This window comes from Homo sapiens, chromosome 15 (genome assembly GCF_000001405.40).
Source record: "Homo sapiens chromosome 15, GRCh38.p14 Primary Assembly".
In the NCBI taxonomy this organism is placed as follows: Eukaryota; Metazoa; Chordata; class Mammalia; order Primates; family Hominidae; genus Homo; species Homo sapiens.
The window spans coordinates 57875496-58125606 of record NC_000015.10 but is presented as its reverse complement, the minus strand read 5'-3'; the positions used below and the strand labels follow the sequence as shown (position 1 = coordinate 58125606).

Here is a 250111-nt window from a genome sequence, read left to right as displayed (position 1 = left end):
AAACTTCCATTTTTCTTATGTCATTGGTTAGTTATATTACATTTTAAATGATCTACTGTTGAACCAGCCTTGCATTCCTGAAAATCTACTGCTTGGTTGTGATGCACATATATTGCTAGATTTAGTTTTCCAATACTTTTGATTTTTTTGCTTGGATATTCATAAGTAAAACTATAAAAGGGTAGTTTGTGTTTTACTTATCAGACTTTGATATCAGACTAACACTAGCCATGAACAAATGAACTGGATAGATTTCCATATTTCTCTGCCCTATGGAACAGTTTAAATAGGCCAAGAATTATCTGTTCCTTAAAAGTCAATGGGTTCTATGTACGTGCAAATATGAGCCAATGTCCTCTTTGGCTAGTAAATCTTTGAGAATATTTTAATATCTACTATTGTTACTGTCATCTATAGGTCTTAGGTACATTTTAGTCATTTACGGTTTTCCACAATTTGTTCTACTCAATCTAGAATCTCAGAATTAATAAAACAGATGTAGTGTATAATTTAAAGCATGCTTTTTCGTTTCAAACATAATCTATTTGTATTTTTCTCTTTTTTCTCCTTGGTCTCAATTGCCAGAAGCATATAATTTTTATTGTTATTTTTGAAGAGCTGTGTCTTGATTTTATTTGTCAAAAATAGTTTTGTTTTATTTAAAATCAATTAATATGTGATATTCCCTGAATTCCCTTTTCTGTGTATTTATGGTTAGGGTGCACCACAAGAGAGATTCTTGTGCAAGACATGAAGGACAGGTTTGAACAGCAGCCCTGTTGTAGCTTACACATGCCATCACCTACCTGCTTGCTCACCTTTGTGGTGTAAGGCAGAAGGCACACAGCAGGCACACCCAGGCCTTCCCCTGGGTCCTCCTTCAGTTTCTCTGGCTTCTACACTAGGTGTGTACATGTTCAACATCAACGTCAAGTGTTCCAGTTTCTGTAGGACATGCATACCATAAAAGTCAGAGGCAACAGGAACTGATACAGGTTTTGACAGGTGTCAGTCTAAGACAGCCAAGTATAAAGAGGTCCCTGGAGAACCTCTGACTGGCCTGCACACTGGGAGGAGTGTACACTGAGGTGGAGCCTCGGGAAGTTTGTGCCGTTTGCAGGGAGGAGGATCCTGGCCTTTTCTGTTCCAGGGTGGTAACCTGGGGATTCAATCTGTGATATGGGGGCTTGTTAACAGGAACCTCTTTCCCTTTGCTGAGTTTTTTCCTTTTTGCCCAGTAAATTCCATTTTTTTTCTCACCCTTCAAAGTGTCTGTGAGCCTAATCTCTCCTGGCCATATGACAAGGACCCCGTTTTTAGCTGAGCTAAGGAGAAAGTCCTACAACAAGTCTGTCCTCATGAACTCCAGATTGTGTTGGTAGGTTCCAGGTTCTTCTTGTTCCCCTTCAAATTACATCCATCTTCTCTTGACTGACCGCCCTGTGGACATCAAGATCAGCATCAGACATAAAGACAATAGTCTTATAAGAGACTGCTAAACCAGCTCTCACAAGTGTGTAAGGTCAATCACTGTAACAGACTCCTTTATACATATATACACACATATATGTGTATTTGTATCCATATGTATAAGACATATATGTGAGACCCTGCTTCCGTAATTGAACGCTAAGTTTTTATGCAGGCATTTTCACAACTTCCTTGTGAGCTACATCTTTTATCAAAGTAAATTGTTCTTTTTGAGCTACTAAATGCTTTTTTGTTGTATACTATACTTTGTGTGCTGTTATATTGTCACTCCTACTTTTGTATTTGTTTGCTGTATCTTTGTCCACCCCTCAATTTTAAATCTGTAGAATAAAAATTAGATCTGATTATATTTTACAATCTTTTAGAATCAGCTATTTAGCTTACTAGCAAAACATCATTTTAGAAGAGGCTGATATGTCTTTAGCTATTTTCCTGACTCTGAGTGAATCTCTATGATCTATTTTGTTTATTTTTATTTATTTATTTATTTTTGAGACGGAGTCTCACTCTGTTGCCCAGGCACGATCTCAGCTCAATGCAACCTCCGCCTCCCGGATTCTAGTGATTCTCCTGCCTCAGCCTCCCAAGTAGCTGGGGTGCCTGCCACCATGCTCAGCTAATTTTTGTTTTGTTTAAATGCAACTAGATGAGTGAAGTCATGATAAGCAGGTTAATCAGTATATGGTTAATAAATAATAACTTTGTATTGCCATTATAATTTACAGAGTTTGTGTATAAATACAATTTTCAACACACATTTTCATACATGCTTTTCATTTAACAACCATTCATATTCTAAATGTTACAAATCAACATCCTTGAAACTTAAAAGAAACCTCTCAGTATTGCAGGAAAGTTTTTGTCCTTTTTAGTAAAAAAAGAAAGCCAACCTTCTGATGACAAGATTTAGAATAAGAATAGACAAAATTTAAATTTTTGTAACTATCAGTAGTCTTCCCTGTTAGCTAGATGAACAAAGGTGACCTGTTACTCCAGCATTTGATATTCTCAAAATTACTTATGGCAAATTTCTGCTACTGAAGTTTGGGAAATTTGGTCTCAATTTTAATCAAAGCTAAATTAAGTATATTTGGAAATTGTCCTAATTTATTTCTAGAAACTTTTTTAGTGTTTTGTGTTTGAATGGTTAAAATTAACAGTGACTGGGCTCACTATCGTCAGACTCTCCTTCTGTTAGACTGTTGTCAACCATCGTCTTAATACATGTCATTACTCATTTCTCCTCCCTTCATAAACTGCAGAAAAAAGTCAAAATACTGTAGGGCTAGCATCTGTTGTTAGCATAAGATGGATTTCTGAAATAAGACACAAAATGCACAAACCGTAGAAGAAAATGTTGATATATTTGACTGCATTAAAATGAAGCAATGCCTATTTATCAAAAGACAACAAAAAGGAGAAAAAAGAAGACATTTGCATCACATATAGCAGACAAAGGCCTATATCTAATATGTACATAAAGGAAAAGTAGGCAACCCAATGGGAAGATGGGCAAAAAACCTGAAGAGGCACTTCACAAAGAGAAACCCCAAATAGCCAATAAACATGAAAAATATTCTCTGCTTCGCTAGTAATTAAACAAATGCAAATTAAATCCCCAATGAGATTACATTTTATACCAACTGGATTGGCAAAAGCAAAAAAAAATAAAAAAAAAAATTGCAGTATCAAGGGTCAGTAAAGATGTAGAACTACCACAACACCAACACATTTCTGGTGACAGTGTAAATTGGTAAAATATCTTTTGAATGAAACCAAACCCAATTTGCCAATTTGGTATTATCTAATAAATTTTCAGGTGTGTGTACATAATGATCCAGCAATTTTACACCTAGGAATACACCCTAGAAAAATTATTGCATACATATACCTAGAGAAATATATAAAATGATTCACGACCACACTATTTCTAATAACAAAATAACTAGAAAAAAACATGTGAATCAATGGTTCAATGGATAAACAGTACATTTTTATAATGAAATGCCTTAAAGCAGTTAATGGCTTACAATTACACATGACAACATAAGTGAATCCTACAAATATAACATTGAACAAAAAAAAGCATGTTGCAGAAGAATGTGTGAAGAACTCCTTTGACATAAAGAAAAAATATGCAAAATTGTTGAACATATTTTTAGAGTCCAAGCATAGATGGCAAATCTATGAAGAAATGCAAAGGAACAATAAACAAGAAGCTCAAGATATTAGTGACCTTTGAGGAGAGTGGGAGAAGGGATTTGAGGAAACATTTAGGGGACTGTAAGGAAATGGTCCTGTTGGTTGCCATAAACTGAAAGGTTCCCAGGTGTTAATTGTACCATAAATTATTATGTCTTATATTTCTTTTATTAATAAAGAGAAAAAAATAAAACAACATTGAAAAGGTAGCAGAATAAATAAACTTCCTGCTCATGATCCACCTTGCGTCACCTTGTTTGGGGGAGAAATCTTTTAAAAACATAATTTACTTAGAATATTCTCTTTTTTATTTTTATTTATTTATTTATTTAGAGATGGAGTTTCGCTCTTGTTGCCCAAGCTGGAGTGCAATGGCACAATCTTGGCTCACTGCAACCTCTGCCTCCTGGATTCAAGCTATTCTCCTGCATCAGTCTCCCAAGTAGCTGGGATTACAGGTGTGCGCCAGCACACCTGGCTAATTTTTGTATTTTTAGTAGGGACAAGGTTTTACCATGTTGGTCAGGCTGGTCTCGAACTCCTGACCTCAAGTGATCCGCCTGCCTCGGCCTCCCAAAGTGCTGGGATTACAGGCGTGAGTCGCTGTGCCCGGCCAATATTCCCTTTTTAAAAACTCAGTGATTCCCCTCTATGTAATAGGTAATGCCCAAACTTTCTAGACTGATATTTAAGTTCTGCCATAAATCTGCTCCTTCATAGTTGCCCAAATATGTATCTCAATATTCCCAGCATGAAACACTTCATTTTATCCGAAGGGTACTTATAGATTCCTCTACAACACTCCTTATTCATTTCTGCCTACAAGGCTTTGCTTGTGCTGTATCCTCTCTTCTGGAAGATTCTTCTTCCGCCTCTTTTTCCATCCAAATTGTACTCACCTCACCTTTTGAAGAATTGGACTTACTAATTCACTTATGAGCCCTTCCCTCACAATTCCATTGAACAGGGAAATCTCCCACGATCAAATACATATACCACTCACTGTATGAATTACACAGCCCTTAATCACATCAGTTTCTTCTCTCTTCTTGTGTATTTGTACATGTGTATGCATGCATATGTTTTCTCTCTTCAAATAGATTATAAACTCTTCCCAAGTAAGAACTATGTTTTGTGGGGGGAGGGGGGAGGGATAGCTTTAGGAGATATACCTAATGCTAAATGACGAATTAATGGGTGCAGCACACCAGCATGGCACATGTATACATATGTAACTAACCTGCACATTGTGCACATGTACCCTAAAACTTAAAGTATAATAATAATAAAAAAAAAGAAAAAAAAGAACTATGTTTTATACTTTTTGGTATGGTCTAAAGGGGTTAGTACAGGTAACATGTAATGCAAAGAAACAAAATTTACCAGTAACTTGCATAACAGACATGATATCTTTTCCTTCTTTCTGTGTCCCGAGACCCACAAATCTATGATACTCTGGTCAGGGGTTGCAGGAGCAAGGAAAGGAATTGTGTGTCTTAGAGGCTGATGAGAGATGGATAAGGCTTTGGGAAAGGATAAGAGAATACAGTCACATCCAGGTGGTCATGTTAAATCTTCTGCTTTAGAAATATCACCTCATTTCAATGTACTCCATTTTCATGAACTAAGAAAACCTGGAAGATTGCTTTTACCAAACACACAAAACATTTTCACAAAAAAATGATAATCACAGAAGCACAATTTAATAAATATTTATGGAGAATCGAGTATGGACAGAATGCTGGGCCTTTCATTAAAAAAAAAATAGCTCTTCACGGTTTATCAAACATTTGCATCAACTATTTTATTTGTGTCTCAAAACAATCCTATAAAGTAAAAGGAACAGATATAGTGCATACTTTATATATATATATGAATTTCTTGTTTCTTGCCTGTCTCTCCTACTACAGTGTGAGTGCCTAAAAACAAATGTTGACTGTTAGACTGTTAGATACTTAGTGCCTAATTTTTTTTTTTTTTTAGACAGAGTCTCACTCTGTTGCCCAGGATGGAGCGCAGTGGTATGATCTAGGCTCACTGCAACCTCCGTCTCCCAGGTTCAAAAGATTCTCATGCTTCAGCCTCCTGAGTAGCTGAGATTACAGGTGTGTGCCATCAGGCCCAGCTAATTTTTGTATTTTTAGTACAAATGGGGTTTCTCCATGTTGGCCAGGCTGGTCTCAAACTGACCTCAAGTGATCCCCCCACCTCAGCCTCCCAAAGTGCTGGGATTACTGGCATGAGCCATCACACCTGGCCTGGTGTGTAATCTTTAATAAACACATGAGAAGTTGTGAAGCAAACCCTCACTATGCAGTTGAGGAAACTGAAGCTCAAGAAAGAGGACTGACCTGTCGAAAATCATGATGCAGTTAGTGGAGAGGGAGGATTCAAACCTGCACCTCTGGAATCCTGTTCTATCACACCTCCTGCCATTGGTTAAGCACAATGGGGAAATCCCATTGCCAAAACTGCAAGGACATTTTGAACATAACTTTTTGTTTGTTATGATTTTTTAAAAATGTTGTTCAACTTTTTCTAATTTCTTTATGATTGTGCTATTACATAGAATGAATACACTAAAACTGGGGAAAGGTAACTTAGGTAGAACTGCAGCTCTCTGTGAGGGTAAAGCTGAGGCCAAGAGCTTGGTCTTTGTCACTTGGCCTGAGTGGACTCCACAGGCCTGGCCATATGCGTCTCCCAATCACACAGCTGATCACACAGGTTGGGAGTGATCCAGTCAAAACTCATCTTCAGAACTGAAAAAACACAAAGGCCTGTGCCTTGATGATAGGGCATTGGCAACAACTGTGCATAAGGTGCCTAGTGTTACAACTGCAATGTCAGTATTTCAGGAGCCTAAATTATTTACCAGGTTACCTGGGAATTGGGTTGAGGAATCACATTTCCCACACATTAACAGTGGACTAAAACATCTAGGACTTCCATTCTCTGTAAGTCCCTGCACTTTTCCACTTCCATTCCCCCACTAGCAGGGGTGCTGAACACAATATCCTGAGAAAGCCATTGAACTTACCCTAAATTTCTTAGCAATCGGGACGGGAGTCCATTGCTTGCTTTTCAAGTTTTGCCAGTGGAAAGCCTCAAAGCCTACTGCTCGCTGAATATTAGTCCCATGTACTCCCCTTATAGTTCTGAGAATCTGGGGATTCCTTCTGGTCCTAGCAACTATCACTCTTTCAATTCGTTATATTGCCATTCATGTCTATGAAGGTGCCAGATCATAAATCTCTCCTTCCAGAAGCGACTCAACAAATTTCCATTCCAACTGCTCCACTGAGCAAAGAGGATGCAAAAATCAATTGTTATGGCTCCTTTCAATATAACCCTCTTCTCCTGCCGTCGTATTTGTAATACAATGGAGAGAAACAGCAACGGCCACTGGTCTCAGTTAGGTGACCTTTATTTCATCCTCGGGAAAGATGCCATGTCTTTTCTGGTGCCAATATCCTGTGGCTCTCCATAGACTTCCAGGAGACACTGAAGCACATAGGCAAGGAAAGTTTCCCTCATCTCCCAAAACCAGCAAGGGTTATATTATAATTTAAAAATTAATTTGCAAGCTGTTGAAAATATACTACAATGACCTGTAGAAAATTAAAAACAAAATTATGTCATTTCAAATATACCATTATCTACGAAGTCACTGCAGAATATGCCATTGGTACGAAAACCTTTGTTCTTGGTAGTGAATGAAAGGTGTGTTTTTAAATGCCATATTTCTTGATGGAAATACACGCTCAAAAACACTTTGAAATACCTCTGGCTTAATGCAAAGACTTTGGAGACTGACCATGTTTATTCAGGTAGATCTTTTGTAGATGAATCTCAGAATAATTGATCAAATTCCCACAAACCTGAGTGGTTTTAACAGTTAAAATAATAAAAGTAGCTAATCAATTAATAATTGTATAAGCAGTAGGAAAAAAATTTAAGTCAGCTCCATTTTGACTGAGCAATCTGAATTGAACATAGTCATGACTGGATGTGTGCTCGCCAAGGGGTTCCTTGACTCTGTGACTTTTATGTCCTCTGTGATCTGAGTTCATTGATCTTTTGGGTACAAAGATGAAGACCATTTGTTTACCCAAACATTTGTTCAGGGAGAATTTATTTAAGGGAAAGTGAGTTAACTAAATGAAGCAAGGTCACTTTTGTTTTTGTTTGATCCATGATATCAAAGAGACTGTTGAAATTTGGTATGCTACTAAAGGACAGGAAGAAAAGCATTGCAATCTATTTGAAACTAAATGGAAGTTAACAACACCTTTCAAATGAGCATTTTATCTATAATTTTTAAATATTTATTATGTTTGGTACATGAAAGAGATAAAGTGACACCTTGAAAGTGGTTTAATCCACTATCTTAAAACATGTTGACTGAATGGACTTCCTATATTGTCTATATTATATTTTTAAAAATTCTTATGGACTCAGTTCAGTTCGGCAAACATTATTTGAGTGTATGGATGCTTAGCACTGTGCTAGGTCCTGAATACAGGAAGATAAATGAAAAGCAGCCCTGGCTCTCAAGATGAATTCAATCCAATTAAGAAAACAGTTACAGTGTTGGTAAATTTGGTAAATGTATAGAACTTCTATTTTATCAAATAGCCCAGGGTGAAATTAGAACAGAGATGAGGACTCGCTGGTTAATAAGTACTCATCCCTTTGTTTAGCAAATGCATTTGCAAAGAAATTAATATAACATTGTCTACTCTCTTGCAGAGAGATTCGCAAGATCAGAATTTTAGATTTGGAAAAAATGGTAATATACACATAACCCAACTCTTTTATCATAAATAAGGCAGGAGAGACTCAGTGACTTCCCTGGAGTCAGCTCATGGGGGACCAAGACTAGAATGCTAGGATCGAGTATCCTAATTTCTTTTATTCTTTTGTTTTTGTTTTTGAGACAGAATCTTGCTCTGTCGCCCACGCTGGAGTGCAGTGGCACAATCTCGGCTCACTGAAGCCTCCACCTCCTGAGTTCAAGCAATTCTCCTGCCTCAGCCTCCTGAGTAGCTAAGATTACAAGTGTATGCCACCATTGCCCAGCTAATTTTTGTATTTTTAGTATAGACAGGGTTTCACCACTTTGGCCAGGCTGGTTGCGAACTCCTGACTTCGTGATCCACCTGCCTTGGCCTTCCAAAGTGCTGGGATTACAGGCCTGAGTCACCGCACCCAGCCCCTAATTTCTAGTCCTGTCTTCTTTCTTCTAGAATGTGCTGTCCCTCCTTGTTCTGCTACTGATTTCACTCATGAACAGTGGGGCCTCAGGGTCAAAAGTCTGGTTGGAAGAAGAGCTTGGGGACTTCTTGGAGTTGTGTTGAATGCATGATGTGGACCCATAGAACTGTTTTGTGAAGATACTTTAAATAAGTTTTGAAAAATGTGAGTTACACACCTCCAAAATTGGTCCATTATAATTATATTTGGGGAGGCTTGAAGCAGGTGATGGAAATTGGGAGATTCCTAAAGCCCTACAAGCCACCTCTTGGTGCCGCTACTGCTTGTAAAATATAATATTGTCATTTAATTTGCATGCAATTGAATTAAATGAACTCTTAGTACATAGAATTTATGGAACTTCTTGCCCCTAAAAAGATGTTAAGGTAAGACTGATTAACTCTCTTACAAAAGGAGATATGATTGTCCTTCGAGTGGAATCAACTGAGACCAAGGATGTTTTCAGCTTCCCAGATCTGGAAGCTTAATTTTATTGTATTGCCCAAATGTGACTGAGTCCTGGAGAACTGAATCGTGTTACAATATTCACCAGATACTGACTAACAAACAAGATGACCATTTATTAACTTACGTTGTGCAGAACAACCATGATTACCCTGTTGGCTGATCAGCACATGCTTCCTTAGTAGTAAAGTCTATCAGAGAAGCCAAATTACTCTTGGAATCTTGGAAAACATGGATTAGAATGGAGGGAATGGCTGCCTTAACAAGTCACTGTTATTACTGAACTGCTCCTTCCATCCACAGACAGGTTCCCTTCAAGAAAGAACTTGCTTCCCATTCCACTCTCAGGGATTCTGTCTCCAGGTTCCAGACCCTATGACTCCATCTGGTGGCTCTATTTCATACTCCCTTTTCCTCAGCCAGGTTTTCACCTTTGAGTCCATCTGCTTTGGGATTGATATTTCTTTAGATGGTTCCTAGTTCTCAACCTGACTTTCACTCCTGGCTTCTGTCCTTCAGATAACTCTTGGAAATTGTCCCCATCCATTCTGACATCTAGCCCAGCAACCAGAATCTTTATGTGTCAGAAACCCTAGCACCCTCATTCCTATCACTCTGTTCCAGAAAAGATTCAGACAGTAACCTGATTGATGTACCTATTTCTACTGTGGGGATCTATCTATGGAAGGAACCAGAACATTGTGTTCTTTGGTCATGACTCCATCACCTGAGTGGTGCTGGAGACCATTTCCTTACTCGTGAGAGAGAGAAGAGTATAGGGTTGAGTTCAAAAACCCCCAAATTAGAGGGCTTGGGTTTCTATTAATATTTCTCTTTCAATACTTAATAGCTATGAACCTTGAGCAAGCTATTAACTGCTTTGCACCTCAGTTTCCTTATAGGACATATGAATATAATAATAGTTCATACCTCATGGGACTCTTCTGAGGAGTAAATGAATTATTTCATATAACACAGTCCATATGACAAACAGGAAGGACATAATACCTGTGACTCTTCTTTGTCTATACTTTTTCTAGATTCCAAGCAACCCCTTTTCTTTATGACAGCACCATGACCTCAGACATTTCACAATACTATGGAGTGGGTTACAGTTTCAGAGTAACACCCCCTTGATCTGATGTGGAAGTAGATTAGATCAGACTAGATTAGATAGAATGTTATTGTGGAGGAGCACAATCATATTGTGTAACATCTCCAAGACATACTGCCTAGCAGCTGTCTTATCAAGGGACAACAGCCACTTCTTACTGAGCAATTTTTTATGTGTCAAGTACCATGCAAATTGCTTTATGAATATTGTTTTGTAATCTTTTATGTGATGGTCAATCAGGTGTGGCCCCAAGAGGAGATACAGGAGAGGCTCAGGTAAAAAAACGAAGTTTATTATACTCACAGATCCTAGAGACAAGAGGCACGGCAGGCCATGCTACCCCACAAAGTGCTACATATAAGGGAAAGACACTAGGGTGGTCGGGAGGCAGGTGACAGTAGCAAGGAGAGGGTTTAGGTCTTTTTTTCTTTTTTGAGATGAGTTCCTGCTCTGTCACCCAGGCTGGAGTGCAGTGGCATGATCAAAGTTCACTGCAGTGTCCAACTCCTGGGTTCAAGCAATCCTTTCACCTCAGCCTCCCTCATAGTTGGGATTACAGTCACGAGCCACCACACCCTGCCAATTTTTAATTTTTTGTAGAGACCTTATGGAGGCAAGGTCTCACTACATTGCCCAGGCTGCTCTCAAACTCCTGGGCTCAAGTGATCCTCCCACCTTGGCCTCCCAAAGTGTTGGGATTACAGGGGTGAGCCACCACAGCCCTAAATAAAGGTTTAGGACTGTTTTGAGATTTCCAAAGGAAAGGAAAATCAGGACAGGGTGTACAGTTTAGCATTGGTTATTTTGATAATTTCAGTGGGCTTTAGGCTATATGGATGGTTGCGAATTGCCTGGCACCTGGTCTTTTGATGATTAAGGCACAGAAATCTTGCTTCTTGGGGTGTGTGGACCAGATAGAGAAGGTATGGCTCTGGATTGGTTAGTATATCAAAGACGTGCTCCTACCTGAGCCATTTGGTAATCTTTAAGAATTGGCTAGCCCTGGGGGAGCAGTCTCTGCTCAGCTAGAAAGGTTTTCTTAAGATACCAAAAAATCATAAATATGGAAGATTAAAAATAATTTACAATACAAATATTACCACACATAATCTTGGCAATATCTTTGTAATGAAAGATATTGTTATTGCAGTTCTAAAGATAAGAAAACTAGACTTCCGGGCATTAGGACATTTGCCTGGGTGGCAGTAACTGGAGGAGTCCTGATTTGAATCGAGGTCTTCCTGGTTCTATGTTGGGAAAAGCTGAGTGTTGGGAGAAGCTGAGGCAGGGCTTGCATGTCTGACATAATGTAAAAGAGTCTTGGAACACATGTGGGGTCCAGGGTCTAAAACCCTTTGTGGCCTTTGGAACACCAAACTCTGTGCTAAAAGGTGGAAGGCTACCCTGACACACCATAATCTAAGTCCGGGGCATAAAACCCCTCGTGGCTTGGATAGAATCCAGGGCTCTTGACTCTGGAATGTGTCTAGACTTGCTGGCTCCTTGCTCCTTGCTCTCCCAGGATTGATTGTATCTTGAGTTAAAAGAACCTGCTCTCCACTATCTCAAGTAGCAGAGCATATGCTAAACCATCACAGCTGTAAATCATGTGCTTAATGCAACGCTCCCTTTCAACCCCACATTCTCACCACCTGTTTCTTTGTTTGATCACCAATAAATAGTCTGAGCTTCCAGAACTCGGGGCCTTCGCAGCCTCCACACTCATGATGGCCCGCTGGTCCCACTTTCTCTCTCAAAGTGTCTTTTCTCATTTCTTTAATTCTGCCGGACTTCGTCACCCCCACGACCTGGTGTTGGGTCCAATCACCCCAACAGTTCTAGAGCTCATACTTTTCTCCAGAATGTTCTATTTTTTTGCATAAAATTTAGAGTGACCCTTTCCTTAAGCTGTCTACATATTGTAGGGGTACCTTTTTATAGACTCCTAAAATAATGACATAGACCTCGTTGTCCATTATCAAGTTAGACCAGATATCTGGAATTTCCTGGGACAGCCCTGGTTGTATCTTTTCACATTATGCTGTCCTGCACTTTGTTTATTTATTTTACTTCTGTTGTTTGTTGTTATTTTGGCCCCAATTCTGAGTCAATTAACTATATTTTTCCATCTTAACATCCCTCTGGCTGAAGACCAACTTACCAGTCTTCCTAGGAACTGAACTGATCCTGGGGTTGAACCTCAGGTAGCAGTCAGTTATTATATTGATTAGAGGAATTGGCGGGTACAGATTGGGGGCATCATCCTCACGCCCACCTCTGTGGCATCCATGATGATCCATTTCCAGTCCCTTCCCTGGCTCTACTCAATTCCTTGCTGGGGGAACTCTACCCCAAGCTCTGTTCTTGGCCTCTCTCTTGCTCATTCTCTCACGTTTCTTTTCAAGCCTGAGCTCTAGCCTCTGGTTTGCCTCACACAAGTGTTCTCCTTGGGGGTTCTAGGTCCTGAGATGAACTGAAGACCTCGAATGGTAGCCTCTGTATCACAGGCTGTACCCCACATTTTTCCCGGCAAACTTTCTTGTCTTCTTACCTTCTCCATCTCTTGTTGACATAACCTATTCTCTTGGTCTCCCAGGTTTGAAATCTTGGAGTCAGCTTTAATGTAGCCCTGTCCTTAGACTGCAAATTTAGCCCTCTACCATAATACCTCTTAGATTTACACTGTCTTTTCCTGTCTTACTGATACAGCCCTAAACCTTTTTATTACATGTGTTAAGTATGAAAATAACCTGTCAACTCCAGGGTTTATTAACCTGGGAACTAAACACCCTCTATAAGGTCCACAGATGAGCTTTAGTGGGACTATAAAACCCCTGAAAATATTTTTTAAATTCTTGTGTGTTTGTGTACATACACGTATTTCTTGTGTCAAATAATACTTTCCATCAGCCTCTTAAAGGGGCTTGTATCAGTTTCCTAGTACCACCGTAACAATCACTAAAAATTTAACGGCTTAAAACAACATAAGTTTTTTCTCCTACAGTTCTGGAGGACAGAAGTCTAAAATCAAAGCTTTGGGAGGGCTTCACTCCTTCTGGAGGCTTCCGTTTCTTTGCCTTTCCCAGCTTCCGGATACCACCAGCATTTGTCGGCCTGTGGTCACCTCCTTGCACTAGTCCAGCCCTCGCTTATGTCGTTACATTGCCTACTCACTCTGACCTCCTGTCTCTCTCTGATAAAGACCCTTGTGATTACATTGGCCCCACTCAGGTAATCCAGGATAGTCTCCCCATCTTGAGATCCCTAACATTTGCAAAGTCCCCTTTGCCACATACCATAACACTAATGGGTTCCAGGAATTAGAATGTGAATGTCTTTGGGAGGCCATTATTCAATCTACCTCAGCAGTCAGTGCCCCAAATATGTTGCGAGCCACTGGCTTAACTGGTTTCTTTAACAATCCAGAAAATTATTTCTCTAATGTCACTCTTATCCCGGCATTCTCCTGCTACATTTACAATGTCTTCTCTTACCTATCAGATCAATCCACTCTCTGCACCAAGCATTAAGGGCCATCAGCCAATGAGACCCACTTTATCTCTCCAATGTCATCCCCAACATCCCCCAGCTGGGACATTCTAAGTCATTCCCCTGAAAATGCATTGTCACTCTTAACTCTACACCTGTTCACACTGTTGCCCTGCCAAGAATGCTCTCTTATCTCACTCCTCTCCACCAGTGTAATTTCCTCCCTTTTATCAAAGACTTTCTTCTGCGTAATTTATCATTCATAATGTTTTCCTTTATGAAGTCTTAGAGTTGTTACTGACCGGTACTATAATCACTTATTATTTTGAATCATCCTCTTGCTGGGGATGAGTCAATATTCTGAGGAAAAAAGCTTCTTATACATTCCTTGGAACACCTAAAGGATCTTATGAATGGATAATTCCTTTTCGTCTGTTTCATCTTTTCTCAGAAAACAATTATCTACCTCAAAACACATTGTGTCCTTCATTCTGGCCCTTCTTCCACCATCTGATAATAGCTGTTCTGAAATATGGTCCACCATGTGACCTGCACAAAGAAAAAAACGTTCAATGGGACAAAAATTTTTTAAAGTATTCAACTAAAAATATTAACTTTATTTCAACTCTTGATATTTAAAAGCCTGAAAGATATTTTGCAGGTATTTTCTCTCATAAAAGACTGAAAATGGCATAACTTAGAAGGCTTTAGAAAGTGAGATTAGGACTGCGTGTGGTGGCTCACAAGTGTAATCCCAGCACTTTGGGAGTCCAAGATAGGTGGATTGCTTGAGCTCAGGAGTTCCAGACCAACCTGGGCAACATGGCGAAACCCTGTTCTCTGCCAAAAATACAAAAATTAGCCAGGCATGGTGGTATGCACCTATGGTCCCAGCTACTTGGGAGGCTGAGGTGGGAGGATTGCTGGAGCCTGGGAAGTTGAGGCTGAAGTGAGTGTGATTGTGCCACTGCACTGCAGGCTCAGCAATAAAGCGAGATCCCGTCTCAATAAGTAAGTAAGTAAGTAAATAAATAAATAAATAAATAAATAAATAAATAAAGTGAGATTATTTAGCCTATGGTACAGATGGAAAGTGCTGTTTATTAATAGTGAGCTGGAAATACACTCCATCTGTCTTTTCCGCTTCCCATCAATTGGGGATGGGCTTGGCAAACATGCCTCAACAACTTCTCATGAGTTTCTCTTTAGAATCCTGGGGAAAGTCTGTGATTAATAATAGGATCCTTCTACCCTCACCTTCTCCATTTGCTTCTCCCTTTGGCCCCAATTGCAAATTGTCTTATTGTCTCTCTTCTGAGAACCGAATTTCTTTTGTGACTCTATTTTCAATGGTTCATTCTTTTATATCTCCTTTCCTACCTGCATCTCTGGGACAAGAGAAAGAGAGCAACTTACCTGAGTCCTCACTGTTTGCTCAACTCTCATTCCTTTGAATTCCAAACTCTTTGGCCACATTGTCCTTCACCTTTTCTAATTTCTGTCATGCTGTGGTCACAGTCCTTATATGAATGTCCCAAGAGCACCTCAACTCATTCATATAGGAGGTCACCCTCCTTCCTGTAAAGCCTTTTCTTCCTCCTGTATCCCCATCTCCCTAAATGGCATCACCATGACCCAGTCATTTCATCCAGACACATCTTTAAACTCTTCTCTCTCCTGCAACCCTCGTTTGCAATCCATTAACATGTTCTCTCAATCCTCCATTATTCTTCTAGAATGTTTCTCTTCTCTTCAGCCCCACTGCCACAGATATAATCCGGGCTCTCGGACTGTCTTGCATGATTTAGTACAAAGTTTCCTAATGAATCCTCTGGACTTGTTCTGCTCCAGCCTGTCCTCCACACTGTTGGAAGACTGACTCACCAAAGTGCAGACTGGATCATAGAAGTCTTCTGTTGTCATCCTCCCTGCCCACTCCCCTCAACTCAGTTGTGAGTTTGTGTCTCAGTTGAGAGATTAGGTCAAGTAGGACAGAGTGGAGTCTATGGGTGACTTTTCTTGGGAACCTTTCCCAATCCTTTCCAAGTAGAATACACCACTTCCTCCATTGTACCTCCTCCCACACGTACACTGTATATTCTCCTACCATAGCACTCACAATACTACAACACTCTATTTGTTCACATGGCTGTCTCTGCCTACTAGAAGAAAACCTCTTGAAAGCAAGGACTACATAGAAAATAGTGTCTATGCCCTGTCCTACATCCCCATGCTGACTTCTGAGCTTTTCTGCAACTGCAGATGATAGTTACAGAGCATGCAGATGATAGTTACAGAGATAGTTACACCTTCCTAGCTTAAGTGTGGGTCCACCTGCTTTGCTGGTTGAGGGCTTTATCCAATGCCATGGGAACTTGTTCTGCACAGCTGCAGAGCAACTCAGAAGTGCCAAGAATGTATTGCTTCCAGGACAAATCTCAACCAATGAGAGATAGAAATCTGTGGGAAAATACTGCAGCTTCTTGGCCCTTGTTAAGACCATTCTGAGGCATGATTTCTTAGAGGATAACCAGAGGAACTGAGCCCCAGTTGTCCACAACAACACACTCATTAATGCATCCTTTGCTAGCTTTTATCCCTTCCCTCTCTTGATTTCCCCACTCCTCCTCCTGTGCTTCCTGGGAGCACCTCCTGAATAAACTAACTACACCCTAACACTTGTCTCAATATCTAAGTTAGTGGAGATTCCAAACTAAGACAGACAATTTCTTATTCATCTTTTGGTACATTTTAAATGCTTAATAATAGTTGATCTATAGACAAAGGAATACAGTAATGAGGGGTGTAATGATTCCAGAAGCCAGATGGCAAGTTGTCTTAGAGTCAGGGCTGATGAGCTGGGATGGAACAGTGGGAAGTCAACAGAACTTTCCAAAATTTAACAAGTAGTCAGAAAGAGGCTAGGGACAGAGACTTTACAGAAGACAGTTCGGGCAAAAATCTGAAAAATGAACCAATAGACAAATTAGTTGGATAGTTGAAGATTAGTATGAACCACAGGGTTCTATTTAGACTGGAAGGGGTGGGGATCACTGTTGGAATGATTTCTTTGAGCAACAAGGCAGAGCAGGGCACACTGTGAGACAAGGTCTCTTGTTTATAACTGATGCTACATGCATTCCACAGCTTACAACCTCAACCTTCATGAATTGCTCCACTCATCTTTCTAGGCTCATATCTCATCATTTCTCCTAAGAACCATGCTCTCAGTCCCTGTACATCTATAGTTAAACATATGGTATCTAACTATGTCCTATTATCTCAAGCTTCCACTCTCTTGCCCATGTGATTTCCTTGGCTTAGAAGAGACTTCCCCAACTCAATCAACCTAGCTAACTTACAATTGTCCTTCAAAGCTCAGCTCTAATATTATCTCTTCCAGGAAGTTTTTCGTGTTCTCTTCCCCACTATCTCACAAAACTAGGCAACGCTCTTCTTGCACACATAGTACCTGTGTACAGAGCCGAGTGCACCCTGATTGTGGTCTGCTTCTCTGTCTCCTTCACTAAACTGTTCTCTTTCTTGGGAACTTCACACAAAAATCTAACACATTTGGAATGTTTAACACAGAGGATTCTGGATAAATGGCAGTAGCAGTGGCAGGATAGCTTTTGTCTTCCTAAATCACCACATAAAAATAGAGAGTGGGCCAGGCGTGTTGGCTCATGCCTGTAATCCCAGCACTTTGGGAGGCCAAGGTGGGTGGATCACTTGAGGTCAGGAGTTCAAGACCAGCCTGACCAACATGGTGAAACCTTGTCTCTACTAAAAATACAAAAATTAGCTAGGTGGGATGGTGCATGCCTATAATCCCAGATATTTGGGAGGCTGAGGCAGGAGAATTCCTTGAACTGGGAGGCAGAGGTTGCAGTGAGTCGAGATTGTACCACTGCACTCCAGCTTGGGCAGCAGAGTGAGACTCTGTCTCAAACAAACAAACAAACAAACAAACACAGAGTGCCTAGCCAGCAAAACCAAAAACTCATGATCAACAGTTATAACAAAACTGAGTGACAACATCTCCCCCCACCCCCAAAATATAAACAGGTGGAATAAGCCACTAACTGCTACAAAGCTTGAGTCTTATGTTCTTCTGTCAGGGAGGAAGCAGAAAGAAGCAAGAAGGCATCAAAACTTGAAAAGAGAAAAACCCTGAATCAGTCAACAGATATCCAACAGAAAACATGGGAGAAGAGGGATATGAAGCCAGCAGCTAACACTGGGAAAGTTCAGATCATCTCTAATAATAGGTGAGTGCAAGGGGCAAATGGTGAGGGCCTAGGGGACAGGGGAAGTCCAGCCCCTCATAAACTCTCCAAACTGACCCATCAGGGCTCCCTTCCCATTTAAGTTCTGACTCCAGGAGAAAGTGCTAGGAGTGGAATCAAAATAGAGATGAAGGTTTGGATAAAAATGAGTGGGAGGAACAGAACCAAAATATCCCAGAATGCAAGCCTTTAAATATTTTTTAACACTACCTGAAAACAGCAAGAAGGAGCTTTGTGAAGTTTAAAGAGCTAACTGAACTTCCTTCTTCTAAATGTTCATGAAAAGAAAGTTGGCCAATCAAATCCACGTAAAAATTAATAACAGAAAACTACTGAGGTCAAATTCTATACAAAATTTGTATAAGAAAATGAGATACCCATTTATTAGAAAGGGGGAGATAGCAACTTGACAATGGAGGAAATAATGTAATTGTGGAGGTAAGGAGTAATGCATACTTGAGCCAGTGATATAGGGTCAGAATTGAAAAACTGGAAATGTAAGAGGCATTGGAGAAATATAATTTCTAGGATCTAAGAGAAGGACTATATTTGGAAGACTAAGTGGATTTTAAATCTCTCTCAGGTAGGTAATGTGTGATAGGAAGGGTTGTAGTGTTGTTGTCTAGAGAATTTTCCTTTTCTCTTTGAGATAAGGCCTTGCTTTGTCACCCATGCAACCTCAGCCTCCCAAGCAGCTGGAAATACAGGTGCGGGCCACCATGCCTGGTTAATTTTTAAAAAAATGTTTGTAGAGATGGAGTCTCTGTATGGTGCTCAGGCTGGTCTTGAACCCCTGGGCTCATGTGATCCTACTGCCTTGACCTCCCAAAGGGCTGAGATTACAGGCATGAACCATTGTACCTGACGTAGAGAACTTTCTATGTGACAGGTACTTGCGTTAAACATGTAATTAATATTTTGAAATTCAAACGCAATAAAAATGGTATAGTATATGTAAATAATAATAGGTGTATTTATTGATATATGTAAATTTTCTATTCTAATAGATTTTAAATTATTGTAAGATTATTGCAAAAATAATACATAAACATATTAAAGTACTTAATTCATTAATTCAGTTAATTTTCACAACAGCCTTAGGAAGTAGATGCTACCATTCTCTCTACTTTATGGATTATAAATCTAAGGATAAGGAAGTTAATTCATTTACCCATAGTCACCCAGAAAACAAGTTGAAGAGCTGGATTTGAACGCAGGTAGTTTTGCTACAGACTCCAAAGAATGACATCTGGAACAATTAATTAATAGTTCTGTGATCTCTGGCAATTGTAGTGCTAAGTCTCACTTTTCTCATTATTTTTATAAAGTGGGAATAAGAATCCATGCATTTTGTGGAAATAATGAAATGAGAAATTGTAGGAAAAGCAGTGCTCACAATCTGTTTGTTAGGTCTCCCTGCCAGACTCAGAAAAAAAGTTCTGCAGACCCCTGGTGTTCCTTTGCCTGATACCCCTTCCCCTCTCTTTTTCATCTATTTAAAGTCTACCTGCCCTTCCACATTATTTTCTTAAAGCTTCCTTGACTACACAAGCACTAAATTATTTATTTCTCAGAAAATACAGATCTTAGAGTTTGTGAAGAATTTAGAACCAAATACTTGATACTTCTGTATATTAATCTCCTTTTCTGCGTGATTCAAACTGATCAGAGCAGTGCCATATATTGAGCACAACATGATAAATAGAGCCAGGTTTCACACTTGCTCTGTAATGAATGCACAGTCCCACTGCTAATCGGCTATCTGATTCTGATCATGTACCAAATAAGTTTCAGTTTCTTCATCTATAAACTTAGAATAAAAACCAATGCCTTGATGCAAATAAGTTTTATAAAGTATAAATTGATATGCAAATGTCAGGTCATGACTAAATGCTGATAACTTATCAAAAATGTTAAAAATGAGGCTGGGAGCGGTGGCTCATGCCTGTAATCCCAGCACTTTGGGAGGCTGAAGGGGGGTGGATTGCTTGAGCCCAGCATTTTGAGACCAAACTAGGCATGGTGAAACTTCATCTCTCCAGAAAAATAAGTAAATAAATAAATTAGCCAGCCATAATGGCACACGACTATAGTCCCAGGTACTCAGGAAGTTGAGGTGAGAGGGTCACATGGGTCCAGGAGGTTGGGGCTGCAGTGAGCCAGGATTGTGCCACTGCACTCCAGCCTGGGTGATCAAGCAAGACCCTGTTTCAAAACAAAACAAAACAAAAAACTAAAAATGTTTGTTAGTGAAAAAGATGAAAGAAGGATCTCTGAAAATTGTCTCCTCTGTAAAAGCAAGAAGAACAGTGGCAAAGATGGTCAGAATCAGCTTCTTTCAGGACTCTAAAAATTAACAAGATTTGCAGCAATTCAGGTAAGCATTTATTTAAGAAAAATGGACAAATCTCAGTAAGAGCAGGAGGCTTTGTGGCATTTTAATTTGGACTATTTTCATCCCCCTTAACAGCTGTATGATAGTCTTAAAAACCAACAGTCCACAATGATGGTAAAAAGCAGCACCTGATGGCCACTAGAGATGGGAGAATGGGGTTCTTCAAAGTCCCATTCCCAGAAAATTGTTATTTGATTTTTTCTGTGGTTTTCTGGCTAACTTTGATGCTCTTTACAAGCAAGAAATAAAGATAAAAGTGGAGTTATAACTTTTAGGGTGAATGTTAAAGGCATGCCACCAACAAACATACAGAGCCCCTAGGCAAAGACTGGGAGACTTACTGGTTCCAGGCATCTCTAAGGAAGTTTATTTCCAAACAATGGCTGGCCTCTAAGATAACTAAGCAGAGACTTCAGGTGGCCATACACAACAAATAATATGGACTTTACAGAATTAGTTCAGAAAGGTTATCAAACAAAAAATAAATATTGACGAGGGGAGATAATCTGGTTTCCAGAATTTTCACATTATGTTATTTTAAATGTCCAGTTTGCAACAAAAAATTATTGAACATGCAAAAAAAAAAATCAAGAAAGTATGGCATATAAATGGGGGATAGAAAAGCAACTAATAGAAACTTTTCCTTATAGAAGCCCAAACATTAGCCTTACCGGTCCAAGACTTTGAATCAGCTATTTAAAATATATCCAAAGAACTAAAAGGCAACAATGTCTAAAGAACTAAAAGAAAATGCGAAATGACATCTTACCAAATAGAGAATATTGATGAATATAGGAATGATAAAAAGAAACCAAATAGAAATTCTGGAGTTACAAATTACAATAACTGAAATGAAAAATTTACCTGGAAGAATCAACAGCATATTTGAGCAGACAGACAAGGCAGTGAACTCAGAGATAAATCAATTGAGATTATCCAGTGTGAGCAACAGAAAGAAAAAAAATGAAGAAAAATGAACAAAGCCTCAGAAACCAGTGGACACAATCAAGCATACCAACATACACATAACAGGAAGTCAAGGAGAGAAGGAGAAAAAGGGGCAGAGAGAATATTTAAATAAATAATGTCTATAAACTTCTCAAATTTGTTGAAAACTATTAATATATGCATCAGAGAAGTTCAACAAAGTCCAAGTAGGATAAACTCAAAGAGATCCACATCTAGACACATAATTAAACTGTCAAAAGACAAAGACAAAGAAAGCAGCAAGACACAAGTGACTCATGGTGTCCAAGTGAGTCTCAAAAAGATTGATGGCTGATTTCTCATCAGAAACCAGGGAGGCCAAAAAGGCAATGGAATTACATATTGAAAATTCTAAAACAAAAAAAATCTCTATCAACTAAGAATTCTTTATCTGGCAAAAATATCCTTCAAAAATGAAGAAAAAATTAAGACATACCCAGATAAACAAAAACTGAGAATTTGTTGTTAGAAGTTATGCCCTACAAGATACACTAAAGGGAATCTTGAATACTAAAATGGACAGATACTAGATAGTAATATCAATCCACATGAAGAAATAAGAAACGTTTATAAAGTCAACTAAATAGGAAAATATAAAAGGCAGTATAGATATATTTTTTGTTTGTTACTCATTTTTTTCCTATCTGGTTTTTAAAGGCAGCTGCATAAATCAATAATTAAAAATCCATGTTAATGGGCATATAACATATGCATATGTAATTTCTGTGACAATAACAGCACAAAAAGAGAAGAGAATAAAGCTATACATGAACAAAATTTTTCGTTTGCTAATAAAATTATATTGGTATTAATCTGAACATTATTGTTATAAATTATGATGTTAATTGTAATCCCTAGGACAATCAGTAAAAAATAATTTTAAAATATAGCATGAGGGAATTAAAATGGTACAATGAAAAATATCTACTTAACACAAAAGTAGGAAGTAATGGAGGGATAAAGAAAGAAAAGAAGGCATAAGCATACAGAAAACAAATAGCAAAATGGCAGACATGAATCTTATCAGTAATTACATTAAAGGTAAATAGATTAAGCAGTCCAATCAGAAGGCGGAGATTGGCAGAATAAATTAAAATAAAACATGAACTGTGGCTGTCTACAGGAGATATACTTTAGATTCAAAGTCACAGATAGGTTGAAAGTAAAAGAATGAAAAAAGATACACCATGCAAATAGTAATAAAAACAGAGCTGAAGCAACTATACTAATATCAGATGCAATGCACTGAATGTTTATGTTCCCTTCAAATTCGTATGTTGAAATCCTAACCCCCAAGGTGATGGTATCAAGAGGTGGGGCCTCTGAGAGTTATTAGAGCATGAGGGTAGCATCTTCATGAATGCAATCAATGCCCTTATAAAAGAGACAACAGAAAGAACCCCCTCACCTTTTCCACTATGTGAAGACCCAGCGAGAAGTCAGTTTTCCATTTTCAAACCAAGAAGTAGACTCTCTGCAGACACTGAATCTGCTGGTGCCTTGATCTTGGACTTCCTAGCCTCTAGAACTGTGAGAAATAGATTTCTATTGTTTATATGCTACCTAGTTTTGAAATTTGCAGATACTAGGATGAAATCACTTTTTTGTTAGAGCCCCCCACAAAAAAACAAAGCCAGGAGAACATGAAGGGGGAGAATTAATGCTTGCATGTCTAAAGTAAAGTCTGTTTCAACAACTTTATACAATGACCCCACAAAAAGTATTTCTTTAGGGCTGTGGAAATTTAGATAAGATGCTCTCAAAAGAACACCTGCCCAGTAACAGCATCTACACTAATGAACTGACACCAACTCTGCATTTGAGTATTCAAAAGCAATAAACTGTGTTTCCAAGCAGTTTATGTGAACTTCCCTTTTTGCCAATCAAAGTTTTTCTTTACTCTCCCCTCTTCAGACATATATGGCCTTGGCATAGCTGTGCATCTTATAATCCTCATTCTAATTCTCAAATAAATTCAACATATTTGGAGACATTTTTCTCTGGTGTTTTTTGTTTGTTTGGTTGGTTTTTTTGGTTCACACAGTCTAAGACAATATATTATAGTGGTCTAAAAGGACTAAGACATTAGAGAAATTAGACTTTAAGGAAAACTTGTTGCTGGAGACAAGGATACTCTACAATGATGAAATTATCAATCCATCAATAAGACATAACAAGTATAAGCACATATGTATTTAGCAATACAGTCCCAAAATGCATTAAGAAAAACTGACACAATTCAAGAGAGAGATACACATTTCAACAATAATATTTGAGGATATCAGTACCTCACCTTCAATAATGGATGTAACAACTAGACAGAAATCACCAAGGAAATAAAAGACTTAAACAACACTATGAACTAACTAGAACTAACAAACATCTATAGAACACTCAACCTAACAACAGACTACGTGTTCTTTTCAACTGGACATGGAACATTGTACAGGATAGACACTATGTCAGGTCACAACACAAGTCAGAATAAATTTAAAATGACTGAAAGCACACAACAAAATATGCTCATCAAACACATTGGAATGAAATTAGAAATCAGTAATATAAAATATTTGGGGAATTCACAAAAATTGTGGATCAAACATACTTCTTTTTAAAATTTTCAACTTTTATTTTAGATCAAGGGGGAATAAGTCCAGGTTTGTTACAGGGGCATATTGCATGTTGCTGAGGTTTGGGGCATGGATGATCCTGCACTCAGGTAGAGAGCATAGCCCGTGATAGGTAGTTTTTAGCCAATTTCCCCCTTCTTCCTTTCCCCCAATAGTCTCCAGTGTCTATTTCTCCCATCTTTATGTCCATGTGTACTCAATATTTAGCTCCATTTATAAGTGAGAACATGCAATAGTTGGATCTTCAACAAAGCTGACAAAAATGAGTGATGGGGAAAGGACTCTGTATTCAATAAATGGTGCTGGGATAACTGGTTAGCCATATGCAGAATAATGAATCAGGACCCCTACCTTTCACCATACATGAAAAATAAGTCAAAATGAATTAAAAATTTAAATGTAAGACCTCAAATTATAAAAATCCTAGAAGAAAACCTACGAAATACCCTTCTCAATATCAGCCTTGGCAAAGAATTTATGCCTAAGTCCCCAAAAGCAGTTACAACAAAAACAAAAATTGACAAATGAGACCTAATTAAACTAAGGACCTCTGCACAGCAAAAGAAACTATAGGCAGAGTAAACAGACAACCTACAGAATGAGAGAGAATATTCACAAACTATGCATCCAACAAAGGTCTAATATCCAGAATCTATAAGCAACTTAAATAAATCAACAAGGAAAAAACCAAATAATCCTACTTTTAAAAACGGGCAAAAGACATGGACAGACACTTTTCAAAAGAAGACAGACAAGTGGCAACAAAACACATTTAAAAAATGGACATCAATACTAGTCATCAGAGAAATGAAAATCAAAACCACAATGAGATACCATCTCTCATACCGGTCAGAATGACTATTATTAAAAAGTCAAAAAAACCAGATGCTGGCGAGGCTATGGAGAAAAGGGAATGCTTATACACTGTTGGTGGTAATGTAAATTAGTTCAGTCACTGTGGAAACTAGTTTGGAGATTTCTCAAAGAACTAAAAACAGAACTACCACTGGACCCAGGAATCCCGGTGCTGGGTATATATACAAAGGAAAATTAATTGTCTACCAAAAAGACATGCACATGTATGTTCATCACAGAGCTATTCACAATAAATAGCAAAGACATGAAATAAACCTAGGTGGATGAAGAAAATGCAATATATATATATATATACACACACACACACACACACACACACATATAAATATACACATACACATACCATGGATACCATGGACTACAACACAACCATAAAAAAGACCAAAATCATGTCTGTTGCAGCAACATATATGCAGCTGGCAGCTATTATCCTAAACAATACACTTCTCAATAATCAATGGGTCAAAGAAGAAATCACAGGGATGTTGGAAAACACTTTGAGATGAAGGAAAACCAAAACACAACATTAAACTTATGGAATGCAGTGAAAACAGAGGAACTTATAATTACAAATATCAACATTTAAAAAAGAGAAAGCTTTCAAATTAATAATTTAACTTTCCATCTTAAGAAATTAGAAAAAGAAGATCAAACCAAACATGAAACAAATGCAAGGAAGGAAATAATAAAGATTAGAGCAAAATAAATGAAATGGAGAATAGCAAAACTAGAGAAAATCTATGAAACCCAAAGTTGGTTCTTGGAAAAAAAATCAATAAAATTGACAAACCATTAGGAAGAATGACCAAGAGAAAGAATCAAATTACTAAAATCAGGATGAAAATAAAATATTATTACTGATCTCACAGAAATAAAAGTATTTTAATATTATGATCAATCGTGTGCCAATTAATTAGGTAACTTAAATAAAATGAACAAATTCCTGGAATGACACAAACTACCAAAACTTATTCACAAAGAAATAGTAAATATGAATAGATCTGTAACAAATAGAGATTGAGTTAGGAAAAAACAAACAAAACAAAACAAAACAAAACAAAAAAAACCTCCCACTAAGAACCAGATAGCTTCATTAGTGAATTCTACAAAGCATTTAAGGAAGATTAACACCAATCTTTCACCAACTCTTCTAAAAAATAAAAGAGGAGGGAAGATTTCTCAAGTCATTTTATGACACCAATATTATCCTGATACCAAAACCACACAAAGACATCAAGAAAAAAAAAAAAACTATGGACAAATATCCCTTAGGAATATAGACACAAAACTCCTCAACAAGTGCTAGCATGTTAAGTCCAGAAACATATGAAAAGGATTTATCTCAGGAATACAAGGTAGCTTAAAATATTAAAATCAATCAATGTAAAGAACCAAGATAATAGAATAAAAGATCCAAAAAGCTCAATATTATCTCAGTAGAGGCAGAAAAAGCATTTGATAAAATCTAACATAATAAAAATCTTTGACATTTTGTAATAAAAGCACTCAACAAACAAGGAACAGAAGGGACAGTTATCAATTTGATAAAGGACATCCCTGAAAAACCCACAGCTAACATCATACTTAATGGTGAAAGACTACTTAGTTTTTCCTTCTAAGTTCAGGAATAAGACAAAATGTCTACTCTTGCCACTTCTATTCAACAGTGTACTGGACAGTCTAGCCAGAATAACCAGGCAAGAAAAAGAAATAAAAGGCATCCAGATTGTAAAAGAAAAAGCAAAACTCTCTTTATTCACAGATAATATGATCTTGTACATGGAAAAGTTAATGGATTATGCACTGAAAAAATCTATTAAAACAAATTCAGCAAGTATGAAGAATGTAAGATCAACATTAAAAATCAATTGTGGCCAGGAGAGGTGGCTCACGCCTGTAATCCCAGCACTTTGGGAGGCCGAGGCAGGCAGATCACGAGGTCAGGAGATCGAGACCATCCTGGCTAACACGGTGAAACCTGGTCTCTACTAAAAATACAAAAAAAAGTAGTTGGGCGTGGTGGCGGGCACCTGTAGTCCCAGCTACTCGGGAGACTGAGGCAGGAGAATGACGTGAACCTCGGAGGTGGAGCTTGCAGTGAGCCAAGATGGTGCCACTGCACTCCAGCCTGGGCAACAGAGCGACACTCCGTCTCGAAAAAAAAAAAAAATCGGTTGTATTTCTGTATATAAACTATGAACAATTTGATGATGAAAAAGAATTCAATTTACAATAGCATCAAAATAATTAAGTGCTTGGGAATAAATTTAACAAGCAAGCGCATGACTTGCATATTGAAAACAACAAAACACCATTAAAACAAACTAAAGACCCAAATAAATAGGAGAGACATTCTACGTTCATAAATTAAAAGATATAACATTAAGATGGCAATACTCCCTGAATTGATCTACAGATTCAACACAATCCCTATCATATCCAGGTTTTTTTGAACAAAATTTACAAGCCAATTCTAAAATTCACATGATAATGCAAGTGACCCAAAATAGGCAAAACCGTTTTGAAAAAGAACAAAGTTGGAGGACTCGCATTTCTAAACTTCAAAACTTACTTCAAATCTACAGTAATCAAGATAGCATGGGATAAAGATAGATAAATGGGGGCTAAGGATAAGGAGAAGATACATAAATCAGTGGAAAAGAATTGAGATTCTAGAAATAAGCACATATATCATGGCCAATTGATTTTTGACAAGGATGTAAAGACGAGTGAATGGAGGAAAGAACAGGCTTTTCAACAAATGGTGCTGAGACAATTGGATATTCACATGCAAAAAATAAAGTTAGAGTCCTACCTCACTTTGCATACAAAATGAGTGATAGACCTTGATATAAGACCTAAAACTATAATAATCTTGGAAGAGAACATAGGTGTAAATCTTCCTGACCTTGTATTTTGGACAATGATTTCTGAGATATAATAGCAAAAGCACAATAGACAAAAGAAAAATAGATAAATGTCACCAAAATTAAAAGCTTTTTGTATCAAAGAACACTATCAAGAAAGTGAAAAGACAACTCATAGAATGAGAGAAAATACTTGAAAATGTTATATCTAATAAGGATTTAATATCCAGAATATATAAATAACTCTTACAAATCATCATGAAAAAGGTAACCCAATTTAAGGGTCTGCAAAGTATTTGAATAGATCTTTCTCTAAAGAAAATATACAAATGGCTAATCAATGAAAAGGTGCTCAACATCATTGTTAGAGAAATGCAAATCAAGACCACAATGAGTTGTCATTTTACTAGCATTAAGAGGATGATAGAGTTTGGCTGTGTCCCTACCCAAATCTCATCTTAAATTGTAGTTCCCATAATCCCCATGTGTTATGGGAGGGACTCAGTGGGAAGTAATTGAATCACGGGGGGCAGTTACCCTCATGCTGCTGTTCTTGTGATAATGAGGGAGTTCTCACAAGATCTGATGGTTTTATAAGGGGCTTTTCCTCCTTTTTCTTGGCACTTCTCCTTGCTGCCGCCATGTGAAGAATAATGCGTTTGCTTCCCCTTCCATTGTGATTATAAGTTTCCTGAGGCCTCCCCAGCCCTGCAGTACTGTGGGCCAATTAAGTCGCTTTCCTTTCTAAATCACCCAGTCTCGGGTATGTCTTTATTAGCAACTTGAGAATGAACTAACACAGATGGCTATAATCACAAAATGGATAATAATAAGTGTTAACAAAGATATGGGGAAATTGGAGCCTTCAAACATTGCTGGTGGAAGCCAAATGATGCAGCCCTCTTGGAAAACAGTCTGGAAGTTCCTCAATAACTTAATCATAGAGTTGCCATATGACCTGACCATTCCGCATCCAGGTCTGTACCCAAAACAATTGAAAGTATACATCCACACACAAATTTGTACGCAAATATTTAAAGGAACATTATTCATAATAGCTGAAAAGTGGAAACAACCCAAATGCCCATCAATTGAAAATGGATAAACAAAATGTGGTATAGTCATACAAACAAAAGTATTCAGCAATAACGGATGGATGAACCTCAAAAACATTAAGCGAAGTGAAAGAAACCAGTCACAAAAAGCCACATGTTGTATGATTCCATTGATATGAAATATCTATAATAGGTAAATCCATAGAGACAGGAAGCAGATCAGGGGACAGGGAAGAGGAATGTGAGTTGATTCTAATGTGTACACATTTCTTTTAAGAGTGATGAAAATGTTTGGAAATTAAGGAGTGGTGACAGTTGCACAATTTTGGGAATATACTAAAAATAACTACATTCTATATTTTAAAAGAGTGAACTTTATGGTATGTGAATTATATCTCAGTTTAAAAAAAATACTTGTTGATGGATGGCTTAGATCACCCATTACTAATTAATCCACTTCCAAATATGTGTCCCTGAATGTCCAAAGGCACCTTGAATGTCTCTGTTCCAATGGAAAAAGTGCCTGTTGTATAGCATGCCTTTAGAATATCTCTGAGATCAGAACCTCCCTCCCCTCTCTCTGTGAGTTTCAAGTCAATGTCTGCTCAGATGTGCAACCAAGGTAAGCCCAAAATGAATACAGAGTAATTGGACTGGCTGCTATGGGAACACTGATTGCCCAGGGTCAGATATAGGTGGGGAGAAACACATTAAGCGCTTGGTTTGGGAGTGTGCTGCAAGTCCAGTACACACCTGTGGCTCCAGCAGTCAGGAAACCTTGTCCCAGAGGCACCTTCCTGTCAGAGCAGGGCAGGAGACAGCAAGCCAAAACAAAGTCCAAAACATCACTTTACTAAGGAAGGCTAGAAGCCAGAACAATCAAAGAAAAAACACTTAGGTAAATACAGAGCATGAGGGAAGGACCTGAAATGAGGGATGTGGACAGATGTACTAAAAACCAAATGTTATTTACCACGGGAAAAGTACAAAGAACACTAAGTTTAGAGTGGAGAACCTCTTTTACTACTAATTTTGAGTAGTCTTAGGCAGTCCACACTGAGCCTCAGTTTTTTCATTCTGAATTGGAGAGGTTGGATTAAATGATCTCTGAGAATTCTTTTAGCCTTTCATTACTAAATTACAGGGCATAGACATGAGAGCTAGACAGCTTGGGTTCAGTTTGTGACTCTTCCACTTACTTACATGTGTGACCTTGGGAAAGTCACTTAACTTATCTGTGCCTCAGTTTCTTATCTATAAAATGGTAATGGTTATAACACCTATAATTGTTGTGAAGAATAATTAAATAAATTTAGGTAAAGCACTTAAAATAATGCCTGGCACACAGTACGTACTGGGCACATATTAGGTATTGTTAATTACCTTCTGCAGTTCTACACGATTACCCTGCCAGAATTAAAGTAGCACTGAGGACAACTCACCTTCTAGTGTGTTTCTTTCTGAGACGTACTGCAAAGAAGGTATATGAAAGATAAAGGGGAAGTCTCTGTTCCCAAAGCACCACGCTGAGAGAGGACCCTACATCCTTGCATGGAGGAAGAGAAGTCAGGGATTCATTATTTGACTTGGAGAAATATCTTAAATCGGTGTATTTTTTTTTTTTTTTTTTTTTTGAGACAGAGTCTTGCCCTATCACCCAGGCTGGAGTGCAGTGGGGCAATCTTGGCTCACTGACAGCTCCGCCTCCTGGTTCACACCATTCTCCTGCCTCAGCCTCCTGAGTAGCTGGGACTACAGGAGCCCACCACTACACCTGGCTAATTTTTTTGTATTTTTAGTAGAGACAGGGTTTCACCGTGTTAGCCAGGATGGTCTCGATCTCCTGACCTCATGATCTGCCTGCCTCGGCCTCCCTAAGTGCTGGGATTACAGGCATGAGCCACCACACCCGGCCAAATCAGTGTCATTTTGCTAATAGTTCTATGATATTGCCTAATTATTTTAAGAAGCCAATTACCAATAGACACAAAATTTGATTATAGTAGGAAACATGCTAAGTGAAATGAGGTGTGAAAAAAAGGACTCATTTCAGGGCCTAAGAGTTAAAAAAGAGAAAGATGTCTTTGTATATGGAAAATGAGGGAATCATATCCAGCCTTTTTGATCATAGCCTCAGTGGTCTTGAATTGGCCCTGATTTTGTTAGTTATGTCATTTCTGACCATGGTTTGAGATCTGAGTCCTACGTTCTGGCTTCTTCCACAAAATGGTGAACTGTTCTATTCATGAACAAATCAAAAGGAATAGAAGCCCTTGTTATAAAGAGATTATGATATCCTTCTTGGATTGAGAAACAGAAAGATCTCAATGACATTATTATAAACCTCAGAGTTAAGAAGAAAATAGAAGAGGCGTAAGAAGGAAACAAATGTATCCTATGTCTAGAATACTGTCTTTAGGAATAAATTTTGCTTAGGAAGAAAAGAATGTATTATTTGAAAGGACTTGACTTGCATCCAGTCTTTGTGGGGACTGAAGTGATACAGTTTGGGTACCTTCTCTAAGAAAAAGAATACAAAATTAATGCCCCAAAGTGTTTAACTTTGATGGGGTCCAATTGATCAATCTTTTCCTTTATGGTGTTGTATATCTTGTTTAAGAACTCCTTCTCAAACTTTGAGGTCATTCCTCTATACAATCTTCTTAGATTTTATAATTTTGATCATTAGGTTTTTAATCATCTAGTATTGATTTTTATGTCTGGTATAGGATAGGAGTTGAATTTCCTTTTTCCCCATTTGGACAGCAATTGTTTCAGCCTCATTTGTTTTCCCACTGTTACCACTGCTCTGCAGTGCCCCTCTGTCATTCCTCACGTAGAGGTGTTTCTGTGCTCTATAGTCATTTCCAATTGTCTATTTCTTTATCCCTGAACAAATACTACACCAACTCAATTACTATGGCTTTATAATAAATCTTGACTTGTTTTCAAGCAAGTCCTCCCATCTTGTTCATCCTCAAGAGTATCTTTGACTTCCTGGGTGCTTTGCATCTCCGGATACATTTTTAGAATCAGCCCCTCACGTTCCACAAAAATACTTACTGGGATTTTTATTGGAATTTCATGAATATGTTAACCATGTGGGGCAAATTAGCATCTTTACAATATTGTCTTCCAAAGCATGAACATAAAATATCTCTCATTTAAATGTCTACTTTAAAATCCTTCAATAAAGTCTTATAAATCTTCCTGAAGTGGTCCTATGGAATTTTTACTTAAATTATTCCTAGTCATTTGATATTTTCAGATAACTAATAGTATCATTTTAAGCATTTTTAATTTTCTATTTGTTGCTAATCTATGGAAATATAGTTGATTTTGTATCTATCAACCTTATTAAGTCTAATATTTTAATCATAGGTTCTTTTGGATTTTATGTGCCCAAACATAATACCTATGAATAAGTAACTTTCAAACCCTTGTACATTTTATTTCTTTTTCTTGATTAGTGTACTGCTAGGCCCACAGAAGCCATCTTTTTTTTTGCTAATCGTCTTAAAGAGAAAGCTTTAACTATTTCACCATTAAGTATAATGTTGGCTCTAGGTACTTTTTAAAAAATAGATACACTTTTTAAGATTAAGAAAATTTCCTTTTATTCCTCATTTGCTAAATTTTTATGATGAATGGATGTTAACATTTATTAAACACTTTGTGCAACTACTGAGATCGCCATATGATTTTTCTTTAATAAGTTAAGATGATAACTTTCATTATACCATTTACTAATTTTAAGTTAGACTTACATTCTCGGGAAAGCTCAACTCATAATTCTTTGAATATACTGCTATATTAAGTTTGCTAATATTGTATCTAGAATTTTTGAAACTATATTCATTGGTGAAATTGCCCTATAATTTTGCACTTTTGTAATATGGTTTTGGGATTTTGGCATTAAAGTTACAAGCTCAGAAAATGAGTCTTTGTCATTTTCTGGAAGAGTCTTTTCCTTGAATGTTATGCAGCATTAGCCATGGGCCTGGAGTTTTCTTTGAAATCATTTTTTTTAACTACTCATTTAATTTCTTTAGTGGTCTAGCAACGTTCAGATTTCTATTTCTTCTTAAGTCAGTTTTGGCAATTTGTGGGGTTTTTTAAAGATATTTATCCACTTTATCTACATTTTCAAATGTATTGCAATAAAGTCATGTATAACATATTCTGACTCTTTAAAACCTGCAGCAACTGGAGCGATAAAATTTTTATTATTCCTGGTATTAGTTATTTGCATCTTCTCTCTTTTTTCTTAATTAATTGCATTAATGGTTTGTCAATTTTATTAATCTTTTCAAAGATTAATCTTTTGTTTTTGCTGACTCTATTGTATGTTTATTTTCTATTTCATTAATGTCTGCTCCAATCTTTACTATTTATTTCCTTCTATTTTATTTGGGTTTAATTTGTACACATTTAAAATATTTCTTAAGAAAGATGCTCTCTATATAGTTCCAGAGCCTCTCCGTTTCCTGGTAGCTTCACTGGGTGGGTTCCTCACATGGTCTTTCTAGCAGGAGACTGGACATTTTAAATGGAGTCTCAGAGCTTCAAAAGATGCAAAAGCAGAAGTTTCCAGGCCTTATTTAAACTTGCTCCCAGAGCTGGCACAGTGTCACTTACACTGCATTTTCTTGAATATAGAATCAGAAAGCCAGGGCAGATGCAAAGGGAGGGGAATAGCTCTACCTCTCAATGAAATGAGTGGTAGCTCATTTGTGATTACCTTCAGTTTATCATATTTCTCATGCATGTATTTTGCTGCACATGTACATGTTATTCTCTTGTGTATATGCTCATACTCAATATATCCAATGATAAGGTATTTATTTATTTAACTCTATTAAATTAGACTATTCTCCAAAGTGTTGTATTAATTTATACCATTAATAATGTTTCAGAGTTCCTATTGATCAACATCCTTACCAACACTTGATAGAATCAGTCTTTTTTCATTTCAGCCTTTTGGGTGAATATGTAGTAGTTTGATTGTGGCTTCAGTTTTCATTTCCCTGATTACTAATGAGGCTGATTCTCTTCCCATACGTTAATTAGCTATTTGGGTTTCCTTTTTTGTGAAACGTCTTTTCAAGTCTGTGACTCAATTTTTGTTAGATGGTCTGTCTTTACATTTATTTGTATAAGTTCTTGATATATCTGGATATGAGCTTTTACCAGTTATGTATATTCTAAGTATCTTCTTTTTATTTTGTGGCTTACCAATGCATTGTCTTCATTGTGTCTCTTCTGATGAAAAGTTCTTGGTGCTAGTGTATTTCCATTTATTCATCTTTATAATTAATGCTTTTTGCCCACATTTAAATAGTCTTTCCCAACCCTAATATCATGAAAATGAGAAGATTTTTTATATTGTCTTCTCAAACCTTATTGATTTAACTTACACATTTAAATCTGCAAACAACCTGGAGTTAATTTCACGTGTAATGTGAGATATTTTTCATCCCATGTGGATATCTATTTGACTTAGCACTGTGTATTGAAGAAAGTGTTGTTTCCCTCCTTGCTTGTCATAAACCAAATGTCCATACAGTTATTGATCTGTTATGGTTAGACCATTCTCTTCCATTCTTATGTTGGCATATCCTTGTATCAAGACCACAATGCCTTCATCCCGTAGTTTTAAGTAAGTCTTGATAACTGATAGAATAAGCATTTAATGTCATAAATTTCTTTGTAGGTACAGTTTTAGTTCATCCAAAATTTTTTATAACATGTATTTTTAGTTATAGGTTAGTTCTATTAGTTACTATTTTTCTTTATGATTTTATTTGATCCATTAGTTGTGTAGAGGGGTATTTCAAATATTAAAATGTAGGAAATTTTTAAAGTTATTTTTGTGTTAATTGCAGAAATTCATTACTCTCTGGTCAAAAAGCATGATCATAATATATCTCATTTAAATTTGTTAAAGCATCAATGTGTATTCTCCAAATAACCTACTGATTTTTTTTTCTGGATCTATCAATCTGAGAAATTGAGAGTTGTAAGAGAGTTGTGTCAAAATCTCTCACCATGATGGTGGCTTTATCTATTTATCTTCATGGTTTTGTTAATTTTTACTGCATATGCATTGAAGCCTTACTTGTACATATAATTTTGGAAATGTCATTTTCCCGATGAAATGAACTATTTGTTGGTTAAGCTATTTTACTCTGGCTTTTTTTTTAAAAGTCCGTTTTGTGTGACATTCTTCTCAGCTAAAAACCCAGCTTCCCTTTGATATTTCTCTGACCTTTTTTGACAATTTAAAAAATAATGATTATCTTTCCACAATTCTTGGAAAATTCTCAGCCAATATTGCCTCTTTCCAGCTCTCTGTTATCCTTTTATGAAATGCCAATCAAACATGTGTTAGTCCTTCACTTTCTAAGCCCATCTTTTTACCCCTTTCACACACTGCATCTTTTTGACTCTCTAAACTACAGTCAGGAAATTTTCTTTGATTCTATCTTCAGGTTTACTAATTCTCTCTTGATCTATGTCTAATCTATTATTTAAACATCAAATATTGAATTTTTATTTTCAATTATTATATTTCTTTTCCAAAATTTTATTTATGTATAATTTTATATATGTATAATAGTATTTTTAATTAGTAGTATTTTTAATAGGTAGCACGTTTTAATTAGTATGTTTTTTATATATATGAAACCAAGGTATGTATGTATGTGTGTGTGTATATACACATATACCTACCTATAGGTATATATATATACACAGATACATACACACAAACTTACCTATTCCATGCAACTGGAATGTGTGTGTGTGTTTATATGCACACTCAGAAAATATTATATACATAGTATCATATATATATGCCATTCACTACATAACAATGTTTTGGTCAACAGTGAACCACACATATAATGATAATCCCTTAGATTTTGATATGTTTTCTTTTCATTTTCATTTGTTTAATTTCCATGTGTTTGTGTATTTTTTGAGTTTCCTTGTTGTTGATTCTAGTTTTATTCCAATGTGGTCAGAAAAGTACTTGATATAATTTGTACTTTTATGGCAATTTGTTGATCTTGTCTTGTGGCCTAAGGCATGGTCTATTCTGGAGAATGTTCCATGTGCTGATGAGAAGAATATGTATTCTGCAACAGTTGAGTGAAATGTTCTACGAACATTTGTTAGAACTACTGGGTGTAGTGTGTAGTTTATCTCCAATATTTCTTTGTTGATTTTCTGTCTGGATGATCTGTCCATTACTGAGACTGGGGTGTTGAAGTCACCTACTACTATTGTATCATAGCCTATCTCTCTTTTTAGATTTATTAGCGTTTGCTTTATCCAATTGGGGCCTCCTGTGTTGAGGGCATATGTATTTATACTTGTTATACCCTCTTGCTGAATTGACCCTTTATCATTATATAGTAACCTTCCTGTGTTTCTTTTGGTAGCCTTTGATTTGTAGCCTATTTTATCTGATATAAGTATAGCTACTTCTGCTCATTTTTTGATTTCCAGTTGCATGGAATATCTTTTTCTGCCCTGTAACTTTCAGTCTATGCATGCCTTTCTAGATGAAGTGAGTTTCCTGTGGACAGCATATAGTTGGGTTTTGTTTCCACATTCACTCTGTGTCTTTTAATTGGAGAATTGATAAGCAAAGACTTACTATTGCCATTTTGTTGCTTGTTTTCTGGTGGTTTTGCAGCTCCTCTTTTTCTTTGTTTCTTACTCTCTTCTTCTGTGGTTAAGCAATTTTCTCTGGTAGTATGTTTTAATTTATTCCTTTATTTTTCCAGTGAATCTATTATATGTTTTTGCATTGTGGTTACCATGATGCTTACAAACCCATGTACTTTAGTATTGCCTACACACAAGGATATCCTCCCACATGTATGCACTATAACCATCAAAATCAGGACATTAACACCAATACATTACTACTGTCTAATCCTCAGGCCCCATTCAAATTTCACCACTTGTCTCAGTAATGAATTTTATAACAAAAGAAGCCATTCTAGAATCATGTGTTACATCTAATTGTCACGCTTTCTTAGTCTCCTTCAAATGGGAACAGTTTCTTAGTCCTTTCTGGCGTTTCTTGATCTTGACACTTTTTAACATTACAAGCCAATTATTTTCTAGAATGTCTCTCAGTTTGTGTTTGTCTGATGTCTTTTCATGGTTCAATTCAGCAAGGACACAATAAATGAGGCAAGATTCTCAGGCTAAGGGTGGAAAGTGAGCTCAAGAACACAGGTGGAAAGACGAGCCCCAGTCCCAAAGAATGGTTTTCTTAGGAGATGAAAGCTATAAATAAGATTTTAAAAATAAATGTTGAGACTGATTACAGGGAAGTTAGAGGAGCTTGTGTCCCATGGCCTCATTCTTCATGGCCAAGCTTCCTGAAAGACAACTCTGCCTCCACTTCCTCTTCACCCATGCACTCCTGCCCCCACCAATTTAGAGAAGCAATTCTCTCTTTAAAGGTCACCAAGGAATTTATGATTGTAAAATTCCATAGCCTTTTCTCGGTATTCATCCTTCTTGACCTTCCTGCAATAACCACATTATTTTTTTCTTTAAACAGCTATATTGAGATAAGATTGAGATAACATATTTTTTCTTTAAACAGCTATATTGAGATAAGATTCACATATTATCCAATTTATCAAGTAAAGTGTACAATTTAATGCCTTTTAGTATACCTATAGAATTGTGCATTCATCACCACAATCTATTTTAGAACACTTCAAGGAAACACTGCTCTTCTTAGCTTCCAGTCCCCAATTCCTCCACCTGCTCCCCAGCCCTTCCCAACCACTAGTCTACTTTCTGTCTCTATGGAACATTTTATACAAAGGAATCGTATAATATGTGGTCTTTTGTGACTGGTTTCTTTCACTTAACATAATGTTTTCAAGCCTCATTCATATTGCAGTATGTATCAATCCTTCATCTTTTTATGGCTAAATAATATTCCATTGTATAGCTATACCATATTTGTTTATCCAGTCATCACTCAATGGACATCTGAGTTGTTTTCACTTTTTGGCTATTGCAAACCATGATATTTCTGTTCATGTTAAAATTCTTCCTTCTTTTGGTGTTGACACCATTGTATGTCATCTCACTTTAATGATTTTCTGACAACTTTTGAGGAAAGAAAGAAAGAATGAATGAAAACTAGCTGACCAGCCTGATATTCAGAAATCTGCATAATATGGATTCATTTTTCTCTTATCTCTGTTACATATTCCCTTAATTAGAGGCAAACCGTATTCAGTGATTTGAAGCGTCTGAATTTTTAGATGTTTTTTCCATTTGCCATTCTTGCCAAAGATAGATATCTTTTCATCTTTCATGGACTAAAATATCATACCAAATATTTGAGACTTATTTCAAATGCTACCAATAACTTTTCCATAATCCTTCTAAACTAACTTTTACTAAATGTTTATGTTCTTTGTTTCTGCTACTGCTGTACTCTCTTTCCTACCAAACAGTTAGTCCTTGAGGGCATGGATTATGTCTTCCCTTTGTGTGTCTAAAGCCCCTTGCAAAGTTGATCTATTTGAAATAGGGACCCAATAAATACTTCGAAACTTCTAGGGGAAATCATATAAATTGACTCAATGTTTCAAAAGAATATCTAGATAATTGGGGGAAAGCTATCTGGGGATTCTGACTTATACAGAATCTGAAACTTCAGTTTTCTTTAAGTTAAGGCACGACCACAGAAAAGATGATTATTGTCTTCTGAATAATTCCTATTATATTCCATTTGAGGTAATGACTCATTGTTTTAAATATACTGTGACTCAACACTAATTCTAAGTCAGTATCTATATACATGAAGCAAATGGTGAGTGACTTAAAAAAATAATTGATTCACTAGACTTAGGGGCACATAATTTCCAAAACGGTATTTTTATTGAAAATAAACAACAGCAACAACAAACCAATACAGCTACATACAGCAGGTAATGTAAAGTCAGGGAGTTCTATAGTCAACTGAATGGAACTACCACCAAGGTCATGCATGATATGCCTGGGTTTGTGGCAGAGAAAGATTTCTAAGACTGATTTTAAAATAGTAAAAAATGCATCATTATTCATCCACAAAAGATTGCTAACTATAATACCACTTATGAGGTATTCTGGCCTATAAAATTTGAACGTAATTCTAATCAAGACTCTAGATCAAACACCCATTTTACATGAAATACAGAAGATAGAGGAACAATTGAAACAAAACTGTAAGTAATCAGCTAAATCCTGAATGTAAACATTCCATAACACAAATAACGTTTTTGTTTTTGAACAAATCAATGTCATAAAGAAAATAACAAGAGATTGAGGAGTATTTCAAAACAAAAAAAACTTACAAGAGTTATAACAATAAATGCAATATGTGAACCTTGTGTGGATTCCAATTCCAAAAAATTGACTATAGAAGACACCTTTAAGACAACAGAGAACATTTGCATATGGACTGGGTTATAGATTATATTAAGGAATTCCTCTTAATTATTTTAGATGAAATAATGTTCTGGTGGTAAGTTAGAGATACATACTAAAGTTTTAACATGAGACATAGCTTAATTTTTAGGATTTGCTTTAAAATACTGCAGAAAAAGGCCAGGCGTGGTGGCTCACGCCTGTAATCTCAGCACTTTGGGAGGCCGAGGCGGGTGGGTCAGGAGTTCAAGACCAGCCTGGCCAACATGGTGAAACCCCGTCTCTACTAAAACTACAAAAATTAGCCAGGCATGGTGGCAGTCGCCTGTAATCCCAGCTACTAGGGAGGCTGAGGCAGGAGAATCACTTGAACCCGGGCAGCAGAGGTTGCAGTGAGCCGAGATCATGCCACTGCACTCTAGACTGGGTGACAGAGAGAGACTCTATCTCGAAAAAAAAAAAAAAAAAAAAAACTGTAGAAAAACAGTGAAGAGAGGTAAAATGCATTTGGTAAACTGTTGACAAGTGTTAAAGCTGGGTAATGGGTACACTGGGGTTTATTATAATTTCACTCTTCTTTTGAGTATGTTTGAAATTTACCATAATAGAAAGTTTTCTTTAAAAAAAGATTACTAATATGAAAAATTTGGATTTAAGTGAAATATACCAAGTACTTATTATGGGTGAGATCCTGTGCTAGGTGTAACATTTTTATACATGATACTTTACATAATTTTCAGTATAATCCTGGGAGGGAGATATTTCTTTCCCCATTTTATATATGAGGAAGCCAAGGCTCAGAGAGATTAAAGAATTTATGTGGGGTCACAGAGTTGGTCAACAGTGGAATTAGAATGCAGTCAGCCCCAATGACTCTAAATCCGAAGCTCACAGCTACATCACAGCTATTTCATAATCTTTTCAATAATCTGAACATGATTTTAGCCAGAAAAATTAAACTCATTATTTTCTTATATTATTACAGAGAGATAGATCAGAAAAGAGGAAATGAAAAAATTGAGGGATGCACTTCTTTCTGTAAGTGGATAAAAATCTTACAAAGAATAAAAAAGTGAAGAAGTAGCAAGTATTACTGATCAAAAGGGACATCAACTTTTGGAAAGGAAAATGTTTTAAGGTAAATAGTAGGACAAGAATGTGTGAAGTTGGTGAATTTTGGGGAAACTTCGAGGAAATCAGATAAGATCATTTTGAAGATTGCTGATAATGAACTGCACTACCCCATTGCCCTAGTTACACAGCCTCTCCTTAATTACTAATATGTTAGTGAGAAAAGCCACTTGCAAATTAGGTAAAACTTTACTAGGGGCCAACCAACATGTTATCAAGCTACCTCCACCTTGGGAAAGGTCTAGGGAGGAGTTTCAGAAGATTTATGCCGTAGGCAAAAGATGAGGTCAAAAGAAGATGTACTTGGTTTGTAAATAAAACGAACAATACCATACCAGCAAGTCTGAGAATGATTTGGTTGCGTGGTTATGCCACACCTTCCACTAATGCAGTCATAATCAGTTTAAATAAGCTTAGTATTTGTGAATCCACCTTATCCCATAGGCTAAAAATAGACCACTGCTGCATGGGAAGCAATTCCAGCATTGGAACACTTTCTCCTGGTATACCCTTTGAATTAATTTAGGTTATCAATAGCTGATAAAAGTTCCTTTGTGTAACCTTAGGCCATTAATAACTAATAACCAGTGTTAGTCTCCTGCCTTAATTGCTAACCCTGCTGATGGCTGCTACCAAGGAGAGTCAAGCCCCCAAGGGTGTTACGACAGGCAGAGGACTGAGTAATAGAATGATTAGAGTCAGTTGATTAAGCCCACCGCAGGAGTTTGTACCATTATATAAACTTTCTTGCACATGTCAGAGCTGACAGATAGAGAAGATATGAATCAAGGCTTTCCTTGCTCTGTCATCCCATTCTTAGCCATTCCTTCCAATCTTCTTCCTTTTCTTTCTATTCAGGTACTCTAATGACTGTCTTGAAAGAGTCAACTTATAGACATTTTCAAGTTAAATGATCAGAACCCTTTGAAGTGAAACCATAGGCTGGGTGTGGTGGCTTGTGTCTGTAATCCCAACACTTTAGGAAGCTGAAATGGGAGGAATGCTTGAAGCCAGGAGTTTGAGACCAGCTTGGGAACATAGCAATATCCTGTCTTTGCAATTCTTTTTTAAATTAGCTGGGCATGGTGATGCATTCCTGTAGTCCCAGCCATTTGGGAGGCTGAGATGGGAGGATCACTTGAGCCCAGGAGTTCAAGTTTACTAGGAGCTATGATTGCATCACTACACTCCAGCCTGAGCAACAGAGCAAGACCCTAAAAATAAAATAAAACCACAGAAAACATACTGATTACCTTTGGTATTTTCCAGCAGATCCACTTTCTGGGTCCCCCCTGGTTATATGTTGCATATATGCATATAGGACAATGACAAGTTGCACAGGTGTCCTTCAGGGCTGGCTCTACTTTTCACTTATCTTCCCCTAGAACTCAGCAATCCAGCCGAAAAGACAAGAGGATTTTACAGGCCACCATATTTCAACCAGGTGTCTATGCAAATCTCCTCCTGCCACAGACAATATCCTTGGGTGATCCTAGGAAATTATATAACATTAGTGAAAGATCACAGCTCCCACCCAGTAGACACATCAAGATAAAATAGGCTAAATAAACATGTCTGGACTGAATTGTGCCCTTCCCTTCACCTTAGTTCATGTGTTGAAATCCTAACCCCTCTATCTCAGAATGTAACTGTGTTTGGAGACAAGACTTTTAAAGGAGTGATTGAATTAAAATGAGGCCCTTAGGGTCGCCCTAATCCAATCTGACTGGTCTCCTTATAAGAAGAAGAAATCTGGGCATATAGAGAAATACCAGGGATGTACATGACCAGAGCAAAGACCATGTGAAGAGGCACAAGATGGCAGCCATCTGCAAGCCAATGAGATAAGCCTCAAAAGCAGCCAACCTAGCCAACACCTTGATCTTGGACTTCTAGCATGCAGAATTACGAGAAAATAAATTTCTGTTGTTAAGCTGTCCAGACTATGGTATTTTGTTATGGAAGCCCTAGCAAATTAGTACAAGTCATCACTTATTTTGCCTACTGACCATGATGATCAAAGAGAGAAAGAGAGTCTTCAAGTATTCAAGCATCAGACAATGGGAACCCTTAAATCTTGACTGGAAAATTAGGCTATAAAAGAAAAAAAAACACTTATATATACATATATCCACACATACATATACACATAAATGTGTGGTATTAAATTGCCATACTGATTCCATAATTATTTCTTTATTTAATTTAATTTTATTTATTATTATTATTTGAGACAGAGTCTCGCTTTGTCACCCAGGCTGGAGTGCAGTAGTGCAATCTCCACTCACTGCAACCTCCACCTCCTGGGTTCAAGAGATTCTCCTGTCTCAGCCACCCAAGTAGTTGGGATTACAGGTGCCCACCACCACACCTGGCTAATTTTTGTATTTTTAGTGGAGACAGGGTTTCACCATGTTGGCTGGGCTGGTCTGGAACTCCTGATCTCAGATGATCTGCCCGCCTCGGCCTCCCAAAGTGCTGGGAATACAGGTGTGAGCCCCCGTGCCCAGCCCATAATTATTTATTTACTGCTGTTAGTTCTCTGGAATTGTGGTAATAATAACAACAACAATAATAATAATGTCTAATGCTTAAATCGCATTTACTATGTGCCAACTACTATATCCACTTATTTAACCTAAAAGAGAGAGACAGAGAGAAACAGGCACTAGTATTATCCACATTTAAAAAGCAAAGGAACTAAAGCATAGGGAGGTTAAATAATTGCTCCAGGTCACAGAACTAACAAGTGGCAGAGTTAGAATCTGAGCCCAAATACTTGGTTCCGGAATCTGGGTTGTTAAGCATCACGACACCCTGCCAAGTTTTCACGACCTAGTAGAGAAGGATTGAGATCTGGGGTAGACCCTTGCACAGGACTAGTGAAAGCCTGCCCATATTAAAAGAATTAGCAGTTAAGATCTGAACAGTCACCCAACCGTTAGAATATGATTGCTCAGTATGTCACTTTGTGGATAAAAAAAAATGCAATGATTATAACTGTGCAGTTTGCCTTTAATTACTGTCTCTGTAAAGCTACGGCCTAAATCCACCACATTTTCTGGCATATAGCAAAAAGAATTCTGAATTGGAAAGTCAAAATATCTAGCCTCAAGGCCCTGATTTATCATTATGAGCCACTTAACCTTGAGGATGTCACTTAACTTAGATTGGGGAAGGTTGTCTTAACTGTAAAATGAAAATAAAAAATAAGACTGTGGACTTGATGTGAGGATTGAGTAAGATAATGAGTAAGATTCTAGTAGAGAGAAATTGCTCAATAAATTCCAGAAAAGTTGAATAAAACATCCTACTAAGATGAAAAAGAATGCATGACAATGAATTAATATTTTATTGCCAACGATTCTTAAATTTAGAGATGAGTCTAATATTTGGTAGGAAGAATAAAACATAAATGAGGTGGAGAAAAAATTTAAATCATTTTCTTTTTGGCCTGCATCACTTTCCTAAATATCCCTTAGATGTTTGCACTCTACCATGTATACCAGACAATTGGTAGCAATTAAAGAGTCCTGCTCTAGGTGGTGAAGGCTATCATACAATTAACAATACTTTATGCAACTAAATCATTTGTGTTAATAAATACATGGTTATTCCTTCAGTATTTACAATCATCTTTGGTGTCAAATAGTATGCAGTAATGTCAAAGGCATGTGAACCAGAACAGCTCCATCTTGAATAGGAGCTGGGTAAAATAAGGCTGAAACCTACTGGGCTGCATTCCCAGACGGTTAAGGCATTCTAAATCACAGGTTAAGATAGGAGGTCAGCACAAAACACAGGTCATAAAGACCTTGCTGGTAAAACAGGTTGCAGTAAAGGAGCCAGCCAAAACCCACCAAAACCAAGATGGCTACGAGAGTGACCTCTGGTCGTCCTCGCTACTGCACTCCCACCAGCACCACGACAGTTTACAAATACCATGACAATGTCAGGAACTTACCCTATATGGTCTAAAAAGGGGAGGCATAAATAATCCGCCGCTGGTTTAGCATATCATCAAAAAATAACCATAAAAATGAACAACCAGCAGCCCTCGGGGCTGCTTTGTCTATAGAGTAGCCAGTCTTTTATTCATTTACTTTCTTAATAAACCTGCTTTCACTTTGCACTGCAGACTCGCCCTGAATTCTTTCTTGCGTGAGATCCAAGAACCTTCTCTTGGGGTCTGAATCGGGACCCCTGTCCTGTAACGTGTTAACTATACTATAGAACCCCAGGACTAAGGTTCCCTCTGAACCCGGATGCTGATGAGCTAGATGAAGCAGGAAGTCTAGATAATGAGAATGACATCATGACCTTCAAACGTGGGGAGAAGAAAAGGAGAAAGAAACCGATTAAGAGGAGCAGGATTTTTGCCACTAGACATCATTAGGGAGGAACGAGGGCATCAATAGACAATAGACTGAAAGTCTAGGATCTGGATATAAGGGAGCAGAAGAAAAGGATGATTCTCCACAGTGGGGAGTGGTAGAGAATCAGCTCAAGCATTTTGCCTCTTACTTTTTGGTTACATGAAAGTAAAAGAGTTCCAAAACAAAACTGAAATTAAGAAAATATTCCTTAAAAATGGAAATTGCTTTCCTGCCCTACCATCCCTCCTGCATGGCCTGGATAACTCTGACAACCTCCTCTCGGTTTTCCCAGCCCCTAAGCAGCCCTTCCCCCACCACCTATTTCCATATTGCACCAGGTCTGTCTTTCTCATTTGCAATTCGTAGGCCATTACCTGATAAAAAAACAAACAAACAAACAAAAAACACCTTCACTGGTTCCTCAATGTTTGTTAGTTTTAATTTATAAAGAAAAAAAATTATTTCTCCCAGCAAGCAACTCCTTGACATGACTTGTATCTGTTATCTTATTGCTGTGTAAAAAATTACCCCCACAGTTAGTGGCTTCAAACAGCAATAGTCATTTATTATCTCTCATGTTTACTGTGGGTAGACATTAGGGCAGAATACAGCAGGGCTGACTTGTTATTGCTCTGTGATGTCTGAAGCCCTGCAAGAAGACCTCACCTCTACATGAAGGAATGTAAGCTCCATACTGTGGGATGGAATGTGTATCCATGAGGCCATCTTTGGAAAATACAGTCTGTTACATTAATTACTTAGCAGCCTACGTTTTAAGCATCATTTCCATCTATTCTTTACCATTCATTCTACTCTCTTTCCATATGGACCTTCTGGTTGTTGTTGTTTTTTTTTCTTTGAACATGATAAACTTTTCCAAGTTTCTGTTCCCTTGTATATGCGGCTTCCTTCACCCTGTTAACACCCAAGTGAAAAACTTCTTATGCTTCAAGTTCAAATTCAATTGTAGCTTCTCTGTAGAGCCTCGTCCTGGCCCAGAGGTTAACTATGCCCTCCCCTAGGCTCCTATCTATGTTATGGATACCTCCATCATACCGTGTTATCTCTTAGAATTGTTATCCTCACCAGACTGTGGGCAACTTAAAGGGAAGGACCAGGCCTTGTTCATTTTTCTACGAATTCCCGTTATTCTCTCCTGAATGCCAAATATTTAACACAGTGCTTTATACAGGTACTGCTCATTAAATGTGTGTTGAATGGCTGAACAAAATTTTAAGGCAATCTTCGGAAAAATATAATTTCAAGGGCAAGTTGGGATTCTTGGTCTCCTATTACAAATATTATTTCACTGCTACTGTTATCTGAAATACTTTATTCTTTTAGGCCTTATATTAATACTTAAGACAGAGCGGGGGGAAAGGCTGGAGAGAACAAATACTGAGCCCAGCAAAACAGTTTTCAGTCAAAGTATGGATGACAACCGCAGAGACATTTCTATGGCTCTAGGGAAGAAAAGGCTGAGCACAGGAGACTCTGGGGGAAGAAGAGGCGAGGCTACTCATGAGGGGAGATAGAAAGCAAAAAGGGAAGGCTGGAAGCACCAGGGATAAGTACTGCTGGGCTCAAAAATTTGCCCTTAGGCAGATCTTGTTCATCTTCAGCTGTCTCTGGACAAATAGAAGCTGGATGCAAAAGTACCCCAGGCTCTGCTTGATCCTGGTTCCTCAGTGGCCACACAGTCCAGGATTTTCCTCCCCTCTCCTTCCTTTCTTCCTTCCCACTGCTCAAGAGTTGCAGCTGTTGTGGCCCCACAGGGCTGAAGGAGTGGGAGGGAGGCACTCCACTGCCAGGATCCCACACTCCCAGGAGCCCCAGGGTGAATCTCAGATGGGGCTCTGGCACAGACACCAGTGAGATGATGATAAGGTCTGCAGTTTCATCCACAGCTATTCTGCCTTCCAGTCTCTCCATTCTGATTCTGGCCCTTATTTTCTGGACTTCTGTAACTGATGTGTCTCCCAGGATCTGAGTTTCCTCATCTGTCATAAAAGGTGATGGGCTCCATCAGTGCTTCCCCAAATTGCCTGAGCAAAGTGATCCCCTGGGGGATTTCAAGTCGTTAAAGACACGGAATCCTGGGCCCTTCCCTGGAGACTGATCCAGCAGGCCCAGGAGGAACCTGGGGATCTCTTTCATTTGCGAGTGATGACATAAGTTTGGGAAAGCCTGGAAAAGATGACCTCTAAGTCCCTGGTTGGACTTGATCGAATCAGCTGCTTTCAAATTTTCTCTTTTGGCACTATAAAGAGTGGACTGAAGTCAGTCAAGTCCAGAAGCAGTAAGAACAAATTATTCCAATAGTCCAGACATCCTTTTCTCCCATCAGTGGCTCAGAGCATTCTTGTTTCTCATATCCCACAGGAACTGATCTGGTGCCATTTAACTTTAACTGAAATTCATTCTCATCAGTACATAACTTTGCAGAGCTGCATGTGCTACTCAAGAGATGCAGAGGACCACAGCAAAGGCAGTAGCATTACTGCAGAGAAGGGACTCCATAGGGGGAATGATAGTGAAACAGAAGATGCAGGACTTGATGAGGAGAGGGTTAACAGAGACCACTTTTCTTGCAGGGTGTTATAGCCACTGCAGTGTGAGTGAGTACCTTCAGGCATATCACAACCCTTTCTTTTTCATCACCTTCTTCCTCTTCCTATAGTTCTAGGAATTTCTCCCATGCCTAAGGATCCTTTGATTTCATGCACAGACCTTTTGGAACTTTTTCTGCTTTTACCTAGCTGTTTACAATGTTGAATGACAGTGACTTACACAACACACTTCTCTAGGACTTGCTACCGTCTAACACCTGTAATACTACAGTGTAAACAGGAGACAGAGAGAGCATGTGAACTGATTTGCTCTAGCTCCCCCTTCTGCCTAAACAAATTTCTTAGCTTGTTATCTGGGCTGGCTTATGTCCTAGGTTTTCCTCCACAGGTGTGCCACACTGTAGCCAAACTTTTCTTTTCCAAAATTTGCCCCAGTCTTCCAACCAATACACTAGTCTTGCCTATGTCCCTTCCTCTCTATCATGCAGGTCCAGGTAAATGCCTTCTGATCCCCATGGTGACATACCACTTTCTCTTTTGGCTCTCCATAGCACTGCACATCTATTTAGGGAAAAGACCATCATTGTGTTCCCTGCTGGCCTGCACAGAGAGCTCCTTGATGTGAAACAACGGTTTATGCATCTTTATACTTTGCATTCTCTAACAGTGCTGTGGTTGTTTTTGTTGGATGATGAAGATGTAATGTAATAATAATTTCTCACTTATCCTACAACTTCTTTAGCTCAGCTGTGCCCTGATTCTTTATTCCACAGTTTTGTGAATAGCTTTGCAACATAGATATTTTCCTTTCATAGTTAAAAAAAGATCCTCTAATATAAGCTTTCGCATATTCTTATGGAAATATGCTGATATTAACATTGACATTTTCTATTGGGAAATGATAATTTCTCTTGGGAAGTTGGGGACGTTTACAGTGGTTCAACATACTGAGTAAGAGAATAACTAGGAATTGAGTTTTGGTTTCCTGGGTCCTGATCCAGTGTCCTTTCAATTATTTAATAAGGTAAACAAACAAAAAATTATTGAGATACAGAAAAATCAATAACGTTGACACAGCCTGTTAACAATACATGAAAACCACTTAAAAATGAAGATCCAATTAATGTGCTGAGTTCAAATTCAAACATGTTTCTGGAACTACTTTGCATATCTTTTCAGAGAGAACTTAAAAAATATTGTTGGCCCTACTTATCCATGGATTCTGCATCTGTGGATTCAGCCAACCTTGAATGGAAAATATTCTGCAAAACAAAAAGGGATGGTTGTGTCTGTCTTGTCTTGTCTTGTCTTTTCTTTTTTCTTTTCTTGAGACAGGATCTCACTCCGTTGCCCAGGCTGGAGGTGCAGTGGCACACTCACGGCTCATTGCAGCCTCAACCTCCTGGGCCCAAGTGATCCTCCCACCTCAGGCTCCCTGGTAGTTGGGATTGCAGGCATACCCACTATGCTCGGCTAATTTGTGTATTTTTGGTAGAGACAGGGTTTGCCATGTTGCTCAGGCTGGTGTCTATTTTTTCTTGTCATTATTCCCTAAACAATATAGTAAAACAACTCTTTACATAGCACTTACATTGGGTTAGGTATTATAAGGAATCTAAAGATGATTTCAAGTATACAGGAGGATGTGCATAGGTTTTATGCAAATACTATGCTAATTTCTATCAGGGACTTGAGCATCCATGAATTTTGGTATCACTGGTCCTGGAACCAGTCCCCTGTGGATACCTAGGGACAACTGTATGCAGGAAGGTTATTATAGGACAGTCAACAAGGGAAAACAGTGCAAACTGATTATTTCAGAAAAGGTACATGGAATCAGGATACAGAGAAACATCAGTCTCTTGAGCCTACAATGAAAAGCAACTCCTTTTATCTAGGCCTACTCCTAATATTTGTGGGAAAAAAAACAAATGGAGACCCAGAAACCAGACATTTAAATATTTTACCATCTTAAACTAAACTTAAAAACTGTTAAATATAATGTCCTCTTCTGCTTTGACAAATAGAGCTTCATGGTGGCAAAATGTTTAAATATGTAAAGCTATACTTTTTACTTGACTGAAAACAAAATATCAAGACTGCTGAATTTAATTATGACTGTGTATGTCCTATTGTTCTGCTGATGTGCCAGCAATGTTAGGGTAAGTAATAAAATAAACATATACGTAACTCATAAATTACATATTTATTTGATAAAATGCAATTGTTGCATTTATTTAATCAAATCACAATATTGTTATAATCAAGGTTTCCACATAGTTTGGTGATACTGACAGTAATATTTTAAAGGATCTTTAAAAAATGAATTATATTTGAAGTATACAAATATGAATATATTTTCATCAGCAATGTGAATTAATTAAAAATAGAAACATTATATTATTTCTCTTATAGTTTTTAAAGTTATTTTTTCTAAAATATTTAAAATTTTTATTAAAATTAAAAGGCAAAATAGAAACGAAAATTAATAATTATCAAACTTTTAAATACAATTATTAAAATATGTTATTTATTCAGTTTTTTAAAATGTAAGTACTTCTTTTAAACATTTTTATAAGAATAGAACTATTAGCAGTTCTAGAGTTTAATGTGTAACCCAGTTGCCAATGTAAAAGGTCAAATTCACACATGTTATGTCTAGATCTACATATATAAAAATGTAAGAATATTTTATTGTTTAATATTGCAGAATATTCCTCAGTCACCACACAGAGCTATTGAGAAGACCATGTTAATTTGAGACTACCCCAGAAACCAGCAACTAAAACACAAAGAGAAGCAAGAAAATCTAGACACTCAGCATAGCACCTCTGAGAAACAGTTCTCCCACTCTGGAAGAATTGGGTACATTCATGCTATCTGAGAGGAAGGACGTGATAAGGTCATTAATGTGTCTTTCACCTTCGTACTCGCACTGCTCAAATGGTGACACCCCACACTCTAATGATGCCAGCTGCTTGACACACTGATCTTCCCAGTATTCCCTGCAAAGGATGCTGTCTTTCTTTTTCTGAACACAGGACCAGAGATGAGGAAGAGCGCTTCCTTGGGGCCTCAACAGTGTTAGTTGTGACACTGATTGTTTAGGGTTAGAGATGATGCACACATCTGAAACAGCCTGTGTCAGATCGCAAGTGACAGATGGTCCCATGTATTCCTTATTAAATTTGCTTTTTGTGTATTTATAACTGCAGGGCCCTTTATGGCATGAGTACCAGGGCGGATACACTTCCTACTCAGGTGCTACTACTTATACCTTCCCCTGCCAGTCCCCCTGAGCACACCAGGTGCCATGTTTTTTTGTCTTTTGTTTTCATTTCCTGTGCTCCTTACTTCTAGTGAGAGCAGCATGGGGAAGATTTACTAACATGTGTACTTTTTTTTTTATAGATACTGAAAAGGGTAAAACACAGTTAAAACACAGTAAATCTAATCTTGTGGGCATAGGTGTATTTGTAAAGTCAATTATGAAGACTTTTATTATGACAATCAAATTGCAAATTTCTTCAGCCATAAGAAGAATTTATGTTTTCTTTTTCATAACCCCAGGGTATCTAGCCAGTGCTAAGCACATAAGAGGCCCTCAATATCAAACACATGAATATAGCAGTAATTCATATTTTAGAATGTTTGATAAAGTGCACTTGACACAAGGATATTGGCACTTTGCATCTGTATAATTCATGGTAAGAAATGTAGTCTTTTTATAATCCAAGTGTCACCTTGAACGTAAGGAGTGTAAAAATCAACAACAAACTTTTCATGCCTCAGTAGAGTAGCACATACACGACCTCAAATCCTCTTTCTGTCACATTGCAGACATCAAGCCAAAGTGACTTGTTCAACTCCTGTTTTGATGTCGAAGATATCACATACTTTGAAAATGATTTCTGATTATTTTCCCCATAGTCTTGCCATCTTTAAAAATAGTTTTTCAAGTGAATTCTAGCTCTCACCCACCTTTCCTGAAGTGCGTGGCTTTTTGTAATTACTAAAAATGACTATTTCTTTATAACCAGAGAAATAAAATGCCAGAATGTTAATAACTGATTATATTACATAAATTCATTTTAGATCTCTGAATTATCTAGATTCCAAAAATCACTGACCATAGAACATTAAATTATTGAAAGTATGTCTGGACATATCTTTAAATCATGAAATCAAGTGAGTTTTGGAGTGATCCTAAGGTATACTAAACATTTTGTTTAGTTTGTGATATTAATTTTCTCATTTAGTTTTTTTCTCAAGCATTTGTTATGAAAAACACAAGTTAGGAAAAACTCCATAATCTGGAGTGACCATCTAGATTTGTACATTTTTATACTAAAAAATGTCTTCAGATGTGTTTTTTTTTTCTTTGCAATTTTGAATTTCATATTCCTCTACAAGGGCAGGTTTCTCTGGACAGCATATTGACTTTCCTATCTTGGCAGGTCCGTAAAACTCCTTAAGAGCAGTATAGTACTCAGAAATGTTAAAACGGAAAATTCAAGCTATTTAAGTTATAGAACAGACTCTTTCCTTTCTTCAGAGCAGAAAAGTTTCAGTCATTTCAACTGGCAGGCAGATGTTGCCCTAGTGCTGCCTCCATATTCATTAGCCCATAATGAATCTATTAATTGAATATGTAAGTTTGGCTAATTAGATGTAAGACATTACTTCAGATTTAAAGGGTAATAATAAAAAATTTAAACTGCAACACCAGATCAAGCATTTAAGAGTTGATAAATGTGAACTGGAAAGTGCACAATTCCAATATAAATTAGCTAATTGCCTCTGCTAATTTAGGTGAAATACATTAGCAGAAAGGTCAATCCATTTGAGGCTGGATGTGTTTTTCAAATACTAAATTAAAAACAGCAAATCAAAGAGCACTACGAAGTGGAAAGGCACAGAATCCATCTGCCCAATCCAGAGGTTTAGAGTGGATTCAAGTAATCCCACATGGTTAACCTTCTGGGGGTTAAATAGTGGTTCTCAAACCAGGCTGTGCCTTACTAGACATCAGAAAGTTTGTTTAAAATATCAATCCCTTAAGCTCCCTCTTAAACTTATTGAAATCTCTGGAGGCGCGACCAGGCATCCGTATTTTGTAAAGCTCCCTAAATTACAATTGGAACCTGGTTTGAAAACCACCGGTCTATTCCATGACTGTCTGATCCCCTGACTAAACAACAGTAGGTGGCAACACCTCTCTACAGTAGGTGTGTATGCACTAGAAACATGACATAGTGTTATATATAATGCTTTTAATGGAAAAAAAATAAGCTGCCCTTGTTTTCACCTCTATTATCTCTTCTGGCTAGGTCTATACCAAAGGGTATTATACTTGAGATCATATAACTCGAATTTGGGAAGTGGGAGGTAATCTCAGCTCCAAGTATTTGCTTTTAGAAATTCCAGTTTTACAAATTGCTAATTTGGTAGATACCGTCAGTTACCTTTACACTAAAAAATGTCAAAGAAGTTCTTTGTTGGGCTATGTTCTGGAAAATATTCTCTTCATCTTTTGTGACACATGTTCTTCGGAGCACTTAGAAGATTATAAATGCCCATGGGAGGCCCCCCCAAAAATATTTGTGCGTGGGTTGTGTGTGGGTTGTGAATGGGCTGTCCCCTTTTAGACATCCTCTTTCACTCTCATTGTACACTGGATATTCTGACTTCTTTCCTGTCTCATGTGAATATTTTCACAGATTTGGTTACTGTCATTCCACCCTCACTGTGAATTTGAGGGTAGGGATGTGCCACAAACTTCCGTTGGGTTCTTCATAGACTCTTTGTCAATGCTTGGCACATAGTATATGCTCAATGAATATTTGTTCAATTGAACTTAGATGACTGACAGAGAAAAAAAATCCAGGTTTAGGAACTGCAGTCAGGAAAACACAGATGCTCTGAAAGTGGGGTTATACAGCCTGAAGCAAGACCGCTCCTTGCCATTTGGTGGTAGATGTCCAAATTGGGTACCTATTCCAGCCCTAAATGCCTCCCAGTTTTACTCTATGCCTTTCACACAGCAAACCGTTTGGTTGAGACAAAAGAGGCTGCCATGCCTCCTCTGTTGTCAGGACGTCTAAAGTGTTCCTCGTTATCTTTTCAGTGGCCCATTTCAGCATGTAAAAAGAGAGAGACAGTTCACTTAGCCTCATTTTCTAATGAATATAAATACAGATCCCTGCCCCGAATAGTGCCAAAGTTCATGTGAGAATTCCTTATGTCCAAAGATCCTGTGAGTTGAGTGGCTGTATAAGCGCAGATGCACTTGGGGAGGAAGCTTAGGAATCGGAGGGTCCTATGTTAAGTATTAGGCTGATGCCAAAGTAACTGAGGCCTTTGCCACTACTTTTAAATGGCAAAACTCGCAATTACTTTTGCACCAACCTAATAATAACAGGAGTTATTTGTAGAATTGACGGATTTTAGAAGGGTAAAAGGAAAAAGGAAAGCTAAGAAATGTGAAATAAAGAAAAAAGCAGACAACTTAGTTACACGCCAAGTCCTTAACTGAGCGAGAAGAGAAATAAATTCTGGAATCTGTCTATTAATAATTCTTCCTCACCCACAAGATAAAAACAGTAGCTTCCAATCTGAGACACACTCATGCAACTTCCTCTGTGACAGAGTGCTCTGAACACTATGTGAGTGGGACCATAGTGTTCTCAGTATTGCACTTTCTACGGTAAATTTGGCTAAGAAACACTTTTGTTCTTTTCCTGTAAGTCAAAAGAAAGTCCTCCTAAACTAACTAAAATCTAAAATTTGTCTGACTCTAGGAGATTTTTTTTCTCCAGACAAATTCAAATTAAATGATAACATCTCTTAAGGATTTCTCACCAGTATCAGATAAAAATACATTGAATCCAAGCTATTTGAATGGACAATACTCAGTTGCACATACACACCATCAACTGCAGGGGGCGCCAATGCCTTTTCCCTCAGGCCCTTCAGAAAAGGCGGTGCAGCTGGAATTTTAATTTCTTCCTGTCTGTTAAGTGTGATTATTGATGAAGTACTGCGCTCATCCCAGTACCCAAATTGAAGCTTCTCGAACATATACGAAATGGAACTGGGCCTTACAACAAAGGCAAATCTAGTTCCCATGTTTAAAATAGTCTCCGGGGTCCCTGAAAAGTAGAGGGTATATTTTAAAAGAAAAGAACTGTGTTTTGTATCAAAACATAGTTTTTTGAGTCATAACCAATTAGGACTCTACTCCCTGCAACTCCAAATACCTCTTCTCATAGAATATAGTGACCAGAGGCCATATCAAGAAATGAGGAACTTAATATCTAGAGAATTTTTATGGTTAATAAATACCACAGTCTCAGCCTCTTTTCTTCTGGATGTTAGAAGGAAAAGGATAATTAAATGAGAGTTTAGATCTCACATAAAAAGTTAATATACAGGTTAAATAAAAATATAAGTGGATTTATTTTATAGAAGTTTTCATAATGGGTCCCAAATACTTCATTAAGCATTTCTGGATAAAAATATGTAAAGCTCTTTATAAGCTTTTGTTAATAAATTAAATACCATTTCTCTATAAATATATTTTGCATTAAGCTTTCCTGTTAGAGTTTTCAGGAAACATTTCAAATAAAGTGGCCAGGCATATCCCATTTGAGATGAATGAGATCATTAGGAAACACTTATATCTGAAATAAGCACTGAGATCATTCTGCATACAACCTGAGGGCCCTAATTTTTTAAATATTTCAAACAATGTGCCTCTTTCAAATCATTAGATGTAGAGACATTTAAGGAACTGATTCAATTAGCCCAGAAGAGGGGAATGCTATAATGTGTGATTTATTTTTGAAGATAAATTAAAATGCAAGTGTATCTGTTAGGAAAGGTAGGCTGTCATCATGGTTAGTAATGGGAACAGGAAAGCAATTAAGCAGGGCCACCTGAGGCTGAAACAGCCCCTAAACATAGAAACTTGACATTCAAGCTGGACATTCGGTTACTGTCAAAATCAAGTGCATCTTCTTTGAGAGGGATCTTTGAGCTGCATTTAGTTCCCTTCATTGATTTCTAAAGACTAGTTCTCAACTTAACAAATACTTTCCTCCCCTTAACTGCAGCTAACAAGAAACCTAAACTGTTATGGTTTCATAACTTAAAGTCAAACTTCACATAAAGCTGATGCCTTAAAATTACAGCTTTGCATTCTATTATTTAGGTGAGGAAATATGAGGCAAGAATTTATTTTTCTCCTCTGCAACTCCAGGATATTGGCTCCACCAGGCCTAATAAATTGTTTTCATAAGGAAATAAATACAGCATGCTGCAGCTTAGGTTCCCTTATGCAAGGGGTTTCAAACAAGATGTATCCTAAGCAATAAATAATTACAGAATGGGGGGGGTGGGAGGAGAAACACTGTAAAGGTGGGAAAAAAACAGTTTCTTAGCCAAATTGGGGGGAAAAGGCTGAAATTCAAATTGTTAGAAATCTGAAGGTAGTTGACTGTCTTTTTATTTTTAGAGACAGGGTCTCACTCCATCACCCAGGCTGGAGTGCAGTAGCGTGATCATAGCTCACCATAACCTTGAACTCCTGCTTCAAGCGATTCTCCTCTTTCAGCCTCCTGAGTAGCTAGGGCTATAGGAATGCACCACCACGCCTGGATACTTTTTTTTTTTTTTTGGTAGAGGCAGGGTCTTGCTATGTTGTCCAGACTGGTCTTGAACTCCTAGCCTCAAGCAATCCTCCCACCTTGGCCTAATTACGGGTGTAAACCACCGCATCTGGCCAAAGACTGTCTTCTTAACTATTGTGAAATCTGTAGAGGATATGAGAAAACACTAAAACTAGATGATAAAAGAAAGAGAAGAGGAAATAAGAATGTGAGAAGAGGTGTTAAGGCAGCCTTGGAAGTAATAGCCTTGTAAATCTTACAAACTGAAACCAAGAAGATGAACACCAAAGAAGCATTTATAATTCACTGTTCTTTTCCGCTACATCTTGTCCCTACCTTGATTTAAAAAGCTTGAACAACAGCCGGGCATGGTGGCTCATGCCTGTAATCCCAGCACTTTGGGAGTCCGAGGAGGGTGGATCAGTTAAGGTCAAGAGTTCGAGACCAGTCTGGCCAACATGGTGAAACTCCATCTCCACTAAAAATACAAAAATTAGCTAGGCATGGTGGTGAGTGCCTGTAATCCTAGCCATTCAGGAGGCAGAAGCAGGAGAATCGCTTGAACCCAGGAGGCAGAGGTTGCAGTGAGCCGTGATCATGCCATTGCACTCCAGCCTTGGTGACAGTCTCAAAAAAACAAAAAAGGGGGCTTGAACAAAAAGTGGCTGCTGTCACGAGCTGAATATAGACAAAATATATATCTTTTTTGGCCAGATACAGTGGCTGACACCTGTAATCCCAGCACTTTGGGAGGCCGAGGTGGGTGAATCATGAGGTCAGGCATTCGAGATCAGCCTGGCTGACATAGGGAAATCCTGTCTCTATCCAAAACACAAAAAATTAGCTGGGTGTGGTGGCAGATGCCTGTAATCCCAGCTACTCGGGAGGCTGAGGCAGGAGAATCGCTGGAACCTGGGAGGCGGAGGTTGCAGTGAGCCGAGATCACACCATTGCACTCCAGCCTGGATGACAGTGCGAGACTCTGTCTCAAAAAAAAAACACAAAAAAACAAAAAAACACCGATGGGGAAAAGCAAAACGAAGTTTAAGATCAAGAGGAGAAAATGTTCTTTAATCAGGCAGTGAAGGAAGTTACTTTCACTTACGGTGGAAGTTGTCAAAAGTGCTCTGTCTTTTGCTCAAATCAACCAACAAAAATTCTTATTAAATAGTTATTATGTGTTCTACGCTGTTTTAGGAACTGAGGAAGGCACAAGGGAGACAGGCTGGAGTGCAAGATCTCCTCTCACTACAACCTCCACCTCCTGGGTTCAAGCGATTCTCCTGCCTTAGCCTCCCGAGTAGTTAGAATTACACGCACCTGCCACCAGGCCCAGCTAATTTTTGTATTTTTAGTAGAGATGGGGTTTCACCATGTTGGTTAGGCTGGTCTTGAACTCCTGACCTCAAGTGATCCACCCGCCTCGGCCTCCCAAACTGCTGGGATTACAGGCATGAGCCACCGTGCCCAGCCTCTATACCTTTTCTATAGTGTTCTTTTTGCTCTTGTTGAAGCCTCCCTTCTCCCTTAAGACCCAGCCAAAGGTCAGCTTTCCCAGGGAGTAGGCGTCCTCCTTGGAGCACTCAGCTCATGTTGTTATGGCTCTTTTTCATGTTTTCCCCACAGCCTCTCATAACTAGTGATAAGTTTTTCCACAGGTATCACTGTTCCCCCTTGCTGGAACCCTCTCTTTCTCCCCAATGAACTCTAAGATTTTACTTTTTTATTTCTCAATTGTATCTCTAACCTTCTAAGGCTTTGATAAAAGTATATCTTATGAGCATACACTGTTATTAAGTCATAATTTTTGGCCATAGAAATTCCCTGAGTACAGATCCCTCGACTGCCCAAGCTAAGGTCTGTAGTTTCTCCATGAAAACGATTCACCCAGGTCACTTTGGGTTCTGAGAGGCTGGAACTTATTTCTATAAACCTAATACTAAAATGAAATATTTTTGTCTGTTTTCACTATTGCTTAGCATCTGAGCGCTGAGCATTAGGCAGTTTTAGTTACTCAAAGTATCTAAGGAAAGATGTTTTCTGGCTGATGCTTAATGTTTTCTTAACGCCCAAGAAATGGGACTCCAGCGGCTCTAAAAATGGCATTTAAGATGAGAATCAGGCCGGGTGCAGTGGCTCATGCCTATAATCCTAGCACTTTGGGAGGCTGAGGTGGTAGGGTCACTTGAGCCCAGTTCAAGATCACAGTGAGCTGTCACGGTGCCACTGCATTCCAGCCTGAGTGAAGGAGTGAGACCCTGTCTCTTCAAACAAAACAAAAAGACGAGAATCACAGTGTTGCTTGGTAGTGTAGAAAAAGCGTTTATCAACACTGTAGGCCCCTGTCAAGCTTACATTTGGAGTGAGGAGTAAGGAAGGGAAGGGACTTATGCAGGTCTTTCCATGCGGCCTTGATTTAGTCCACGGAGTCCAAAGCCCATTCTGAGGCAGGGTCTCTAGGTTCTTGGTTTACACCTGCAGGCCGATCCACAGACTAGAGGGCAGCTTGTTAGACTTTGGAAACACTTAGATTAGGGGGGAGATGGAAACTCAATCCCAAAGGGACAGTAAAATGAGCCTAAGGTCTGGCGGGACGATAGCTCTTAGCGTGTAAGGAACAACAGAAAAACAAAATAGTGTTTCTGTGGGTGTGCTGGGTGAGGAGGGGAAACAGCCGGAAGAGGGGATCCGAGAAGAACTAAAGGAGCCCACGAAGCATGCAGCTCCTCGGAGGAGCCGGGGATGATCACTGCCCATATCCTCCCGCCACAGCGCAAGCCGCCCGGGCGGTCCCGGCCGGCAGAGGGCAGCAACTGGGCGGGCGACGCCTGGCAAGGGCCGCCCCGCGCTGACCCGCTCGCAGGGATCCTCATTCTGAGCCCGAGGCGAGGGGGACTCGCACCCACTGCCACCTCTCCCTGACCCTCTGGCCACCATGCACCTCGGCCCGGCTGAGGGGAGTCGGGGGGTCGGGGGAGAGGGCGTAGCTGCCGAGAGCCTGGCGCCCCTGCCCGGAGGAGGAGAACGGAGGACGCCCTCCCGGGTCTCCGGAAAGGAAGGGGGACGGGGTTCGGTGGGTCCTGGGACGGGGATGGGAGGGAACGTGGGCGAGCTGGGAGCCGCCCTCCGCAGCCTGGACTTTCCTGGCCTTTCTCTACTCCGAAGCAGCACCGGGCCGCTCCGGTCCCCGCCAGCCCCTGCCAGCTCCGCTTCCGGGGGCCACGACCCTCGCTCGACTTCGGCCGCTGTGCGCCTCCCGCCGACTCTGACCCAGGGACCCGGAGACCAAGTCCGGCTGGCCGAGGCCCGCGGGCCGCGGCGCAAGTTCCGCTCCCACCGTCGAGGACTGTGGAGGCGGCGTGGGCTGGTCTCCGCGGCCGGGGGGCGGGAGCGCCGGGCGGACTTGACCGTGGGCGCCAAGCGTCCCGGCCGCGCGGCGCGGGCTTTATGTAAATGGAGGCTGCGCCGGGCGTCCTAGGTAGGATGGACCAGCCCCCCGCGCCTCGGCCCTCACGTCCAATAAGAAGAGCCCCAGCTTGACACCTGCCTATATACAGGCGAGCGCGCCCCCGGGCCGCGGACCGCGCGCACAGCCCGCACTGCCCCACGCCGCGGGCTAGGGACACCCGGCCCGCCACCATGACTTCCAGCAAGATAGAGATGCCCGGCGAGGTGAAGGCCGACCCCGCCGCCCTCATGGCGTCGCTGCACCTCCTGCCGTCGCCCACGCCCAATCTCGAAATTAAGTACACCAAGGTAAGCGGCCGCCCAGCGCCCGTCGTCCACGGAGACTTTCTAGAACCTTCTTCGGTTTCCCCGATCTCTTCAGCGGGTGAGGGCTGCGGGACGGGGCCGGGGTCGTCGGGGCCAGCCTGTCATCCCGGCGCAGCAGAGGGACCCCCTGCCTGTCTTCGGGACTGGGGCGTTTGAAGCCCCGCCGTGGTCTGAGGACGCCTTGGGGACTTAACCCAACCCGAAGCGCAGCGTTGAGGGGCAGCCGTCAACGGCTCCTGCCCCGGACTCTGAGGCTGGTTTCTGTCCGATTCTCCCGGTCCCGACTGCCGCGGGGGAAGGCGTCGGAACCGCTTAGTATCCTCAGATGGAGGCCGGGGTTCCCCGTCAGCTTGGCCACGCAGCCTGGCCGTCGCCTCTCGGTCCTCCGCCTTCCGGGCCCCTCGGCTGTTGGTCCCAATCAGGTCCTCCACAGCCCGGAGGGTGCTGAGGGGCTTTCCCGTAAGGAATTGTCAAGACACCAGCGCTCTGGCCGGTTTGACAAATTTCACGGAAACCTGACTGATAAGTACAGTAACTCCAACGTCAGCGTTTCATGTGAATTTTGTAGGCAGCGGCAGTTTCCCTGGGAAACTTAAAAAGTTTTAATATTTGTTAGCATGTTCGGTTTTGAACTGAAGAACTTACTTTTTTTTTTTTATAACGAACGTTGACATCTTGGGTTTGCTAAGCAGGATTTTTGTTGTTGCATCGCCTAAAAAAGAATATGCGTCTGCTACCTAATATAAAATGAATTTACTTTCCACAAATTCGACATAGAAAAAAAATGATCGATTACAAACGTAGGGGTATTGTAATGTTACAACATTTTGAGGGAGGTGGTGAGAGAGAGATGGGATTGAAAACCACGTTTCTTGGAGTTCATTTTGTAGTTCTCTGGTTTGATTTTCTAGTCCTTTCGGTACATTTCTACACTCAACTTCTCCCAATTAACGCAAACGCATAGACGCACATGCATATGGTTAAAGGTTGATTAAAGATGTATTCCATCGTGCTTTTTTACAAGATAAATTTTGTAGAGAAGTAAATTGTTTGCATCTGGCTTAGTGGTTGAATGAGATATACAAGAAACAACATCAGAATATTGAGATTTTACTTGCATTGAGTTTTAGGTTACAAATCAGGGCGATTTGTGTTTTGAATGTCGATTTAGATGGATTTAATGTACCTGCTAGCTTTTTTAGATGGTGTGACAAATTTTTCAAAGCCGTTTTAATGAGAGGTCGTTAATGGTTATAACCTTTTAGGCATTGTTTGCATAACAATAGTGCCAATGTGTGGCACTTGTCTGGGTTTAGGAACGAGCAGGGAAAGCATGCAGCTTAGAAGTTTTATTTTATGAGGGTCTCTAACCTCTTCAGGCTCTTTTTAAAGGTCTTAAAATGGAAGATCTACACAGGAGAAAAGACCTAACCCTCAGATTTGGGAAGGTTTGATTTTAGTCTTATTTTTGATGGGATTTTTCTAACAGCCTCTGAAAGAAATTTTAGGTATGCAATAGGTACGTTTTTCAGAATTTAATTTGGAAGCTCTTCCAGTTCTCTTACTCCCTAACTACCCCCTCTCTCTTTTCTCTCTTGTTCTCCCCCAGTAGGAAAGACAACTGATTTATAGCTAATTGGAGCCTTTAATGTGGAGTCTTTTAGCTCGGGGAACTTTTATCCAGTATCCACTTTCCCACTTAATACAAAGAAAAACAATCAGAAATGAAATAATGGATTGTAACTTGATTCTTTAATTTGTGGGGAGGAGGTACCTTATTTTTGCCTTGACAAACAACCCTCATAAACACTGAGTAACACTAATCTAAAGGCGAGCTCTTTCCACAAAAACTTGTAAAATCAGGTATCTGTGAGCATTCCCAGCAGTTTTCCTCCTCAGCTCTTTAGTGAGACTTCTAAATTTTCTAAGACAAGCATAGTGGACAAGCAGTATTTTTTTTTTAAACGTGAAGAGCAGAAGCTGCTCTTTTGGTATCCCAGGGTAATGATTTTTTTACTTAAAGGAAAAATAAGATTAATAGTGAGTTTTTTAAAAACAAACATGACCAGAAGTGAGGGAAATTATATTAGCAATTTCAAACAGAAGAGTGAACAAGATAGAATGGACAGTCCTTTAGCATAGTGATACCATATTCGATAGGGGATTTTAAAAGGGTAATGGCTACAAAAGTATTACGCGTTAGGGCGTGTTAAATATCACATTTGAAAGAAACACAATATTTGCATCAGAAAATGATACTGTAAGACAATATGTTATTGTTTTTTGTCTTGCTAAACATACATCTTTAGTGAAGGATATGACTTTCTGTATGATTTTTCAGTGTGATATTGGGACCCACATAGAGTCACTACTTAAAATAAATGACCAGACTATGAGAATTTCAAGTAATGTGCACTTAGAAAACTTTGTACTTGTGATCTTGTATTTTTCTGTATTTTTGCTCCAACTTCCTCCTCCTCCTAGAAGTATTTCACATTTTTAATAAAGGGAATGGGGGAGATGACCAGAATTAAAAGTTACTGCCTTTGCCTGCTAGAGGTCCAGTGGAAATGCTCCAGAATTAAAGTTCATTCCCTAAGGATGTTGAAAGGGCTAAACTCATGGTTGTGTATGGACTTTTAGGCAGTTACATTCCATTTTTTAAAATACGCTTACCACTCTGAAATTCTAGTATCCATATTATACCAATGATCAATGGCAATACCATTTTTGGAACATGTCTATTTGTATTTCCCTAATACAGCAAGCTGGATCCCAAGTTTTAAAAGTGATCCCTTATGAAGGAATGTGCTTTTTAAAACTAGATGGTGTTAGTCAAGGAGGAGTGAAAACTAACATGAAGTATTGAGGGGACCAATTTGGTACCAAGAGAATGCGCTCTCCTTTGCTTGTATCCTAAGAAGACTGCATTCTGATTGCCTTGAGCGATGTGTTTATGAATTTAAAATTTTCTGAGTTGTCTATTTTATTAGTCTGACTTTTATAATTTTGTATAACTGATATTATAGGAATACACACATTACAAAGTCAAGGCTCAGCACTTTACTGACCGCCCCTGACTGCAGGGGATATCTCTTAACAGATTCCCAGGTCTTTGGAAACTTGTCCTCTGTATTCCACTTCGACCTTCTTTCTTGGCTCTATCTTCTCTTCTGGCTGTACCGGTCTCTCCTTTCCTTCCTCCCTCCCCCAGATCGTTGTGCTGTCTTTCTCTTGGTCACTTTTTCAGTGAGAGTTTATGCCCATAACTAACAGTAACAAAGAGTTATGTTTTTTTTTTCTGCATCTGATATTATATGGGGCTGAAACACAGGGAGGAAGAGGGTATTTATAACATAATGACCTGCTAAAATAGAAGAGGCAAAAAGGCAATCAACTTAAAACTCAGAGCTAATGTGCATCGTGAGTCTAGATTTGTCTTTTTATTTATTCATTTAAACTTCTGTTTTCTGGGGTCTATTTCAATTAAATTCAAAAGGCATTTGAGTGGCCATGTTCCTAACAGGGGTGCTTTTCACTGTGTTAGACTGGAAACATCTGCCTTCTGGGAGATTAGGGTCTTATTAAAAAGTTTGTGTGCCAAAAATTGGTTGTTAGTACAGCAGTAGTTCAGTTGATCAATGTAATAATAATGATGATGATAATTATAATGCCACTTACATTTTTATAGGGCCTAATGGTCTGCCTAGCACTTTCATATATATCTTGTTTGATCCTTGCAAAACCTTTTGAAGGAGAGAGAGTAGAAATAAATAGAATAATTCATAAGAAAGACATTGGCCTTGACTTTAAAGAAATTGATAGTTTTCATCACCATACACTTTTTCTAACGGTCTGTGGCACGTTGTTTTTTCATCGTTTTGTTCCGTTTTTTTTTTTTTTTTGTTTTTTTTTTTTTTGAGGGAAGGAGTTTAAATCTTTATATTTTGTGTTGCTTCTCTCGCAACCATGGAGAAAATATGAACTAGTCTACCCCTCTTAAGAAGGAGCTATCTTTTGTGACTTTTGATTCTAATACTTTAAATGGCTATTTTTGATTTTTCTATGAGATTTTTTTTTTTAATCTGGGGCAAGATTCTTGCCTGTGCCAGGAATAATTTCTTAAAAGATAGGTGTGGATCTAGATCCTTCCAAACCTTTACTTAAGATTGTCTGTTTTGGTCATAAATTGTCAGTCAAACTACATGTTAATAGAGGACTTCAGGTTTTTTTTTTAAATACTTTTTCATAACTATGCAGCTTTTTGGTGTTTGTATCATCTCCATTTAACACAGGGAAGCTGGACAATTTCATCACAGGACTTGAATTAGATAATTCTCCTGGGGTCCTGCCCTGATCCCTTCCACTACATGGGCCTATGTTACCATGTGGAATTATCATTTGCTGAGGGACTCCTCGTTCTTTATTTCTATAAAATGATGAATGATAGTTTTTGTATTTCAGAGTAGAGGATTCTCTGAGGAGACTGTTTTGTGAGGTCTGACTTCCTCATAGCCAGGCTTAAGAAAGGCAAATCATGCATAGTTAGTTCTCTGTTGCATCAATGAAGCACAATGATTTAACCATGACAAAATCAGTAAATATCCCAAGTCCCATCACCCAGAGTTATCAGTTCTGAGTCTTTCTTAGTTGGACAATAAAATACAAATACTGATAGGAGTTTTTGTCTCTTGAGTTATCTTAGTGACAGTATCAGGGGTCAGCAAACTGTGGACTGTCTGCCTGGTTTTATAAATAAAGTTTTATTGTAACACAACTGCACTCATTCAATTATATACTGTCTGCGGCAGCTTTCTGACTATAATGGCAGAGCCACAGAAACCATATAGCCCACATTTTAGAAAAAACTTGCATGCCCTTCCTTCATTTGGAAAAAGAGAGACTCTGAGTTAAAATAAGCCTTTGATCAAATCCTGGTCAGAAAGGTACTTATCAGCTACATGGACAGTTACATTTATTTGACACATAGTGCCTGATATGATGCCAGGTCCTAGGGATGCAACAGCACAAAAAAAAAAAAAAAAAAAAAAAGATATGTGTGGCATCTTAAAGAGTTTCTTCACTGACTTTCAATTTCTACATTTGTCATCATTGAGATAATAGTATCTACTTTATGGGGTTAAAAGGACTAAATGAAAAGTGTGTTAAAGTAAGTGGCATATAATGATAGCCAAAATTCTATTGCATTTTTGCAAAGTGATGACTATATATATATTTAGAGATCTAAATTAATGGAAACCAATTTTAAGGAAGATCAGAATTATGTGATCAACTGGCCAGGCGCAGTGGCTCACACCTGTAATCCCAGCACTTTGGGAGGCTGAGGCGGGTGGATCACCTGAAGCCAGGAGTTTGACACCAACCTGGCCAATCATGGTGAAACCCCATCTCTACTAAAAATATGAAATTAGCTGTGTGGTGGTACACGCCTGTAATCCCAGCTTCTTGGAAGGCTGAGGCAGGAGAATCACTTGAACCCAGGAGGCAGAGGTTGCAATAAGCTCAGATCATACCATTGCACTCCAGCCTGGGCGACAAGAGTGAAACTTCATCTCAAAAAAATTATATGATCAACAAAGTTTTATAAAACCGGTCTGTTTTATGTATTCTTTTAATTATTTTTATTACATTTATTATGTGCATTACTCATAAGAGTTCAATATTCTGGGTAGCTATGGAATCCTCCTTATATATTTACACTGCGTTTTTACCAAATGGGATTCCTGGGAGGGTTTTCCACCAAGGTCTTGTCTTTACTAAAAAAGTTACTAAAGCATTTTCTCTGACAGTATTTTAATAATAAAATTAGATATCTTGACATTTGTGCCAAAATATAGCATGAATATGCTTCAATATGCCCGATTAGCTGAGCCTAAACTCCAGGTTGCAAATAGACGTTTCTGGTATTTTAAGTAGTTAGGATAAAAATACAAGATATTGATACATAAATGTGGGAAGTATGCAGCATACAAGGACATTCTCAGAAGGTAGATACCTTTTGACAGTGGGAAGGTATCTTACTTTATATAATTTAAAAACGAAGAAACTTTTACTAGTCCTGACTGTCCAAGATAACATATGGAATTTTGAGAGCATTTTCCAGGAGCAGTCACCTTCCAGAAAGTAAAAGCACCAGGCCGTGGCTATTTTGAAAGCCCTCCTAGCATTTCTTTAATTTCTTTATTGACTGTGACAGGTAATTTCAAAGCCATTCATTTCCCCCCAAACAGCAAATCTAATTCACGTAGAGGTGATTGCTGTAATGTCACCTGGGTTAATTTTTAATTGCCTTTAATTGTATCTTTGAGATCTATTTCATTTAACCTTTTAAATATATGAGATTATGCACATTGGGAATTACTTATCACTGGTATTTCTCTACTGTCTGCCTTTAAGATTGAGTTATGTTTAAATTGTTTTCCTTCAAAATCTTAGAGCTTATTTACAGCAGGTTTATTTACAACAAGTCTCTGTTGGATCACATGATGAAAACACTTCCAGGCTTTGAAAATTCCAGTTGGAATAATAATTGGGTGATTTCACCACCTAGACTTCTGCTGGGCTCTAAACAACACTTCCCTGGGGCTAAACGTGGGGATTAATTGACCTCTGTAGAATGTGGTTAAAAATTAGTATGTCTGCGTGTGAACTTTCTAATTTTTATTATAGAAGGAAGCCTTTCTTTTACTCCAGTTCAGCTCTGTTACCTCCAGAAGTAGTTACCTGCTCTGTTTCCCTTCCTCATCACTGTCTGACCTTTGGAGAGCCAAAGTAGTATTTCTTTATCACTACAACTGTGGAAAGAGAAAAGCTTTTGTTTAGGTCAAACTGGAAACACCTGTTTCTTATCTAGAAGAATTTAGCATATCATGAATCTGAAAACTCTTTCCAATCTTGATTATACATTTTTCAAAATATTAAAAAGTTATATTTTAATATATTTTATTTTACATTATTTTCATCCATCTATTCATTGGACTTTGAATTTCAAGTCCAGTGACTCTTAGGTTTTTTTTTTTTTTTTTTGAATATCATTTCTAGTGATTCCTTAAAGATTAAACAGTCAGAAAGTGGTATAGGTTGTGTGACTCTTTCCCACAAGAAGAATGGAATTACCTCCCAGTAAATGAATCTGGCGAAATATTGTGAGTTTAGGAAACCCACTAATTATTTAGCAAGCCCACGAGATATGCAAAAATAACCTACTTCCCCTTTTCCCCACCTGTCACTCCTAACACTCATATACCAGATTTCCAGACTGAGATGTGTGTGATAGTGGCACGATTTCAGGTGGGAAGGAGGAGGGGAAGGCTTTGCCTGGGAAGGTGAAATTATGAAATGCCTGTATGAATTTATGGAGAACAACTGAAAGTCTTATTTCTCTAGGTGTGAAAATTGGACTTGCTGGCAGAATCCTTTTTGGGAGAAGATGAAGAATCAGTGTGAGACTGTTTGGTTAAAATCCCCAATAAAACTGAAACTGGTGAATTCTGCCTCATCTATGTTTTACAGTTTGATAATATAATTGTATTATTTAATTTTATTATAAAATTTAATTTTAATTTTTATTATCTCAGGGTCATTTTTATTTTTGGCTGTAGCCAGAGCTACTCTTGTGCCTCCCTGAATTTATGTATTCATTTGTGTATTTAACATTTATTAAGGCCTTTTGTGTATAAAGCATTGTGAGTCACTCTGGCAGAGAAAGATATATAGGTGTGGCCCCTGCTCTGAAGAGGCGGTAGAGGATTCCCATTTGGGTGTGGAGTGGGGTCATGCACACAGTAGCTATTGTTCATGATAGAAGATGCTAAATGTTTGAGATGAATGAGGATTCAGAAGATAGAGATGTTTCCAGCTCAGCAGAAGAACAGCACACTATTGCCAGACATATTTGACAGAAAATGAATTGCTTTAATCATACAGAAAAGTAAAGCAGTAATATAACAAATGTGTGTACCTGTACCTAGATTTGTTAGTTCTTAATGTTTTGCAGTATTTGCTTCTAATTTTTTAAAAGGAATAAATTGAAGCCCCCATTTCTTTCTTTCTCTTCCTTTGCCAGAGGCATTTATCTTCACTATAGGTATATGTATCCATAAATAATACATGCTATTGTTTTGCGTGGTAACATCTTTTATATAAATGTTTTATATATATGTACCATATATATATATATATCCTTCTGTAATTTGATTAGCTTGTTAAACATATGTTCAGTATTCATCCATGTTGTTGGATGTACTTATAATTAGTTCATTGTAATTGTTGCAGAGTATTCCATTCTTTGAATATATCCTAATTTTTAGTTTCTGCTCTTGACATTTATGATGCATCCAGCATTTTGTTATTGCAGTAATGCTGCATTGGACATTCCTGATCATGTCTCCTCATATACCTGGTGAGAGAGCATCTAGGATGTATACCTAAAAGTGATATTGCTGGCTCATGGAGTATATGTATCTACAACTTAATTAGGGATTGCCAAATTTCTGTCCAACATAGTTATACTAGTTTCCACCACCAGTATATTCCCAGTATGTACACCTCCAGTATATCCCACCAGCAGTGTGTCAGAGTTCCCATTAGTCTACATTTTCACCTATACTTCAGATTCTCATACTTATTAAATTTTGCTAACCTGGTAAGTGTGAAATGGCATCTCATTGCTACTTTGATTTGTGTTTCCTTGATTTCTTGTGAGATTGAGCATCGTTTCATGTTGGCCGTTTGGTTTTCCTCCTTTGGCTAATTTATCATTTGCTCATTTTTCTATGTTGTGTATTTACTGATTTGTTATCAGTTTTTATAAATGTATTCAGGATTATAATTTTTATCAGTTATTTACTATGCAAACATTTTCTTTCCTCTTGTAACTTTCCCTCTTCTTTTTCTTGTGTAACTGTCATACAGTTTTAAATGCAAAGGAAGAAGGATTTTTCCTTTAGAGTCCTGTTTCAGAAATGCATTCCTATTGCAGATTTTTCAAGGCATTCTTTTTGTAGTCTTCAGAAAGTTTATTTTTGCTTTTTGCATTTCTGTCTTTACCTCCTAGAATTGGTCATTGCTTATGCATGGGGACAATAATAAAGACAAATGATGTAGCATTGGAAAGTCAAACAATATTGATGTTTAAATAATTTTTAAAAATTGTATTCCTTGAAGTCTTGGAATCAGATTAGGAAGTCTAGAATGTGTGGTCTTCTCTATAATGGGAAAATAGGAGAAACTACTTTGATTGATGGTTTTAATACACACTAGTTTCCCTAAACTAAGAACAGTGCTGTGTTCCACAAACTTACCTCTAGGCGGCCACTGTATAAAACTCTAGGGTAACATGATTATTATAACTTATTCATGTCAAGACTTAATTTCCCTACCTTTCTTACATTATCTGGAACAGAATAAGTACTTAAATATTAGCTGTGGTTGTACTCTTGCTCATGTGCGCTCGCGCTGTGTCTCTCACACACATACAACACTCATTTTTGAAGGGTCAAGATAAATTGATGAATTATTCACTCTGTGCTGCTGATAGATTTGGAGAAAACATGGATAGGTAGCAAATAATTTAAAAAGAATTTCTAAAAGACCTTTTTTTTGAATAACTCTACATTATTCAAGAATAATATACTTCATCCTGTTAGTGAAGAGAATTTAAATTATTCCTAAGCACCAGGTCTGAAAATAACATTACTTCTTATTTTGTTAACATTTTAACTTAAGTTCTAAACCCAAAGCTGGTGTATATATTTACCTTTGTGTTTGAATTTCATCAGTGATTTGGTTCATACATGTGTATCTCTAATTTTAAAGAAAATATTGTGGAAGTGTGAAATTCTCCAACCTTAAAACTAAAACTACCCCTTCTGTGTATATACTTACATATAACACCTGACAATTTTGGCTACACACTTATTTTTTGATAATGAATGTATATTCTCTGAGCATTCATATTACTTATTTGCACTTCTCAGTGGTACAATTTTTGCATGGTATTATATTTTTCTGTGTAACTCCCTACTTCTAAACTGTACTAGATTATAAACTCTTATTTATCATGGTGTTTCTGAAGTACCTAGCTCAATGTCTAACAATGTAGAAACTTCAAGAATGTTTTCTTAATGAATACTTGTTATATTTTAATAGCTACGGCTTTTATTATTAATACTACAATATTCAGAGTACTTTTCACATATGATTACATTAAATTCTTGGGGCAACACTACGATGTGGATATTGTATTAATATCTTCATTTTATAAGTGAGAAAATCAAGCATATTAAAGTTAGTTTTTTCAGGCTCAACAGCAATAGTGGGTGGCAATTCCAGGACTCAATACTCCTCCTTCCCTACTCGTAACAATAAGGACAAACATAATAACCACTACAAAGACAATACAATTTGGACTATTAACCTAAAGCCTTGCTGAATGTTTCATAGGAAACCCCAAGCCCAGTTCCTCAACTACAAATCCCATATTTCATTCAGATCCTAAGTCTAATTCCACTCAGTATTGTCCGCAGCTATCATAAGCAACAATTCCAACCAGACAAAAATGGGAGTATGAATTTAAAAAAAGGAGAGAATTGATACAATTTGACACTTTAGGTATACATCACCTGGGAATATGTGATTTTTTAGGTTATGATAAAGAACGATGTTTTTCAATCCTCATTGGTTGTGTAGTCACACACTGCCCTTAATAACACCTGTTTATTTGATCTGTTTTGTTTGCATTCAAAAAGTGTTTTCTTTTTTTATGGCTGTTAAGATTGACTTGGGAGGGAGGATGTGTGAGGCTATTGAGGATAATATATTTTACATTCTTTCTAATGCTTTCTGTGCCCCAGTGGGCCATCATTTTGTGTAACTGGGCTATAATTTCTGTGAGAGAGATGCTTGCCAGAAAGAGTTGGGTGGGTATGTTCCATCTTGTCTCTTATGAGCAATCATCTTACTAAGGCTTAATTACTATCAGATCCCTCTGTTACCTGTAATCTCAGTGGGGAGGCAGAATAGAGGAATTCATGCAGTACTCAAACTTTGAGTTTCAGCAACACAAAGGGGTGGCATTTGGGGTGCACAATTAATGTTTCATTATAAATGATTGAAAAATCCTCTCTAAAGAAACTGCTGAAAGGTTGTGTCCTTTAAGCCAGATCTTGCAATCTCCAGATTTCTCTGACTTCACTTTTAGAGAGAACAGATCTTTTTTACTTACCAAACTTATGCCTTTTCTTTCCTTTTTTATTCCTCCCCTTTTGTGCTTCTCTTCTGCTTCCCTTGGTGTTTCTCTTAGGACAGGCACTTGATAACTCTTATTTCTCGTTTAGACTCATTTACCTGTTTGCATGAAATGGTTAGTTATGCCTGGGAACCTTTGTAGTTGGCTCTCCCAGCTGTTGGCCTAAATGGTCCTTTGGGAGACCAGAAGCAATGAACCTGGAATAACCACATTTGACTTCTGGGAGCCCTCCTGAGAATTTAGTAATTACTTAATGGATTGAATTGGCGACATATACTATTCCAGATAACAGCCTGGGTTGCATTAAATTAACCTTCACAAATGGGTATTTATTGGTGTACTCTTAAAAGACTACACGTGTTGGCTGTAATTGCTCTTCCATGTTTCTCCATGCTGATAGGTATTTGTACTGAGTGAAAAATTTCTGAGATTAAAGCCTGGGTGGTAGTTGTAGCTATTTAGTGATGTGTGTCATTGTGTTCAGCACATTGAGCATAAATCCTGTCTTGTAAACAGCAGGGAGACTAATGAGGTTTGCCCACATTCTGGTATCATTACCAGGAATTCCAACAGAGAAAAAGAGAGGGCGTAGAAAAGAAGTACACAAAACAGTGATTTTTGGAACTCCTGATGATCTGATTTAAGGAGAAAGATGATTGCTCAGCATTTAGTATAGGCATGTATGCATAAATAGGGGTACATAAAGTACACTTAGCCAAAAAACAAACCAAACATTTTGCTTTCACTGAATGCTTGCAAAGTCACTAACTTATTGCTACGGAGATGAGGGCCTTATTTGTGAGTGTCTGTAATTGTGAGTGGTGTAAAGGGGACAACTGTTGAAATAATGCAGCTGTTAAAATGATAGCATGCTTTTTGCTTTTTTGGAACACTTTATAATTTCAGTGAACTAAAATTCCACACCAATTTTAGTTTTACAATTTTTGGAGTATTTCTGCTGTCATTTTCAGTGATAGGCACACATGACTTCAGAACACAAAAATCTCTTAGAAGAAGCATTTTAAATGTGGCATTTTAGGTTTATTTCGAACTTTATTATTACTGTTAAGTACTGTGTGTTTTATAATGTCACTCCAAGGGATCCAATTACTGTTTAATTTGTAGACTCATTTTTTTCTTGGACTTAAATTTTTATGAGAGCCGGTATCATGGCTGCCTTGACACAGAGTGTGGTCCATACATCTTCGTGTTTGATGAATGAATAAATGAATACATCCTAGACAATAAATTGTCTGATTTCATTTGCAGAGTCATTAATAGTTAAAATGCCAGGACTAGAAAGTGAATTCCAAGGTAAAGTGTTTTGAAACAAATTTCTTTCATGTGCTTCCTTTAAAGAAGGTATACACACATCCACTTTGGAAAACTCTTCTGCTTCATTGCCACGCATTTACCCCTTCCTCTGAAATAGAAACCTTTCAGTGTACCTTGCAGAGCAGTGAACAAGGCACTGGACAGGGCATTAGAAGACCCGTGTTCTGACCCCAGCTCTGTCACTTATGTATGTTCATTTAACAGTTTCTTGGATATGCAGGCATTGAATAAATACTTATTGAATTAGCGAATGAACAAAATAACTTGATCATTTATTATCTATTCTATAATGGGACCTGGAAATATGAAAATGCTTTGTGATACTGGGTACGCCACTTAAATTTCCTGGTAACAGGAAGCAGAGGTTGCACTGAGCCGAGATTGCGCCACTGCACTGCAGCCTGGGCGACAGAGCAAGACTCCCTCTCAAAAAATAAAAAAAATAAAAAATAAATCCTGGTAACAGCTTTGTTACTTACAAAATGAGAGACCAGAATGAGATGCTTATTAATTAATCCACCTACTTTTTAAAAGTGTTGGATTAGAAAAGCTATAAGATTTCTTTACCCCACCCTGACTAATTAGAACTCTACTTTCCTGGGCCCAGAACTTGGGATTATGGGCATCTGAAAGACAATACTGAACTGCTTGCATATTTAGTTGTGGTCTTTTTAGGGCCGAAAATTTGCACTCAAACAGTTTTGTTGAAAATACTGTCTCAACAATGTACTCATGGTTACCAAAGAGTAGTCCACAGAAATCCCTGTTAATGATTCTCGTTATATAAATGAGTGGCTAGCAGTGTCATAAAGATCCAGCGGAAATCAAAATGTTTCATATTTGCTAAGGACTTACCATATTAGAAATTAGAGCAGTGACTCCCAAGAGACTTCCTCCTTTGAGTCTTGGTGAAAATTGATTTTAATACTTTGTAATAGTAGTAGGCAGAAAATATTTGTTGTCATTTCTCCTCCAGACCATTTGAGCAGCTTTCCTGCCAAGCTAAGCTCATGAAAACCATGGAGGGTGAGGAAGCGTGGTGGCAAGGGAACTTGTCAGAAGCTTACAGCTTTTCACTTGAGTCTAATAGAGACTTAGCACTTTGCAGGTCAGTGCCACTGCTATTTGTCTCTGACCTAAGAGATCTGGAGTTCTTCACATCAAAACCACATCTTGCTGAGCAGAGATCAAACGTAGGAAGGTAAGAATTCTGCCAGTGATTTATCATGCCAGGGAGAGTGATCAGGCCATATGGGGCCACTGCAAATGAAGTTGACATTCTGGCAGTTTCTCATATAGGCCTCTCATGTAGTTATGGCTAGTTTTTCTTGTAGAGGAATTCCGGGTCAAGTGGCAGCTTTCAGTGGTATTTCTTAGCAGAACTGACCTCCAACATGAGGTTTATTTCAAAATGTAGTCCTAGCAAGAGTTTTCTAATGTTGTGTTTAAATGGCAAATAGGGATCTTGACCAAATTTGAGCTTTTCATTTGTCTCCTTTCCTCTTTTTTTCTTTTCTGGGAAGTTGCCTATCTAAAAAAATAAATAAATAAAAAGAGAAAATTAAGTTTAAGATGTACAAAAATTTCTCAAAATGTTAGATGTGATTTTAAAATGAACTCTATAAATTATGCACAATTAGGCTTATTAGTTTATCATCACAGTTTAAGTCAGGGTCCTTTAGGAATGACTTACTGCAAATAATATTATAATCCAGTTCCTGGGGTAAGAGGAAGCATCACATTTAAGGAATAATTTAATTCTTTAAATACGATTATTTGCTAAGATCTGAGTCAAGTGCAAACCTTTTCATTTGACAGAAAAAAATTCAATAATTCTTCTTTAACTACTTATATCAACAGATATGTAAAAATGATTGTGCTACATAAAATTCAGCATTTTGTTTACCGTCACAAGCAAATGTTTAGTCTCCTGTGGAGAAATCACTCATTTATTGGTTCAAAGCCTTCTTCAACCTTAGGATATGCATTGAGGTGTTCGAGCCCTTCCTTGCATAGATGTTTGCTTTGCAGCATAAATGAAAGATGATATTCACATTTAAACATAGTGGTTTGAGACATTAACTTCTAATTCAACTGAAGATGCTAGTTGCTACTTTTGGTTTTACTTTTTTTGTGATGAGAAAAATTTCCTTAGTTGAAATAGGCTTTAGTGACTAGAACTAGGTCTTAACCTGTGTATCAAATTCACTTGATTTGTTGAATTATCACTTTATCTGTTTATAAACTGGAAATTAATATTCCGGTTGATGAAGTACTTTGCCTGTGCAGGGAGCAAGTCTAAGTGCAATAATGAAATGGAATTTGTCTTAGTTTTCACTTACCATTCTTGGAACACATACAACATCCATGAAAACATGGTGGGATTGTCAGATAAAATAAATGATTTTTAGTGAAATTTGAAGATTAAGTAAATAATGAATTAGTTTTTTAGTATCAGTATACCCTATGATTTCCCATACTTAAACTGAAATTTTATTTACTGTTTTTCTGAAATTCATATTTAATTATACTTTTATTTGCTAAAACGGGCAGCTCTAAACTGTTAGAGAAATCATTGGTGATTTTTATCTGTGACCAGTTAATAAACATCATTTTAATGTAAAATTAACTGGCATTAAAAGCAAAAACCAAGGAATTCTTTAAAACTGGTACACTGGAATAATGAAGAGCACAGTAGAAAGACTTTTTTTTTTTAACCCTAGCAATACTATTGAATAAATAGGGCAACTAAGCCCATTGTAAAAACAGCTTAATCTCCTAAATGAATTGCTCCAACCTTCTAATTCAAAATCATACAAACAAAAACATTGAGATAAGCTGGGTGCTTTTTCAAATGGGGACCCCCGTGGCTTTGAAAATAAACACTTCAGCCCCCTTCCCCCTCAAGACCCACACTCACACCCACTAGCCTTTCTGAAGTCTTCCATTTGCAAATGAACAGGCTGAATTCTGAGAAAGACAGAAGACTAATTGAACCTAGGGAAGATAGGCAGAGGAACATTTGTTTCCAAACAGAAGACAAAAAGAAATCATGTTACATTCTCAGTTTTCAAGACAGGGGGGTACATAAAAGCCATTTCTCTTGAGTTTTCTTCTCTCAAAGTACATTTCCCACACCGCTGTTCAGACCCTCTACAGGCCAGGTAGCCTTACCATGTTTGAACCAGCCTGCATTAGCCTGTCTCTATGGCAGTGTCAGAAGTGGGTAGTGATCAGACATTTGGGGAGACCAGTTAATGTGTTGGATGGCCTTCACCATCTTTACCTCTTTCCCCACCCTATCTGTCTCTGCTGGTTTAGCAAAGTGGTCTTAGTAGCAACAGAGAGTAAGTGAACGAATACTCAGACAGAACAAGGAGTGACTAGCTTTTTAAGAGTACTCATAAATTGCCTTGAATTGATTGCTTATATTCAGAATCAGAATGAATAAAAAGTCTCAGTGCATACTATGTTAGGCTTTTCAGTAATCCAATATCTTATTTAATCCTTACAACCACTCAATAAATGGTTTTTATTATCTTATTGTACAAATGAGAAAATTGAGCCACAGAAAGTTTAAATGACACATCTAAGTCACACCATCTAGCAATCTTTGTACACGTAGGAATATGACCCATAAAGAAATCATGCGAGAGGAATAGAGGCACAACTGGATCTTAGGACACCTTCATCAAATTTCTGTGGTTAAAGAAGATTTGGTATATTCCTAACATGGAATACTCTTCAGCAGTGAAAAGAACCAAACCACAAGATACATTCAACAACATGGATAAATTGTAAAATACGCTGAGTGAAAGAACAGAAAAGGGTACTTACTATGTGATTCCATTCATATGAAATTCTAGAAAAGGCAAAATAATCTATAGTGCCAGAAAGCAGATCAGTGGTTGTTTGGAATGTGAGGGTCAGGGTGGGTAAGAGGGAGGGATTACAAAGGGAAACAAGGAAATTTGTGGGGTGGGGTGGGGAATGGATATATTCATTATCTTGACTGTGGGGATGGGTGTACATATGCTAAAACTCATCAGATACATACAGCTTATTATTATACCTTAACAGAGTATTAAGATTTTAAACATTTAAAAAATAGAGTCCAAGAAGACCTCCATGAGACTCAGCTCAGGTGTTAGTCATACCTGTCATTTGATTAAGGGAGACTGGGAAAATTGGACATTTTAGATCTGTTGTGGGAGTATCCTGCTGTAACCCATGGAATCCTGAGTCAAATGGAACACTAGGTCTGCATCATAGGTCACCGTAATTCCCCTGGACCCTTTAATCTGAATGACCCAAAATAACACTGAATATCTCAAGCAGCATCATTCTGGGAAAGGGGCAGATCCCCCATCCATACTTCCCTTCTCAATTCATTTGGATCCGGCCTTGTCCATCAAAGGCTGACCAAACTGTCCTCTGGGGAACACGACTAGTGACCTTTTGTCTCTGTAGTCTCATCTGTGTCCTTTCACTTTCAGAAGCAGACCTTGAGGTTAGATGGATATGTGAGAAGCTAGGTGGATCTTGGCTACCTAACTGTTAATGTCCTAAGTTATTTCCATTTACAGCATTAACACAGTTTGTGTAATCATTGAACATCAGTACAATGTGTTGGGCATACAACACTTAATTTAAAATACCCAGCTGCTTACTCTGGCACAATCACTTTCTATTAGTATTTTAAAGCTGTTTTAAAATGTTACCTTTAGTTTTACATTTTTTTTGACCTTGTACTGTCTGAATACTTGAGCAGTCTAGTTAGCAGCCTTTTCTAGTGAAGACTTTTCCTTTTTCCTGACTTTCAGCTTAGGACTCAGCATAAGTGGGGTTCAGGGCCTGCAATATTGGGTCCATTATTTAAAACTGTTAATTGATTTAAAATTATAATTGATAAATTAGTCCTTCTCAAAGCAAGCTTTCTAAAACCATGCTTTTTGCTAGTAAAATATTACACTTACTGAACAAAGCCCATGTCCCTATAATATCAAAACATTGACTTTAAAGTGAAAAATGCAATCAATCATCTAGGTGTTTTTTCTATACAATGCCATTTGGGTGTTTTTTTCACTTTTTAGCCAGATGTTTTGGCGTGAAGCAAAGCGAATGAATAATGGAAGTCAACAGAACCACTCTTGTTCTAACTATATAACCATTTCAGGAAGAAGTTTTTTCCCCCTCTCTAAATGATCTGAGCACTTGCCTTATTGTTTTACTCTGTATAGGTAGACTCTTAATTAGAAGTAAAAAAAGTTGGGGCTAATTTTTTTCAAAGTTAAAAATATTACCTTTGATTATAATGTTTAAAGGACACCAGCCTTACAGAGTGCCATACTGAGATGATCATCAATACAGTTTTTTATAGGTAAATGATAGCGCTGCCATTTTTTTGGTTGTTCTTAAATCTCTTTAAAGTAGAAACAGTGGGACAATCATGTAAAAGGAGATAACTACCATTAAGTCCTCAAACTACTTCCTTATATTGTTTAACTAAACTTTTTCATATAAATCAATCTGGATATTGATTTGCTGTCTGGTACTCTCTTATGAGGAATGAAAACAGTTTAATGGCAAGTTGAGTAAAATTTAACTCTCCAAGGTACAATCTACTGCAGAGTTTAATACAAATCATTTGAAGCATTTACTATTAAAAAAACAAAACGTTTTATTACTGAAATAAAACATGGCAGCTTTATGTCAAAGATTCACTGAGGATAGGAAATTATTTACACCTAACTCCTATCAATACCTGCTGCTTTGAGAATTCCTCAGGCTTTAGATTCCCCAATTAGAAAATCCATGGCAGCCTGCCTATATAGTTATGGCCATTTTGCTGTGGGCTGACAAGTGCGATAAGCCTAGTTTGTCCTCTCTTGTTTTCCTGTTGCAAAAGTGGCCAAGCAAGGCAGGCTGTATGGCTAGTAAGTTTCACTGTTTTGAATCTTTATCCAGCTAACTGTTGAGATGTATACAGCAACTTAAAGCAACTTTTAGAAGAATCCGATGCTGTTGACAGCCAATCTTAATTCCTTATCCCAGCCCCACTACTTTTTCTAGAAACATGATTTACTATATCCTTTGAGCACCTACTGCATTTTAAGTGCTGTTAAGATGTGGGGGAAACCAAATGAAGCCAGCAGACCTTTCTTCAAGAACTTAGGGAAGAGAGAAACTCCCATTTTAACCAGCTATACTTCAGGCACATTTCACATTTTATCTCACTAATTGTGCAATAGCTCTGTAAGGCAGACAGGTCTTATTTCTGTTTTTACGGAGGAGGAAACAAAGCTCAGAGAGTTTAATAGCTTGCTCAGGATTTACACAAGTGGCAAAAGGCAGACTGGCATTAAAATGGAGATCTTTCAACTCTACCTCCCCCATTCTAGGTTGTTCTATGAGGAAGATGAAGGAATACATACAAGATTAATCACCTCAATCTTTAACGAATTTCTTGATTTTTCTTTACTTTGTTTTACATACATAGATATGACCCTTGTAACATTCAACCATCAAGCATGAATAAATTAAGCAACTCTACACCTGTCTTGGGGGAACAGACTTGCTTGTTACCTTGCTATCCTGATGCTCTCTTTTGAAAAGTAAAATTGTATAAACCAGCGTAGTCACTTTTAATTGGCTTTCAAAAAGCCAAACTTTATGATCTTTACTGTTTTAACACAGGAATACAACCATCTGCACCATTCACATGTCAGACTACCTTCCTTGGAGACCGTGAGATATCTATTCCTTTGTGGTTTGGGAAGGGACATTTCTTATTGGCAGAAAGCCTTTGTTGCAGGGAGTATTGTCCTTATTAGAGTTCTTAAAAGCATTCTACTAGGAAGGTGAAATTGCTGAGATAAGAAAATATATGACATTTCCTGCCATGGTGCCCAGAATCTAAGACGCTTTGAAATATTGACAAAAGGAAATTGTACTTAACAGATTTTTTTCAAATGCATGTGTGGAGTGTCTCTAATAAAGTACCATTATGAATTTTTATTTTAATTCCCTTAGGTGGAAGAAGAAATTGTGGGCCAAACAGCAGTGACCATATTCTTTTTTAATTATACTTTAAGTTCTAGGGTACACGTGCAGAACATGCATTTTTGTTACATAGGTATACACGTACCATACTTAGCCCCCCATCCCCTGACAGGTCCGGGTGTGTGGTGTTCCCCATCCTGTGTCCACGTGTTCTCATTGTTCAGTTCCTGCTTATGAGTGAGAATATGCGGTGTTTGGTTTTCTGTTCTTGTGTTAGTTTGCTGAGATTGATGGTTTCCAGCTTCATCCATGTCCCTGCAAAGGACATGAACTCATCCTTTTTTATGGCTGCATAGTATTCCATGGTGTATATGTTTCACATTTTCTTTATCCAGTCTATCATTGATGGACATTTGGGTTGGTTCCAAGTCTTTGCTATTGTGAATAGTGCCGCAATAAACATACGTGTGCGTGTGTCTTTATAGTAGCATGATTTATAATCCTTTGGGTATATACCCAGTAATGGGATCACTGGGTGAAACGGTATTTCTAGTTCTAGATCCTTGAGGAGTCGACACACTGTCTCCCACAGTGGTTGAACTAATTTACACTCCAACCAACAGTGTAAAAGTGCTCCTGTTTCTCCACCTCCTCTCCAGCATCTATTGTTTCCTGACTTTTTAATGATTGCCGTTCTAACTGGTGTGAGATAGTATCTCTCTGTGGCTTTGATTTGCATTTCTCTAATGACCAATGATGAGCATTTTTTCATATGTTTGTTGGCTGCATAAATGTCTTCTTTCGAGAAGTCTCTGTTCATATGCTTTGCCCACTTTTTAATGGGGTTGTTTGTTTTTTTCTTGTAGATTTGTTGAAGTTGTTTGTAGATTCTGGATATTAGCCCTTTGAGCAGTGACCATTTTATAAAGACTTTGGCATTTGATATGCTTTTCTTTTTCAGTCTGGGATACCGAGATTCTACAGAGAAGGGAACATATGAAAAAGGACTCACTTTGTTGCCATGAAATTGTAACCAGCTCCTAAATCAGTTAGCTTGGCCATTCCCTTTTCCCTCTGCTCATCCAAAACCGGCCCTCCTCTGGGAAGTAATTATGATAAGGATTGGTTTTGAGGTCCTCTTCCTGAATCCTCAAATTTAGTCCTGTTGGTTGGAAGAGCACAAAGCTATTCCTTAATATGCCTAGGAAAATAATTTTCTATTTGAGGATTGTAATAGTCTGGTTGTTGACTGTCCTCTGGCAGAAGTTTCTGCTTCTGCACCTGGGAAGACTGCAGACAGTGTCCCAGGACCTCATCTCTAAGTAGTGTTTCATTAGGAATATAAATCAACAGTTTCCCTAACATATTTTGCTTTCGGGAAAGAAAATGAAAAATTATTTTACTGGCACCTGTGTTGATTGTGCTGAAGTAAAAGGACTCAAACAGAATTCCTTGTGCTGAACAGTGTCTAAGAAGCATCATGATACAGGAATAGAAAACCACACACTGGATGTTCTCACTCATAAATGGGAGTTGAACAATGAGAACCCGTGGACACAGGGAGGGGAACATCACACACTGGGGCATGTCGGTGGGTGGGGGCAGGAGAGGGAGAGCATTAGGACAAATACCTAATGTGCACAGGGTTTAAAACCTAGATGACAGGTTGATAGGTGCAGCAAACCACCATGGCACATGTATACCTAGGTAACAAACGCACACATTCTATACATGTATCCCAGAACTTAAATAAAAAAGAAGCATCATGATAGAGATGCAGCAAAGATCACTCGGATCTGGTCAGCCATCAAGTCCTCTTTTCAAATAGACATCAGCAAAAATTAAGTTTAGAAAAAGCACTGAGGTGGGAATCAGGATATGGGGGGTTCGTTCTTTATTCTGCCACAAATCCGGGGTATGTGGCCTTGGTCAAGCCATTGGACTTCTTTTGACAAGTTTATTTATCTAACACTTGGATTTGCAGAGATTATATCTAAGACCCTGTACAGCTCTGTGAATCTGTCTCTTCCTAACCAAAGGAGCCTCTACTATGTTTAGACCGAGAAAAAGATTCTCATTCATTAGAGCATTTTAAAATAGTGCTTTAATAGGACTTGGCTGTTAAAGTATGATCTTGGTGTACTGAATAATTTCACAACAGGAAACAAAAACCGTTTTTTGGCAGGGAGGGAGGGTTTCCAGCTGTTCTTGGTGATGACTTGGCATAGGTTTAAAAATGTCTGTTGTAGGACTCTTTTCCACCTGAATCTCACCGTTTCAAATGATGTCTTTGTAGTATATTCATTGTGTGTTAAAATATTAGACATAATTGGAAAAGAAGGCAGTCACATTTGAGAACACAGAGGGCATACTCTGCAGCAGTCATGGAGATTCTGTTATTCAAATGGCTATGAAATGTTAACATACACTCTTTAGAGAAGGAACAAATCAAACCTATGTTATCACAGAACTTCTGATACACTTTCTTATTGAGCGCCCACTGGTGGCCACATGTGTTCTATATCCACTAACCCAGATGTACAGAATATTAGAACTCAAGGGTTGTAAGGGATGGCAATAGATTTAATAACAAATGACATCTTCCATTAGATTGATAGTAGCTTTCTGAAGTGCCGTATTGAAAAGTATTCAGAAAAGTCTAGCTGGAAAGTGTCATGATTCATTATTAATGTTTGTCAAGAGCCTGGAAACAAGATTTGTATCATAAGTGCCATGGTTAGCCTTCCTTCAGTCACCAGGTCTGGTACCCTCATAGACAAAGAAATTGAGGGCTAGAGAAGCTGAGTGACTTGCCACATACTTAGCATGAAACCAGGACTAAAACACAAGCAACTTCACCTCTTCCTTTTCCTCCTCCTCCTGTGCTGTAGAAGAAAATAAGACTTTTATAAGGGTATCCCCTTATAAATAAGCCCCTAATGCACAGTCAGTTTAAATAACAAACTATAAAATGACATCATTGATAGTGGCCAGGTGAGAAGACTGCAATTCAATTTGGCCTTTCAGACTTCAAGTCACTCAGGAGAACTCCAGTGTTATGATCCAGTGCCCCAGAGAAAAGCAGTTCCTTGTGAACCACCTTCATTTGCAAGGGCTTTAGCAGGATACCAGTGGCACTGGTATTTTAGTAAATACGTCCATAGTCTTGGTGACCACAGTGTCTTTATCTAGAATCATGTTCTGGATGAAAACTATTTGTCTTAACTTCAATTCAGACAAGAAAAATGTAGGAAGCCTACAATATAAATGAGATGGTATTCACTGTAGATTGAGAGACAGCTTTTCTGGGACATGAGATGAAAGTGATTCTAGGATTTCAAGAAACTTGACTCCTGGAATCCAAAACATACATTGTTTTGCTTTTAGCTGGAAGAAACAATGTACGTTTTTAATTCATACTTGCTTCTTATGTAATATCAATACTTAGGAAACATTTATTGGGCATCTACTATTTTACTGTTCCTTATGTAGATGTTGGTTATACAAAAGTAAAGATGACGTAGTGGCATAGTATTTGTTCTTAAGGAGCAAGCAATACAGTGGAGGGTTTAGGTAAAGTATTACAGGACAGTATGATAGGTAGGTATATGTCAGAGGACCTGCAGTTAGCTCTGTATGAAGGGATTTAGGAAGGCTTTATCAAGAGGTCGTATATGAACTCAGTTTTGAAAGATGACTAAGATTTTACTGTCCTGTCAATTAAAGAAGGCAGGAAACAGTATGTTCAAATATCCTGACTCACAAAAGTTCATGTCATGTTTAGAAATTGGTAGTTTTAATATAGGATTTGAGAGGGGGTTGGGACTTCTACAGTCTGAATGTTTGTGTCTCGCCAAAAATCATATGTTCAAATCCTAATACAGTAGTCCCTCCACCCCATTCATGGTTTTGCTTTCCACAGTCAGGTGAGTACAGTATGGTAAGATATTTTGAGAGACATCACGTTTACATAACTTACTACGATATGGTGTTGGAGTTCACTTCATTACTAGTTGTTAATCTCTTACTGTTCCTATTTACAAACTAAACTTGATCCTAGGTATGTATGTATAGGAGAAAAACATAGTATGTATTACTATACCAGTAGTTTGTTACTGTCTGCGGTTTCAGGCATCCACTGGGAGTTTTGGAACATATCCCCCATGGATAAAGGAGGACTCCTATACAAAGGTGATAGTATTAGGAGATGAGAACTTTGGGAATTGATTAGGTCATGAGGGCAGAGCCCTCATGAGTGGGATTAGTGTCCTTGTAAAAGAGGCCTGAGAGAGCTAGCTTGTCCATTCTACCATGTGAGGAAATGGCAAGAATGCACCATCTATGAACCAAAAAGTGGGCCCTCACCAGACACTGAATCTGCCAGTGCCTTGATCTAGAAATTCCCGGCTTCCAGGACTATGAGAAATAAGTTTCTGTTGTTTGTAAGCCACAAAGTTGATGGTATTTTGTTATAGAAGCTTGAATGAACTAAGCGAGGGAGAGACTTAGATCCACAGATTTTAAGTTATCATGCTCCTCATTTTATGGCGCATGTAACACACTGGTCTGTGCAAATTCTCTGGTTTCCCCCACAGGTTTTCACTCCAATCTATATTTAGATATGGACATATTATTGATGGAAAACACAGTGTTATTTTTTCTCTATATGTTTTATTTACATAAATGGTGGTGTTGTATAAATGTTATGCAGGCATAGATACTTGGTGATGAGTGTCCAGAGATGAGACTGGAGAGATTGTTTGGGATCAGATTATAAAGGAATCTAACCCTTTGGAAAGAAACACATTTGATTAATTTATTTTGAAATGGTACAGATGGCCACTTGAAGGTCATGCGGCATGAAGGAAGTTGCTCCAGGGCACCACCCTGTTTCACATACTAGTATCTAGGACTGAGGTTAAGGTGCTAGACTATTTAGATTTTGAACCCTCCTCTACTGTGTTCCTAACTGGGGGGAAGTTCATTTTAGTTTTTGTGCCTGACTTTCCTAATCTATAAACAGGACAAACATGACTGCCTACTTCATATGGTGGATGTGAAGATTAAATGAGTTAATATGTGTAAAAAGTGTCTAGAGCCTGTAAATAGTAAGCACGCAAATGTTAACATTTATTATTATTCTCTTGCTCAATTTGGTTTTCAATTCTGACTTTATAGTAAGTTTCTTATTTATATTATTTCTACTACCTTTGGCCTAATAGAATATAGATCTTTAATTTAAAGTTACATCTTAGCAGAGGAGACGGGGAACAGCCATAGATGTTGAGAGGAAAGGTTCAAGTTTTTTGCCCTGTCAATTATTTGTGGTGTGAACTTGGATTTACATCATAAACTTTAGCTTATTCCTTTAGACAGGAAATAATGCCTACATCGTAGATTTGTTATCTAGATGAAATGAAATGGTGAAAGTTCACAGTACATAGTGGGCCCCTCATAACGTTCGTTGTATCTGAATTACTTACTGAATGTGTGTTATCCATGTACTTTGGGTTAGAGGAAATTCTGCTCCCTAGATTATCTGTCTGCAGGTTGTTTTATGATTCATCGTATAGTTGGACCTGAGTAAACGTGTTCTATTAGCACAGCTCTTGAGAAAGAATGTACTTATCAAACAATTCTGCCTCTTCAGCTGTGGATTCAGAGAGCCAGTGCTTTCTTTGATGAAGGCCACTTCGTCAGAATATGCAGAGAGGTGTTCTGTTGGCTTCTGTCAGGCAGGTGTGGTTGCTTTGGCTGGAATTCTTTAAGACACACAAATTGCCTCTCTGATATTTTATACAATTAGAATATAAAATATATTATCTTTGGAGCATATTCATAGTAGGTATTCAATAAGTGCTTGTGAATGTTGTTCCCAAATTTTATTATTAGAACCGTGACTGTTGATTTCCCCCACCACAGTACTGAACACTTATTTCAAGGGCAGGGGGCTGATTATCATTTACTTTTTTATATCTTCCAATGCCTAGCACAGTGCCTACCATATAATAGGTGACTAAGAAATGATTGCAAATAAAGGAAGAATTAATGACTTCTAGGGAGCTAGGACAAACATGCCAACTTCCTCTCCTTTTGCATGTGACTCCCCTCCCTTTTTGTTCTCTTCTTTTCTCTTTTCAGCTCCTCCCTTCCTCTTAATAATCAATGTTGTGAGTCACTTAACTAGCCCTAACTCACCTTTTTAGAAGACAATATTTCTTTCCTCTCTTCACAAAAATGAAAGGTGACATGTCTCTATTATAAAGAAATGGCCTCAGCAACTTCTGGAAAAACTCTAGTGGTTAATCAGTTACTTTTTATTTAAATATATATGCTTAATGCTGAATTACATTGTAAAACTCCCAAGCTGATTTATGGTCTCAGCCTGCCTTAATTAACATCGATTCCAGGGGGATAGTAAATGGGAATGGCCTTCACAATTGAGGTTGAACAATGAACTCTCTGGGTGTTGTCCAATTTGTAACATGATTTACATGGAAGCAAGCCCTTCCTTTCCCGGGGTTATCCCTTTTTCATCTGGTGTTTAGGACGGGTTATATATAATCCATAGATAGGAACATTTGCTGTCAAATACTTTTGCTGATTTAGAGCTAGGCCACAGAATGGTCACTATTAATAAAGAAGGAGAAAAAAAAAACTAATCTGAGACTTTGCAGGGATTCCAGGTTCTTGCTATGTGTCATCGCTTGTCCAGTCTGTGGCGGTTTTATGAAGTGGCCATAATGAAAGTCAGATTAAATGCACAGGATATATACATTTAATCAACAGCCATTGGAGTCTGTGGTGCTGGAAGAGTTATAAGAGCCCCATGAATGCAAACTTATTGCAAAAGAATTCAAGGGGTGGGGGAATGAATGTCTGCTGAATGGTACTACCTGACACAGGACACCAAAAAACTTTCCAGAGTGAATGATTTAAGTGTAAGGTTTGGCTTGTAAAGCTGCCAGCTGCTTGGTTTCAAAACTTGAAACGTTTCCAAAACATTGGATGAGGCACTTTATATGTGCACTAGAGTAAATACTCTGGTTTTACTGCCAATTTAAATGTGCTCAGTTTACAGTAATGAGCTTGTATAGGCATTACCTTGTTTATAGAAAGTGGAACAGGAAGAAATGAACATTAACCATTACCAGTAGCAATTCCCATTGCCTTCTACCACAATATTGATGGCAAGTTTAATTTCTTCCAATTTGGGACTGTGTCACAACTGACATTGGTGTGTATTTGGCTTTAATGTCATGTTGCTTCAGCAGAGGAACACATGCTGTGATTCAGCTTGCCTCTGTCAAGGCTGATCAGACCAGTTAGTTGTTTCTTACTGTTTTTCCTAAAACAGATGTCAAGAGACAGATATGGGAATTCTGGGACAGTAGAATAGGTAGGTACCCTGATTACACGTAACTGGGTCTGTTTTAGCCAAGTCTGTTTTCTACAAATGGATCACTCATGGGAGCCATTTATTTTCCCTTAAAAATTATTTGGGTGTGTTTTTATGCTGTACATGAAAGCAGTGGCCTCTGTCTCTTGGGATGACTGGCACAGAAATATCCTTATCCCTGGGATAAGGCTATTTGACTCCTTGGATCATCTCCTAGAGATAGGAAGATACTTAGACTGAAAGACATAATTTACTTGGCCTGGAGAAGAAAGAAAATACAGAAATTTAAGGAGACTCCAGCAAATACAATGCCTAGAATAGAGAAGACACTGAGTAAATACTGTTGAAAGAGATAAGAAAGGAAGGGAAGGAAGTAGGGAGGGAGGGGAAGAGGGTGTTAGTAGGAAGAGACCAGGGAAACCCATAGCTTAAGAGACATATCCCATGATTTCAGAGATGTAGATTTCAAGAGGCAGGAAGATAGAGAAAAAAAGAAGGGGAAGGCCCCACGGGGGAAAACTGAGTTTAACAGATGTTAGCAAACTTGGACAGAGACACATTAATCTCAAGGGAGATAGATTACGATGTGTGTTACTAAAAAAAACACAAAGTGTGTCTTTTTGAGTTCAACTGATATCAAAGTCCTTTTTATACATTGTCTAGGTGGATCAAAGACTGCTGGTTGCCAGGGACCTCTTATCTTTATTTCTGCTTTAATTTGCATGGCTTCTTAGAACCTTTTGGCTTAAGTACACATATAGGGATGATGCTACCCAAGGAATTGCACACTTCCAGACAGTACAATTTCTTCTGAATTATGTGGGATACTAGCTAAATGCAGAAATTGACCAAAACCAAAAGCATAATCTAGGTCTGCAAATAGAATTATGATGCACAAGAATGTGAATATCACATTTATTTCTTCATGTCATGGGCTGTCCATGTTTTCAGGCTGGTCTTGCTTTAATGGTTTTTCTAACAATACTTTCATGATGAAAAAAAATAAAGCTAGTTATTCAACATTGAATAGTTTAAGTATTGAATGCCTAAATTTTGAAGTTTCATGGGAGATGAGTTCCACTTCTTTCTCTTAGCCCTGTCAGTATTTATTTTCCTTGGCTTTTAAAAGTCTCTTCTTCCTGTTTCCTCTACAGTATTTTTCACTCCATTTTTTAACTGTCCTTCCTAAATGTGTGGTTAATTTATAACATACCTTAAAAATTCTTTCTCTTTTCTCATAATTCTTTTTTTCTCTTTTCTGAGGTCTTCTTTCTATGACTCTGTCTACTACCTATATGAGTTTTCTGATTTATTTACTCTCATTCTTTGTGATTTGGGGGCCTTGCTGCTTAAATACATATTCTACTTACTTTGAGGACAGTGCTGTGGTAGAGGCTGTTGTTAAGAATCCAAGGGGCACCTTCATCATTTGAGCTTTTGGTAGAAGGGGAGAAAAGCTAAATGTCCATTTCTTTCTTCTTTGTTACACTTCTTAAATCGGGGTATCAGATAATCTTCTGAGAGGAGCTAAAGTTAAAGAAGGGCTGATCAGGCCGGCTGAATAATTCTACTGAGGATAGAGTTTCTTTCTTGTACTTCCCCATTCCCTACTCCAGGTCATACTTCCTAATTATTTCTTATTTCCCCAAAGTGTTATTCTAACATGTCAGCCACACAGATTTCTCTTTTCTCTGAAGCAAACTCCTTCACTGCTTATCTATACTATCCATCTTGGCACTAAATCACAGTGTCTTACGTTATTTAACTTTCCTTAGAGTAATCTTGTCATTGAAGCATTATTATAAGCTCCAGAGTACACGTCTTCTGTGGATTTTCAGTCGTACTTACAATTTCATGCTCAGAAGAGGCCTTTAGTATATATTTTGCAGTGTCTTCTGTGAAGTCAAATTTCTGCTCAGGTATTCTTTTCCTTCTTAGTTCCAACTGGTGCTGTTCATGTTATATCAACCTGTTTGACGGGAGGATGTGGGAGGGAGTTGCGCAGGTCCCTTAATGTTAAAAAGTGGTTGCATTTCAACTAAGAGCCATAACTCTTCTTTAGACATTTCTTTAGACTATTATTTTTTAAATTTATGTATTTTAAAAGGTTAATAGTTGCTGCCAAAAGTTGCTGCCCAGTGTCTTTCTGTCATTATGCATCTAGATCTTGGATAAATATGTGTATGAACATGAATATGTGTTTGTGTGTATATGTGTGTGCATAATTAAATTTTATTTTCCAGTGATTTGTTGATAGTGTATTGATTATATATTGATCTTGTATCCTGGGACTTTGTGCTAAATTTGTACTTCTAGCAATTTTTGTAGATTTTTTAAGGAATTTCTACATAGACAATAATGTCATCTAAAAATATACTATTACTTCTTTTATTTTAAAACTTTGGCCTCCTATTTATTTCATATTATAATAGCAAATGTTATTACACTATTAAATAGAAGTAGTAAGAGCTATCCTTGCATACATTATTTTTTAATGTATTGATTAATTAAAAGAACAGTGATCTGGAAATTGATAGGGAGCTAAAGGAAAATGCAAAAGCTGGGTTTACTCTAGAGGTGAATGCCAATACCAGTTCTGGGACTAGTAAAATAAATCTATGTCCAGCATCAGCAAAATGCACATTTTTCTCAAGCTCTCACAAAGCATTCAGCAAGATAGACCACATTCTGGGGTATAAATCACACTTTAACAAGTTTAAAAAAGTAGAAATTATGCAAAAAAGATATTCTCAGATTACAGTGGAATTAAACTAAAACAGAAAGATAGCTGGAAAAACCAAAAATATTTGGAAATTAAAGAACACACTTCTGAATAACACATGAGTTAAAGAGTAAGTCTCAAGAGAAATTAAGAAATATTTTGAACTAAATGAAAATACAACTTAAAAAATTTGTGGGATGCTGCTAAAGCAGTATTTAGATAGAAATGTATCACACTGAATGCATATATTTAAAAATAAGAAATAGTCTAAGCTTTTTTAGGAAACTAGAAAAAGAAGAGTAATGTAAACAGAAACAAAAAAATAACAAAAATTATAGCACAGATCGATTAAATTGAAAATGAAAACAATAAAGACAATAAAACTGTAGACTGGTTCTTTGAAAAAAATTAATAAAATTGCTAAACATGTAGCCTGGCTAACTAAAAGAAAAAGAGAAGACACAAATTACTAATATCAGAAATGAAAGAGGGACTATTGCTACTACTGCCACGGACAGTAGAAGAATAATACAGAAATATTATACACAACTCTTTGCCCACAAATTTGATAATTTAGGTGAAATGGGCCAATTCATTGAAAGATGCATTCTACCAAAACTCAAAGAGAAATATGTATGAATAGGCCTGTATCTGTTCAAGAAATTGAATCAATAATTAATAACCTTTCAAAAAAGAAAGCACTAAGTCCAGATGGTTTCACTGGTGACTTCTACCAAACAAACATACCAATTATCTACAGTCTCTTCCAGAAAGTTGAAGCAGAGGGAGCACTAACTCATTTTATGAGGCCATCGTTACCCTAATATCAAAACCAGATAAAGAGATTACGAGAATGGAATACTACAAACTATTACCTCTCATGAACATAGATGCAAAAATCCACAACAAAATATTAGCAAATTGAGTCCACCAATGTATAAAAAGAATTATACACCATAACCAAGCAGGATTTATTTCAGGCATACAAGGCTGATTTGGCATTCAAAATTCAATTAATGTAGTCTGTCTTATCAATGGGCTGACAAAGAAAAAATCAGGAGATCATGTCTGTACATGCAGAAAGAGTATTTGACAAAATTCAGCACCCATTCATCATATAAAGAAGGAAGACTCTCAAAAATTATGAATAGAGGAGAATCTCCTCAACCTGATGAAAAACATCTACATAAAACCTATAGCTAACATAATATTTAATGGTGAGAAACTAGATGCTTTCCCACTATGACTGGGATCAAGACAGGCTACCCCCTCTTGCTGCTGCTATTCAAGATTATACTAGAAGTTCTAGTTAATGCAGTAAGAAAAGAAAATGTATACAGACTGGGAAGGAAAAATGTCTTTTTTCACAGATAACATAATTTTCTATGTAGAAAATCCTTAAGAATCAATCCCCCTCCAAAAAAGAAAAAAACATCTAGAACTGACGGGATTACTATAAATTTGCAGGATTCTATGTTAATCTACAAAAGTCATTTGATTTCTTATATACTGGTGATGAACATTTGGAATTTGAAATTAAAAACACGGTATCATTTACATTACCACTGAAATGCTTAGGAATAAATATAATAAAATATGTACATTTATAAGGGAAACCACAAAACTTCGATGAAAGAAATCAAAGGAGATGTAAATAAATGGAGAGATACACTATCGATAGGAAGCCTCAATTATTAAGATGTCATTTCTTCCCAAGTTAATATGTAGATTCAATGCAATCCCAATCAAAATCCTAGTAAGTTATTTTGTAGATATTAACAAACTAATTATAAAGTTTATATGGAAAGGCAAAAGACCTAGAATAGCCAACACAATATTGAAGGAAAAGAACAAAAGAGGAGGACTGATACTATCCAATTTGAAGAGTTACTGTAAAGCTACAGTAATTAAGATAGTATGGTACTGGCAAAAAAAAAATACAGAAAAATAAGTGAAATAGAGAAGAGAACCAAGAAATACATTCACACAAATGTAGTCAACTGATCCCTGATAAAGGAGCAAAAGCACATAGTGGAGAAAGGATTGTCTTTTCAACAAATCATGCTGGAAAAACTAGATATTCACATGTAAAAAAAAAAAAAAAAAGAGTCCTAACACTGAACTTACAACTTCCACAAAAATTAACTCACAATTTAATATTGAGTTAATTGAGAAATCATTTTTTTGGTATAAAATAATTTATGACAAACTTCTGGAGAAGAGTGATTAGATTTAGTGTTGTAAGGTCATTGTATTGTTTTGGGGGAGGTTTAAGATATTGATTAATTTTAAAGGTGAAGTTGTTAAATATGCATGATAAAATACCATGAATAAACAAAAAAATACAGTGTGCAACTTCCAAACCAATAGAAGGCAGTAACTGCATTATAAAATGAGCAACAATAACAACATACTTTAATCAACTAGAACTAAGAGGCAAGAAAGGAGAAAATAGAAGGTAAAATAAAGCATGTCAAATAGAAAGCATCAAGTCCTGATATAACAGAATATATAACACTAAATATAATCCCAATACATACAAATGCATTTTTTATTTGCACATATTTATGGGGGTAAATGAGATGTTGTGTTACATGAATATAATGTGGTAATCAAGTCTGGATATTAAAGGTGTCCATCACTTAAGTACAGTACATTTTTGTTAAGTATAGTCATCCGAAGCTACTATCAAACAATGAATTTATTCCTTCTATCTTACTATAGGTATCCTTTAACCTACCTCTCTTCATCCTCTCCCTTCACCCCCACTCACCTGTCCCAGTGTCTCTGATCTATTTTACATTACCGCTATGTGTTCATATTTTTTAGATCCCACATATGAGAACATGCAATATTTGTCTTCTTATGCCTGGCTTATTTTACTTGTAATGACTTCCAGTCCCATCTACGTTGCTGCAAATGACATGATTCATTTCTTTTCTATGGCTAAATAATATTCCGTTGGGTACGCACGTGTGTGTGTGTGTGTGTGTGTGTGTTGAGGGGCACTTTGGTTGATTCTGTATCTTTGCTATTGTGAATAGTGCTACAATAAATATGCTAGTGCAGGTATCCCTTTGATATATTGATTTCTTTTGCTTTGGATAGATAACCAATAGTGGGATTGCTTGATCAAATGGTAGTTCTATTTTCAGTTTTTTGAGAAATCCACATACACTGTTTTCCATAGTGGTTGTATTAGTTTACATTCCCACCAGCCATATACAAGACTTTCCTTTTCTCCACATCCTTGCTGGCATTTGTTATTTTTGTCTTTTTTAAAATTATACTTTAAGTTTTAGGGTACATGTGCACAACGTGCAGGTTTGTTACATATGTATACATGTGCCATGTTGGTGTGCTGCACCCATTAACTACTCATTTAACATTAGGTATATCTCCTAATGCTATCCCTACCCCCTTCCCCCACCCCACACCAGGCCCCGGTGTGTGATGTTCCCCTTCCTGTGTCCATGTGTTCTCATTGTTCAATTCCCACCTATGAGTGAGAACATGTGGTGTTTGGTTTTTCGTCCTTGCAATAGTTTGCTGAGAATGATGGTTTCCAGCTTCATCCATGTCCCTACAAAGGACATGAACTCATCATTTTTTATGGCTGCATAGTATTCCATGGTGTATATGTGCCACATTTTCTTAATCCAGTCTATCATTGTTGGACATTTGGGTTGGTTCCAAGTCTTTGCTATTGTGAATAGTGCCGCGATAAACATACGTGTGCATGTGTCTTTATAGCAGCATGTTTTATAATCCTTTGGGTATATACCCAGTAATGGGGTGGCTGGGTCAAATGGTATTTCTAGTTCTAGATCCCTGAGGAATCGCCACGCTGACTTCCACAATGGTTGAACTAGTTTACAGTCCCACCAACAGTGTAAAAGTGTTCCTATTTCTCCACATCCTCTCCAGCACCTGTTGTTTCCTGACTTTTTAATCATCGCCATTCTAACTGGTGTGAGATGGTATCTCATTGTGGTTTTGATTTGGATTTCTCTGATGACCGGTGGTGATGAGCATTTTTTCAGGTGTCTGTTGGCTGCATAAATGTCTTCTTTTGAGAAGTGTCTGTTCATTCTTTGCCCACTTTTTGTTGGGGTTGTTTTTTTCTTGTAAATTTAAGTTCTTTGTAGATTCTGGATATTAGCCCTGTGTCAGATGGGTAGATTGAAAAAATTTTCTCCCATTCTGTAGGTTGCCTGTTCACTCTGATGATAGTTTCTTTTGCTGTGCAGAAGCTCTTTAGTCTAATTAAATCCCATTTGTCTATGTTGGCTTTTGTTGCCATTGCTTTGGTGTTTTAGTCATGAAGTCTTTTCCCATGCCTATGTCCTGAATGGTATTGCCTAGGTTTTCTTCTAGGGTTTTGACGGTTTTAGGTCTAACATTTAAGTCTTTAATCCATCTTGAGTTAATTTTTGTACAAGGTGTAAGGAAGGGATCCAGTGTCAGCTTTCTGCATGTGACTAGCCAGTTTTCCCAGCACTGTTTATTAAATAGGGAATCCTTTCACCATTTCTTGTTTTTGTCAGGTTTGTCAAAGATCAGATGGTTGTAGATGTGTGGTGTTATTTCTGAGGCCTCTGTTGTGTTCCATTGGTCTGTGTATCTGTGCTGGTACTAGTACCAGGCTGTTTTGGTTACTGTAGCCTTGAAGTCAGGTAGCATGATGCCTCTAGCTTTGTTCTTTTTGCTTAGGATCGTAGTGGCTTTGCGGGCTCTTTTTTGGTTCTATGTGAACTTTAGTTTTTTCCAGTTCTTTGAAGAAAGTCATTGGTAGCTTGATGGGGATGGCATTGAATCTATAAATTACCTTGGGCAGTATGGCCATTTTTACAATATTGATTCTTCCTATCCATGAGCATGGAATGTTCTTCCGTCTGTTTGTCTCCTCTTTTATTTTGTTGAGCAGTGGTTTGTAGTTCTCCTTGAAGAGGTCCTTCACATCCCTTGTAAATTGGATTCCTAGGTATTTTATTTTTTTTCTAGCAATTATGAATGGAAGTTCACTAATGATTTGGCTCTCTGTCCGTTATTGGTGTATAGGAATGTTTGTGATTTTTGCACATTGATTTTGTATCCTGAGACTATGCTGAAGTTGCCTATTAAGGAGATTTTGGGCTGACACAATGGGGTTTTCGAAATATACAATCATGTCACCTGCAAACCGGGACAATTTGACTTCCTCTTTTCCTAATTAGATACCCTTTATTTCTTTCTCTTCTCTGATTGCCCTGACCAGAACTTCCAATACTATGCTGAAGAGGAGTGGTGAGGGAGGGCATCCTTGTCTTGTGCCAGTTTTCAAAGGGAATGCTTCTAGTTTTTGCCCATTCAGTATGATATTGGCTGTGAGTTTGTCATAAATAGCTCTTATTATTTTGAGATACATTCTATCAATACCTAGTTTATTGAGAGTTTTTAACATGAAGAGCTGTTGAATTTTGTTGAAGGCCTTTTCTGCATCTATTGAGATAATCATGTGGTTTTTGTCCTTGGTTCTGTTTATGCGATGGATTATATTTATCAGTTTGCATATGTTGAACCAGCCTTGCATCCCAGGGATGAAGCCAACTTGATTGTGTTGGATAAGCTTTTTGATGTGCTGCTGGATTTGGTTTGCCAGTATTTTATTGAGGATTTTCATAGCAGTGTCCATCAGGGATATTGGTCTAAAATTGTCTTTTTTTGTTGTGTCTCTGCCAGACTTTGGTATCAGGATGATGCTGGCCTCATAAAATGAGTTAGGGAGGATTCCCTCTTTTTCTATTGATTGGAATAGTTTCAGAAGGAATGGTACCAGATCGTCTTTGCTGTTTGTACCTCTGTTAGAATTGCACTGTGATTCCATCTGGTCCTGGACTTTTTGGTTGGTAGGCTATTATTGCCTCAATTTCAGAACTGATTATTGGTCTATTCAGAGATTCAGCTTCTTCCTGGTTTATTCTTGGGAGGGTGTATGTGTCCAGGAATTTATCCATTTCTTCTAGATTTTCTAGTTTATTTGCATAGAGGTGTTTATAGTATTCTCTGATGGTAGTTTGTATTTCTGTGGAATCGGTGGTGATATTCCCTTTATCATTTTTATTTGATTTTTCTCTCTTTTTTATTAGTCTTGCTAGCAGTATATCTGTTTTGTTGATCTTTTCAAAAAACCAGCTCCTGGATTCATCGATTTTTTTTTTTTTTTAGGGGATTTTTATGTCTCTATCTCCTTCAGTTCTGCTCTCATCTTAGTTATTTCTTGCCTTCTGCTAGCTTTTGAATTTGTTTGCTGTTGCTTCTCTAGTTCTTTTAATTGTGATGTTAGGGGGTTGAGTTTAGATCTTTCCTGCTTTCTCTTGTGGGCATTTACTGCTATAAATTTCCCTCTACACACTGCTTTAAATGTGTCCCAGAGATTCTGGTACGTTGTGTCTTTGTTCTCATTGGTTTCAAAGAACATCTTTATTTCTGCCTTCATTTCGTTATTTACCCAGTAGTCATTCAGGAGCAGGTTGTTCAGTTTCCATGTAGTTATGCGGTTTTGAGTGAGTTTCTTACCCTGAGTTCTAATTTGATTGCACTGTGGTCTGAGAGACAGTTTGTTGTGATTTCTGTTCTTTTACATTTGCTGAGGAGTGTTTTACTTCAAATTATGTGGTCAGTTTTAGAGTAAGTGCGATGTGGTGCTGAGAAGAATGTATATTGTGTTGATTTGGGGTAGAGAGTCTTAATAGACTTGGTCCACTTGGTTCAGTGCTGAGTTCAAGTCCTGGATATCCTTGTTAACCTTCTTTCTTGTAGATGTATCTAATATTGACAGTGGGGTGTTAAAGTCTCCCATTATTATTGTGTGGGAGTCTAAGTCTCTTTGTAGGTCTCTAAGGACTTGCTTCATGAGTCTGGGTGCTCCTGTATTGGGTGCATATGTGTTTAGGATAGTTAGCTCTTCTTGTTGAATTGATCCCTATACCATTATGTAATGGCCTTTTTTGTCTCTTTTGATCTTTGTTGGTTTAAAGTCTGTTTCATCAGACTGGGATTGCAACCCCTGCTTTTGTTTTTGCTTTCCATTTGCTTGGTAGATATTCCTCCATCCCTTTATTTTGAGCCTGTGTGTGTCTCTGCAGTTGAGATCAGTATCTTGAATACAGCATACTTATGGGTCTTGACTCTATCCAATTTAGCAGTCTGTGTCTTTTAATTAGGGCATTTAGCCCATTTACATTTAAGGTTAATATTGTTATGTGTGAATTTGATCCTGTCATTATGATGTTAGTTGGTTATTTTGCCCGTTAATTGATGCAGTTTCTTCATAGCATGGATGGTCTTTACAATTTTGCATGTTTTTTGCAGTGGCTGGTACCAGTTGTTCCTTTCCATGTTTAGTGCTTCTTTCAGGAGCTCTTGTAAGGCAGGACTGGTGGTGACAAAATCTCTCAGCATTTGCTTGTTTGTGAAGGATTTTATTTCTCCTTCACTTATGAAGCTTAGTTTGGCTGGATGGGAAATTCTGGGTTGAAAATTCTTTTCTTTAAGAATGTTGAATATTGGCCCCCACTCTCTTCTGGCTTTTAGAGCTTCTGCCAAGGGATCTGCTGTTAGTCTGATGGGCTTCCATTTGTGGGTAACCTTACCTTTCTCTCTGGCTGCCCTTAACATTTTTTCCTTCATTTCAACCTTGGTGAATCTGGCGATTTATGTGTCTTGGGGTTGCTCTTCTTGAGGAATATCTTTGTGGTGGTCTCTGTATTTCCTAAATTTGAATGCTGGCCTGCCTTGCTAGGTTGGGGAAGTTCTCCTGGATAATGTCCTGAAGAGTGTTTTCTAACTTGGTTCCATTGTCCCCGTCACTTTCAGGTACACCAATCAAACATAGAGTTGGTCTTTTCACATAGTCCCATATTTCTTGGAGGCTTTGTTTCTTTCTTTTCACTCTTTTTTCTCTAATCTTATTTTCTCGCTTTATTTCATTAATTTGATCTTCAATCACTGATAGCCTTTCTTCTACTTGATTGAATCAGCTATTGAAGCTTGTATGTGCATTACGAAGTTCTGGTGCCATGGTTTTCAGCTCCATCAGGTCATTTAAGGTCTTCTCTACACTGTTTATTCTAGTTAGCCATTCATCTAACCTTTTTCAAGGTTTTTAGATTTCTTGTGATGGGTTAGAACATGCTCCTTTAGCTCAGAGAAGTTTGTTATTACCGACCTTCTGAAGCCTACTTCTGTCAACTCATCAAACTCATTCACAGTGCAGTTTTGTTCCATTGCTGGTGAGGAGCTGTGATCCTTTGGAGAAGAAGAGGTGCTCTGGTTTTTAGAATTTTCACCTTTTCTGCTCAGGTTTCTCTTCTCCCCATCTTTGTGGTTTTATCTACCTTTGGTCTTTGATATTGGTGACCTACAAATGGGGTTTTGGTGTGGATGTCGTTTTTGTTGATGTTGATGCTATTCCTTTCTGTTTGTTAGTTTTCCTTCTAACAGTCAGGCCCCTCAGCTGCAGGTCTGTTGGAGTTTGCTGTAGGTCCACTGTTTGCCTGGGTATCACCAGCAGAGACTGCAGAAGAGCAAATAATGCAGAACAGCAAATATTGCTGCCTAATCCTTCCTCTGGAAGCTTCATCTCAGAGGGGCACCTGCCTGTATGAGGTGTCTTTAGGCCCCTACTGGGAGGGTCTCCCAGTCAGCCTACAGTGGGTGTCAGGGACCCACTTGAGGAGGCAGTTTGTCCATTCTCATAGCTCAAACACCGTGCTGGGAAAACCACTGCTGTCTTCAGAGCTGTCCCTGTCTTCAGGGACGTTTAAGTCTGCAGAAGTTGTCTGCTGCCTTTTGTTCAGCTATGCCCTGCCCACAGAGGTGGAGTCTAGAGAGGCAGTAGGGCTTGCTGAGCTGTAGTGGGCTCCACCCAGTTCAATCTTCTGGCCACTTTGTTTACCTGCTACTCAAGCCTCAGCAATGGCAGACACCCCTCCTCCGACCAGGCTGCAGCCTTGGAGGTCAATCTCAGACTGCTGCACTAGCAGTGAGCAAGGCTCCGTGGGCATGGGACCCGCCGAACCTGGCATGGGAGGGAATACGTTGGTCTGCTGCTTGCTAAGACTGTGGGAATAGCACAGTATTTGGGCAAGAGTGTACTGTTCCTCCACGTACAATCTGTCATGGCTTCCCTTGGCTAGGAAAGGGAAATCCCCTGACCCCTTGTGCTTCCTGGGTGAGGTGATGTCCCACCCTGCGTTGGCTCACCCTCTGTGGGCTGCACCCACTGTCGAACCAGTCCCAGTGAAATGAACCGGGTACCTTAGTTGGAAATGCAGAAATCACCTGTCTTCTGTGTTCACCTTGCTGGGAGCTGCAGACCAGAGCTCTTACTATTTGGCCATCTTGGAAGCATACCGATAGGAGTGGGATGTTGATTTTATCAAATGCTTTTTCTGCATCTATTGAGATGATTATATGGTTTTGGTCCTTCATTCTGTAGATTTTCAGTGTATCATGTTTGCTGATTTGTGTATGTTGAACCATCCTTGCATTCCTGGTAAAAATCCTACTTTATCATAGTGTGTTATCTTTTCAATGTGCTGTTGATTTAGGTTTGTTAGTATTTTGTTGAAGATTTTTGTGTCTATTTCATCAGGGATATTGGCTTGTAGTTTTCTTATTTTGTTGTTGTATCCTTGTCTGATTTTGGTATTAGGGTGATGCTAGCCTTATAGAATGATTTAGAGAGAATTCCCTTGATATGGTTTGGATGTATGTCCCCTCCAAATCTCATGTGGCAATGTGATCCCCAATGTTGGAGGTGGAGCCTGGTGGGAGGTGTTTGTTTCATGGGACTGGATCTGTCAGTAGTGGCTTGGTGCACTCTCTGAGGTAATGAGTGAGTTCTTGCTCTGTGAGTTCACATGAGAGCTAGTTGTTTAAAGAAGTCTGGCATTTCCTCTTTTCTCTCTTGCTCTCTCTGTCACCATGTAACACACCTGCTTCCCCTTCACATTCTGCCGTGATTGTAAGCTTCCTGTGGCCTCACTAAGAGCAGATGCTGGCACCCTACTTCTCATATGGCCTGCAGAATCATAAGCCAAGATAAATTCTTTTTAAATTATCTATCCTCAGGTATTCCTTTACGGCAATACAAAACAGACTAACACATTCCTCCTGTTTGATTTTTTTGAATAGTTTCAGGAGGATTGATGTTAGTTATTCTTTGTATGTTTGGTAGAATTTGGCTGGATTCTTGTCTTGGGCTTTTCTTTATTGAGAACCTTGTTATTACTGATTCAATATTGCTGCTTGTTATTGAGCTGTTCAGGTTTTCTGTTTCTTCCTGATTCAATCTTGGTAGCTTATATGTTTCCAGGAATGTATCCATCTCCCCTAGGTTTTTCAGTTTGTCAATGTGTAGTTCTTCAGAGATTACTGTGGTATCCATTGTAATGTCTCTGTTTTCAATTTTCAATTCTGATTTTGTTTGATTCTTCTCCTTTTTAGGTTAGTCTAGGTAGCAGTTTATCGATTTTGTTTATCTCTTCAAAGAACCAGCTTTTTGTTTTGTTGATCCTGTTGTATTCTTTTTAGTCTCTGTTTCATTTAGTTACATCTGATCTTTATTATTTATTTTCTTCTGCTAATTTGGGGTTTGGTTTCTTCGCGTTTTTCTAGTTTCTCAAGGTACATTGATAAAGATTATTAATTTATAATCTTTCTACTTTTTTTAGATGTAGGCATTAATTGCTATAAAATTTCCTCTTAGCACTGCTTTTGTTATTCCCAAGAGTTTTGGTATGTTGTTTCTCTTTTCATTTGTTTCAAGAAGTTTTTAAATTTCTATTTTTATTTGTTGACACAGTGGTCATTCAGGAGCATGTTGTTTAATTTCCATGTATTTGTATCGTTTCCAGAGTTGTTCTTGGCATTGATTTCTAGTTTTATTCCTTTGTTGTCTGAGGAGATACTTGATATGATTTTTTAAAAATTGCTGAGATTTATTTTGTGGTCCAACATATGGTCTGTTCTGGAGAATATTGCATGTGCTGATGAAAAGGATGTATAGTCTGCAGTAGTTGGATAGAATGTTAGGTCTATTTGGTGTAAAGTCTAGTTTAAATCCAGTGCTTTTTGGTTGATTTTCTGCCTAGATGATCTGTCTAGTGCTGACAGTGAGGGTGTTGAAGTCCCCCACTATTGTATTGTAGTCTGTCTATTTAGATCTAGTAATATTTGCTCTATGAATCTGGGTGCTCCAGTGTTTGATACATATATATTTAGATTTTATATTCTCTTGTTGAATTGATTCCCTCATATTATATAATGAACTTCTTGGCTTAAAATCTGTTTTTATCTGATATAAATACAGCTACTCCTGCTCACATTTGGTTTCCATGTGAGTGGAATATCTTTTTTCACTTTTTTTCATCTCTTAACTTTCAGTCTACATTTGTCTTTACTGGTAAAGTGAGTTTCTTCTAGGCAGTATAAAATTGGATCATTTTTTAAAAATCCATTCAGCCATTATATCTCTTTTCTGGTTGTTTTATATATTCTTTGCCTCTTTTTTTTTCTTATTGTTTACACTGTAGTTTGGATTCCTGTAGTGGTACCATTTGAGTCTTTTCTCTTCCTCCTTTGTGTGATTACTTTACAAATGAGTTTTATACTTCCATATTTCAGAGTTAATATTTTGAGCATTTTTTTTGAGATGGAATTTTGCTTTTGTTGCCCAGGCTGGAGTGCAATGGTGCAATCTCAGCTCACTGCAACCTCCACCTCCCAGGTTCAAGCGATTCTCCTGCCTCAGCCTTCCCAGTAGCTGAGATTACAGGCATGTGCCACCACGCCTGGCTAATTTTGTATTTTCAGTGGAGAGGAGGTTTCTCCATGATTTGGTCAGGCTGGTCTTGAGCTCCCAACCTCAGGTGCTCCACCCACCTCGGCCTCCCAAAATGCTGGGATTACAAGCATGCACCACCCTGCCCAGCCCTATTTTGAGCATTTCTTGTAGGGTCAGTCCTAGTGGTAATGAATTCCTTCAGTCTTTGCTTATCTGGGAATCAGTCTATTTCGCCCTCATTTGTGAAGGATAATTTTGCTAGAGATAATATTCTGGGTTGGCAGTTCCTTTTTTTTTTTTCCCAGCACTTTGAATATACCATCTCATTCTCTTCTGGCCTGTAAGGTTTCTGCTGAGAAATCTGCTGTTAGTTTGATGGGGTTTCCTTTATAGGTGACTAGATGCTTTTCTGTTGCTGTTGTTAGGATTTTCTCTTTATCATTGACTTCAGACAGTCTGATAACAATATGCTATGTAGAAAACCTTTTCATATTGTATCTGCCTGAGAATCATTAAGCATCCTGTATCTGCATGTGTTAAATATTGCTAGGCTTGGCAAGTTTTCATCTTTGTTTCTTGTTTCTTGATTATACTAATAATTTGTAAATTTGGTCACTTTAAAATTGTCCCAAGTGTCACAAAGGCTTTGCTTATATTCTTTAAATTCTCTGTTCTTTGTTTTGTTTTACTGGATTATTTCAAAAGACCTGTCTTGAAGATTAGAAATTATTTTGCCTGGTTCTAAGATTTTAAATGCATTTTTTTCCCTTCAATGAATTATTCTGTTCCAGATTTCTATTTGTTTCTTTAAAAAAAAATTTATCTCTTTGGTAAGTTTCTCATTTATTTCCTGAATTATTTTTCTGATTTTTTATGTTCAGAATTCACTTGTATCTCACTAAGATTCTTGAAAGTCAATATTTTGAATTCTTTATCTGGGATTTTGAAATTTTCTGATTAAGATCTGTTGATGGAGTATGGTGTTCCTTTGGAGGTGTCATATTTCTTCGCTTTTTCATGTTGTCCTTATGTTGATATCTGCACATCTGGTATAACAGTTGGTTCTTCCTATTTTTGAATTTACTTTCATAGGGGAGGAATTTTTCCTGAAGGTGTATATATGGTGTTGGTTGGATGGGGCATTTTGGCTTTGATTCTGGGTGGATGCAGTGGTGTAGTCTCTATATGATTTCTTTGGCAGTAAACAACATCAGTGATATCTGTGATTTCCTTGGTAAGTTATAGTGTGGTTATTAGCAGAGGCTGTGGTGAAGTTGTGCTGAGGACTGGGATGCCAGGTAGGCCAGTCTTTAGGCCCTAGTGGTTGCAGTGGTGGGTTGAGTGTGCCTGTCTTTGTGCCTCAGTGTGGAATACCCTGGCACCTGTGTTGGAGCAGGCTGATTCTTGGCCTTGAGGTGGCTTTCCCCCCGGAGGTAGTGGCAGCAGTGGACCAGGTGGTTGGATGTGTTCTCAGGTCCCTAGGCAGCTTGTATGGCATGGCAATGGCAGTAGCAGTAGTAGGATGATCCTCTGCATCCTGAGTAGTGTGCATGGATATTGGGAGTGGCTGTGATGTGCTGGACAGGCAAGTCTCCAGGCCCGAGGTTGCACTTGCAGGTAGATTTCAGCTTATGTGGTAGTGGCTGGGAAGTTAGGCCCAACCTCAGTACCCTGTACGGAATGTTCAGGTACCCAAGGTGGTAGATTGGGTTGGGCAATCTCCAGGACCTCAATCTATGTGCTCTGTCTCGGGAATGGGGAACAAAGTGAGGCCAGATGGGCTTTTGTTCAGCCCCCACAGTGGTGAGAGGAGGCACTAGCTGTGATGGGCAGGGGCAGGGCAATTCTTAGGCCCTAGGCAGAGTGCTTGAGTGAGGGGCAGTAGCAGCTGCATTGAGGCCCTGCCACTGGAGAGGATTTGGCCATCATCAGTGGCCACAGCCTGGACCGGCAGGTGGGGAATTGTGCCTCTTTCATGCCCCAGTTTTAGTGAGGCTTGATCCCCTACCCTGGTGGCGGTAGCCTGCACCTAACTCATCCGCCTGCACCAGCTGCAGCAACCCCTGCCCAGCTCACCACCAATTCCAGCAGCAACTTGTGTCTCCATCTTAGATCTCAGCAACACATGTCTACCAGCACTGGGTGCTTCAGCTCATGTCTCACTGGCTTCTTAGCCTTGGCTACAGGAGCACTCCCAGCTTGCCCTGCTGTCCCAGCAGTAATAGCCTGAGTTTCCTTAATGCCTCAGTCCTGGAACTGCTGGGCCCCAGGACAGCACGACGTTTGTCAAAGGCTAGGTTTGGAAATGATGCCTTGCTGTAGCTGCTTAGGTCTCAGAAAGGATGTGGGGCCCAGTGTTAAGTTCTCTCCTAGGAGCAGTTCCATTTCATGGTCTCTTGGCAGCTCCCTGTGTTAGTTTCGGGGCTTGGGAGGATTGAGGGCTTTTCAAGTGGCCAGAATTGCACAATTCCACGGTGGGGATGTTGGCTGCTGGAAGTCTCCCACTCACCCATTTCCCACTTTGGGAAATCACTCCTGGCTCCCAGCTGATCCCAGTCAGGGAGGATGCAAGAGGCAACCTCTTTTCTTACTTTTGGTGCTTCCTGTCCCTTCTTTGTTGAATTCCGGTGTTCTCTTGGATAATATATTTGAAGTGTGACTGTCTATATACTGTTCTGGTTTTTCTAAGTGGAGGAGTCAGTCATATAAACTGCTTCTAGTGAACCCTCCCCAACTCAAAAAGTTAATAGAAATATATTAAACTTGCTAGTTAAAATGCAGATTTTCATATTAAATAAAATCTAACCATATGTCACTTACAGAGACACATCAAAATAATAAAGATATAGTTGAGAGCAGAAAGACAGGAAAAGATAAATGAGACAAATACTGGAGAAAGGCTTGGGTAGCTATGCTACTATTAAACAAAATAGGCTCTAAAATTGGAAGCTTTATTAGTAATAAAGAGCATCACTTCATATTGATAAATGGTTTACCAGAGAGATCTAATGGTTATGAACTTATATTCACTAATAAAATACCCCGAAAATTATAAAGGTAGAAATTTAGAGTTAAGGAATATGTTGATAAATCCACCACCATGGGAAATTTCAGCATGGCTTTCTCAGTGATCATAGTACAAACATAAAACGTTAATGACAATCAAGATGATCCTAATGCATTTTACAAAATTGATACAATAAACACAGAAACCTGCATCAAATAAATACTACATTTGATCAAGAAAATGAAAGAAAATATCTAAGAATAAATAAATTAAAAATACAGGTTAGTGGTTACCTCTAGTGGCAGGGTGGGTCAAGCTGGAGGACGGGATTAGGAAGAAACACACAGGTAGCTTCAGTAATACTAATAATGTTCCAGTGCTTGAATGATGTGTTCATGGTATATTTTAATATGGTAGATCTTAGCTTGCATTTATATTACATATGTTTTTACCACATCTATTAAATATAAGAAAATTTTGTTCCTCACATATTCTCCTCGTTCTTCAGTGTGTTTCAGATTTGTTCTTGGTGTGGGAGGTACTGTATTTCTGACCATATCAGGAAAGATGTTAGAAAGTGATTCATGTCAATACCATTTGACCTAGCAATCCCATTACTGGGTATACACCCAAAGGAATATAAATCATATTATAAAGATACATGCACACGTATGTTCATTGCAGCACTATTCACAATAGCAAAGGTGTGGAATCAACCCAAATACCCATCAATGGATAAAGAAAATGTGGTACATATACACCGTGGAATACTATGCAGCCATACAAAGGAATGAGATCATATCCTTTACAGGTACTTGGATGGAGCTGGAAGCCATTATCCTCAGCAAACTAACACAGGAACAGAAAACCAAACACCACATGTTCTCACTTATAAGTGGGAGTTGCACAATGAGAACACTTGGATTCAAGGAAGGGAATAACACATGCTGGGGCCTGTTGGAGGGGGTGGGCGGAGGGAGAGCATCAGGATAAAAAAGCTAATGCATGGGGGGCTTAAACCTAGGTGATGTGATGATAGGTGCAGCAAACCACCGTGGCACATGTTTACATGCATAACAAACCTGCATGTCCTGCACATGTATCCCAGAACTTAAATAACATTTAAAAAATAATAATAAAAAAGAAAGTGATTCATTTCCTCTCTCAGCAGACATTCCATTTTGGTTAATGTTAGCTAAGTGCCTATCATTCTGTCTTTTTAAAACCAACAACAACCTATAATATGTCAGTGGACAGTTAGTCCTTCACAACCACAATGGAAAGAAAGGGATATGAACTAATCCCTCCAACCTCTGAGAAACCTAGATTAGATAGGTGCCTTCTTTTATGGACCATCTGTTCTTTTTACCTTCGGTTACAGCATCACAGAATTACATGATTTTAGTAAGTCAGCATTTCTATATTTTCCAAATGAAGAAACTGAGCAACAGTCCAGTAACTTAGGGTCAGATACACTTTCTACTTTCAAAGACCTCTGTAGTAAAGCCCACATTTTTCCTCATACTAATTCTGAAATTCAGTAAACTACAAAGCAAAATATTCTGGTTTCTTATACTGAGATTAACATGGCTTTAACTTAAAATGATTTGGCATCATTGGGCCATGTTTCAAGACAGAGCTTGAGTGGCTTATTTTATTTTCCACAAAGTCACATTTAAAGAAACTCTTGTGAAGATGTTGAATCCTCGTTTCTTCGTTTAACAAATTTGTTTGGGGCATTTAAAATATGAAAGGTAGGCACTGAAAGATGACACTGACTTTTAAACTTTTTTTTTTGCTTTCCATTTTGAAATAATTTCAGATTTACAAAAATAAAGTTCAAAAATAGTGCAAAAATTTCTGTGTACACTTCATGCAGATTCCCCAAATGATCTTACAATTATAAAAGTTATAAAAATCAGGAAATTAACATTGACAAAATATTATCATCTAACCTAAAAATCTTATTCAAATTTCACCAATTGTCCCAATAATATGTATTTTTTTTCCTGGCCCATCAGAGAATCCATGGTTACATGATGCATTTAATTTTTATGTCTTATTAGTGACCTTTAATTTGGAACAGTTGTTTTCATTTTACTAGCCTCTCATGACCTTGGCACTTTAAGTAAGTATAGGACAATTATTTTGTGGAATATGCTTTAGTTTGGATTTGCCTGTTGTATCCTCATGTTTGAATTTAGGTTATGCCTTTTGGGTAAGATTACCACAGAACTGATCTTGTCTTTCTCAGCATATCATATCAGCTGCACATGATATCAATTTGTCCCATTGCTGGTGACATCAGCTTTAATCATTTGATTAAGGTGGTGTCTGCCAAGTTTCTCCAACATAAAGTTACTATTTTTTCTTTTGTAATTAAGTATCTTGAGGGGAGATATTTTGAAACTACATGAATATACATCATACATTTTTCATTGCATATTTGCCCACCAATTTTACTATCTAGTGATGATTTTTACCTGAAGCAGTTATTACTATGGTATTTTACAAATAATAATCATCTAATCCCATCATCTCTTCACATCTAGTAGTTGGAATTCTACTGTGAAGAAGAGCGCCTCCTTATCCCACATTTATTTATTTATTCATTTAAAAATGTATATCATTATGAACTTTTGGATGTCTTTTTCATTCTATGGGTCATAATCTATTACCAGCATTATTTATTTTTTGTTTAAATTATTCCAGTATTGTCCATTGGTAGCCTCTTCATGGTGACTTCTGTATCTTTTTATTATCTTCCTATCCATTTTTAAGTATTTACTTGATTTCAGGCACCACAATGTTCCAGGCTCATCTTGTACTTTCCCTGATACAGTTCTGAAATAAACCATTTCTCCAAGGAGCCCTGGTCAGGGAATAATGCTATGGACAGGATTCAAAACTTTCGACATTGCCTAGAGAGCTGCAAACATTCAAGTACTGACCATGAAGATATTTGTTATTCCATGTACCAACAAAGTTGTCCATATAATTTTTTAAGTGTCATTTTATAAGACTAGGTCTACAAAAATAATAATGTAGTAAAATTAAAATTTTAATTTTGGCACACCAGGAAAAATAGCCATCACATTTACCATCTGGTTTCAATGTATTCATTTTATTTTTATTTTTATTTTTATGAATAATTTACAGAAGTAAGAATAAAGAGATGGTAAAAAAAACAGCAAAATAAGAATTTAAACATAGCAAACCACGTTTTTATTTCATATTTTCCTGATTTTGGAGGTAATGTAACCTGAAATTGGCAATGCCTTTGAATGCAAATAACTGGTCATGAGCTGTCGTATATGAACCTAGAACATTATCATCTCGTAAATACTGGCTCCAGATTTTAAACAGATCTCTAGTAGGTTATAGCTCATCATTATCTCTGGTTCTTCCTGCATATGCATTATTATCACAGTGTAATGCTATGGAGAAATTTGAGGGTTCATGATTTTGTAGAAAAGAAGGTGGCCATGTTTTTGTTTCACAATTACAAAAATATTTTCATTTTTACTTTTATAAATGTCAATCAGATTGAGCAACCCAATGAACTTTTAAAATTTCTACATAATGTCTGTCTGTTCCAGTCACCTTTACATATATACCTACCTTCAGCATTTGTCCATTTATGAATATCAAGTAAATTTTATCAACAAATACTATAAAAGATAAAATAATTGTCATATGTCCTTTTATCAGAGCAGGATGGTCCAGGTTCTTGTGCAAAATACTAAATGATGAAGTCCTTCCTATTAAATAATTAATGGGTTAGAATATCATGTTTCCTTTTTGTCTTTGTAAATATATTGTTTACTCTGATTCTCAAGTCTGACAGAATTTATCTGAAGGACTCATAGCCCAAGATTTTGCTTCTATGGTCAGTTTTACCTCATCATTAGAATCTCAAGTGCTCTGTCTCTGCCTTCATTTTCTCATTCATCTAATTATTGTGAAATATCTTTCTCTTAATTTTATTCTTTATCCCATTATGGGCAGAAAATTAAGAATTCCAAATTCTTAACTTTGTTTAATGGAAGCTGAAAAGAATATGGCAAAGATGGCATCTCTAGACTTCTTTTATAACTTTTTGAAAGATGTATTACACAACACAATTAGAAAACGGAAGGATGATACAGTGGTGACATTCATTTCTAGGCAATTTCGTAATTTTTTTTTCCTTATTTTAGTTTTTTAGCACAATTAGAAATAATTGATGAGTGATGATGAAGTAATTTCTAGCATGATGAAGTAGCAAAATACTTTAAAATACAGGAAATATAAGATCACTAAAATATCATAATGTATCTTAGATCCTATAATGCATCTTAGATTTATAAAATGATCAATAGACTAAGTGATGAAGAAAATGAGTTTAACTTACTAAAAATAAGTATTTTTTCCTTTTGATTTTTGGAAAACCTGTAAGAAACAAAAGTCATGAAATATCAGTCTTTACAAATAATTAAAACTGCTGCACAGAGAAACCTAAAAACTGAACTTGGGGCCGGGTGCAGTGGCTCACGCCTGTAATCCCAGCACTTTGGGAGGCAGGCAGATCACCTGAGGTCAGGGGTTCATGACCAGCCTGGCCAACAAGGTGAAACCCCGTCTCTACTAAAAATACAAAAATTAGCTGGGCATGGTGGTGGGTGCCTGTAATCCCTGCTACTCGGGAGGCTGAGGCAGCAGAATCACTTGAACCCCGGGCGGCAGAGGTTGCATTGAGCTGAGATTGAGTGCCACTGCACTCTAGCCTGGGTGACAGATCAAGGCTCTGTCTTAAAAAAAAAAAAAAAAAAAAATTAGGATCAGTGGGCCTTGGTGATACTGCAAAGGTTAAAAAGTTTGATTCAGTCACATGGTGAATAAAAGGATAGGGACATGGGTAAGACCACTTTTTCCCTAAACCTGATAATACCCAAGAAGTGGATCCTTAATGAAACTAACTTTTTAATTTTCTCCTTTTGTTACCTGGACTTTATACTGTGTTCAAAGGAGCATGAAAATGTAATGAGCTATCAGCTGTGAGCAAATTTATTAAATAGAGTGAATGAAAAGAGAACCAGACCAATAATTTAAGAATTCTAACTAGCTCAGGCTTGGACATTAACTAGTTCTGTTTCTTTGGGCTGACTAATCCTGGAAATTATGTGTATTGGAAAGAACACATTGTTGAGTCAGCCACAACAAGAACCTGCTTCTTTGGACTCAAGCTCCCTGCCTCTCAATTTTCTCATGTGTAATAGAGAGAAAACCCTGCTTCACGGGGTTATTGTAAGTACTAAATAAACTACTAGAGACTGTCAGACTCTGGAGGGCTGGAACTCTCTTAACCATCTTTATTTTTCCTGTGACTAGAAGTTATCTGAGTATTTATTGGGTAAATTTTGTTACATGTGTTTATGAACTGTGTATTATAAACTGTAAAATGTACAATTACAAGGTCATTTTGTTTGTATCAATACAGCTGTGTTAAGTGCTCTACAAATTTAAGGTATTTTCCTTTATCTTAAAAATCCTTTGGGAAAAGAAAGTTATAGTTTAATCAGTGCCTCCTTCTACATGGGCTCATAGTTTTTATCAAATCAAGGAAAACATGTAAAAGGAAAGCTTTGGGACATTTTCTAGAATTTGATATTTACCAAGTGTAGATTTATATTTATTAAGCCTCATCTCTGATTATTTTTTAAATGGCAGGCACTAAATAATTATCATTGTTTTTGTCCTAAATTAGATGACTGACTGGTTCATAAGTTCAGAAATTTCACTGTGGTGCTGTAAATTTTATAGAGTAAAACATCTTCGTATGTCCTCTAAGATTACATGGTCTAAAAATATTAGTTTAGGTTTCTCACTCAATAAGAATTTAAAATTTTTCTGGCCTTTTCTTTTCCCTTGTCCTTTAACTCATTTATTACAAATCTTGTGAGAAATTGACTTGAATAATTTCCCAAATCTTCAGTCTCTTTGCCATTTTAATCTCAATTTCATACATAGGGAGACCAAGCCTTTTAAGAAATCCTGGGGTGATCATTTGAAAATTACACCCCACTTGCTAACTCCCCATCCCCATCTTTTTTGGCTCTGCAAGATAGCCTATTCAGCAAAGGGAAATAAATCTAACTTGGATTTACACATATAACTTGTTGAACTAACTAGTTAGTTTGGTTAGAGTCATTGTTCAGGACCTGAGTATAAATTAGGTGAATGCTTATTGCAGCACCATTCAAGTTTCCTTGAGAAGTCACTTAGGCCTGTGGCAGAGAAAGTAGGATCTAAGGCTTGATGACTGTAAGTTTGATCTGCTATTTAACCCTCATGGATACTAGCCAGAGCTTGGGCTATCGATAACTCTTGCCTTAGCATCAGTGTATGATTGTATGTATGTGAGACACTCTATCCTTATTTGTATCTTTAGTTAGTTGACAGGTTCATGAAAGGTAAGAACTGTAGTTAGCCTTTGGATGATGTTAAAGCAAAAATATAGAGGAAATTCCTAAATTGGCGTTGAGTCTAGAAGGGTCTCTTAAAACACTTCAAATTGTATACTTTTATTATACAACAAGTGTTATTACCATAGTAGTTCCGTAACACTTGGCCGTTGACTGGCTGCTTATCACCTGTGTCACAGATCCCATTCTGTTATCTACTCCCTTAGATCTTTATAAACAACGAGTGGCAGAACTCAGAGAGTGGGAGAGTGTTCCCTGTCTATAATCCAGCCACAGGAGAACAGGTGTGTGAAGTTCAAGAAGCAGACAAGGTATGTCTTTTGTAGATAAAAGATTTCCTATGAAATAACTGCCTTCAAACAGCAGAGCAGCAAACATATGCTCTCAGTACACCACTACATGCTCATGCTTCACTTTTTTCATGACAGTGGATGGTTCTTCCTTTATTTGGAGTGTTTTTCTTCAGTTGTGCCTCTTCCTCTCTAACAGGCAGATATAGACAAAGCAGTGCAGGCAGCCCGCCTGGCTTTCTCTCTTGGTTCAGTGTGGAGAAGGATGGATGCTTCAGAAAGGGGACGTCTGTTGGATAAGCTTGCAGACTTGGTGGAACGGGACAGGGCAGTTCTTGCAGTAAGTAACCTAAGAAAACATTAAGTCTTTAACCCACATTTGCCATTCTGCTGAAATTTACATTCTTCGGCTGTATTTTATTTTATTTTTATTTATTTTATTTTTTGAGACGGAGTCTAGCTCTGTCGCCCAGGCTGGAGCGCAGTGGCACGATTTCAGCTCACTGCAACCTCTGCCTCCCAGGTACAAGCGATTCTCCTGCCTCAGCCTCCTGAGTAGCTGGGATTACGTGCACGTGCCACCACACCTGGCTAATTTTTGTATTTTTAGTAGAGACGGGGTTTCACTATGTTGGTCAGGCTGGTCTTGAGCTCCTAAAAGGATACTTTGAAGCAGACCTGGGGAAAAAGCAAAGGAATAGGTAATACATATGAAAAATGAGACATGTTTGGATTTGGGGATCAGATGGAGAAGGAGAAATGGAGGATCAGCTGAATATCTTTTCTCACTGAATTTTGAAGAGAAAACTGGAGCTTGCCATGACTGGTAAGTACCTTCTTTTCTAAAACTCCCCCTCCCCATGACAAATTAAAAACAGTCAAGCAACAAGAGAGTCACCATGCTGCTTGCAGAAAACGAGTATCAAATGATTCTTATGAGAATGAAATAGAACAAGTTTTTACCTCCCCAGAGTTAACCTCTCTTGAGTAAAAGGAATCCTTCAGAACCAGAGGGGATGGTACGGACCTCTCATACACTTCTGCTCCGTTTGCCCTGTCATTCTGTGAGCCAGTAGAAAGGAGAGACAGCAGGAGATAGCAACTTCCTTTCACTAAAACAATGATTTTCCTCACATAACGAACTTCTCCTGCCCTAATGGGTTTTGTTGTTGTTGCTGTTTTTAAAATAAAAGTCAATTTCTTAGAGAATATAAACTTTTTGGAAACTGAAAGCATTTAGGAATGTATGCACTATACATTTGGGATCTCCACCTGGTATCAATGAATATTTAGGGTTTCCTTGTTCAGTCAGGGCATTCAAGCCATGAGTACTATATCCTTTCCCCTACTTGGGAAAATAGGTCACTATTGGGCTTGCTTCTGGGGAAGGAATCATTTTTTCCCTTTCTCAGTGTCCCTCCTACCATAGTTCTTCCCTTCTACCATCCCCCTCAGGAATCTGTTCATAGTATGGGAACAAAATGATTCCTTTATGGAAATGGTTTGGGATTCTAGCTATATATAACATTTATGTGTATATAAAAATATTTTCTAATCTGGCACTCTAGGGAATACTCTTCCAATGAGGTGTTTATTCATACTGTGAAAAAGGTGTTTCATGGTGAAGAAATTCCTCCTTGCAGATTCACAAGACACTGGGCATATTAAAGGCTCAGGAAAAGCCTACTAAATGCTTCTCAAGCTTATTTGAGTCTCATCACCATTTTTCTGGCTAACATACCAATATCATGCAAAACCAAGTTTTTTGGGACACATTACTTGTCTTTTCACTGGATTATCATTTTCTTGAGAATTAAACTTGTATTTTACCTTTTTTTGGTAATCCTAGCATGGTTCTTAGCACATAAATGGCAAATGAGGGCACATAGGTTGTCAATAAATGACTGTTTAATTGAGCTAAAGATATATGATATCTATAGCATTGGATTAACACTGTGCTAGAAGATGATTAATTAATTTCTCCAGTTATATTTTCATATAATAAAACTCAAATGCCTTTCTTTTTCTTCTCTGTGTCTCACTGATCAGGTCTCTTTTCCTACCACACCTAAATGAGATTCCTGTTTTAAACACTCTCAAGCTATGAGAAAAGTGAGTTTTAGTAAGAGGTAGCCTGTGGAAGAAAGGGGAGCTCCTGACTGGAAAACTGAAGCTAATCCTGCATCCAAAGTAAACACAATTGAAAATAGTCCTAGAGCTGGCAATTGTCAGTGGATTTGACTGGTGTCGGCAGCTCACAGGGACCATTTAGGCAGCCCAAATTCTGGTTATTGACACTATTCACTCTAAGCTGTGCAGATTTTGGTGCTATGCTAGCTGTATAGAGAATGTAATGCCTATCTTGTAAACATATACATGTTCTAAAAAGTACTAGGAAATAGTTTGATTCCCTTTTTTAAGGGTGAGCCAATATACAGTGATAAGTAACATGATATTTTTAAATAAGCTTCATTTTATACACATACTAAGTAGATAAATTACACTGGAAGTCATAGTATTTTCATCTCATTGATTGGAGAATATTTTAATTTTAGCTTTGTCAGAGATCAAATAATTTTCACACCAGTATGTCTTATAAAATACACTTGTAGGAAAAAAAGAAAATTACAAACATGTTTGTTAATTTCATTTGTCGAACTTGTAACACCTTTAATATTTCTCAAGTCAAAATACTCTTCTCATTTCAGCGTGTTCATTGTTTTTGTTACGGACTTAGCCAGTTCAGGAACATGTCGTTAAAATAACAATGTTTATAATGTAAAGCAGTTCAATATTGCTATTTTTATTAAATGGAGCAGATATTTCACTCTTAATAGGTAATGGTTGTTAATGTAAATGTTTACAAAAAACCAGCCTTTAAGTTGTTAACATCTGGGCTTCCCTAGAGGAGATCTTGTTTATTTGGTGGTAATAAATAAACTTGCTGTGCACCATGGATATTCCATTTCTCAGCAGGGGTCTTGGCAGCTGTGGAGAACACTTTCTATTCTCATCAGTTGCATAAAGAGCCCATGTTTCTGCTCCTCTTTATGGATTCAGATTACTGGTGTAGATGCCAAAAAATCCCCAGTGAGCTCTGATCATTAATATAACGGAAGCTGTTTTGACAAGCAGAACATTTCTTTATCATTAGTTAAAGAAATATTGTGTTAACGTATTTGGATAGTGGTTACTGGAAGCACAGGAATATGCACATATATACTCATTGTGGTTTTTACTAGGAACTAGACCAAACTGGCAGTACTAGAAATCTTTTTATTTGAGAATTCATAGTTGACCAGGTATGCAACTCCATATGCATTTGTATTCTCTCTCTTCCTTTTTTCTTCTGCTCTAGAAATTAGTGTATCGCTGGAAAGTTCTGGGGACTTAGTATCTCTCCATTTCTCTTCCAACAGACCATGGAATCCCTAAATGGTGGCAAACCATTCCTGCAAGCTTTTTATGTGGATTTGCAGGGCGTCATCAAAACCTTTCGATATTACGCAGGCTGGGCTGATAAAATTCATGGGATGACCATTCCTGTAGGTATGTGAAATCTGAGTACGTTGAAAAGGAAAACGTGAAACCACCAGAAATGCGCTTTGGCCACCAAACACAAACAGCAGTCACACAGAATACAGATATGAGCACACTTACAGCAGTTAGAACTGAGTGAAGAACCAACCAAATTATGTCACTGACTCTGACAACATCCCTTTTTCTATAGATAGAAATATATAAGTACAGGGGCATGCCACTTAATACATCATTCATCTAAGGAAGAGGTATGTATTTGTCAGCTGGTAAGTGGTCAGCATTGTGCTAGATTAGGTGCTGGGGTAGGTATGAAGGGGCATTATTGGGTGGAGGGAAGTCATGGAAAATTCCAACGAGGTTAAGACTTGCTCCTTGCCCTCCTGAAACATATAAGATCTACTCTTTGGAAGGAAATATTCTAAGTGTTAACAGTTGTCTCTGAGTGGTGAGATTATGGCTGATTTTCAGTGTCTTTTTAATATTTTTCTCTACTTTCTATATTTCTCGAACGGCCGTGAATTACTTTCATAATCTATACAAACAACACTAATCCTAACCCCTTTTTATTATTAAGATTCAGGTTACATGACAGAATCAACAATACAAAAAACTTAAAGGCCCCTATAGGAGTGTTATAATTGGGTGCTAAGTTGTGTACTTTACCTGTCAGTGCTGTAGCCCTTTAAATGAGAGGGAAAGTATGGAAGACTAAAGCAACTAAAGCAGTCAGTGAAGAGATTTTTATCTGTGCTTGAATACTAGTGATAGCTAATACCAATTGAGTGCTTTCACAGCAACCCCAAGAGAAAGGCACTGTTACAAACATCTTCAGTTTACAAAAGTGGAAAGAGGTCTGGCGAAGTAAAATTAGTTTTCCTAATTCACAGAGTAAATAAGTTTTAGAGCTAAAACTTTGACGTTAGAACCTAGGCTTGTAACCACTTCATTAGAGAATTCAAAATAGATCCTAGGAGGAAGAGATATCCTTATAGGAAAGGGATGGACTGAAAGAGATAGTAAGTGGTGAATAGACATAAGGAAAGGAAATGCACATTTATTGAGTGGATACTAGATGCCACTTAGCACTGTGCCAGGTGTTCTACCTGTGTTCTCCAGAAGGCAGTCTGCTTTCCATGGAGAGTGCATAGTAGCAGGATTGGAAAGTAATGCTCAGGACTTCGAAGTGTCTCTTTTGGGCCTTCTTAGCCAGGCTGAGCAGTACTGATTTACTAAAAAAGGGAGTGGTTTGGCTGATAGTGTGGATGGCTGGGAATAGTTCTTCTCCAATTTAATGTGCTCATGAATCACTGAGGGTCTTTTTCAAGTGCAGTTTTTGACTGAATAAGTCTGGGGTGGGGCCTGAGACTCTGCATGTCTAACCAGCTTCTGGTCCTCTGCATTGAGTAGCAAGGAGAGGATGCAGCAGAACCAAGTTAGGTGGCTGTTGTGATGCCTCATGTAGGTGTGGTATGACAAGGGTAAGAATAATTTACAGTGAGAATGGAGATGATTTAGAGACAAGACTTCCAAGGATTATTTTTTAAATTGCCCCTACAAATGATGATGACATGTGGAATGTTAGTTTTTAGAAAATGGGTTTCTGATTGTAGGGGCTCTTCCCTTCCATCTAGAGGTTTTTCCCTTGTTCAACTGACTGAGAAGGGTGGAGAAGATTGCCCTTGGGGAAAGTCAGAATCTTAGTTCAGTTCTGACTCTAAGGATATTACAGAACAGCTGTTTTCCAGCATCACTTGCAAGATGTGGGGATGGCCTAAGTGAGGTAGAAAGTCACTATTCGTTATGAGCATACCTATTAGAGGGCCTGAGAATTAAAACCTTTGTCAACAGTGGGACACATGTCAGTCTTTTTAGGTGGGCCTGTCCTGTATCAGTACAGAAAGGTAAATTTACAAGATCAAAGTCCCTAGTTGTTGGTTTTTTTGGTCCCCACTCCACCTGTCATTTCATTATTAAAACAACAAATATGTTTCAGGTGTTTAAATATCTTTTCAAACTATTTACAAAGCTCTGAGGAAGATTGTGAAACAGAAGGCAATGCACATAGATCTCTATTTGGCCTAACGGTACCTTGGTTTTCTTTTACTTCCTCAGGAGGGAAGATCCTGATTAGATAAAGCTAAATATTGATTGACATCCCTGATAATGTTTGAAGCTTTAATGTAACTTGATCTGGCAATAGAGGTGGTTGGCCCATAAGCCTCACTGTTTTCATCTGATGCGTTTTGGAGATCCTGTGGATGCTTATCTACGAGTTATAAATACAGGGCATAGAAAAGGCTCTCATAGGGCTCTCACAGTAGTCTTTCCCCACTTTACTCATTAACTGTTGTTCAGTCAATGAAGGAAAAAAAACGATGAATTCTCTTAAACTCTAAGTAACTGTTTTTCCCCAAAAAGTTTTTCTGAAAGTGCATTTAGAGTCATACTAGGATGAGGTACCCTCCCTGCCATCAGGCCTGTTGACAGAATTCTCAGGAGGCTGAAGTTTGGGTCATAAGAGCTCTCTCCATGGTGTCTCAAACAGATGAGGGAAGGATGGAGGTAGAGGTTAACTTGGCAGCTGTCCTCTCTTTTCCAGTTTTAGATACATTTGGGCTTGCCTAGAGGCCACTTAGAATTCAGCCAACAATGTCTTTAGCTAGTCTAGTGCTTAGTGAATGTAGCTGGACTAAATCAGGGGAGTCATAGGGGAAGATCACAGAAAGGGGTATCGTAATCATAATTATTCACTTGTTCTCAAATTTGTTCAGTAAATTAATCCATTTGTATTTGTCTTTTGTAACTCCATAATTTAACATCAGCTTCATTTTGTCTCTGCATACTTGGCTTTTTTTTTTTTCACAGTGAAGTCTGGAATATAGAAAGTCCGTTAGTCTTTAACCATGAGATCTTTATTGTGCTAAATGCATTTTCCTACAAAACAACCTAATTTTATGTTGGGAATTATAAAGAAATAATGTACTTTATATTTGCATAGAATTTAAAAGTATAAAATATTCTTTTATGTACAATATCTATGTGATTCTGTGTGTGATCTGATGAGATAGTCTGGATTTTAAATGGTATTTTACCCATTTTACATCTAAGAAAATAAGACTGCAAGGGTTTAGTGTCTTGTAGAAGGTCACATGGCTAGTAAGTGGGAGACGTGAGATTCAAACTTAAGTGTTGTTCTGCCTAAGCCATGATAAATTCTCTTCTTATGGAGATTGGTTCAGCAAGGCAGGAAGGTGGCCCTGATGAAGTCTTTACCCCAGTGCAGATTTTTATACTAATATGATGAAGTCTTTACCCCAGTGCAGATTTTTATACTAATATATGGTTTATTCTCATCATTCATAGTAGTTATGTTTTATAAAGTTGTCACGAACACTGAATTAGCAAATATGGAACTATTGCTCCTAGGGGAAATAAAAGATTAGGTTCCTGTGAGCTTCTGATCACAACATTCTTGTCTGCTGATCAGAGAATGGCCTTGATTTATGTGTTTCTGTTGAAAGATTCTTTGTTTAATATATATTGTTGATTTATGAACACTGAACTCATGGCCAACCAGACAGAAGTACTATAACTGATGCCTGAATGAAGCTTGTGTGACACATGTATTTTCTCTGTAAGGCACATTACAGCATTCTTGCACTTAGGAACACTAGACAGCACTCAACACTATGCTTAGGGGCCATTTTAAACAGCAAAATTGTGAACAAAAGGCACAAAAATATGAAAAATGTGGCACTAAACAGACCACAAAAAAGGACACTTTTTTTTTTTTTTTTTAACAATATGAGAGCTGAAGCAAGAAGGCAGAGTGTCACCTTGCTCAACCCCAGCTGAGAATTTGTGCATCAGGTGACTCAAAATTTTCCCTGCTTTGGGGAAATGCAAATTAAAACCACAGCTGAACCACCTCACTACTGCAAAAAAAAAAAAAGTCCATAATTTAAAAATAAAAAAAATAGATGTTGGCGTGGATGTGGTGAGAGGGAACACTTTTACACACTGCTGGTTGGGAATGTAAACTAGTACAATCACTACAGAAAACAGTATGGAGATTCCTTAAAGAACTAAAAGTGGCACTACCATTTGGTCCAGCAATCCCACTAATGGGTGTACCTACCCAGGGAAAATAATTCATTATATGAAAAAGACACATGCACATGCATGTCTATAGCAGTACAATTTGAAACTGCAAAAATATGGTACCAACCTAACTGCACGTCAGCCAACGAGTGGATAAAGAAGGTGTGGTAAATATGCACCATGGAATACTACTCTGACATAAAACAGAATGAAATAATGGTCTTTGCAACATCTTGAATGGAGCTGGAGGCCATTATTCTAAGTGAAGTAACTCAGGAATGGAAAACCAAATATCTTATATTCTCACTTCTAAGTAAGTGCTAAGCTATGAGGATGCAAAGGCGTAAGACTGTTATAATGGACTTTGGGGAAGGATGGGAGTGGGGTGAGTGATAAAAGACTACATATTGGGTACAGTGTACACTACCCAGGTGACAGATGCACCAAAATCTTGGAAACCACTGCTAAAGAACTTATTCATGTAACCAAACACCACCTGTACTCCCAAAACTATTGAAATAAAAAAAAAAAAATCCCTGCTTTGGATATACATGCCCGTAAATGACTCTGAGAACACTCTGTACTTATTTTTGGGTTACAAATAAATTTTAGGTAGTAGGCAAGTCCTTAAATATGGAATCCACAAATAATGAAAATCGACTGTATCTAGAGCCTACTTTTCTCAAGATAGCATTTATGAAGCTTAAATGTTCTGGAACACTTGAGGTGGGGATCTCCCTGCCTAGATCCTAATCATATGGGTAAAGGGGGCTTTCATAGTGAGTGTCAGAGATAGTAACACAGTTCTGTTTGGTCACCCATAAAAAAAGAACCTGAAATAGGGTTTTTTGTTGTTAAATTTTTAGATGTAAGACTGCTTTACAACATTGAATTATACTCCATGGTTCATCCAGCATAACATCTCTAACACTAAACAACCAAAAAGAATGGGAAGAAATAAGCCATTATGTCTTTCACTCATTCCCATTTGGGAAGGCTAGGGAAAGGTATCATGTAATTGGAAGGGATTTTCTTTTACCTCCTTTCTGTGGCATCAACTTTGATCTCTTATTCCTTCACCCATTTCTTCATACATTCATTTATTCAGCAGATTTTTTTTAGCATCTGCTATGTTTCAGCTCCTGTATTAGGCATTGGGTTACAAAGGCAAATAACTAAGATGTTTATAGGACAGTAAGAAAAACAAGTAGCGAAGCAACTGCAATATAGTGTGATCTATTTAGATATGGAAGCATGAAATTTGGTGGGACACCATAGGAGAGACATCTCCTAGTATTAAGGCTTCCTGGAGAGGGTGGTGGGATGTCTAAGTGATAACCTGAAGGACAAGTTAAGTGAACATGGAGTCAGGGACATTACAGGCAGTGGGAGTAGCTGGCACAAAGTATGAGGGAGGAGAGTACCATGAGTTAGTGGATCTAAAAGTATAAGCAGATATGAAAGACAGTAGAGCCCCAAGTCTGGGTCAGCCATGCTGCAAGTTTTATTCTGTAGGCAATAGTGAGTCACCAAATTAAATAGGTGAGTGCCTTGATCAAAATTACATTTTAGGAATTGCATCAAATCTGTATATTGCTTTGGAAAGTATGGTCATTTTAACAATATTGAGTCTTCTAATCCATGAACATGGGGTGTTTTTCCATTTGTGTCATCGGTGATTTTTTTCATTAGTATTTTGTACTTCTGCTTGTAGAGATCTTTCACCTCCTTAATTAAATATTGTTAGGTATTTTGGAGGGGCTATTGTAAATAAAATGAACCTAAGTGCTGTTCAATGGATGACTGGATAAAATATATATATATATGTATATATATACACACACACACACACGCACACACACAAATCATGGGATACTACACAGCCATAAAAATTATGAAATCATTTCTTTTGCAGCAACATGGATGGGGTTGGAGGCCATTATACTGAAATAAGTGAAATAACCCAGAAACAGAAACTAATACCACATGCTTTCACTTATAAGTGAGAGCTAAGCGGTAGGTAAACATGGACATACGGAGAGACCTAATACACATTGGGAGCCTTCAAAAGGAGGGAGAGTGAGAGGGGGCTGAGGATTGAAAACTACCTGTTGGGTACCACGTTGACTATTCTGGTGATGGGCGCACTAGAAGCCCAAGGCTCATAGTTATGCAATATATCCATGTAACAAATCTGCACATAAACCCGTTGAATCTATTTGAAAAATTGCATTTTAGAAAGAGCACTTTGACTACAAATGGATAATCAGTTAGAGACAGCAAGTACTTGTTTTATTTCTCCCCATAAAGGATAGATTTCACTTTGACTACAGATGGATAATCAGTTAGAGAGAGCAAATACCTGCTTAATTTCTCCCCGTAAAGGGTAGCCTTCAACTAGAATACTTGGGAAGGAGACAAAAGGGTTATCTCATGACCACTTTTGAGCAATGAAAAAGTGGGTGGCTGCTTCTCTCTCTGAATTGGAAATTTCTCCCACCACTCTTCATTCTGTTTCGCTCAAGGCCCACAGCTGGATGTTATTGCACAATTATGCAATACTAGTTTGATTCACAAGAGTCTTGATGTTGTTTCCTTTACAACACTATCCATTATTTCCTGCCATGGTACCCAATGGAGCCATTGTCTCTGACCATAAATCCTAAGCTTTGACCCTTTTACGATGGCAGTGCCTAATTATGATGATAAATAATAATCATTACTATGACCTATGGAACACTTTTTTACCTGTTACATTATCGCTAATGTTATAGCAGCCCTAAAGAAAAGTATTGTTTTCTCCATTTTGAGTATTTTTAACCTGTATTCAAATCCTCTTCTCTCACGTCTACAACCTCTTTGTGATGAAGGAAGGATCAACGCTTGGTTTTCATTTACTTAGGGAGAAATGGAAGTTAATTTGTATTGCCTTAGATTTTTCTCTGTAGCAAGTGTTGATTTTACTGATTTTATGTAAGCAGAAAAAAATGTCCATGTTTTAAGCTGAATTCTGATATTAAAATGGACTTACGATATGTTAGCATATAGAAAAGGTTAAAAACTACCCAGGTCATATATAACTTTCCATTTCACCCTCTTCCAGTTTAACCTGTTAAAGAATAGGATACAAATACACAAAGATAGTGATTCAGATCCTAAGATTTTGCCTTGAATCAGCTTGATCTGGTTTACTGTCATTAACAAATGCATAGGGTGAAATCTGAAGTATTCTTGTTCCATCAGAATAAGAGTGAGGGGTGATTTGCTCTGCCCACCTAACAACAACCAGGGCTTGCTTGTTAGTGGGACCTGAATTGATTGTGACAGGAGGTCATGAAGTCAGCTTCACAAGGAACCTTTTTAAGAGGTTGAAGCTGAAAAGGGCCTCAGGGATCCCTAAGGCTGATCTCCTGATTTTACAGAGAAGGTCCAGAGAAGTAAACTAACTTTTGTTACGATCATGTAGTGGAATAGTCGTAGAGCTAAGCTATCTTCATGACAGACTCAGGAACATAATCTAACTTCTTAGAAACTACCAGCAGACTTCTGGGAAGAAAAGCATCAGTACACTTCATACTAACATACAGTTTCAGCGTTTGTATAGGCATTTATAGAGTTTATCATCATAGTTATAAAATGTTGGGTGAGGTCTGTTCAACGTCAACATGATGGGAATCTGCTACAGTACATACATAATGGAATAGTTCAATGTAATCATCTCATTTTTTAATACTGTGGTCATCAAAGAATTGCCAGCTCCTTGAAAGGTAATTCTGTCTACAAATTAGGGATTGGAAGATGACCTTCATTCACTGAATTGTGTTACAGATTTTTATGCTATTGAATAAAATCGTTTTTATTGTTACTAGGTATATAAAATTTGCTACAGTTCTTGTAGTGTTCTTAGTGTTATAATTGGAAGCTATTTGACTTCCATATTTGACAAATTTCTCAATTTCTGGCACATTTCAGATTCTTCTGATTTTATCACTGTTTACAGATTGCTTAGTCATACTCACTCTAGTTTATATTAATATATAGGATGTGCCAATGCGAGATATTTTTATGAGACTAAAAATTCCATCAGTTTCTTTCAGGCAACTGTAAGATCTGATTTAAGAAGTAATGTTTGCCTTGAATGAATTATCCAAATAATTAAATTTTTCTAATTAAATATTTCTCTCTCTTCTGTGTAGTTTGATAAGGCCCCATCAAAAAACATAGAACAGTGGCTCAGTAGTTCGCAAATATAGTAGAGGCTTATTGTACTGTTGATCTCTAGCAGCAAGGGCTGTTCTTAATATAATTATAGAAATGGCTCAATGCACACATACTCAGTAAAATTTAATTCACAGCTCAGCCAAATTCATAGCATAATGAAGTATTTAATTGTAAGATTTTTATATTTTCCATAAGTTGTAAACTACTATTTGGTCATTAAAAGCACCCAGGTATCAAAACTCATCAGAAAAGTTACCTCTGACTGGGTCTTAAAATAACCCCCCTTTAAGAGCAATATCTGTTAGTCTGCGTTTTACCTTCTGAGTGAAAGGGAAAAGAGACAGAGATCAAAAGTCCTACACGTGTGACTTAGTATTTGTTTTGATCTCTCATCTTTTCTTTAGTTTTCTCCATCATAGTTGTGTTCTCACCTATTGACCTACAATGTGGTATCCAGAACATTTTCTGGTGTCCCCATCAAATGCAGTCCTTTTTTATGCTAAGTCTGAGCACTCTCTGTAATCCCTCATATTTGCTAAGAAGATCCAAAACCATTCATACCCTACAATGGAGTATCTGAATTTGGGTGGAGACTGTTTTTATATCAGGCTGTTGAGCTTACAGCACAAAGCTAGAGAAATGAAGGAAACAACCTTCTAAGTCATCCTGCCATACTGAGAGACCATTGTTAGCATAAAAGATGGAAAATTGGCTTTAATTTTTTCTAGGCAGAGAAGAGTACTCATTATGTATCATCTGAGGTATAGATGAGAGGGAGAATTAACACTGTCTCCATTTCGAGTTGGCTCTGCCTAGATGAAAGGGAGAGAGGCGCTTAGTCCTGGGCTCACCTATTCCAGGGAATGTTTCTCTGTAGTGTTCCCTTTATAACAAGTTTCCATGTGTTCTGTGTTCATATTACAAAAGAGTTGTCATTGAGGTTTTTTCTTTGTTTATTTTTACCCCATTTGTGATTGTTCTTGACATTATACTCTAATTCTGTGATTTGTGATTATCCACCTAAATCCAACACCTTCCTCACAAGAGTCATTAATATGTTTTTATGGGTAAAGAACTTGAAGTCTGAAGACCCAGATCCAAGTCCAGGAGCCTCAACCAGTGGTGCCACTTTGGACTTAACCTCTCTGTGCCATATTTTCTCTGTTTATAAGATGCTGATAATGATAGTTGCTCTATTTTTTTCAGAGAGTTTTGAGTGTAAAATGAGATAAGGATGTGAAAATTATAAGGCTCTACAGAAATTCTAATAGTGTTTTCATTCTTTTTTTTTTTTTTTTTTTAACAATTTTGAAGTATTAAAAATACAGATCAGATTCTCCTACACTATATACTCCTTTCAGGAAAATTAGTAGAGTTATTAGAGAGACAAAAAATAAATAAAAATGAAGGCAGACAACTGTGAAGCAACCATAGGGCATCATAATACACGTGGACTCCCCTTTACACTCCTGATCTTGCTACTCAGAGTGTGGTCTGTGGATCAGAAGCATGAGCCTCAGCTGAGAGCATGTAGAAATGCAGACTCTCTGGTCCCATCCTAGACCTGTTGATTCAGAATCTGTATATTCACGAGATCTCCAGTTGCTTAGTGTGTACATTCAAGTTTGAGAATCACCATATAGCATCCCGTGTAGCACTGGTAGCATTCAAGATGATTCTATACAGTAAGCAAGTAAACTTTTTTAATTTTAATTCCTTGGTTTGAAGAATATTAGAAGAAAATATTACCAGCCCATGAAACCTGTTATTTTAGATTTTAGATTTTCCTTAAGGCTAACAGGTAGCTATTTACATATTTCTAACAGGTGAGTTAATTTAACAGAAATTAAGTAAATGACAGAGCAAATGATACTTGGAAATGGCAAAAATTATGAAGATGGCTTTTATAACTGGTCTTACGGTAACCCTGATTTAGAAGTTCAGTGGAATTCATAGTAGGGTCTTAGTAGCTGTGAATGACTTCTGGGGTGCTGTTAGCCCTAGCTGAAGGTGCCCACAGAAGGCTTAGCTCTTGTGTTTGTCAGGCACCCCAGATCAGACTAGGGGTGTCACCTTTCACCATCCACGTGAAAATGCAAAGTGAGATTACAAGGTCTAGGGCCCTTTATTTTATTTTAGTTCTGGATTACCTGTGCAGGTTTGTTACACAGGTAAACGTGTGCCATGGTGGTTTGCTGCACCTGTCAACCCATCACCTAGGTATTAAGCCCAGCATGCATTAGCTATTTATCTTGATATTCTGCCTTCCCCCACCCCTCCCCAGAAAGGTGCCAATGTCTGTTGTTCCCCTTCCTGTGTCCATGTGTGTTCAGCTCCCCCAATACATGAAAATATGTGATGTTCGGTTTTCTGTTCCTGTGTTAGTTCCTGTGTTAATGGCTTCCAGCTCCATCTATTGTCCCTGCAAAGGTCATGATCCCATTCCTTTTTATGGCTGCATAGTATTCCTTGATGTATATATACCACATTCTCTTTATCCAGTCTATCATTGATGGGGATTTGGGTTGATTCCACGTCTTTGCTATTGTGAATAGTGCTGCAATGAACATACACATGCATGTATCTTTATAACAGAATGATTTATATTCCTTTGGGTATATACTCAGTAATGGGACTGCTGGGTAAAATGGTATTTCTGGTTCTCGGTCTTTGAGGAATTGCCACACTGTCTTCCACAATGGTTGAACTAATTTACATTCCCACCAACAGTGGGAATGTAAACAAAGTGGGAAATAGGAACAGTGTTCCTATTTTTCCACACCTTTGCCAGCATCTGTTGTTTCTTGACTTTTTAATAATTGCCCTTCTGAGTGGGGTGAGATGGTTTCTCATTGTGGTTTAGATTGCATTTCTCTAATGATCATTGATGATGAGCTTTTTTTCATGTTTTTTGGCTGCGTGACTGTCTTCTTTTGAGAAGTGTCTGTTCATGTCCTTTTGCCCACTTTTTAATGGGGTTATTTTTTTCTTCTAAATTTGTTTAAATTCCTTGTAGATTCTGGATAGTAGACCTTTGTCAGATGCATAGATTGCAAAAAATTTCTCCCATTCTGTAGGCTGTTCACTCTGATAGTTCCTTTTGCTGTGCAGAAGCTCTTTTGTTTAATTAGATCCAAATTGTCAATTTTTGCTTTTGTTGCGATTGCTTTTGACGTTTTCATCATGCAATCTTGCCTATGCCCATGTCCTGAATGGTATTGCCTAGATTTTCTTGTAGAGTTTTCATAGTTTTGGGTTTTGCACTTAAGTCTTTAATTCATCTTGAGGTAATTTTTGTATAAGATGTAAAGAAGGGGTCCAGTTTTAATTTTCTGCATATTGCTAGCTAGTTTTCCCAGCACCATTTATTATATGGGGAATCCTTTCCCCATTGTTTGTTTTTGTCAGGTTTGTCGAAGATCAGATGGTTGTAGATGTGTGGTCTTATCTCTGATTTCTCTATTCTGTTCCATTGGTCTGTGTGTCTGTTTTTGTACCAGTACCATGTTGTTTTGGTTACTGTAGCCTTGTAGTATAGTTTGAAGTCAGGTAGCATGATGCCTCCAGCTTTGTTCTTTTTGCTTAGGATTGTCTTGGCTATATGGGCTCTTTAGGTTCCATATGAAATTTAAAGTTATTTTTTCTAATTCTGTGAAGAATGTCAGTGGTAGTTTAATGACAATAGCATTGAATTTTTAAATTACTTTGGGCATTATAGCCATTTTCATGGTATTGATTCTTCCTATCCATGAGCATGGAATGTTTTTCCATTTGTTTGTATCCTCTCTGATTTCCCTGATTAGTGGTTTTTAGTTCTCCTTGAAGAGGTCCTTCACTTCCTTTATTAGCTGTATTTCTTAGGTACTTTATTCTGTTTGTATCAATTATGAATGGGAGTTTATTCATGATTTAGCTCTCTGCTTGTCTATTGTTGGTGTATAGGAATGGTTGTGATTTTTGCACATTGATTCTGTATCCTGAGACTTAGTTGAAGTTGCTTATCAGCTTAAGAAGCTTTTGTGCTGAGACAATGGGGTTTTCTAGATATAGGACCATGTCATCTGCAAAAAGAGACAGTTTTACTTTCTCTCTTCCTATTTGAATGCCCTTTATTTCTTTCTCTTGCCTGAGAAAGAACTGGCCAGAACTTCCAATACTATGTTGAATAGGAGTGGTGAAAGAGGGCATCCTTGTCTTGTGCTAGTTTTCAAGGGGAATGCTTCCATCTTTTGCCTGTTCAGTATGATATTGGCTGTGAGTTTGCCATAAATGACTCTTAATTATTTTGAGGTATGTTCCATCAATGCCTCTACTTTATTGAGAGTTTTTAACCTGAAGGAATGTTGAATTTTATTGAAAGTAGCCTCCTTTCTTTGTCCCTTCAACTCAGTGCTCTTTTGGGAAGAGTTCAAGCACAAAAATAGCGTTTATTTTTTAATTTGCTACTTAGACTAACTGTAGGGACTAGAAGATTCTGTCTCTTTCCCTGTGTTAGCCTGTAGCTAAATGCTTTTCAAATATGTGAACGGTTTATCCAAGAGAGTTTTAATTCCTCATAACTCAGTTTCTCTTGAGACACAATTATGGAGTCAAACTCAATTCCTCATGAGGTCCGACTTTTAAGATTTTTGTCTACATTTTCTTCCCTTTCACTTTTTTCGGTAACTTGTGATATTATTTAAGTAAAACAACTAAATGTCTAAGCATCATAAAATGTGTAGGGGGAAATGGTTTATGAATTGCCATGCAGTGCTTGTGTAGTTGCCTTGTGAGTTTTTTTTTCTGAACCATTCCAGGTTCCTACATGTGCTGCTAAAATAAACACGTGTACTCTTCTGTTCATCTTCCAATTTTTTTCCTCAGCCCCATTTGCACTCTTTCTTGACATTACTCTCTGATTCTGTGGTCTGTGACTATCCACCTGAACCCATCACCTTAACCAACTTAGAGAGTTCAGTTGCAGAAGATTTTCTTGTAAATGAAACTCTAGCTTATTGATCAGTGGTGTTGCTCCTCATGAAAAACCTTTTCAGAGATTTACAAATTGAAGAAGCATGGTAATTTGTAGTCTTGTAAAGAATGATATCCAGAAGATTCTTTAGTTATCTGCATACAAAGCTAAATAGTTAATTTGATGTTTAAAGTATTACTCAGACTTCATACTGTCATCCTATGGACAGTTGCAACATCTTCGCTATTTTTTCTCGTAATAGATATTTTAAATTAATTTCATACAGTTGCAGAATCCAGCCTACTTCTGAATTTCTTCCATTTAAAATATACATAAAACAAAGTCAAGAGATAAGTAGCAGATTGGGGAAAAATCTTTGCAATATTATGACAGAGGCCTAATTTCCTTAATATCCATAGAGCTCTTCAAATGGCTAAAAAGAATAACCCAATAGAAAAATAGCAAACAATATAAGCATGAAAAGATGTTCACTCTATCATTAAACATAAATCAAAACAAGTTGCAGTTTTCCAGCTATCAGATTAGCTGAAATGAAAATGTTGGAAAAACCTCAGTGTTAAAGAGTAGGAAAAATAGCGTGTTGTTGAAATTATGAATTGTTAAACTTTTCTGAAGGGTGATTTGGCAATATTTTTGAAAATCTGAAATGTACATACACTTAGATCAAGAAATTCCACAGATATGAAAAGATATGTTTGTAATGATAGTCTTTGCAGCATTATTTATAATAGCCTAAACTGAAAGTGACTTCTATGTCCCTTAGTAGGAGGGTTTACAGTAGTAACATTGTTTATTGAGCCCATGGAATAACCTGCAGCCACTAAAAAGACGTCCTAGCTTTACAGGAAAAAAAAAAAAAAGAGGGAAAAACAAAATATAAAAGACTGAATAATATCCCGTTTGTATAAAAAAAAAGAGGATAAAAGGATCCTATAAATACTTGTATGTGAATAAAAGTTCCTTGAAAAGAGGAAACAGATAATTATGGCAAGAGGGGGTAGAGATCAGAGATCCAGAGGATAGAGAGTGACACTGGGAGAGTAAGAGAGAGAGAGAGAGAGAGAGGCCAAGACTTTAATGTAATTATTTAAAAAATAAATAATTTTGAATATGTCAAAACAATTTTGTGTGATAAATGTGATTTAGGTGTGTTGAGAGACAGTGATAAACAATCTGATTCATATCGCTTCTCTTTTCCCGACCCACACAGTCCTCCTGTCCCCACCTTCATTTCCACCTATAATAGTTATGCTTTCATGAATATTAGCTGAGTGTTTTCACTTGCCTTAGGGGACTGCTTTTGAGAGAGAAAACAAGTATCAGTGAAGTGGCCTAAGGGCCGGCAGTGGAGGGAAAAATAAAGACTTTGCCCAGTATTTAAAATGAAAAGCTATCTGCTAAAAATGAGCCATTCTTTGGTAATTTTAATTAACCATTTAAAATAATTCAGATAAAAGCAATGACATTTTCCTAAAGATGAATTTGGTTTGGACTTCCTGTATAATTATTTCAGTTGCCTATTACTCCTGTAAGGAAAACAAGGTTATTAAGTTTTTCTGAAGCTCTTTTTCTTTTAGCCCCTAGGACATTCTCATTTCTATGTCTAGTTTGGGGGCAGACGCTTTGGATTATTGATGGAGTTCTTTTTAGAAATGGACTTTTACCTTCTTTAAATAGCCCTGGACATGCCTATGTCTCATCACTACCCAGGAAGTACATTTTGACACCTGGATTGAGTTATGAAATATATCTTTTACTCCTCACTTTTTCCAGTTGCCGAGCATTTTAAATTTGCCCAATAGCATTTTACTTAGTTTATTTTAATACTTCAGAAAGTTATTTAAAGGTTTGTTGACTCAGTTTTTAAATCAAACAACTGTTCTACATGTTATTTTAATATTTAACATAAAATTCAATTTTTACATATTTTTCAGCTGTCCCCTCTGCCACCCTGAGGACTTCTTGTATCATAAATTTGTCATTCATTTTGCCTTAGAGATCCTTTCCTCAATACTGCATTTGGGTGTCTGAGAGATATATCCAGAAATATGCTATGTCCAGTGTTAGGCTTCTACCAGCTTTCATGCACGGTTGAGTAGGATGTTTTTTCAAGTTTATTTCTGTTTGTTTTTTTTTTTTTTTTTTTGCAGCCACCAAAGTTCTCCCTTTGCATTTTTTTTCCTAATCTAAACTTTCTGGGAGTGACCATGCTTTTTTCTTTCAGATGGAGACTATTTTACCTTTACAAGACATGAACCCATTGGAGTGTGTGGACAGATCATCCCAGTGAGTGTATTTCCTCGCACCTCGTATTTATTTTCATTTGACCCAGTTCTCTTAAAGACACATAAAACATGGTCCTCAGCGATGTGTGTTTTCCATTACTGGAGGAAAAAAAACTGAGCTCATGTTGTTGACATATCTTTAACAGCCTCCCTGCAAATGCTTATTTGAACAGGTTAATAGGGTTTCAGCTCTGTTACCAGGAGTTGAATTCTCAAGTCATGGAATTCTCATGATTAAAATAAGCAAAGCACAGTGTATTAATAACCTGCCCTTGGTTATTATGTCCATTCTGCTTATGGAAAATTAATGCTTTGTTATAGTTGTTTATTTTTTAGAACTGTGACTCACCATCCTTCCAGGCATATTATTTTATATGATCTTTTAATCCCATTCTTTCCCACTGTTTCTTTTCTCAAGAATCTAGATAGAAGATGCTACAGAAGACACAGCACTACAGTTAACGTCACAGTCATAATTGAAACCATGCCGAGCTGTTATGTGTCTTGTAAAGAGAAATAGATGTAGTGCTTAGTGTTTGGATTGGAACATTAAACATTGTCCCTTTGTTCCTGTCTGTCTCTCATACACACCCTTGGTACAATACAAAACATGACCATAGCTTTTAACAGTACTAGCTAATAGTTCTGGCAGGGATTTCAAGGGGATGCTCAAAGTAAACTCTTACAGTATAGACAAGAAGTTTTCTTTTTTCAAAGTACAGTAGTATAACTCAAGATAATCTTTGGCATTGGGAACCAAAGATGTGGGGAAGATATAATATTTATTTGAATAATTGATGAATCCCAGGTTACTGTGAAATTTATTAGAGAATGCCAAGGGAAAATGAGAGGTTTGATTTAAGTTCTCTTGCTCTTAAAGGCCCTGGGGAAATCCTACTTGGACCAGCTCTGGGATGAGGTCTGTCACCTTCCTCGTAGGATTCAAACTTACTTTTCTTGCCCTTGCCCAGACTCTCAACGCTGCAGCTTCACTGACAGGACAAGAGCTGCTTGTCAGCCAGCTCTGGCTCAATTACTGCACTTTAAGATTTATACACTGTAGATGGAATTAAAACATTACGGTGGACTCCCAAGTTTATAAACAACTAAGGGGAAAAGAAATTGGGTGTTTGGTGAAGGCAAGACACTTGTATATTTTTGCAAGCTTGCCAGAGCCAGTGAGAAGCCTTGAAGGATGGCAGCTGAGATGCTTCAGGCAGAAACACATTGTGGTCAAGGGCTGAAGCCAGGGGATGAGGATTTCTGTTTTCTTTCTTAATGAAATTATCAATGACACCTGATAGTACTGAGGCTCATGCCTGAGCTTATGACAATACAAGCTTAATATCTTTTTAAAATCAGTTTAAACCATTTTAGACCCCAACCTCATCTACTCATGTAAATGTTACTGTAGTCTCCAATAGCTTCTTTTACAGTGGAAAAGAGACAAATGAAAATTTTTGCATACTCATCAGTATATGCAGTTTATTTTTTGTAATCATATATGTTTGTGACAATGCATGTATCTAAAGAAAAAGTACTACCTTGAAATACACATTGACTTAACTACAACTCAGTTAGAATTTTCTAGTTTTTCCATGTTGAAGAGCTTTCATACCAGTGTGAAAATTGTGATGTAAAAATCTCAGATGCAAGAAAAGTTTTCATACACGAGAACTTATTGGAACCAAAGCCTAATTAAAAAAAACATAAAAACAGTGACAAAACAAAACAAAGAAGTAACAAAACTCCCTTTTCACAGTGGGATTTCTTTTGGTGGGTAGTTGGAGTATAGTAATTGGTTGGTCAGAGAGAAAAGGAGAGATTTCCAAGGTCAGTGCTATTCTATTCTTAATGAAGTAATTGAAAATCCAAACATCTGTACTTTGTAGTGGACAAGATTTATGTCGAGGACTAGTTTGAGAAATATGAGAAGTCACAGCTTGAAAACAAAGTAGTGGAAGAATGTTTTTCCATCTATCAACTTTGAGTTTTTTCCTTTCAGTGGAACTTCCCCCTGCTGATGTTTGCCTGGAAAATAGCTCCAGCTTTGTGCTGTGGCAATACAGTAGTTATTAAGCCAGCAGAGCAAACACCACTCAGTGCACTCTACATGGGAGCCCTCATCAAGGAGGTAAGAGAAACGGACTTCGGGAGTGCTTCTGACTCCCCTTACAGCTGGAGCCTACTAGAGCATATCTCATTTAACATGATGCATCAGCTTTCATCAGCCACGTTTCCTCCTGTTCTGTTTTCTTAGGCTGGCTTTCCTCCCGGGGTCATCAATATTTTGCCAGGATATGGGCCAACGGCTGGGGCAGCAATAGCTTCTCACATTGGCATAGACAAGATTGCATTCACAGGGTCTACTGAGGTAGGTATCTGAAAAACCAGGGCTTGAGGAACAGTCTTGCAAATGAGTTGAGGGGTTACAAAAACAATAAAACTAGTACCCATAGGCTAGACACCAAAAGGGCAGTGAGTACCCAAGCCCACAAAGGATAACATTGGTGTCATAGAACACTGGTGGATGTGAAAGCAAAGGCACACAGGGACCATTTGACCCCACAGATATCTGAGCATTTTTGTGATACCATCTGTGTAAGAACTATCCCAGAAGGTGGGGTTCTAGACACTTTGTTGAATAGCGGCAGAAGCAAGTTAAGAAGCTGGAAATCTAAACTAGTCTCTGGTAAGGATAAGAATGGAGACACAAGCTTTCCCTTCTCATTGTTTGGACAGGTCCGGTAGGTGCAATTGGCAACTCACTATACCCCATGAACCTTAAGAGATGATATAGAGCAGGGCTCAGCACATTTTTTTTCTGTATAGGGCTAGATAGTAAATGTAAATTTTGGAGGCAACGTGGTCTCTGTTGCAACTACTCAGCCATGCCATAGTATCACCAAACAGTCATAGATAATATTGAGTGTGGCTATGTGCCAATTAAAGTTTATTTATAGACATGGAAATTGGAATTTTTACATAATTTGTATGGATTACAAATGCTAATCTTTTTATTGTTTCTAGACATTTAAACATGCAAAAACTGGTTTTAGCTTGTAGGCCATACCAAAACAGCAGGGTATATTTGACCCATGGGCCATAGTTTACAGATCCCTGTTACAGAGTCACAAGTCAGCTTAAGAAGATTTATAAATGTTACTCAAATATCTCTGATCCAGGTAACAGATGATAGGAAAGTCTGATTCATTGTTTCAAGTAGAACCTCACAGATGATATCATCATTGAACAAAGGATGTCCGCAGGTCTAGAACAGTGCTATCTAATAGAATGAGAGCAACATTTGTCATTTAAAATAAGCTAGTAGCCACATTAAAAAATACGTGAAATTAATGTTAATAACTTTAATCCAGTATTTTCAAAATATTGCAACATATAATCACTATAAGTTATTAATACAATATTTTGCATTCTTTTTCATATGCATTCTTTGAAATATGGTATGTGTTTTACATTGACAGCACATCTCTTCAGACTAGCCACATTTCACGTTCTCCATTGCCATGCGTGCTACCGTATTGGACAGCACAGATCTAGAAACATTTTATCAGTTGATACAGAGTTAATTATACTTGGTTAAACTGACTCACAGTAGTAAATTTAATAAAAGATTTATTAATAAACTTGAATATTAATTCAGTTAGATTACTGAGTTTTGTGTTTGTCGAGTTAACCTTGTTTGTTTCCAAATATTTTATTCTAGTTGTATTTGTTATTGTAATTTTGCAGTTTAATGAAATATTTAAACCAAAATGTGAGTATGAAAGGGAATTATTAATTATTCTGAAGTTTAATGCTTTGAAAATATTTGCTAAAGGCTAGATGCTAAGAAAAACTAAAGATGCAATCAATTTAAGACAACTGTAAAAGACTGGGGAAAAATATAAACCTAGATAGAATGGGCACCTGGAATTGCTTTGCAAATGTTCTTAAGTCCTTACTTCACTTTAAGGAAATTGAAACCAGAAATCATAAATAATAATTTAGGGGTGTGATTTAATCAGAAGAGACAGGTGGACCCATGATTAAGTAAAGTTCTTGGTTCTATATCAAAAGACTGGAGAAATGAAATATTTAAAGTATCTTTTTCTGCTTTAACCTTTTTCTGTTGACCAACCAATGGTCCTGATTGAGTCAGTCAAGAGGCTTCTATTGTGTAATTTTTTTTTTTTTTTTTTTGAGATGGAGTTTCACTCTTTTGCCCAGGCTGGATTGAAGTGGCACAATCTTGTCTCACAGCAACCTCCGCCCCCCAGGTTCAAGCGATTCTCCTGCCTCAGCCTCCCAAGTAGCTGGGATTATAGGCACCTACCACCATGCCCGGCTAATTTTCGTATTTTTAGTAGAGACGGGGGTTTTGCCATGTTGGCCAAGCTGGTCTCGAACTCCTGTCCTCAGGTAATTCACCTGCCTTGGCCTCCCAAAGTGCTAGGATTACAGGCATGAGCCACGGTGTCCGGCCTATTGTGTAACTTTTTAAATTAAAAATGACAGCATAATATGTCAAACAAGAGATAACACCTTGTCATGTTAGTACCTACATCTCCGGCATTTATTTTTAACAGCTGCATAGAATACTCTTGCATCAGTATATCATCATTTAATCCTGTATTAATGTACACTTGAGGGTGGTTTTTCCACTAATTTTTCCTATTAAACAGACTGCTGAAATAAAAACCTTTGGAGACCCAAGAAAAATTTTACTTGTAAATCTGTAACTGTATACACATATGTATATACGTATACACACACGTATATGTGTACATATTAGATGCTCAGTTGGATATGGTTCTAGAAGTGGAATTGCAAAATAAAAACATATTTACAACTTGCTTACCAAGAAGGCCTTAGAGTATTGGTTTCATTTATAAGAGGTTAGGTATGTTAATCTTTTGTTTGTTGTAGAATTTGAAAATATGTTTGTTCTTTGCTTTTTAATTTTTTTAAAACAGTTGTTTGCCATGTGCAGATTTTAAATTCTCATGTAGTCTTCTCCTTTAGTCTTTTTCTGACAGCTTCTGGATTTCCTGTCATTTTTTTTTTTTTTTTTTTTTTGAGACGGAGTCTCGCTCTGTCGCCCAGGCTGGACTGCGGACTGCAGTGACGCAATCTCGGCTCACTGCAAGCTCCGTCCTGTCATTTTTGAACAAACCCCTTTAAGATTATACAAACGGCCCTTAATATTTTCTTTCAGTACTTTTATGGTTTTGTTGTTTAAATCTTTAATCTGGTTGGAATTTATTTTCATGTATAATGAAAGGTGAGGGTTGTTTGTTTATAAATGAATGTTTAGTTACTTCAAAACAATTTATTAAACAGTCTACCCCTTTGCAACTCATCTGAATATAACATTACATGATGCCTGAATATAACATTACATGATGCATTTCCATATATACAGGTTGGAGCAAAAGTAATTTGATTAATGGCAAAAACTGCAATGACTTTTGCACCAAACTATACAGGAAATTTCTGTTTTAGAGCTCATAATTTTTTCTGTTCTTTCACTAGTACCAGACTGCCTTAATTACTAGGTTTTATAAGATGTGTTACTATAATATAGGCAACATACCCTCTTATTTGGTTTTTCAAAGCCCATTTATTCTTTTAGAAGAAATTTCAAACCGATTTTCTAAGTACCTTATGTTACTCTAAAAAACTTTGATTGGAATTTTGATTGGCATAACATTACATGTCCATATTAAAATGAGGAAAAATGCTATCTTTACCATATTGACTCCTCATCTAGGAATATGATATAATATGATAAAAATCCCTTCAATTATTTGTTGTAATGTTCATCACTGATGTCATCATATAGGTGTTAGGAATTTCTTGATAAATTAACTTCTAGCATTTAATGTTTTCTTCCAAGATATTTCAGTCTAAAAACGAGTAACATTTTTGAGATGGAGTCTTGCCCTGTCACCCAGGCTGGAGCGCAATGGCGTGATCTCGGCTCCCTGAAACCGCTGCCTCCCGGGTTCAAGTGATTCGTAGCTGGGACTACAGGCACGCACCACCATGCCTGGCTAATTTTTTTTATCTTAAGTAGAGATGGGGTTTCACCATGTTGGCTAGGCTGGTCTTGAACTCCTGACCTCATGATCCACCAGCCTCAGCCTCCCAAAATGCTGGGATTACAGGTGTGAGCCACTGCGCCCGGCACATAACAATATCAGGTAGTGGAAGTTAAATTGAATAAATGGAATCTCCTCTTTCAGGCCAGACAAGAAGCCACATAGTGAGTCCATAAAACCATAAGTGCTTATTGCAAGGCAGCTTGGGTTCAAATCTGTTTTGCCACTGAAGATCTTTTAACGTTTTAAATGACTTTACTGAAGTATAATTTACATACAATAAAATGCACCCATTTAAGTACCATGTATATACACCTGTGTAACCATCCGAATCAAGATGTAGATTGTTTCCATGCCTTAGAAAGATTTCTCATGCCTCTTTGCAGGTAACACCCTTGGCTTCTGGCAACCACTGATTCTTTTTAATTATTTTTGCCTATTCTAGAATTTCATATAAATGGAATAATATCTACTCTTCGTGTTTTCATTTTTGTTGTTCAACATTCAATGTATTAATGATATGGTCGGGTCTAAAATCCCCCATTTTGATTTGTTTTCTCTTTGTCCATATTTTCCCTCTTTGTCTGCCTTCTTTTGGTTGAGTTAGATAATTTTACCACTCTTTTTATTCTATTTTGCATTATTAGCTGTACCTCTTTTTAAAGTGTTTGCTTTAGTGTGTACAATATGCACCTCAATCACAGTCTACCATTAAATACTTTATGTTACTTCATATACAGTGTGGTAACCATACAGCAGCATTGTTCCAATCTCATCCTTTGTGTTATTGTTGCCCTATAATTTACTTAGACATAGGTTATATGCCCCACAATACATTGCTGCTGTTTTTGTTTTAAAATTTGTTTTTTGAATAAGAATACAAAATTATTGTCTGTTTACTCACATACTTGCTATTCCTGGCCTCCTTCCTTGTTTGTGTTGTAGGCCCATTTCCTTCTGGCATAATTTTCCTTATCTGTAACGATCTTTAACGTTTCTTGTAGCGTAGGTCTACTAGTGATGACTTCTCTCAGCTTTTGTTTGTCTAAAAAATGGCTTCATTTTGTCTTCACCTTTTTTTTTTTTTTTTTTTGAGGGGTCAGCCTCACTGTCGCTCAGGCTGGAGTGCAGTAGTTGCTCAGGCTCACTGCAAGCTCTGCCTCCCAGGTTTGCGCCATTCTCCTGCCTCAGCCTTCCGAGTAGCTGGGACTACAGGCACCCGCTACCATGCCTGGTTAATTTTTTTGTATTTATTTTTAGCAGAGACGGGGTTCCACCATGTTAGCCAGGATGGTCTGGATCTCGTGACCTCGTGATCCGCCCGCCTCGGCCTCCCAAAGTGCTGGGATTACAGGCATGAGCCACTGTACCCGGCCTGTCTTCACTTTTTAATAACTAACTTTTTTTTCTGGATATAAAATTCTAATGTGACAGTTTGTGTTTTATTTTACTTTCAAGACTTCAAAGATATCATTCTGGCATGTTTCTGACTTTACTGTTTCTGATGAGATACAGCAATCATTGTTATCTTTATTTTACGGTAAGTAATGTTTCTTTTCCCCCAGACTGCTTTTGAGAGAGTTTCTTTTTGTCAGTTTTCAGCAATTTGATTGTGATGTACTTTTGTGTATTTTGTTGGTTCGTTAAAATTTCTGTATATCTGTGAGTTTATAGTTTTCATCAAACTGGGAAACATTTTGACCATTATTTTTTCAAATCTTTTTTTTTTGCTTTCTACTTCCGCCTTCTGTTTACAGATATGTTAGGTCATTTGTCATTATCCCATGGGTCACTGGGACTCTTTTATTTCCAGCATTTTTTTCCTTTGTGCTTCCGGCTAGGTAACTTTCATTGTCATCTTTGACGTTCGTATATTCTTCTGTAATGCTTAATCTGCTTCAGAGATTTTGTTAAGTTCTAGAAATTCCATGATTTTTTAAATATCTTATATTTTCTTCCTCGCTACACCCCTTTATTCCTTTAAATTTGTGTAGACATCTATTTTACAATCCTTGTCTGTGGCCGGGCGTGGTGGCCCACACCTGGAATCCTAGTACTCTGGGAGGCTGAGGCAGGTGGATCACCTGAGGTCAGGAATCCGAGACCAACCCGGCCAACATAGTGAAACTCTATCTCTAGCCAGGCGTGGTGTTGCACACCTGTAGTCTCAGCTACTCAGGAGGTTGAGGCAGGAGAATTCCTTGAACCCAGGAGGCAGAGGTTGCAGTGAGCCAAGATCACACCACCGCACTCCAGCCTGGGCGACGGGAGTGAGACTCCATCTAATAATAATAATAATATAATAATGAAATCCTTGTCTGTTACTTTTAACTTCTCTGTCGTCTCTGAATTTGACTGGAGTTTTTCCTGTTTATGGGTCCTTTTTTTTTTTTTTTTTTTTTTGGCTTTTCTGTTAATTTTGAAAGGATACTGGACATTGTGACCATTATATTGCTGAACTTAGAGATTTTGTTGTTTTTCTTTAAAGAATGTCAAACTTTTTTTTTCCTAAAAGGTAGTTAAGTTACTTGAGGTTCAGCTTGTCTCTTTTGGAACTTACCTTTAAGCTTTGTTAAGACTAGTTTATTCTTATTAATAAGCTGAAATCCTTCTGAGGTTTCTGTTGAATGTCCCCAGTGTTCAACAAGATCTTTCTTATCTGTCTGGTCAGAATTCAGACCATCATATTCTGCTTTGGTCTCCTCATACCATACTGCAATCTAGAAAGTTTAGGCACAAAAGGATTTCCTTTTCTCTAGATTCATAGTCCCATACTGCCTGATATCCAATGTTTGAATAAAACAATTTCATATACTTTTCTAGTTGTTTATAATGGTAAAACAAGTCCAGTGTCGGTTACTCCATTACAATTAGAAGCAGAAGTCTCTCTGGCACCTTTTGATTAATTTTGATATTGTTTGATTTTCTTTAGGTTTCATGCAGATCACCTTTACAGTTAATGAGGTTACTATTTTATTTACTTCAGTTGGTCAAACCAAAGTATTAGGAATACAACCATAAGGACATACTGGATTTGGAAAAGCCCTTGATTTAATTAATTAATATTGAATATTTAAGCAGTACTTTACTCTCATAAGTAACTCCTTTTTCATCTTTGAGCTGATTTGCTTATCAGTTTAGTCTTGATTTTTATAAGTTTTACTTTCAAAAGATGGCAGTTTCTGGTCATATATGAAGATTTGTGGGGAGGACATTCTCTTTGGAGTCTATCCCTTAGGCCTTCTCAGTACCTCAAATAGTATCTTATGTATAGTAAACATACATAGTAAATATTTGTTGCTACATGAAGGAGGAAAGACTGAATTTGGTAAATAAAAACTTAATCTCAGAGCTAGAAGGTGAGGTATCAGTAGAACCCTCCCCTGCTTTAAAATGCCACCATAAGCATAGGGTTTACTATTTTTTACTTCATAGCTATATAATTATGGACCAGCCACTTGGTTTTGTACAAAATTGGTTTAATAATAGCATACATACCTGTTTCTCAGGGTCATGGGAATTAAATGCAATATGAGTTTGGGAAATTTTAAGCAGTAAGCAAATGTTAGTTTGTAATATGACATCAGCATCTCAAGAAGGGAGAGAGCTCTAGGGGTTGGGTGGTCTATCAAGGTTTCAAGAGAAAGAGGGATTTGAGGGTCTGTAGGATATAGATAAGTAGAGTGAATTGGGAAGAAAGGGCAGTGTTAGTCAACAACTCGAAGCAGGAGAACACAAAGTCTTAGTGGAATAACGGAATTGGGAAGGGACTGGGGAGAAACGTTGGGAGTCAGATGAACTGGGAAATAATATGCACATCAAGGCATTGGAAATAATTCTGGGTCAAAAAATTGTGGCCAACATGTAGAAGATACCACAGACAAAGATATCACAAGAAAACTATATACCAACATCTTATGAGTATAGATGGAAAAATCCTCGACAAAATAGTAGCAAACAAAATCCAGAAATATATAAAAATGATTATATACCATGACCAAGTGGGATTTATCCCAGGAATGCAAGATTGGTTTTATATATGTAAAAAAATCAATGTAATACTCCATAGTAATGGAATAAAGGACAAAAACCAGGTGATCATCACAGAAGAAACGTGACAAAATCTAATACCACACAGAAACATGTACAAAAATGTTCACAGCAGTATTATTCCTAATTGCCAAAAAGTGGAAACAACTCAAATGTCCATTAAATGATAAGCGGATTAACAAAAAGTGGTCTATCCATACAATGGAATACTGTTCACCCATAAAAAGGAGTGAGGTATTTATACATGCTGCAGCCTGAATGAGCCTTGAAAACACTATACCAAATGAAAGAATCCAGTTACAAAAGACTGTATCATGTGACTGTATGAAATATCCAGAATAGGCAAATCTATAAACAGAAAGTTGATTAGTGGTTGCAAAGGACTGGGAGAATGGAAAGTGACTGCTGATGGAATATGAAGTATCTTTTTGGGGTATTTATGTCCTCAGATAGAAGTAATGGTTGTGATGGATGCACAACTCTGTTAATATACTAAAATCCACTGAATTGTACACATCAAAAGAGTGGATTTTATGGTATATGAGTTATATCTCAAGCTGTGAAAAATCAATTAATTTTACAAAGTATTAAAGGCTTTACATTTTGGATATTAATAGCCAACATTGATTTAGCACTTACTTTGTGTCAAGTACCTGCTAAATGCTTTGAATACATTATTACAGCAACCCTACAGCATTGAGCAAAGTGTGGCTAAGAGGGGTTACATTACCTGCCCAGGGTTACATGCTAGTTAGTTGTAGGGCTGAGAGTCACACCCAGGGCCTATATTCCATATTACAGTGGTACACTGCCTCCCAGGCTAAGGGACTATACACCCTCCCATAGGGGAGAGCCATTAAAATTCGGAATGACATATTAATGGAGGTACTTAGGAAGGATAATTTCTCAGTGCAGCATGCTTAGGTCATAGACACATTGTAACTCCGTTTTTTCCTAAAATTCACTTCAAAATTGCATCTTTAGCCTCTTTAAATTCCATTTGTTACAATACAGGGTTTCCATTTGACACTGTCTGATATAGGACATGAAAATTTAAAACTTAAGTTGTTTCCAGTCAATTCCACAAACATTTATCAAGCACTTATAGATCTTGGAGAGGCAAAGGTGGTGTTTTATGTGATTCAGTCTAGCCCAAGAGATAATCTGTGAATATGTAACTATTAGAGTGTGGTGTGTTATGGGAGCATGGAGAGAAGAGAATTCTCTGCATCATTACCTAAAAATGTCATGATTTTCAAGATGATAAGATCAAGGACAAAACTAAAGTTCTGTCATTTAATATAATTTTCAAATGTATCTGTATCTAGGAGAAGTGTCATCAGTTGAAGATATTTACATTTGAATGAAAAGCTACTTTATTCAAAGATAAAAGTATTTTAAGAAAAAGATAATTCTCCATCTTAATTCCACAGTTGTTAATAGTCACAACTGGCAAGAATTTAAGGCTGTCTTCCTTTTCTCTTAACATTAATCTCTTTGGAGAAAATGGAACTGTAGTTTTATGGGAACCAAAATACAAAAAGAAATTCGAGGAAAGGAATGCTAGCTGTGAGGACCCTCGTGAGTCCTCAGGGACTCACAATGTGTTATTTGATATTGGCAGATAATCAACAAATAGTGGTATCATTTATTCTCAACATCATTTCCTATGCCAGATATTAAAGAATCAGCACTTTGTAAAAGCTCGATACATATTTTGCTGGAAGGTAGGATGGGATATTAGGTTTCACTGTTTCCTTTCAATAGCGAATGCAGTTTTGTTGTCATTCCTGCAGTTGTACTTTTAACAGTCATTTAAACACCAGAGCTGCAGATTTTTTTTGAATTCAGTGTCTATCCTTAGAAGTCTCTTTAATAGGATGTGAAAAACCTTATAGAGATGGGAAAATAAAAACAAACAACACATCCCTAAGAACCTAAATCATACCAGATGGGACATGTTGAGAAGGGTAGTGTGTGTCTGATTTCCTAGGGTCGTTAACTCTTGGTAGGTGAGCCAACACTGAACATGACATGCTCAGTGACTGCTAAACATGTAGCCTCAGTGTTCTAGTGAGAGTAGTTAATAGTCAGGGGGTACCAAAGTGTGTAAAAGCTGGAGAAAATACTAGGCTTTCCTCAACAGTGATTTCCCATGAATCATCTTTTTACACTTCAGATTATATTATTCTTAACCACATTGAGGGCAAGTAATGTCCATCTACAAAACTATGCAGATGGCTTGTCATAAGCAAAGATAATTCCCAAGCTGAACAGTAAATGATCAATCTGATTAAGCTAATTATCAACAAAGACCAACCCATAAAGTTTAACGTTACTTTAGGATTTTTACAGCATTAATGTAGTTCAGCCTGAGTTAATTTCTCTTCATCCTTTACTTAGAGTCTCTTAAAAGAAAACAAAGTACTCCTCAGTGCTTTCTTAAAATGAAAGTTTGACAGAATAGTATATCACAACTCTATAGTTTGCGTCTCTCTAAACCAACTAAAGGAAATCATCACTTTTTCAGTAAGTTTTGAACATAGTCTTCAAATCATACTAAAGGAATCAAGATTAAATATGTCAGTCATATCAGAAAACTAGACAACTTAAACATCTATTATACTTGAGTGGATTCATTCACATTACATGTTATTATTTAATCTTTCCAGGCCTCAGATATCCCAGCTGTAGATTAGAGATGATTGTACCTACCTCATGGATTGTGAGGATGAAAGATGATTTGAATGTGTTCCCCAGAAAGAGTGTGTTTGTTATTTAATCTACAATGCAATAGTGTTGAGAGATGGGCACTAGTGAGGGGTGTTCAGGTGGGTACTAATCTGTTAACCCACATTAATAGATTAATGCCATTATAAAAGGGCTTGAGATTGCACATTGAATCTCGTGCTGTCTTGTCGTCTCTTGCTCTTCCATCTTTCACCATGGGATGACACCACAGGAAGTCGTTCACCACATGTGGGTCTCTCAACCTTGGACTTCCCAGCCTCTCGAACTGTAAGAAATGAATTTCCTTTCTCTATTAGGTATCCAGTCTGGGACATTATAGCTAAACTGAATGGACTAAGAAAAGCTAGTATATCTAGAGTGTTTAGCACTGGATCTAATTCTTAGTAAAGTGTCAGTAAATATTAACTGTCATTGTTTTCTATTTATTTTTAAAATGAAGTTTATGGGACAATTAATGCTTGGGGAAGTGTGGTATAATAGATGAGGCACTGGATTTGATCCACAAATCATGGATCAAATTCCAGCTTTCCTGCTGTGTGACTTTTGGCGAATTGTTTAGTCTGTTATTTCATGTCTTCTTCCATTAGTAAGGCCTATGAATCACTCCTTACAGGCTCATTTGAAGATTGAAATAATGTATTTGAAAGTTCCAAGCATATTGCTTGGCATATAGTAAGAATTCAGTAACTATTAGGTGAATCTGAAACTTCCATTTGCAAATAATATATTTGTCAATAACTACATTCTGCTCTCCTCTGGCAGCTTTACTCTCCTTTCGTTTATTTTGTAGCTTTTGTAAATATTTTACAAATATTTTTGGCTACCAGTCAGTGTTTGTGTGTGTCTGTGTGTGTGTGTGTGTGTGTGTGTGTGTGTGTGTGTGTTTGCTCTTCTATTTCACTTCTTGGAAGACTGCCTTCGTGCTTGCTTGGATAAAATGATGATGAATCCTTTTTCTTTTTTGGTAAAATAGTGTACTAGATTTAGAATACAGTGCAGGAACCCAGGAGCTGGTTTTTTGAAAAGATAAACAAGATAGACCACTAGCCAGACTAATAAAGAGAAAAAGAGAAAAGAATCAAATAGACACAATAAGAAACGATAAAGGGGTTATCACCACGGATCCCACAGAAATACAAACTACCATCAGAGAATACTGTAAGACTAAACCAGGAAGAAGTTGAATCCCTGAACAGACCAACAATAGGCTCTGAAATTGAGGCAATAATTAATAGCCTACCCACCAAAAAGAAAAGCCCAGGACCAGACGGATTCACAGCTGAATTCTATCAGAGGTACAAAGAAGAGGTGGTACCATTCCTTCTGAAACAATTCCAAACAATAGAAAAAGAGGGACTCCTCCCTAACTCATTTTATGAGGCCAGCATCATCCTGATACCAAAACCTGGCAGAGACACAACAAAAACAGAAAATTTCAGGCCAATATCCCTGATGAACAATCCAGCAGCACATCAAAAAGCTTATCCACCCCTGTCCCGTGTGGCCCCATCCCGCAGCCTGCCAGCCATGAGTTCCACGCAGTTCAACAAAGGCGTCTAGTATGGGCTGTCAGCCGAGGTCAAGAACTGGCTCCTGCCCAAATATGACCCCCAGAAGGAGGCAGAGCTTCACAGCTGGATCAAGGGACTCACCTGCATCTCCATTGAGCCTGACTTCCAGAAGAGCCTGAAGGACGGGATTATCTTATGCATACTCATGAACAAGCTGCAGCCGGCCTCATTCCCCAAGATCAACCACTCCATGCAGAAGTGGCACCAGCTGGAAAACCTCTCCAACTTCATCAAGGCTGTAGTCAGCTATGACATGAACCCCATGGACCTGTTCAAGGCCAACAACCTGTTTGAGAGTGGGAACATGAGGCACATGCAGGTGTCTCTTTTTGCCCTAGCAGGGAAGGTCAAGACTAAGAGGCCGCAGAGCGGGGTGGACATTGGCATCAAATACTCAGAGAAGCAGGAGCAGAACTTCAGTGACGCCGCCATGAAGGCTGGCCAGTGCGTCATCGGGCTGCAAATGGGCACCAACAAATGTACCAGCCAGTTGGGCATGACCGTGTATGGCGTGAAGAGGCATCTGTGTGACCCCAAGAATCACATCCTGCCCCCCCATGGACCACTCGATCATTGGCCTCCAGATGGGTACAAATAACTGTGCCAGCCAGGTGAGCATGACAGCTCCTGGGACGCGGCAGCACATCTGTGACACCAAGCTGGGAACCGACAAGTGTGGTAATTCCTCCATGTCCCTGCAGATGGGCTACACCCAGGGTACCAACCATAGTAGCCAGGTCTTTGGCCTGGGCCAGCATATATGTGACCCCAAGTACTGCCTGCCAGGCACAGTGGCTGACGGGGCTCCCTTGGGTGCTGGCAACTGCCTGGGCCCAGGAGAGGTCCCTGAATATCCCCCTTACTACCAGGAGGAGGCTGGCTACTGAGGCTCCCAGCACACTCTCTCCCCACATTATCTCCCTTTCTGGGTTTTTGGGTTTTTCTGTGTTTTCATCTTTTTTTTCTTAACCTGTTCAGTGCTGCCAATCAACCGAGGGTCTGTGAGTGGCAACGTGGAATCAGGCAGCAGGGCTTTCTTCCCCCTTGCCTTGGTCCTTCGCAGGAATGAGCCACCAGGCTGTGGAGGAGAAGGGGTCAAGGCCATATCCCAATATGTGTATGGTGAGGGTCCCTGCTGGCACGTCCAGGCTGCCAGCAGAGCTGTGCCGGGGAGAAGAGACCTGGGCTTGGAGGGAACCAGTACCCGGAGGTTTCCAGTTGCCTTGCCTCTTCCCACTTTTGTCAGCCGATCAGTTTGTGGTTTCTATACCCGCAAAAGTTTCAGGATGCATTAACAAAAGAAAAATACATTTTTTTTTCCTGAGGAATGGGGTGGGGACAGTGGAGAGGGTGCTGGGAAATGAGTCCCCTGGGAAAGGGGGCCTGTCTATGATGCTAAATATCTCAGGCTCCCAAGTGGCTGGATTTCCCTAGGACCCTCAGGCCAACAGACCTCAGACCTGCCTCAGGGCCCAGTGGGGAAAGTGAGGCCTGTACAAGGAAGTGGATGCTGAGTGGTTGGGCCTAATCCCCCCAACTCCCCACACCACCACCGTGGCCTCAGTAGGGTTTTTTTCTTAGTAGTTGTTGCCCAGTCTGGAGTGCAGTGGCATGATCTTGGCTCACTGCACCTCCACCTCCTGAGCTCAAGGGATTCTCCTGCCTCAGCCCCCCAAGTATCTGGGATTACAGACATGTGCCACCATGCTTGGCTACTTTTGTATTTTTAGTAGAGACGAGGTTTCACCATGTTAGCCAGGCTGGTCTCAAACTCCTGGCCTCAGGTAATCCACGCACCTTGGCCTCCCTAAGTGCTGAGATTACAGGCGTGAGCCACCGTGCCCGGCCCCTTAGTAGGTCTTAAGGAGCCCCAGCCCTTCTCCCCTTCTGGGCCTGACCAGCTATACTGCTCCATCTCCCCCGGCCACATGCCCCTCCAAGTACTGCACAGGGACCCCCCACCCAGGGGCCCTGCTCCATGAGATAATGTGAAATATGACTGTGGACCAAACACAATAAAACCTCTGTCTGTAAGGAAAAAAAAAATCTTATCCACCACAATCCAGTCGGCTTTATCCCTGCTATGCAAGGCTGGTTCAACATATGCAGATCAATAAATGTAATATATCACAAACGGAACCAATGACAAAAACCACATGATTATCTCAGCAGATACAGAAAAGTCCTTCAATAAAATTCAATACCCCTTCATGCTAAAAATCCAATAAACTAGGTATTGATGGACCATATCTCAATTAGAGCTATTTAAGACAAACCCACAGGCAACATCGTACTGAATGGACAAAAGCTGGAAGCATTCCCTTTGAAAACTGGCACAAGAAAAGGATGCCCTCTCTCACCACTCCTATTCAGCATAGTATTGGAAGTTCTGGTCAGGGCAATCAGGCAAAAGAAAGAAATAAAGGGTATTCAATTAGGAAGAGAGGAAGTCAAATTGTCTCTGTTTGCAGATGACATGATTGTATATTTAGAAAACCCCATAGTCTCAGCCCAAAATCTCCTTAAGCTGATAAGCAACTTGAGTAAAGTCTCAGGATACACAATCAATTGCAAAAATCACAAGTATTCCTATACACCAATAATAGACAAACAACCAAGTCATGAGTGAACTCCCATTCACAATGACTATAAAGAGAATAAAATACTCAGGAATAAAACTTAGAAGAGATTGGAAGGACCTCTTCAAGGAGAACTATAAACCACTCCTCAAGGAAATGAGAGGACACAATAAATGGAAAAACATTCCATACTCATGGTATCACAAAAATGGCCATACTGCCCAAAGTAATTTATAAATTCAATGCTATCCCGATCAAGCTACCATTGACTTTCTTCATAGAATTAGAAAAAACGACTTTAAATTTCATATGGAATCAAAAAAGACCCTGTATAGCCAAGACAGTCCTAAGCAAAAAGAACAAAGCTGGAGGCATCATGCTACCCAACTTCAAACTTTACTACAAGGTTACAGTAACAAAAACAGCATGGTACTGGTACAAACACAGATATACATAGACCAATGGAACAGAACAGAGGCCTCAGAAATAACACCATACATCTACAACCATCTGATCTTTGACAAACCTAACAAAATCCAAGCAATTGGGAAAACTGGCTAGCCATATCCAGAAAACAGTAACTGGACCCCTTACTTACACCTTATACAAAAATTAACTAAAGATGGATTAAAGACTTAAACGTAAGAACTAAAACCATAAAAATCCTAGACAAAAACCTAGGCAATACCATTCAGGACATAGGCATGGGCAAGGACTTCATGACTAGAACACCAAAGGCAATGGCCAAAATTGACAAACGGGATCTAATTAAACTAAACCGCTTGTGCACAGCAAAAGAAACTATCATCAGAGTGAACAGGCAACCTACAGAGTGGGACAAAGTTTTTGCAATCTACTCATCTGACAAAGGGCTAATATCCAGACTCTACAAGGAACTTAAACAAGTTTACAAGAAAAAAAAAAAAACATCGAAAAGTGGGCAAAGGATATGAACACACACTTCGCAAAAGAAGACGTGGCCGTTAAACATGAAAAAAAGCTCATCATTACTGGTCACTAGAGAAATGCAAATCAAAACCACAGTGAGATACCATCTCACACCAGTTAGAATGGCGATCATTAAAAAGTCAGGAAACAACAGATGCTGGAGAGGATTTGGAGAAATAGGAATGCTTTTACACTGTTGATGGGAGTATAAATTAGTTCAACCATTGTGGAAGATGGTGGCAATTCCTCAAGGATCTAGAACTAGAAATACCATTTGACCCAACAATCGCATTACTGGGTATATACCCAAAGGATTATAAGTCATTCTTCCATAAAGACACATGCACTTGTATGTTTATTGCAGCACTATTCACAATAGCAAGGACTTGGAACCAACCCAGATGCCCATCGATGATAGACTGGATAAAGAAAATGTGGCACATATACACCATGGAATACCATGCAGCCATAAAAAAGGATGAGTTCATGTCCTTTACAGGGACCTGGATGAAGCTGGAAACCATCATTCTCAGCAAACTAACACAAACAGAAAACCAAACACCATATGTTCTCATTCATAAGTGAGAGTTGAACAATGAGGATGCATGGACACAGGGAGGGGAACATCACACACCGGGGCCTGTCGGGCTAGGGGAGGGATAACATTAGGAGAAATAGCTAATGTAGATGATGGGTTGATGGGTGCAGCAAACCACCATGGCACATGTAAAAAACCTCCACTTTCTGCACATGTATCCCAGAATTCAAAGTATAATTTTAAAAAATACAGTGCTGGAAGAAGATGCCTGGTACCTATTAAGGAACTCACTCATGATTTCTTGCTGTGGCCTAGAGTGGTGGCCACTCCTTCAAACTGAGTTTGCCAGAATGGAATTCTGGTGTAGGGAGAAATTTCTTTGCAGAAAAATGTTACGTAGTTTCCTTTGTTTTTCAGTAGTTGTGCAAAGACCAACTACTGCCAGTAGTCTGCAAAGGACAACAAAGAGATATATGGCATAATTTCTGTAATGAAGTAATATTTTTGTTTAATGTACCTTTATTAACAGCTTTATTGTAGTATAATTGATATACAATAGATTTCACTTATTTAAAGTGTACAATTTGATAAGTCTTGGCCATGTGTATCCATCTACCTGTGAAACCATCAGTAGAGTTCACAATGAATATGTCCCTCACCCTCACATGTTTCCTAGTGCCCCTTTGTAATCTCTCTGTCTTATCTCTCTCTCCACCCCCACCCCCACATTCCCAGGCTTTCTGGCACTATAGATTATCTGCATTTTCTAGAATTTTATATAAATGGCAACATATAGTATATACTCTTTTGTCTAGCTGTTTTTACTCAGCACAGTTATTTTGAGATCTGTCTATGTCGTGCATATCAATTCGTTCTTTTTTATTGCCAAGTAGTAGTCCATTTATGGGTATATAGTTTAACTATTCTGAATTCAAAAAATCTGAAATCTGGAATGCCCCCAAAACTTGAAACATTTTGAGCACCAACATCATGCTCAAAGGAAAGGCTCATTGGAGCATTTTGGATTTTGGATTTCCAGATCGGGGTGCTCAACTGGTAAGTATAATGCAAATATTCCAAAATCTGAAAAAATATCCCAAATCCAAAACACTTCTGGTTCTACACATTTTGATAAGGGATGTTCAACCTGTATCAGGTTTAATAGCCATTCAGCCAATGATGAACATTTGGATTTATCCATTTGTTGTATGTTTGTTTATCCATTCAGCCACTGATGAACATTTGGATTGTTTTCAGTTTGGGACTAATAAAAGCTTCTATGAACATTCATGTACAAATATTTGTATGGACATGTATGTCCTTTTCTCTTAGGTAAATACCTAGGAATGGAATGGCTGGATTGTGTGGTAGGGCAGGAAACTGCCAAACTGTTTTCCAAATCGGTTATACCATCTTACATTCCTACCAGCAATGTTTAAGACTTTGAACTCCTTTACATCCCCACCAACATTTGATGTGGTTAGTCTTTTACATTTTAGCCATTCAAATAGGTATATAGCATTGTCTCAATGTGGTTTTAATTTCCAATTCTCTACCATTGAGTGTCTTTTCATTTGTGTATTTGCCACAGCATATCTTCTCTGGTGAAGTATCTTTAAATCTTTGCACACTTTGGAGACAAGCGTTGTTTGTTTTCCTCATTGTTGAATTATGAAAATTGTTAGTATATTCTGGATAAAAGTCCTTTGTGCTTTGCAAATAATTTCTCCCAGTGTCTCTTAAAGTTTTTAATTTTGATGTCCAGTTTATTAACATTTTCTTTTATAGATCAGGCTTTTGGTATGGTATCTAAGAAATCTTTGCCTAACATAAGATCACAAAGACTTTCTCATATGCTTTTTTTCTAGAAATTTTATAGTTTTGTGTTTTACATTTAGGCCTATGATCTACTTCAACTTTTGTGTATGTTGAGAGGTAAGGATCCAAGTGCTAGATAGATGGATAATGACAATAGTTCCTGCACCATTTCTTGAAAAGACTACCCTGCCTCCACTGAATTGCCTTTGTGATGCTTGCTTTTTTCAAGCATAAATTTTCCATATTTATATGGGTCTATTTCTTTCTTTTTTTTTTTTTTTTTTTTTGAGATGGAGTCTCGCTCTGTCACCCAGGCTGGAGTGCAGTGGCGCGATCTTGGCTCACTGCAAGCTCTGCCTCCCGGGTTTATGCCATTCTCCTGCCTCAGCCTCCCAAGTAGCTGGAACTACAGGCGCCCGCCACCTTGCCCAGCTAATGTTTTGTATTTTTAGTAGAGATGGGGTTTCACCATGTTAGCCAGGATGGTCTTGATCTCCTGACCACGTGATCCACCAGCCTTGGCCTCCCAAAGTTACAGGCATGAGCCACTGCGCCCGGCCCTATATGGGTCTATTTCTGTACTCTCTGTTCTGTTTCAGTAATCTGTGTGACTGTTGCATCGCAAGTATCACATTATTTTGACTATTATAGCTTTATAACAACAGGAATTTTTTTATCTTCACAAATAAAACATTAACAACTACCTATGCAATCTTCCAATACTGAGATATTCAATAGGGAACTGAGAGAGAGAGAGAGAAGGGAGAATTTGGGAAAGAGAATAGGGTGGAAGGTGGGTCTTTGAATTGTTTTGCTTTTAGGAATAGTTAAAATATTAAGTAGCCTATTACAGTGTGAATAGAGCAAGTTTTCAGCTAAACTTTCTAACAGAATCTACATTTGATTCTTCTCTCTCTGTAGAGAGGCTTACATTCATTTGGAGGGGAACTAATCCCGTGACTTCTAGGTTATCTCTTAGTTTCTTCTCTGGAATGACATTATTGGCAGACACTAAAGGACTTAAGGGAGAGCGGCATTTGTCTAGAATATAAAAGCCAATTTGTAATTTCCATATTAGTAGTGGTGGATGGAGAATTTTCACAGGCAAATCAAACGATCACATAATCCCCAAACCCCTTTTCAGCTGTAGTTATTTACTTCTTTATCCATTTATTCTAACTTTGCAGGCTACCTGAGAAGTTGTATAGATTCTTCCAGAGTGAACATGTCACTTAAATATGGATTAGAACATGGCTTCTGCTGTGATTACCTTAGGGAGATGGGACCTATTGGTACATTACAAAGTGTCTGGAACAGTTAACAAGAAGAAGCTTATTTGAGGTGGCTGCTTTCCATTTTACTAAAGCAAAAGGCCTTTAGAAAGCCAACAACTTTACTCAGATTAAAGATGGGATTAATTTCTCCTTATGCAGCTAAATACATAAGCAGTGCATGTAAATATTTAATAAATATAAAAGAGCTCTTATAAACACAAGTCAATAAACAACTTCAATAAAGTACAGGAAAACAATATGCATTTTGCTTGGTATAGTGTTTTCTTTACTCAGGTTAACAAACAATGATCTCATCATTAGCAGCAAGATAGTGGAGAGACCATCAAAGCAAACTACAGCAGAGTCCAGATTGATTCGTGCCAAACAAATGTTTGTAGCTAACAGCTGTATTATCACTCATTCTAATTTACGCAGCTGGGGTTCTTTTATTTCCTAAGTGAGATAAATGTCATGTTGCATGATACAAGCACCATCTCTACTGCTTGAGTCATGAATCAGGTCAGCTCTCTCCTAGTTAGCTTCACCCCTCATTTTAGGTTAGGGGAGGTGGCTTGCTACAGTTTTAGCTATAAACAGCTAATAGGCCTTTTTCTAAGGTTGTGTGAGTCCATTCGTGAATCATTCAGTATTTTATTTAAAAATACCAGTTTGAATGTCATGAAAATATTGAAAAAACCAGTTTCATGTGGAAAAACCTTTGGTTGTGTAGGTTTTAAACTATTAGCATAAAACTTCTCTTTTTAAAAAATTCTTAAAACTTGAAGACTGAAGAATAAGTATGGTATAGTCTCTGCCTGCTGGATGAGATTCCATGATTTATTCTCTAACTATGCTAAGTCAAAGATTCTGCAGTTAGCTTTCTCCCCAAAACTCAGGCTGAGTTTGAGCAGGTCCTAAGGTGTTGATCCCTTTAGCTCACCTAGTTAATGGGACATAGAGTACTTTTGGCTTGACTACTCCATGCTTTTTCCTATCAAAGCAGACCAAGACAATCAAAACCTTGATTTTTAAAGCTTACCTGAAATAGAGTCTTATGTAACAAAAGGATGGCTAAGTGTACAAGGCAGTTGAACATGTTAGTGGTAGATGATGCATTTAACTGTCAAAATGCTACTCACAGCAAAGGGGAACCAATTCCCAGGAGAAGGTCTGGAGAAGAGGAGGGAGAAGAGCCTGAGGCTTGGTGTGCACATTCTGAGACCAGTCCTGGCTCTGCCACTCAGTGGGTGCCTGTTTGCAAGTCATTTCTTGACCTCTGTGAGTCTTGTCTTGTCTTTTTTTCCAATTATAAAATAGAATAATAATTCCTGCCTCCCAGTTTTGTCATGAAGATTAAATAAAATAATGTTTGTGAAAACAAGTAGACAGAATAGGTGCTCAATCAACAATAACATTAGCTGGACACGATGGCTCACGCCCATAATTCTAGCACTTTGGGAGATCAAGACCAGAAGATCGTGTGAGCCCAGGAGTTCAAAACCAGCCTGGGCAAGATGGCAAGCCCCAGTCTTTGCAAAAAAAAATAAAAAATAAATTAGCCAGGCTTGGTAGTGTGCACCTGTAGCCCCAGTTATTCAAGGGGCTGAATGGCGGGATTGCTTGGGCCAAGGAGTTGAAGGATGCAGTGAGCCGTGATCACACCACTGCTCTCAAGCAATTTTCGTATTCTGGCTTATTGACTTAACAAATTATTGAAAGTTTGTCTGGGCCCTGGTGGCTCAGGCCTGTCATCCCAGTGCTTTCAAGGCCTAGGCAGGAGGACCCCTTGAGGCCAAGAGTTTGAGACCACCTGGTCAACATAGTGAGACCCTGTCTGTACCAATTTTTTTTTTTAATTAGCCAGGCATGATGGCAAGTGCCTGTAGTCCCAGCTACTCAGGCTGAGTTGGGAGGATTGCTTGAACTCAGAATTTCAAGGATGCAGTGAGCCATAATCATACTACTACAGTTCAACCTTGGCAAGAGAGTGAGACCCTGTCTTAAAATCTGTGTACATATGCATATTTTTTTAAAAGTCAGTCATTGTAGTCGGGGAGACAGCTATTAAACAAGCACAATGTGAGAGTTACGTACATAGCACTGTGAGATCAGAGAAGGAACACCAAACCCTGTAGGGAGGGTAGGGAAGGAAAGCTACCTTCTCAGAGGAGGTGAAAGAGTTATCTCTGTAAAAATGAGTTTATCAAGTAAGCAAGGGGTGAAAAGGCACTGCAGGTAGATGGAGCAGCTTATGCAAAGACACACAGGCATGTTCCAGAAAGGGCAAGTGGTTTTGTGTGCCTAGAGTCGTGGGTGAGTGGTGGTGGGAATGGTGGGACAGAAGGCTGGAAACATAGTGGTTATACTGGCCTTCATAATCTGAATTTCACAGATAAAGGTTTAAACTGCTGTTACCACTTAAAGGAACTGCTTAGATGCCTTGGTCCTGTTTGTTTCTGGTGCAAATCTGGACAGATTAATTTGGCCTGTTATTTCTGGGTACTTCAGAAAGACAAACACCCAATCCCCATATTTTTGGCATTTCTATTCCCAACACAGTTGGAACCAGGAAGCATAACAATGAAAATTAAGAAAGGAGAAGAGGGAAGAAGCAGAGAGTAAATCTGTTTGGGATTTATGAAAAGATATTACAAGACACAGGCATCTTTAACTAGTTTACTGGGATCTCTAGTAGAGATTTTTCCATTTTTAAAAAGGTGTTATATCGCTGAGAAAAATCTACCTTGATATGTGTAATAAAATAGCTCTGAGTAGGAACTCACCTGAGTAATTAATAAAAAAAAATTTTACCCAACTTTAGAAACTGTGTTCAGGGAGCAACTGCCCTGAATAAAGAGGGCATGAAAAGCCTTTTGTGTTCCTTTTTGTCCTGTATAACAAATTATTTTTCTTGCAAAGCCCCAAATTGCTTTCCCCTACATTGCCGCATTGCTGTGAACATGATTCCAGTACACTGTGGCTCTTCCAGGGATACTCCTGATATCAATCTTGAGGCCTATTCAAACGAGGATGGGAGTCAGAGTTGAACTGTGCCAGCATTCCTGCTGAGAATTAGCCCAGTTTCATTATGTGTGGAGGAGCCCCCAGTTCACTGCCCTTGCATGTTTGGGGTACACAGAGCTGAGAGGCTCTGCAGGGAGTGCAAAGTTAAGGAACTGCATGATAGGAACACTATCACTTACTCTTTCATAAGGAGCTCTGGGCAGGGAAACTAAAAAAAGATGAGGTTTTTCCATCATTCAGTGCAGCTGTGGTGTTCTACTTGTAACAAGCTACTTCTGCTTCATAAGGCAAGAAAAACACAAGAATTGTGAACAGACTCTCAGAATGAGCAGGGTCCCCAGGAGTCCTGTCTGTCTTTTTTAACTCCTTCAATTAACTGGAGTACTAAGGGAGAGATTTGTTGCTTGGCCTGTGCCTTCATTCTACAGATGCAGAAGCTGAGACCCAGGAGGAGAAGTGGCTTTCCCAAATTGAAGATTCATTAGAAGCCAGAGTTTGTAGTACCAGGTCTTCTGACTCCTGTGGGCCAAACTGTCGTCCATAAGCCTAAATATGGTTATAATTAGCCAGGTTGTCAGCAATGGGGCAGGAGGTATCACACGAGTACGTTGTAAAATCTTTTCTGCTTGGAAGAAAAGGTGATGGCGAACTAAAAATTTGATCTCTGTGCCTTTATCCTATTTAATCTATATTACATCATATACAGGATTTAATTTCTCAAACTGTATGTTTACCTGTTTTATCTTACAAATTACCAATTTCATCAGAATAGGACTTGGTATCATCAAGTACAGCTCTATTAACTTGACTTTTAACCACTTGGAAAACGTGTGCACCCTTGCAGCCTCCTTTATCTTGCCGTGCACTCCCACCTTCTGGTCATGTCAGGAGGGACAGTATCCCTGAGGAACCACACTTAAACTTTTCCATTTTAGAAAGATTGGTCAATCCTAGGCCTTTGTTGTATGCGTAATTCGTTCATTCTTATACTTTCTAATCCCACAGGCTTTGACTTCGGAAACCTGTGGGTTATAACAAAGTACTGAGGAACTGTAATTTAATCTGTTCAGATCTAATATTAAATGAGACCCAGATTTTTTTTTCTAGTGGACTGCAAAGCCACATTTATTGAACATCTACTAGGTTTACATGGGAGTCCTTTTAGCTGTGAATTCCTTATTGGTAAGGGACTATGCCCAACAGTGTACCTGGCACATAGTAGGAGAACTATGAATATGTGTTGAATGAAGGACATTGGTGAAAACCAGGGCTGTTTAGGAGTGTCCTGTCCTGAGGCCACTCCAGATGGAAGTGGTTCTCCCATAGCCTAACACATCCCGTTCTTTCTTGAACTATAACTCGACTTTCTTCCAAAGATGAAGGGGAAAGGTATCATTCATCTGAGATTTGCCTTGTGGTGTTTACCGAGTTAGTGGGTGCAGCGCACAAATTTGTTTTCTAAGGAAAGGCTGGTAAAGCATTGATGCAAGGAAAATTATTCTTAGGTATTCTTCTCTGATGATCATAGACTGAAACTTTTACTTTTGTATAGTTACCATAGCCATGAAAATAATCACTGGCCGACATTTCTAGTGGCAAAAAAATATCAACCTCTAGAATGGTCTGATGAATATCAGGGAGTAGGGCTAACAGAAATGTAATGCCAGCTGGGCCAGCAGTGTCTGCCAACCCCAAATATTTACTCAGCATCTTACTATGTGTAAAACTCATGATTTTTCCTGGCTTTTGCTTGTTTCTTGAATATAATCCTGAAGGCAGAATCTAAGTTTTGTAACTGATGATTTATGAACATTATTTTTGTCTAGAAGAGGTGATATTCCTACCTACTTTGAAATCAGCTTGGAGTGCAGGGATAAGATTTTGATGGTATGTGGCACACATTAGTGCTCAGTAAATGTAGAAAAGAGAACAGAAAAATGACAGAATGCTGGGAGGAAGGAAGGGAGAAGGAGAGGGAGTAATCCCAGGCCTGGGCTCTGGCATCAGCCTGCAGATAGTCCAACAGGTTCTGTCATGAACCAGCTGGGGAGCCTGGTGACATTCACTAACTTCTAACTCATTTAGCTCATCTCTAAAATGAGATAAAACCTACTGTGTAGGGTTTTTTGAGAGGCTTAAATGACATAATGCTTGTAAGTATCTAACATAGACTACTCAATAAATACTGGTTTAATTTAATGAATAATATGTTTGTGAATTCCAGTAATTGTCTTGTTGAGAAAGCAGTTACCTGTTTATCTTCCTTGACTTTAAAATGAGTCCACATCAGTTAATTTGGATTCCCCCAGAGTGGAGCGAGCAAGCACAATGACATTCTCAGAAGAGCAGACAGTCACAGATGACAGCATCCTCAGGGAACACCCCTCCCTGAGTGCTGGCAGTAAGTCAGAGGATTGCTGTTTCCCCAGTTGCCCTTCGGTGTGAGTTCCCCCTTACCAGTCATAATTTTCAGCATTCCCAGAAGAGAGGGCCAGATTCTCCTTCCCTTTGTGTTTGCCTGTTTTCTTCTCAGAGGACCATGTCTGTGTGAGAACAGGGCCTTTACTGAGACCAGGTCTTCCTGAGGCCTTTGCGTGGAAGTGGAAGAGACACAAAATGGCAAGGGCGGGGGAAGGGCAGTCTGGCAGGTTGGCCACAGCTCACCCATCAAACTTCAGGGCCAGGTGTTAGCATTTTCCAACACCTTGGTAAGTCATGTTTTCAGCAAATCAAGAAACTCTAGTTCTGCATCTTTGAGAGACATCACTTTTTCCCCCTAAGGTTAGCTTTTCTCAGGATGGGGATACATTTTCAAAATCTTTTTTAGGAGGAGGCAGAGTTACAGTTAATGAGTGATATTGGAGACTGAGGGGAAGTTGGAGTTTCCCCGGTGTTTTTCTGAAGGAGTTAACAGCACAGGCAGTTTGGGAGATCTACGGGAGACCTGCTTTGGAAGGTCCAGCTGTCTCCTTTACATCACCCCCATTTCTGTCCATTGAACGTGGAAGAAAAGGGAGGCCCCAGCTTCTCACACTTGCTCATGGTTAGCATGTCTGCACACTTACTGTGTGCCAGGCTGGGTTCTAAGTGTCATATATGGTACACCACTTAATCCTCAAAATATAATTCTGAAGTACATAGTATTTTTATCCCCCCCTACAGAGGAGGATCCAAGGCTCAGATAGTAAATAAATTTCCTAGGCTCAAACAGTTACGAAGTGACAGAACTGGTTAAAAAAAAAAAAAAAAAATCCAGGCAGTCTGGCTCCAGAGCCTTTTCTCCTAGCTGGGGTTCTCCGCTGCCTGCGAAGTCGTTAGTCCCACTGGAGGATCTCAACAAGGGACTGCAGGAGTTGAAAGTGAATGTAGCGTTTCTCTTCCCCCGCTTTTAAAATATTTAATTTTCAGGAAAATTTCAGGAACAAATAACATTTTTTCATCTCAACAAGACCAAATTGCCTCTATGGACTATATGGCGGCTCTGCTCTGCATTTTCCATAAAGTGATATGTGCTCTCCAGTGGAGTCGCATCCTGTTGTAGGTTAGGTTCCCAGGGAGCATTCACGGAGTTGGAGTTTAGCTTGCAGGATTTTACTAGGGATCCCTGCTGAAGGGGAGTGGCCCTGGGGAAGTGGAACTGCAACACAGGCCTGACACAGCCTCTGCCAGTCACTTGGGTCATCATGGAGTATATACCGTCCCTCAGAGCCCAGTCCTGTGCTGGGCTGAAAGGGTAGGACCTTTATACAAACCCTGCCACCACCAGTGGGTGGATATGGGCCACTTGGAAGAGGGCTTCTCCTTGGGCAAGGGAGCTCTTTTCAGCTGAGGTGGACCCTGAAGGAGGTGACAGCTGCAGGCTGTCTCCCAACAGCATTCCCCATCACTGAGGTAGAGTTCTGCCTTGAGCAGGGGCTCTAAGTGGTGGATCTTTGCTTCCATTATGACACTTTCATTTTCATTGCCAATGTGAGTCTACTCATTGGCAAGTGCTTTCTCCTAACTCAGCCTCTTGTTTACTTGGATTCAAGATAAACGGCATTTACAAGATTGCACAAAAAGAGAGATTCTCAACTGTCTGGTATCCTTTTACTGTAGCTCTAGGCAGAGGCAAAGGTGTAATATTGATAGTCTCTTTGGAGCATGTAATAAAAAGCATGCCTGGCATTTTAGGAGATACATGAACAATTTGTTTTATCCTCATGATATCTTTCAAGTGGCACCAGTTGGCTTTTTTCTGGAGCCGGAGTCCAAAGCTAAAGGCCACAATGCAGTGATTGAAATCTCCAGTTACATTTTTCTTGCCAGTTGTCTTTAGAGAAATCTTTCAGTGATTAAGATTCCAGATTTAACTCCCTTTTCCTTAGTCCTTCCATCACGAAACTAAAGCTGTCTTCCAGTTCACTCCAGCATGGACATTAAACTGTACCCCACTAACTTACATCTTGTAACCCAAGCTGATGACAAGAGCTGGGTTGGCTTGCCTTTTAGGGTTTGTTACTGTTGCATCCCATTGATGCCCTGAGCTGGCATTGGCCGGTGACTGTCTCACCTGCAGGATTTGCAAAACCTGTCTCCATTTCCCTTCTTTCAGGTTGGAAAGCTTATCCAAGAAGCAGCTGGAAGAAGTAATTTGAAGAGAGTAACTCTGGAACTTGGAGGCAAAAGTCCTAATATTATTTTTGCTGATGCTGACTGTAAGTCAACTACAGGTCCCATACATGAACCACCACACACCCTTTGGTGCTCTCTTTTATATCTCCACTTTTGATGGGACACTAGCAAAAGATATTTGAAGCTAAGGGCAATCAAAAAGATCTCCTCTAAGGAGAAAATGGTTTAATAATGGGGAAAGAGCACTTTTCAGTTGACGACTGAACCAGTTGTTTTCTAGACACTAATGAGCCATTTTGAATCTGTGATGTTGTAGAATAGGGGGATGAGATGAAGGCTTGGTCAGTGGCATATGGTTCAACAGCAGTGGTCTCAGCTGCTGAGCACCTGAAGGATAGTCTCTCTGCCTAGATTCAATAAATCTGTAACTTTTCAACTGTGCCTGGTGGCTGGTAGACCATTTTAAATAAATCCGACTTGACCAGCCCTGCCAGCATTTTCCAAACCCACAGCCCCTTCTCTGTTTAGTCAATTCCAGCCCCTTTCTGTTGCTCGCATGACTTTCAGTTAGGATGACAGCACACGTGGGTCAGTTCGGTATGAGTAGTCCTAAAGCTGGGATGATTCCACTTGCCAGTAGGACCTTACAGAGGCTTAGAGAAGTAACTGAGAAACCCCATGTCTCTAGGAAGGATGCCACCTAGGCCATTCTGCACAGGTGTGACGTTTCTGTTTGAAAAGCTCTCCAGGTAAGGAAATCCCACCATCTCATTCAGTGATTCTTTTTTTTTTTTCCCTCCACTTGTTGCCAGGCAGAGCTGCTTTCCCAGTCTCACCACCAGAGAGATCAGAAAACCAAAAGCAGATTGCTTGAATTTCAGCACCAGCTTGGAATTTGCAGAGTTCAGCTTTAGCTTTATATTAGTTGTCAAGAAAATCAGAATCCTTATGCCTGTTCCTCTTGAGGAGTAGGAACTTCATCTCCCTAACATTGACTGATTCATTTATTCAGTCAGTCGGTCATTTAGCAACTAATGCACGTCAGATTAAGCTGTTTTGAAGTGTAAGATATAAGGGATGAATATGGAAGAGTTATCATAGGATTTTACACAAGTCCATGTCAATCTAGAGGAAATTTAGTGTCTTCAAAGAAGACCCATTGGTGTTACGGTTTAATCCCCCAAGTACCAAACATACAGCCCCAAGGCCCTGTAGATTTAGGAGTTGTAAATTGGCCAAATACAAAATATAGACATGTTTACCTGTCTAAACATTACACTATGTTCAAAACAAGAACTGCACATTAAAATATTGATTTCTGTGAAAATTGAGAGGATCTGGCAACCTGGGGCTCATATTTATGCATGGCAATGATTAAATGTAGTGGCTTTCCTTCTTAGCCCCTCCATTACATTGCTTTACCACCTGGCAGACTCATACCTGTACCTTATCTCCCAAGCCCTGTGGTATATAGGGGTTTGAGACTCCTGTTATACACGAGGTTCAGTACCTCTGTTTGCAGAATAAGAAAGAGACCCAAAGAAGTGAAGTTGTTCAAGTTCACATAGCATGTCAGGGTGTAGTTAGAACTAGTTGCATTCCCAATCCAGGGCTATTCATGGTTATGTCATGCAGTGAGCACACTATACCTAGGGCTTTGGAGAGGGGAGGGAGGCGGCTTCATAGACAGGCCCCTCCCCAGGCAAAGCGGTGAGAACATGGCTGTTTCCTCTTGTAGTGGACTATGCTGTGGAGCAGGCCCACCAGGGTGTGTTCTTCAATCAAGGTCAGTGCTGCACTGCAGGCTCTCGCATCTTCGTGGAGGAGTCCATCTATGAGGAGTTTGTGAGAAGAAGCGTGGAGCGGGCCAAGAGGCGCGTAGTGGGGAGTCCCTTTGACCCCACCACTGAGCAGGGTCCCCAGGTAGAAAAATCATAACCATTCCCTTTGTTTACTTAATCCTTGACTGGCACAGAACTGTGTACACTGTAGTAGGTCCCAGCAAAGCGACATCTTCCTTTTCGGCTGACTCCTTTATTCTCCACCATGTCTTCGTGGCTGGAAATGGAGCCAGAGAGGGATTGCTTATTTCTTATGCTTCTCTGTCCCTTTCTAAGTTTTATCTCTGAAAAACTATGGGATTACCATTACTTTAAGAATATTCTGGCCGGGCGCAGTGGCTCACGCCTGTAATCTCAGCTTTTAGGGAGGCCGAGGCGGGCGGATCATGAGGTCAGGAGATCGAGACCATCCTGGCTAATATGGTGAAACCCTGTCTCTACTAAAAATACAAAAAAAAAATTAGCCGGGCGAGGTGGCGGGTACCTGTAATCCCAGCTACTCGGGAGGCTGAGGTAGGAGAATGGCGTGAACCCGGGAGATGGAGCTTACAGACTGTGCCACTGCACTCCACCAGCCTGGGCGAAAGAGCAAGACTCCGTCTCAAAAAAAAAAAAAAAAGAATATTCTGACCTTTGGGACTAAGCTGGAGTCTCTCAGTTCTAAAGAAAGCCATGAGTATGACAAGATGGGTCTGGACACTAGAACCCAGTCCCAGTCCTTCCAATCACTGAACTTTAGGACATCCCTACAGATGCCACAGTCAAGGAGGGTAGATATCTTTCTTTCCTAGAGCCATCTATCCTTTTACGAGCTGCCAAGGAGTCTCTCCAGCAGCCTGAACCAGTCTGGACAGATCCCTTGTAGCTTGTGAAAGTGTAGGAAGTGAAGGGCTGGCTCACTTCCCTTTTGCTGTATGGTTATTTCTTAATCTGAAGGCCTCGTGTACTTTAGTGGGGTGGGGAGGGCCACAAAGTCTCTCCTGAACAGCCTCCTCTGCAGGTTCACCGTAATCATCGAGGCATATTTCTAAAGGGAATTCTGGTTTTAATCTGTAGACAGGTTCTGAGAATTTTCAGAAGGAACCTGGACCAGCTCTTATATGGGTCACTAAAGCATGGGTTTAGGGATTATTCAAGAGAAGATTGATGTTCTGGCTGAGCCATTCAAACTTGGGTAAATGTAGGTTTTTGTGTTATTTACCATAATAAGCAAATGATAACTCCGTCAGTTTTTTGGGGGAAGACTGACCTTGTTTTTTTTTGGACTAGGAAGCTCATCCTTCACTCTTTACTGTTAATATTTTCCTCTAAAGTTCCTCTAAAAGTGTAATAGGAATTCCTTTAAAAACAAACCACAATAAGATTGGGTATGTAGCACTATCTAAAAAGGCTGTGTGCTAATTTTTGCCTCTTTTTACTATCAATACAACTTGCTAAGTTACTCATTTAATTATAAAAGTCAATTTTCCCTCATATGAACATTGAATAGTAAATTAGCCAGTGTCTCCATCATTTTGAAACATTTTTCTAAATGTTCAGCTGGTACTTCTGATTAGGCAATATCATCAGAGCAGTACATTTATTGGAATCGTCGATATATTAGGATTAACCATACAAAATTGCCAGTTTTTTGTAGGTCAAAAATTGGTAAGTAACAGCAGTTTTATATGATCTGACTGGGTGTAGTTAAACTTTGAAAAAAACCCTAAAATGAAAGATTCTCAAGAACATACTTATTTCCATTTTCATAGAAGGTTATATTTGGAGTCATTAAGTCTTGTCTCCCACAGATTGATAAGAAACAGTACAACAAGATCTTGGAACTCATCCAGAGTGGTGTGGCTGAGGGCGCCAAGCTGGAATGTGGAGGCAAAGGACTGGGCCGAAAGGGGTTTTTCATTGAGCCCACAGTGTTTTCCAACGTCACTGATGATATGCGGATTGCCAAGGAGGAGGTATCAAATATGCTGTTCTTACAAAAGCCACATCTTTCTTGGGATCATTTCTAGAGCATTTCTAGTGGATGATATTAGAGTTTTAGCTCTTTATATTTTACATATATTCATTTTGCAACAGTAATGAACATGGCTATGAAAATTCCAGTTTCAAGAAGAAAAATAAACCAAAAGACAAGCAAGCTAGGTGGAGGCCAGGTGACATGCTATGTGCTTATGATTATTATTAGCCAACAGAACAATCAGAATAGCCTGCCATTGGCCTCAACAATACACTGGCAATAGTTCGGCTCTCCTAAATGTGGGTCACTGGGATGTTAACCAGGAGAGAGAATCCACTGAAGCATCTTTACATCTGTGCAAGAGAGGGACAAGGAGCAAATCAGCCCACAGTCCAGAGCATTCCGTTCTGGAGCAGTGTTTGCAGGATCACGGAGGATGCCACTTGCTCTTCTGTACCTAAAGAAGACACCCCTAGTATACACAGTGGAATCAAGTGATGCTGGAGAGGTTGGGGAAGTTGGGGAGGTTAAACACTAATGTCAGACTCTTCTTGCATAATCTTATCCTAGGAAAGGTTGGGAGATTTTACAGTTTTGTACTGCTAAACTTAAAGGTCATTTAAGTAATCAAGGCAGAGTAAACTTGCATTGAAATGTGGAAAGCAGGTAAAGGAATGACAGAGCAACCATGTTGAGTCATATTATCTTTTTGCAGATCTTTGGCCCTGTTCAGGAAATTTTGAGATTTAAGACGATGGATGAAGTTATCGAAAGAGCCAATAACTCAGACTTTGGACTCGTAGCAGCTGTCTTTACTAATGACATCAACAAGGCCCTCACAGTGTCTTCTGCAATGCAAGCTGGGACTGTTTGGTAAGATCAGAGTCAGTCTTGTAACAAATTCCACTGGTGGTATAGGGACCAGGGTGAAATAAACAAGTATCTCCTTGGAAGGATGGGGAATACCAAAAGCAACCAAAGTTCACCAGAAAAGGGGTACACTCCTTACTGCTTAGATCCAGAAATCAAAGTAGATTTTAAATTACAATTTTTTCCTCTGGAGGAAAGGAATTTAAAAATAAAACTTCTAAAAGAAATACCATGCCAGTCAGATTATGTGCTCAGACTTCACACGAACTCACAGTGCTATGTTTTCTTCTTTCAGGATCAATTGTTACAATGCCTTAAATGCCCAGAGCCCCTTTGGGGGATTCAAGATGTCTGGAAATGGGAGAGAAATGTAAGTCTTAAAGTTGCTGATGCCTGCAGAGAAATAGATTGCAAATATCAGCACAGAGCAGTACTTAAAAAATAGTTTAATTATCTTACACTCATCCATACATTCAACAAACATTTCGTGGAGCACATGCTACTATAAGCTAAGTTCTATTACATGTTATAGAGATGAATAAAACACAATTCCATTTCCCAAAGTGAGAATGGAAAAAATTAATGTACCATTAATTCCCTGTAGTAAAGGCTATGATTAGAAGTATGTTAAACATTTTGTCAGTACAGAGAAAAATCAATTAATTTTGACTGCTCGGGTCCTAGAAGACTTCACAAAGGAAGTAACCGTTTTTCCTGGAAGTAACATCCAGGAAAAGAACCCACTTTCCCTCCTTTTGAAAGAAACTGATCTGTATTTGCCAAATGCTGTGACTCACAGAGGAAACATGTTTCATGCCCGTTCCCTCAGCCATTACTGAATGCCTATTTTTTTGAGCAAATGCCTAGTTCACAATCTAACAAATATTGAGCATAAATATGTACAAAGCACTGTGCTTGGTCTATGGAGGAAGATGCAGGTCCTTAAGGCATTTAATATGTTTTGGGGTAAATAAAACTAATAACATTGAAAGAATCAGAGGAATCGCAGAAAAGACTGTAAACCAATGGAGGAGCTCAGGGATAGGGAAGATCACTGTGAACTGGAAAAATCTGGGAAACCTTTAGATATGATCTGCTACAGGGATTTGTGTCAGCCTTTCAAGAAGAGGAATGCTTGGATAGAGAAGGGGGAATATATTTTCAAGTTTGTCGGGCAAAACAGGGTAGCAGTGGGGGAGAGTGAGTAAAGGTATTGCGGGAAAAATAACGGTAGTGTGTGTTTGTGGGAGAAATGCAGTGAACCAACAAGACTAGAGCAGAGGATTTACATACTTCAGATAGTTTCACTGGTAATTTCAAGCTCCCAAGCAAAACTATAAAGTAGGTATAGCTTGGAGATTAGAGCAGTTTCTAGAATCACACTGCTCGGATTTGAATCCTGCCACTATTACTACCTGTGCAACCTTGGACAAATTACTTAATCTAAGCCTCAGTTACCTCATCTCCAAGATGGGAATAATTATACTACCTACCTCAGGGTTCTTGTGAGGATTAAGTGTAAGGATTAAGTATGCAAACATCCAACAGAATATCTGGCAAGCCTTCAGAAAATGTTAGCTGCAATCATCATTATTCATCAAGCAGATTAGTGTTATATAGATGATTCCTCTTTTTCTTAACCTGTAACTTTGGCGGAAGTTTCCCCAAATTCCAGCTGGTGTCACCAACTTCTGTTCTGACAGCCAGAACCTATAACCAATCTGGGTCATATTTGTTCAGTTCTTAGTATTCCTTCAGCTTTTACAGAGTCTTCATGCACTCCAGGTATGTCTTCATTTGCTTTTGACCTTCACCTTCTGCTTCCACTTTTCAAGATGCATTCCGCTTCTTATTTCATTTCCTTCCTCTATGTCTGTGCTCTCCCAGTCTCTGAAATGCTGGGGTCAGTCACTGGCTCTGGGAATGCTGCTTGCATTGATTGTTTTGTTACAGATCATTAACAGGGTGAATCATGAGCATAAAATATACTTTCAATAAATGATCGCTGGTTGATGGACCCTAATCCCAGGCTAATCCATGGTCCCTCATTGTGGGCACACTTGTTACATTAGCTGAGTCTAGTCTATTCCCATCAGAAATGTTCTCCTTGCCCAGAAAGGTGGTCCAGGAGACAGTTTGGCTCTATCTGAACCTCATATAACAGTGCTCAAGAGACCGAAGAACCATTTCTCTCTACTTGTCTTCCAGGCCCTATGGTGATTGGACCTTCTCAGTGCAGTTAAAAAATAATTAGGAAATGCTGTTCTTTGATGAGACCCACTGCATCTTGTCTAGATTGCATGTTTGTTTGTTTGTTTGTCTCTACTTACCCCCAAAACATGTTTTCTCTTTCTTAAATGACCCTGAGTGACAGAAAATGCTTCAAATAAAAGAAGCTGCTCTGTCTTGGTCCCCAACTCTTCCACCTCATTTGATACAGCCTCAGAAACTCCACTTAATCCTCCGTCTACACAGAATTATTTATCTCATGGCCTGCAAACTCCATGCAGCTTTGGTCCCTGACACCTCCCTGTCTATCCCTAAGAGGAGCAGAGACGTGAAGTGGCACTTCCAGAAACATCTGGAAACTCCCAGGAGGGCTGACCTAGCCCACGAGGTCTCCCCACAGAGAGCTGTGGGGAGGGCTGCCCTCTTAATTCCCAGGCTCAGAGACGAGCTTTTCTCAGGTCCTCCTGCCCACCTATTTCTGCCTGTTTCACTTTTCCTGTCCTTTTTCTTACTTCCTTATCAAACTCCCCTGAGATGAGGGGTGGCAAAGCACAAGCCATAAAATGTCACAAACTGAGGAGATGGAAAGAATTCTGTGAACCTCAGCATTTTAAAAACTCAGGACACTGGCTTTGAAAATGAGAAGCATTGTTAGATACTCTAAATCAGAGCTTGTCAAATTTATGTGTGTGTGTGCGTGCGTGTACACGCATGCATACAGAGAAGTCACCTCCAGTCTGGGTGATGGTTTTGTTAAGCATGCGTATCTAGGGACCCACTCTCAGAGATTCTGAGTTAGTTGATCTGCGATAGGACCCAGGAACTGCGTTTTTAACAAGCTTCCAGAGTGACTCCAGTATACATCACTGCCCAGGACCCACAGAGAAGCACCTCCGTTCCAGCAGGGTTTTACATTGCATCACACACCCAAACACTGGGATCCACCAGTCACCCTTGAAAGCAACCTGCCTTCCGGTGACCCGCTCCCACCCACCCTCTCAGTCCTGACCACCTGCAAGCTCCTCTGATGCTGATGGTCTGGAGACTTTACTCCGCTCTGAAAAATGCTGCTGCAAGTCAAGTAAAAGAGCAGGAAAATATATACCCTAAACAGAAACTCTTACTTGTTTTATGAGCAAGTCTGAGTGAGTCCTAAAATGGCTGGCGAAGAGCTACCAATACTGACTGACAGGTTACCTTAAAGCCTCTAGGTGTGCCAAGTTTGATTTATCTTAGGGACTAGAACCTAGTCTTCTAAATGTGATTTTGCCTTGCTGTTTCGTCCTGATGTGAAGGTAACCACACAGAGAGATTGGGCTGCATCAGTAATGATATGCATACCTTTCGTGCATCAGTGAGCTTCTTCCCTGTTAACTGTATGTGCCACAAAATTTAGCTGGAGTAAATAAATATGCGACAGAAATCCTGGAACAAGATGGTGAAATTGCTTAAGAATCGAGACTTCAGGGCTCAATGACCTCTGAGCATGTTTCCCAAAGTGTGACCCACATGACCATCTGTCTCTCAGTCTCCTGGTCCCTCCGTAGAGCTTCTGAAACTGAATCTTTGTGGGGTGGGGGTAGCGTTCAAGAATCAAAAGTTGAACCAAGCTCTTTGGGTGATACTTATGTATACTGAGGTTCAGGAACTGCTGGAGAGATGACTGGGCACCAAGAGGATGACAGTGACTCAGCTGGCATCCCTTAGCTGGTTCATGGCAGAGCTGAGTGGGCACTCCTGTCTCTGACCCCAGCTTCAGTGCTCTTTATCTCCTCCATGCCTCCTCAGTCGTGCTGCTCTAAGACTGCTTACTGGCTTTCCTTCATGTCCTGGGCACAGAGCAGTTCTTTTGGTAGCAGATTTGAGTCCACTTCCCCCGTGCACAGATCACTGCTCAGGACCCAGAGAGGAGCAGCTCTGCTCCAGCAGGGTTTTCCATTGCATCACACACCCAAACGGTAGGATCCAACAGTCACACTTGAAAGCAACCATAATTGTGAGGTTTCTGATGCTGTAGACTTCCTTACATTTCTCACAACCTAGTTAGAGAGTCACATGGGGGTGAAGTGTGGCTCGCGACCTGCCCCAACAAGTGCGTGCAGAAGCCAGGAAACAAAGGAGTAAATTCACTTCAAATGGGATGCACATGGTGTCCGTGATGAAGAGACACATTCAGAATTGCCCAAGGACAGGAAAATGACCAGAGAGAGCCAGAGCTGAGCTGGTAATAAAGAGACTCCGAGACTGAGTGGAGTTAATGAGGGAAGCATGCAACGAGTGGGGCAATTTCAGTTGGTTTCTCTCATTGCTTTAAGCGAAATGAACTATACGGACAGGAGAACAGCCTGCTTGCCCCAGTCTCTCCTTGGCCGCCCTCTGTTGTCCCTGTCAACTCAGGTGCCCACGGTGCTCAGAGGAGGTGCTGGCAAAGCCCCTGGAGCCTTATGTAGGCCATGGGGGCTCCTAAAAGGAACCTGAATGAATCATTTACAGCAGGTCTCTCTTGTAAAGCCCAGCCACAGTAACTCGTACACTGACTGTTTCAAAAGACAGCCTTTCTTAATCATTTAATTGTTTCATATTCAAATATATCTCCTAATTGTTTTTATTTTTTCCTGATCTAGAAGATATGACAACAGGGTAGAACTTGGGAAGAGGGAATAGGAAGCTCGCCCTTCCTCCTTCCCTCCTCCCCTCTCTACTTTCCTTCCTTCCTTGGTCATCAGGTACCTTCTTTGTGCCTGCTGTTGTAGGCTATACCCTATGTTTGGTGGAAGGCAAAAAGAAAAATCAGTAGGATACAACTCAGTAGGGAAGACAGAGATATTCAAGCCCCTTGTCCTCCCAGTGTGATAAGTGTGGTGGTTGAGGTGTGAACAAGGGGCTCTGTGAACAGAGAGGACGAAAGAGGAGCTCCTCCTGAGGCTGTTGGGAAAAGCATCACTGAAGAGTGACTTTCAGAAGAAGAGAAGAAAAAGAGGAGAACATGCGTGATTTTATAATGAAATAGATTAGATAAGGGGAAAAAAGGCATTTAAACAAGGCAAAAAGAACAGGAGAATAGAGAAGAGATGTGGAGGAGAAGGAGCACTGTAGTAAACACGCAGAAGGACAGGAACACTTAGACATGCAACCCACTCCCACCCTCCGTCTTGGGGGAGGAAAGCACACTACTGTCCCAAAGAACTAATACTGAACCAGTGCTGCCTTGTGGAGAGAGGCATGGCCAAGGCGTTCAGAGACCTGGGCCTGGTCCCACCGCTGCCCACAGCACTCAGCCTCTGAGCACAGCCTGGGGTCATCTGTGTGCCCTCTGGCCAAGGCTGATGGTAGTTCTCTGAGTAATTGAGAGTCATTGCCTGTCTGTGCAGTATTGTGAAAACAAGTCACCTTTTAACTTTAAAACTACTTTAAAAAACTTTAAAGTTTTAAAAAAACTTCTTTAAAAACTACTCATGAGATGACAGTTTCTCTGACCCTCAGAGGAAGGCTGGGCTGCGCATACGTGAGGAATTTTTACATGAACATCCCAGGACTTGCTGTTCGCAGGTGATAAACTGCACCTCCCCAGGACTCCCGCTGCACTCACATGCAGCTCCCTGGACTTCTGGTATCTGACCCGGCCCATTTCTGTGTTTCAGGGGAGAATTTGGCTTGCGGGAGTACTCAGAAGTTAAGACGGTGACAGTAAAGATCCCCCAGAAGAACTCCTAAGAAGGCCAAGAAGGAGGATGAAGCCCAGCCTGCACGTCTGTCCCTCTCTGCTTTCTCTGTAGGGCCCAGCTCTCAGGAATACAAAGTTGAGCCACGGTCCTTACTTAAAGATTGAAAAGATAACATGTAGGCCAGGCAGGTCACTGCACAACTAAAGCAAACCAGCTGGGTACAGTTTCTTGGCACTCTGTAAGGGGCCACCTTAATCATACCAAATATTGGGGAAAGTGGGATAAAGGGAGGAGGAGGAGCTAGCAGACACATCCAGTATCTCCTTCTGGAGCACAGGATGAAATAAGGGAGCTGTATTATTTCATGTCTTTGTCACAAAGAACTTTCCTCTCAAGGAAAGGTGACCTTTCTCCTGTCTTCATTTTCCTCCTTCCAGGCCCTCCTCGCTCACCCACCCCTCCCTCTCTTCCAAGGAGATGTCAGCTGAGCTCATTCTGGGGCAGATGTTTGGGCCGGGAACAATTTTTCAAGGTTGTAAAGCCAAATTATCATTTCATGTTATCCATTTCTTCAAAGCAAAACATGAAATGGTTTTAGCTAGAGTCAGACCAGAATGAAAATGCCAGGAGCTGGTACACTACAGATGTAGTAAGAACCTGGGATATTCCTGACCCAATCTGGTTTTCTTTTACCCATAAATAACATGAATGAAAAAAGATTGGGACAATAGAGACTGGAAGTCATCATGTGCAGTTCACCGCTTCTGAGCTTGCTGCAGTTTTGGGGTGTGTGTGTATTAGATTCCTTCTCAGTTATTCTGGAATAAGGCAAGGAGTGGGTTGTTTTTCATAGCTAGATAAGATCTTTTCCAAAGTTTTTCTTAGAACCAACCAAAAAACAATCCGAGTAGGCCCAAGAATTTGATAATGCTGGATGCCTTGCAGACATCATTCAGTTTCTAATATTGGGCAACAATTATTATTAAATGAATTATTTCTGTAGTTGGAATCTGTACCTTCTGAACCTCTACACCAATAACTGCTGCAGGTGTGATTTTGGTCTGTCACACTGTACATCTATCATAATGTGCCCTGTATCTATTGGCAGTGACCTTGGAAAATCTGGCCAAGCCTAGGGGTTTCCTTTTCCATTTGCCAAGTTCCATTGTGCCAGGACTGCCGTGCTCCACTGAGCTCCTCTGTCACACCCCATTCTTGCCCCTCACTGGGCAGGCCATGGCCTACAGCTTGCAGGGAGTAAAGCAGGCCCGCCTCCCTTTCTTCCCATCCACATACTCCTCTTCTGCTTTCCAGTGACTCCACCAGTTTGATGTGGGAAGTGTTAGCTTCCTTTCCTTCTTCCATCCCTTCTTCCATCTTTCCAGCTGTCAAATCCAATCCAGTCTCTAACCTAAATGCAGATCATTTATTTAAAAGTACCAAACATAACCCAGAGTATGTGGAATATGGGCAACATATATATAGCCTTCTGTATTTAACGATCTTCTGCTTCTTAACCGTACCAGTTTTCTATTTATAACTCTTATCTATCCATGATGTTTTAAAGTCTCCACTTGCTGTTATTTACAAACGACAGTGCATTCAGCAGCCCAGTGCCGTGAGCCCTGACAGATGCCGTATTTCTGAGTGCTTCCATGTGAATGCTGCCCTCCTGTAGCATGTGTCCAAGTGGACATAGCCACTAACCAACTAGTTACCTTTGGACTGCAACAAAAAATGTGAAAATGAAGATTTATTTCTTTTAATTTACTTAAAAAGAAACCTCTGTGCTAGCAATAAAGCATTTATATTGTGTACTCCTTGGGATTGTTTGGCTGTGTCTGTAAGTCTTTGGGTCATACTGAGTCTCTTTGGGTCCTTCCTCAGCTGCTGGGTTTTTCAGCTGTGTTGCCCTCTTGGGTAACTGAGCAGAAGCCTGCAAGGGTATTTTTACAGAATTCATTAAGGCAACTGGTAAATGGTATTAAGGTAAACAAAAACCTTATTTTCTGATGCTATTTAAAATCTGTGTGCATGTGTAGTTTAGCTGGCATGTAAGTATAACCATATATGAAATATATGAAATAACAAGTTTCCTTTAGAATAGCCTCCATGAAAACTAAAATGCAGAGCAGTCTATAGGGTCTGTTTTCACAAACGTGGACTACCCGCCGTGAGCTCACATTGCTGATGGCATTTCACAGTAGCTTTATTTTTACTTACTTACCAAAGTGAAATGAAGTCAGAGGCTGATAACCTGATGGAATATTTTTGCAGCTGTAAAAAGAAATCTGTAAATGGTGACCGTACTACTACCAAGATTGAGCTTGTTTTCTCTCAGTGTGTTCTCAGAGTTGCGCTTTTGAGGAGTGGTTCCCACCCTTTAGAACCGCACAGCTCCCCACCTTTCCTTCCAGCCCTTGGAATCTCCACCCAAGTTCCGATCAAGTGAGACAAAAGCTAAACCTAATGAATTAGCCCCAGAGCAGATCTCGCTTGGGGGACAAGAAGCATTGCTGTGGACTGGGGTTCACTGCTCTGTTTGCCAGTAGCTTATTTTTTAGAGGAACAGAAGGAGCATGGGAGAATGCAGCCCCTGCAGCACCAGATGGAACTGAAATATAAGATGCGGGACTCCCTGACAATCCACCTCATGTTCTGTCCATTGAGCCATCAGGAAAAAAATGAGAAAGGCCTGGACATGAAGTAATCATTTGAAAGTCTTTTAGAAAGGTGCCATTGTTGCACGTATAGATAGCAGGAATCTGGAGTCAGATAGACATGCGAAAACATTTCTGATGAATAACCTACAAAGGCAGAGAGGAGAGGCCAAGCTCGGCATATTTATGTGACAGTGAAGAGATGGGCTGGCAAGAGCAGGCACTGCATGCTGGCAACTAGTCAGACTACAGAGGGTCTTAGGTCAGCCAGAGCTGTTCCCTAGTAATGTAATAGAAAACAGAGACACTCGTGGGCTTTGAGTTGGAGTGTAATGGAAGCAGTGGTTGGAGTATACTGGTCTGGAGCAAAGCGGATGAAAAGAGACTGATTACAGAGTTTGTTTGCCATAAAACTATGGATGGCATAATGCTAGGGGGGATGGAGAGGAAGGGAACAAATCAATGGAGAAGTTACTGGAACTTAAGGAATGAATATGATGATAGAATGGAAAAAGTTTATTAACCAGGGAAGGTAGGAAAATGGTAATGCCCCTGCCAAAGAAGCTACAACATGAAATGCAGTTGTGGGGAGAGATCTTGACTTCAGGCTTTTGACACGTGAATTGTGGGGTTATGAAGGGACATCCAGATAGAAATCTCAAGCAGGCAATTGCAGATGGGAGATTCGGACTTGGCTCAGGTGGACCAGATTCTCACATGAACATAAAAGTGATGGCTGCAGATCCAGAGAGGGTGAAAATAAAACCAAAACCAAGGCCAGGGAGAAAAAGCCCAGCAAAAGAAATGGAGGCTGTAGTCAGAGAAATAGGAGGGAAGCTCTACAGGTGTTAACACCCCAGAAACAAGGCAGAGAAGTCAAGGAGCACAGGCAGCAAGGGGTTGAGAAGTAGAGGGTGGTGTGTGGAGCCCGTGCATTAGGGGCTTTTGATCTCTGTCTTGATGAAGTAGAAGCTGATGGTGTGCATTAGCTGGGAGGGGTGATGGCAGTACCCTGCTCTAAGCTGTGAGCCATGTAGCCTCCCCCGTGCCTGAGGACAGCCCCTGCAGTGGCAGGCCCTCATCCTGAGCCGTCCCACAGACTCCCCCACCACCAGGCAGGACATATGGAATGCCTGCTCTCTTTTGCTCTCCACCCAATGCTCTTGCTCACCCAGAACTCAAATAGAGAGGGCAGGAGCTCACGGTTGATAACGGCCTCATGAGTTAAAAGAAACGAGAGCTTAGAGTAGCTGGGGCAGGAGGAAACTGGTCTCAGAATACATGTTAAAGAGTGAGTAGATTTAGAAAGGTGTGAAAAGGAGGAATACAAGATGGCTAGGGGAAAAAAATCTCAATGCAGACTTTGCTAGTCCTGTATTGGCAACATTCTTGGCAGGGAAGGAGGGAAGGGGCAGCCAAAACAGAAATGCCCACTGCCACTTATATGTATTTATATAGTCATTTATTTGTTTTTAGTTTTTCTTTTGGTTGACTAATAATTCAGAAATATTAAAATCGGTCACAAGAATGCTTAAAAGGTAAGAACAAAAATAAAAACAAAGTCCCATGAATTAAAAATTAGAGTTTTAAAAAAATGAAGATGGGAAACTAATGAAATCAGAATGGGGCTAGAAAAATACATATGACACAGTCTTACCATGCTGCTTCTGTGGCCCTGCTGCCTCATGAGGGAATGCTGACACTGCATACCTGGTGGTCCTAAGAAATGAACCTCCCTTCCACCCTCCCTCTCTCCCTTCTTCCTTCCCTCCCTCCACAAATGTTTATTCTGCTAGTCACTGGCACAGGTGCTGGAGATACAAAGCAAGCCACACATGGCTACTACCCTTGTAAATCACACAGTCTAAGGTCACTCATAACCAAGAGTCAGCAGGTTCCCTTGCCATCTCACTCTACCTCCTTCCCACGCACAGACACTGGAGGTACGGAAGGGTAACGTGGTACCATTCCCAGGTCTGCTTAGTGGGTAATCCAGACTGACAACTTTGCCTGGGGCGTCAGCAGATTAGCGGTGTGGCAGAGTGAAATTTCAGCACGTTGCATCAGAGGGTGAGAAGTGTAATCAGAAGTCCTCACTCAGCGTCTCTTAGCAATCACTTACAAGGTGTATGTCTTAACTTCCACGGGCCTCCACTTCCTCCTCTGTAGGATCAAGAGGATCATTCCTGTGCTACCTGCTTCACAGAGGTGTGTGGGGATTAAGCAACATGGTGGATGATATTTCTTCAGTTGGTCTGAGACATGATATACACACGCAACTCCAAACAACTACAGAAAGCAAAAGCAGTCTGCTCTTTGACATTTGCTAATCAGTCTGCAAGACATCAGAATTCACTTCTCACCCAGCGTTGAGGCCTTCATATAGACCCTGACTCTAGGATAGTTTCCTACGGGTTTCCAGTGGGGCTTCCTTGCCTGGAGGCCAGAACTCATCTGAATACCTCAAGCCAGCTAGGGGCCAGAGGGATGCATGCAGCTGTGACTTTCTTCCAAGTTTCAGTCTCCTGTACATTCAACACATTGTTCAGACCCTCTGTAGAGTGATAATCTGAGCCGTAGCCCTGACCACGCTGTCTGTGCCACCCAGAATGTCTTATACAGCAACTGCTCATCCGTGGGACCAGCGGGGAGTGAGAGCATGGGAAAGTCCACTCTGGAATGGCGTGAAGCCCTCTTCCTAAACAGGTACACTGCCTAATTTTCACTTGGTTATTGGCCAGCATAAAAGGATGACCATCTTGCCATTTAGCCTTTAATGTGAAACTGCTGGGATAATGTTTCCTTTGGCCATTTATCTATGTAGCAAGGAGGAACCTGAAACCAGCACAGCCTGCCCCCGTTCCTGCTGGAGCATGCACACCTCTTAATGGTTTCAAGGTCTTTTGGGCTTGCCTTTTTTTTTTTTTTTTTTTGTTTCTCTAGAGCAGTCCCTGTCCTTCTCCTCAAGAAATAGATGTTATCAAGTCTGTTGAGTTGCCCAATTTCTTCTACAACATGGTTTCCCCAGTGACTTTTCAGAAAGGTACCTCTGGTTTCCTATTTTACAGTCTAGGCAGGATAAAATCAAACTAACTCAAGCAATCCTAAGCTGGAAAGAGAAGAGACCCCTCCTACCCCACCTGCAGCCATATGTGGGGATTCTAGGACCCTGTGAAGACCTCTTTCTCTCTAATCCCAGGCAGTTACATCCATTTTATGAACCAATAATGTAGTGCCTTTCTCCAGTTTCTCTTGGTTGGAAATTTAAAGTGACAGCTTTCAAGACCACCACTGGGGGTAGATGAGTAGCAAGGAACAAGAACCTATAGTGCTCGCTGGCTGGCCAGAGCTTGCACACCCAAGGGGAAGGTCTGTTTGTTAAACAGTGGAGGCCTCAGTCTCCATTTCCCGAGTTAGGTTCATTCATAAACAACACAGGATTCGTATAAAATGGAATAAAATCCAGATGCCACTTGTTAATACAATTAGTTCATGCTCCCTGGAGGCCCTTGGGGAGGGTGATGCCCACAAACATTCTCAGAGCCTGCAACAAGTCTGCTTCCAGCCCTGAGTTATGTGTGCCAAGGCGGGTGGGGACAGGGGCTTGTAAGGCCAACGTTGGGAAATGGGGGTGTGTGTGTGTGTGTGAAGGGGGTGTCTACCCCTCACATGTCTGGTCTTTGAAGCTTTGATCTGACATGCTCTGATTCCAGAAAGGGAAGCTTGTTGGTAACATCAAGACCTCCTCCAACGGGTAAAGGGAAATAATTCCAAAGTGCTCCATCACTTACCAGCTGTATGTCGTTGGAAAATTAATTACCCTTCCAAATCCTCTATTTTCTCACCTGTAAAATGGGACGATAAAATTACCTACCTACACTGTTGTCATGAGGGTAGAACAAGAATGCATATAAAGTACTTAACAGCTCCCATTGTAAGAGCTTAAACAAATGACAGCAATTAAAGAAAATGAATAAATAAATCAGTATTTACTGGAGGCTGTAGTCCCAAAGAGGTTGTAAATCTCACATTCCCTTGGGATCCGTTTCTATATGGAAGCCAGGCAGGAGGACACTTACATTAAGGTAGACTCAGATGGTGGGACTGGAGCCAGTAATTAGGAATGCCAGGATGATGGAAGGATAATGACCATTTAAAAATTACATTTCTGTGCCCAGTAAGCTCTGCTCCACCTGCAGAATCACCAAGAGCCAGAGATTTTTTTTTTGACACAGAAAATGTTGGGCTGGCTCTCGTTTAAATGAAGAGATAGCAAGAACAGGCGATGGATAAATTGGTGCAGCCGGCAAATAAATACTAACTTAGAGGAGAGCTTTGCCAATTCGTGCTAAATAAATGTTAGCTGTATTAAGATTATTATTATTATTATCGTGGTCACCAAGCTCGAGGAACATAGTGGCTTTTGGCCTGGGAGAGAAATGACTTGCCTGGTTTGAATATTTAAATGGAACCACAGCAGTCCTCAGGGGGTGATGAGAATGGCTCTGTAAGAACAACATTCTGCAAAGGCCTCTCCTCTCCCCAAAGCTGCAGGAGGAGCAGAGCTGCCCTGGCCAGATGCTGAAAGCAGGAGCCCTCTGCCAAGCAGGGGCTGAACTCAAGTCAGCTCCGCCTAAAGGACAGCAGAGAGAAAACTGGAAAATGCTCAGAACAATTCTTCTGTTGCTTGTTTGTTCTGTTTCATTCCCACAAGAAACTGTTATTCTTGCAAACTAGATACCAGGCTGGGCCACAAGACCAACTGATAACCTTTTAAAAATCTAGGAAAATAAACCCACGCTGGAAACCCACCCAATCCTGAGGTCTGAGCTTGGGGCGTGATGACCCAGGATTCTGACTTGGCTTTTTTATCCCCCTTTTCTTCTCTAAGATAACAAGAAATGCGAAACGCCACATACATATTGGAAACACTTGTCATTTTTTTCCACTTACCCTCAGCAATATCAAGGACTGTAATAAATAAGCCTGTCAGGAATTCTTGTCAGGAAACTAAACCACAGTTTTTAGTCTTGCCTATTCAACACATTGTTCAGAAATGTTTTGGTAACCTTTAAAGCCCTACTCCAGGAGAGAGGTTCCCATACCCTCCAATTCAATTCTTTCCTATTTTGAAGGTCATCGACACTTTGGGAGATGTGCTTATTTACATGGGTTTGAGTCATCCATCCAGGTCTTCTGCTGAGGAGGCAGGAAGGCACAATGCTTGTGAGGAAAAAGTGTTCCACAGAGCCACCAAATTGTGTGGTCCCAGCCCTCCTGAGAGGAAAGGAAAGCCTGCGGGGTGTTGGCCACAGCTGCCTGCCAGGGAAGTCTCACCGGTATGTGGGGCTCAACTCACAGTGGATCAGGGGTGAGATGATCTCAAGTGATGAGCACAGGGGCCTCGCTCCATGAGAAGGCTGTGTACAACCATGAAGGAGGCAAGTTTGTCCCCAGTGCCCCAACCTGCCAGATATGGTCCTCTCATCCCTGTCTAAACCTGCTCATAGCTGGGACTTGAACAGGTATTTGTACACTCATGTTCATGATAGCCAAAAGTGTCCATCAATGAATGAGTAAACAAAATATGGTATGCATATATATGTATAATTGCATATATGCATAATTTCTTGTATATTCATTTTCTTTTAGTGAATCTCAAGCTATTCTTTCTTCTGATCAAAACTGAAATTTCTCTGAATGGTCCCCTTGGCCACCCACCTAATGCTGACATGGCTAAAACCATGCTTTTGGTGCTGAGAGCTACACACACCAGACACACACACACACACACACACCTCACACGTGCACACACACCACACATGCACCACATACACATATCCCCCCACACACCCAACACAAACAACACATACCCCACACACACGCCCACACACCCCACACAAACACACCAACACACAACCACACACCCCACACATCACACACGCACACACACCACACATATCCCCCCACACACACCCCACACACATTCACCACACTCACAATTGTTTTTATATATGTAATATATACACAATTGTATATTATGTATATATTATACTATGTAACATATTAACATACAAATTTTTTCAGCCTTAAAAATGAAGGAAATCCTGTCACATGCAACAACAAGAAAGAACTTTTAAGACATGCTACGTGAAACAAGGCTGTCACAAAAAGACAAATATTATATAATTTCACTTATATATATGAGGCTCCGTTTATATAAGATGCCACTTGTATGAGGTGCCTAGAGTAGTCAAATTCATAGAGACAGGAAATAGAATGGCAGCAGCCAGGGGCGAGTGGGAGAGGGAATAAATGTTAGTGTTATTAAGGAATATGGAGTTTCACATGGGGAAGATGAAAAAGTTCTGGAGATAGATGACGGTCACAGCAGTTTGAATGTGCTAAATGCCACAGAACTGTGCACTGAAAAACTGTTAAAATGCTAAATGTTATGTATATTGTACCACCTTAAATGTTTTAAACCTGCTCATAAAAAGATTTGAAAAATTCATATATACTCAGGGTATATGGCTGATAAGACTTAAAGTAATATGTCTCTCATGCATTTTAGTAGAAGAGAAACCTTAAATCAAGGCTCCTTGTCCCAGTCTGTATAGTAGGGACTGCAAGGAAATGAAAAATAGAGAATCTCTTATTGACCATCCCTTTCTTTGACACATATCTTGCTTTCCTCCCTCTACAGGAACAGAAATCATGAGGGATCAGGCATGTTCGTGCTAAAATACAGCTTTCCATGTTGGGTTCTCTCCAATTCTAACAGGCTATTTTCTCTTCTTTAACTTATGTTTGGTCACTGCTACTGTTCTTTCTTCTGATCAAAACTGAAACTGCCCTGAATGGTTCTTTTTGTTCCCCACCCAATTCTGAAATGGCTAAAACCATATTCCCGGTGCTCAGAGCTACAAAATTTTCAGTGTTACCAGGAACTGTTTTCCAAAAGGACAATCCTATCTTCCTATCATTTAAAATATAGATTCAAACAGAAAAGAAATATTTAGGTAGGGATTATATATAGAATTTTGAGAGGTAAAAGGGGCCTTTGATGTTTGTCTTAGTCCATTTTGTGTTGCTATAAACAGAATACCAAAGACTGGTGAGTTACAAACAATAGAAGTTTATTTGGCTTACTATTCTCAAGGCTGGTAAGTCCAAGGGCATGGTACTGGCATCTGGTGAGGGCTTTCATGCCACATCATCTCATGGCAGAAGGCAGAAGGGCAAGAGAGGCCAAGAGCAAGCCAGCAAGAGAGGGCTAAACTTGCTTTTACAACAAACCCACTCCCATGATAACATTAATGCATTCATGAGGGCAGAGCCCTCAAGACTTAATTGCCTCTTAAAGATCTCACTTCTCAACACTGTTGCTTTGGGGATTCCATTTTCAACACATGAACTTTGAGGGACACATTCAAACCATACCTGGGGACCTTTCAGATTATTCAGTCTAATATCCTCACTTTACAGATGTAAAAAATGAGCCAAAATGACTTCCACAGGATAAACCTTTAAATCCAGGTCTCGGGACTTAAGTCCAGTGCCTTTTCTCCTCTGCCTCCTGGGGTAGAATTTTGGGGAAATGCTATCCTACTGAACCACCTGTATTACTTTACAGAAGTAAAACACAGTTGCTAATTGCACATGGCTCCAGAAAGCTTCATGAATTGTCTTTTAATAGAGTACATTGGCCCATTAGTACCGACTAAACACATCATCACTCCATTTACCAGATTAGCTTGAAGAAAGCAGGGTTTGAAAGGCAGAGGACCTGGGGCAAGAAGTAGGATTGAAATAAAAGGATGCTCGGGGCTGCAGTGAGGTTAGAGTGAGCGTTATCATAGTTTGGAAATCTGGCATTGAATACCTGAATTTTACTTGCTATTCTGTTTCTCAGCAACTATATGACTTGGCTTAGTCAGTGCTCCTCTCACAGCTCAGTTTTCTTTTCTGTAAGATACAGGGGTCCTGGGCAGGGAGGGAATAGTTGTCCTTCAGGGTAGTGGTTCTTGAACCTGGCCTCAGAATCACTTTGGAGAACTGATTTAAAATGGCTGCCCCATTTCTTCTCTGAATATTCTGATTCAAATGGACTGCAGTAGGCCCAGAAATCTTTATTTGTTGTTCGTCTTATTTTTAATGTAAATTAGTTATTTTAAAATTGCTAACTGCATGCATTAGGTTAAGAATTCTAAAATAAATAAGTAAATAAAAGTACATATATATGGGAAGATTTCCTTCCAATGCCTTATCCTTGTGTCTCAGTCCTCAGAAACAAATATGATTATCTGTTTCTTGGTATCTTTCCAAATACATCACATACATGTTTAACATAAAGCACCAGTGCTTGTGCTACAGCTGGTCTCAAGACAGGCATTGGGAGGCCCGCTAGGGTCTCCTCATCTCAGAGATGGAGAGCTGAGGCTTTGGGTTCTGGGAAATGACAGCACATCATGTATGCAGTGCTCTTAGTTCTGTGCTTGGCATGTCCTACAGGCCTAGCTTATGTTACCTGTTGTCATCTTGCTGAAGACCTGTGCCATTCTGGGACTGGAGGGCTGTGGCTCCATTCACCTCCAGACCCTCTCTCCTCCTGCAGGGGGAAAGCAGAATTCTTTTTCTGGCATGGAACCATGCCAGGAAGGGCTTCTGCCAAGCCCAGAGCCTGCTCGCAGGGGCTTGGGGTTGCTGGATGAATGGCTCTGGGGACCCCCAGGGTGCTGCCTCAGAAGGGGAGCCTGTCAAGATAAATGTGCCTCTCTGCTGGCCCCTCTGGGAACATGCGAGCCTTGCCCTGTGTATTGCCTCTTTCCTTACTCCCTCTGTCCTTTGCAGCATCAAAAATTCAAACAAAAAGACAGTTTTCCAAAGTTGACTGATTTCATACCTGAAAGACTGCCCCATAAAAGGAGCTGGGGATTCTAGAGAGTAAAGGCCCTTCATTCCTGACATTTGAGTCAGTAATGGCCATGAAGATCTTCTATTAATGGTCCCAGCAACCCTTCATTTCCACATACTCCTAACCCTTAGCTAATAAATAACACAATGAAGCTTCACCAGGGGTCTGGTTTTGGACAAATTATCTTTTCAACACTTGGATCAGTTTTCTTCATAGCTTGGTTGTTTCCTGTTTCTTAGCATCCAGTTGGCTTGCCCTGGAGCTGGACATGAGTGCGGGCTTTGTGTGCAACCATATGAAGAATTCCTTTGCATTTCTTAAAATTCAATGTTCTTCACTCTAGCGCTCCCAGAGGGGTAGCTCGATGTGGTGGGAGGGCTCTTGACTAGGAGTCCAGGCACCTGGGTTCTGAGCCCAGCTGTGTGCTGACTCCACGCCCTTGAACAAGCGATTTAAGCTTCAGAATTAGCTTCCTCTTCTCAACATCCTTTGCATTTGTGAAATGTCTTTATGTTACATGGTTCCACTGAAAGCCCACGACTGCCCTGGGTGAAAGATATGATTAATCCCTGTTTTGCTGATGGCAGCTGAGATTTGAGAGACTATCAGAAGTGGCAGTACAGAAACTAGAATCTAATCTTCTTCCAGACCTTGGGGTAGGGCATCAGTAGAGGTGATGAAGCCCCTAGTCTCCAGCCCCCGCCGAACCAATCCTCACTATCCACTCCTTCCTCTTTCAACTCCAGTTTACCCATTAGGAATTATTCCCACTCTGCTCACTGGTGTCTACATCCACACTTCCCCAGATCCCTTTTGTCATTCCTTCATTCATACTTTCAGCAAGGATGAATTGTCCCATGCTCAGTGTTGGGCATTGCACTACATTGCGAGACTAACTAGTGAACAGGAAGTACTGGTCCTTGGGAGCTCCCAGCCTATGTGGGAGACAGAAACAAATAAATCACTATAATATCATCTATAATATAGTATCACTATTATGTCATATGATAAGTATAGGAAGAAGAAAACCTGCAATGGGAAGGCAGAGGAAGAAAGTGATACATTTTGATGGGGAGAAGGAGCTAGGGGGAGTTTTAGAGGAACTTTTATAGAAACTCTGATATTTAAGTTTGTTAATACCTCTCTGCTTCTAAAAAGTACATTAGAAGGATGGATGGAGGGAAGCAGTCAGAAAATGAGAGATTATTTATTATGTAGCCTACAATGTATCAGGAACTTTTTATTTGCTCAGTGGCACACAGCTAGGTGATTCAGAAGCATGTTCAAAGCTCAGAATCTTACTTAACCCTGTACTGATTCCCTCTATGATGGTAGCTTCTAGAAAACAATGTAGACAGAAGTAACAAAAGACAACAGAAAGTACATGGAATCAACTTAAGGGGAAGATATCTATCCATCAACCAAGGTAGATCCATGAGTGTGGATAAGAAAAGCAGTGAGGTACTTGTAGGGCCTTGAAGACTGATCCAGAAAGGGAAGGAAGGGGACTAGGAGTCTTTTCTGAAAACAAATGGAAATGATGACTGTACTGCTCTCCTCTGAACTTCTGAATGGAATCTACAAGGAGGTGGCTGAGGCATAATCTGGAAGACAGGCTCTTGAAGATAACTCCATACCAGGATTTACTTATTTACTCTATGATCTTAAGACTGATTTCTAATGTGGCTTCTCTAGTGTAGCAAGCTGGCCAGTGGACTGAAAGCTGCTCTGCTGGAATCCACAAGGAGTAGTAATGGTGACGAAGAGGGAACCCATTACAAGGTAGGGTAGGTTTACAGGATCTAGCCACACAGCTGTGAACCCAGGATCAGGGTGGGGGAAGTATAGTGGTGGAAAGATATACCCAAGGACCCTGAAGAAAACAGATCCTTCCACAGCCACTGACATCAGGCAAGTAGAACTCTGGCTGCTAGAGACAGGACCTTTCATTTCATCAATTCCTAGCACCTCCATGTGCCTGGCTGTGATACAGTACTGTGAACAAGACTTGGCTCGTGTCTCCAAGCGGCTTGTGGCTTCATTTGTACTGACTGGGCTTGCTTCCCTATTGCCACGGCAAATGGCATTGATGGAAATTAGATGAGAACTTACTGGTTGAATTAAAGAGTTTATATTCTTAATCTATTAAAAAATGATCTGAGGTTGAAAACATAATCCTTGCATTTGGTCAAGTGGGACCATTAGCCTGGATAAAGGTCAAGAGTGGTAGTAAGACTGGGTCTGAAGTCAGACAAGCAGGCTTCAGATTATGGCTCTGCCATTTATGTGGGACTTGGGATAAGGTGCTTATCTTTTGCAACTCATTTTCCTCTGCTATAAAACTGAGAGGGAGAGTAATAGTGCTATGTTGACAACATATTCCAACACCTAGAACATGGTATTCAGTTCATAAGTGGTATTTTTAAAAGTATGCTCACAACAGATATGAGAAAATATATGCAATGCATTAACAAACAAATTATCAGGATCCAGAGTGTATAAAGAACTTCTAGAAATTAAGAAGAAAAAGACAAGCCAAAAGAAAATTGGGCAAAGAATATGAATAGGTAATTCAAAGAAAAATGAATATAAGCAGCCAGTTAACATGATAAAAGTTTCTTATCCTTACTAGTAATCAGAGCAGGGCAGATTCACAATCGTGAGATGCCATTAATACTTTTTAAATATACTTTCATAAAGCTCTACCATAGAATAAACTGCATTTATTGACTCTTTTCCATGTACCAGGAAGAGAGAGAACGATTAGTTTCAAACGTAACTGTTAAGTGAAGAAGGCCTGTTGCAGAAAAATATATAAAGCATGATACACCATGTAGGTTAAAAATGCATAGAAACAGGGGGTGGCCAACATGGCTGACTAGAAGCAGCTAGTGTGCACGGCTCTCAGGAAGAGGAACAAAAGGGGAGAGTAAGTACAGCATCTTCAACTAAAACATCCAGGTGCACACAGTGGGACTAATCAAGGAAAAAACCCAACCCATGGAGAATGGACAAAAGCAAGGCAGGATGACGGCCCACCCAAGAGCAACACAGAGCCAGGGGAATTTTCCCTGCCCAGGGAAGCAGTAAGTTAATGTGTGATCCGGTGAACTCTTGATTTCACATGGATCTTTGCAACCCTCAGGTCAGGAGATTCTCCTCGTGAACCCACTCCACCAGGGCCTTCAGTCTGACACACACAGCTACGTGGGGTCTTGGGAGAGCATCCACCCAGGCACGCACAGAGACCCAGGAGCCTTAGATACCTGAGCTTTCCAGGCTTCCCAGCAAAAGTAGCTAGCTTCATCTCTGGCAAAGTGGGAGGTTAGACCCTGGCACATATCCCTAGGAAAGGGGCTGAATCCAGGGGGCTGAGCAGCAATAGTCTGCAGGCCTCACTTCCACAGCACCTCACAGGGTAAGACCCATGGGCTTGGAATTCTAGCCTGCCACTGGTAGCAGTGTTGTACCTCCCTGAGACAGAGCTCTCAGGGGGAGAGGTGGACCACCACCTTTGCTGTTTGGGCGACTTAGCCTTCCAGCCTTCAGGCTTTGGAGAGTCCAAGCCAACTGAGGGCGGAAGCAGGCTACCAGCACAGCACAGCTGCTCTACGAAAACATGGCCAGACTGCTTTTATAAGCAGGTCCCCAATACCATTCTTCCTCACTGGGCAAGACCTTCCAACCAGATCTCCAGCCACCTCCTATAGGTATGTTCAGGCCAGCAACAGGTTCATAGCTCCCTAGGATGGAGCCCCCAGAGGGAGGGGCAGGCCACCAACCCAAGGCAACTAAGAACCACATTAAAACAATATAGGAGCTGAAAGATGAAATAGATGGTATAAAAAAGAACCTAACAGATCTGACAGAGCTGAATAACACAATATAATAATTTCACAACGCAGTCACAAGTATTAACAACAGAATAAACCAAGCTGAGGAAACAATCTCAGAACTTGAAGACTGGCTCTCTGAAATAAGACATTCAGACAAAACTAAAGAAAAAAGAATAAAAAATGAACAAAACCTATGAGAAGTATGGGATTATGTAAAGAGGTCAAATCTATAAATCATTGGCATTACTGAAAGGGAGGGGGAGAAAGCAAACTATTCAGAAAACACATTTCAGAATATTGTTCATGAAAACTTCCCTAACCTTGTGACAGAGGCCAAAAATTCAGGAAATACAGAGAACCCCTGCGAGATTCTACACAAGATTCTTCACAAGAAGACCATCTACACAAGAAGACCAAGCTCAATCATCCCCATGATTAAGAAGACACATAATCATCAGATTTTCCAAAGTCAAAACGAAAGAAAGAATGTAAAAGGCAGCTAGAGAGAAAGGGCAGGTCACCTACAAAGGGAACCCTATCAGGCTAACAGTGGACATCTAAGCAGAAACTCTACAAAGTCAGAAGAGATTAGGGGCCTATATTCAACATTCTTAAAGAAAACAATCTTCAGCTAAGAATTTCATATCCAGCCAAACTAAGCTTCCTAAGCAAAGGAGAAATAAGATCCTTTCAGATAAGTAAATGTTGAGGGAGTTTATTACCACCAGACCTGACTTACAAAAGATATTGAAAGGGGCACAAAATACAGAAAGGAAAGACTGCTGCCAGCTAATACAAAAACACACTTAAATACACAGACCAGTGACACTATAAAGCAACCACACAAAAAGCCAGCAGAATAACCAACTAACAACACAATGACAGGGCCAAACCCACACATACTAATATTAACCTTGAATATAAACAGGCTAAATGCCTCACCTAAAAGGCACAGAGTGGCAAACTGGATAAAAAAGCAGGACCCGATGGTACGCTGTCTTCAAGAAATCCATCTTACGTGTAATGACACCCACAGGCTCAAAATAAAGGATAGAAGAAAATCTGCTAAGGAAATGGAAAACAAAAAAAGCATGGGTTGCAATCCTAATTGCAGACAAAACTGACTTTAAACCAAAAAGATCAAAAAAGACAAAGAAGGGCATTACATAACAGTGAAGATTCAACAAGGTGACCCAACTATCCTAAATATACAGGCACCTGACACAGGAACACCCGGATTTATATAAATCAAGTTCTTAGAGACCTACAAAGAGACATAGACTTTCACAGAATAATAGTGGGAGACTTCAACACTTCTCTGACAGATAAGTGACAGATCATTCAGGAGATCATTAGACAGATCATCAAGGCATAAAATTAACAAAGATATTCAATACCTGAACTCAACATTGGACCAAATGGATCTGATAGATATCTGCAGAACTCTCCACCCAAAAATAACAGAGTATACATTCTTCTCATTGCCACATGGCACATACTCTAAAATTGACCACATAGTTAGACATGAAACAACCCTCAGCAAACACAAAAAACCTGAAATTATACCAAACATACTCCTGGACCGTGGTGCAATAAAAAAATGAAGTCAAGACAGAAAAATCACTCAAAATCATGCAATTACATGGAAATTAAACGACATGTTCTTGAATGACTTTTGGATAAACAATGAAATTCAGACAGAAATCTAGAAGTTCTTTGAAACTAATGAGAACAAAGATATAATATATCAGAATCTTTGGGAAACTACTAAGTCAGTGTTAAGAGGGAAATTCATCACACTAAATGCCCACATCAAAAAGTTAGAAAGATCACAAATTAACAACTTAACATTACAACTGAAAGAATTTGAGAAGCAAGAGCAATCAACCCCAAAGCTAGCAGAAGACAAGAAATAACCAAAACCAGAGTTGAATTGAAGGAAATCAAGAGGCACACACACAAAAAAATTCAAGTGACCAATGAATCCGAGAGTTGGTTTTTTGAAAAAATTAATAAGATAGATCACCATGATATAGTTTGGATTTATGTCTCTGCTCAAATCTCACATAGAATTGTAATCCCCAGTGTTGGAGGAACGGTCTGGTGGGAGGTTACTGGATCATGGGGTCAGATTTCCCCCTTGTTGTTTTCATGATACTGAGTTGAGTTCTCACAAGATCTGGTTGTTTAAAAGTATATTGCACCTCCTCCTTCACTCCCTTCCTCCTGCTCTGGCCATGTAAAACGTGCCTGCTGCTCCTTTAACATCTGTCATGATTGTAAGTTGCCTGAATCCTCTCCAGTAATGCTTCCTATACAGCCTGCAAAACCATGAGCCAATGAAACCTCTTTTTTAAATAAATTACCCAGTCTCTGGTATTTCTTTATAGCAGTGTGAGAACAGATGAATACAGACTGCTAGCTAGATTAATAAAGCAGAAAAGAGAGAGCAAAATAAACCCAATTAGAAATGATGAAGGAAATGGTACCACTGACCCCCACAGAAACAAAAATAACTATCAGAAACTATTATCACCACTTCTGTGCACAAACTAGAAAACCTAGAAGAGATGGACAAATTCCTTGACACATATGCCCTCCCAAGACTGAACGAGAACCAGGAAGAAACTGATTCCCTGAACAGGCCAATAATGAGCTCTCAAAGCGAATCAGTAAGATTCACTTTCGTTGGTAGCCTACCAACCAAAAAAAGCCCAGGACATGATGGATTCAGAGATGAATTCTACCAGAGTTTCAAAGAAGAGCTGGTGTCATTCCTACTGAAACTATTCCAAAAAGCTGAGGAGGAGGGACTCTTCCATAACTCATTCCATGAGACCAGCATCATCCTGATACCAAAACCCGGCAAAGACAAAACAAAAACAAACAAACAAAGGAAACTTCAGGCCAATACCCTTGAGGAACATCTATATAAAAATCCTCAACAAAATACTTACAACCCAAATCCAGCAGCACATAAAAAAGCTAAGCAACCGTAATCAAGTAGGCTTCATCCCTGGCATGCAAGATTGTTTTAACATACGCAAATCAATAAATGTAATTCATCACATAAACAGAACTAAAGACAAAAACCACATGATTATCTCAATAGATGCTGAAAAGGCTTTTGATAAAATTCAACGCCCATTTGTATTAAAAACTCTCAATAAACTAGACATTGAAGGAACATATGTCAAAATATTAAGAACCATCTATGACAAACTCACAGCCATTATCATACTGAATGGGCAAAAGCTGGAAGCATTCCCCTTGAACACTGGCACAAGAAAAGGATGCCCTCTCTCAATCCACTCCTATTCAACATCGTATTGGAAGTCCTAGCCAGAGCAATCAGGCAAGAGAAAGAAATAAAGGTATCCAAATAGGAAGAGAGGAAATCAAACTATCCCTGTATGCAGAAGACATGATTCTATACCTAGAAAACCCCATAGTCTTGGCCTTTGGCTGATAAACAGTTTTGTCTGACAAAAAAGCTCCTTTAGCTGATAAACAACTTCAGCAAAGTTTTGGGATACAAAATCAGTGTACAAAAATCACTAACATTCCTATAAACCAATAACAGCCAAGACAAGAGCCAAATCAGGAAGGCAATCCCATTCACAATTGCCACAAAAAATAATAAAATACCTAGGAATACAACTAACCATGGATGTGAAAGATCTCTACAATAAGAATTACAGAACATTGCTCAAAGAAATCAGAGAAGACACAAACAAATGGAAAACATCCCATGCTTATGGATAGGAAGAATCAATATTATTAAAATGGCCATACTGCCCAAAGCAATCCATAAATTCAATGTTATTCCTGTCAAACTACAATTGACATTCTTCACAGAACTAGAAAAAGCTATTTTAAAATTTATATGGAACCAAAAAAGAGCCCAAATAGCCAAGGCAATCCTAGGCAAAAAGAACAAAGATGGAGGCATCACATTACCCAACTTAAAACTATAATACAGGGCTACAGTAACCAAAACAGCATGGTACTGGTAAAAAAAAAAAAAAAACAGGCAAAAAGACCAATGGAATAGAATAGAGAGCCCAAAAATAAGGCCACACACCTACAACCATCTGATCTTTAACAAAGCTGACAAAAACAAGAAATGGAGAAAAGACTCCCTATTCAATAAATGGTGCTGGGATAACTGGCTAGCCATATGCAGAAGATTGAAGCTTCCTTATACCATATATAAAAATCAACTCAAGACAGATTAAAGACTTAAATATAAAACCCAAAACTATAAAAACCCTGGCGACAACCTAGGCAATACCATCTTGGACACAGGAATGGGCAAAGATTTCATGACAAAGACACCAAAAGCAATCACAACAAAAGCAAAAATTAGATCATTAGAGAAATGCAAATCAATTATACTGTTAAGTCAGGTAATGTGATGCCTCCAGCTTTGTTCTGGAGATACCACAATAAAATACCATTTCACGCCAGTCAGAATGACTATTATTAAAAAGTCAAAAAATAACAGATGCTAGCAAGGTTGCAGAGAAAAGAAACACTTACACACTGTTGGTGGGAATGTAAAGTAGTTCGAGCATTGTGAAAAGCCGTGTGGCGATTCCTCAAAGAGTTAAAAGCATTCAACCCTGAGTTAAATGCTCTAAGAGTTAAAACCATGTTAAATTCCTCAAACAGTTAAAACCATTCAACGCTGCCTATTACTGGGTTTATACTCAGAAAAATATAACTTATTCTACCATAAAGACACATGCATGTGAATGTTCACTGCAGTGCTATTCGCAATAGCAAAGACATGGAATCAAATGCCCATCAATGACAGGTTAGGTAAAGAAACACCGTGGAATGCTATACAGGCACAAAAAAGAATGAGATAATGTCTTTTGTGGGAACATGGATGGAGCTCGAGGTTATTATCCTCAGCAAACTAGCACAGGAACAGAAAATCAAATGCCAAATGTTCTCACTTATAAGTGGGAGTTAAATGATGAGAACTTACAAACACAAAGAAGGAAACAACAGACACTGGAGTCCACTAGAGGGTGGAGGCTGGGAGGAGGGAGAGGAGGAGAAGAGATAACTATTGGGTACCGGGCTTAATACCTGGGTGATGAATTAATCTGTGCAACAACCCCCCCATGACACGCATTCACCTCTGTAACAAACCATCACATGTACTCCTGAACCAAAAATAAAACTTTTAAAAAAATGCCACAAACATACGAGATATGTTTATGATGTTCATATGTTATTGTAACCATATAGAGAAAGACTTGGAAGGATTAATACCAAACAGGTATCATATTAGCTTTACCCAGAAAACTTCAATTTCTTATAAGAATGTATTCACAGATTAGTTTAAATGGGTAAGTTAAGTGATAAAGTGTATATTATAATTATCTTAACATGGGATGTGGTTAAAACTTCCAGCTCTAAACTCAGACACCCTGGGTGAATACCATGGCTCCACCACTTATTCACTGCATGAGCTTGCCCAAGTCATCTAACCTCTCTTTACCTTAGTTTCCTCATCCTTAAAGTGAACGTAATAGTAGTACTAGCCAAGGGGAGTTGTTGTGAGGAGTCAATACAAGTACACAACTTAGTGCCTCAGTAATGTAGGTTTTACTGTCATTACCCTCCTTCCTCCCATAGATCAGCAAAAACCATCCCATACTGGAGTTGGAAAGGTTCACACTAAACCCAGTGTCATTCTACTGATGAGGAAACTAAGGTCAGAGAGATTCAATGACTTGTCCAAGGGAAATAGTAAGCTTTAGACTCCAAGTCCCGATTCTGGTTCCCAAGTCTTAATGTTGTAGTAATAAAAAATCAATCTTTCCAAGGCATAAAAACCATGCAGACGAGGCTTCATTTCTGTAAAAAGTTAACAGTTCTTTCCTTACACATATCTCACCAGACTTCCTTAGGAGAAGCACAACTGCAATAAAAGCCTTACTCATGGCCTGAATATTTTGCTTAGGGCAGAGGGAAAATCAGTTCTGGTCATGGTGACTCTCTTATTTCCAATTAATGCTCCAAGGAAATACATCACTAACAACTAACATTTGTATTTCAAAGCATTTTCACATATTATCTCATTTGGTCCCCAAAACTTGGTGAGGCAAGATGCATGATTATTCCCAAGCCGCAGAGAAATAAACAGAGACTCAAAGAGTTTAAGTAGTTTGCCCAAAAGTTTTAGAGAAGATTTAGCTTTCTACTAATTTTTAAGTAGCAACTCTAAAATTTAAAAAATAAGGAATTTTAAAAGTTTGGACTATTGTTTTTGTTGTTTTTTGCAGAACTGGGATATAAGCAGGTTCAAACATGCTTTATGAGTGTATATATATGTGTATGGTAACCACACACATCTCAGATATTCCATAATAGAACTATTTTCAGTTACTTTACCTTACTGACTTAACATTAATCCTGATGTTTGTTTCAGAAAAAAGTTACTCTTCCTATGTAAAAATGTTTTCATTCAAAATACACTAAACGTGAAAAGCATCATGGTGACACTGATTATAATTTCCAACTTTTATAATTTTATACTAGTTTTGGGTGGCAAATAAATATAACTTGATAAATATAGCTACATTTCCTTTTAAGAAGAGTTTCAAAAACTCATCCAAACAGAGAGAGAGCTATGTGAGGGGCCCCCTTCACGGGGTGCCCATCTGTAGATAGGTCCAGAAGTAGCTGGAGATGACATAGAAATATTAAAGAAAAATACTCCTCTCCATGGGAGTCAGTGCTCGTTCCCTCTAGAAAGAGGTCTTTGGAAACAAAAATGCTCAGCTCTCAAATGCTGAGCGAGTATCTGTATAAATGTGGTGGTTTATCACACTCCCTCCCATCAGACCCATGCCCATCTGCGAGTTTGTGTGAATTAGAGGCAAGCCCTTAACTCTCCCTACCCAACAAAGGCAAATCAAGGGAGGTTGGTTAGAGTTGATAGGAGTGCCCAACCAGGCATAAGCTACTGGATATAAATGAGAAGAAGGGGCTCCAAACACAAAGGAGAAGATTCAGAGTGAAAAGTCCCATGTCTTGAAGACTAAGTTCCTCCTTGAGCTTCCCCCCAAAAAATGCCTTGGCCTGGGAAGATGGTCATGTGGGAAAAAGGAACCTGAGGAGGAAGACTGTTGTGGCTGGAGAGTATTTTAATAAACTTCTACTTTTGGCTACAGGTGCAAGTAGTGAAGTGCAAAATGCAAACAGCACAACAAAGACATGCAAATGGTCTGTGTGCTTTGCTAGTGCAGCCCACCCAGAAGCGCCCTGCTCAGGAAGTTGCTTGGAAGGTGATGGGTGGAGCCTGGGCTCCCCAGCTCAGCCAACTTTCAGACTCCCCAGTACCTCCTGGCAGACTTCAGATAATCAGATTCTCACAACAGTATCTGAGCATTTTTGCTATTGTGGTACAGACCTATCATCTCTTAAATGCAGCTGGGAGAGTGCTCGTGGCCTATCTTCCTTTCACTGCATCGGAGGGTCTGTAGCAACGGTAAGCACACTCACCAGTATACAGGACTAACATTCCACGTCTGTCCCCTAACTTTGAAATTCTTTATTGATGAGGCCAGGCCAGCAGATGTCAGGAATACATTTTTGTATGCTACAAAAAAAATTTTTTTAAATCTCTACCCTAAGAAATAACCAGGATAAATTTGCCCTCATAAGCAGCGAATGCCACTAAGAAGAAAATTCATGCTTGTTCATGAAATGAATGTTTTGTGGGGCTGATGGAGAACCCACACATTGTTGTCATGGCTTGGCCCCCAGTACTAGAATCATGTCTGTTCATCAGAGCAGCCATCACAGACACAGTTAGGAAAAAAAAGGGGAAGAATAAGGTATAGTTGGCCTAGAAGAAAAATTGTTCTTATGAGGCCACTGAAGGAATCTCAATTCCTTTAGGAAGTAGTAAATACACTGTTAGGAGAATGCTTACCAAGTTAACAGTGAAAGCTACAACATCTCCAGCAAAGAAACTGGCCAGGTGTCCTGTTGATGGTAGACTGTGCTACCAACGTACCCAACATGAGGGGAAGTGGAGGGGAATGTGAGGGAGCCCCCTAGCTACTAACATGTGGGATGAGAAGATTTCATACACCTCAGATTTCAGACACTTGAGACTGGGCATAACTTACAAGAAAGAAGGGAGAGATGGAGGAAGGGAAGAAAAGAAACTTACAAGAAAGAAGGGAAAGATGGAGGAAGGGAAGAAAAGAAGAAAAGGAGGAAAATGAGCAAAAGGAAGGAAGAAAGGAACAGAGAGGGTAAGGGAGTGAGGGAGTCAGTCGATGGAGTCTTGCCAGAGAGAAACAAGAGAACCGTGAGCTCTTCTCAGCGGCAGAAGGAACTGGTGTGATCCTATGGGCAAGTTGAGCCCAGGGTGGTGAACAAATAAAGGGAATGAATCCTCATAAACACTGTTCTTGACATCTGCCAAAGGGAAAGGTAGAATGTGAGCTGGCCACATGGACACTGCCTTAGCCTTGAACATGGCATAGGAAAGAGCTTCTTTTAAAACTGCTGAATTTTTGAGATTGAGGAGAAACTGGAGGCCCTAAAAAGAGAAAATACACAGTGACAGTTTTCCCCTTCAGGATTAAGGAAACAAGTGTAAGACACACAGTTGTTTGCTTTGGTCAGGGGTTTTGTCTCTCGTTCCAGGTTCAACCATGTGTGGCTGAAAAATGGAGGGTCACAGGAGGGGTGTGTTATCCCCATCCCAGGTTTCAGAGCCAGCACACGTAACATCTCGATGGCAGGAGAGCAGACACAACATCTCGATGGCAGGAGAGCAGACACAACCTCTCGCGGCTTTGTTGCCTCATCTGTAAACACAGGAATGGATGAAGGGCTTGCCAAGGTTCGTTTTCATTTTGAAGAACCAATGATTCTAAAATTCATCTCTATACAATTCTAGATATAGGAAATATCTGGGTTAAGGGTGAAATATTTGATTTGTTGAGGTTTTGAAATGATTTCCACCATTGGGTGCAAATCTTTTAACTTAGTATTCTATCTCTCAATAGCAGCAGTTTTGTCTGCAGTTATGTAGTTAACTGTAACATAGTTACATAGCTAATTGATTATTGTGTTTTTCTTTGGAGCAATTTATTTTATCACAAGAAATCAAGGAACTAAAAAAGGAGAGATACAAATCTCTCTCTATCTACTCTAACTTAATACTAAAATAAAGAAAATTTCAGATATTTTTTCCAAACCTGAATTATTTTCTTTATCTGGAGGGAAATCATAAATTCAGTTTGAAGGATGTTTGAAAACCTTTTTACCAGAGGTACAAAGGGGAGCTGGTACCATTCCTTCTGAAACTATTCCAAACAATGGAAAAAGAGAGAATCCCCTCTAACTCATTTTATGAGGCCACCATCATCCTGATACCAAAACCTGGCATAGACACAACAAAAAAAGAAAATTTCAGGCCAATATCCCTGATGAACATCGGTACGAATATCCTCAATAAAATACTGGCAAACCGAATCCAGCAGCATATCAAAAAGCTTTATCCACCACAATCAAGTCGTCTTCGCCCCTGGGATGCAAGGCTGGTTCAACATATGCAAACCAATAAACATAATCCAGCACATAAACAGAACCAATGACAAAAAACACATGATTATCTCAATAGATGCAGCAAAGGTCTTCTATAGAATTCAACACCCGTGTATGCTAAAAAACTAAATAAACTAGGTATCGATGGAATGTATCTCAAAATAATAAAAGCTATTTATGACAAACACACAGCCAATATCACATGGAATGGGCAAAAACTGGAAGCATTCCCTTTCAAAACCAGCACAAGACAAGGATACCCTCTCTCACCACTCCTATTCAACATAGTATTGGAAGTTCTGGCCAGGGCAATCAGGCAAGAGAAATAAACCATATTCAAACAGGAAGAGAGGAAGTCAAAGTGTCTCTGTTTGCAGATGACATGATTGCATATTTAGAAAACCCCATCGTTTCAGCCCAAAACCTCCTTAAGCTGATAAGCAACTTCAGCAGTCTCAGGATACAAAAATCAATGTGCAAAAATCACAAGCATTCCTATACACCAATAAGAGACAAACAGAGAGCCAAATCATGAGTGAACTCCCATTCACAACTGCTACAAAAAAAAAATACCTAGGAATCCAACTTACAAGGGATGCGAAAGACCTCTTCAAGGAGAACTACCAACCACTGCTCAAGGAAATAAGAGGACACAAACCAATGGAAAACATTCCATGCTCACAGATATGAAGAATAAATACTGTGAAAATGGCCACACTGCCCAAAGTAATTTATAAATTTAATGCTATCCCCATCAAGCTACCAAAGACTTTCTTCACAGAATTAGAAAAAACTATTTTAAATTTCATATGGAACAAAAAAGGGCCCGCATAGCCAAGACAATCCTAAGCAAGAAGAACAAAGCTGGAGGCATCACACTACCTGACTTCAAACCATACTACAAGGCTACAGTAACCAAAACGGCATGGTACTGCTACCAAAATAGATATATAGACCAATGGAACAGAACAGAGGCCTCAGAAATAACACCCCACTTCTACAACCATCTGATCTTTGACAAACCTGACAAAAACAAGCAATGGGGAAAGGATTCCCTATTTAATAAATAGTGTTAGGAAAATTGGCTAGCCATATGCAGAAAACTGAAACTGGACCCCTTCCTTATACCTTATGCAAAACTTCACTCAAGATGGATTAAAGACTTAAATGTTAGATCTAAAACCACAAAAACCCTAGAAGAAAACCCAGGCAATATCGTTCAGGACATAGACATGGGCAAAGACTTCATGACTAAAACACCAAAAGCAATGGCAACAGAAGCCAAAATTGACAAATGGGATCTAATTAAACTAAAACACTTCTGCACCGCAAAATAAGCTATCATCAGAGTAAACCAGCAACCTACAGAATGGGAGAAAATTTTTGCAATCTATCCATCTGACAAAGGGCTAATATCCAGAATCTACAAAGAACTTAAACCAATTTATAAGAAAAAAACAACCCCATCAAAAAGTGGGCGAAGGATATGAGCAGACGGTTCTCAAAATAGACATTTTTGCTGCCAATAAACATATGAAAAAAGGCTCATCATCACCCGTCATTAGCGAAATGCAAATCAAAACCACAATGAGATAGCATCTCATGCCAGTTTGAATGGTGATCATTAAAAAGTCAGGAAGCAACAAATGCTAGAGAGGATGTGGAGAAATAGGAATGCTTTTACACTGTTGGTGGGAGTATAAATTAGTTCAACCATTGTGGAAAACAGTGTGGTGATTTCTCAAGGATCTAGAACCAGAAATACTATTTGATCCAGTAATCCCATTACTGGGTGTATACCCAAAGGATTATAAATCATTCTACTATAAAGACACATACACACGTGTGTTTATTGCAGCACTGTTCACAACAGCAAAGACTTGGAACCAACCCAAATGCCCATCAGTGATAGACTGGATAAAGAAAATGTGGCACATATACACCATGGAATACTATGCAGCCATAAAAAGGATGAGTTCATGTCCTTTGCAGGGACATGGATGAAGCTGGAAACCATTATTCTCAGCAAACTAACAAAAGAACAGAAAACCAAACGCCTCATGTTCTCACTCATAAGTGGGAGTTGAACAGTGAGGACACATGGACACAGGGAGGGGAACATCACACACCAGGGCCTGTTGGAAGGTTGGGGGATAGGGGAGGGATAGCATTAGGAGAAATACCTAATGTAGATGACGGGTTGATAGGTGCAGCAAACCACCATGGCACGTGTATACCTATGTAACAAACCTGCACGTTCTGCACATGTATCCCAGAAGTTAAAGTATAATAATAATTTAAAAACCATTTTTCCCATTTATGAGGATGAAAGAATTTAAATATTTAAAGTATTTCTTAAAATTTAGTATATAACTGATGACAATGAAGTCCAAAATGCTTAATGATTCATATTAAAGGAAGCAATTTGCTGTCCAGTGGTCACCTGCTGCCTTGGACAGGGGCCATCTCCCCATAACTTGATACATTTCTGCATGATCCAGCTTTCAAAATAAAAGAGTACAGCCATCAATGGATGTCCTAAGGTAACTGTACCACGTTCACCTTGAGGAGCTTTCTCCCCCTGTGAGTGACTTTATCTGTCAGTCAGGCCTCCAACCTACAGCTCAGAGAACAGGCTGAGGTATCCAGTTTCTGCTGACCTTATGGAAAGGGGCCTTCCACTGAGATGCATCGGGCCATCTCTACACCAGATGAAGAGGACACTCTAGCTTGAAAGTCTTGGTACTCCCCACCCTGATCTGAGGAAAGCTTCAGGATTCGTGAGAGCAGAGCCTGATGAGGAGTGGTTTCACTTAGGCCATTCCACTTCTCTTGCACAAATCAATAACTCCAGAGTAAACTGACAAAACACTTACATGTGAAGAGGTTGTTGAGTGCCCACAAAAGCCAAATTCTGGCTCTCTGATTGGCAAACAGGTTTTCATTTAGCCTGTCCCTTTCCCCATAGAACACGAGCAGGCAGGGCGTTGCCACACACATTTTAGGTCCCTGGACAGAGGTGCCACTTAAGGAATTACGAATGCGCTACCCTAAGTTATACCAGTGCAAGGTGATGGATAAGAAGGAGGTGGACCTCAAACCCATCTGTATATCAGAACCACCTGGGACTTTGCAAAAGTGCAGATTTCCAGTCTCTTTCCAGAGACACTAAATCAGGGTATATATCTGGGCTGGGGTCTGAGGGTAGCACTTTTGAAACTCTGTAAGCCGATTGCCCTACGCTGGTCCTTGGGATTGTATTTGGGAACCACCGACCAGATAACTGTTTTAGGTATAGTAACTTCCCAGAAAATTTACTGGTTTCATCTAGAACTCTAGCTAAGCCTAATAAATATTTCTAAAAAGAGACTGTGGAAATTATTAATTTTAACTTGGCTGAAGTTATTGCTGTTACTTTTAACCACATACAATTTAATCCTCATTTGTAATCAGACTAGTAAAAAACTAACAGTTAAATATGTTTATATTTTTTTAGTTATTATATATGTTGGGTAACAGGGAAAATCAGAATAGAATATATATAAATGAATATTAGTCAACTGGAACAATTAACATGTCTACAACATGTGCGGTCTCTACAGCTAATACAGTGTATCTCTGAAATAGCTGTGGTTAACCCACTGAACTGGAGTGGGTTTTCATGAAAAAACAATGGAAACATGCCTGTGCACACAATTTATATTGTTTCTTTTTGATGGAAAGAATAGCTCCAAGTCTTGCTCCTTTGGATGATAGGGTGTCGTCAACAACGTTCCAATTCTTTTTGTTAAGCCAATGAGAAGAACAGAGTAAGGGGGTTGTGGAGGTTCATTCCCCTGGATTAATGTGCTGGCAGAGATTTTGCTTGACCCTTGTGCTGAACCAAAATCTTTTCCAAGGTTCTGAAGGGTTCAGTAAACGTGTTTGTCTGAATAAAAACTTCAACTAAAAAAATAAAAATAAAAACATTGCTTGCTTTAAGATATTTTACATGCCACACAGTTCCTCAACTCAGGAAGAATCAGAAATAGCCACATCACATCATGAGGTGAAGAATATGGTTTCTGTGGTTGTTGGAAAATGCATGAAAATTTTTAAGAGGACACAGCCAGTGAACTGAACAAAGAAAAGAAGAACCGTCTTGTATACAGCCCAATTCCAAATTTAGAGATTCATTCATTCTTTCAACAACCCCTATCAAGTGACTTCTGTGCACTAGACACTGATACTAGAGATTTATAGATGACTAACACACATCTAAGAACCCTGAGGGAAAATGACAGGTAATATATAAGATTACTGGTAAATTCAAATACAGTACACTCTTATAGTACAGAATATATGAGGATGGATGATTTGTGAGTTGGACTTTGCGGGATGCATAGGAGTTCACTAGGTAAGAAAGGGAAGGACATCTTCTCCACCTCCCAAATATGAAAAGCACGGTGATGAGAGAGAAAATGTCCTGCATGGAGAATGGCCAGTGGTTCAGTGTGGCTGGAATACAGAAATGTGAGAAGTAATTCACCTACAGTTTTAAATCTTAGCAGGGTCCAGGCCGTGAAAGGTAGTTACTCATGCTCAGAAATTAAAGGTTCATCTTCAAGGGGTAGGGTAGTCTTTGGGGAATAAGATTTCTGCTGACAGGATGGACGATGAGCTGGAAAAAGATGAGACTGGAGGCCTCTTTGACAAAGACATCTATGACGAAGCCCAAGTGAATGGTGATGGGCACCTGACCCAAGACAGCAACAGAGGGGAAAGAGAAAAGTCAGATGTGAGAGCTACTTGCAGAATGCATTTGAAAGAATGAATCTGAGTGGATAAAGATGTCCGAATGGACATCAGGCTAGTGTGTTAATAGGAAAAATTCTGACCCAAGGATTGCTATTTCAGCATCCTGTTTCTCCTTCTCTCTCCTTGCCACCATATGCCCTTGTTTTCTTAGATCCTTTCCTTGTTCTCTTGCTGCTACTTCTTTTTACATTTTATCCATTGAGACTTGAAATGTCATCATTACCATTTAGGTAAGCCACCATCACCATTACCCCATGAATTGCAAGAGCTGAGGCCAAAAACAGAAGCTCAGGAGGCAGGAGGTGGGTCCCTGTTGTACAGCATTTCTCAGTCATAGGAATAACAGAACCACTTGCATATTGCTTCACAGTGTCCACAGTTTTTTACATCTGTGCTTCACTTTCCAACTTGTCTGTAGGAAAGGCAAATTTTATTATTCCCATTTCAGGGAAGAAGGAACTGAGGTGGGTTCATAGCACGCTCTCAGGCAAGCAGTGTCGAGTAGCCCATATACTTGCTGTCCCAATAAACCCAGACTGGTTTCCTCCCTCTGCTTCTAGGACCTTAGGCTGTTACCCAGACACTTGAAGAGTCAATTTCCTTCTCTGAAAATGAGGACAATAAAAGTATCTGCCTCCTGGGATCATTGCACATGCTGAAAGAAATCATGCATATAAAGTGCTTAGCATAGACTTGAAGTCTCTATAAATGTTAGCCATTGCATTTATAGGTCTTCTAGCTCCAAAGTCCCAGCTCATTCTACTGTATCACAGTGTTCCTTGCTTCTGGGAGAGGAGACATTTTTTTCAGAAGGCTGTAGTTTGCCGTACAGGCCACTGAATGGATTTCTGCCTGCTGACAAAAGAAAAAAAATGCCAAAAATGAAGCATGAATATTTCACTGGCCTGGTGTGTCATTCAATAGCCACAACTTATGCCCTGAAGTTATTTAAAATACAAAGTAGGCCGGGAAAGGTGGCTCACGCCTGTAATCCCAGCACTTTGAGAGGCCGACGCGGGCGGATCACAAGGTCAGGAGATCAAGACCATCCTGGCTAACACGGTGAAACCCCATCTTGACTAAAAATACAAAAAATTAGCCAGGTGTGGTGGCACGCACCTGTAGTCCCAGCTACTTGTGTGGCTGAGGCAGGAGAACTGCTTGAACCCGGGAGGCAGAGGTTGCAGTGAGCCAAGACCGTGCCACTGCACTCCAGCCTGGGCAGCTAAGTGAGACTCCATCTCAAAAAAAAAAAAAAAAAAAAAGAAAGAAAGAAAGAAAATACAAAGTAGATAGGTAGGTAGTGTCGATGGAGAGATATGCTAGTTTTTAAAGGTCCACTCCCAGCCCCAATGAAACCTCCTATACTTGGACCAAGTTTAAGTCTGATAGGGTGAAATGTTGACATGGCTATGTGTCTTACAAGGACACCCGCTACTGGGCTTGGGTGGAGTTTTTGGCTTGCATTTCTTGGCAGTTTCAAGTAGAAATTACAATCGGAAGTATCAGGGTGTTTCTGAGATCCTGGCAATGCTGGGTATCTGCATTGGTAACAAAGGCAAGGAGCCAAGCAGTGTGTCCTCCAAGCAGCCACTCACTGACTGGAAGACTTTCTCAAGAAAAACATATTTCCAGTTCCCACATCAGGATCTACTTCTACCTCCTGAGTCTTTTCTACACACTTCTCTCCAGTGCTGATGCTCTATAATGAACGATGTGAAGGTGGTGGGGCATGGGGAGGAGGGCAAAAGGATGGGCATGTTATTTGGGGGCATGATGGGGATGGATATCTTAGGGAAAACAATTAAAGAAGAAAGGAGGAGGGCTTCCACTCTGCCTGGCTGGATGGAATAAATGTTTGAGCAGCATTCTGTCCAGCTGGGGAAAGGCCAAGACTAATTTAACCTTTGGTCAAATGGTTGGGAGTTAGCTAGTTTCCTTTTTCCTCTTACATCACTCCCAGAGATTCAGACAAAAATAACATGGTCCCGATTACATGACATTATGGGCTCTGAAAATACACCAGGGAGGATAGTGTTGAAACCCCTCAGAGGCAAATTAATCCTAGCAAAGCAACAGCTGTAAGATTGATACAAACAGGAGAAACAACAGCATATTGGTTCCAGGTTTGCTTAAAAGCTTATTTTAATCCAAGCAATTTTTTAAAAGGGTTAAAATCACTAATTGGGAGGGTTTCTGTTACTTAAAAATGGAGCTTTACGAAATACCTCTATATGCTGTTGTCCACTGGCATACTTTTGGATTTAATTCCCAAATTCTCTTTTATATCCTTATTGTTTAAAGCAGAAATAAATGCAATGGTGAGAAAGAGTTTGCCTCTGCTGAATCAGAGCTTCCACACCAGGCCTGTATCGGGGAAGTGAAGGTGTGGGAGTCACCTCTGTCCTGGGCTGCTTGCCCAAATCTGGCAGGCAGGAGCTGGGCACCTGCCCCTCCTCCCTGAGCTGATCCTGTCCAGAGCGGACACTTGAGTGTTTCCTGAAAGCACAGCTTGCAGCCCCTGGAGGACAATCTGCAGAACTTGTATGCACCATTTACACTCAAAAATCAAAATATTTCCTCTCCCCGGGACACAGCAGCCCCCTCCACACCCGCCCACTTTGCAATCGGGCATTACTTGGAGACCCAGTATGAACCCTAGAATAGAAATCTCACAGCTGGAGCAGAACTTAACCAAAAGGAACACACTTTAGGACAAGAGGAAATTGATCATAATGGTTACAGGCATGGTCTCTGTACTCAGGCTGCCTGAATCCAAAGCCAGCTCAGCCCATTGCTGTTTGTGTGACCTTGGGCAATTGCCCCTCTGTGCCTCAGTACCCTTGCATGGGAAATAGAAATAAGAACAGCATCTACACCACAAGGTAGTTGGGAGGATGAATGATACTGTTTGGAAGGTACACAGGCCTAACAAATAACAAGAACAAAACAATCAAGCTGCTCTCCTTGTCAGAACCACAGTGGTCTTGGAGGTCTTAGCAAACTTACTCTAGAAATTCGGTGGTGGCTGATGGATGGCCTCAAGTAATCTTCGGGACTGGGCTAATTTCTAACTCTTCCATCATAAAGGTAAAGACTCTCAGGACAGCAGCCATGTAATCAATGAAGAGTCCCAATGCCAAGTCAGATGAGCAAGCAGAAGAGATCCATGTTTTTCTCTTGGGAACAGAGAAAGTGGTTTGGGCTCTGCTTGGATGGGGGCTAGGGGTTAGTTGCGAGGGAAGAGGGAACAAGCTCATTAACACATAGAAGGCAGATGAGCCATTTGAAGGGAATGCTGAAGCTTGGGAAACACTGCTTCCACGCATCCATCTATCCATTAAGTCATTCAACAGATCTCCATTTAATCTGTGCCTGGTGAATACTGTGCTAAGGTCTATTCATACAGAATGAGCATTGGATAAAGCTTACAGAATAATAGCAGAGATACATTTAAAATTTAATCACATGAATATTTAACTTAAAATTGTGTTTTTTTGTGTTATTTTAAATAATAGAGAACTATGATAGGAAATAATGGGGGGTGGGGGCACAGAAATGATCCCAGGGGACTGAGCAGCTGGAGGTTTGAACCTGTTCCTCATAGTGCCTCCTGGACAGGTCAACAGCCTCATTTCACCAGCTCTGGTCCTTCTTGACTTTGGTCTTGTAAACTATTACCCCTTCTGCCTCGGCAACAACTACCCCCAACCCCACCAATGCCCACTTTCACCTTGGGAATAGGCATTAGATTAGCACTCCACTTTTATTAACATTCTCTCCATGCAGAAACCCAGGCATGGGTGGGAAGTGGTTGTTTGTCAAGTCACACGTCTGGTTGGGACTAGAACTAGGACTCCTGAGTCTGGGATAGTTGCTCCTCCCCTGTACCCTGTGACTCAGAGCTCATATGATGACCCCTCTGGCTGACTTCTTTCCCAAGAAATAATGATGAGGCAAATGTATCTTACACAAACATCTCCTAGAGAAATTCATTTTGGGGCAGCCCTACTGTTGGGGGAAACTTGGTCCTTTCTTGGAGACCCCTGATGTGTTCTGAGGTCCCTCCAGGATCCCATCATATAAAAATAACAATACAATGGAATAAAATTAAACAAAGTGAAATAAGCCATTATAGGGCATGCTGGAGATAACATCTTCAGAAGGATGACTGCTTTGGCTCAGTTTGGTGTGGTCTGTATTCTGAATGGCCCGGCTTTCAGGTCACTCTGTCAACGAAGGAACATATTCTGGGCATTTCTGACTCATCTGTAGACATTTTGCTAGCACAGCACATAACTAGCGGGACTTCAACCCAGGTCTTTTGAGTCCAAGCCCAGTGCTTTTCAACTCCAGCATGTGCAGTTAGTAACAAATTCTGTTTGGGATGCATGGAGGTTGCAGAAATGCTGAATGTTTCAAACGGTGATTTCCCATGGGTGGAAGGAGCAAGGCAGATGGTCACTAATTTATTCAACAAACATTCGCTGAATGCCAGCAAGTCAGGCCTTGTGGATTTCCTGGTGAACAAGAGAAATTCAAGTCCCACCCTCATGGACCTAATAATTGTTCAGGAAATTCACATAATAAACGCATAACTACTGAGATAATGATTAATTACAACAGTGCTGTATGTTGTGAGGGTTTATACAGTGAGTTCTGACCTAGATAAGAGGGAAGGCCTAATAGAACTCAGGATCTGTCCTTCCAAATCAAAGCTTTTTTCAGTCCTACCCATCTCAGAGAACAGCACTGCTCCCTCCCCTTCATATAAAGTAGGGGCCAATGACCAGGGAATCCTCACACCTGCTCATTCTTTACTGCCAGCTTTGATGAGATCCCCTTAAGCCATGCTCCCAGGTATCTTTGGAATTTTGCACCTCTCTTCATGTTCACTGCCACTATCTCCACTAGCACATGTCTCGAATGCACCACTGTAGTACCCGCTACCAGGTTGGCTGCCACCCACTTTGCACTCCACTGTACACAATGCAGCGCAGTGATATTCTGAAAAGAAAACCCAGCTATGTCACCCTTTACCCCTCACCCTCTACTTCCCTGCCCTTTGACATTCTCAGCCCCATCCCGCACTTAAAACCTCCATGTCTTCTCTTTGCTTTCAGAATCAAAGCACAATTCTAGAGGATAACTACAAAATCCTGGGTATCCTGCCCTTTCCTCTCTCTGCAACTCATTCTGAACATAGCCTGCACTCTCTCCATTCCAGCCACCCCAGCCCTCTTTCCAGCTCGAATATATGTTTTGTGACCCTTCCATGGGCTGTTCCAGTGCTTGAGATGCTCCTATGTGTCCCTGCTTGCCTAAAGCAGCTTTCCCAGACCTCCCCGACTACGTCCAATTCCCCCATTTATGGTTCTTTATAGCACATGTACCTTGCATATTTGGAGCTTATCACAGCTTCATTCTTATGTTTACCAACTTTATTGTCTGCTTCCCCTACCCCAGAAATAAGCTCCATAAGGACAGGCACATGTTTGTTTTGACTCATCCTTAATCCCCAACATCTGGCTCAGGGCCTGGTACACAGTAAATAAGGAAAGAAAGAGCAAGAAAGAGAACTCCATGATGAAGTTTGAGCTAAGAAGTGAAAGACAAGAGGCATTCAGTTAGAGTCTGGGGAAGAAGCAATATTCCAGTCTAAAGGAAAAGCATGCCCATGGAGAGAACAATTGACATGAACATGAACCCTCTCTCACTTTATAGGGAGAAACAAGAAGCATCAGAGAAAACTATATGGAGGCAGTGCCTTCCATCCTGAACAGGTCAGACAGATGGGGTTTCAGTGAATGTGGGGACGGAGTCGAGGTGAGGGGCTGTTTATAATGAACACGGTCAGAAAGTAGGCAAATATATGTACATTGTATGCCATATATATGGCATATTTTATATAGCATTGAAAGGCCAGAGTTTCTTCACAAGGTCAGGGTCATGTAAATTTTTTAAAGGCTTTCTTCATGAACTAGACTATGGCATTCTTAGAAAAAGATTAAATTTGTACAGTGGCACATTGCCCTAGGTAACTCAAAAGGAAACTAGTGACAGGCATCCCCCAGAGAACAGAGACCAAATTTCAGATGAAGCAACCATAGTTACTGGCTGTGAGGTAGAGCTGCTCACTGCCCCTCTGAGAGAGAAGCAGCAGAGGAATAGCCCATTAGCATCTGTGAATATCCAGGGAGGCACAGTGGGCAGGACCAGGGCTCTGGTTTGTGGTTAAGGGGGTGAGGGTCCTGAGGAGTGGGGGCTGGGCTTTGGATGTTGGGAGTTGAAAGAGGGGCCTGAAAGTGGGTCACAAAGAAGCTTGGGGAGGGAGCAAGGGTTGAAGGGGTGGGGACCATCCATTCAAAGACCAGTGTGAAGCCCTACAACCCAACCCTCACTTCTGCCCACGGGGCAAGTTAGCCTGATAAGTTAGAACTCCTTGTTCTTCCATTGGGTACAGTTTTGGGATGTTCCCTTGAACCTTCAGGAAAACAACTACTCACAACTAATTTTCACGCAGCATGTGAACTGTGTGTGGCAAGCAGACATGGTGGTCAGGAGGTATTGGAGCTACTAGGAGATTTCCAAGGATCCCTGATTCCCCAGTATAACCACCTTGGGTTACATCCTGCAATTATTATGGAGGGTGAAGACTGCAGACCAGCAGCGGACCCTGGAAGCTGAGCAGACTATATGGCCCCTTCCTTTGATATTTCCCTTTCTTTGGCAGGTTCTAAGGGAGAATCGCTGTGCCACAGAAAGGAGGGACCTGTTCCAGGTTACAGGCGCTAAGGCCATGTAGCAGAAGGGAATTTTGTGTTCATAAGAGAGAAAGATGACCAGATGGCTCAGACAAAGTAAGTGGGGGAATTGCAGGGTGGGGCTCCAAAGGTTATGGAGATCAATCAGGTGGCTGTTTCAGTCCTTGCTCAATCCACTGGACTCCATTCAAGGTTAATGAGAAGCCATCAGCAGGGTCTAAGCAGTGAAAGCCACAATCTGATCTGCATTTTCAGATCATCTTGGCTCTGACTGAAGAATGGATTATAGGGAGCACGAACAGGCACAGGGAGGCCAACAGGAAGTTGTCGCTGTACCCAGGTGAGAGGAGATGATGCCTGAGCTGGGAGGTGGCAGAGGACGTGGAGAGAGGAAGCAGCTTCCTCTTCCATCGCCCAGCAGTGATGAATTGTCATGGCAGCTGGGAGGAGGTTTCTGACTTGCACAAACTGGATAGTGTGTGGCGCCACTGTCTGGGCTCTGGGACACTGGAGGAGGATCAGATACAAGGCGAAGGGGAGCGGTCAGGTCCCATACTCTTTGGTGGAAACCATTTATGTGGCTATTCCTCAAGAGAATCCCACAAGCAGCTTCCTGGTGACAGTGGTCCCCATTGATCTTAGTGACTCCCCTCCTCTGCACAGCCTGATGTGGAAGTGGGTGCCCGTGGGACTCATGGCTGCTCTTTTGCTTGTGAAAGGTATGGTTCTCATTTCCTCCTCGGCAGGCCCTCTGAAGTGGCATGTTTGGGAATGTGGCATAATGGCCCTTCCTCGTCCCTCTCATGTTTATCTTTGCCTGTGGATCCCCCTCCCCAACAGGATGGTGACCGTGTCGGTTTCAGCAAAATACACTTGCCAAGTACCTGGCTTGGGGGTCAGGGTTGGGCTTAGTTCTCTACCATTGCTCAAAAGCCAACAGAAGACTAAGTCCTCCTTCCTTAAATGGTTTAGATCTCTGTGACCTCAGGTACATTCTGGGGATGGGCCTTCTGGTATGATAAAGAATAGGATGAATAGTTAAGGGCATTATATTAAAATTGTCTAACGAATGCCAAATAAGAACCAGCTTACTTTGTTGTGGTTTTTTTGTTGTTTTGTTGTTGTTGTTGTTGTTGTTTTGAGACGGAGACTCACTCTGTCACCAGGCTGGAGTGCAGTGGCGCGATCTTGGCTCACTGCAACCTCCGTCCCCCAGGTTTAAGCAATTCTCCTGCCTGAGCTTCCTGAGTAGCTGGGACTACAGGAATGCGCCACCATGCACGGTTATTTTTTGTACTTTTAGTAGAGATGTGGTTTCACCATGTTAGCCAGGATGGTCTCAATCTCTTGACCTAGTGATCTGCCTGCCTCAGTCTCCCAAAGTGCTGGGATTACAGGTATGAGCCAACGCACTCGACCTGTTGTACTTTTTTGACCCAGAGCCTGAGCACTTTGTCTTTTGCTGTTTCACATTTCCACATGCAGGTTGCACCTTCTCTCCGAGGCCTCCCCATTCTACTTTAGCAGCTTCATCCATGCCCTTCCTTCATCTTCCCTTGGCATCTTTTGGGTTTCAGGTCTCAGTGGCCGCCTCCCTGACTTCCAGATCCATCCTCCCCTTCCTCCAGCCCACTCGTCCCCTCCCACAGTCCACCCCTCCCAGCCCTCTCCCCTCCCCTCCACGCTTTCCTTCTCCCCTGTCACCATTTGTTCTCTATCACCCTCCTTTCTGGCTGGCTGATGTTGGAAACATTTCAGGAATTTTTAATTGAAAATACCATGAGAACTGTTATCACCTCAGTTTCACCAGGGAGAGAACCCGCGGCTCAGGGATGATGATGGGTCACTCCCAGGGCGGGTGGAGTTTAATATCTCACCCAGGTTAACCGGGCAGCTGGGCTCCACGAACCTGGGCCCTGGGTGGAATGTGAGAATGAGGTACAGTGTGACGGGAAAGAGGGTGTGTTGAACAACCAAAAATTCCTATACAGGCTGAGCGAGTGGGAGAGAAGTCCAGCAAAAGGAATCCATTAAAAAGAATAAAACAAATAATTCTACCACCACCCCCCTCTAACTGCCCACCACAGAAATGACTGTGAGGGGAAACAGGTGCCACTTGAAACTGGAAGAAGGCTCCGGGGGCTTTGTCCTCCCTGCCTGGGGTCACCGGTGCCCTCCCTCTGTTCTCGCAGCTGTCCCAGCCCCTGACTCTCTGCAGCCTGGGTCAGATGAGCTCACCCTCCTTTGATCTCCTCCCCTGTGAGGTCACCAGCTCCCCCACCACCACCCCAGGTCCCACATCAGCCTTCACATCTGCCAGGATCACAAAAACAAGGAGGCCAAGGCCAAGGAAGGCAACACTGGCCACGGCAGGGAATGGGCTGACCCAGCTCTTACGTAACTCTATGCCAGAATCAAAGAATCCTGTTTGCAACCCCTGTGGAACAGGGCAGGCCGGCAGGGATGCTGGGTCAGTAGGGAGAGCTGGCGATGCTGTGGCTCCTCACTCCACGCTGGCATCCTCGATTAGAGCCGAGGGCTGTGGCTCGAGAATCCTAGGCTACTGGAACTGGAAGGAGCCCGAGCCGGCCTCTCCTTCCTGGGTCCTCACCCAGTGTCCTGGATTCCGAGGAGGTGTTGGATGAGCAAGCCCTCCAACCAACCCCCTTCAGCCAGGGTAGCTCCATCTTTATCTTTTTCCTAGAATGAGTTCTTACGCAAGATGTTGAGACAGGATTACACTGCTGAAAAAATAAAAGTAGCAAAAATTTGAAATCTATCGATCCAGTCCAAGCCTTTCATGTCTATGCATACACTTAGGCCCAGAGAATTTCAGTGATGAGCCAAAATAATACAGCAATAACTGTGTAGTCGGCCCAACCTTGGATCTCCTGCCCTCAGCTGATCTCTGCTATGACTGAAAATCATGGAGGAGGAGCAAGGCCACAGCCTGGGCAAGGCTGATGGGAGGGAATTCGCTCACCTCCAGCCTCCCAGACGGACCCTCTGAACTGCAGTGACTTGAGGTAGGAATGAAGGCCCAGAAGGCCTATTTAATTTCCCAGAGGTTTAAAGCTAGGGCTTTTTAGGTCTAGAGCCGTCAGTATCACTTTTGAGATGAAGCATCATTGATATTTCCCTCTGAGCTGCTGGGATTGACAAAGCCACTTATACCACCACATAGATTATCTGTACCTGTAAGGTGAGCAACCTTATTCCCAGAGCCAAGAATCCTGGAAAGCATTAAAAAAAAAAAAGGGGGGGGGGGGAGAGAGAGAAAAAGAGAGAGAGAGAGAGAGAGAGAGAGAGGTGGGGAGGGGGAGAAGTAAGTAAGGATAGGGAAGGAAAAAAAATTGCCTAATGGGCCATATGACCCTCTTATTCCTGAACAATCATCTCAAAAATGAGAGGTAACCAGATGCATTTAGCTGGCTCTCACTGTAGGCCACAGCTAAATTCTGAGCTCTCGTGTGGTATTTTCATCTGATAATTTTCTAAAAGGAAATATAAAAACAGAGAAAATGAAAACCCAGGAAGAAGACATAAAGCTGAGAGGGTGCTATGGAAGATGTCGGGAAAGGCCAAACATCTGGGAAGGGAGATGGCAGGACCCAGGGTGTTGGTGAAGACACTGCCAGCATGTGACTGGAAAGGGTGAACGCTCCTCCCCAGGGCTGGGGCCAACCCAGGGCAGCCTTCACCTCTCCCCCAGTCGGTCCTCACCCGGCCCAAGCATGAGCAACTCTGCTAGCACATGGTGTTTTCTTTTTCCTGAAATAAAATATCATCACCTGATCTTAGCTAAGTAACTGTGAACTTGTAAAAGTCTGTTTGTTGTTCCCCAGAGACCCATTCAAGTGGTTTTTCAGATGAATTTGTTCATGCAAACACTTTGCAATGTTTCTCTAATTGTTTCTCACAACTCCCTTACACAATCCTGTCACAGGTGAGTAAACGAAGGCTCATAAAAGGAGTGACATGAGTGGCAGAAACCTCCGCTGGTCCTTCCTTCCAACCTTAGACATTGCGGGCATTTTCCAAATCTAGAATGCTTGCAGAACTCACACACTGGATGTTTCCAGCTCAACCCAGACCGTCAAACCCAGGTGTCTATTTGGTTTGGCCAGGAAACAGCATCCTGTTGATAACCATTAAGTACTTTTACGGCTTGTTAGGAGCTAGTACATTTCAGTTCAGAAAACTGAGTTCAGCAGACTGAGTGAGGCCGAGTTCTAAGGAGTCTAGAGTATTTTGAAAAATACATTTGGGATTTAGTTTTCATTCTACTAACTAATGAAATATGTTGTTCTGGCTCCTTCTCTGTCTCCCTTGAGATCTGGTCCTGCACAAGTATACAAGGTGTGTTAATTATTTAATTACTCAACTAATATTAATTATAATAACATTTAACATTATATAGTATAAAACATTATATATCATGCAATATCTTATGTAACCATATCTCTAATATATACTTATAAATATATTAATAAATACAACCGTCATTAATAACCCTCTTATGCCTGAAGAATCATCTCAAAAATGGGGAGGTAACCAGATGCGTTTAGCTGGCTCTCACTATAGGTCAAAGCTAAATTCTGAGCTCTAGTGGGGTATTTTCATCTGATAATTTTCTGAAAGGAGATAAAAACAGAAAATGACAACCCAGGAAGACAAAGCTGAAAGGGTGCTGTGGAAGAAGATGCCAGGAAAGCCAAACATCTGGGAAGGGAGATGATTAAATAGTCATTATAATAAATATTAAGCAAATATCTAGCACTACATGCAAAGCAGGGTTCCTGGTGCTGCAGGCATGTGTTGGGGTGGGGAGTCACCAAGCTCAATGAGAGCCTCTAAGACGGGCATTAGGCAGGAGGAAAGCGTGCAGCCACCACTGCCCTGTCTTGATGATTGAGCCGGAACTGCCCCAGGGAGACTGCTTCCAAGGCCTGTGCCACCAATGTGATGATGTGAAGGACTCTTGTGGATAAATGGTGAAATTTTTTTAGAGTTACAGAACTGGCCAGAAGGACACCTCCCTTCCTCACCTCCACCCCCTCCCCGCCCATTTCTACTCTGCAAAAGATTATGATCCTTTTCCTTTTGGACACAGTCTTAACTTCAGTGATTTTCAACCAAGTGCTGGAGCAGGGACAGAGAAGGAAAAACACTGCTGCTGAGAAGCAGGTGGATTAGAAAGGAGGACACTTGCTTCTAAGGGATGAGTTGTCCCAGGGCAAGGGAGGATGTCAGTGAGCAAAGAGTCAGGAATTTCTCGAGGTAGGAAGTTAGGATCAGCCTAGGCTGGGGGCTAAGCTGAGGAGGACAGTTCAAGGAGCTGTGGAGGGAACATACTCACAAGATAATGGAAGACTGCTGCCCTGGAAACCCAGGGGCTCTGGATACATCCTATGTCTGCTTCTAACTTCCCCTGTAATGTAGGAATAGTCATTTCTCCCTGGCCTCGTGTTCCTTGGTGAAATGTAAGACTTTATTCTTTGGACTGGGCTCCTTCCTACTCTAAATTCTGAGATCCTTTTTAGACCCTAGCAAAAAAGGATAACAATGTTTCGGCTTAGGAAGGAGGAGAGACACACTGCAGAACTCTGGCTCAACAACACATTTGGGTAACAAAGAAAGAGCTGATTTGGAAGCAAGAGAAATGGGTTCTGGCCCCACCACGGCCCTGTATTCGGTCTGAACTTGGGCAAATCAACTTACCTCTTTGAATCTCTGTTTACTCATCTGAAAAGTTAGAAAAGTGATCTCTAAACATTTTGCAGCTATTTTCAACAATTTTTTAAAGCAAGAGAATTATTTTTTACTAATTACTCATATATGACAGAAAAAATAGAACTTTCCTGGTTGAAGTGATGGGGAAGTTTCGGGAATCCTGTCCACTGATAGTGCTGCCTCAACTCAAAGACAACAGCCAAGTTACCTTCAAGCAGTTTGGAAACACAGACAGAACCTGGGTCTAGTCCTGTGACTTTAGTGAGTGATTTCACTTTTCTTGGGTCTCCCTTCCTTCATCTAACATGGGGATAAGAATTCCTGTTCTAATGAGTGTCTGGTGACTAGAGTGAAAATGAGACAAGGTATGTGAAAGGGTTTTTCAAACTCTCCAGTGCTGTATAAATGTACACAGTCAATTCAGGCCTGTTTTCAACCTCTTAATCATTTCTGCTGGTCTAGAAACCAAGTCCTCTCAAAAGCAGTCCCAAAGTACATGGCTATGAAATGAAAAAGATGAAAAATACAAGCAACATATCACTTCTTTGTCCATTCTGCTCCAGCCCAAAGCATGTTATAAGGCAGATAGCCCCAGAAACCAGAGGCAGCACCTGCCAGGTCGGAACATGAGGCCTAGAGCAGCCATGGTTAGGGCTACACAAAGATAGAAGACAGGGCTCTTTTGCCCACACACTTACCCATGCAGGGGTCAATGAACAGTGCAGATAAAAAAGACACTCCTGCAGGAGGAAAAGGCTTATCTGGGCTGGGGCAAGTGAGTAAACCTTCCAAAAAGAGGTCAGGTAGCTGGCCGAGCACGATGGCTCACACCTGTAATCCCAGCACTTTGGAAGGCCAAGGCAGGTGGATCACCTGAGGTCGGGAGCTCGAGCACCATCTCTACTAAAAAAAATACAAAAACTAGATGGGCATGTTGGTGGGCGCCTGTAATCTCAGCTACTTGGGAGGCTGAGGCAGGAAAATCACTTGAACCCAGGAGACGGAGGTTGCAGTGAGCTGAGATTGCACCATTGGACTCCAGCCTGGGCGACAAGAGTGAAACTCTGTCTCGAAAAAAAGAAAGTAAGGTAGCTGTGTCTCGCTTTAAAAGTTCCTTTTATAAGCACTTCTGTTTGGCATTCCTGTGTCCCCTGACCCATATACCCCAGCTGGTTACCCAGATGACTACTAGCAGCTCTGCACTGGAAACAGTTTCCAGAAGAAGAGATGAGATTCCCCAGGGTCTGCCTCCCTGCCTTCCTGCCCAGACCCCCTTATTTGCCTTCCTGGTCTTTATCCACTGTGTTCCTTGTGCTGCCCCTCACTCATCATGTGTACTGGTTATGACTGAGCTCAAGCTTGTAGGACTCCCAGAATGGGAGGAGGTGGGTTTGGCTTAGCCTGCTCTTTGCTGCCCTCACTCTTTTACTCCCCTTGCTTCAAACAGGCTCCTGCTGGCTTTAATTAAGCCTGTGGAGCCTCCCCGAGGGCTGGCCCTCATGAAATGAGGTGACCCAACTCACCAGGGCTGCTCCCCAGAGGCCCCTCAGCTCCAGGCTTATCACAACAATTTCTGCTTCACATTTTCCACAGAACATTGCAACCTCAACAGGAAAACATTGTCTGCAAGTGCAGGAGCCAGCCAGGGCACTGGGTCTCAAACAAGAAGGCTCCAGATGCTCTTGTTGCCCAAAGGGCTCAGCTGTTGGAGAGATTGCCAGTGAGGAACTTAGCTTTTCAATATCAAGGAAAATGGCTCCTGGGCAGAGTCATAAAAAGCCAAGTCCCACAGCCAGCAGAGCTTTGCAACTGGGCCACTACTTTTTCACGGCTGTTTAAGAATGAATCCATGATGTCCAGCTATATGGGAGTCCCAATCACTTACTCAGTGAAGCCTGTACTTTCAAATCAGGAATTGAAGACGCTCAACAATTTTCTTCCCTCCTCTGTTCCAGAGTTTTAACCTAACACTCTTGTGGAGATTCTTGGGTCTTGCAAAAGGAAGCAACTGGGGAGTGCAGTTTAGCGGTTTTATCAGTCAGAACAGGATACGTTATGCTGTAGTAACAAATAGCCCCACAATCTAAGCAGCTTAACATGCAAAACTTTATGTTCCATACATGCTCTTTGTCCCATATGGGTTGGTGGGGCCACTGTTTTACATAGACATTCAGGAACTCAGGCTAACAGAAGCTCTGCTCTTTTGTGATGGGATCATATGGAATATACACAGTCTCTTTAGGCATCATAACAGGGGAAAGAATGGGGGATTGGGCATGTGAATGCCACTGCCTCTGCCATGGTATTTAAGAATACAAACACTGGAGTCAGAACAATTTCACCACTCAATAATTGTGGACCTTGGTCCACTTAACCTCTCTGATTTTTTTTTTTAAATAAGGTATAATATACACACCTTAACCCTCTTTAGTGCACAGTTTTGTGAGTTTTGACAAATACATACAGTTGTATAACTACCATCACAATTCAGATATAGAAAGATTCTATATCCTCAATGATTCTTCATGCCCTATTGTAGTGGACTTCTCCCCACTCCTCAGCCCCTGGCAACCACTGATTTGTTTCCTGTCCTTAAACCACTGATCTATTTCCATTAATGGAATCATATAATATGTATCATTTGTCTGGCTCAGTGTAATACACCTGAGATCCATCCATTTTGTTGTATCACTAGTATATTCCTTTGACTGACTCAGGAACTCGTGTTCCTTTGCATGGACTTACCACAATTTGCCTACTCGTTCATCAGTTGAAGGAAATTAGGTTTCAGTTTTTGGCAATTAACTATAAAGCTGCTATAAACATTTGTGTACAGGCTTCTGCTGTTGTTGGGTGGTGTAGTGACATGTGAGGAGGCAGAAAATGTACAAATGAGCCTAAGCCTGGCAAAGCATTAAGTAATGAACTAATGAAAGAATTTTCTAAACTATAATAAATTATGAATGTCAAAGTCTCTGTTGTAATTCAGGAAAACGACCAGGAATTTTGTTTCTGTTTTCTTAAGAAAGGCATAAAGGATTTGGAATTGTAGCTATGATGGACTGAGCATTCCTAGATATTATCTCATTTAATCCACATAAGCCTTTCAAGGATACAAACTTCTCTCCTAATTTTATTGATGAGAATATTCAGACTTGTAGAACTTAAATAATATTTCCAAGTCCATAGAATTTCCAAGTTAGTGCTCCTAACTACAGTGCTATAGTACTTGGGGTACAGGGAGAGTACAGAATTTTGAGTCATAAGTATATTCTTGGGAAAGTCACCTCACCTCTCTCTGATCTGTACAATGAGAAAGATGCTCTTCCTAACTCTTAGGATTACAGTGGGGCTCAAATAAGATGAGTCATAATAAAATAATGTGAAAGCTGTAAAGCTAATTATAAAGTCATTGTCATCGCTATCCTAACAACAATCTCAGAGAAGGACGTATGATGAAGGAAGCTGGGCTGGATGTGAACAAACAAAAATATTGGTTCTCAACTCTGCAAAGTTGAAGGCTAGGGAAAAACAGTCTGTAAAATCATGAAATGTGTGAATCCAAAATTCTAAAGTTAACAATATCTTTTGAAGCTTGAAAGAGACAAATTAGTGCAAGTAAAATAAACTATTACTTTACTCGTAGATGATAAAAATGTATGTAATATATTACCCCAGAAGTATAGAGTACTTGCTGAAAACACAACTGGATTCAAGAAAAGTTTAGATTAATTTACATGTAATACTTAAATAATTATTAGGAGATGCTATGATTCTTTGATACAAACCCTTACGATTTCAAGATTACAATCAAGGAAACCACCCCCGCACTGCTCCCTCCAAAAAAACACCCTCTTAGTACCTTTGCTAGAAATGGGAATCTGGGCAGCGCCTACTCTGGAAGGGTTGGATCAGGCCTGAATCAACCCACCAATGCAGAGTAGGTCCAAGAAAATCATATTTGCAAAGGTTGTATTGACTGTCAGCATCTGTCATAGGACCCCCATGACAACATTAATGATAGAAATTTGAATTTTAATTATGATCACAAGAGAAGAGTAAGAGGTAAGACCACTATACTCCCCACACTAAGTGGGATCTGGGTAGAACCCCCAGTTTCCCAAAGAATGATCTGTGGGTAAATTGTTGGTCTCACATTACACTCCTCTTTAGCCACCCAGTTATGAGGCCACACTGGAGACTTTATCATCTCCCAGTGTGAAATGCTCCACCTCTAAATTCTCAAACCCATGCATCTCAGTGTCTGAACACAACATGCTCACTTTGGACCATCAGTCCTTCACCTTCTTCATGACATCAGCTTCTTGACTCCTCCATTTCTCCCTGTCTATCAGTCTCCTCCTGGTTCTATTTCTTCCTCTCTCAGTCTAGATTCTTCTTACCAGCAACTTCAACATTTTTTCTTTTATACCTCCTCCTTATGTACTCCTTCCTGAAAACTTCCAACTTTGGGTTACCCCAACCAGCCTGAACCTGGGTTTCTAAGTGATGCTAGAAAAAATTCCATTACCTTGGATGGAAATCACTCCTCACTGGCTGCCTCTAAGTAGCATGAGCCTTCCCTTCTGCTCAGCAAACCTCCTCATCTCCCGGGTAATGCTCTGTCCCACTCCCACTGTAGCCAATGAAAATCTTCACTGCTTTCCTCCAACCCCCTGCCAACCCTTACCCCTCTTGCTTGGTGGATGACTTTGACCCCACTCTCAGGTAGCCTCCCTTGACTCCCAACTAGAAGCTGTCTGCATCCAACACCACCTTTACCTCTTTCTTGTTGATCTCAAAGGAGGCAATGTCCCTCTGACATCCAAGGCTAATCCCTTTGCCTGAGTCCCATAGCACAAACCCTCCTTTTTTCTCCAGGTACTTGCTCCACTAATTAGTCCCTCTTTTTTCTTTCCTGCCCCCTATTTTTATTCAACCTCACCCCCCTTCACTGTCTCCATCCTCTTACCCCATAAACAACTTTCTATCTTAAAATTAAACAAGTAGCCTCTCTTCATTCCCAGACATCTTTTAACTACTATGGAAATTCATATCCCTTCACAGCAAATATTTTTTCTTTTGTTCCCCACACTCACTGTTTCTGCATTTTAACCTTCTTTTCACTTCTCAGTACTTTGATGACATAGAAAGATGATTGTTCAGAGAGTCACAAGATCTGGTCTCTTGTGTCACTAAGGCTAGTCTACAGTTGTGGGACCTTGAGAAGTCATCTCAAGACCTGGTCTTCCACTTTCTCATCCATGAAATCAAGCATTTGCTTTATATTAGGCATTGATCAAAGGGCTTTGACACATATCAATTAATTTAGTCCTCCTAACAATTCTATGTGGAAGGCGCTTATTATTCCCATCTTACTCTGAGGCACAAAGAGGTTGAAAAACTTGTCCAAGGTCACACAGCTAGTAAGTACAGAAACATATTTTAAATCCATGAACCTGGCTCCTCCAGCATCCATGCAATTTGTGTGTGGGAGGGCGGTGGGCTACGGTCTTTCTCTGTCACCCAGGCTGGAGTGCAGTGGCGCTATCATGACTCACTGCAGCCTCAACCTCCCAGGCTCAAGTGATCCTCCCACCTCAGCCTCCTGAGTAGCTGGTACTACAGGAGCACACCACCACACCCAGCTAATTTTTTGTAGTTTCTGTAGAGACTGGGTTTTGTTATGTTGCCCACGCTGGTCTCGAACTTACAAGCTCAAGTGACCCTCCTGCTTTGGCCTCCTAGGGTACTGGGATTACAGGCGTGAGCCACCACACCCAGCCTATTCATGCTCTTAACCTCTCTCCTCAATGGCCACTGTCCACTTCCTTTTCTGTTCTCCACAATTCCAGACTGAATCCCAAGAAGTACCACCTCAGCTGGTGTTCAAGTTCTCTGCTGCTTCACTGCAAAGCAGTGGACTTACCTACTCTTCTCTTGAAGCTTCTTACTCCAGGTAAGAAGCTCCTGGAAGGTACTATCACTCTTGAAGCTCTGCTCTCTCCCAGTGAAATGGAGATGTACCTTCTCTCCTGTGAGAATCCAGGAGGTCAGGGACAGTACTGCAGTGAGGAGGAACTGAACTAAGTCATCAACAAGCAGCGAGACCTATGTGGCAAGGCTCAGTGACTTAGACCAACTGTTTAATCCCCCAATCCCCAAGTAATGAAGATAACCTACTTGCCCTGCCTGTCTCTTAGGGCTGGGAGAAAATCCAGGAGAGAATAGACAGAAGAGCATAGGGAAGCAACAGAAACCAGTATTTTTTTTTAATAAATTATCTCTTCTTTCTTGATCCTGAGTGGAAAACATTTTGGAAACAGACCACCAACAGGGTTTTTGTAAAATTTCTGCCTAGAATATTTCAAAACAAAGTTTGCAATCTTCAGGCATCATGCTGCCTGAAGGCAGAGGGATCAACCAAATGACCTCTTGGGGTCCTTTGCAGTATGTGGCCCCTCTGAACTCAACGAGCAAGGGCTGGGGAACAAGACACAGTGTAAAGGAAATCTTGCTCACACCTGTCTGGTTTGGGGACAGTCTGCTAAAAGGTGGGACCACATTGGGGAAGTCAGGAAATGGCTTGAAGTTTTCTTCTTTTCCATCCGTTTTGTATCCTGGCTCCATGTGTTGGGGGAGCAGGTGCTCAGATTTCACAAATAAGGTCTGGAGAGGCAGGAAGCTCACTGGCTGTGTGCGCCATTTTCTTCCTTTGCTTGCCCACATCTTACAAATCTCTTTCATCCTTTTCCTTTCTGGTTTCTTACCTCCTTGCCTCTGGCACTGTTAAAATCTTGGCAGGCCCTGAAGCCAAGTTTTTTTGGGTTGAATAAACAGTTAGATTCTGTTAGTATTATTCAGTTAGATTTCTTGTTTCTGCCCTGAATTGGAGGAAGGGGAGCTACAATGCGAAGCTGGCCACTTGGGAAGACATTACATAATTCTGCTATTCCTCCAGGAAGAGTTCTTATTAATAACCCTTATTTATAATAAATCAGCAAGATGTTGAGGAAAATCAGAAGGTCGCCTCATACAAGAAAGGTGAGTTGCCAGGTGCAGTGGCTCATACCTGTAATCCCAACACTTTGGGAGGCCAAGATGGAAGGATCGTTTGAGTTCAGGAATTAAAGACCAGCCTGGGCAACATGGGAGACTCCATCTCTATAAAAAATCTAAAACATTAGCCAGGCATGGTGGTGCCTGCCTATAGTCCCAGCTCCCTGGGAAACTGCGGTGGGAGAACCACCTGGAGAACCATCCGGAGGCTAAGGATGCAGAAAGCCATGATTCAGCCTTAGCACTCCAACCTGGGTAAAGGGCAAGCCCCTGTATCAAAAAAACAAAACAAAATGAAAGAAAGGAAGGAAGGAAGGAAGGAAGGAAGGAAGGAAGGAAAGAAGGAAGAAAGAAAGAAAGAAAGAAAGAAAGAAAGAAAGAAAGAAAGAAAGAAAGAAAGAAAGAAAGAAAAAGAAAGTTGAGACAATTGAATGAAATGAGCCCAAGATCCAAATTTGGAGCAGAACACTTCTCTCCTTTTACCCAGCCAGTTCTTTTGAGCAGCCACCCTGGACTACTTCCTTTGTCCCTTTTTCTGAACAGAAAATCTGCCTTTGAAAAGGGTCACTTTGACCTGCTTGATTATTGCAGCTACAAAATAACACTCATATTTCTTTTAAAATGCTCACCAAAGAAGTGACTTGGGTGGTCCCTCTGGGGACGTACTTGCTTATTACTCATATTTGGTTTAAAAAATCATCATTTAAATAATTTTACAATTAACAGTGTTTATTAATCAAAGACTCAAAGTGTTAAAGATACATCCAGGGATGATCCCACGTACTGGTTTCCAACTGTGCCTTGGGACACCAGAGACCACTTTGAGTATATAGATCCTAGGTGGTTTTGCTTCTCTTTGAACATTTGTGATGATGGAATAAAAAGTAAAGAAGTTGAAGGAAGCCTAAAAGAGATGGTGTGTGTGTGTGTGTGTGTGTGTGTGTGTGTGTGTGTGTGTGTGTGTGTGGATGTACTGGGTAGCTCCATTGAACAGGTGACTTATCCGCTACGCAGAGAAAAAATTCCAAAAACACAGCAGGATCACAGGTGAGATATCATACAAAATACTAGAGAAGACAAAATAATCTGCATGCCTCTCTCCATCCCCATCCCTTCAATCTCTTGAGCTTCTTCATCTCATGACTGGGAAATCATCCAAGAAACAGTAGATTAAATACCCAATATATAGATTTGTCAGAAAGGAAAAACCTCTCCACAATTCTTGCCAGAGTCTAACAACCCATACTATCTAAAGACTTTTCAGTAGAACTGATCTGCTGTAAAGTTCACTAGTCCCAATTCTGTTTTCAAGGTAAAGCCTGAGTATCTGTTTCCCAAATATTTATGTTACATCAGATAATGGACTATAGACAGAAGCCTAAGACCCAAAGTGAAGAATTTTGAGCCATTAAAAAGTATAATTCCAGTTAGGAAATTGTCCTTTAAGGGTGAGGGTGGCCTGGTTAAAGTCTTCTTAACCAGTGAGGGATGAAATGGAAAAGCCAAGTCCAGAGTTCTAGTTTGAGTTCTTCTACAAGCTAACGCACCGAAAAGTCCCTGGGGACTCAGTTAATTTCCTCGACGGCAAAGACAGACAGAGGAGGCTTGGACCTGATGGTCTCTAAGGTCTCCTTCTCTTCTAACATTCTACAATTCCAGAAAGTCTTCAAGGCCTAGAGATATTGTTGTTTTTATGTGGAAAAAACAATGAGAGCAACTGATTGTTATTGTATTGGTTCAATCTCCAGAGCTTTTTAAGAGCCTTTAAAAAGTTCTGTCATCTACTTGGCTAAGGAAACAGACAAATGGCATCCCCTGACCCTCTGCTCCAATTTAGTCCCATCTGTCACAAGAGTCTTCTGTGGAGACCTCTATTAATGTCTCCTTGATTTGTCCAATAATAATGATGGTAATGATAATGATAATGTAATTATCCCAGTTTATTGATGTCAAGTGCATGTTGATTACAAATGGAACAGGAAGTATTTACTTGCCTCCTGCTTCTCCAAGCTGGTTGTGAAATCAGAGCTCAGCTTTGGAGCAAGCATGAAGCCTGCACCTTTCATAATTGTGATGGGATCCAGATGTGGCTCCATCCCACGAAGGCAAGTGATGAAAGCAGTAAATGGGTCCCATGCACATATGCTCTGCCCAGGTGGGGTCCACCCCCAGCTCCCTCTCTATGAGACAATCCTGTTCTGCATTTCCTCCAATTAACTCTGATGATGTAAAAGGTTAAAATACATCCCACATGGCAGCTTGCACATAGTAGGTGCTTGGTTTATATTAATTCATTTATATTCCAGTGAGGGCAGAGCATCCCACTGAAAGTCATCTGAAGGCAGCTGAATATGTGGTACGCTTGGGGTGACGCTGGGTGACACAGAAATGTATTGATATAAGAAAGAGCCATTATCGGGAAGCAGAAGCCAACATCACAGTGAAGGAGGGGTCTTTTGGAAGAACCGTTGCAGAGTGTGGAGGATTGACCTGCAGGAATCCATGGTGAAAAGAACATGAACCTGTCTGAGTTGGACAGTCAAAGAATACCTCATCCTCGAAGCCAGGAGGTCAGAGTGTCAGGAAGGGAAAGGCGTTCTTGTCACAGTGCTCAAAGGTGTTTCTTGGTATCCACAGTCCTGCAGTTCTTACTCTCCCATTATATCCATTTGTGGGTGTGGTGGGATGGGCTTTCTGTTTCTCTCTTTTATTTTCCTCACCATTCACCATCCCTTTCTCTTTACCCCACCCAACCCTCCAAAATTACCAAGCGTATTTATGCAATGTTGAGCTCATTATTTAAAAAAAAATTTTGTTTCCTCACCTGAATAGAATAAGAAAAAGCTGTGTTTTTGTGAGGTTTATGGACAGGCAGATCTTCATTAAATTTTTATGAGCACACATCCTTCATGATAATGGAGACAAGTGGGTATTAACACAGTGTAGGAACAAGCACTCCTAGAGAGTAATTAACAAAATAATTACTTTTTTAAACCTAAAAAAGTATGACATTTAAACAGTCTCTTTACTTACCAATCACAGAGGACCAATTGTTATATAACTTAAAAGTGATATAGTTTGAAAACCACACTCTATTGGGATCTGAATATTTTTTAATTGCGATTTTCATTTTTTCCTCAAATGTCCTCGAGTATTTTTACATTGTATGTGTAAACTGCATATGATTTTCATTTTTTAATACAAAACTATGGGGTTTGTTTGTTTTAGAGACAGAGTCTTGCTCTGTCACCCAGACTGGACTACAGTGGCGTGATCAGAGCCTACTGTAACCTCGAGCTCCTGGACTCAAGTGATCTTCCTGCCTTAGCCTCCTGAGTAGCTAGAACTACAGGTGCACACCACCAACCTGGTTAACTTTATTTTTATTTTTGTAGAGACAGGGTCTCAATATGCTTCTCAGGCTGGTCCTGAACTCCTGGCCTCAAGCAATCTTCCCATCTTGGTCTCCCAAAGCACTAGGATTACAAGCATGAGCCACCACGCCCAGGCTTTAATGTAAAACTCTGTGTTTTGAAGGTTAATTGCAATGTGTAGGTTACCAGCAGGAAATGAAATGATTCATATACAGTAACTGAATATCCTGAACAATTGTAGCTGATTTGGTCAAGAGCCAATTTAAAAAAATTTTAAGCTTTAAAATTAAAAAAAAAACCCTTTTTAAAAAAATGAATCCAGGAGCTGTTTTTTTTTGAAAAGATCAACAAAATAGACCACTAGCCAGGCTAATAAATACAAGAGAGAAGATGAAATAGATGCTAGAAAAAAATGATAAAGGGGATATCACCACCGATCCCACAGAAATACAAACTACCATCAGAGAATACTATAAACACCTCTACGCAAATACACTGGAAAATCTGGAAGAAATGGGTAAATTCCTGGACACATACACCCTCCCAAGACTAAACCAGGAAGAATTTGAATCCCTGAATAGACCAATAACAGGCTCTGAAATTGAGGCAATAATTAATAGCCTACCAACCAAAAAAAAGTCCAGGACCAGACGGATTCACAGCCAAATTCTACCAAAGGTACAAAGAGGAGCTAGTAGCATTCCTTCTGAAACTATTCCAAACAACAGAAAAAGAGGGAATGCTAACTCATTTTATGAGGCCAGCATCATCCTAATACCAAAACCTGGCAGAGACACAAGAAAAAAAAAAGAAAATTTTAGGCCAATATCCCTGATGAACATCAATGCGAAAATTCTCAATAAAGTACCGGCAAACCCAATCCAGCAGCACATCAAAAAGCTTATCCACCATGATCAAGTCAGCTTCACCCCTGGGATGCAAGGCTGGCTCAACATACACAAATCAATAAACGTTATCCATGACATAAACAGAACCAATGATGAAATCCACATGATTATCTCAATAGATACAGAAATGGCCTTCAACAAAATTCAAAGCCCTTCATGCTAAAAACTCTCAATAAACTAGGTATCGATGGAATGTATCTCAAAATAATAAGAGCTATTTATGACAAACCCACAGCCAATATCATACTGAATGGGCAAAAACTGGAAGCATTCCTTTTGAAAACTGCCACAAGACAAGGATGCCCTCTCTCACCACTCCTATTCAACACAGTATTGGAAATTCTGTCCAGGGCAATCAGGCAAGAGGAAGAAATAAAGGGTATTGAAATAGGAAGAGAGGAAGTCAAATTGTCTCTGTTTGCAGATGACATGATTGTATATTTAGAAAACCCCATCACCTCAGCCCAAAATCTCCTTAAGCTGATAAGCAACTTCAGCGAAGTCTCATGATACAAAATCAATGTGCAAAAATCACAAGCATTCCTATACACCAATAGTAGACAAACCGGGAGCCAAGTCATGAGTGAACTCCCATTCACAATTGCTACAAAGAGAATAAAATACCCAGGGATACATCTTACAAGGGTTGTGAAGGACTTCTTCAAGGAGAACTACGAACTACTGCTCAAGGAAATAAGAGAGGAAAGAACAAACGGAAAGACATTCCATGCTGATTGATAGGAAGAATAAATATTATGAAAATGGCCATACTGCCCAAAGTAATTTGTAGATTCAATGCTATCCCCATCAAGCTACCATTGACTTTCACAGAATTGGAAAAAACTACTTTAAATTTTATATGGAACCAAAAAAGAGCCTGCACAGCCAAAACAATCCTAAGCAAAAAGAACAAAGCTGGAGGCGTCATGCTACTTGACTTCAAACTATACTACAAGGCTACAGTAACCAAAACACCATGGTACTGCTACCAAAACAGATATATAGACCAATGGAACAGAATAGAGGCCTCAGAAATAACACCGCACATCTACAACCATCTGATCTTTGACAAACCTGACAAAAACAAGCAATGGGGAAAGGATTCTCTATTTAATAAATGGTGTTGGGAAAACTGGCTAGCCATAGGCAGAAAACTGAAACTGGATCCCTACCTTACACCTTATACAAAAATTAACTCAAGATGGATTAAAGACTTAAATGTAAGACCTAAAACCATAAAAACCCTAGAAGAAAACCTAGGCAATACCATTCAGGACATAGGCATGGGCAAAGACTTCATGACTAAAACACCAAAAGCAATGGCAACAAAAGCCACAATTGACAAACGAGATCTAATTAAACTAACGAGATTCCGCACAGCAAAAGAAACTATCATCAGAGTGAACAGGCAGCCTACAGAATGTGAGAAAATTTTTGCAATCTATCCATCTGACAAAGGGCTAATATCCAGAATCTACAAAGAACTTAAACACATTTACAAGAAAACAACAAACAACCCCATCGAAGAGTGGGCAAAGGATATGAACAGACACTTCTCAAAAGAAGACATTTATGCAGCCAACAGACATATGAAAAAATGCTTATCATCACTGGTCATTAGAGAAATGCAAATCAAAACCACAATGAGATGCCAGTTAGAATGGCAATCATTAAAAAGTCAAGAAACAACAGATACTGAAGAGGATGTGGAGAAATAGGAACGCTTTTACACTGTTGGTGGGAGTGTATATTAGTTCAACCATTGTGGAAGACAGTGTGGTGATTCCTCAAGGATCTAGAACCAGAAATACCATTTGACCCAGCTATCCTATTACTGGGTATATACCCAAAGGATTATAAATCATTCTACCACAGAGACTCATGCACACGTATGTTTATTGTGGCACTGTTCACAACAGCAAAGACTTGGAACCAACCCAAATGCCCATCACTGATCGACTGGATAAAGAAAATGTGGCACATATACACCATGGAATACCATGCAACCATAAAAAAGGATGAGTTCATGTCCTTTGCAGGGACATGGATGAAGCTGGAGACCATCATTCTCAGCAAACTAACTCAAGATCAGAAAACCAAACACATGTTCTCACTCACAGGTGGGAACTGAACAATGAGAACACATGGACACAGGGTGGGGAATATCACACACTGGGGCCTGTCGGCGGGGGGTGGGGGTAGGGAGCTAGGGAAGGGATAGCATTAGGAGAAACACCTAAGGTAAATGACCGGTTGATGGGTGCAGCAAACCACCATGGCACCTGTATACCTATGTAACAAACCTGCACATACTGCACTTGTACCCCAGTACTTAAAGTATTAAAAAAATAAATAAAAATAAACTTTTTCCCATTACACAAATATGCACGTTCATTGTACAAGATTTAGAAGGTGCACGCAAATCAAAGAAAATAAAAACAAATCCATAACCTCATCCTTTATATTTTTTCAAAAATATTTAATAATAAAGTGATGCAATGGAGAATGAAAGGAGCCCTAAGGGATCAGCCTCCTGGACAACAGCCATAAATGGGGCTGTCCTGGGAAAACTGGCACATCTGTGTATCCTATTCGTTGAATACATACTATGTCCCCAAATTGTTATTGTTGTGGGGAAATCTTCAGTGAGCAAAAATATAAAAATTGCTATTCTCATGGAGCTTATATTCTCATCTTAACAATGACCAGGGTTAACATGGGGGCATGTATTGTTCTACTCATATAAATGGACATGTTTTTTCTTTCTTCAAGTAAAGACATTGTGTTTTCATCCTTTTATGAGAACCTTTTAAATGTACTATATGCCTTCCTGACTTTTTATAGAGAGGGCCTTCAATGTCATTTTGCATTTTCTAAGGAGGTAAACTGGTATGTTAGAAAGGGGAGTAAACCAAGAGATATTGCCCAGAATTCATGCCCATTCTTCTACCATCTGGCCATGAGATTTTGGCCTAATAAATCTTTCTCTGGCCTCAGCTTCTTCATCTGCAAAATTAGGTCAGGATGATCTCCAAAATACTTCAAAGTTTTAAATCTGTGATTGCATAGTTCTATGATTTCCTTCTAATTAATATATGTCAAATTTGGACAAGTGTGTAAAATCCTGTGATTTTTCTGAGAAAAATAAGAAGACAGAAAATACTTCTGCATTAAGATATACTTTATACTGATGAATATAATACTTGTATGATGGAAATGTTAATATTTTGAATATATTTATGTGATAAATATATTTTAGGGAAGCTTTGTTTCCCAAAATATTTGTTGAATGCTTGAATGAAAATATATTTCTTAAGTTATCCAATAGGGTACTTTTTTAAGTAAAATGATCAAGTTTCAGATGATTGCAACTCCTGAATTCTGAAGACTGGCAGTTCTGTTCTCCAAAGTAAGCACAAGATACATTTCCGCCTCTGGGAGCATTGCAGGGTTCTTATATTGTCTTTGCTTACGGTGTTTTAATCTCAACACTAGTGAACATGTTCCTTTCTTCTGAGTCTTCACAGAGGAAACATAAAATTCCATGTGCTATTTCTCAATGTTTTTGGCCTATTACTCATATATTGCAAAAATGAAGAGACGCTGGATTCCATGCAGTTCAGCAGGTTGTACCTCCATTAATGACATTACAAATATCTTGTAAATTCAATGAGCAAATTTACAGCTATTTATCAATAAGCTTTCCTTTACATTTAATGAAAAATACTTTTACAATAAGACTATATTTTATAGTACTAAATTGATTTTAAACCTCTAAAGAACAATCAAAATAACCATATGCATATATCTTAATCTTCCTCGAATTTATATTTCCAGTCGACAATGAAAATAAATGGTTTTCTGTAGCAGTGTGGTAACTACTCATTTTTAAAAATGCTATAATTTTGCCTGGTTCTTAGCCTGTTATATAATGTGTTTATCAGGAGTTCATTGATAGTCTGCCATCAGGGTGTTTGAGGCCTGGAATTCTCTAGTGAAAGGCTATCAGTCTCTGCAGGGGCCTTGCAGGTAACGGGAGGAGGGAGATGGAGATCCAGGGAATGTAGGTACCATGTAATAAGGGCAGCCTTACCTTGCAGAAATCAGGGCCTAGGGGCACCAGATCTTCTGAAAAGCCGGAGACATGGGTTATAATCATGTGGAAATTTTAAACGTCAACTAATTTTTAAAATACACTGTACAATCTACTCCCCACCCAGCCACCCCCAAATTCTGTGGTCCAGGATCTGCCAGTGGCTTCCAGGAGATGATCATTATCCTCAAGCGCCTAGCAAAGGGTGAAACCAGGCCAGCAGACATCAACACAAATGGAAGGTCGTAATACTATTTAATAGCTGTGTAGGAAGGTGTGATGGTTAATACTGAGTGCCAAGTTGATTTGATTGAAGGATGCAAAGTTATTGTTCCTGAGTGTGTCTGTGAGGGTGTTGCCAAAGGAGATTAACATTTGAGTCAGTGGACTGGGAGAGGCAGACCCACCCTCAGTCTGGGTGGGCACCGCCTAATCAGCTGCCAGTGCAGCAAATAAAACAGGCAGAAGAACATGGAATTAGCAGACTTGCTAAATCTTCCGGCCTTCATCTTTCTCCCGTACTGGATGCTTGCTGTTCTCGAACATCAGACTCCAAGTTCTTCAGCTTTTGGACTCTTGGACTTACACCAGTGGTTGGCCAGGGGCTCTCCGGCCTTCAGCCACAGACTGAAGGCTGTGCTGTCGGCTTCCCTACTTGTGAAGTTTTGGGACACGGACTGGCTTCCTGGCTCCTCAGCTTGCAGATGGCCTACTGTGGGACTTCACCTTGTGATCGTGTGAGTCAATTCTCCCAATAAACTCCCCTTCATATATATATCTATCCTATTAGTTCTGACCATTTAGAGAACCTTGACTAGTACAGGAGGGTCAGGCTCATAGATGGTACATGGAGAATTGAGAGAGGAAGAAACATGAGGAAGAAGTATGTTTGTAGTTACCCTGGACTTGGGGCTTGAAGAGAAGAAGGACCCAAAATGGTGGTGAGAGAAGGGCATTTGCTCTGTTTTCTGAGATGAATGATACTCAAACTTGAAGGTGGGTTACTGCAGAAGGGGCATCTCTCCTCTGGCAATGGCTTTACTGCAGGGCAGTGGTGTGGGGTAAAGGCAGAATTTGGCTTTTCAGTTAAAGGGGAGGAGGACGGAGATGACTGATGAATGAGTCTCACTCTTGCAATGAAAGGAGGTAGTCTGCAGCCTGTGAAACTGAGGGACTTCTGGCACCTCCCTAGGGAGACTTCTAGAACCAGTTAAATACTTGGGATGGAGGTGTGGGGAGGTGCGGCGGGGGGGGGGGGGAGGTGCGGGGGTGGAGGTAGGGGTGCCAAGAAAGCAGGAAATAAATACCAAGAGACCTTTGTAATCATTTTGGAAGCTCTGTGATTTTTCCATGCTTATTACCCGTTACCACCCCTGTTCATGTTCTTGAAAAACCCATAAAGAGAAGCGAGCACGTATGCTTATTTTGAAGGCCAACAAAAGGAAGCCGAAAACTCTGAGAACTCTGGGTAACTCTTCCACTGGGCTTGGGAAGTGGCATCAATGAAAAGGGAGTCTGGAGATTCGAGAAATTTGGGAATGGGGAGGGCTGGGTTAAGAGCCAAGCTGGGAGGGAGGGAGGTCAGAGCCCAGGCCTGAGCTGGCAGAAGGCGGGAATGGAGGCCCCCACAGGAGACCATCACTCCCCTGTCATGGTTCCAGACAAAATACAGGATGCCCAGGTAAGTTTCAATTTCAAACAACAGCAATTTTTGGTATAAGTATGTTCCATGCACTATTTGGGATATACTTATACTAAGAAATAATCTGTTGTTCCTCTGAAATTCAAATATAATTAGGAATCCTATATTTTTATTTGCTAACTCTGGCACCCTTGTTCACATTTTTTTTTGCCAGTCCTTCAATCTCATTGCACCACAGTGTGATCAGGGGCTGCATCAGTCCCATACAGGAGAGGAGGATGGCTCAGAAAGCAGCCAGCTGTATTTCAAATGAATTCCTACCAGAGATCTGCAGGCCCCAGGACAGAATCCTTATCTAGGCAAAGAAGTGCTATATGGGAGAAGAATGCTTCCAACCTTGGAGTCAACTCTTTGACTCACTTCCTAGATTGGCAATCCTCAGCAAGTTGTATGGTACCACTGATACAGTTTTCTCATCTGTAAAATGGAGAAAATGATACCTCCTACTTTGCAAACGTTAAATGGCATTCCAAGCACAGTGCCAAGATAAATTGCTTGACAACATGATAGGGATAGTTTCTACTATTCTGTTCATAAGGTACACTTCTTTTTAGGGCACACTACCTTGGGTAATGCTCAACGAATGAAAATCAGTCCCAGTGCTTTCCACTGGATATTCTAAGGAGTGTTTTGAACTAATCTTGTTCCCTTGAAGTTCCTGGAGTTTGTTAGCAGATGTAAGTAGTATGGAGTAAGTTCATACCTCTCAAAAAGCACTATAATTTAGGACCTGCTTGGTCATTTCCCTAAAACAGAGCCAAGAAAGCACCTAACTCCTCACCCCACATAGACCAGGGAGAGACTCAAAGCATCACTGAGTCTCATAGTTGTAACACCTCTAGCAAAGAAGTGCAGACATTCTTCTGGCTAAATCTAAATCTAAGCTGGGAGGGCATGCAGCCTGCTTCCTCCCTACATTCCTCTAATAAACTCAGATTCCCCAAGATTAAGTGTGTTGCCAAAGAATTTCAAGGCACATAAAGGTGAAGCTTGGCATTTGCAAAGGAGAAATTACTGTTAGCTTTACTAAAAATTTGATGTTGCTTAAATCTGTTCATCTTTATCTGGACCACTGTGTTACAAAAACACACAAATTATCAGAGTTTTAGCTTCATTTCTTTGGCTCTGATTTTAGTGGGAACAAAGAGAAGTTCATCTGGAGATGGAGAGCAGTCAGCTACAGGCAGGGTGATGATGGGAGTCATCAAGGATGCTCAGACTTGTGTTCTTGTGTTCCATCCACAGCATACTAAGGAAACCAAAGCTGCTGCCAACTTTTCTTCCACTCTCATGTTAGGAGGGAGTTGACTGAGTGATCATCAAAAATGCAGAAAGAACAGAAGCCCAATAATACCAGTACTTTATTTCTCTCTAGAAGACCATGTCACAGAGTAGTAGTGTTGCAGAAAAAGACCCCATGAGGCCTATTCCTGACTTTGTTCTGTGAGCCCTCAGGAAAACCCCAATTTCTCAGAGCTCTTCATCCCTCATGTGTAAAAGGAGACTCCAAGTAGTCTCCATTGTGCCTACCACAATGTTTGTGGTGAGGATCAAATGAGATAATGTGAAACGTTGATATGCCCCAGAACTCCACCCTCAACCCTGCTTTTTTAATATGTAGTCTCTGTATGTCAACTTGTCACCATTATGAATGATGGGCTGCTAAATGACTGATCAATTGTATTTCCCACTGCCTAATGGATGTTCCAGTATCTTATGGCTGGTAAATTAAAAACTGAACCCATTCAGAACTGCCTCTCATGCTCATGATGCATCCAGACTGAGCAAGGGTCTTGAACAGTCCCCCCACACCAAGAGTCCTACATTTCCCACACCAGATTTCTCCAGGCTTTCAAGGAACAACATGGACACTTGTTACCTTAAAGACATCCAGAATCTTGGATAGTGCAGGGGCATCATCCATCAGCTCTTGTAAGTGTGTAGACAGTGCATCTCTACATACACCAACCACAACCGGCTCATTCTCAGCAAGGCTCCTTACAACAACAACCAAAAAACCCCAGAATCCTGTGAAAGCAATACCTGGACTTGGAGGATGGACCTGAAATTCTGTCTCTTGTTTCATGAAAAAAAAAAAAAAAAAATCTCTGGATTTAAGGACAACCAATAAAAAAACTGGCAGGTTGAGTAAAACTGCATGTGTTCTCCTACTCTAATATATTCTATTCCTTGTGATGAGGAACAAAGCTGATGCTGAACACAGAAATCTCGTAGGTGCTTGGATTCTGACTCTCTAAGTGGTGTAAGCAGGACTACATTGAGGAATGACTGTAAGATGTAAGATGAGGCAAGGATTCTGTTTAATCCCCTGTGGAATTCCCAGTATTGATGGCAATGTCAAGAACATAGTAGGTGGTGAGAAAATATTTTTGAACGAATAAATGAGGGTAATGTTTTCAAACTGGACCACTAGGTTCACGAGAACACTGCAGATTTGATGTTCACAAATGTTACATTCCATCTTGAGATTCATAGCCAGGATGGTGTTATTCTCATGGGCTGTATAACTTTTTTGCTCACTTGGCAAATTACTTCTCAAACTCCTACATAAACTCGTAGTTCTACTGTTGGACAGTTTTCAAGGTTAAAATTCCCGCATTGTGGGCCTTGTAGCTTTCATGTCTTAATGCTTATTTTCTGTGTTTTATGAGGAGCCATTTCAAAGATAATGGTAACCAGTGATTCTTTGCCTCCTCAGAAGATAATTAAGAGCCAACAGACAAATTGAATCTTGGCGTTTGAATTAACAGCAGGAGATAAATACATCCCGAAATGTTTGAATGTTAAATTGTAAGGTGAGTTGCTTTATCTGCAGCCCTTGACAAAACATAGACTCTGTTATCATTGTTACAGGGTAACTGGGTATAAACTGTTGCCTGAAGAAAGGATGCAGAGATACAGCAAGGAAGGCAAATACATAGCAAGCATAATGCCACTGCTTCTTCCACACCCACAGCAGTCATCACTAATTGATTGCAGCACTCTTCTCACTACGGTCAGGCAATTCTTATTAACACAGCGTTTCCAGCAGCCATTAACAATCAGAGTGGCATGTGAGATTTAGCCATTTAACAGACATTTATTGAGTGCTGGCTATATGCCTGGTACTGGGGATTTACAACGAATAAAACAGGCAAAAATGTCTATCCTCCTAGAACTTGTATTACTATAGGGGGCAGGGTCAGTAATTAAGAGAAATAAGTTAAATATTTAGTAGTATATTAGATGGTAACAAGTACAGTGGAAGAAAGTAAATCAGGAAAGGGGGATAGAGATTGTTGGGAAGAGAGAGGTTATACTGTTAAATAAGTAGCTAAGTGTATTATCTTTTTCTGAGTAATGAATCATCCCAGAGTTTAGTGGTTTAAAACAACACTGTGATTTCACAATTTCTGTGGATCATGAATTAAGGAGCAGCTTAGATGGATGGTCCTGGGTTGAGTCCTTCCTGTGGCTGCAGTCAAGAAGTCAGCTGGGGCTACAGTCATCTGAAGGCCTGACTGTGGATGGAGACTCAACTTCTAAGACATCTTACTCTCATGGTTATTGGGAGGAGACCTCAGTTCCTTATCACATGGGCCTCTCCATAGAACTGCGTGTATCTCCTCACAACATGGCAGCTGGCTTCCCCCACAATTAGTGACCCAAGAGGGCAAAGAGGAAGCAATGGCATATTTTGTGACCGAGCATTAGAAGTCATATTCTGTTGTATCTGCCACTTCTCACTGGCTACACATATCAATCCTGTTCAGTGTGGGAGGGTACTATGCCCTAGCATGATGTCAGGAGGCAGCTATCATTGGAGCCATCTTGGAGACTGGCAATCACACCAGGGATGGAGATGAGAGATTGTGTTTGAAGATAACTGGGGCAGAAACCTCTAGGCAGTGAGAATGACAAACATAAATACCCTGAAGCCAGTGTTTGCGTGGTGTATTTAAGAACTAGCAAGCAGGCCAGGATGTCTGGAATGGAAGTGGAGATTTGTAGGAGATGAAATCAGAGTCACAACAAAGAGCCAGATCATAGAGACATTGTAGCTACTATAAGGACTTTGGGTTTTAACCCAATGTTTCAGTTACCTTTACTGCATAACAAACCACCCCAAAATTTAATGTTTATGACAACCACTTTACTGTGCTTATGGATTCTGTGAGTCAGGAATTCAAACAAGACATAGTAAGGATGGCTTGTCTCTGTTCCATGATGTTTCCACAATGTTTGGGGCCTCAACTGAGAAGACTCAAAGGCTGAGGGCTGATGGTTAGTGATTAAAATTTTTGGAGACACCTTCTCTCACATGGCTGTAGTCTACTCTGGCTGTTGTATGGGACCTCAGCTGTAATTCTCAGCTACAGCATCTACACATGGCCTCTTTTTATGACCTGAGCTTCCTCATAGCATGCTACTTCGACTTCTTGGATGGAGGCTCAGGGAGCCAAAGGCAAATGTCTTCATAGAACCAGGTAGAAGCTATGTTGCCTTGTCTTGCATGATCTAGCCTTGAAAGTTACTTTTATCACTTTTGCCATGTTTGTGAGGCTGCCCAGATTAAAGAGACAGAATACAAATCGCATTTATGTAAAGTCATATTATAAGAAGAGCACGTGGGCTAGGAAATATCATTGCAATTGTCTTTTGGAAAATGCAATCTGCCACTCTGTGCAATGGAAAACCACTGCATTATTTTGAGCAGAGCAGTAACATGATCTAACTCACATTTAAAGAGGACCTTTCTGATTGCTATGTTGAGAATAGACTGAAAGGGAACAAGGGTAGAAGCAGCAAGACAAAGACAAATTAAGAAGCTATTATAATAATCCAGACAAGAGGTGATGAGAGCTTGAATGAAGGAGCAGCAGTGAGTGTGGTGAAGGTGAAACGGGCAAGACTAGAGTCAAATTAAGCTTTTTTTTTTTTTTTTTTTTTTTTTTTTTTTTTTGCAGGGTGTTGTTGAATTGCAAACAGGAACTCAGTTTCAGACATGTGAAGCTTGTTGGATGCCAGCTGATATTATTACTATTTAGAGCTAAAGAAAGAAAAACAAGTTGGAGATATAAATGCTAAAACATACAGATATTGAGAACTATGAAATGGAATGAAATCCCAGAGACTGTGGCTACACAAGAGAGGAATTCCAGAAATTGAGCTTTAAAACACCCAATATTTGGATGTCAGGGAGATGAGAAGGTACTGACTCAGAGACTGAAGCAGAATGGCCAGGAGATGAGGGAATGTAGTGCACTGGCAGCCAGTGAAGAGAGTTTTACAGTGAGATAGGAGTGATCAACTTGTTAGCTAATGACTCACCAAGGAAGATAAGAACTGAGAATTCCCCATTGGCTCTATCAACATGGAGACCACTGATTATTTTGATAATACAATTTTAATGGAGTGGTAGTGTGAATGCTTGATTGGAGGGAATTCAAGAGAGACGGGAGGAGGGAAACTGGAGATAGAAAGTATACTCATGTTGTTTGAGAAACATGAGGAATTGGCTGTAAAGGGAAAGAGAGAAGTAGCCAGAGAGGGAAACGATGTCAGGAGAAATGCCGATTTGCCATCCAGGTTGTCACACACGAAGAGTGGTGGTACAGTAAAAGGTCAGGGCACAGGCTCTCTCTCCCACGTGCTCATTTTAAACCCTGGCCTCACCTCTTACTACTTGTGTGAACTTGGGCAAGTCCTTTACCCTCTCTGTGGCCTGGTGCTTGGCTTCTTTACCTTCCACATGGAGATAAAAATGGTACCTCTTCGTTTGTACCTCTTCAATGGTAAAGCGTGGATAAGTTGCCTTGCATAGTATGTGGAATAGTTTTTGGCCTATGGTGGACACTCAACTAAGTGGTAGTTAAGTTTGTTCATGAGGAAAATGATGATGATGTGATGCACCCAGCCACATTTCCAGACCTCTTAGATGCACCCAGCACACCAAAGAAGACAAGTTTTCCTACTGATATATATTACGGCTGTCACAGTCATCATTCCCCACACTGCATGGGTTTGACCTAGAAATGAGCTAGAAACTTAGCCCAGTGATGACCCAACAAGGAAGATGAGTCTAGGTGGCAGGTTTCAGCAACTCTGCAGGTCCTGCTCAATGCTGACATACACAACTTTTCTGGATCAGGGACTGCTTGAGGGACAATAGTTTTGTGGCAGAACATTTTATTTATATCTCCTCATTTCCTGAGGATCCTCTCTGGAACAAGGGATTTGACTTTCTTCTGTCTTAGCTGGTGTAGTAGATGCTCATTGTAAGATTCAAAAACATTCCAGCTTACAAAACATATCCAGCTTAAATTTTAACTCATGGTCTTTAGCAAGTATAGATTCCTCAAGTGAAAGGGCATTGAGGCAGAGAAGAATCAACGATTTTCATCAAAACTTTTTAAAACTGCCTGAAGGATTCTTAAAATTTTTATTGGATTCCTATTGAATTCATATTAGAAAACTGTAAATTTTGCAATAGTTATTTTTAAACAAATTATTTCCCACATTCATTTCATCACCTGGTTTTCTCACTTCACTAAAGACAAACTTTTTCTTTTCTTTTTTTTTTTTTTTTTTTTTTTTTGAGACAGAGTCTCGCACTCTGTTGCCAGGCTGGAGTGCAGTGGTGCAATCTTGGCTCACTGCAACCTCTGCCTCCCCGATTTAAGCAATTCTCCTGCCTCAGCCTCCTGAGTAGCTGGGACTACGTGCGTGCACCACCACACCCAGCTAATTTTTGTATTTTTATTAGAGACGGGGTTTCACCATTTTGGCCCGGATGGTCTCAATCTCTTGGCCTCGTGATCTGCCCGCCTCAGCCTCCCAAAGTGCTGGGATTACAGGTGTGAGCCACTGAGCCTGGCCAAAACAAACTTTTTTAAAAGAAGAAATGTACATTCACTGATTTCCTAATTTTTTTTTTTTTTTTGGGACGGAGTCTCGCTCTGTTACCCAGGCTGGAGTGCAGTGGCACAATCTCGGCTCACTGCAACCTCTGCCTCCTGGGTTCAAGCAATTCTCTTGCCTCAGCCTCCTGAGTAGCTGGGACTACAGGCAGCACCCACCACCACGCCCGGCTAATTTTTGTATTTTTAGTAGAAACAGGGTTTCACTATATTGGCCAGGCTGGTCTGAAACTCCTGATCTTGTGATCCACCCCCCTCAGCCGCCCAAAGTGCTGGGATTACAGGCGTGAGCCACCGGACCCAGATGATTTACTGATTTTTAAAAATCTCCACGGATATGGAGTAGCCATATAATTTGCTACTCAAACTCAGACTCTTTAAATTAAAAGGGGACATTTGTAATAATATGTAGTCACAATAGACATAAACTGGGTTTGTCCTGAGTAAACCAGAGCCTATCTGTGGGAAGTCAGGATTCTTAGAACTTCCTAATTATACATAACTTTCAGGAGAAAAAGGGGCTTCCCACAGAGCTAAATTAAATATTGAATTGAAGTGAACTAAACTAAGGCTTAGTTGATTTAGGACCTCAAGATCATTAAAAACTCCTTTCAGAAATCATTGAAAATACCTTCTGCTACTATCCACCACTCTGATATTGTTCCAAGAATCCTTAACAAGTAGTCAGGTATTAGGTGTTTTAAATCAGGAGTAGCAGCCCACCATTCAGTAGTGGGATCTCCCCCACAGAACTGGTCCTCAGGGCCCCTGTCCCTCTAAACATGAACAACATCCTCATTCTGGGCATGAATTCAGAGTCATCACTAACCCTCATAGGTACTCACCTAACAAGAATGGATTACCAGGACTTTGTCCCCTTCTGGGAACTAAGTGCTCCTTATGAACAAAAAGGAAGTAGGCAAACGTGTGTGCCTCCATTTGGAGACCGTTTTGACTTCAATGTGTTTACTGCTGAGATTAATTGCATTCTCTCTTTCAACCTCCTGGACCAAATGGGCAAAGCCTGGATCACAATATGAACCTTTGGAGGAACAAACAACCTCATCCTGATCAAAGATGCCCTTCCCCTTGTCACCATTATGATGCTACTCAAATACTGACATGGCTCCAATGTGTACAGAGGCTGATGTGGGGACGTCTGCTCCATCATAATGTCACTGTGATTTACTCACTGCTCCTGGCCACACCTAAGCCTGGTCTAGGCTGGCTTGGGCTCATTGGGTTTAGCATTTCCTTTCAGGCCAATGCAGAGGAACTTAGCTTGAGAGCTCAGAGACAGAGATGTCAATGTGAAATAGGAAATAGGACAGACTACTAATAATACTGGATCAGGAAACTCCAAGATAATTAAGGTTGTCCGCTGAAGTCCACTGGACACTATTCACACCTCATTTCTCACTTCTCTGTTGTGACAGCCCAACATAGTTGAGATCCTCAGGAAAGAAAACAAATTCACTTGATCCTTGCTGAGGCTTCAACATTTCAACCACTGAAAACTTTCTTCAAATCTTTTCTTACTTGAGTTTACCTTGTAACTTCTCCAGACAACCATCTAAAATAATGTTCTTCAAAGTTGTGGTTCATAAACTACCTACATTAGAATTTCCTGAACTACTTGTTGAAAAATGCAAATTCTAGGATCCTTCTGAATGAGAGTCTGTGGCAGCGGTGCTAAGAAATATATTTCAAACAAACTTTCTGAATGATTAAGACACACAGTAACATTGAAGCACCACTAATCTAGAGCTAGTGCAGTGATTCTCAACCTTGGCTGCACATTACGGTCACCTGAATAACTTCTAAAAGTCCCAAAAGCCTCAGACCAATCAAATCAAAATACCTACGGACCGAATTCATCTTTTGAAAGCTTCCCAGGTGATCCCAATGTACAGTCAAGGTTGAAAACCTCTGCAATAGAACCCTCATTCTCAGAAGGTGAGGCGGCTCCTCTGTCAGAAGAGGATGACATTTAGGAACTGGACTGTGGTCAAAGACAACTCCCCTGCATAACTGTGGGAACTGGGAGGTCTAGGCCAGTGCCACTGTAAGTGCAGTCTACAGACCACTGCCAGTCCATGAGTTATTTCTTTAATGACCCTCAAGGAGCTTGTGCAATCATGTAAAATAATCATTCATTAAGGGTTTGTTGTTGTTGTTGTTGTTGTAGCAAGACTTCCTTATAAAGTCAACAGTACATTGATATACCTTCTGATGCAAGCTCCTTATCTCATCATAGATCAACAACAAATAATTGTGGCTGGGCACTTTGAGCAGCACTGGTCTAGACCAGCTGCCCAGGCATGGGGATAGCACCTCAAGGGTCCCCACAGCAATGAAGTCCAGCCACTGATTCCTGGAGCAGCTGAGGCCAACCTGGAACTCAGCCCTCACAGGGGACAGCACGCCCATTCTAGAATGCTGATAACACTGCTCACAGGACAATGGGCTCAACACCAAGAAGGGCTCAGTGGGACCTTTCAGGGAACCCAAACACAAAGTGACAGCCTTGACAGAAGCCCTTTGGCCCCAAACTTGGTGCCCCTGAATTCATCATCCAGTGTGGACAATAGCGAGTTGGCAAAACTACCTGACCAAAGGCCAGAGTAACCCATGAGTGGGTTCAGGCCCTCAGAGTACAGAGAACACGCCATAGTCATGACTCTCTCAGCTACGAGAGAGAGAAAATCAACCAAATCTAACCTATCTCACTTAAAACAGACAGAGAATTTATTAGTTCATCTCAGGCTTTTCTCATTTAGTGGCAACTACAGCCACTGGCAGAGGTGGGCTGACACTCCCTCAGATTAACAACTGCAGCAGAATGACAGCTATGCCTCTTTCCCCATAGTTACAGCAAAAGTGCAAGGACTGCCCCCTTCCTGAGCCAGACTGGGTTATGCCCCCATCTTTAAAACAATCATTGTAATTTTGATTGGACATATCTAGGTCATGTAACCACCACTAGACAGGAAGTGTGCTAAATCCCAAATGAAACACATGAATTGTGAGCAGGTGAAGGGTGGATCCACAAAGGGAAAACTGATGAGCTCTCAGCAATAGAAGGCAGAAGGGATTCTGAGCAGGCAAAGACAACAGCTGCCCCCTACAAGAGCCTCTCAGAATGGCCAACTGCGTATGCTATAATACAAAGAAGCCTGAACTCGTACCTGCCAGCACCACCATGCCTCCACCCCGGCCAGCGCATCTGTCTGCAGAGACATGTGGAGGCACCAAAGTCAATAACCAACCCAAGAAATCACAGCACCTACTTCTCTTCCTTATTTGCTTTGGATACGTCATCTAAAGTACACTTTTTAAGGGATTTATTCCTCTTATTGCTTCTCCCAAACCCAGCAAAACAATCTAATTTCTTTTCATCTGTTCATTTACTCATTTATTCATGTTTCATTCAACAAACATTTGTTGAGTGTTGGTGATGCTGATAGTTGGAGATACCCAGACAGATAAGGTATATTGCCCGCTTTCAAAACTTGGCTGCGTTAGTTACATCCCTATCGATGCAATTTTCTTTTCTTTTTGAGTTTCTCTCTCTTTTCAGGCCTGGAACAGAAACTGGGAGAAAAAAGGTGAAAGCTTCATAGGGGATCTCTAACCTGAAAATGAGAAAGATCTTGTCACTAGATTCTCTTCAGCCAAAAATGAAATAATCCACCTCTATGCTGTTCAGGAAAATCCCTTCCCATAAGCTTTCCAGGGAAATGTAAGCTGGATCTGGATATGAGGATTCCTCCTCAGTACTGCTTAGCCAAATGTGATTTTTACAACTGCCTCCTAAAAAATGTTTTAGAAATTGCACTGAAAACGGTTCACATTCTTGGACAAAATACAGCCTTTTAAATTGTAGACTCATGAAGGATTTAGGGACAAAGATTCCATCTATGACCTTTGAATTTCTATATTTGACTTGAGATGCCACAAAAAAATAGCTGCGGAGTTACTTAGTGAGCAGGGAGATTGAAAAGTAAGGGTGGTCCCACCTCCTACCCATCTGCAATGGATGGTGGCATGAGAAGTTGGGGTGAGGCATTGCTGGGACCAGAACTCGCTCCTTTCTATTTATGAATTTGGCTGTAGATAGGGAACTGCATCAGAAAAAGGATTCCTGGGAATCCTGGGAGAGTTAGTGCCTCCATTCCCACAGTAACTCAGCTGGAAATGACTTGAGTCAAAGCCAGTGTCCTGGGCTATGTGGGCAACATGTTTACCCCCGTAGATAGATGTTTGTGCCCACTGGCTCAAGACTGTTTCACTTCATGCCTGCCATTCCAGCATAATTGTTAAAGGCAACTTTCATCATCAGAAGGATTCCAATTTGGACGATATATCATACGGCTACGCAGAAGACTTTGCACGAAGTCCTAAAACCCCCTTTATCACCAGCCTCCAGCATGAACTTCCCCAAGGCAAGCAAGGTGGCACGGATATGTCTGCATCTACCCCAGCATTCTAGCACCAAGCCTGCCATATGTAAATTAGGCACTCAGAAGCTGCAGGTTGGACAAATGAACGAATGCATGAGTTTAGTTTGGAATATGGTAATTGACAAAAAAAATGCACTCACTTTACAGCACGCCTTTCACTGAACTTGCATATTTAGGGGTTCTTCTTGTCACTTCTGCCTACCCTCCAAAGTTCTCCTAAAGAGAGATTGTGATGCCAGAAGGCCAGGACATCACTTGGGGTGAGATGTGCTGGACTCATAAGAAGCAGCAATGATCCGACCAGAATGTGCGCAAGGCAGAGGTGAAAATGCTGCTCTGATGGCTTGGCACTTTGGAGGTGGAGCCCCTTCTTTTGGGTGGATACTAGTTACAGGCAGCTGAGGAAAACACTTTCTCTGGATTCTAGAGCAAGTAGTTTTGTAAAGGGTGTGTATGTGTGGGGAGTGGGAGGCAGGAGGCGGGAGCTTGTGCAGATGTAAGGGAAAACCAGAGAGAAAATTACTGTAAAAAATATCTTTGTTAAGTAGCAAAACCAGCAGCTGGACCAGATTAGCTGTTCCCTTCTCTTTCCTATTTTTGGACTTGGAAAGAAAATGTGCAAAATAATTCCCCTTTTGGAGAAAAGTAGAGAAGAAAGTTGGGGGGTAGGTTGTGGGGAGATGAGGCTGTGGACCAGGACAGAGAAGCTGATGAGGGGCTTCATGGCTGGGGGCTCCACTCTTCCCCTGGAGACTGGGGACATCAACACTGCTCTCTCTTCCTCCCCAGAGAATGTTGCGGACTGGGTCTCTGCTCAGTGGCCAAGCAAAGCCTTAGGGACAAGTGCCAAACCTGTGATTCTCACAGGGCGACAGCTGAGGCCAGGCACAGACCAGACAGCAGAAGGAGCTTAACCTGCAGGCCATAGCTGAGGTGCTGGCGGGCAAGAGCAACCCTCCAGCCCACCTGCCATTCCAGTCTCCTTTCCCTGCCAGCAAGTGTGCACTGTTCTGCTCTGATCCTGACTGTTGTCAAAATCTCTCAGAAAAAGCTCCAAGGGAATTCACTCCTGCATGGTGTTAATGACTGCAAAGAAGGAGCATGGGCTTACCTGACATGCAGGTATCTCTAATGGCCACATGGCATATGTCATGTGGCAAACGTGAAAAGCATTTTGGAGGTTATAAAGCCTCAGAACTCCCACACTTCTGGTGGGAATGTAAATTGGTATATACACTGGAAAGCTGTCGGCAGTATTTACTAAAACTCGATGTATGCACACCCTATGATGCAGCAATTCCACTCCTAGGTATATGACTAAGAGAAATAAGTGTGTATATACTCACCAATTACCCACAGCAGAGTGTTCATAATGGCTCCAAATCAAAAACCACCCAAATCCCCATCAGTAGTAGACTGGACACATAATCACTACTATATTCACATAACAAGAATGTATCACCTACAGATACCAGCAGCAATGTGGCTGAATCTCACATATGCAAGTGAGCCAAGGAAGCCAGACCAAAACAAAGATCAAGGGTCTCACTCCATTTCTATAAAGTACAGAATGAGTGAAGCCAGGGAATCCCTGAAGCTGGAATGAGGGTCCACCTTGCAAGGGGATCTTGACTGGGAGAAAGCACAGGGACTTGTTGGGGAGCTGCTTGCAATCTTGGTGCTAGATACAAAGGTGTGTAGAGTTTGTAAAGCTTCAAAGGGCTGTTCTCTTATATGTGCACTTTTTGAATATTTGTTATATTTCAACTGAAAAAGTCTGAATGTCACCAAACACGCCTACACTTTTACCATACGAATAGCTGGGCTTCAACTGGGCCCTAGGTAGAAAGTTGCTCTCTACTGAGCTGAAACTCAGCCCCTGGTTCTACCCTCTGCAGGCCACAGATATGTGGGTCCCTTTTGTACCACATCCCCTCATGCTCGTTTCTGGGCTGCGCATACCCCATTCTCAATTCCCCTCGAAGGCACACAGTCTTTGTTCTAGAACTGCCAGATGTAGAGATGACTCCCCTCTGTAAGAGAGGTCTCAAATGGACTCTTGTCAGCTGATTGAAGCTTTTGTTTGTTTTTATTTTCCTTCATTTCTCATTTGAGACGCTGCTTCAACTTCCAGCCCTCTGCCAAAGGTGGGGATGCTTTGACCAGCCAAGAAGAAATGGACTTCAGTACTATCTCAATTCCTTTGCGTAAAGAGAAGCCCTGGAGGGGCTGGCCCACAACCCACAGCCAATCTCCAAAGGAGGGCCTGGAAACTAATTCATGGGGGAGGAGTTCTGACCACTTTCAGTACTTCCTCTGGGGCAGGCGCTGTCTTACCTCATTGAAACCATTAATGGGCCAGTGCCTCTTCAGTTTCCCATAGATTCAAGGAAGCAAAATTCCTGGACCAGAAGCATCTTTTCACAGGAATGTTATGAACATGGAACAGGGAAAGGGTGCACAGAGCTTAGTGTGACTGCCCTGAGGACTGGGACGGCAGCCGTACTTGGTTAAGCCCATTTGTTTCCCAGAAAAGGGAAAAATAACTATTTCCCTGGGAAGTGTCAGAGAGGTCTTTGTCTCTTGTAATGGTTTCCATGCTCACCATCTTAGGTGCCTTCTTCTGCTAATCTGAATGATTGGATTTCTGAAGTAATAAGAAAAAGTGAGTTCTCATGGCCCATTCTGTGTTAGGCTCAGCCACAAAGTCACTTAAAACATATTTATGCTAACATGGACTTAAAAAAAAAAAAAGACAAACCAGTCTATTTATATAGAAGTCTAGTTAGCAAGAAGAATGAAAACACAGCTATGGCATGTCAATAAAAACACATTTTCCTAGCCAGTTAGGGCAAGGCCTCTCAGTAGAAATTCCACTTTGCTGACTCTTGATTAAAGATTTTGCTTTATAACCACACTGACTGTTTAGACGGAACCAGCTATGTAAGTTGCAGTGCGCAATGCACACTGAAAATGTGGGACTTTTTTTTCCAAATATTGTTATGATCACAAGACAGTGACAGCAAGACACCAAGCTGGGGGACTGTGTGTCTGTACAGATTGTATGCCGTCCGTGTAGCTGGCTCTGGGTTCAGGAAGCCTGTGAGAAAGTTCCTTTAAGATTGGGAAGAAGTCAAGCATGTTGATAATAATTGAGGGCCTGGCCAATGTATAAAAAGGGAAAAAAAAGTAAGAAGATTGGAAGTGAAGAGATAATGTCATTATTTGCAGCTATTATAACATAGCTGGAAAAACTCAACAGAACCAACAGAATAATACTAATAGAGCTAACATGAAAGTTCAGCAAGTTTGCCAGATACAATATCGAACCAAGAAGAACATAAAGAAGTTGAAAGGGTGGAGATGGAGCATGGACGGGTAAGGAGGACTTCTTTGGAGTAGCTGCCAACTTGCTAGTCGGAGTGGTAGTGGTAGAGGAGAGTTCTACCTCTTTGCATCCCACCAAGAGAGGGCTTCAGTGTACACCTTGGATGCTTTGTATCCCCTGGAGTTTAGGACACCCATACACTGGGTCTGCACCGGTGTGATAGATCCCTCGACAAAGGGCTGAGTGCCTGAGGCTGCAAGGCCAAGAGGGAATGGAGGCTCACTGCCCTCCGTTCTGACAGCGGGTTTTAGCCACTGAATGGTGGGAGACAGAGGTGGAAATCTGGATAGGAGTGTTTTGCTTGGGGTAATTTAAAAGGGATTCAGCTCAAGACCACTGGAACAAAGGGGTACTTTACAAAGAGAGTTCTGTGTAGAGTGGATCCTGATTTGGAGCCAGAGGAGTTACGCTGCTCATTTAAGTCTGGAGTTTTAAATGTTCTGTTAACAAGTAAGGCTGTAGAGTCAGAAAGCCAGGACTTCATCCCTAGCTCTGCCACTTGTCTGCTCTGTAAATTTGTACAAATCCCTTAACTGCTCTAAGAGTTTCTCTATGGATTTAATATTATTCTCACAATAATACCCACCTACCAGGATTATGGTGAAAAATCATGATGTAATGATAACCTACAATAACCACTGCATGTGTTTTGTAATCACAAAGCCTCTTTATTTTGGGGTCCCACTACTTCTTTAAATTTGTTCTGTGGGGCTAGTTATTTTCTGCTCTTGGATCATATTTAGGACAAGTCTCACGGGCTTTACAGTCCCTTTCAGGTAATAAAAGCAGTCTCAGCTCAATAATTCATATTCTCAGTCCAGTAAAAAAACTGAATTTCATACTTTGTCCACAGTTTCAGCTTCTGCATGTTCATTCACAGCTTGGGCCTGGAGCCGGGTGGCTGCTGCTGCAGTGGCCCAGGTGGTGACTTTGAGTTCTTGAGCTCTGCTTCTGCCTCCCCAGTCTTGTTAATTGTGGCTTCCAACCCCCCTAGGATCACAGGGTGGGAGACAGCAGGGAAAGGCAGCATGAAAGTTCTTGCTCGGCTGACACCATGGAGGACTAGAAGTGGGGCTCTTTGGTCTCAGCAGTTCTCATGGGGACAATGTGGGGATTCTTCAGAGACATCCCCTCTCTCCTGCCTCACCACTGTGAAAAAGCATCTGAAGTCTCTCCATTAAGGATAACACATGCTACAAGGTTTTTACATGTGTGTAAATAACCTTTATTAAGGCAGCTCACCTTCTACTCTGGGTTCTAAGCAGTTATTCCGTAAAAAATCATAAATAAATAAAGGCTTTTCTAGTAGCTTGAGATATCATGCATTTTCTGTTGCTTAGTCTATTAATGAGACAATTTATATTTGTAGAATTCTGATGTTAAACCAGCCTCAGAGTTTTTGGATAAGCTACATAATCATAGTGTATTTTTCAAAATTCAACATCTGATTTAGTAAGCTAAAATTCTTGCTTTGATTTTCACATTTATGTTCATAAGTGAAATATGCCTATAATTTCCTTTATCTGGTTTCGTAATCAATATTATATTAACTTCATAAAATAAGTGGTGCAGATTTTTCTTTGTGTCTGTTTTCTGGCACAAGTTATTTTTTATTCAGACCTTTAAAATTATTTTGATATATAATTATCACAATTTAGTTAATATAATTGATCTTAACTTAAACAATTTATTTAATGTAGTTTCTGTGTGTCCTCTTCAATTTCTTTTATTAGTGTTCTACTTTCCGGATACAGATATTTCACTTCTTTGGTTAAATTGATTCCTAGGTCTTTTCTGTTTTTCATAGCTATTGTAAATAAAATGCCTTTTTGATTGCTTTTTCAGATTACTTGATGTTGGTGTATACAAATGCTACTAATTTTTAATAGTGATTTTATATTCTACAACTTTTCCAAATTCATTTATCAGTTCTAGCAGTTTTTTAGTATAGTCTTTAGATTTTTCAATATACAAGATTATACAGTTTAAAACAAGGATAATTTGACTTCTTCCTTTCCAACTTGGATGCCCTTTATTTCTTTCTCTTGTCTAATTGCTCTGGGCAGGACTTCCAGCACTATGTTAAATAAGAGTGGTGAAAGTGGTCATTCTTTCCAGGTCTTAGAGGAAAGGCCTTCAATTTCTCCCCATTCAGTATGATGTTAGCTGTGGGTTTGTCACATATGACCTTTATTATTTTCAGCTACGTTTTTTCTATACCCAGTTTGATGAAGGGACACTGAATTTTACTGACTGCTTTTATAGTACTTCCTGAAATGATTCATGGTTTTTGTTCTTGGTTCTGTTAACGTGATGAATCATGTTTATTGATTTGCCTATGTTGAACCATCCTTCTGTCCCTGGGATAAATTCCACTTGACCATAGAGAGTGAACTTTTTACTGTGTTATTGAATTTGATTTGCTAGTATTTTGTTGAAGATTTTTGCATCTATGTTGATCAGTGATATTGACCTGTAGTTTTCTTTTCTTGTTGTGTCCTTGTCTGGTTTGGGTATTTTTCAGGGTAATGCTGGCCACTAATAATGAGTTTGGAAGCATTTCTTCCTCTTCAATTTTTTTTTGAAGAGTTTGAGTAGAATTGGCATTAGTTGTTTTTTAAATATTTAGTAGAAGTCAGCAGTGAAGCCACAAGGTCCCAGGCTTTTGATGGGAGAATTTTTATTATGGCTTCAATCTTGTTATTGGTTACTAGTTTGTTGAGTTTTCTTATGTCTTCATGATTCAATCTTGGTAGGTTATATGTTTTAGTAATTTATCCATTTCTTCTGAGTTTTCTAATTTGTTGGCATCTAGTTGTTCATAATAGGGTCTAATGATTCTTTGTATTGCTGTGGTCTTAGTTGTCTGTCTCCTTTTCTTGTTTCTGATTTGGGTCTTTGCTCTTTTTTCCTTAGTCTAGCCCACGTTTGTCAATGTTGTTTATTATCTTTTAAAAAAACCAACTTCTTGTTTTATTAATCTTCTGTATTATTTGTCTCGATTTTATTTATTTCTGCTCAGTTATCTTTTTCCCTCTAATTTTGAATTGGTTTATTGTTGCTTTTCTTGTTTTTTGAGGTGCATCATTAAATTCTTTATTTGAAGTCTTTCTACTTTTTTTGATATAGGCATTTATTGATACAAGCTTCCCACTGAGTACTGCTTTTGCTGTAACCCATAGATTTTGGTATATTGTATGTCCATTTCTATTTGTTTCGAGACATGTTTAAATTTCCTTCTTAATTTCTTCATTGTGCAGGAGCATGTTGTTTAATTTCCATGTGTTCGTGTGGTTTCTGAGATTCCTCGTTATTGATTTCTAGTTTTATTTCATTGTGGTCAGAAAAGATAATTGGTATGATTTCTGCTTTTTTGAATGTGTTGAGATTTGTTTTGTGGCTTAAAATGTTGCCTGTTCTGAAGAATATTCCATGTACTTATGAAAAGAATGTATATTCTGCAGCATTTGGGGGAAATGTTCTATAAATGTCAGTTTGGCCTACTAATTCTAGTATATAGTTTAACTTCAATGCTTCTCTGTCGATTTTCTGTCTGAATAATCTGTTCTTTACTGGGGGGCGGTCTTAAAGTCCCCTACTATTATCGCATTGCGGCCTCCCTCTCTCTTTAGATCTATTAATATTTTCTTCATATACTTGGGAGCTGTCGTGTTGGATGAATGGAGATATTTATAATTGTTATATCCTCTTGCTGAATTGACCTCTTTATCATTATATAATGACCGTGTCTCTTTTTATAGCCTTTGACTTGTAGTCTATTTTATCTCATATAGGTACAGCTAGTGCTTTTTTTTTGGGAGGGGGGGTTCCACTTACAAGAAATATCCTTGGCGGGGGGGTTCCACTTACAAGAAATATCCTTTTCCATACCTTTACTTTTAGACTATGTGTGTCTTTATAGGTGAAGTGGGTTTCTTGTAGGCAGAACATAGTTGGGTCTCCTTTTATTTTTATCCATTCAGCCACTCTATGCCTTTTACTTGGAGAACTGACTCAATTTCAATTCAGAGTTATTAGAAGTAAGGATTTACTACTGCCATTTTGTTGCTTGTTTTCTGGTTGCTTTCTAAGTCCTCTCCATTTCTTACTTTCTTACTGTCTTCCTTTTGTTAAGTGATTTTTTTCTCATAGTATGTTTCAATTATTTGCTTTTTATTTCTAGTCAATCTATTATAGGTTTCTGCATTGTGGTTACCATGAGGTGTATTACAAGAAACATCTTATGTATATAACAAGTTGTTTTAAAGAAATGACAGCCTTTCTTAGATCACAAAGAATAGACACAAAGAAAAATATTTTTAAAAATACATTTTAATTCTATCTTCCCCACACTTTGATTTTATGATGGCTCAGTTTACATATTTTTATATTACCGATCTCTTAACAGGTTGCTGTAATTATTATTGTCTTTGATAGATTTGTCTTTGGAGATTCATACTAAAGTTATGAATGCATTGCATAGCGCAATTACAGCATTTGAGTATTCTGGGACTGTCTGTGTACTTAGTTTTACAAGTTAATTTTATGCCTTCAAATGTCTTCCTTTGCACATCAGTACTTTTTCTTTCAGATAGAAGAACTCCCTTTAGCATTTCTTGTAAGATGGGTCTGATGGTGAATTCTCTCAGTTTTTGCTCATCTGGGAAAGAGTTTATCTCGCCATCGTATTTTAAATATAACTTTGCTGGACACAGTCTTCTTGGATAACAATTATTTTTCATCACTTTGAAAATGTCATTCTACTCCCTCCTGGCCTATATAGCTTCATTTCTTTTCTTTTTCTTTTTTTCTTTTTTGAGATGGAGTTTCACTCTTGTTGCCCAGGCTAGAGTGCAATGGTGCAGTCTCGGCTCAGTGCAACCTCCACGTCCTGGATTCAAGCAATTCTCCTGCTTCAGTCTCCAGGGTAGCTGGGATTACAGGCGCCCACCACAATTTCTGGCTAATTTTTTGTATTTTCTGTAGAGACAGGGTTTCACCATGTTTGCCAGGCTGATCTTGAGCCCCTGGCCTCAGGTGATCCACCCAGCTTGGCCTCCCAAAGTGCTGGGATTACAGGCATGAACCACCACACCCGGCCTAGTTTTTTTTGAGAAGTCTGTAGCCAGTTGAATTGGAGCATCTTTACATGTTATTTGCATGTTTTCTCTAGCTGCTTTTAGGATCCTCTCTTTGTCCTTGACCTTTGAGAGTTTGATTATTATATTCTTTGGGGTAGTCTTTTTTGGGTCAAATCTGTTTGATGTTCTCTGACCTTCCATTTAAGTCGTCCTCAAATTTTGGAAAGCCTTCTGTTATTATTTCTTGGAATCAGCTTTTTACCCCTTGCCCTTGCTCAGCTGCCTCTTGAACACCAAAAATTCTTAAGTTTGATCTTCTGTGGTAATTTTCTATATCTTGTAGGCATTCTTCATTCTTTCTCATTCTTTTTTCATTTTTCTCCTCCAACTGTGTATTTTAGAGTTGATTCTTTCCTCTACTTCATCTGTTCTGCTGCTGAGAGCCTCTAATGAAGTTTTCAGTTCTG

General features: G+C 39.7%; 1 protein-coding gene, 1 long non-coding RNA gene and 1 pseudogene across 5 annotated transcripts, besides 9 other annotated features; 2 read left to right on the top strand and 1 right to left on the bottom strand.

Annotated features, from left to right (window-relative positions):
* Positions 13827–15026: an enhancer, noted in NCBI's record as "P300/CBP strongly-dependent group 1 enhancer chr15:58402780-58403979 (GRCh37/hg19 assembly coordinates)". NCBI's record gives its function as "activates an origin of replication core promoter dependent on BRD2, BRD4, P300/CBP, MED14 and CDK7 cofactors, with strong dependence on P300/CBP, by STARR-seq in HCT116 cells {active_cell/tissue: HCT116}" and the evidence as "EXISTENCE:reporter gene assay evidence [ECO:0000049][PMID:35650434]".
* Positions 13827–15029: a biological region, named in NCBI's record as "P300/CBP strongly-dependent group 1 enhancer GRCh37_chr15:58402780-58403979".
* Positions 14810–15029: a silencer, noted in NCBI's record as "fragment chr15:58402777-58402996 (GRCh37/hg19 assembly coordinates)". NCBI's record gives its function as "represses an EF-1alpha promoter that drives an FKBP-Casp9 reporter gene in an ReSE screen in K562 erythroleukemia cells {active_cell/tissue: K562}" and the evidence as "EXISTENCE:reporter gene assay evidence [ECO:0000049][PMID:32094911]".
* Positions 52902–60382, bottom strand: ALDH1A2-AS1 (ALDH1A2 antisense RNA 1). The gene is made up of 3 exons (NR_147215.1): positions 59865–60382; positions 58673–58792; positions 52902–54799 (listed from the first exon to the last, which is right to left on the bottom strand). It is a non-coding gene; the product is annotated as an ALDH1A2 antisense RNA 1 (long non-coding RNA).
* Positions 59041–59230: a silencer, noted in NCBI's record as "silent region_6477". NCBI's record gives its function as "represses an Ori minimal core promoter by ATAC-STARR-seq in GM12878 lymphoblastoid cells {active_cell/tissue: GM12878}" and the evidence as "EXISTENCE:reporter gene assay evidence [ECO:0000049][PMID:35858748]".
* Positions 59839–60358: an enhancer, noted in NCBI's record as "H3K27ac-H3K4me1 hESC enhancer chr15:58357447-58357966 (GRCh37/hg19 assembly coordinates)". NCBI's record gives its function as "activates a minimal SCP1, AML or CMV promoter by ChIP-STARR-seq in primed H9 embryonic stem cells {active_cell/tissue: H9 hESC(primed)}" and the evidence as "EXISTENCE:reporter gene assay evidence [ECO:0000049][PMID:30033119]".
* Positions 59896–172178, top strand: ALDH1A2 (aldehyde dehydrogenase 1 family member A2). 4 transcript variants are annotated; one of them, NM_001206897.2, is made up of 14 exons: positions 59896–60073; positions 67499–67595; positions 111326–111430; positions 111609–111749; positions 114829–114958; positions 130468–130529; positions 132534–132662; positions 132789–132902; positions 159780–159882; positions 161538–161722; positions 163431–163595; positions 164313–164470; positions 164763–164837; positions 170338–172178. In NM_001206897.2, the coding sequence occupies exons 2-14, from the start codon at positions 67542–67544 to the stop codon at positions 170408–170410; spliced, it is 1494 nt and encodes a 497-aa protein (NP_001193826.1). In that variant the 5' UTR covers positions 59896–60073; positions 67499–67541; the 3' UTR covers positions 170411–172178. The 4 variants fall into 4 exon arrangements, with proteins under 4 accessions (NP_001193826.1, NP_003879.2, NP_733797.1 ...); NM_003888.4 differs by lacking the exon at positions 67499–67595; NM_170696.3 differs by lacking the exons at positions 67499–67595; positions 132789–132902.
* Positions 60359–60878: an enhancer, noted in NCBI's record as "H3K27ac-H3K4me1 hESC enhancer chr15:58356927-58357446 (GRCh37/hg19 assembly coordinates)". NCBI's record gives its function as "activates a minimal SCP1, AML or CMV promoter by ChIP-STARR-seq in primed H9 embryonic stem cells {active_cell/tissue: H9 hESC(primed)}" and the evidence as "EXISTENCE:reporter gene assay evidence [ECO:0000049][PMID:30033119]".
* Positions 75294–75971: an enhancer, noted in NCBI's record as "NANOG hESC enhancer chr15:58341834-58342511 (GRCh37/hg19 assembly coordinates)". NCBI's record gives its function as "activates a minimal SCP1, AML or CMV promoter by ChIP-STARR-seq in primed H9 embryonic stem cells {active_cell/tissue: H9 hESC(primed)}" and the evidence as "EXISTENCE:reporter gene assay evidence [ECO:0000049][PMID:30033119]".
* LOC100418848 (calponin 2 pseudogene) lies at positions 144924–146088 on the top strand (annotated as a pseudogene).
* Positions 162481–162640: an enhancer, noted in NCBI's record as "active region_9465". NCBI's record gives its function as "activates an Ori minimal core promoter by ATAC-STARR-seq in GM12878 lymphoblastoid cells {active_cell/tissue: GM12878}" and the evidence as "EXISTENCE:reporter gene assay evidence [ECO:0000049][PMID:35858748]".
* Positions 177482–177776: a silencer, noted in NCBI's record as "tiled region #1312; K562 Repressive non-DNase unmatched - State 22:ReprW". NCBI's record gives its function as "represses a minimal TATA promoter and a strong SV40 promoter by Sharpr-MPRA in K562 cells {active_cell/tissue: K562}" and the evidence as "EXISTENCE:reporter gene assay evidence [ECO:0000049][PMID:27701403]".

What these genes read in the sequence shown, in the direction of transcription:
- ALDH1A2 (NM_003888.4), top strand. Translation starts at nt 59,957, where the DNA reads ATGACTTCCAGCAAGATAGAGATGCCCGGCGAGGTGAAGGCCGACCCC. An exon ending in AAGTTCAAGAAGCAGACAAG is followed by an intron (nt 111,431 to 111,608) that starts GTATGTCTTTTG and finishes CCTCTCTAACAG; the next exon opens with GCAGATATAGACAAAGCAGT. An exon ending in CCACTGAGCAGGGTCCCCAG is followed by an intron (nt 161,723 to 163,430) that starts GTAGAAAAATCA and finishes TGTCTCCCACAG; the next exon opens with ATTGATAAGAAACAGTACAA.